Consider the following 243635-nt stretch of genomic DNA (forward strand, 5'->3'; position numbering starts at 1 on the left):
CTGTAAGGGAGCATTCTGGGCTGCTGGAAATATTCTACAGCTCCATCTTGGTGACGGTTCCATGTATGTATAAATATATAAAATTCATTGGCTATACACTTAAGATTTGCACACTTACAGCATGTAAGTTATAGTTCAATGTTTATAGAAGTGCCAGGCTGTCTTAGTTCACATGCCTACTCCTAGATCCATCACTGTGGCCATAGAGTATAATGACTGGCTTGGGCCTGGGTCAATATGGTTCATCCCTAGGGCTGGGGGTGCAGCCCACCCAGACCAAGAATGGACAAAGGAGGAAATTTGGAGGTGCTTCTGGAAGATAAGGAAAAAGATCTTCTAAGGGAGACAGGCAACTAATTTCCAACAGTCAGGATGGAGGTGGCCCTCACCATGAGCAAGTGGATTGGAGAAACCCAGTCTTCAAGGAGAGAGAGAGACAGAAAGAGTACAGAGAGATACACCCAGAGTAACCTGGCTCCTAACTTTCCAATTCCTGGTTCTCGGTCCTGCAAGTGAAGCTGCACTTCTTATTTTGGAGCTCTGTAAGATTCCCCTGTGTCTGTGGGGAACTTTTCATTCTTTTTGGCCATCTGGCACTTTGAACCTCCTTTTATTGTTTGGGGAAGTTCCCCACATTATGAATCTTGGTGGGAGGCAGGGCCACCTCCCACTGTCAATGCCGAAAGTGCCAAATGCTCACATTCCCAGCCTTTCTTGCAGCTAGAATGCAGGTGGTTGATGTAGGTTCTGCCAAGGAGAGCACTGCGCCTGGACTGCAGGGACCACGCGACACATTCATTCTGGAGCATGGTCCACCAGTGTTGATGCAGTCCAGTCCAGTGCTCGGGGCGTCAGAGGAGCAAGCGGCAGCGGCCGGTGCTCAGCCGTGCAGCCCTGCGGTCCTCACACACCATTCTACAGTGTGATATTGGGCCCTTTGCCCACTGAGGGCCCACGCTTGGGTCTCCAGCCTTCCTGGCAATCCTATACCTGATTCAGCATCCTTATAATAGTTCCTCTGTGGCCTAAATCAACCCGAGTTAGTTTAAAACCAGGAACCGTAATTGATAACAGGATAGTTCCAGAAAATTCCCCCCTTCATTTATACTAGTTTTGGAAGGTTCTGTTACTTGCAACATGGAGAAACAAAGCCTGAATCCAAAGAAGTGATTCTACTGTATGAATTACCCGGACCATCATTCGGTCACAAGGAAGATGTTTGGTGGCAAACAGGCCTTTTACCAGCCCGCAAATCACATGACAGGAGGGAAGGGAACAAGCTAACTAATAAGTGTAGATGGCTGTTAGGGCCTCCGCTTGCATTACGTTTGGTTCTCATAATAGACCCATGAGATGGTATTTTATGGCTAGGGCTGCCATAAAATACCAGATACTAGGTGGCTTAGACAAAAGAAATTTATTTTCTCACCGTTCCAGAGGCAAGAAGTCCAAGATCAAGGTGCTGGACAATTCAGTTTCTAGTGAAATCTCTCTTCCTGGCTTTTGGCAGGCACCTTCTCACTGTATCCTCACGTGGTCTTTCCTCTGTTGCATGCATGGAGAGAGAGAGTGAGAGAGAGAGAGAGAGAGAGAGAAAGGAGAGAGATCTGTGGTGTCCCTTCTTCTTCCTATAAGGACCCCAGTCCTATTGGATTAGGGTTCCACCCTTATGACCTCATTTAACCTTATTACCTCCTTACAGGCCGTATCTCCAAACAGAGTCACGTTGGGGCTTAGGGTTTCAATATATGAATTTTGGGAGACATGATTCAGTCTATTACAGGTACTGTCGCAACACTGCAGAAGAGAAACATGAGGTTAAAATCCTTGTCCAAGGTCTAAATAAAGCCTTTGTACTTTCCACCCTCACTTGTGGTAGAAAGTATCAAACCCTAGAAACACAAGCTTGCAAAGCACCAGACAAAGAGTATGTGGTTGTCACAGAGTAGTAAGAAATGAACGAACATGGGATGAAGTCAGTGTGACTGTCCAATCATCAGCCCTGAAGTCAGGGACTGGAATAGCCCAAACTCACCCACAGGCGCCTCTCCGAGCTCCAGCTGTGTCCACGGCTGGCACCCTGTTCAGCCCTGAATCTCATCATTCTAAGACCAATGTTTGGGCCCTGACTCGCACTACTTGGTGAACGCTGACAAAAACTCTCTCCTTGGGCCAACTTTAGTCAGCCTCCTTCACACCCACTTCACCAGGCCTCCCTTGGCCTGCTGAGCCCAGTTTTAGCAAAGTACCCAGTAAGCCAGTCGGTCAAGAATCGGCTCACCTTCGCTATCCAATCAAGCTCCTCCACCCTTGGCACTTAACCAAGTTTCTCTTAATAATTTTCCATCCATTCCCTCACCTGCCCTTTGGCAGTGAGTCCCCACTGTTGTATTAAAAGTCGAGTTCAATCTCTCTCACTACTGCAATAAACTTAAATAAAGTCTTCCTTGCCATCTTAAATCTCAGAATAATTTTTCTTCAACAGTTCGTTAGGGGCAAGACTCACATTTCACATTTCGCTTTACATATCACCACAGCACTTAGCATGTGGCCCACCTGCTGCTTTGTCAAGAGGTGAGTGATGGGGTGGGTATTTGAGTGACAGCAAAGAACCCCAGGGGACCAGCTACAGAGAAAAGTCAAAAGCACCTTGATGCCTACGAAGAGCGGCAGGTAGGATCAACTTGGAACCGAAAAGTGGAGGAGGACAAAGTGGGGGAAACAGGGGAGCCTCGCACACACGTCAAAATCAAGGGGAACCACCTTACACTGCCGCTTTGGGCCACTCCAGAAGCAAAGGGCCCCAACCTTGATGGTCCCCAGGGCCCTGGGCTGGGCCTGAGAGCCCCAGGTCTAAGAGGCAGCATTTGGCAGATGGACAAACACCGGGTGATTGCTCTGGCCCTGGCTTGGCTACTTTTAGTTGTATGACATTGAACCTCTCTGATCCTCTCCATGTGTGAAATGAGACGAACAGCTCCTTCACAGGTGTAAGGAGAGAACTATGTAAAAGGATCTTGTTTCTTTTTTAGAAATGCTTGATATTTATTGAAAAGAATGCAAATGCTTTTTCCAGGTAGAATTAAGGAGCTGGGCAGAGTGCGTGTTTTTGTTTATTTAGTTTTCAGTAGGCTTTTTCCAAATGTGCACATCTGCAGACCTGATGAAAATCTGAAAGAAAAATGACTTGTGTAAAACTGACTCATAGGAGAGAAGGAATGTCAGGATTTGATGCCAGGCACACGTACCCAGAGCAGTCTGATGGGGGGGGGGAGGACCCTGGGAGCAGGTAGAGAACTAACCAGGCTGAAAGAGTGGCCCCTCTGGGGGTTAGTCAGCTGCCCAAATCAACATCCAGGGGATGTAGCCAACTCAGGCATCTTCTAGGTTGGTCCTTATCTCCAAACGTGGTGAGCTCTCTCTGGGACGTGGTGGGTGATGGGGAAGTGGCAGCATAGATCTCTGGGCAGACATAGGCCTGGCCGTCGGGCAGGTGGCAGCGGCCATGCTGTGGGTGGTCTGACCAGTTTGTGACAGGGGCCTGGCCTACAGCTGGGGCTCAGGACACAGCGAACTTTGCAGAAGAGGGGTTCCGGGGCAGCAGCGCGCTTCAGAGAGAGGCCCCAGCCCCAGTGGCAGGTAACCGAATCACTATTTGTGGAAAAAGGACAAGCAGCGCAGGGGGATGGGGGAGAGAACCTGAGGGCAGGGGAGGGAAGGAGACCATAGTGACCTTGGGGGAAGGGGGCAGCATGCAAGAGCCTGTCCTCCAGGGCCTGAGGGTCTCCAGGTCTAGTAACCAACATCTTCATTGTCATCCCAGCCAAAACACTGTGTCATTTCATCCAGGACATGATGACTGCTATTTTTAAAACGCACACATTCCTGGTGGAAGGTGAGTATTCCCAGCAGCCACTTCCTGAAACCTCTTTAATCATCACAACACTGAGACTGCATTGTTGTCTCTATTTTACAGACAAGGCAAAGTAGTTTCCTGGGTCAGCATTTCCCAGATGGTGATCCACGGGATGGTAATAATAGTGCTGAGAGATGAGAGGCAGACAGTTAAAAAACACTTCTGTAGCCAAACGTGTTTGAGAAATAAGGCAGCAGAGTATCATGTTCGTGAACATGGACTCAGGAGTCCCAGAGACCTGGCTTTGAGTCCAGGCTCTGCCAACTATCAGCTATGGAGCTTGAGGAAGTAATAACTTTGATTGCCTCATCTGTAAAATGGGAATAATAAAACACCAGGTTCATAAGTTGGTTGTGAAGCACAGAGCTGGCACAAAGAAAATCCTCAATAAATGTGAGCTCTTACTGGCATTGTAGCTGGTTAAATACTGTTAACATCTTAAACATGGTCCTATAGTTCTTCTTAGGAGGAGATCGATTTCATTTAGGAAAACACCTTGATAAACCACTTGGAGGAGTGGGCAGAGATGAGACTCTGAAGTTATAAGATAGCAATAGCTAAGACCAAAACTTGGAAAATGAGGTTGGAAAAACCAGAGTCCCATAGTGGGTGGGTCCCCAGTAAGGGGCCTACTGATTTCTCACCCAGGCTGGCATCATCGCAAAGAGCTTGGGGCCACAGGGACAAGGTCTCCCCTAGAGTCTTCACCTCCCTCTTTTGGGCACTACTCCACCCCTTCACACACGCACAATTCCTTTTCAGGAAGAAAGCCACATGCTCCAATTGAGTAGTAATCACACTAATCTAGTTTTCTTTCTTCCTCTTCACACCCTGAATTTTTTCAAAAGGAACCTATTTCTGTAAGGTTTGTTATTTGCAATGAGATGTATTACCATTGTAACTAGATTAAAAAAGAAAAACTTCTTTACAAAAATGTTAACGACTCTGCTCAGTCAGTACGAGCTCCAGAAAGCCTCCCCTGATGACCCTCAAGTTAGGTGCCCCTCTTCTGAGCTCCCAGAACACCCCCTCTCTACCTATGCTACCAGGTGAAATTATCCAAGCTTTCATGCCCATTGCCTTAACCAGGTATCAAGCTCCAGGGGTGCAGGGGCCCTGACTTCCTCATCTAGGTATTCCCAGCATCTCAATCCATCGTGGCAGGCAGTACCTTGGCACCGATGGATCTATGACTGAATCTGGACATCTCCCCAGGGGACCCTTGGCAAGGGGGCATGGGTAGGGTCTGAAATGCTACCCCCCTCCCTGCACGATGGGTGCCCAGACAGTGCACCTTCCAAAGCCCAGAGCAGCGTTCTTACTTATTACATCCCGGAAATCCCCTGGTCGGGGGCTTTTAGGGTGACATCCAGTATGTAAATACTCAGGGTTGGGTCCTGGTGAGCGGCAGCGACAATGCCCTGTGTGAAAGTTCCACAGGCTAGCGGAGGACTCTTTCATTAGTCATTTCAATGCACACAGCTGTTAGGAATCTGGCAAAGTTTAATTTGGCTGAGGGGAGTGCATTTTCCACTCGTGGGCGTCTTGAAAACTTTCACACTCGACAAAAAGAAAAGAAAAGAGTCAAGAAAATCGTCATAGTCCAAAACGGGAAGCCAGAAATTGAAGGCAGAGAGGCTAGGGCAGCAAATATAATGGAGAGAGGCCTGAACATAAACCAAAGACCCAGGGTTCCACTTGGCCCTGCTACTTCCACGTGTGCCATAAGACAAGTCAGCCCCTGCTCTCAGGGGCCTCCCATGTGAACAGAGATATTAATGCCTCCCTAGGAAGTGGGAAAGGGTCACTGAGTTAGTGTGTGTGAAAGCCTGGGCCAACTGCCAGGCAGTGTTCAAAGACTAGGCATTATTTGTAGCTATAGAGGCAGAAGACAGAAAGTTCATAGAAAAGAGAGGAGGATGAATGCTGGGGAAGAGACACTGATTGAACTAGCTTCCACACCTCCCTGCAGTGCCTGCAAAAGACCCATGGGGACAGGAAGAGAGAACAAAAGGAAACAGCTCCAGGTCAGGGTCAGGTCAGGGTCGGGCCAGGAGTAGACTCCACTCACATCTCTGCTATAATGGACTGAAGGATTTTTAAAGGTTTTTAAAAAATAGATTTCTGGGGCTTCCCTGGTGGTGCAGTGGTTAAGAATCCACCTGCCAATACAAGGGACACGGGTTCCAGCCCTGGTCTGGGAAGATCCCACATGCCACAGAGCAACTAAGCCCATGTGCCACAACTACTGAGCCTGCGTGTCACAACTACTGAAGCCCACGCGCCTAGAGCCCGTGCTCCGCAACAAGAGAAGCCACCACAATGAGAAGCCCGCGCACCGCAACGAAGAGTAGCCCCCGCTCACTGCAACTAGAGAAAGCCCACGCACAGCAACGAAGACCCAATGCAGCCAAAAATAAATAAATAAAACAAATTAATTTAAAACAAAATAGATTTCTGACTCCACTGATAACATTACCCTGGACTCAAGCCTCCCCTGATTTTTAACTTCAGTTTGTTCATATTTACGATGAAAAGCTGGATCCAAACAATTCAGTTGGCCTGTTCTTTGGCAGCATCCTTATGATTCCTTTCCCACTGGTTTTTCCCTTATGATACATCTATGCATTGGAAATGTGTTTATTGAATGAGCTGCATGCAACAGAATGCAAGTAAAAAGCTTTTTTCCTTTCCTTTTTCCTCTGTCCTTTCAGCTCCACTATCTGGATTTGTGTTTTCCCTGCCGTTTGGATAAAAGCTGAACAATACCATGGATTTTCTGGCCACTCTTAGGCATAAAACAAAGAGGCCCTTTGTCTTGGCCCTTAAAAGACCAGTCCAACGTAACAATCAGAACCCCAATCGATGCAAAGCTTCCCTCTCTGGCTTTTCCCTTCAGTCTTGGAAACTCACTGTACAGAGGAGGAGGGCATGGACGTCACCATTTTCCCTGCTTTGCTTCTTCACCTCCCCTAGTCAACTGCTAATTCTCAACCTCAAGTCTTGGGAGAGAGGGAACTGGGGGGAAAAGACACAGTTGTTCATGGTTCTTCCTGTCATGACAGAGCCTTAGTGTCCTCTGGATTTGGCAAAGTTCAAACACTGACTTCCCCCTAGGGCTGCTCTTAGGCCTGTCGCAGTAAGAGGATATGGCCAGCAGGTGGCGGTAAAGTCCTTTTTTCCTTGTCAGAAGAGCCTACTATCAGGTTTAATATAACCATGGAATTTCCATAAGATGCTAAATTTCCTTAAGAAAGCTAAATATGCTTTCCCTCCATTTAAAAATGAAACAAACAAACAAAAAATACTTGAAACTACAAACATATCAATCTGACTAGCATACACTAAATATATTTTTTAAATGATACTGACAAACATTCAAAAGTTTAGTCAGGCTCCTGAACTTTCTTCTAGGACCATCTCTGTACATGTCCTTGTAAAATCTCATTTTAGCAAGAATTCTGCTAAGTCGGTTTAACCAGAAACCCTCACCCTGGACATCTGATCACCATCAATAGCTGATCAGGTTCCTCATCCTCCAACATTCTGAGGTAATGTCTGATCACCCTGGCCTGCCTTCAAATAGACTCCTATTGGTCAATTTAGCCAGATTCCTCCTTATCCCTGGTGTTTCCTCTTAGTAATTTTCTACCCACTGACCCCCATCTGCTTCTTGGCTATAAATACCACTTGCCCATGCTGTATTTGGAGTTGACTCCAACCTCTCTCCCCCACTGTAACATCCCATTGCAGTGGTTCCCTATACCTATCACAATTGTCCTTAATAAAGTCCGCCTTACCATCTTTCTCAAGTGTCACAGAATACTATTTCCTTTAATAATACCCTAGAAAACAAACTTTTAAAGAAAATCTCCCAAGTAATTGAATAATGATATAATTTACTACTTCTCCCCCTCTCCCAATTAACATCATGTAATGCTAAATCTTGTTCCCAGACTTTGCTTATAATTTACCTTCCCCTAAATTAGAGTCAGGAACTTTCATCAAGGGCTCCCTGTAAGGCATATTGTCATTTAAAGGCCTTCATGGGAGCCCCTTGCCGGGCTCTGCCTCTGCTGAGGGGAAAATATTGCTTAAGTACCTCATTCTGAAAGCAGTGTGCTCAGAACAATGGAATAAAACTAAAGACATACTGATGCACTGAGACTTTGCCGCTGTGGGCTGGAGCATTCAGAGAACGTTTTCATGCAGGAGCTGGAATGAAAGCAGGACCTTGAAAGGGTTCTGGTAGAAGATGGCACATAGCAGACTCCAGAACCCACCTCCTCCCATGGACACACCGAACCTATAAACACACGTGGGGCAATTCCCTCTGAAAGAAAACAAGAAACTAGCTGAGTGACTCCTACACACTGGGTGAACAACAAAATACCCACATATAAATGGGGCTTGGCATATCCCCAACTACTGGGAGCCACTAAGACCAAAGAAAGCAGCTTGGTTTGAGAAACAGCCAAGAGCTCAGACCAGCCTGAACAATAAGTTCATCCCCTACACAAGACCTGGGGAGAGGTAGTTGTTTTATCTAATGCACAGACATCAAGACAGAGAGTCAAGGAAAATGACAATTATGTATCAAACAAATGAACAAAATTCCAGCAACAGACCTATTGAAATGGAGATAAGTGATTTACTGGACAGAAAGTTCAATAAATGTCATATACATGCTCATCATGGCCAAGAGAACAGTGCATGAACAAAGTGAGAATTTAGACAAAGAGATAGAATGTATTAAAAAGTCCCAAACAGAAATCACAGAGCTGAAAAATACTGAATAACTGAACTGAAATATTCAATAGAGGGATTCAACATCAGACTACATCAGGCAGAAGAAAGGATCACCAAACTCAAAAACAAGGCAGTGGAATTCATCCAAAGAAGAAGAAATAAGAATGAAAGAGAGTAAAGATAGCTTAAGGGACTTATGGGACACCATGAAGCTGACCAACTATGCATCATACAGGTCCCAAAAGTAAACAGGGGAGGGAGGGGCAGAAAACATATTTAAAGAAATAATGGCTGAAAACTTTTCTAATCTGGAGAAAGAAACCCAGATCTAGAAAGCCCAGACAATTCCAAAAAAGATCCAAAGAGACCCATATCAGGACATATTATAATTGTTAAAAGTTAAAGCTAAGGAGAGAATCTTAAAAGCAGCAAGAGAAAAACAACTTGTTAAGTACATGGGAACTCCCATTAGACTATCAGGATATTTTTCAGCAGAAACTTTGCAGGCCAGACGGGATGTGATGAAACAAAAAAAACCTGCCAACCAAGAATAAACTACTCAGCAAAGCTGTTTTTCAGAATTGCAGGAGAGTTTTCCAGACAAGTAAAATCTAAAAGTTTTCATCACCACTAGATCAGTCTTACAAGAAATGTTAAAAGGACATCTTCAGGCTGAACCAAAAGGATGCTAATTAGTAACAGGAAAATATATGAAAGTATAAATCTTACAGGTAAAGTTAAATATATAGTGAAATTCAAAATATTGTTGAGGATTTTTGCATCTATGTTGATCAGGGATATTAATATTTTAACAAACCAAATTCAACACTACATTAAAAGGATCATACACCATGACCAAATGGGATTTATTCCAGAGATGCAAGGGTGGTTCAACATTCACAAGTCAATCAATATGATACACCCCATTCATAAAATGAAGAATAAAAATCATAAGATCATCTCAAAAGATGCAGAAAAAGCATTGGACAAATTCGACATCCTTTCATGATAACAACTATCAACAAAGTGGATATATACCTCAACATAATAAAGGTCATATATGACAAGCCATAGCTAACATCATATTCAATGGTGAAAGCTGAAAGCTTTTTCTCTAAGATCAGAAACAAGACAAGAATGCCCATTCTTGTCACTTTTATTCAACATAGCACTGGAAATTCTAGTCAGAGCAATCAAACAAAAAAAGGGAATAAAGGGTATCCAAATTGGAAAGGAAGAAGTAAAACTGTCACTCTTTGCAGATGACATGATATTATATAGAGAAAACCCTACAGACTCCAACAAAAAACTGTGAGAATAATAAACAAATTCAGTGAAGTTGCAGGATACAAAATCAATATACAAAAATCAGCTGTGTTTCTATACACTATTAACAAACTATCAGAAAGAGAAATTATGGAAATAATCCCATTTATAACTGTATCAAAAATAATAAAATACCTATGAATACACCTAACCAAGTAAGTGAAAGATCTCTACACTGAAAATTATAAGATACTGATAAAAAAGAAAATTGAAGAAAAATTGGAAAAAAAAGAAATTGAAGACACAATTAAATGGAAAGGTATTCTATGCTCATGGATTGGAAAAATTAATATTATCAGAATGTCCATATTGCCCAAAGTGATCTACAGATTCAATACAATCCCTACCAAAATTGCAATGGTATTTTTCATGGAATTAGAAAAAACAATCCCGAGCTGTGTATGAAGCACAAAGACCTCAAATAGCGAAAGCAATCTTGAAAAAGAAGAACAAAGCTGAGGCATCAGGATTCCTGATTTCAAACTATTATTACAAAGCTATGCTAATCAAAACAGTATGGTACTGGCATTAAAGCAGACACAGAGATCAATGGAACAAAATAGAGACCCCAGAAATAAACAATATTTTAGTGCACATATGTATGTCACATGCAATATTAGAGACATACTTACTGCATGGAACACAAATATTTTATGGGGCATATTTGTACTAAAAAATTGTTTATCTGAAATTCAAATTTAACTAGGCATCCTGTATTTTTATTTGGTAAAACTGGCAACCTAACCTCTATTTTTATATCGATAAGAAAACTGAGCCTCCAGGAAGATAAGTAACTTGACCAAAGCTGATACCTGGTTGGCAGTGTCACCAAGCTCTGAACCCCAGGCTCACTGAACCCTGTTCCCTCCATATTATATTGTCCCCTCCTTGTCCGTCCAGGAAGTTCTCCTCATCTGTCAGCTTCTCCCACCTTCTGGTAAAATAACCCTTGTCACCATTCCCAGCTAACTAGAAGAAAACTTTCCTTCCCAGCCAAGAAGGACTCACTGAGAGGTGAATTCCCATGACTAATTTTCCCAAATCTACATTCCTTGCTAATGCACCTTTTTTGGAAAAACAATGAAAATCTCCCTCATTTTTTTCACACTGATATTTATGTTTCTGTAACTCTTTCTGTCTCTGGGAAACAAATTTAAATACAACAGCCCATCCCAACTTGTGCTTCTGGCTTAAATTACCTGAAACATAATACAGTAATTTAGACCTAAATCTAAAGAGAAAACCTGTAGGGTCTTTGCACTATAAGGATACCACATGTTCAGTACTTCTTTTTGTTGTTGTTTTTTCTAGTCATATCTTTCAATACTTAATGCTAATAGGTCTAACCAGCTTGTGTCTTACTGCAGGATTTGTTGTGCTATGGTGAGACTATAACAGGACAGAACACCTTCACAAGGTCAAGGTTAACTTCTAGTGGAAAAGTTTGGCAACAGAGGAACATTTAAAGAAGTTTATACCTGTAAAGTACTTGAAACAGTGCCAAAGAGTAAGTGCTCAGTAGATGTGAGCTAGTGTCATCATTTTTAATACCTGGGAACAATACTGATGGTCAGATCAGGACGTGGTTTTATAACTAATAAGTCATAAACAGTCATAAAATGCTGAAAGAGACAGAAGGAATGCTGGTGCAGAGGCAAAAAGGTGATTGAGAGAGAATGGAGAAAGCCCACTCATTCATTCAACAGTCATTAAGTAAATGAGTGCTATGTGCCAGTCTTGAAAGGCTGAGGAGTTTGGTAAGGGAGGCAGGTCTTTACAGTACAATGTGATAACTGCAATGAGAGAGTGATGCCCAGTGCAGCATGGAAGCTCAGACAAAGGCAACCAAAGCCAGTTAAGGGGGTCAAACAGGCATCAAGGAAATGGCCTAGAGTGACACCACAGCTGCCTCTTACTGGGGCAGTGAGAGCTGCCCAGGCTAAGGGCTGGGAAGATGGTCCATTCTACGTAAAAGAGGAACACTAAGCAGACATAGACTTAAAGCAGCAAAGTGTGTGCAGGGGAGGTGGGAACAATGCCGCTCCCCTCTGCCTTGGGAAACCAGTCAATTACTGAGCAGTATGTAGTTACTACAACTATATACACCTAACCATGGTCCCCTACAGAAGGAAGACCAAAGAGAAGACTTCTCCCATCTTTAGCCAACCTGAGCAAGAGGGTCGACACCACAAGATGAGAGATTTGGTGACGGAAAAAGGAGTTTTGTCTGCTTCATATACTGACAATTGAAGATGTTGTTACATACTGTATCTTAATTAACTGTATTAATATCACGTGCAACCAAAAGCGACCTCACCAATGCATGGATCTTCCACATTAACCATCCTTACACAGATTTTATTATCCCATCTTACAGATGAGGAAACTGTTTCTTAAAAAGATCAAATTATTTTTCTCAAGATCACAGCCAGTAATAGAACTTCAATAGTATGCATAATTTTATTTCCCCTTCCTTTCCACCTCTTTAATTAAAACACAGCCTTCAGGGCCCTGTTTGAATCCCACCCCTCTGCAAAGCCTTCTCTGACCTCCATCACAGCACACTGCACAGCCTTTCACATGCCAAGTACTCATTAACAGTTTGATGATTGAAGATGATAATCAATGACTGGATGATTGTTTAGCGATGGTTGATCTGTGCAGGTGCCTCCTAACCACTGGGAAAAGAGCAACCACAGTGGCCTGGACTCAGGAGAGAAGTCTCATAGGAATGGCTAGGCTTTGACCCAGGTCTTGAAGAGAGTGGAAGCTATGAATTAGCAAAAGCACATGGGATAGGAAGGGGAGTATCCCACACATGATGGAGAAGAAATAATTTGTACAAAGGCACAGAATCAAAGTAAAAAAAATTACATCCACCTTTCAGGTCTCTGGCTTTAACATTATATTTTGCCAAATCTTTGATAATTAGAGAGGAATAGACAATTCTGATTGAAGCATCTTTGCACTTGCTCCTTTATGCTATACATATTTTGGGTGCCTTCTATGGGCGAGGCTCTGTGGGAGGTACCAAGATGAATTAATCACAGACCTGCCCTCACAGATAATGTGTTTGCTGGGACAGGAAGACTTACTCATAAATATCTGTAATAAAATGTAAAAGTGGAAACAACGATAAACAAGGTATGGATGGCTCTAGTTCATTAGAAGAAACTGTCACTTCCAGGTGGAGATCTTTCTGATGGCTTCCTAGAAACAATGGTGCTGCTGCTCGCTTATCCTCCAAGGAGAATAGGATTTGCAAAGATGAAGATGGGTTCTAGGCCGTTCCAGGAGGCAGAGGAAACCACATACAAAGAGACATAAAGGTAGGAAAGTTCAAGGCCCAGCAAAGAAGACTGAGGAGTTTGGTTTTACTGCAACACTGGAGACATACAGAAAAGAGTGAGAAATTAAGTTGCAACACAGGTGAAGCCATGTCATAGAGTGAAAAGAACATGAAACTTCAGAGTCCTAAGACAAAATTCCCATTCTGCCATCTCCTGCTTATGTGATCTTGGGGAAATTATTTAAACCTCCTGAACCTCAGTTGCCTCATCTGTAAAATGGGCCCAGACAGGTGGGTCCTCAGGTGTGCAATAATGTGATACCCCTTCTATCTAATATTCTTTAAATATTGATTCAACTTTTTTTAAAGGAGAGGCTGAGCACTGAGTCAGGTAGAGACCCCTGCCTTTCCTCTACTGTCCCAAGCAATTTCAATGTTCCAGCCAGCCAAACAACGCCCTGTAGTTAATAAGAGTCTTCTCTCTTTGAACTGTGTTCAGAACCTTCAATAGGAGTTCCTGGTGAATCTGATATCCCTTACAGGCAACTTTAAACTTCTGCCCTTCTGGCCTGCTCCTTGGATCAACTCTGCTCAAAGAATGGTTATAAGGATTAATGAGATTACACAACTAGAGTGCTCTGTAAGAATAGCTATTGTTACCACTGAGGGATAAACTGAAGGAGGAGAAACTGAAGTCATGGGGACTGGTTAGGCAGTAATTTAGGATGACTATTACATAATCCAAGAAAAGAATCTGAAGGCCTGAAATAAGAGAACGGTGGTGGGCATTAATGACGTTAGCGTCATTAACACAACTAGTGAAAAGGAAAAAGAAGTAGGTTTGGAAGAGAAGTCATTGAATCTGTTAGGGACACGCTCAGTTAGGGGCCAGTAACAGTGCAATCGGGGGAAAAATGTGAGAGACAGAAATCTTTGTAGACTCTCTCCTTGACCAAACTCTACTCGGGCTCCCCAGAACTCTCTTCTCAACTAGGCCCTGATTTTTAAGCTTCCATATCCATCTCTGCATTTTAGCAAGAATTCTTCTAAGTCAGGTTAGCCAGAATGCCCCATGCTCCATATGTGATCACCCTCAATACCAAATCAGGTTCTTCATCCTCCACCAACGCCCAGGTGATGTCTGATCACCCTGTTCTGCCTTTGGCAAGAATCTTGTCAGGTCAGTTTAGCCAGGACTCCCCTTACCCTTGATGTTTCCTCTTAGTAATTTTCCATCCACTGACCCCCCAACCCTGCTTCTCCCTACTTGTCCTTCTATTTGAAAATGAGCCCAGTTTATAGTGAGATCTCTTTTATCCTACTGCAATAGTTTTTCTAAATAAAATCTACTTTTACCATTTTATGTCCAGCTCTGGTTTTTCTTGACAGTAGTTAAGAATTCAGCCTGTTCAAGGGGAGAAATGAGAGATGGTAGAGGGTTAACGCACATACAGTCTTCTGTGTGTCCAAACCAGCAGCAGGGAGGCTGAGCCAGAGCACGGTGACTAAATCATGGACTGTTCCTACATTTTACACACTTGTGGTCTCTTTTCTGTTAAAATCATTCTTTGTAAATGTCCTGATGAATTTTCTACTCTTTCTGACTCTCAGTTATACGAGTGTGATAGGCAGAATAACAGCTCCCAAAAGATGTCCAAGTCCTAATCTTTGGAACCTGTGAATATATTACCTTATGGGACAAAAGGGACTTTGCAACCCTGATTAAGTTGAAATTTTTTAAAATGGGGGCTTATTCTGGATTATTCCAGGGCTCAATGTAATCCCAAGGGCTCTTATAAAAGGGATACAAGAGAGTCAGAGAGAGAGAGAGAGAGAGAGAGGTTGGAGGATGCTACTAGCCAGCTAGCTTTGAAGATGGAGAAAGGGGCATGAGCTAATGAATGCAGATAGCCTCTAGAAGCTGGAAAAGGCAAGGGAACAGATTCTGTCCTAGATGCGCCAGAAGAAATACAGCACGGTTGACACCTTGATTTTAGGCTAGTGAAACCCAGTTCAGACTTCTGGCCTTTGGAATTATAAGATAATAAATCTGTATTGTTTTAAGCCACTTCTTCAGCAGTAATTTGTCATAGTAGCAATTGGAAACTAATATAATAGGTGTGGTGAATGGCCTAGGCTATTCAATTGATTAGCCCTTGAGGAATGAAAGGTTGTGGACACATAACATTTAAGAACTGATGGTTGGTCTACTGTGGTTCTCAACAAGAGTGATTTGGCCTTACCCTTCCTAGGGGACATTGGAAAAGTCTGGAGATATTTTGGATGGTCCCAACCACAGGGTAGATGCTACTGTCGTCTAGTGAGTAGAGGCCAGGATACTATTCAACATCCTGTAATGCACAGGAAAGCCCCCCACAACTAAGAATTATCCAGTCCAAAATTTCAATAGTGTCAAGATTAAGAAACCCTGTCTTACAGGCCTCAACCAAGTTCAGAAACCACGGTGACATTATAAAGAATGCCATGTGCAAAAGTTAAAGATAAAGAGAGGATTCTAAAGACAGCAAGAGAAAAACAAAGAGTTAGTTATAAGGGAACCCCCCATAAGGCTATCAGCTGATCTCTCTACAGAAACGTTGCGTGCCAGGAGGGAGTGACAAGATATATTCAAAATTCTAAAAGGGAAAAGTATGCAGCCTAGAATACTCTACCCAGCACGATTATCATTTAGAATATAAGGAGAGAGAAATAATTTCTCAGACAAGCAAAATACAGCAATACTAAACCTATCCTAAAAGAAATATTGAAAGTTCTTTGCTAAACAGATAAAAAGCAAGAATCTGTAGGAAAGAGGAAATCACACTTAAATCATAATTTAAATTAAATCACAAGGAAATCACAATTAAATAAGCCAGTACAAGATTTTTTAAAAGATCAAGACATTTTCGTGACAGCAATAACTACAAAACACAGCAACAGGATAAACATGAAGATGTAAATCAGGACATCAAAATCATAAAATGTGGGAGAGGAGAGTAGGAAATGTTGATTTTTTTTTTCATAATGTGTTTGAGCCTATTTGACTACCAGTCTAAAGCAAGTAGATATAGGAAGGGGTTAACATACTTCAAAAACAGGGTAACCACAAATCAAAAATGTACAACAGCTTCACAAAAACCAAAAAGGAAGAGAACACAAGTATAATACAAAAGAAAATCATCAAACCACAAAAGGAAAAACAAAAAGAAAAAGAAAGGAACAAGAAGAAATACAAAATCAACAGGAAAACAAGATTTAAAATGGCAATAAATACATATCTATCAATAATTACCTTAAATGTCAATGGAGTAAATGCTCCAATCAAAAGACATTGAATGGCAAATTGGATTAAAAAAATAAGAGGCTACAATATGCTGCCTCCAAGAGACCCTCTTTAGGGCAAAGTACAAACATAGACTGAAAGCAAGGGGATAGAAAAAGACATTTCATGCAAACAGAAATGACAAGAAAGCGGTTGTAGCAATACTCATATAAGACAAAATAGACTTTAAAACAAAGGCCATAAAGAAAGATAAAGGACACTGTATAATGATAAAAGGATCAATACAAGAAGAGGATATTACACTCGTCAACATATATGTATCCAATATAAGAGCACCCAAATACATAAAACAACTACTAACAGACATAAAGGGAGAAATTGATAGGAAACCAACAATAGTAGGAGATTTTAACACCCCACCCACATCAATGGCAGATCTTCCAGACAGAAAATCAATAAGGCAAAAGAGATGCTAAAATAACACAATATAACAGTTAGATTTAATTGATATTTTCAGGACATTACATCCAAAAATACCAGAATACACATTCCTTTCAAGTGCACATGGAATATTCTCTAGGATTGACCACATACAAAACAAGCCTCAACAAATTTAAGAGTATAGAAATTATTTCAAGCATCTCTTCTGACCACAATTGCATGAAACTAGAAAAAGAAAAGAGAAAAAAAAATTACATGGAGAGTAACAACATGCTACTAAAAAAACCAATGGATCTAGAGGGAGGGGATATAGGGATAAATGTAAACATATAGCTGATTCACTTTGTTACACTGCAGACACTAACACATTGTAAAGCAATTATACTCCAATAAAGATGTTATAGGAAAAATTAAAATAAAAAAACAAACAAAAAAAACCAATGGGTCGGGCTTCCCTGGTGGTGCAGTGGTTGAGAATCTGCCTGCTAATGCAGGGGACACAGGTTCAAGCCCTGGTCTGGGAAGATCCTACATGCCGTGGAGCAACTAGGCCCATGAGCCACAACTACTGAGCCTGTATGTCTGAAGACTGTGCTCCGCAACAAGAGAGGCCGCGATAGTGAGAGGCCTGCGCTCCGTGATGAAGAGTGGCCCCCGCTCGCCGCAACTGGAGAAAGCCCTCGCACAGAAACGAAGACCCAACACAGCCAAAAATAAATAAATTTATTTTAAAAAATAAATAAATAAACCAATGGGTCAACGATGAAATCAAAGAGAAAATTTTAAAAATACCTTGAGACAAATGACAATGAAAACACAACCATAAAAAAATCTATGGGATGCAGCAAAAGCATTTCTTAGAGGGAAGTTCAAAGCGATACAGGCCTTCTTCAAGAAACAAGAAAAATCTCAAATAAACAATCTAATTTACCACCTAAAAGAATTAGAAAAAGAAGAATAAACAAAACCTAAATTCAGCAGAAGAAAGGAAATAATAAAGATCAGAGAGGAAATAAATAGAGATTTAAAAAACAGTAGAAAAAATCAATAAAGTCTAGAGCTGGTTCTTTGAAAGGGTAAACAAAATTGACAAACCTCTGGCCAGGCTCACCAAGAAGAAAACAGCAAGGGCCTAAATAAACAAAATAAGAAATGAAACAGGAGAAATCACAACTGATACCACAGAAATACAAAAAATTACGAGAATACTAAGAACAATTATATGCCAAAAAAACTGGACAACTTATGGACAATTATATGCCAAGAAATGGACATGTTTTGTTTCTAGAAACATACAGCCCACCAAAACTAAATCTCAAAGATATAGATAATTTGAACAGACTGATCAATAGAAGTGAAATAGAATCTATAACAACAACAAAAAAAAAACTCCCTACAAAGAAAAGTCCAGGACCAGATGGCTTCACAGGAGAATTCTACCAAACATACAAAGAAGAACTTATACCAATCCTTCTCAAACTCTTCGAAAACACTGAAGAGGAGGGAACACTCCCAAAAACATTCTATGAAGGCACCATCACCCTGATACCAAAACCAGACAAAGACACCACAAAAAAGGAAAATTACAGGCCAATATCTTTGATGAATATAGATGCAAAAACGCTCAACAAAATATTAGCAAATCAAATCCAACAACACATAAAAAGATCATGCACCATGACCAAGTAGGATTCATCCAAAGTTCACAAGGATGGTTCAATATACACAAATCAATCAAGGTGATACACCACATCAACAAAAGAAAAGACAAAAACCACATGATCATCTCAATAGATGCAGAAAAAAGCATTTGACAAAATTCAACATCCATTCATGATAAAAACTCTTACCAAAGTGGGTATAGAGGGAACATATCTCAACATAATAAAAGCTCTTTATGACAAACCCACAGCGAATATAACACTCAATGGTGAAAAGCTGAAAGCCTTCCCACTAAAATCTGGAACAGGAAAAGGATGAGCACTCTCACCTCTTCTGTTCAACATAGTACTGGAAGTCCTATCCACAGCAATCAGACAAGAAAAAGAAATAAAAGATATCCAAATTGAAAAGGAAGAGGTAAAACTGTCAATATATGCAGATGACATAATGCTATATATAGAAAACCCTAAAGACTCCACACAAAAACTGCTAGAACTTTTAAATGAATTCAGCAAGGTAGCAGGATACAAGATTAACATACAGAAACCTGTTGCATTTCTTTACATTAACAATGAAATATCAGAATGGGAATGTAAAAAAACAATACCTTTTAAAATCACACCCCCCAAAATAAAATACTTAGAAATAAACCTAACCAAGGAGGTGAAAGACTTACATGCTAAGAACTATAAAACATTAATAAAGGAAATTGAAGATGATTCAAAGAAATAGAAAGATATCCCATGCTCTTGGACTCAAAGAATTAATATTAAGATAGCCATACTGCTCAAAGCAATCTACAGATTTAATGTGATCCCTATCAAATTGCCCATGACATTTTTCACAGAGGTAGAACAAATAATTGTAAAATTTATGTGTAATCATAAAAGACCCAGAATCACGAAAGCAATTCTGAAGAAAAAGAACAAAGTAGGAGGAGTAACCCTCCCTGACTTCAGACAATACTACAAAGCTACAGTAATCAAAATGGCATGGTATTGGCACAAAAACTGACATATGGATCAATGGAACAGAATAAACCCACATACCTACAGTCAATTAGTCTTTGACAAAGGAGGCAAGAATATACAAAGGAAAAAAGACAGTCTCTTTAGTAAGTGGCGTTGCAAAAGTTGGACAGCTGCATATAAATCAATGAAGTTAGAACACACTCTCACACAATGCACAAAAATAAACTCAAAATAGCTTAAAGACTTAAACATAAGACATGACACCATAAATCTCCTAGAAGAGATCATAGGCAAAACATTCTGTGACATAAATCATACCAATGTTTTCTTAAGTCAGTCTCCCAAAGCAAGAGAAATAAAAACAAAAATGAACAAATGGGACCTAATCAAACATAGAAACTTTTGCACAGCAAAGGAAACCATAAACAAAACGAAAAGAAAACCTACAGAATGGAAGAATATATTTGCAAACGATGCAACAGTCAAGGGCTTAATTTCCAAAATACACAAACAGCTCATACAACTCAACAATTAAAAAACAACAACCCAGAAAAACAGGCAGAAGAAATTGAGTTATTTGTAGGGAGGTGGATGGACCTAGAGACTGTCATACAGAGTGAAGTCAGAAAGAGAAAAACAAATACCGTTTGCTAACACATATATATATGGAATCTAAAAAAAAAAATGGTACTGAAGAACCTAGGGGCAGGACAGGAATAAAGACACAGATGTGGAGAATGGACCTGAGGACACAGGGAGGGGGATGGATAAGCTGGGACAAAGTGAGAGAGTGGCATGGACTTATATATACTACCAAATGTAAAATAGATAGCTAGTGGGAAGCAGCTGCATACCACAAGGAGATCAGCTCAGTGCTTTGTGTCCCCCTAGAGGTGTGGGATAGGGAGGGTGAGAAGGAGATGCAAGAGGGAGGGGATATGGGGATATATATATACATAGAGCTGATTCACTTTGTTATACAGCAGAAACTAACACACCATTGTAAAGCAACTATACTCCAATAAAGATGTTCAAAAAAAAAATACATGCATCCCTGTGTTCATAGCAGCATTATTCACAATAGCCAAGACATGGAAAGAACCTAAATGTCAGATGAATGGATAAAGAAGATGTGGTACATATACATAATGGAATACTACTCAGCCATTAAAAAAAGAACAAAATAATGCCATTTGCAACAGCATGGATGGACCTAGAGATTATCATACTAAGTGAAGTCAGAAAGAGAAAGACAAATACCATATGATATCACTTATGTAGAATCTAAAACATGACACAAATGAACTTATCTACAAAACTCAAACAGACTCACAGACATAGAAAACAGACTTGTGGTTGCCAAGGGGGAAGGGTTGGGGGGAAGGATGGAGTGGGAGGTTGGCACATCAGCAATATCCTCCAATCCTCCACAGATGTCTGTGTTTTAGAGCCACCATGACAGTAAATCGACCTCACCACTGCAAATGTAGGGCTACCTGTGTTAGCGAAGAATTTTCAGGGAGGTGCTGGGCTGAAGCTGTCAGCCGCTGCTTTGTCAAATAAATCCCATACTTAAATAGCTACTCTTCACAAGTCCACTCATGTGCTGCACTTTATTTTTAACCTTTAGCACTGTCCTCAAGATAGAGCATGGAGTGTCTCGCCCACAGCTGTTGAGTCACACCTAAGCTCACTCTACCTGTCCTGCTCTTGGGCTAGAGAGCTACTGTACAGCAGGCATGCTGTAGAGTAGAGGTAACAATACTGCATGATATACTTAAAAACTTGTTAAGATGGTAGATTTTATGTAAGTGTTCTTATCACAAAATAAGTAAATAAACATATTACATAAATACATAAATAAGTAGGGTAGGAGGAAACTTTTGGGAGGAGAAGGATATGTTTATGGAATATATTGTGATCGTTTCATGGGTGTATAGTTATCTCCAAACTCATTAAGTTGTATACATTAAATGCAGTTGACCCTTGAAGAACACAGGTTTGAACTGCCTGGTTCCACTTACATACAGATCTTTTTTTCAATAATACATACTACAGTCCTGCACAGTCAGTGGTTGGTTGAATCCGCCAATGTAGAACTACAGATAAGGAGGAACCACTGACACAGAGGGCCAACTATCTGTTTTTTGTTTTGTTTTTGAATTTTATTTATTTTTGTATATATCAGGTTCTTATTAGTTACCCATTATATACATATTAGTGTATATATGTCAATCTCAATCTCCCAATTCATCACACCAACTATCTGTTATACTGGAATTTTAAGCTTCCCGGAGGATCAGGTTCCCAACCCCTGAGTTGTTCAAGAGTCAACTATAGGTACAGTGTTTTGCCTATCAATCATACCTCAATAAAGAAGCACTGCTGAGCTTGCTATTCAAAGAAACATGGGGTCAAAGAACACAGAAGGTTTCGGGGGAATCCAATACTCAGGCAGCACTGAGAAAGAACATCCCGCCGATTAGAATGGTCTTTACTTACCCAGCCAGCTATCTACCTATTGGACACAAATATATTTCCTTTCATACTGAAGGTGCAGAATTCACAGCTGCTTTATTAGCACACTCCTGCTGGTCACCAAGCTTTTTCCACATTTTTATGTTTAATGTAAATAACTTTTTTAAAGTCTTCCACTTTCTCTGTGTCAAGAGCAGATGTTATGAAACTTTCTCAAAAACAAACATTTGATGGCCAAATGGGTTAGGGGAGAGAATGCCAGAGGAGACGCTTTAGCAAAGAGAGGGGAAAGTATCATTGGGAAGAGGATAGAACAGGGGTTTCATTGCTTTCTTCATGTTGCTTGTTATAAGAATAATTATCTTGGCATTCACATTCCCCAACAGATTCTTTTGAAAAGTGTGCGCATTGTAAATAGGATTCCATTCTTATGGTGAAGAGACTACGAAGGTGTTCACAGCAGGAACTAACTTCATACTATGTATGAACAAATAATTACAGTATAAAACATATGCAATCCCAACATTTATGTAATTTGTCACTTAGCTCAGATGTGACTCAAGCTGTGTACTTAATCCTAAAAAAAAAAAAAAAAATTCTCAAGACAAGAAACTCTACCCCTAGTGCCCAAAGAGCCCACAAACCCCTACCTTCTCAGATTCTCAGAGCTCTGCTGGGGTGAGGATAATTGGCAGTTAAGCCTAGAACTATGTCGAAGTCTTCTGTAAAATGAAGAATCCGTTTATAATGTGAATACCAGCCTCCGAAGGGATATGTTTGAATTTTCACCTCTCATCTTAGTAAGATTTCTTAAAATGTTATTTAGCCAGTAATTATTTTTAAGTTTTCCCCACCGCCATCCTCCAAAGAGCTATAAAGCATGTTATTTACATTGTTAAATGAATATTTCTTATGTACAGACTTAAAGTGAATGAATTACCATAGTTGTTTCAACTTTCTTTAGAGAATAGTTTTACATTCTGAATATCTTCCAATACAATATTTTTTTAAGAAAACGTTGGGTTCCTTAAATAGCAATCTTCAAATTGGGTTTGAAATTCAGAAATACTGTGGTGCCTTCCAGCTTAAGGTTCTTAAAGGTTTTTACCTTCTTTCTTGAGTGAGATGCTGGGCAGCAGAGGGTGCTTTCAGCATACTGGGGCAGCAATTGTTAGAAGTGCAACAAAAGAGGAGCCTTGCGCTGTCCCCTGGGCTTTGGACCCTGCTGGGGCCTCCTACCAGAACAGAGACACACTGCTTTCTTGTGCTTTCATTGGCCCTCAGTGGCAAAGTACCAATTCATCTATCTTTAGTGAACCAATCTCAGCTGAGCTTTCTCCCCAGGAGGAAGGTTGGCTGCTAAAAAGATTCTTTTTGCCAGTACTTTCTGAATAAAGTCTTTCACAGTTAACAGATTGCTTTCAAATGTATTACCTTGCATGCTCAGTATGGTCCATGGTCTCAGTATGCATGACATAAAAGGAGCAGTCAGGACCATAACCCGATTTTGATGTTTGATGTAGTTGGGAGTTGAGTTTAGATCCTGGCCAAGCACTTACTTGCAGGTGACCTAAGGACATGACCTAGCCTTTGAGTACCTCTGACCCTCATAGTAGAATGGGCTATATGAGAAATAAGTAAGGTAATATACAAAAACACCCACCAAGGGCTGGTTGCTCAAAAGATGTTAGCTTCCTTGTATACAAGGGCCTCCTGGTGAGGACATACAACACCAAGAACTAGAAAAGCTGGGAAACTTTCCGTGGGAGGCAAATTTGAAAAGGGAAGCCAGGTAAAAGGTAAGGAATCTCTCACCAACCCCCTGTGGCCTGTGATTCAGGTCATGGAGACACATGAAAGGGAAGTGGAAAGATCCTGGCCCCCTCTCTGTGCTGGCCATGGAGAGGCCTTCTTGGAGGAAGGGAATGTCAAGATGAATCATCACTGTGTGCTCATTTCCTTGGCCAACTTATTCTTCTCCAGCTACACTTATGACCAAAGATGTCTCGTGAACATAAGGTTAGCATTAAGCTTAGTATGGAGCCCTGGGATCAGCGGATGTATGTGATGAGAGCTGCAAAGAGAAATAAGCAGGGTATGGCAATGCCCTGAGAAAGCCCGCCAGAAGTGGGGGGAAGGAAGCCATGAGGATTGATAACTAATACCTGATAGCTATCACCTAACAAGGTGAAGGAAGACGAGGCCTCCACAATGAGCACTTGGTGCATAATCAATGTGAAATAAGACACATCCCTTTTCAGGAATATTCTGTAAAAAGGTGATAGGGGTTGTTCCCCAGGAAAGAACCCAATCCAGACCCAGAGACTAGTTCTCTCTGAAATGCCCCACCAAGCCCAAGGCAGCTGGATCTTTATTAGAAAATTGCAGTTAGAACCAGTTTTATGGACTGAATTGTATCCCCCCTGAAATTCATATGTTGAAGCCCTAACCCCCAGTGTGACTGTATTTGGAGATGGGGCCTCTAATGAGGTAATTAAGGTTAAAGGTGGTCACAAGGGTGAGAACCTAATCCTATAGGACTGGTGTCCAACAAGAAGAGGAAAAGATACCAGAGAGCTCTCTCTGTACACAAAGGACAGGCCACGTGAGGAGATAGTGAGAAGGTGGCCATCTGCAAACCAGGAAGAGAGGCTCACCAGAAACCAACTCTGCTGACATCTTGACCTCAGACTTCCAGCCTCCAGAACTCTGAGACAATAATATCTGTTGTTTTAGCTACCCAGTTTGCAGTGTTCAGTTATGGCAGCCCTAGGAAATTAATATACAAAAAATTTTAATGACTTTACCTTTCCTTATATTTTCTTGCCTTATATCTAATTATGATATTACATGTGCATGGTAACTGTTATTATTATGATATAGCTGCTTTTTAGTCCCTGTTAAATCTCATAAATTACCTTGTGGCATTTTCTCTTCTTTTTGTACAAAAGACCACTTAGGAGACCTGGCAGAAAAATTGGTGAATAAGCAAACATCAGGTGTGCTGCAACAAAATAGGATATTTTGATGTAGCCAATTTGATCATTAACCTTTCACCTTTTTTATAACCAAGTGCTGAATCAGTAGAAGATGGAAGTGAGGCTCAGCATGGGAGTACGAGTGAAAGATGGGGTGTGAGCAGAGACAGGGTGAGAGACCATGGATGTGCTGGGAGGAATGGAGGGGGTCTTCATACTACTTAGTAGTTTTCTAAAAGTTATCATTTAATGTTTGGGAGATTTTAGGGTCATGAAATGGGGTAGATGTTAAAATGTGCAGGCATTCAATGCCACAGGGACCAAATGGGAGATGATAGCAAAGACTCTTCTCTGCAGAAGCTAGCACCCATAATGCCATCTGAGTTACTGATACACAGTGTCCGAAGATAATGGCGAACATAGGCATGGATCACATGGGCTTTTATTTCAGGTGATCTAATCTGGCAGACAAAAGAAGGAAATCCAGAGAAATTCTGCTGACAGGTATGCTCGTGGCTGGGAGAGCATCCAATGCCCCTGCAGGAGATGGTGAAACACTCAATAAACAGGACCCTCATCAACTGGCCTAGGGTTCATCCCTAGGTTGAAGACTGGAATGCTGGGCATGAATAATACTGAGGTTTCACCTACAGGCTGGGCCAGCAAAACAGGACAGGGGACAGGGGGTGAGGGGGACAGCAAATGGAAGTTTGTGGGGACTGCTGAGACTCCAAGCTTCATGGGTACGCATGGTCATCTCTGGCACTCTGATGCCACATGATAGGAAGCAGGGCTGAATCTTTTGGGTAATGACATCAAATGCCCCTATTCTGATGGATCCAGAAAGTGATAGGAGACAGGGCTGTGCCTACTAGAGATACTCATTAAAAGATATAATCCAGGAAGCTGGAAATGGCCAAGGCAAAGCAAATAAGAAAGTTCTAGAACTCACTAAATAACTGAGTTACTTATCAATATATGCTGTGGACTGAACTGTGTCCTCTCAAAATCCATATGTTGAAGCCCTCACTCCCAGTGTGGCTGTATTTGGAGTAAAGAAGTAATTAAGGTCAAATGAAGTCATAAGGGTACAGCCTTGATCCAATAAGATTGGTGTTCAGAGACAGCAGGGAGCTCACTCTCTCTCCCCACCACAAGAGGACACAGCAAGAAGGCAGACATCTGCAAGCCAGGAAGAGAGCCCTCACCAGGAATGGACTCCATTGGCACCTTGATCTTGTGCTTGGCTGCTGGTAGGTGATCTCTAGGCCACCGGAAGGCCCTGACTGATGAGAGTATCTTTGTTTTCCTGGGAGACAGTCTAATGACGTGATTTATGATAGGGTCTTTGAGCCATGCTGTACCAGTTTTGACCTCTGGAGGAACTAGAGACCATTAGTCTGAGCTCCTGCGGGGGATGGAAACAAAGCCATCCATGTGGACAATATGTGATCAAGCTCCACTAAAAACTCTGGATGTCAAATGCTCAGGTAGGCTTCCCTGGTTGGCATTATTCTGTGAGTATTGAATAATAAGGTTGGCATTATTCTGTCACACATCGTGGCCAGGAGGCAACAACATCCATGCCTCTGTGGGGGGAGAACAATGAGAAGCCCCATGTTTGGACCCCTCCAAGACTCTGCCCTATGTGTCTCTTCCTTCTGATGATTTTAGCCTATTTCCTTTGACTACAATAAAACTTTAATTATAAATATAGTGCTTTCCTGAGTTCTGTAGTCATTCTAGTGAATTATCAAACCTGAGGGCCAAGGACAAGCTCTTTAGGCTTTTTCTTTTATTAAGGATTTTAACTTTGTGTTGTTTTTTGTTATAAACAGTTATTTATCTATTAATTTAACTTGTGGTAGTTTTAAATTATTGTGTAATCAGCTCTATCAATCTTTCCCTATGTAGTTTTTGTTTACTTAAAAAGGCCTTTCTCACTAGAAAATGATATAGGCATTCATCTTTATTTTCTAGTTTTCTACAGTATCATTTCTCTTTATTTAACTAATTCCATTTAGGATTTGTTTTGTTATATGCTACTAGGTAAAAATCGATTGTTACTCTTTTCCAAATAGTTTCTCAGTTGACCCAGCACTATCTTTTCAATGATCATATTTTTCTACTTTGTTATCACATGCTAAATTCTCACATATACTAGGGTTTATATGTGGTCACTCTATTCTGTTGGATCTACATGGCTGTCTTTTCTTGCATTACCCTGCCTTTAGTTTTCTTGGATTTACAACACAAATTAATATCCCACTGCAGGCATCTTTCCTATTTATATTGTTCCTATTTAAAATCTTCTTGGCTTACTTTCCTATTTATTCTTCCCTAATAAATTTTTCTGTGCCCCAAGAAAATGCTTTACTCAGAACATAAAAGAAAAATTAAAATCACTTTGTCAATTCCCATCAACCTCCCAAAATAAAATATTAATAGAGTTTTTCACTGGAATTGCATTAAACTTAAAAATTTGGGGAAAATTGATATATGTATTTATAAGGCTAACTCTTTCCATGCAGAAATATATGTCCCACAGTAAAAATAAATACATTAAAAAAACGTTTAAGTTGATGTTCTTTATACAGGTCCAGCAGGTTTCTTGTTAACCTCAAGGAGATAAGAATTTTTATGGCTCTTAATGTACATTGTTATATTATCTCTATAAAAATTTCACAAAATATGAGATTAAAAATGTCCCCTTGCCAGTCTGAGCAGGTAAAAAAAAGTATCTCACTATAGATTTAATGTGCACTTCTTTGACTTTTCATGAGGTTGAATGATTCTGAATGTATTTATTGATTAGTTGTATTTCTTTCTTTGTGAACTTTTGCCTATTTTCTATATTAATAATAATAACACTTTGACTTACAAGGTGGAAGTATTTTTCCCAGTACATCATTTGCCTCTTAATTTTGTTTATTACATTTTCTGATATATAGAATTTTAAAATTTTCTATCTATGCAAATCTATTCTTTACGGTTTCTTCATTTATATTTAGAAGTCCTCCAATTCAAAGATCACATAATATTTGTGTAAATTTTCTTCTAGTCATTTATATGTTCTTCTATTTGTTTAAATTTTAATTCCCATATCCACATTGGATTCATATCAGTTTATGATATAAATGAAATAAAGACTGGGTTTCATTTTGAGTTTTAAAGGTTGGTTTGTTTGAGTCTGTATATTGAACCATGGTCATTTTCTTTTCAGAAGTTATTCTGTGTCAAAGTTATTTGGTTTACTTAGTAATTTTTAAGTACAGAATTTCTTGGCACACACTCTTCAGTGGAGTAATAAAATGTTCTCATTATGAAAGGAATTTAAGCAATTACATCTGAAGCCTTCTTACTAGTGTATCTAACAAGGTACCTTTTAGCTTAAAGAATGTGGACTATCATTCAACTGCCAGCTGCCATTCCACTGGGGCTTTTGTGAGTCCTCTGAAAGGCTGCAAAGAGTTAAAGAGGTTATTTTACCAGCACCGTCTATAAAAATGTGTTGCTACAATTCACTTGGAAGGCTCAATCCCCCAAGGGTATAAAGAATTAATTTACAGTCACAAGTTTGGCATTCTTAAAAGAAAGCTGCTCAAACAATGGGAAACATTACCTTCTGAGAAATCAGATGTGTTTGGCAGACCTGATCCAAGATTTCCAGCAACGTACTACCTACACAGCAAAGCTAAGGAGCAGCAGAAACCTCTCCCGAAATCAAATACGGTACAGTACAAGAATATTATATTGAATGTCTGAAAACCTGAAGTCCTTGTCCCAACACCAATGATTTGATCTTCATAAGTCACTTTAATGGGTGTCAATTTCCTCTTATGAAATCGGTGACCTCATAGGACTGTAGCAAAAACTAAATGAGAAAATTTATATGAATGTATTGTGTAAACTGTAAAGCACTGGTCAAAACATTTGTAGTTATTAATTAGCCTGTAATTGAACTTATTCTACTTCTCTAACTGAAGAGGAGAAGGTAGCACCTGCTGTCCGTGGCCTGTTCATCCTGTCCTGGGGAAACGCTATCTGGACACCCACTACCTCCCCTCCAATCATGCCCCACTTCTGAACCACGCATGCTTCCTGCCAGCAGCACTTCCCAGGACAGATATGTACATTAGCTTAAGCCCAGGGCCTTCAAGAAAGTAAGCACTGCATCTAGGCAGGAAAAAGAGGAATAACATTTACTGAACACCTACCATGTGTGGAGCACTGAAAGATATGCCAGCAAAATAGAGATGAGTGAGTACAGTCCTGTCACTTTTTACTTTAATTTTCAGCTGTACCAGACTCATGAGGTCCATAATGATCCAACATATATCACAGGCCAGAGGGTGTTTGCAAGTATGAACTACATTTCCACCCTTGGGCAGTATTAGGACTGGGAAAGAGAGAGAAATTTACATGCAAGTTGGGTGGAGTCAATAGAATATTTGTAAAATGATTTAAAAGTTTAGCTAACTCAAAGATGTGTTTGTGCATCTATAAGAATTAAGTCTAAAATTCTTGACATGGACCAGGACCAAGTCTGGGCTCTTCTTTCAAGAAAACTGCCCAAGTCATGATAAAGTTAAAACATAATGGGAAGGCATTGAAGAGGGAAGGGGCATGATCAGATCTGTGCTTTAAAAAGAGTACTCTGGTTATGAGTTATCACTTCATACCAATCAGAATGGCCATTATCAAAAAGTCTGCAAATAACAAATGCTGGAGAGGGTATGGAGAACAGGGAACCCTCCTACACTGTTGGTGGGAATGTAAACTGGTGTAGCCAATATGGAGAACAGTATGGAGGTTCCTCAAAAAACTAAAAATACAGTTATCATATGATCCATCAATCCTACTCCTGGGCATATTTCCAGACAAAACCCTAATTCGAAAAGATCATGCACCCTAATGTTCATAGCAGCACTATTTAGCCAAGACATGGAAGCAACCTAAATGTCCATTGACAGATGAATGGATAAAGAAGATGTGGTATATATATATATATATATATATATATATATATATATATATATATATATATATATATACATACATACACACATACACAATAGAATATTGCTCAGCCACAAAAAAGAATGAAATAATGCCATTTGCAGCAACATGGATGGATCAAGAGATTACCATACTAAGTGAAGTAAGTCAGACAAAGACAAATATTATATGATATCACTTATATGTGGAATCTTAAAAAAAAATGATACTGATGAACTTACTTACAAAACAGAAACAGACTCACAAACAGAGAAAAAAAAACTTATGGTTACCAAAGGGGAAAGTGGGGGGGGGAGGGAAGGGGGAAGGGACAAATTAAGAGTTTGGGATTAACAGGCACACAATACTATGTATAAAATAGATAAACAACAAGGACCTACTGTATAGCACAGGGAACTATATTCAATATCTTGTAATAACCTACAATGGAAAATAATCTGAAAAATATATATATAACTGAATCACTTTGCTGCATACCTGAAACTAACACAACATGGTAAATCAACTCTACTTCCATTTAAAAAAAAAAAAAAAAAAGAGTACGCTGATTGCTGTAGAAACAACAGAGGGGAACACTGCAAGAAGGGAGCAGGAACCCCTAAGCCGTGGTGTACGGCTGCTGGCTTGCTCTGGCTCAAGAAACTTGACTGTGTCCATATCTTCCCAAGGCCACATCTAGGGCCATCAGGTTAGTAGACTGAACTAGGCCATGGTATAAGTTTCCTTATACCAAGGAAATTTGCAAATGCTAAAAATCAGGGCTTTCCTACCTTCCTGCCCTCAAGAGCCAGCTTACCAGCACAGTACTGCCTAGAAGGTTTCTACAGGAGACCAGGCAAGAAGGGCAGTTTGATCTAGGGTGGTGACAGTGGAGGTGAGGGAAGTGGATGGATTTGGAAAGCTATTTGCAGATGGAATTAGCAGAATGTGCTGACGGATTGGATATGGGATGGGGTGGTCAGGGAGAGGGGAGAGATAAGAATACCTCCCAGGCTTTAATGAGTACATAAGTGTGAGCATCAAAGGCAATGTTTTGAGTTTGGCTTTGAGACAGAGAATGTCCTGGACTCAGACACTGAGGTGATTTTAGAATTCCACAGTTTTCAGTCACTCATGACCTGGCCCCAGTCCACCCTCCCAACTCATCCTGGGCATTATTCTCTTCCTCTCTGCCCTAGACTCCAGCCCCACCAGCCACCTTTCAGTTCTTCATTTAGAAAATTTGTTTAGCCTCCAGGCCTTCCTTCATACTGTTCCCTCAGCCCAGAATGTTCTTATCACAGCTCTCTGCATAGCTGGCTTGTTTTCTTCCTCAGGTCCCTGCTAATAGAGGACACCTTCTCCCTCCAACCATACCCTCCCTGTTAGTTTCCTTCCTGGCACTTATCACAATTTATAATCATACATTTTTATGACTACTTGCTTGTGCTCTGTCTCCTTCACTGGACTGTAAGCTTTTTTTTTAAATTGATCTCTGATTCTTCAGCATCTAACAATTTGCCAAATAAATAAGTAAGCAAGAAAAATAGCCTGCCAGCAGCCTATAGACAAGAGACCAATGTTGTACCACTTCTGCAGCGCAGACCTCTAAGCACCCGCAATAAAAATTCTGTATTTAGAAAAACAGTTGAGACGCTGCAAGTAACCCATCCACAGGGCAGGGTGTGACAGGCAAGGGCAAGTCCAGGCTTGGGACTTCCCCAAGTCTAGATCTGGCTAAAGAACTGGGAAGTTCTCACAGTGAAGGTGACAGCTGAATGAAGACCTAAAGGATGGGTGTATTACATTTCTATAGTAGTTCCAAGCTCACAAAAGGAGATTCACATTTGTTGCATAAAAGTTGTTCAGAAGGTGTGACCGCAGGTTGACCCTAGAGCTGGACCCAGGCAATCGGAGGTGCCTCATTAGCACCCCCTGTCCTTAGAATGTACGTTCCCTGCACCACTCCCACTTGGGAACCATTTTCAAAGACATAGCCTTGAAGGAGTAAGGTGTTGTTGAGACCATCTGGACAGTTCATGTGATTGAACCCAGCTATATATAAACTTTTAAGATTTTGGTGAGCAGGTACCGAGATCTACTCATCTTGTGCCCTCCCCCCAAGGCAAGCCTTGCAAGTAAGTTCCCTTGCTTATTAAAACCATCACCTGCCCATCTGGAGTGGTCTGACTCTTTCTCAGTCTCTCCTTGCCCTTCACGTACAGGGAGGAGTTTGTGAACCAACAGCATTTTTCATGAATTCTTACATTAACTCAGTGAAGTAGGCAGAGCAGAGATCGCTCTTCCCTGTGTAGAAATGAGAAAGTTGACAAGTACAAAACCGAATTAAAGTTGAGGTCATCTGCCTCCAAGTTCAGAACTCTTTGCATTCTCTATTTCCATTTAGAATGTATTTTTGTGCACCTACTATGTGACAAATAAAGGGGGGTATAAGGGAAATATAAAGCATAATCCTTGACCTAATAGAGTTAAAAAACTTGCAAAACAATTTGAGACTGCTCCCACCATCAATCAACAATGCATGCTGAGCTGACAGGCTGTAGGAACTCAGAGACAGAGGAGAGTGTGTAGGATGAGAGCCAGGAGAAGCTGTTACAGAAGGTAAGTTTGAGTTCTGCAGACCAGTCCTAATGCCCTGTTAATGCAGAGGAGAAGACTTGAGTTCACTGTGCCCCTGCTGAGCTCATTTCCTTAACTTTCACTGATGAAGACATTTCGGAGCAAAGAGCCTCTTTTCTAATCAACAAAATGCTGTACATGCAAATATCTGACAATGTTACAGCCACTAGGACTCTTCTCACTCCAATTATTCCCTCATCAGTCTCACATCCTCTTGTTTCTGTTTTCTGCTCTGCCAGTTTCTACCTACAACATTCAATACTGACTCAGCACCAGACAACATTTTTCTTCTCCAGAATCCTCTGCCATCTCTATAGTGAGACCCCACCATTTCTGATCACAACTGCCTTCCTTTCAATCTCCGACTGTCTACAGAATGTGAAAATAGGGGTACCAGTGGCCTCCATCTACCCCATCTCCTCAAAGAGTGGATGCCATGCCACCCCTGGGCATCACTTTCATGCACCTGAGTGGCAGCCAGTGGCCACAATCCCACTATCCCTCACAGAAGTCAAGGAAAGAAGGAGCAAGAGAAGAGAGGAGTAGGAGAGGAAAGTTGTATGTGATGAGAAGTTAAGGGCCACCAATTATTGCTTTAGGTCAACAGTCTCCAACCTTTTTGGCACCAGGGACTGGTTTCGTGGAAGACAATTTTTCCACGGATGGGGGCGGGGGGATGGTTCAGGCGGTAATGCGAGCGATGGGGAGCGGCAGGTAAAGCTTCGCTTGACTGCCACTCACCTCCTGCTGTGCAGCCTCGTTCCTACCAGGCCACAGACGGATACCAGTCTGCGGTCCAGGAGTTGGAGACCCCTGCTTTAGGTGGCAGTCAGTGACACTGGGACACAGGCTAAGTCTGCCAGAAAAGCTGCTGAATGATTCTGTAGACTCACTTGTGACCAAGAGGCAAGCATGACCCCTGCCCCTACCACCACCATCAAATACACAACTTGTAAATAATCTCTCAAATATACCCTCCTCACAGGTGGGAAACCCAGTTCTGTACATTCTTAATCACAAGAGCTTGAAGATGATACTATTCTTCCATGCTAGAGGAGACAGTGTTGTCTTACAGCAGAAGCTTCAATCAGAATCCAATTTTCATCCTTGTAGATGACTGGGCCTCATTCACTTTCTCACTCAAGTAAGAACCAAGCATTTTGCTCAAAGCAGTTAAATAAACAATAAATCAGTGAAACCTCCTGTTGAAATATCTTTTCTCATTTATATTTGTTTGCATTGTATGTTCTTCATACCAAGTCCTAAATAGACCAAAAACAGATTTACTTTTAAATAAACATTGTTTCCAAGTATAATCTATACACACTGTGAGATGAGGCATTTTAAATCTCTCTTAAAATAATACAATCTGTCAAGTTTAAAAGCCATCAAAGCAAAATACAGGCTATATTTATATGATCTAATATAAACTACTAAAATCTTAAATTCTAAATAATTTTGCCACAAGGTAAGATGTTCAAAATTCCATGAGAAAATACTCTCATTGTCAAAAACAAACAATAAAATGGAAAATAAGAATAAAAGCTTCTGGGGGTGGGATGAATTGGGAGATTGGGATTCACATATATACACTAATCTGTATAAAATAGATAACTAATAAGAACCTGCTGTATAGCACAAGGAATTCCACTTCACTGTACAGCAGAAACTAACACAACAGTGTAAAACAACTATACACCAATTAACAACAACAAAAAAAGAACAAAAGCTTCCATCAGCAGTTGAATGGATAAAGAAGATGCTTAACCCTGAACTGCACAAGCACACAACATATTCAAAGCAGCCTAGCAAAGGTTCCAAAAACTGAGATGCTACTGGAACTATCACTCACAGAACATAGACAGTCTGAAGCAAACCGAGTGGATTATCTGTTAAAACAATCAAACAATTCAACATATGCTATCTCTTTTAAAATAGAGACATAAATGGGTTAAAAGTTAAAGGATGGAAACATAGTATGCAAACACTAATCAACAGAAAAATGGAGTGTCTATATTAATATCAGACAGAATAAACTTCAAGGACTATTACCAGGGGTGGGAGAAAAAAAGATATTATATAAGAAAAGAGTGAATTAACCAAAAAAAAAAAAATCTTAAATGTGTATGCACCTAACAAGACAACTTCCAAAAACTTAAACACAGATAGAACTGAAATGAGAAGTAGATAAATCCATGATTATACTTAGAGGTTTCAACATTTCTCTCACAGTAACTGATAGAAGTAGACAAAAAATCAGTACCAATACAGAAAACCTAAACACCATTATAAACCAGGTGACATAATTCACCTTTACAGAACACACTCTACCTAACAACAGTAGAAAACAATTTTTTTTAAGTGCACATGGGATATTCACCATGATACACCAAATTCTGGGCCATTAAACAAATCTTAACAAATTTATAATAATTGAAATCACATAAAATATCTTGTTGAATCATAATGGAATTAAATTAGAAGTTAATACAAGAAAGATATCTAGTAAATGTACAAATATTTGGAAATCAAACAACACACTTCTAAATTACCCATAGGTCAAAGAAAAAGCCACAAAGGAAACTAGGGGGAAATGAAATGAAAATAAAACTACAACATATCAGATTTTGTGGGAGGCAATTAAAACAGTGGTTCAAATGGAATTTATACGATTAAATGATTATATTGGAAAAGAAGAATGTCTCAAATCAATAATATAATTGTACACCTTTAAAAACTAGAAAAAGAAGAGCAAAATAAACTCAAAGCAAGTAGAAGGAAGGAAATTATTAAGGTAAGAGCAGAAATCAATTAAAATTGAGACTAAAAAAAAAAAATCATACTCAAAAAAAAAAAATCATACTCAAGAGTGAAAAGCTAAAAGCTTTTCCTCTAAATCAGGAGCAAGACAAGGGTGTTCACTCTCACCACTTTTATTCAACATAATATTAGAAGTCCTAGCCAGAGCAATTAAGCAAGAAAAAAGAAATAAATGCATGCAAATTGGAAAGGAAGAAGTAAAACTGTCACTATTTGCAAATGACATATTACTCAAATTCAGTCAAGTTGCAGGATACAAAATCAACGCATAAAAATCGGTTGTGTTTCTATACACTAATAATGAACTATCAGAAAGAGAAATTAAGAAAACAATTCCATTTACAATTACATCAAAAAGAATAAACTACCTAGTAATAAATTTAACCAAGGAGGTGAAAGACCTGTATATGGAAAACTATAAGACACTGATGAAAAAAACTGAAGAAGACACAAATAAATGGAAAGATATTGCATAATCGTGGAATTAATCAGAAGAATTAATATTGTTAAAATGTCCATACTACTCAAAGCAATATACAGATTCAATTCAATTCCTATCAAAATTCCAAAGGCATTTTTCACAGAAAGAAAACAAATAATAGAGAAAATTAATGAAACCAAAAGCTGGTGCTTTGAAATGTTCAGTAAAATTGATAAACCTCTAGTCAAACTGAACAAGAGTAATAGAAAGAACATGAGCTACTAACATCAGGAATGAAAGAAGGGACATCACTACTGATCCCACAGACATTGAAAAGATAATAACAGAATTCTAGGGAAAACTCTATGTCTATAAATTTGATAATGTAGATGAAATGAACCAATTCTTTGATAAACAAACTATCAAACCCACACAGGAAGAAATAGATATATTTCTATTAAAGAAATTGAATTTGTAGTTTTAAGCCTTCCATAAAGGATACTCCAGGCCACATGGTGAAGTCTATCAAACACTGATAGAAGAAATAACAATTCTACACAATCTCTTCCCCAAAAAGGGGAGGCAATACTTCTCAACTCATTTTATGAGGTTGGCATTAAATGATAAAACCTGATAAAGACAATACAATTAAGAAACTTTCAAACCAATATCCCTCATGAACATAGATACAAAAATATTACAAAATATTAACAAATTGAATTCAACAGTATATAAGAGGGATATGTCACAACCAAGTGGGGTTGCTCCAAGGAACGCAAGGTGTGTTCAACATTTGAAAAGCAATTGATGTAATTTACCATATCAACAGTCTAAAGAATAATAATCACATAAACATCTTACTGGATGCAGAAAAAGTATTAGAATAAATTCAATATCCATTTATAATAAAAAATCTCAGCAGACTAGGAATAGAAGGAACTTCCTTAATCTAAAAGGAGGTATCTATGAAAAACCTACAGGGAACTTCACACTTAATGATGAGACTAAATGCTTTCCCCCTAAAATTGAGAACAGGGAAGGAATGCCCTCTCTTACTACTCCTAGTCAAATGGTACTGAAAGTCCTAGCCAGTATAATAACGCAATAAAAAGAGGTAAAAGACATATACTGCGTGGGCCAAAATGTTCGTTTGGTTTTTTTCTGTAAGATGGTTCTGGTAGCACTTAGTTGTCTTTAACTTCATTCGAAACCATTTTATTAGATTGTATGTGACAGCTGTCATACCAGTGTGCATTTAAAAAAAGACTTATCAGAATTGGTGAATTTTCGTAGAGCCATTTTTTAAAAATTTATTTATTTTATTTATTTTTGGCTGCATTGGGTCTTCGTTGCTGTGTGTGGGCTTTCTCTAGTTGTGGTGAGCGGGGGCTACCTTTGTTGCAGTGCACGGGCTTCTCACTGCGGTGGCTTCTCTTGTTGCGGAGCACAGGCTCTAGGTGCATGGGTTTCAGTAGTTGTGGCACATGGGCTTAGTAGTTGTGGCACATGGGCTAAGTAGTTGTGGCTCGCAGGCTCAGCACACGGGCTTAGTTGCTCCACAGCAATGTGGGATCTTCCTGGACCAAGGCTCAAACCCCTGTCCCCTGCATTGGCAGGCAGATTCTTAACCACTGCGCCACCAGGGAAGCCCTGTATAGCTATTTTAATATTGAAGATGGAAGAAAAAAAGCAACATTTTCAGGATATTATGCTTTATTATTTCAAGAAGGGTAAAAATACAACTGAAATGCACAAGAAGATTTGTGCAATGTATGGCGAAGGTGCTGTGACTGATCGAATGTGTCAAAAGTGGTTTGCAAAGTTTCGTGCTGGAGATTTCTTGCTGGACGATGCTCCATAGTCGGGTAGACCAGTTGAAGTTGATAGTGATCAAATCGAAACAATAATTGAGAACAATCAACGTCATACCACGCGGGAGATAGCCGACATTCTCAAAATATCCAAATCAAGCTTTGAAAGTCATTTGCACCAGCTTGGTTATGTGAATTGCTTTGATGTTTGGGTTCCACATAAGTTAAGCGAAAAAACCCTTCTTGACCATATTTCCACATGCGATTTTCTACTGAAACATAATGAAAACGTTCTTTTTTTAAAACAAATTGTGACGGACGATGAAAAGTGGGTACTGTACAATAATGTGGAACGGAAGAGATTGTGGGGCAAGCGAAATGAACCACACCAAAGGACGGTCTTCATCCAAAGAACGTGATGTTGTGCATATGGTGGGATTGGAAGGGAGTCCTCTATTATGAGCTCCTTCCAGAAAACCAAACAATTAATTCCAACAAGTACTGCTCCCAATTAGACCAACCGAAAGCAGTACTCGACAAAAAGCATCCAGAATTAGTCAACAGAAAACACATAATCTTCTATCAGGATAACGGCAACACCTCATGTTTCTTTGATGACCAGGCAAAAACTGTTACAGCTTGGCTGGGAAGTTCTGATTCATCCTTCGTAATCACCAGACATCGCACCTTCGGATTTCCACTTATTTAGGTCTTTATAAAATTCTCTTAATGGAAAAAAATTCAATTCCCTGGACGACTGTTAAAGGTACCTGGAACGGTTCTTTGCTCAAAAAGATAAAAAGTTTTGGGAAGATGGAATTATGAAGTTGCCTGGAAAATGGCAGAAGGTAGTAGAACAAAAGGGTGAGTATGTTGTTCAGTAAAGTTCTTGGTGAAAATGAAAAATGTGTCTTTTATTTTTACTTAAAAACTGAAGGCACTTTTTGCCCCACCCAATAGATTAGAAGGTATGAAACAAAAATATTTTTATTTATAGATAACAAAATTGCCCATGTCGAAAATTTCAAAGAATCTACAAAAAAATCCTAAAACTAATAAATCAGTTAGCAAGGTAGCAGGATACATACCAATATACAAATCAATCTTATTGCTAATACAACAATTGAAATTTGAAATTTTAAAAATACCATCTACAATAGTACCAAAATAAGTGAAGTACTTAGGTATAAACTAACAAAATATGTGCAGAATCTATATGCTAAAAACTACAAAAGACTGATGAGAGAAACAAAAGAAGATCTTAAAAATTGCAGAGACATACAGTATTCATGAATTGGAAGATTCAGTATTATTAAGAAATTGTTTCTCCCCAAACCAACATATAGAGGCAAGGCCATCACCATCAAAATTCCAGCAGGACTTTTTTTCATAGATACAGACAAGCTAATTTAAAATTTTATATGGAAAGCCAAAGGAACCAGAATAGTTTAAACACACACACACACACAAATAGAAAAAGAACAGAGTTGGAGATCTCACACCACCTAATTTCAAGACTTATAGACAGTATGATAATGTCAAAAAGATAGGAATATAGATCAATGAAATAGAATTGAGAGTCTAGAAATAAATCCTTGTATTTATGGTCAGTGGATTATTGACAAAGCTACAAAAGAGTTCAGCAGAGAAATTATGGTACTTTTAACAAATGGTGCTGGAACATTTGAACATTTAGAAGCAAATAATATATGTATTATATATATATATGTATATGTATACACATACATAAGAAATATAGATCTTGATCAATATCCCACACCTTATACAAAATCAACTCACAGACCTAAATGTAAAATCTAAAACTAGTAAGATTCTAGAAAAAAACATAGCTTGCAGTCTCATCACAAGAAAAAAATTCTCTATGTCCAGTGACAATGTTTACTAGACTTATTGTGGTGACAATTTTGCAATACATACAATTATCAAATAATTACACTGTACACCTGAAACTAATATAATGCTATGTGTCAATTATACCTCAATTTTTTTTTTTTTAAAAGGAGCTTGCTCTTCTATATCTGAGGATCTGAGGAGCCTTCCCCAATACACAAAAACCTTACAATTACCTTACCTGGAGCAGATACCTCACAAAAGACAGGATGCCCATCCTCCTCAAAACCTATCCCAAACACCCGCTATTGCCATTAGACCCATAACAAGGGTTAACTTTCAGCATGTTCTGGTGGCCTGGAAGTGGCAGCAGTTCTCTACCTATAACTGGTGCTGAGCCCAGTTTCCTAGATTTGCCCCTTCTTCCAGGGAAACACTACTTGCTCTTCAGAGTGAGTATGGACCAAGATAATCTATATATTATGTCTTCACTAAACACCTATTATAAAACAGGCTGGGGTATGCATAGTTCCCATCTCTGGCCTTGTTTATTATCAGTGGTTATATAATCCTTTGACCCACAGTTTCTGGCTCCAGTTGAGGACCCAAAGCTGAAGTACAAAAACAAACTCCAGCTTGGAAGAGAAGGTGGAAAAGTTTGTTCTCACAGAATTTGTCCCCTTGACCACTGAAATAACCAGCCTAGATTCTTAATTTTTATTCATTGCTATCAGTAAATATTTATTAAGTAATTACAACAGATTTATTGGGCAAGTAAAGCAGGTCATGTGCTATGCAATCATGAGAAGACACAAAACCAGGGTCCCCAACCCTACATAGTCCATTCTAGATGAAGAGTAAACATACACCTTTATGTTTTCACAGATTGTGTTTATGGAGCAATTCCAAACTCTCTTCATTGGGCGACATGCCTCTGTGTGACTAAATTTTCTAGGCTTGGGCAAGGTAGCTGGGCAGAGAAAATCCCCTAAAACTCAAATTATTTCTAAGGGAAGTAGGGGTTGTACTTATGCTGGAGGAGGACAAAGATAGATTTTGAAATAGCACATGATTAGAGCTTAGAGTCCATCATCATGGAACTGATCTCAGTAAGGTAAGGGTCTCATTGCTTGTACTACCCCAAGTCTCCAACTGCCCCACTAGCAGGTATTGTTGGTGACAAAGGTAAAATGCAGGATTGCAGCCCATCATTGCTGTAAGAACTACTCAGACTTTCCTGATTTGAGTTAGCTGTTTCTTTAAGCAAAAAAAGAAAAAAGGAATTTATCATATGCTTGAATAATAATGTATAAAAGAAAAAGGGGATGGGAAAGAAGAAATGTTTAGGGGAAAGAAGAGGACAAAGGGATGAAAAAGTAGAGAAGAGATTAGGAAAGAGAACATTATACTATAAGTTCATTGAGGTCATATACCAATACCTTGCACAGTGCCTTGCACTTAGAGAGGGAAATGCTTATTCAATGAATGAATGAATGAATGAATGAACAGGAAAAAGGGGAGAGAAATGAGATATATGAATAAGTTTTAACTTGTAAATAGCTTTAGCTCTTTAAATATTAAGCAAACCTGTTTTTATATAAAAAGACAACACCAATGATACTCCTTCCCAGCTCCTCCAATCAGAAATGTGCACTTTCTATTGCTTATCCTCTATTAATATGAATCAGCCATATAGCCTACCCAGCTCCCTTTATGACCAGGATGTTGATCCCAGAGATAGGGCCATGGAACAGAGCAGGATTGACAGATGTCCATTAGGCTCAAACCAACGGTTTGGTTTTCGGTGGAACTGTACTCCCAGCCAACACAAGATGGAAATGAAGGCTGAATACTTATTGACAATAACTGACTACATACCTTAGTGGGTACACACAAAAAATAAACCAGAGGTATAAGATGAAATTCTGCACTTCCAATCCACAAATCTAAATTTCACAAAAGGTTTTGATTGTTAATTGCAAAATAAACCTATCTGCCCACGAGGACCCTTGGAAAAGAGTGTCATTGACTGCATAATACATGTAAATACTTTGTTTATATAACCTTAATTGTCTGGCTTCCTGAAAAATGAAGGAATTTAGTTCAGAGACACTTGAGCTCAGTATCTAAGGACTGCTTTCCTTCTGCTTGGAACATAGAGATCCTTTATTTCAACAGCTAAATCCCAGCCATTTGCTAAAGATGACTCAGTGCCCAGGAAGTTCAGGAGAAAAAGTCTCAGAGAAAGAGAAACTGCCTCTGCCAATGCCTCATTTCTCCCACCAATATCTATATGCCACCTAAGTATCACCCATGTGGTCTGAAAGCTATCAAAGAGAAACAAGGCTGACAGGTCCAGAATCGAACAATAGTTACCATATGTGTTTAAGGAGAATGCTTCTATTGAAGAGCCTGAAAATTACCTCTCAAATAGTTTTTGAAGCCATGGTGTTGAAAGACATTGGCTGAGAATCTGGAGCCAAGTGTTTATTGAGCTTATCTTAGTCCATACTCACTCTACAGAGCAAATAGTGATTCCTGGAAGAAGGGGCAAATCTGGGAACCTGGACTCAGCACCAGTTATACTCAGGGACTTCTACCACTTCCAGGCCACCAGAACATGCTGAAACTTAACCCTAGTTATGGGTCTAATGACAATAGGAGTGTTTGGGGTAGGTTTTAAGGAGGATGGGCATCCTCTCTTTTGTGAGGTATCTGCTCCAGGTGAGGTAATTGTAGGTTTTTGAGGGAGAAAAAGACTCCTCAGATACAGAGGTACAGGCAAGGGGGACTAAGAGTGACTCAATATTCTCAGTTTTTTTTGAGTCCAGCCAAAACTGCTCATTTCAAGTTTTAGGACGTCATTCCTTTCTGACTAATGACCTAATGTTCACATGGAACACTTTGCAAGGCTGTGAATTCAACTGATGTAATTCTGCAATCTGCACAATTAAATTTTGCATTTGATTTTCAATAATAGCGGCCCTGTGACTATAAAAAAAAATGATCACTTTAGGGCTGCTGTGGAAGCTCTCTGGTCCTCAGACCAAGAATTGAACCAAGAGTTTAAGGTCCTGAGATTTTCATTTTCTTTCTGTAAGGACTCACTGTACTCAGAAGTATCTAACCTGCAGCAAGGCCCTTACAGTGATCACTACTGCCACTTGAGTCAGGTGCAGCAGGCACTTGAGCCCCCAAAGCACATGCACTTCATCACAGTCAACACGTGTGGTTATTTGATTGTGATGCCGCTGAATGTCGTGTATAACTAGCACTGCATGTCCCCTTGGCAAGGGGCTCAGACCAAACCAACAACAGAAAGCAATCTTTGAGAGCTTTTCTCCTAGAACTACTCCTAGTACCAATTTCTATTTCAGTTAGGGTTCAGTCAGAAACCACACAGCACTTCAAACAGAGGAAGCATAATATAAAGAATCGTTCACTTGGTGAAAAGGTGATTAGCTACTAAAAGAGCGGAAGAGAATTTTATGGGAATAGAGATGGCAAACACAGACTACAGCTATCACTCTTAAGGCCAAGGGAAAGGTAAACAAGGAGGAAACTTCAAAATGTAGAGAACGGCTGTACCAGGCTAAGATTCAGGCCTCTAAGGGGGAAGGCTCAGAAACATGTCACCCACCGCTAGGATGAAGAAGAAAGCTTCTGGAGGACATTTACCAGCTGGAACCATGTGAGCAATCCACCACCACAAGGAATACCGCCAGGGCCAGCTGTATGCTGATTCATTCACTGTCATGTGGAGAAAAAAAATCAAGATAAGTGCCTCCTTCTCCAGCTTTGAGAATCCCTTCAGCACACTCTTCACCCCCAACTGGCCAAACCCAACATCTGGCAGAGAAAAAAATGTAGTTTGCAGAGTATAGCTCGAGGGTCATAAAGTAGGACAAAGAAAGGTAGATTTGGAGCTAAAGGAAAATAAATTAATAACTGGAACACCTGAATACAGAGACTAGGAGTAAAGATGGAGAGAGATAAACAATTACAAGATATACTTGGGAGGCAGAATCACTTGTACTTGATGTCGAGTCCTTTTGGAGGTGCGTTAAAGGAGGACTCAGGATGACTTTCTCTTAAGAGAGAAGGGGAAAACTGGGGATATTCAGTCTTGTATCAAATGAGTTTGTTTGGTGGGGGAGGTGGGGAATTATGAATTACATCTTGGACATATTTCATATGTTTATGACAGAGGTCAAAATGGCAGATAGATGGCAATGCAAATCTTGAGGTTGGCTTAAGATAAAAATGGGCATCAGCATGTGGTTGTTATTTAAGGTCATAGGACTAGATGACATCACTTACAGAGAAACTGTAGTTAGATAAAAGGGTCAAGGAATGTGCCTGTGAAGCTCCAACACTTAGAAATCAGGGAAAAGATGAGGAGTCAGTAAAGGAGACAGATTAACCAGTGAGAGAGGCAAAAAAAATCAGGAGAGTTTGGTGTTATGGAAGCAGAGTAAGAAGTGGTTCCCCAAAAAGTAGTCAGTTCTGTCAAACACTAATTCTATTGGATTTAACGAGATGAGTTTTAATGGGTAGAGGAAGAAAAAGAGAAAGGAACAGAGAAGTGAGTTGTAGCAGGAGGAAATGTTGAATCAAGGTAGGACTTTTAAACTGAGCTGTCTAATATGGGAACCACTAGTCACAGGTAGTTGTTGAACACTTGAAATGTGACTATTGCAAAACTGAGATGTGCTATAAGTGTAAATAATGTATCAGATTTTTAAAACTTAGTACAAAAAAGTATAAAATATCTTGTTAATAATTTTTATGTTGATTGCATGTTAAAATGATAATATTTTATATATATTGGGTTAAATAAAATATATTACAATTAGTTTTACTTTTTCTTTTCACTTTTTTAAGGTGTCTATCATAAAATTTTAAATTACATATGTGGCTCACCTTATATCCCTATTAGACAGAACTGTACGAGGGCATGTTTGTATGCTAATAGAATGAGCAGTGGAGAAGCAGAGATTGATGCTGTAGAAAGAGAAAGAGTAAGGAAAAAAAGGAAGACATTAATAAGCTTTAGTAGATAGGGAGGAATGGGGAAACAATAATAGATTGATGGACAGACAGAAAGACAGGTGTACACAGGCAAATATTTGTCATAGTCTTTAAACAGAGGCTATTCATTCTTTTTAAATGGCCATGAAGCATTGATAAACACTTATCAAGGTCTAGGTTGCAAATAAAATCTCAGTATGCTTCCAAAGGTACAGATCATATTGCAAGAAAACGAGAAATTAATAAGAAAAAGGTAGCAAACCCAATCTAATCCCATGAACATTATATAACAGTTTTCTAATAACTCTTGGGTTAAAGTAGAAATCAGTGCTAAAATACAGAATGTTTAGAAATTTAAAAACACACTACATTTCAGAACTAATGGGATACCACCAAAGCTTAACTGAAAGAAAAATTCAGAATTTTTAGTGATCTGATTAACACATAGAAGACAAAGTAAATGATTTAAGCATTCAATTCAAGAAACTAAAAAGAGAACATCAAAATAAACCAACAGAGAATAGGAGAAAGAAACTAAGTAAAATAAAAGTAGAAATTAATGAACTTAGAAAGCATAGCAAAACTGCATAGACCTGATAAATAAAACAATAGTTTTGTTCTTGTTTTATCTTTGAAAACTACAACATAAAAATCATTAGTAAGTAGAACCAAGAAAAAGGGAGAGGAAATAAAAACACATACAATGAGAAAGGGAATATAACCAAAAATAGATTTAAATTATAAAATTTCCAACATACGCCAATAACTTAGAAAATCTACATGAAATAGACACACTTTGGAAGGTATAAATTACTAATATTGACTCTTGAAGAGAGAAAATTAGCCCAATAATCAGAGAACTTGAAAACGTACCAAAAGTTCTAACTTCAAAACAAGCATTAGTTCCAGACTGTTTTACCAGAAAGTCCAACATATCTTAAAGAACAGATAATTCCTGAACTATTTAAATTATTCAGATAATAAAAATTAGGACAAGCTTCCCAATTTACTTTATTAAGAAGTTTATCCTGACTACCAATGCTAGCAAAAATAAAATAAAATAAATCTTGTGTCATTTTCACTAATGAATAAAAATTTTTAAATCCAAAGTAAACTATTAGTAAGTCTAATTTATCAGACTTTTGACAGCAAGTAACAGAAACCCTGATCCAAATTATCTTTAACAATATGGGTATTTCTTGACTCAGCAGGAAGTCTAGAGGTAGAATAAGTTTCAGGATGGGTTGTAGTTCAATCATGTTATTAAGAATCCAGATTTTTTTCCCATCTTTCTGCTCTGCCACTCTTGGTGTGATGTCATTCCTGGTCTTTATTATAAACATGACTGCAGTATTTCCAAGCAGCCAGGCACAATTCTCAGAGGAAGATGAAAAAATGACTCCTTTTGGTTTTCGCTTAGGAGCAAGGACACTTTTCCCGGAAGTTGCCCTAGTGGATGTCACGTCTCATTAGAAAGAGTTAGATCAAATGCCTGTCCCTGAACCAATCCCGATTAATGGCATGGTTTTGTTTTAGTCTGTAGCATCAGAATCCCCGGAAGACTTATTAAAACATATTATCGCAGGGTCCAATCCCCAGTTTCTGATTCAGTAGGTCTGGCGTGGGGCCTGATAATCTGCATTTCTAATAAGTTCCCAGGTAATGCTGGATTATCTTGGACCAATTAGGACTATCTCTGGAGCTGGAGGTAAGGTCAGCTTTCCCGAGGCACCTGGCTGGATGGAAGATGGATAGATACTCGCTTAGAACTGTGGCTTACATAGCATCTTCAACAAGGAGAAATAAATTAGTACAGAAATGGCAGGACAGAGGAAAGTTGTTTTAGGCTTCCAAGAGTGGTGAGCTGTGGGAAGGTAAATATATGTGAGGAAACTAATGGAGTAAAGTTTGCTTGCAGGTTTCTCTGGTGCCATCTCTGAGCTGTCTCCAGCGAAAGGAGAATTTATATACTGCCTTTAGGAAGAAAGAGGCAGGTTTTTCTGACTTTGATGTTTCTTAATTGACTTCAGCTCAAAATAATTTTTATGTCAAAGAAAGAGGCATATTTTGAGGTGACATTCTGGTTTCCTTCAGTTTCCCATTTGAAACTTTATCTTCGGAAAATTTCATACATATATTTTTTTTAATAAATTTATTTTATATTTATTTTTGGCTGCGTTGGGTCTTCATTGCTGCACACGGGCTTTCTCTAGTTGCGGTGAACGGGGGCTACTCTTCATTGCAGTGCGCAGGCTTCTCATTGCAGTGGCTTCTCTTGTTGCAGAGCATGGGCTCTAGGCGCACGGGCTTCAGTGGTTGTGGCACGCAGGCTCAGTAGTTGTGGCTCACGTGTTCTAGAGTGCAGGCTCAGTAGTTGTGGTGCACGGGCTTACTTGCTCTGCGGCATGTGGGATCCTCCCGGACCAGGGATCGAACACACATTTCCTGCTTTGGCAGGTGGATTCTTAACCACTGTGCCACCAGGGAAGTCCTGGAAAGTTTCATATGTTAAAGGCTGAGTTAGTCACTGCAGAAAGACTTGAGTTAGATGTTGTGAGATAAGAGATCAAGCCAAGGAGAAGAAAACCATAAATTGGAACAAGCAGAAAAGAACAAATCTAATTACATTGTCCCATATCTTAATTAATCAGTCTCTTAGTCTTGGGAATAGGTCAGTCCAGTTAAACAGTTGTGTTTCACTTAAGGAGTCAGTGTTGCAGATGGGCCTCCACCTAAATTTGGCCTCTGTACGTGCAAGCAATCAGGTATTTAATGAGGCATTCCTATGGAAATGTTTTTAAAAACAAATTTTAATGATAGGAGTGAATTATAAACTAATTTTTTTAGTCTGGAGAGCAGCCAGTAAAGACTATATCTAGATATGGGGCTTCATTTGATGGTGGAGTGAGGATGGAGTGGCAGTCTTTGATGAATTTCCTGGTTTGTAGTTTGAATGCCTACAATGTTGGTGTTGGGTGTTCTGGCAAACTTTCTGAGTGGCCTACATAGCAGCAGGCATGAAGGATGTCCATATATCACATTTGTTGTGGTGATTTCTCTGAAGTTCATATCAATTCATCCAGCTGCAACTTGCAGTGCTTTGGAAAAAGGGCAGTTGTAGTTCTTAGTGATTCCAAGTGTAGAAGGTTGGGAGAAAAATTGAAAACAATAATTTGGAGAGCTGTAGCCAGGTGTTGGAGGAAGCTTGAAGAATTCAGGATCCAGTAAAGTTTATAGGTAAATAATAAAATCTCAAAGACAATGAACAGGGCTAGAATCTAATATCCACAAGTGTGTGCCACTTTTTCTAGCACTGATAATTTTTCTGTCTACAGTAAGACAAATTTGTCTTCAAAATAAGTCTAATCTCATTAAATTTGGCCTGATTACTTATGTAAGTGCAGCAAGAATCGTGACTGACCAAGGGTCTTTTGAGTTTGCTTTGCTGGAACTTTTCATAAGGAACCTCAGATTTGGGCTTTTAAAAGCATCTCAAGGCTAGGAAGCCAAGGAGTCACAAGACTTCGCCTGTAACACCTATGGATTTGGGTGAATTCCTCTCTTCTTAAGGTCCCAAAAATATTCTGAGGTTCCTGGGCCTGCCAGGTAGCGATCTCCCTTACTCACTGTGAGGTGAGAACACTATAAGCAAGACACAAGTTGGTTTTTCAAAGTGGTCTTTATTAGCTCATTAAAGTCAACCTTACTTCCTTAAAGCTATCTGGTCAGATCTGATTCTATGCATCACTCTCAAATATGACATTCCAGTCAAAGCCTCAGTAATATAACCAATGCTTCCAATTGTGTCCTGTTATGAGGAGAACAGATTCTTATTGAATTTATAAAACTAACTAAACTGTCACAAAAATAAGAATATTCAGTAAGCTTTTCCAAATTCTGGAGGGATCAGGTAGAGAGAAAAAGTCATTGTTTCACCTTTGTCCACACGTTTTCCTAACTTAACAAGTTGCTGTAAGTTAGAGATAGCTAAGAGAAAAGAGGAGAACATTTTCTTAAATCTGAAAAACAAAATATTAAAGAACCAGCAATGTTCCAAACAAAAACTCATAAAAATTATAATCATCCTCATCAGTTCATTCAGTGCCATGTAATTGTTATTATGTTTAATATTGGGTTTGCAGTTTTATGAATCCACCAATTTTTCCATTAGAGTTCTGAAAATTCATACCCAGTACAATGGTGTGATATTAAAAGTTATCAGAATTCTGTATTCTAGAGTATTTGTCAGGTTCCTTTCCATTAATCTCTTTGAGGACAAGCAATTTTGGATCATAGCTGCTTGCAAAAGCTTTCAGGAAAGCATCAGAGTAAAACAATAACTGTGAATGACAAAAGACTTAAAAATAGCCATGGTTAAGGATCTAATAAGAGTTCATTTATATACAATAGACAAGAAAATTTTGTTATTTATGTGACATACATTTTAAGATGATAACTGGAATTTGACTATAACATTATACCAGGACATTTCAGATTGCTAAGAATTCCATACAATTTCTGGAACACTTACATTAATAATATATATCCACACAAATATAACCCAGAAAGGCCAAACATCACTTCTTACTTGACTATGCTTCCCATGTAATTTGACATATCAAATAAGCCTAAATAGTTTAATATCTCTCTTTTTATAAGGAGAGAGAACAAATCTCTTGAGATATTCTGGGGCTCTCCAAAAAATTCCCAAAGTTAGTTCAAGGTCAACAGACTTCATTTAGAACTTGATTTTGGGAAGTTTGTCAAAAATGTCAAAGGTTTAAAACACAGGATTAAATAGGATCACAGGTAATTGTGACATGATTAACCAAAGTGACAACTAAAGATTTTGAAGGCAATTACAGAACATTACGTAGCTGTTAAAAACAAATGAACAAAAATCCTTAGCTCTTTTAATATTGAGAAAATTCAGTTTTTGTTAAGTAATCAAAGCCCTGTTAAAGACAACAATAAAGCACAGAAAATAGATAAGACCAAAAAAAATCAAAAAAACAAAACATGGTATCCTAGGTAGGATTACTTAAAAGGTAAAGAAAGTTTTATAGTCTCTTATTAAGAGCAGACCAATAATTCAAGAAAACTTTGTCATTTTAACAGAGAAATAAAATTAAATTTTAGTTTTGCATAGGGACACTACTGATTGTGAAGCTTATTTTTTAAATCCTTATAATAATGTCATTTAATTTTTAGCCAGCTTGATTACATAAGATAAAGTTTTCTCTCTCCTTCTTTCTCTTCTTCCCAACTTTCTATATCCATTTAGTTTTTGTCCTTTATTCTCCTCTTTTTAAAAAAATTCTGAACCAACTTTAAATAACCTCTAAACTAGGACAAAATTTCTTTCCATTTTCCTTAACAAAAACACAACTTTATATCTCATATCTTTTTTTTTAATCAAAATCATATCCTACTTTACTTGTATACTTGCATGCATAGTTTTTGTTATTATTATTTCTAGTACTTTTAGTTACATGTGTTGATCTAAATTTTTAACTCTTAGTAATGCTAATTTTCAGTGAAAACTAAGAATCAGGCAATTGTGAACTGTTTGTCACATACTAACTTCTGTAGTAGACTGGAAAATTTATAAATACATCATTTCATAATTTCTAGATGCATATGAATTTCTTAATAGACTTCTTTTTTTCAGTGTGGCTAGAAGAATATGTTATTAACAGACCTAACTATCTCTTCTCTCTCTGTAATAAGAAGCTAAAATTAGATATGTTTAGCATTTACTGTTTCAGTATTTTATCTTACTTGGAAATGACCTAGATATTCAATGAATATCATCATTTAATTTAATTTATTGTAACTAAGGATTCAAGTTACCAAAAATATTTTGGAAACTACGTTTAAGCAGACATATTTTATAAAACAATCATTGTTGAAAATGAATCACATATATAAAATGAATATATATATAAAAAACCACAAACATCACGGAAACAAAGTATCTAAAAAGTTAAACATGTGGCTTTTCTCTCTCTCTCTCTGTTTACTTCTGTGCTTTACAAACATTAAACAATTTATTTTTATTATATTTTTGTTCTTAGATTATGAATTCATAATTTTATAACTAAATATGTAATAGAGACAACATAAGCCCATTTGACTAGTCTTAATTTATATAAGCACTTTTTTAAAGCAAATTAAATAGAGCTCTTTTACAACTTACTTTTGGCAATACCATCTGAAGGTAGAAAAGTATCACATATACATAGCATACATACACAGACATACATAAAGATACAGACGCAAAGAGAAACCTTACCGTTTTCATTTGCAAATTTTGGCCATAAGACATGTACGAGAACACAAAACTCACTAGTTTATAAAAGAACAGTTGGATCCAAATTGTGTTTCTGGCAGATGGAACAAGTTAAGGTTACCCACTCAGATCACTAAAGATTTTTTACTAATATTTGTGGAAAAGACTTTTAGCATTTGCATTTGCCCTTGACAGGTAATCTTACGGAGGTTTATGGGCTAGATTTTGGTCAAGGAAGCTTTCATAGCAGTTCATTTTTAAAAAAGCTTCTTCTTACTTTTTACTTTTTTTTGTATATAGTCTAAGGTAAGAGTCCAACTTCATCCTTTTGCATGTGGATGTCCAATTTTCCCTACACCACTTGTTGAAGAGACTATCTTTCCTCATCAAGCGGCCTTGGCCCCCTTGTCAAAGATTATTTGACAATATATGTAACGGTTTTTTCTGTGTTGTCTATTCTATTCCATTGGTCTATTTGTCTGTCTTTGCCAGTAACACACTATTTTGATAACTATAGGTTTGTAACATGTTTTGAAATAAAATAAATAAATAAGACCTCCAACTTTGTCCTTCTTTTTCAAGATTATTTTGTCTAATCAACATCCCTTAGAATTCCATATGAATTTTAGGATGGATTTTTTCATTTCTGAAAAAAAATAACTTTGGGACTTTGATAGGAATTGCACTGCATCTATAAATTGCTTTGGGTAGTATTGGCATCTTAAGTCTTCCAACCCATGAAATTGGAATGTCTTTCCATTAATTTGTATCTTCTTTAATTTCTTTTAGCAATGCTTTATAGTTTTCAGTGTAGACATGTTTTAAACTTTTTATTTGTATAAATTTTTAAAGGTTACTTTCCATTTACAGTTATAACAAAATATTGGCTATATTCCCCATGTGTACAATACATCCTTGAGCCTATCTTACACACAATAGTTGTACTTCCCACTCCCTCACTCCTATACTGCCCCTCCCCACACACACTGGTAACCACTAGTTTGTTCTCTATATCTGTGAGTCTGCTTCCTTTTTTGTTATATTCACTAGTTTGTTGTATTTTTTAGATTCCACATATAAGTGATATCATACAATATTTGTCTTTCTCTGTCTAGCTTATTTCGCTTAGCATAATACCATCCAAGTCCATCCATGTTGCTGCAAATGGTAAACTTTCATTATTTTTTATGGCTCAGTAGTATTCCACCATACATATATACCTCATCTTTATCCAGTCACCTGTTGATGGACACTTAGGTTGCTTCCATACCTTGACAATTGTAAGTAATGCTGCTATGAGCATTGGGGTGCATGTATCTTTTCAAATTACTGTTTTGGGGATTTGGGGATATATACCCAGGAGTGGAACTGCTGGGTCCTATGGCAGTTCTATTTTTAAGTTTTTTGAGAAACCTCCATACTGTTTTCCACAGTGGCTGCACCAATTTACATTCCCATCAACAGTGTACAAGGATTCCCTTTTCTCCACATCCTTGCCAACATTGGTTATTTGTGTTCTTTTTGATAATAGCCATTCTGACAAGTGTGAGGTGACATCTCTTTGTGGTTTTGATTTGCATTTCCCTGATGATTAGTGATGTTGAGCATCTTTTCATGTGCCTGTTGGCCATCTGCATTTCCTCTTTAGAAAAATGTCTCTTCAGTTCTTCTGCCCATTTTTGAATTGGGTTGTTTGTTTGTTTTCTTTTATGTTGAGTTCTATGAGCTGTTTATATATGCTGGATATTAATCCCTTATAGGTCATATCATTTGCAAATATTTTCTCTCATTCAGTAGGTTGTCTTTTCATTTTGTCGATGATTTCCTTTGCTGTGCAAAAGCTTTTAAGTTTAATTAGGTCCCATTTGTTTATTTTTACTTTTATTTCCTTTACTTTAGGAGATGGGTCCCCAAAAAATATTGCTACATTTATGTCAGAGTGTCTGCCTATGTTTTCCTCTAGGAGTTTTGTAGTATCCAGTCTTGCATTTAGGTCTTTAATCCACTTTGAGTTTAGTTTTGTATAAGGTGTTAGAGAATGTTCTAATTTCATTCTTTTACATACAGCTGTCCAGTTTTCCCAGCACCACTTATTGAAGAGACTATCTTTTCTCCACTGTATATTCTTGCCTCCTTTGTCGTAGATTAACTGACCATAAGTGTGTGCGTTTATCTCTGGCCTCTCTATCCTGTTCTATTGATCTATGCATCTGTTGTTTTTGTGCCAGTACCACACTGTTTGATTACTATAGCTTTGTAGTATAGTCTGAAGTCAGGGAGCCTGATTCCTCCAGCTCCATTGTCCTTTCTCAAGATTGCTTTGGCTATTTGGGGTCTTTGGGTCTCCATACAAATTTTAAAGTTTTTTGTACTAGTTCTGTAAATAATGTCATTGGTATTTTGATAAGAACTGCATTAAATCTGTACATTGCCTTGGTTAGTATGGTCATTTTGACAATACTGATTCTTCCAATCCAAGAATACAGTGTATCTTTCCATTTGTTTATGTCGTCTTCAATTTCTTTCATCACTGTCTTATAGCTTTCAGAGTACAGGTCTTTTGCCTCCTTAGGTAGGTTTACTTCTAGGTATTTTATTTTCTTTGGTGCGATGGTAAATGGAATTGTTTCCTTAATTCTTTCTGATATGTTGTTGTTAGTGTATAGAAAACACGGTATATTAATTTTCTATCCTGCAACTTATCTGAATTCACTGATGAGCTCTAGTAGTTTTCTGGTGGCATCTTAGGATTTTCTATGTATAGTATCATGTCATCTGCAAACAGTGACAGTTTTACTTCTTCCTTTCCTATTTGGATTCATTTTATTTCTTTATTAAATAAATATTTTATTTCTTTATACCAAAAAGATCATACACCATGATCAAGTGGGATTTATCCCAGGAATGCAAGAATTCTTCAGTATCTGCAAATCAATCAATGTGATACATCACATTAACAAACTGAAGAATAAAAACCATATGTTCATCTCAATAGATGCATAAAAAGCTTTTGACAAAATTCAACACCCTTTTATGATAAAAACTCCTCAGAAAGCAGGCATAGAGGGAACACACCTCAACAAAATAAATTCCATATATGAAAACCTCACAGCTTTTCAACAGTGAAAAGCTGAAAGCATTTCCTCTAAGATCAGAAATAAGACAAGGATGCCCACTCTCGCCATTTTTATTCAACATAGTTTTGGAAGTTTTAGCCACAGCAATCAGAGAAGAAAAAGAAATAAAAGGAATCTATATAGGAAAGGAAGAAGTAAAACCATCACTGTTTGCAGATGACACGATAGTACATACATGTTTTAAATTTTAAACACAAAAATTCCAAGTGGTCACTCGTAATAAAGTACCTTGAGTTGTTACTTTAACTTTATAATCATTGAGCTATTGTTGCTTACTTCAAATCTGTTGTTTAAATGCAGGAATTATTACCTCAGGAGTTGGAGACAGAAACTGTGCTAGAAGACAGCTTGAACCACAACCAATTCACTCTTGAAATAAATGAGGTCTATATACAGAGAGAGCTGATTATATAATGGAGAATTCTCCAAATTAACTTCTATGTAGAAGACCTTTTTAAAAATAAAGGATAAGTAATTAAAATGTGCCAATCTGCAGCTAAGGTATATACATTATTAAAACTCAACAGTGACTGCAGCAATTGTTTATGATTTAGACCAGCATCAAGATTTGTCTAAGAGTACTGTATCACTAACATTGCTTGGAACAGCCAGATCTTGGTGATAATAGCAAGCAGGTTAATATTATTATTATCATTGTCACCATCTTTAAATTCTCAGAAAATTCATAGCTTGATTGCCTGTACCTGGGGAGGACTTCTCTCACCACCCAGCTTTAGTTCACCCTGGCATTAGGCCTCAAAGAATTTAAGTTTGGGAGCTAGCAGGCTATTAGTATCCTGTGTAAAGTATCCTTTAATGACTAGATAGGTTATCTTGCACCCTTCAGCATCAGTCATCTGCTGCTCTGCTTCTAGAATTCCTGCCACTCTCCACTCTTCTCCTGGCTGTCTCATGGCTTCTGCTTACTACCTTACCTGACCATCTTTCAGCTTCTACCCCTACTGTGAACTGCTGTCTGAATATGTTTTCTTGCATTCCAGCCACCCAAAGAAGATCCAATAATAAGGCATTGTGTACCAGGCCCCCACAAGCTGTTAGGCAGTCTGTAGGGTGATTGCCTTTGAGCCAGACACCCAGTTCTGTGCAACCACTGATGGCAAGAGTGGCAGGGCCATGTGGTCAGTTTTCCTTAGGAGGAGTCTGGGCAAGGCAGGCATTCAGATTGGTTCCTCTCCAAAACACTTCTTTTTTTTCCCATTTTTCTTTCTTCTTCCCTTTCCCAGCTCCTATGAATTCTTTGCTCTCTGGTTTCTCTCTTTACCTTTCCCCTCCTTCCTCTCTATGACAATCTCTTTCTCTCTCTCTCTCTCTCCCCCCGCCCCTCTCTCTCTCTCTCTCTCTCTCTCTCTCTCTCTCTCTCTCTATATATATATATATATATATACACACACATACATACATACATACACACACACACACACACACAGATATGAAGCTTCACGAATTGATATTCACTGCCCACTCTGTAAAAATCTTAATTTTTTTCCTTTAGAGCATCAGGCCTTTTATGCTTAACTAAAAGCAGAAAAAAATTGGTTAACTTAACTCAACATCCTTTAAGCAATTCCAAATTGGCTTTTGGTTTTTATTATATCATGCTTTAAAATCTAATCCTTTAACCATTTATGAGTAAATTTTTCCCCCAAAAAAATCATAATTTGTGAAACTTACTAAACAGTCTCTTTCAGTGTAAGCAGTAAACTTTCAGGAAGAGTGCTTTATTTGAGAAAAGAAGTGTCAGAACTTGCTGCTCCAAAGCCCCTCTGAGAACTATTCATCGTTTTAGCATTTTAAAAGCTGTTTTGTTTTCATTTTTACTCCCACGTATCCTATTGGGTTGGCCAAAAAATTCGTTCAGGTTTTTCATAGGATCTTATGGGAAAACCTAAATGAACTTTTTGGCCAGCCCAATACTTTGCTTTCTTTCCAGGTTGGAGGATATGATAGGGAGGAGTATCCACATTAAACATGATAAAGAAGAGCAGTGGAGAGATTATCAGCCCCACTCACACAGCAGGTTGATAGCACTGCCCTGATCAGCAGTTTCCTGTACTCCAATACCTCTTTCTATTTTTTTTTTTTCTGAAAAGAAAATCAAATTTAACAAGAAAGCTTTATAAGAATTGTTTTAAAAACATCATCCCACCTTCCTAACATTAATTTCAAATTTTATATATCTCCTCCCACATGCATAAGAATTTTTACCTAGCTACAATTATAACCAGGGACACATTGCTCTTTTATTTCCAGCAGAAGGTAAGTTTTATATATCTCCTCCCACATGTATAAGAATTTTTACCTAGCTACAATTATAACCAGGGACACATTGCTCTTTTATTTCCAGCAGAAGGTGGACAAGAAGCTTTGCTGTGTGGCTGTAGGAAGGTGCCCAAACGCTTCTTCAATACTTTGTGCAATCTAGCTCCACACCACTATGTCTAACAGGTCACAAATATTTATCAATAACACATGGTCTAAGCTTTAGGAGTTCACAACCTAGTGAGAGAGGAGACAACCTAATGTACTGTTGTTCTTCCAAATGGCCATTGCCAATCCCTTCACCTTTTCCTTCAGTCCGTCCAAAGCAGTAAGGACAGAAGAGACTATCAATCAGCCAACAGTCAGAGCCCTCTGAAAACCCCTGCAAACCCTTCCTTCCTGTCAATCAGGAGTTAATTCTAAGGACTTCAAGTTCTCCCCAACCCTGCCAGCTGTCAGAAGACATTTTTTTCTGATAAAGCCTCCACCCTCTCTGCAACTCTCCCTTTTCCACATTCTGGTCTCTCCCTGGGATGCCTCCCTGGCCCCTCCTCCTTTCTCATGGCACTTCTTGCTTTTCCCTCTACAGTGGGGCTTAGCCCACTGTAGTTTAAGGTTGGAAGCTAGCAGGCTATCAGTATCCTGTGTAAAGTATCCTTTAATGACTAGATAGGTTATCTTGCACCCTTCAGCATCAGTCATCTGCTGCTCTGCTTCTCGAATTCCTGCCACTCTCCACTCTTCTCCTGGCTACTACATCTTCCTTCAGTGTAGTACAGAGGTTAAACTCAACTACCTACAAGAGTCAGGCAGGACAGTTGGTGTTCCTTTGACTTTGTCTGCATATTAAGTATATGGGAACATTCTCTACTTTTACAAAGAAACATGCTCTACCTTGTTCCACATTGAAACATATGGCCTTTAGTCAACCTTTAACTTTTACAATTTTTGCCAGAGATAGGGTTACATTAGGATGGAACTCATTTTCCTCCTAATTCTAACCTAAGAAAAATAACAGGGCAAGAGTGTGGTTAAACTGCCAATAGACAATGTCAGTAAGTGGTGGGGCATAGCTTGGAGTCAAATTAGTTTACAGATTAAATTATAGTAGCTTCACAGAGTTTTCCAGAGTGGCTAAGAAATTTTTCCAGTAATCTTACTACAAGTCTTTGTTCAGAGGAGAACTTGGAAAGTATGATTAGCATGCCCACACACAAAAACATCACTATGATGAAAACAAATCTTAGTATGTGAGTCACTTCTCTTAACACTGCCCTGTGCCTTTTTTAAGCCTGAGGAGCCCCACCCAGAGAATTTTTCATACCTTTGGACTCTAACAATCTGGGACCCTCCCCTCCCCCCAACCCTCCATCAGCATTTACGTTTTTTTCGTAACTGTATGTACGTCTGCTTTCCCTGTATGAGCAGAGACTGTATCTCTTCTCTGTATCACCAGGTCTGGCACAGTGCCTAGCAAACAGTTGGCAAAGCAAGGGTTATTGCATAACCTACTACCATCATCCAAATAATAGCTACCATTTCCAGAGCACTTACTATGGAAACTAAAATAGTTGTGGAAACATATGCAGCTAATAACTGGTTGTTTTGGCCTCGAAGTTGGGAGCTCATCCCCAAAAAGGAACACTCTAGGCACAATGGCAGCAGTAACTACTTATGGTTTACCTACATTACCCTGGAGGCTTTCCCAGACCAGACCACCCAATAGAAGCAGCACCTCAGTTACCCTCTAGCACATAATCTTATTTTCTCTGAATAGGATTTACTACTGTCTAATATATTCTTGGTTAAATAGGTATCCCTCACTATAATGAAAGCTCCAAGAGAACAGTCATCTTGGCTACCTTGTGCTTGGCACATAGAAAGTAAATAAATGAATCTAAACTTCCCACTTCCTTGGGTGGCAGAGTTGACTTGCACACAATAGATCACAATATGTTTTAAAATTTATATTTAAACTTCAGGATAATTGTGTTGAATATCTTATGGTTCATAATGAACTCTGGGAGTGGAATAAAAATAAAAGTTTGGTCACATTCCCCCAAGCACTTACTGATATGGGTGCTGGAATTTTTGCTGCAACAAGAAAGCCACTTCCTCTGACGCAAGGTGCCCCACATGCTTGGGTCTTGCCACATCCTTTGATACAGAAATCAGGATGGCTAGGCTGGCTGGGGCGCTCAGGATGCCAGACGCTCACACTACCAGAGCGGGGAGTGCAGGGGTCGCCAGAACCCTCTGCCAGGAGTCGGCCGTGAGTGGGTGTGCAGGAAGGTAGCAGCGGATTCGTGTGGCTCCTCAGGGCGGCTGTCCGCCTTGGGGCTCCCATTCCTACTGCGTTCCGCTTCCTTTACTTCCAAAGCCCAGAACGCACCCCCAAGCCTCCAAACGGCGACGTCACTGAGTTCCCTGTCACGTGAGGAGAGAATGATAGTGTCCACAGGCTCCCGGCAGGGCAGAGGCCTGGCGAGGTGCCGGACCCGGCACAGGTCCGTCCTCCCCTAGCCCAGTCCCAGACTCCCGCCGGTTCCGGACTCTCGCTCCCGCCCACGCCAGCCGCGGCCCCGCCCACCCCGCCCACGGCCTGGGCCCGCCCCTTGTCCCGCCCATCGCTCCCGCCGCGACTCCGTCTATCTAGGCTTTCCTTTGGTCCCGCCCACCCCCGCCCCTCCCGTCCCGCCCCTGGAAGCCCCATTTATTCCGCCTCCCAGCACACACGCCGGAACCAGCCAGCTGGTGGTTGTCGCCGTTGCGCCTACTCCTCCTTCCGTGTCATCGCTGCCGCCATGCCCGGAGGGCTCCTTCTCGGGGACAAGGCTCCCAACTTCGAGGCCAATACTACCATCGGCCGCATCCGTTTCCACGACTATCTGGGAGACTCGTAAGTGGCCACCTCTTCACCCTACCCTGACCTCGGGTTACGCCCGGACTCAGGGGTGCCTTCCCTTGTTTCTCCCTTCCGTCCTCCTCACCGCTCAGCCCCCTGCTCGCCGCCCGCCTCCTCCCTGCACCAGTTCCTGCACGTGCCTCTCGTTGTGTGGCCTCTGCCCCGCGGCGGCCGAGCGCTGCTGGTCGGCCCCGACCCTCCGGCCCACCCTCCGCCGGCCATTGGATCCTCTCTCGCCTTCCGTCCCTCGCGTGGCTGGGCCGGCTCCGGAGTGAGGAATGGGGAGGGGAACAAAATTGGGACCGCGCAGGTCCCGGGTTCGGGAGGCCGGTGCGGAGGAGAGCTCGTCTGTTTGCCTCTGTTTGGTAAACTGTGCAAGTAGTATGGTCCAGCCGAAGGCCGGAGGGGGCAGGGGCCGGGCAGCATCGGCGGTCAGTTCCCCGGTACTCGTGCCCAGGGTCGCACCTCCTCCCTCCCTCCGTTCTGGAATTTGCTCCCTGGGGAAGGTTGGTGTCCAAAGCCAGAGTCAGAGGACACTGCTACTGGCTGAAGGTTCAGGAAGGGCCCAGCGTGTTATGTGAGGGTTCTACTTGCTGCAGTGGTATTTGCAGTCTTCTCAGCACAAAAAATTTGAAACCACCAGGTGCCAGATAGTGGCTGAAAGACTTTTTGCCCAGAACCTCCCCCAGCTGCTAGAATGTGATTTGATAACAGCTTTGGGAGGAACCCAGAACACTCTGTATGTGTGTGTGTGTCCTTCATTCCAGAACTTGCAACAGCTTGAGGGAAGGGCTTTCTGAGGTTGTTCAGTTGCAGTGGCCATGGATAGCCAAGCACCTGGACACCCGTACCTTCCCCTTTGAGACCCTTTTGTTTCACTGCAGAGTGCCTCTCACTGCCCCTTCCCCCTTCTGCCTTGCTTCCAGCCTCAGGTAGACTTGCCAAATTGGTGACCCATGATCTAGCCTGGCAATCATACCTTTATGACTAGGAGTATATTGGCGTTACTGTGGTTGTACAGCTTCTGAATCAGCAAACTTTAAGTTGATTAGATTTAATGTGAAACATCCCAGATGTGTCTAGTTACATTATAGTTCTGGAGTTCCAGTGGCCCCACTACACTGTGGTCTAAGGTGTTAGAATTCCTTCTTGCTTTGTATCCCTTTTATATACAGTGTCCAGGTACATATATTACAGACAGAGGGTGCAGTTTATGAGATTAATCAAGGATTGGACAGGCCTCTGCAGAGCACCTGGGAGAGATTCTTATACCTTAGGCCTAACCAACCCCTTACCGCCCCTTAAATCCATTTGCCAGCTACTGATTAAGGGAAGAGCTAAGTTTTTTGCAAGAGAGGACTAGGCTAGAGAAAGGATGAGAAATGAACATTCAGGCAGTAAAGGCAGGGAAAGAATTCAGAAATACAGACTATGCCCAGTCTCATACTCAGAATTTAGGTATTAGTATTTCTCCAAAACTCGATGGGATTTTCAGATAATGTTCCTTCCCATTCCTGCCTACAGCCCTCACCCTCATAAAACAAAATTTTCCTAGAACTCTTAGGTTGCAAATAAATATTAATATAAAGCATATTTACTGTAGCAATAGTTATAAATGATGTCACTATTTAAGCTAACCCTATTTGTTTGGGACTTTTTTGTTGTCATTTATTGTCCTCGATCTATCTTAATTTGACTAAAAGTGGTACCTTCTCAGGGAGCCATAAGTAGGAAGATGAGAAAACTATCTGCATCTAAACAAAAATATACAAGTCTGCCTTGGGTCAGGCATGGGATAGTACTATTTCCTGCCCTACCCCGAAAATAAGTTTGAGCCCTTTATATCATTGTAATACATGGATTTTTGCCTAATATAATTTTTCCAAACTCCATTCTTAATGTGATTTCAATTCATACTATCAAATTTTGATCCAGGTGTGTTCTGGAGAAAATTAAAATAATTTCAAACGTTACAGGTTCTACCCTGCCCCTGACAACTGGAAACAACTAAGGGGTTTGGGTGCTGCATTTAGTGAGTTTATTGAGCCCAGTCACTGTTTCTGTATGTGTGGGGTATAAGCAGCTTCTTCACAGTACATCTTCACCAAACAAAACATGGGTTTTCCCTGGGTTTTCTGGGGCTTAGTGAGTGGGGACCCCTCCCTTAAATGAAGAAACCTTTTGTCTTTTGAAAATGAGGAAAAAGGAAAGGGGATAATGTAATTGTATTCCTCTGAAGAGCAGCAGCAGGGAGACTTAGAGGAGAGGCAGGCCACAGTAAGACATTCCCAGAGTTTATCCTGTTCCTAGCCATGTGGCAAACTAGAGTTTTGGCTTCTGGGAGAGGGGAGGATGTGAAGTGGCCTCAAACGAGTTCCTTAACATGATTCAGCAATACAGTCTCCTGATTCACAATGGAAAGAGAATGCCTGATTTTTCTAATTAATCACCTCTTTAACAATACAGGAAGAAGTGCCCTGCTCATTTTTTCTCAAGTTCTGGAGACTTTCCTTAAGTCTCATCTGACCCTTAAACAGATCCTTTACCACAGACTCTAAGGCCTACATTTTACTCATAGCTAGCTTATTTCAAAACATACCTAATGTCTTATTGCCCTTTATCAAAAGTAAACATACCACACCCCTCCACAATCTTAAAAATATTACCCCTCTCTTCCCAGTCTTGCCATAGGGCCATCCATCCTTTTTGTAAGAAGGTCTTTTCCTTTCCTGAAACCTTGGGAGTTGAGTGGCAAATGTAGCCGGGAATTAGGTACCTTGTCTCTGCTTTCTTCTTTGTGCTTCAGAAAACTTGGCAATCTTTAGGGAAGTCAGCTTGGCTTCTAGGCTAGAGTTAGTCATCTACTAGTTTAGGATCCTGCTTTAATGTTGTTAAGTCAACAGGAGTGTGGAAACTGTGTGTTAGGTTTTCCTTTTCAGTCGAAAGAGTAGTTTCTGTTGCCCAGGAGAAGGAAACAGTACTCCAAAGTTCTTGGTGACTTTTAGCTTGAAATGTGCTTAAAACTTACACGAATTTAACCTTAGGCAATGATGATTTAGATATTAGTATTTCCCTAAGAATCTGTAGTTGTAGAAATCGACATTGGAGGCTATCATTTTCTACCCACTTGGTCTAACGCAAAAAGAATAATAAACTGCAAATGAAGAGATAGGTAAAACTCTTAAAATGCTGTTGTTTGGTCAGGGTACAAATATTGGGTGTCCTATTTAGCAGGTTAGATCAGTAAACTAGTTTTACAGAAGTTTTTATATCTGTTCACTTCAAAGAATCAAGTGTCAGCTTTAATTTTACATATAAATAGAGGATAGAAGCCTATTTATTTCAGATTACATAATCTGTTTATTATTGTAGTCAGGCATTGGTCTAGATTCAGGGCATATTGGAACATCCATTACTGGAGGTGAATGTCAGCATATCTGTGCTTAGAAAAAAATGTAGAAAGAGTAAAAAGAAAAAAAAATTATTTCAATAAGTACTTGGTTTGAGTAGCACAGATTTTATTAGCTGAAAAGGACTCAGGGTGGCTCTAGAGTTATTAAAGGAGGCAGCATCCTTACAGTCTTTTTAAATATTTATCATGTTGAATTTCATATCTTTGATTGAATTGGGCTTTAAACATAGGCTTTTCTGGAGATAAGAAGATCAAAAAGCATTCCTCAACAGAAAAGTTTAAAAGTGATTGTCTTCATAAGCACTCATTTGAAAAAGAAAGTCATTTTTGATCTAGGATTTGTGATTTTTCATTGTACGTGATGCTGGTGATAATCTATTCATTCAACTGTGACCTTCTTTTCCTTCATTCAGATGGGGCATTCTCTTCTCCCACCCTCGGGACTTTACCCCAGTGTGTACCACGGAGCTTGGCAGAGCAGCAAAGCTGGCACCAGAATTTGCCAAGAGGAACGTTAAGATGATTGCCCTTTCAATAGACAGTGTTGAAGACCATCTTGCCTGGAGCAAGGTACAGTGCCCGTTGGCATATGCTTTGAGGTTACAGATTAAGCTATAAATTTTATAGAGTAGCTTGGTTTTTTGAGGTGAAGGTACAAGTAAGGCTCAGATTCAGCCTTCACTGATTATTTGAAAGTCTGACTTGGACTGCACAGTGACCTCCACCTTGCTAAATCCAGTGGTCAGTTCTCAGCCCCCTTCTTTCTTGGCTTCCAGGACACCACTTCTCTAGCTGTTCCTGCTCATGTGCGGCATGAGCTTCCTCATCTCCCGGCTCCTAATACTGAATATATGCTGGAGTTGCCCTGGACTCACTTCTTGGACGTCTTCTCTTTTTATCTACATTCTTCACCTTGGTAAACTCATCCACCCACATCTCTATGCTATGATTCCCAAATTTCCATCTCTAGGCCAGACTCTGCTGGCTTCCAGATTGGTGAAACCACCGCCTACAGCATCTCCCCTGGGATGTCCTATCACCTCAAATCCAGCATGTCTAAAACGGGGCTCCTGTTCTTAATCCCGGGGGTCTTACTCATCTCAGCTAATGGCATCTGTATTTTTGTAGTTGCTCAGGCCAAAAATCCAGGAGTCATCCTTAATTCCTCTGGTGTTTTCACTTCACATGTCTGATTCATCAGCTGACTTGCCTGCTCTACCTTCAAAATATATCCAGAATCCTGTTTGGAAGACTCTTTCCCCAGGGATCTCTGTGGCTTGCCCTCACGCCTTTCAAGTCTCAATTCAAATGATACCCATTAAGGCCACCCTTGCCCTCCTTATCTAAAATTATAACTCCCCTCTGTACTCCCCATCCTCCCCTGATTTGTCTCCTTAGCACTTGTCACCGTCTAAAATACTCTGCACATTGCTGATTTCGTTTGTTTGTTTCTCCCCACCAGAGTGGAGGCTCAGCAGGGCAGACTCCTGTTTCGTGCACTGCTGGAACAGTGCTCAGTACTCAGGACCTCCTAGGCAGGCAGGCAGTCTGTATTTGTCAAATGAATGAACTGAAGGACCTGTGTACTCCCAACAAAAGGATTTACTTGGATAATAAATGTGGTGGTCTAGATTTAACTTGAGAACATTTTAATGACTTTGCTACAGTGTCTACTAAATAATGATAGGGAACTTTCAAAGGATGCTTACTGTGCACTAGGCACTATGTCGAGCACTTGACATGCAACTGAATATACGATGTAGTACTGACTTGTGAGCTGGCCACCTGGGGCTGCATCCCATGCCACTTTATACCAGTTAATTCTAAGTGTCTGAGATTAGAAGAATCATGTATAGGAGAAAAGGGAAGGCATTTCTCTTTCTTGAGGTGGATTGTTTTCATTCCTTACACTTGGCTGTGAATGGTCATTGGCATTTCCACAGTATCTCACAGGCAGTTTCTCGTTAGTTTCTGGGAGCAGCCCTGTAGGGGAGGTATATGGTTCCTGCTCCCAGCTTTTCAGATGAGAGTACTTTTTTCACCCAGGCAGTTGGAAGGACACACTAAAGACTTCCCTGCAAGAAAATGGTGGCAGTGGGATTTGAACCCCAAACTAATACTCTCTTTGACACTAGATGATAGAGAGTAGGAATTTGCTTGATTTTAGTATAAAGCCAAAGCATATTGTTCTTTGCTTTTCATGGGTGTAATGTAGTGCCTATCATGCAAATGGCAGGGTTGAGAATTACTGCAGAGCAATCATTGCAAGTACAGGTGGCTGAAGGAAGAGTTTATAGCCAATTATATAATACCCTTCAAAGTATAGGAACACACCCAGGTTCATTTTCACTGGTGAGCTTGTGCCCTAGAATTTTCAAAACTGTGATTGCATTAAATAGGAAATAAGTCCCAACTTTCAGAAGCAGTGTCCAAACTTGGACACACAACTGGTTACATAGGAAACCTCAAGGTGCCTCTAGTATGAAACCATATTGATTGTTATTTTAGCTGTGGCGACCTGATAGACCGCCAGTGACAGCAGAAGGGAGGTTAAGCTAATAAAATTAAGAAACATGTTAAAATTTGTTGTTATCCATTTCAAAGTTCATGAATGCCACTTTTATCCTATGGCATCTCTGTTGAGAAATCCACAAAGGTTCATATCTGCTATGCCATCAACTCCTGTTTTACTTTCAAGGCTCCACATAATAAATCGACCTTATTCCAGCTTTAACGCCTCTTTTTCACTACTTCCTAAAACTCTACCCAGATAAATTCCTCTTTCGCCAATCAACAGTTTATGCTCAGACTTGCCTACATGTTTCAGTAATATTGCTCCCCCTCCCTGGAATGCCTTCTTTTGCCCTGTGAAAATCTTATCCACCCTTCAAAGGCCCAGGTAAAAGTCATACGCCTTTCTTGAAGTCTCTCCTAACTCCAGCAGTCTCACAAATGGGGATGCTGGTGTACTTCAGCATTTGCCATTTACATATTACCGTCTTGCGTTTGTTGCTACTTCTTACGGAAATCATCCAACTAAATTAGAAGTTCCTTTAAAGGCAGGAACCGTGTCTTCCTCATCTGCATCCCACACGTACTTACCATAATGCTTAGCCCACCTTAAATGCAATGTCAACACCAGATCAAATAACGAAGCTAGATTTTTTTTTTCCCCCAAAACTTCCCAGAATAGAAAAATGGATGAAGTTTTTAACTAGGGGAGGAAGGGATAGAGAGTGGAAGCAAGTACATTATTGTCCTTTAGTTCAGACTTGGAATGCTTTGTTTTTATGTGGATTTCACCCTAGTGTAAATTCACCTCTGCCTTTTCACCCATTTTTACCTTTGACTTGTCCTTGAAGTGAATATTCAACTCTCCATTCTTGTGTTTGCTTTAAGTTTTGTGTTTTCTTTTCATGTCTTAATATCTTTGTTACAGTAGCTTAATGTCTGAGTCAGGGTGCTTTTGAGGCAGGGGCCAGATCTATAAAATTATCTTTGCATGTGCTTTAATTTCTGGATGTGAACTCATTGCTACTGATGGTTTTTATAGTATTTGGGTACGCATAGGTACCCTGGATTGAAGTCTAACTCTATATTATTCAACTTTTAAAGAGTTTAATGCTGCTTTCTCAGAGCAGTAAACGCATGCTGAATTTTAAGAGACTTGGGCATGAGAAGGCTCTAGGTTATAACCTAAGTACTACACCCTACCGTTATTCCTGTCAATGAGCAGTTGGGATGAGGAGTGTTCATTCATTAATTTTCTTATTAAAATAGCTTAGAGAAATTATGATGATTATGGTCCTCTCTTCCCTGTCTTACAAGACAATGACTGTTAACTGATTGAATTCAGAGGATATGCCTGGTTTAGTTTCCTCTTTTCTCTCTCCCCTGCATTTCAGGATATCAATGCTTACAATGGTGATGAGCCCACAGAAAAGTTACCTTTTCCCATCATTGATGATAAGAATCGGGACCTTGCCATCCAGCTGGGCATGCTGGACCCAGCAGAGAAGGACGAAAAGGGCATGCCCGTAACAGCTCGTGTGGTGAGTTGCATACATCCATTACATAGTCATTGTGACTGACCAGGCTACATATGTCCAAGTAAATGCTTGGACCAACTAAAGGAAATGGGGGACTATGTCCAATTAGGATACAAGTGTCCTGGTGGCACTCTCACTTCTTATCTAAATGCTGGTACAAAGTAAAATTTTTCAGCTAAACTTTTAAACTGCTTAATTCACAGCTTTTGAAAATACATAAAAATAGTTATTCTAGGATGTCACCTAAAATTGAGAAATCTTTTTCTGTAGTCCTCCTGACAGCCCACTCTTTAAGGCGGTGGGTCATAGCCTTCTTCGTAAGGCATCCCTGGTTTTGAATTCTTATTTGTTCTGTCCTTACCCACTAGGGAACAAACTTATTCCCACATCTGCAAAAATATACAACAATTTGAGGACCAGGATCAACTCCCATTAGTATTATTTTTATGATAATCTTCCGTAGTTAACATAGTACCTTCCTGAGGCCTTTCCTGGATTCAGTTCGCAAATCAGTGTTTCTTGCTGAGACAGCCAGAGCCAAATATAATTTCCTTCAAGTTTAGAAATATAACGTGGAGAAGAAAATCATGTCTACTCCAGCCACCCGGTTTGTTTGGTGTATCTTTCTAGATATTTGCAGATTTCTGTTGTTGTTTTGTTATACCCTTGAACATTTTTAATGACTTAAGAGCCTTCTGAGAGGCTTTAGTATCAAAAACATTCAAAGAGTTCGTCCTGTTTATGTGTCTGTGTGCTTTGCAGGTATTTGTTTTTGGTCCTGATAAGAAGCTAAAACTGTCCATCCTCTACCCGGCTACCACTGGCAGGAACTTTGATGAGATTCTCCGAGTAATTATCTCTCTGCAGCTGACAGCAGAAAAGAGGGTTGCCACCCCAGTTGATTGGAAGGTAAAGATGTTAAAAGGGCAGATACCCAGCTTGCCTGGAAGGCCTGTGGGGCCAGTCTCTCAGTGGCTACCTCCAGGGTCAGTGTTATGTGGGGCTCTTGTTTCTGGCATGCAAGTACACTGGGAGGGCTTTTCCTCCTGGCTGAGTTTAAGATTTGCTGAGAGGCCATTTTCAGGGTCTTTAACCCCTTTTATATAAACTCCCTGTATTTCTAACTTTTAGATTATTTGGACAAATTAATTGGTCAGAATCATTCCTTTTCCTAGTAAAAGGATTTTTTAAAAAACCTTTAACTCTTCCCTGATGGCAAAATATTTATAGCAGAACCTAGACTGGCCACTTAAGTCGTGGGTATAAACCTATGTGGTGTATTAATGTCTTGAAACATTTCATTTCTCTTAAGCTTCAGTCTTTTAAACCTATGTAGAATTCTCTGAAACCTGTTCATGAACTTTTAATCTCTAAGATTCCTGACATATGTAGGACATGGATAATATCACAAGACTGTCTTAACATTGCTACATTTTTTTAATATGCTAACCTGAACACCTGGTTTTGTTATTTTGTTTCTTCTGACAGGCAAACCATTTATATTCTGTTTCCATTCTTTGACCATATGTTTATTGAGCGCAGACAGTAGACACTGGGATGCAGCAATGAACAATCAGTGTAAAGTCCCTGCCCTCATAGAACTTAAATTCCAGTTGGTAGAGACAAACAATAAACAAGTTTATAGTATATTAGGTAACGATAAGTGCGACAGAGAGTAATCAAGGAGAGAGGTGGGGAGAAGGGGAGCACAGGTGGGAGGGTTGGTTTTATATTTGGCTGTCAAGAAAGGCCCTTCTCTGAAGGGACCTTTGGGAAGGACGTGAAGGAAGTGAGAGACCAAGTCACGCATATTTAGGAGGGAAGAGCACGGCAGGCTTGAAGGAACAGCTAAGAAGCTTTTCTAATAATGAGCTTGGCATGTTCAAGGAATAGGAGAGCCACCGTGCTGGAAAAGCAGCAGCAGGAGGTGGGGGGAGAGGCCAGGGATGGGAGAGGAAGCCAGATTCAGTCATGCAGGGCAATGATAAGGACTTAGGTGGCAAGCCATTACTAGATTTAAAACAGGACTATTTCTTGTTAAGGTGGGGAAATACTTCCCTTCCCAAAGTGTCAAAGATCAACTTGCGAAAACAAAATTCCTCAGAGGGGATAGAGCAAAGGAGATTTGATTATTCTCATCAGCAACTGTAGCTACTTTTCTGAAGTTAATTATTGCCTTTAGCCTTCACTATAAGATTGAATTTCACCATTCACAATGTCTTTTCAATAGAATGGAGACAGCGTGATGGTCCTTCCAACCATCCCTGAAGAGGAAGCCAAAAAAATTTTCCCTAAAGGAGTCTTCACCAAAGAGCTCCCATCTGGCAAGAAATACCTCCGCTACACCCCCCAGCCATAGGCTGGCTCTCCACAGAGTTGGTGCTGGAGCTGCTCACTGAGCACCGTGAGCCAGAGGATGCCAGCTGCCCATCATGTTTTCCTGCAGCAGTACCATAAAAACATCCTGGTGTGATCACAGCCAAGGTCTTTAGGTTGCTATACTACTGGCTTATTAAATGAAAATGGCACTACAAATTCCTTGGGATTCTTTGCTCTGTGCCTTTAGCAGCATTCTCTTCTGTTCATATATCTTAATATTCTCTGCTGACTCTCTTTGAAATCTGAGGCTCATCCTGTTGGATCTCTGCAGGGTTTATGACCAACAAGGTGGTATCAGTTTATGGTTGAAAAAGCCTGCTTTGCTCCATCATAGAATGAGTTATCAGGTTTTTTAAGCTGTTCTAATCAAATCCTCTCTTCTGTTACCCATTTTGGGAAGGAATAGAACTTGGGGTTCAGCTTCCTCTGTACATATCTACATATGTAACCTAAGAACTGAGTAACCCAGATGTTCTTCAATATTTCATGTTTTGATCACAACTGGGGGCAAAACCTTTTCAATTCTGTAATTTTCCAGTAGATAACTGAAGGATGAGCAGGGGGAAGGAATCTTTAAGTATTTTGCTATCAAGAAAATTTTTCAATAAATTTCTATTGAAAGTGGGAAGCTACAGAAAAGGTTCCACTTGCCTGCCAGGGAGGTGTACCAGAGGCATGAGCAACACGACAGTGCCAGGTGCCTTTCAGAGTATTTCTGGATGTCAGTTGGCTCTACGATGAAGTGCACATGAAAGGGCACACCTTGGGAAGAGGGGAGAGGGTGACTGAAAATGTTTTATTATAGATGATTTATTCTTGCAGTGGTGGAGGGGGACTATTTTCTGAATTTTACTTCTTAGTGATCAGCAAGTAAATCCTTTGTTAAAACGTGATCAGAAAATTCTGTTGTCACATTTTCAAGTACTAGTTCGGACTCATGTCCTGAGGGCAAATGTTTCCTTGCTAGATTTGACATGCTTTTCTCCAAAGACAGACACATAAAATTTCATATAATGAAAATGCAGGAGCGGCTGATGAAGATGTGATTCCAGGGACTTCCCTGGTGGTCCAGTGGTTAAGACTCCGCGCTTCCACTGCAGGGGGCACGGGTTTGATCCCGGGTCGGGGAACCAAGATCTCACGTGCTGCCCAGTGCAGTCAAAAATAAAGTAAAATAAAATGTGTTTCCTTTGCTTTGTAAAACAAAATAGAAAAGAAAATGTATTCCACCCCATCTCTTGGCCTACTTTGCTTCTTCATGTTACTTGCCTGGGTCCTGTGGAATTTGTGACCCCCACTACAAAGAACTCTCCTAACCTGATACCTTAAAAGGATTCCTAGATTTAAGAATATGAATCTTGAGGATAATGGGACATCTTTTGCTTTTCTGGAAAGAATGCTAAGTATTCTGAACTCATAGTCTCTCAGACTTATTATGCTGTGCTAAGTCCTAGGCTTAGAAGGAAGTGTCCCATACCTGGTATAGTCTCTTGCGTATAGCCCTCTATACTTTTATTGAGTATAATAATGTAAAAGCTGATCCCTGGTGCCATGTTTTAGAGAAGTCAGTAAGCTTTTAGTTTCCTTGATTTCTGCACATGTAAAATTTCGGTGACACTAAGAAGGTTGAGAAGGAAGGTGAAAATTCCAAGTTACATATCCTGGTGAATGCTGGTCTGAAAGAGACTTAAAGGACTGGCATCTTGCTGTCATCTCTTATCCAAGTCACTGTATGTTTTGGCCTTAAAGAACTAAGACTGTCTGGTTCTCCTTAGCACATCTCTTCTGAACTAATCCCTGAATCCTCGCATTCTGTCACCTCCCTAACTGTGAGGTTCCGCACTGCTGTCTTCCCTTGGCTATTTGCCTTCTTCAGCCCTTGTCTCTCGGAGAGTCTCGCCTCAACTTTCTTTTATGGTGACAATTCAAAGTCTAAGTCTCCAACATTAATTATTCAAACTTGAGTCTTATCTTTACTGATCGATGGAACATTGGCCATTGAATTTATAAATTCAAAATCAAATTATCAGTTCTTCCCCCAATAAATCTATTGCCCCTTTTATCACTCACTCAGGCACCCAAACTTTGGTGGGCTATATCTACTCGACCCACATAGGTGCTGCCACTGTGAAAACGCTGAAAAGCTCAAGGAAAAGGGAGGTCATGTACCCGCAAAATGATCTCTGGTTCTATCATGAAGCAGCCATGAAGCCATAAGACTGTGAAAGTATTCTTCTCCAAATATAAAATGTTACATAATGAATATGCATTGCCATAGTATAGTATAGTATATTCTTAATATACTATGGGGCTTGGAGAGGAGAGTTCCCCTTTCCAGGATTGTTGCTCTGTTTTCATAGGGAGAACAGATTTAATAAATCCGAAGATTTATTAGCTGTAAGTGAATTATACAGCCACTGTGGCTATGAGAGAAGCATAGGAATTTGAGAGGCAGTCCACCATGTGCCTTCTCAGACAATCAGCAAATGTTCTGGCTAGAAGAGATGGTCATCTAAGATTAGCAAAGTGATCAACTTGAGGCTCCTGTGTGGTCTTGCCAGAAGTCTGACCTCCCCTCCAACCTCTACCCTAAGGGTAGGAATATGCATTAAGAAGCTCAGGAAAGGGTAAGGAGCCAGAATGGCTGTGTCTAAAGGGCCAAGTCAAGATGCCAATTGGATGCAGTGAACTGGCACAGTGATTTACTCCATTTGACCCCTCCACTTTGGGGCAATGCAAATTGAGGAAGTACAGCTTTGATTCAAGCTTAAAGGGTGCATTAACTAGTTAAGAGGTCATTGCCACCTTCTTCTCAGTGATTGGTTCAGAAATGGGCATTGAGACACAAATAGAAGACCAACAGAGCTTCTGCAAGAATTCTTTCTCACACGAGAGCTACTGGGAGGCATTTTTCTCTCTCACACTGAATATGGACAAGAAAACATTAAACTGCTGCTGGCAGCCATGTTACAGCCTGGGAGCAGGGATCCAGCCATAGAATGAGGCTGTAAAGGTCAACAGCCAAGTGGAGAGAAAGAAAAACATCTGATTCTTTATGATCTTCACTGAATCTGCCAACTGTGAACCTGTCCTACCTCTGGACTTCTATTACATGAAATAATAAATAACCTTAGTGTTTAAGCTTTTTTGAGTTGGGTTTTCTGGTACCTGAGGCCAAAAGCATCCTAACTGATATGCATGGAATGAAGTATCCTCTAGCTGTTTCAAATACATGGCAGTGTGCCTCGTAAGCAAGATTGTAGAGCAGACATCTGTTTTCTGCTACTTCTTTATCCCCTACCTTAGGCATCTCAAGCTTCAGTATGCATTAAATCACATAAGGAATGGGTTAAAATGTGCAGGCCAGGGGCCTACCCCCAGAGATGGATTCTACAGATGGCCAGAAGTTCTTCATCTGTAACAACCCTATACCAGGTATGGGCTTGTGATGCAGAGTACAGCAGACACTGCAGTTCACCCAATATCCATTTCCCCTTATTCTTTACGAAAAATACCCAGATTGTATTAATGGTGGCAAGTTGAGGTGCCAGTTAAAATTCATCTTAAGATGACAGATCAGTGTGGTCATGTGATAGTGCTGGCCTGGGATGGGGTCCCTTCCTGACTAAAAGGCAAAGCCTAATAAAGAGAAAGCACCTTGCCTCACTGAAAAGCAAATGGGATGCCCAAGTTACAGATGTCATTTTGCCACCCTGAGGATAAAAGTCACAGGCCAAGGATGAAGGAGAAGGAGGCTACAAGGAGACTGGGTCTGTGATAACTTCCTTAAACAGCCAGGCAGTCCTATGGGTCTGTAATGTGCAGCCACACCTGACATTTGTTGACACACAGGTGCTCCGCAGGCCACTCTGAGAAATACTGCCCTATTCTAGGTATCCAGAACGTTCGTAAAAGGCTTGACTTTTTCTCTTATGTTTCCTTCTATTCTTCTATTATGGTTTTCCCTGGAGTAGAGAATCATTACTATTTTTTTGTAACTCTTTATTTTATACTGGAGTAGATTCTTTTAAAATCTTGTTGAAATGAAAAGGAATAGTAGATTCTAAGTAAACAATCAGATCATAAAATTCTATTTTATTTGACTTTTTAAAATAAAATGAAAAGTGATATCAAACAGTACTATGCAATGTAATATTGTTAACTTCTCCTAAACTGTGCTTTCAATAACTAAAGTTATGGAACCTATTCCGTTTTTCAATATTTACTAAATTGGGGACGGGGGAAATAATTTTACTCTGAAAAACATTAGGGAGGCACTAATTGTAGCAATATCACAAATCAAAATTATAGGTCCTATGCTTTAGATAGTAGTATGTTAATTGTACAGTGCTTTTGATAACTCCTGCTCTATTATAACTTGCTCTCAGCTGGATGCAGGATTTCATTTGCTAGGCCATAAGCTTTAGGATATCTTATATTATCCTGAGGAATTGTGAACATCTTAAATATAATGCAACTACTTAGAATTAGAGCTTTTGCAGCAGTCCATCAATTGCTTGTACAATAAATGCAGCAGTAAATTGTTTTAGCAACTTCTAAGTAAACTCCTTGCCAGACAATCTTTCAGCACTTGAGTCAGGATATTAGCTCGGTCTTTAACCTGACTCCAGGTATCACATAAGTGCCATTAACGTCCTTTTCTAAAATGGTATCCAGTTTCCAACTATAAAAGAAAGTCAAAAGTAAAATATTTGACTATGAGCATTTCAGAAAAAAACTTAAGTGCAATCAGAAAACTTACTGAAAAGTTTCCATTATCTGGAACACTCCCTTTAAAACATCTTACATATTAAGGACTTTGAGTAAGTACATGTGCAACTCTATACCATCAAACATCATCTTGTAAAGAGAGATACATTAATTCAATTAGAGTAGTGTATCAAAGGCGCACTTAAAGAGCAATGTTAGGAGAGTTGAACTCCAGTTAACTTTGTGACTGAGTGCAAGGGAAGCTGGAGACTTCTTTCCTAAATTGGAATGAGCATTTTTTTAATAATGGGGCCTGGAAAAGACAGTGGCAAGTGAGGAGCCGAATCACTAGACTCCCAGTGAGGTTCCCCATTTGTGAAATAGGGTCCCTTTAAGAAAGGAGAGGATGGCCGAGGAAGACCGCCTAAAAAGATTTAAATTGCTTTGTTTAAAGGAACAAAGAGCTGTCAGTTTGGTCAATGCCACTGTCCTTCCCCCAACAAACACACTGCAAACCACCGTGATTGTCATAAATAATAGTGGCAGGACCAGAATTTCTATTAGGAGGGTCTTTGGGTGGCTATCTGGTTAGGGATGTGATGGGCCAAGGGACTTCTCGTGAAGCTGCCTTTACACAGCACATCACTTTTCCTTAGAAGACGTGTATTTGGAGTGACTTGGCAACTGGGGGAGGAAGGGTGCTGAAGGCCCCTGAAGCCCATTCTTGGCACCGTTACTGCTACCTGGCCTACTTCTGCATTTGCCTATCGCCTATTGCTCTGTCAGAGCTGTCTTCTCCTCCACCCCACTCAGCAGTGGGCTCTGGCCCAAGGGAACTCTGTTAGGGGCCCTCACAGAGACACCCACCCCTTGCAGGCTACCCTTCTCCCCACCAGATTTGCCTCTACCAGCCCTCTCCCTCCCCAACTCTAGGCCTGGCTTCCAGCACTTCTCAAACTTTTCTAAATTAGCTCTGATTGCTGAGGAAACTAGGAAAAAATGTCAGGGCAACACATAAGCGACTCTCCATAATAAAATGTTTTGAGGTCTCTTGTTTCATCTTAAATTCACACAAATTTGTCATCCTACTCCATAGTGTGTTTGTTTCAATATATAATATTTTAAGTAACCTAACAGCAAAATGAGGTAACTTCTCCCTTTGAAAGACTGTCAAATAAAATTGGTACCCTAGGAAGATGCCCGTGATCTACCTGTGCGCCACCCCACCCCCACCCCCACCCCCCACCCCCGCCAGAGAGACCCACACATCCATGGGAATGTGCACTCCAAAGAGAGAAGCATCCATATTTACATACTAATGTCTAACTAATGTCTAACTATTACATACTAAATGTCTAACTAATGTGTATGGTGAATGGCCCTCCCCATCCTTAATCCCAGATAGCCCTACTTTTGAACTAAATATCAGGGGGGAAGGGAGTTAGGAGGGGGGAAATTGGGAGAGGGGGGCTAGGGCAAAATTACAGTTTTCAAAAATATTCTATAATTTTAATTGTTAAGTAATTCAGGTGAACTTTAATCCCAATTTTCCCATCTTAACGAGCTGCCATTTTTCTCACCACCTACATGTTGCTACTTGACTTTACAATTTATTTTCGCTGTGTAGTTTAATATTCACAGTAAGAAAAATCTAATCAAAGTGTCAAGTTTATTACCTCATTTTTTCTCTTCCAGTGATAGTCTCTCTTGGTCATTCCAAGACCGGTGTTGACTGAGCCAATCCAAATAAATGCATTAAACAGAAAAAACTAAATTAGGAATTTAAGAGTATAGGTAGCAGGAGGATATTTTGAAATTTCAACTTACTTTCTCCCTGTAAGTGTCGCCTTTCTCTTCTCCCCTTTCAAACAGGCTTTTTACTTTTTTCCCTCAAGGACATTTGTTACTAGGCTCCCAAAAGTCCAGTACAAGGGCTGGCAAACCCAAATGAGAAGAGGCAGGTCACACAAACAAAATGGTTTGGATATAACACAAGAGGGAGTGGACTGAGGCAAACCGCAGAGCATCTGCTTCCCCTGTAGGAGCCAGAGGTGCTCAGCTCTGTCTGATTGTTGCCACATGTAGATATGAGGACCGAGGGTTGGCAGACTTTCTGATTTTTTTTTCAAGAAAAGCTCAAAATCTGGATTTTTTAAAATGTGAAATTTCTGGATGTTTACATATTTGACAATTTTAAAAGAAAACATGTATGTGGGCCAAATCCAGTGTACTGGCTGGATCAAGTCCATGGGCCTACCATTTGTGACTTTCCTCCCAAACACATCGTGGAATGCAGAGTGATATATATTTCCCTCACTCTAAAATAGCCCTCAGGGTGCCCTAAGGGGGCTGACATTAGACCCTGAGCTCCCAGCCTTGCCATACACTCCTGTGCCCCAAGAGTGCTGGGGAAGTAGCAAAGTGGCAGACCTAAAGACACTGTGAAGGCTGGGGTGATGGTCACCTCAGTGTTAGCCAACTTGGACAGGAGACCCAGGAGCAGAGGGAGCTCCCAATATCATGGTGCTGCGTATGACCCCCAGAACAGGGCATGCAAAGTGAGCTGTAAGAATGTCTGAGGTTGAATTTGCTTCTAGGGGAGAAGTGAAATTACTTCTTGAATATCTCTCCTCCTGACAAGGGCAGAGGCCTTGTTCACTCACTCACCAACTAGTGCTTTGCACAGTGCCCAGCAGCATACTGTGGGGCTGCATTTTATAAGAATTATGCAAATGAGTAACACTGAGATGTAAACTATTGATAAAATGTGCCCTTTATGCACACAATTTGAAATCACGTAACCACCTCCCCCACAAATTAACAATTCATTAAGAATGCCTGGGCTAGCAGGTTACATGAATTGTAAGCACTGGGATGGTGCTAATTAGAGGAGCAAATCAAGGTTGATTGTGTTTTCAAGCTGGGGTAGCTGGGAAAATGGTGACACTAGGCTTGGTAAGGCAGGATGCTGAGCACTGAGTGAAAGATCTCGAATGTATTTTCCCTACAGCAAGGCCTTCCTATCTAGTCTTCTTTACAGTATGCTTAGCACCATGATATAAGCAATTGGGTACTAATATGCATTTAGTGACAATAATTACTTAGTGACTATCAAAGTGCACCTCAAAGCAAGTCACCTGAATTGTGGCTATGACCGTGGCTTTCAATGAGCATGGGTCAGATTCTATATTCCCTTTGGTCGTTGAGAGAAAACCGGCTCCCACACCTGGGCCTGCTGTGTGAGTCTATCCCCTCCCCATTCCTGCTCTGCCCCCAACAGCACTACGGGGCTCCAGCCTACAGGATCAGAGTACAAGGTAGAAGCTGCTGTCCTCCCACAAGGTTGTGGAGGGAAAGGCACGAGAGAGAGTAAGAGCCACCTGGATTTCAGTGTCTGGAAGTCTCCGATATGTGACCTCCCAGAAGCAATGTGGCAGCCAGGGAGGGCCCAAGAATGGAGATGGATGATAAACCCACACAACACCCTCAAACCATTTTCTTAGAATATCAATCTTACATGTAACAAAATTCCTTCTCAGTGGTTTTCTTACCACTAAAGGGCTACCCCTTACCCATGACCTTGGCATTATTATTATTTTCGGCAGGCGCGGGTGCTTGGATAACCAGCAGCTTGCTTAAATCTGAAGTTCCCTCCACCTAAAGGAGAAAAGTCAAAATCAGTCAAAAGAGCATTCTTTGATCTCTAAGATGGCTGCTTCCTAACCTTTCCAAAGAACATAAGAAATAAGCCAAAGCCTAGAACTCAGCCTCCAGCCTAAGCTCTATCTTTCTCATTTCAAATCCTCTTTAGCCTTGTTTCAAAAAGCCTTGGACCAGGAGGTTATCTTTTGGATATTTGTAAACATCAGAAAAGAAATTTCTACACCTTACTTGGAACGAATTTGGAAAATGGAATCTCCAGCATCCACTGAGTTACTTTTATTCCGACACTGACATTCAAGGGCTCAGGGCCCAGCCTTCCCAGATAGGAAAAAGAGCTCTCTTCCTCAAGCTTTTGCCCCATGTGCCACAGAATCTGCCCTCCCAGAATGCAAGGAGCATACATAAGTAACAATTATAACTATCGATAATTTCTAGATATTATCACATATTATCTCATTGAATCCCCACAAGAACCTTATGAGACGACTGCTGCTATTATCCTCATCTTACTAAGAGGAAACTGAGGGTCAGAAGGCACCTTTCCTCCGCTCACACACCTAGTGGGCACAGGTGTCAGGTTTTAAATCCAAGTATGCCTGACTCCTAACTCTAGTGTCTTAAACTAAACTGTGGGATTGCTCCCACTGTTCCCCACCCCTTGTTTCAAAGCTAAATTTTCATTTTCTGTTTAAAAAAAACATTTAAATTACCTTCACCCTCTGAATTGTTGAGAGGTTGACAAAATAAGAACGTTGGTTAGGAAAGTGGTAAATGCACTTTTTAGGAGATTTACCAACTTTTCCAGGACGTAAAATTTCATTAAATTAGTGAACGTTCCCAGCCTGAACAAGCAGAAAGGGTCTCTCCCAAACTTTTTACCAGATGAAAGAGATGTCAGCTCTTTTCATGGCCTCTTGGTCCTCCTCATTCTTGGGCTCTGTCCTCACATCACTCCTGTGGTCCGACAGCATGGCTTGGCCCAGTAGGGACCTGACTTCTACTCTTCCCATCCCCTGTTATGTCCCAGGTGTTCACACTTCCCCCTTCCTTACAGAGGCGTGGAATGATGAGGCCCAGGGCCCTCTGTCAAGTTGTGCCCCTAGCCCCTAATGTGTCAGCAAAGTGACATGGCCCCAATGCATCTCCCTTCTTATCAGCCAGCGCAGATAACTTCCAGAGCCATGCTAGCAAGCAGTGTCACTGCCCTGGCGTGAACTAGGAAAAGTGTACCCCGTCCTTCCTCTGTGGACGCACAGCCCATGCCAGGACAAACAGCTTGGCAAGTAGAGAGCAGGCAGATTCCTGCCCCCCTTGTCCCTCAGTGACACTCTTGTGCGGGGCACAACTTGTACAACAGTACACAGAAGCCCTGGGTACATTTCGACTGTTTTGTTAAGGGCAGGTGAGAACTATAGGGTCTTTCTAGGTTAAATTTCCCTTTAAGGTGGTTGGTTGAGTTTTAAAGTCACTTATGGGGCACAATGAAAAGCAAATGACTCTTTAGAAATGATCCTCCTTACCTGTTCACAGGTTTTAGGTAAAATGCAAGGTGCAAGATATGGTACCTCTGTCTTAGTATCAATAACACTGCCGTATACAAGAATAACGAATTTCATGTTCACATTATCAATAGTCATTTCGTTATAGCTTGATAAAGTCTCCACATATGCATGATTGAGGGCCACGCACTTCTGAAACTTTAAGTCCTAAAATAAAATGAGATTTTGTCCTATAAATCATACAAAATGACACACGGTATCAAGAAGAAAGCATATTCCACATGAAAAGATGCTCGACATCATTAACCATCAAGGAAATGGAAACCAGCTCACACTTATCAGAATGGCCATCATCAAAAAGACAACAAATAAGTGTTGGCAAGGATGTGGAGAAAAGGGAACCTTCGTGCACTGTTGCTGGGATTGTAAACTGGTGCAGCCACTATGGGAAATAGTAGGAGGTTTCTCAAAAAATTAATAAAACTACCATATGATCCAGCAATACCACTTCTGGGTATTTACCCAAAGAAAATAAAAACACTAATTTGAAAAGATATATGCACCCCTACGCTCACTGCAACATGATTTACAATAGCCAAGATATGGAAGCAACCTAAATGTCATTGATAGATGAATGGATAAAGAAGATGTGGCATATATATATATACTGTTGGACTGTTGGACTGACCTCTAAGTCAGTATATATATATATATGGAATGAAATACTACTCCGTCATAAAAAAGAATGAAATCTTGCCATTTGCGACAACATGGATGAACCTAGAGCGAAGTGAAATAAGTCAGATAGAGAAAGACAAATACCATATAATCTCACTTACATGTGCAATCTAAAAAACAAAACAAATGAACAAACAAAACAAAACAGAAAACGACTTAAAGATACAGAGAGCAAAATGGTGGTTGCCAGAGGGGAGGGGAGGTGGGAGGTTGGATAAAATAGGTGAAGAGGGGGCTTCCCTGGTGGCGCAGTGGCTGAGAGTCCGCCTGCCGATGCAGGGGACACGGGTTCGTGCCCCAGTCTGGGAAGATCCCACATGCAGCAGAGCGGCTGGGCCCGTGAGCCATGGTCGCTGAGCCTGCGCGTCCAGAGCCTGTGCTCCGCAAGGGGAGAGGCCAGAACAGTGAGAGTCCCGCGTACCGCAAAAAAAAAAAAAAAAAAATAATGACTAAAATAAATGAAAGATCAAAAGTTTAAAAAAAGAAGAAGAAAGCAAATTCACTGATTTAGCTGAGTTCTTTGAGGATGCCAAAGGGCAAATAGACCCTGGGGCCAACAGATAGAATTTATTTGGAGTTCAGAATGACTTCTGACAAGATTCTGAATTCAGAACTTTTATACTGACAAGATTCTGAATTCAGAGCTTTTATATTGCTACTGTTTAGTGGCCCTGAATGTGGTTGCCCAGCCCTGATTTATTTATAATCAGCCACAGCAGGGCAGTCAGCTATGCCTCTTGGATTTCTATTCACACAAGAACCAGAGTCCTAAATATGCAGAGGTTTTATCTTGCAGTAAGCAAAGGTCCCACTTGACAAGGAAACAAACAAAACAAAACAAAACTTAAGCATACGCCAAGGCTCATAAACATAGATTTTAGAGCTAGAAGAGAGCTGTTATGGATTGAATTGTGTCCCTCCAAAATTTATATATTGAAGTCTTAAACCCCAGTACCTCAGAATGTTACCTTATTTGGAAATAGGGTCATTGCAGATGTAATTGTTTAAGATAAGATGAGGTCAAACTGCAACAGGGTGGACACCTAATCCAATATGACTGGTGCCCTTATGAAAAGGGGAAATTTGAACACAGACATACATACAAGGGGAACTCCATGTGAAGATGAAGACAGCTGTCTACAGGCCAAGGAGGGAGGCCTGGACTAGATTCTCCACCATAGCCCTCAGTAGGAACCAGTACTGCCAGGACCTTGATTTCAGATTTCTAGGCTTGAGAACTGTGAGACAATAAATTTCTGTCATTTAAGTCACCCAGTTTGCAGTACCTTGTGACAGAAGCCCCAGCAAACTAATATAGGAGCTTAGAGGTCAGTCCAACAGTAGTAATCTCTTGGACGGTGCCCTGACAGTGGCCATCAACTCATTCTGAACATTTCCAGCCACAGGAAGTACACAGCTACATGATTCAGCCCTCAGATCTTGGTCCCTGACATGCAAATCAAACACTTAATTGCTTAGGGCACCGGCATAGTTGGGGCACCAAAAACATAAAATTAGCAAACTTATCTAGAATTTTACAACCAGAAAAATCTCGTAAAAAGCTATTTTGGTTTTTAAACGCATATAAAATTTGAATTGTGTGGTCTAGAGGAGGGTGTTCAGCATAATCTTGTTAGTCTTTGGGGGTTTTAAAAAGTCTTAATTGGTTAGTTCTTTAATGAAAAAAGACTAGAAGGAAATAAGCCAAAATGTTAAACAGAGATTTTCTGGGGAGTAAATTGGGGTAGAAAATTATTATTATCTTCTTACATTTTGTAACTGTGTTTTTTAAATTTATATAATGAATATGTGTTGCTTGTGAATTTTTTAAAAATGAAAGGACATTCACCTTATTATTGAGTTAAGTCTCACTCCATAGAGTTTCAACTTTTGGGTCCCAATTCTCTCCTCTGGAGTTTCAAAGTAGACTCTAAACTTGTCCTACTGCTCATGAAGAGGCAAAGCAAAAGGAAAAGAATCTACATCTCCTTACCCTTCTGTTAAAGTTTTTCTGAAAAATATTATTGCCACATAGTAAAAGACTGACTGCCTTAGCATGATGTGCTAATTTTTTAAGACAATTTTTTAGAGTAGTTTTAGATTCACAGCAAAACTGAGAGGAAGGTACAAGATTTCTCATAACCCCCTGCCCTTATACATGCATAGCCTCCCCTATTATCAACATTCTCCACCAGAGTGGTACATTTATTACAACCGCTGAATCTACACTGATACACATAATCACCCAAAGTCCATAGTTTGCATTAGGTTTCACTGTTGATGTTGTACATTCTATGGGTTTGGACAAATGTATAAAGACAGGTATCCATCATACATGTATCGTAGAGTATTTTCATTGCCTTAAAAATCCTCTGTGCTCTACCTGTTCATGCCTCCTCACCCCAACTCCTAGCAACCATTGATCTTTTTATTGTCTTCATAGTTTTGCCTTTTCCAGAAAGTCCTATTGTTGGAACCATAGAGTATGTAGCCTTTTCAGATGGCTTCTTTCACTTAGTAATATGCATTTAAATTTCTTCCATGTCTTTTTCATGGCTTAATAACTCATTTCTTTTTAGCACTGAATAATATTCCATTGTCTGGAAGTACCACAGTTTATCCATTCATCTACTGAAAAACATCTTGGTTGATCGCTTCCAAGTTTTGGCAATTATGAATAAGGTATTATAAACATTTGTGTGTAGGTTTTTCATAAACAAAACAAACAGAAAACCTACAGAATGGGAGAAAATATTTGCAAATGATGTAACCGACAAGGGATTAATCTCCAAAATATACAAACAGCTCACACAGCTCAATATCAAAAAAACAAACAAACAAATCAAAAAATGGGCAGAAGACCTAAACAGACATTTCTCCAAAGAAAACATGCAGATGGCCAAAAGGTACATGAAAAGATGCTCAACATCGCTAATTATTAGAGAAGTGCAAATCAAAACTACAATGAGGTATCACCTCACACTGGTCAGAATGGCCATCATCAAAAAGTCTACAAATAATAAATGCTGGAGAGGGTGTGGAGAAAAGGGAACCCTCCTATGCTGTTGGTGGGAATGTAAATTGATGCAGCCACTGTGGAGAACAGTATGGAGGTTCCTTAAAAAACTAAAAACGAGCTACCATATGATCCTGCAATCACATTCTTGGGCATATATCCAGAGAATACCATAATTTGAAAAGATATATGCACCCCAGTGTTCACTGCAGCACTATTTACAATAGCCAAGACATGGAAGCAACCTAAATGTCCATCAACAGATGAATGGATAAAGAAGATGTGGTATATATATTCAATGGAATATTATTCAGCCATAAAAAAGAATGAAATAATGCCATTTGCAGCAACAATGGATTGACCTAGAGATTATCATACTAAGTGAAGTAAGCCAGATAAAGAAAATATCATATGACATCACTTGTATGTGGAATCTAAAAAAAACGATGATACAAATAAGCTTATATACAAAACAGAAATAGACCCACAGACACAGAAAACAAACTTATGGTTACCAAAGGGGAAAGAGAGGGGAGGAATAAACATATACACACTAATATATATAAAATACACACTACTATATATAAAATAGACAGACAGCAAGGATCTACTGTATAGCACAGGGAACTATACTCAATATTTTGTAATAATATATAAGGAAAAAGTATATATATATATATAACAGAATCACTTTGCTGTACACCTGAAACTAACAGAACACTGTAAATCAAATATACTTCAGTTTTTAAAAAAATCCACGTGTAGGTTTTTGTGTGGACATAAGTTTTGAACTCCTTTGGGTAAATATCAAAGAGAGTGATTGCTGGGTCATATGGCAAGCGTATGTTAGTTTTGTAAGAAACCGCCAAACTGTCTTCCAAAGTGGCTATGTACCATTTCGCATTCTCACCAGCAATGAATGAGAGTTCCTGTTGCTCCATACCCTTGCCAGCATGTGGTGTTGTCAGTGTTCCAAATATTGGCGAATTAATAGGTTTGTAGTGGTATCACATTGTTGTTTTAACTTGCATTTCCCTGATGACATAGGATGTGGAGCATCTTTTCCTATGTTTATTTGCCATTTGTATATCTTCTTTGATAAGGTGTCTGTTATGATCTTTGGCCCATTTTTTAATCAGGCTGTTTTTTTTCCCTACTGTTGAGTTTTAAAAGCTCTTCGTATATTCTGGATAATAGTTCTTTATCTGATGTGTCTTTTGCAAATATTTTCTCCCAGTCTGTGGCTTCTCTTCTCATTCTCCTGAGACATGCTAATTTTTTAACCCAATATTTATATTCATATATATATATATATATATATATATATATATATATCTCACAATTCAATGAATATTGTTGAACTGTCTGTCACTTCTCCAGTTGCTGACTCATGGTAGGGGCTCAAAAAATTACTAAATGGGATGTAAATATGGGGTTGTAAATTGTGCAGTCCAAGAACAGACTTGAACCACTACTTTCTGGAGAGAAAGTTCATAGATGAGGCTTAGTAAACTCAGTAAAAATTTGAAAAGGCAGGAGATTTATATTAACGTAGGTAGATAGAGTAGACTATAATAAACACCAGACAATGCTCATTAACGCATTCTAATTAATGCTATGCTTGATTCTTGGGGATCTACCTATTTAAGATTTGCTGACTTTATTATTTTTAAGGGATGACTGCAGGTAGCCTGGGAAAATCAGCTGTCACAAGGGGACTGATGACCTATAGGAAGTCAGGATAAGCGAGTGATGAGGACTCTGAAGTATTACTTTGAAAGATCAGACACACCTTCCTTTCTTTGTCTCCAAAATATGAAATGCATTTTTTAAAAAATACAGTAAATAAAATTTCATTCATATTTTAATCATGCAACTTACCTCATCAATGAGACTTGATTCAAAATACTGATAGGCAATACTGAGAGCAAGCTTCAGCCATATTTTATATTCCAGGGATGGCCAGAAGACATCAAAGCCTTCATATAAATCCTCCAGGGAGATAAAGCAAGCCTGAAATGACAAGGTATCAAACAGTATGCTTGATTTGAAACTAAATTACAAGACCATCAGAAAAAAAAAAAAATGCCTGTACATTTCATCTTCACCTAACCTCCTAGAAAAAACTATCAACTCTAGTATAGTAATTATGATACTCTGCCGTTTAAGCATAAGATGATAGAATGTACAGTCCAATTAAAGCTATAGACTTAAAAACAGGCCAGGAAACTTTATACCAATCAATAGGTAGGATAATCATGAGCCCAAGATTAAGGAACTAAGCCACATAAACTTATCTATTTTTATTGTCACAGTAGGTCACGTTGGCTCATTCATAGTATTTGTTTCCAGCAAAGTGACAATCCAAATAAGGAAGACAACTCTTTCAGAACTCACTGAAGTTCATTTACCTGAAATTCAGTGAACTCAATTCAGCCTTGTGAATACATTCATGCCTTCTATCCTCTTCCAAAAATGAAATGGTATGAAACTGATAAGGTGACATTCCTTTCTGTTTGTCACACTCCTAAGACTCTGGACACTGCTCTGTTGCATCTATCAGTCCCAAAAGCTTGAAAATTTTTTGTAAGTGGGAACTTTCACTAATTTCAATTTGAATCGCCCACAGCTAGTGCAATATCAGGCCATTTATTTGTTAAATAAACTTCTTATTTAGCAAGTGAAAAATGGAAGACAGAGGGTTGAAACACAAGTATACTTTAAAAACACCACTCTCATTATGGTGGCCATTTATTGAGCATCTAAACATGCCAGGCATTTTACATATATATTTTCCTTATCTTCATAACATCAAAAGTTAGATATTTTCTCTTTTAATAAAAAAAACTGGCATAGTCTCCTTGGTTAAAATATCAGCCTCCAGATCCCATAGCAGATGTGAGACACTAAACTGGCCTCTCTCAGCTAGTCTACACCTGCTTCACAGTAGCTGGTTGGGTGACTAAATAAGATATCAGAACCCAGAGGAACAAAGATGCTGGCACTCCTTATTGACTTGAGGAAGAATTAACTAACAACTCACAATATATACTGAACCAGTTTCTTACCTGTAAAATAGTTTCACAGATGGCAGTATATTCAATTTCACACTTAAGCAGACAGCTCAACTCTCCAATTATGTCTCCACTAGTACAGTACTCTGTAAACCTGGTCGCGGACTCTCTATCAGCCCTTAGGCTCCTGTCTATTCCAAAGGTAGGAGGTGAACTCTGCAGCTGCAAAGGGGAAAAAATTGTGCCAAGGGAAATATAAAATTAAAAGCCCTTGACCAAACCCCAGGAGCTCCCAGTTTTTCTTGCAATTATTACAATGGAAGGAAAACATTCTTTATGAATCCTTTTAGGTGTAAAGGAGGAATTAGGCTTCACAAGAATCATGGTTTCTTTCACATTTCAACTCTCCAAGGCAAGATTGTTTCTAATTTTTAGCTTTACAGATGACCCCTATTTACCTCCCTTGTATAAAAATTCTACCAAAAGTAGTCATTGCAGTCTGCCACTAATGCCACTCTATTAGATATTAGCATAATATCTATTAGATATTCTTAGCATAATAGGCTAGTGTCTCAGGTGGAAAAAACTTCTGGTTGCATGGATGCATAAATCGGATATCATGAATTAATATGCCTCCAAACCAAGCCGTGATTTCAGTAGAAGCCTTGCTTCCCTGAAGATGCTTAAGAATAATTACCATGAGACATTAACAGGAAAAGGTTTTAGGATGAACACAGGATGGTTGGGTTACTTCAGGAAAAGAACTGGTAGGTGTAGGTGGGGGTAAAGAAAGGTATCAGATTTCAGGAGGAAGATGCGGGAATCAACCAGAAGGATTACACAACTTTCCAGAAAGTTTAGCTGTAAATATCAAAGAGGAAAGCTACTGTTCAAGACACAGGAAACGGAAAAAAGGTCACTGAAGGAGTTGCTATGAAAACTGTACCCTCTCCTAGTGATTATCATTCAAACTTTCAGAGGCATTCATGCTTCCAAAGGACTTGATTTTTTTTAATTTAATTTTGAATGCAATTCAAAGGCCTTTTGAGTAATCAAGAATGTCTCTGCTTTTTTGCAAACCAAGGAAAGGGGATAACATCTGTGGTAAGCAGAATTCTAAAGAAATCCTTCCAAGATTCCTGTCTCTTTGCTATTCAATCAAACATTTATCTATGAACTGCTGTGAAGGGATTTTGCAGATAGAATTCAGGATACTGCTAATCAGCTAAACTTAAAGAGATGATTCTGGATTATCCTGTTGGGCCCAATGTAATCACATGAGCCCTCAAAAGTAGAAGGGGGAATAGCTGTCAAAGATTGGTGGCGGGGGGGGGGCGGGTGGTGGTGGTGGAAATGAATTGATTTCTCTGTCCATTAGTTTTCCACCTTACATGAGGTTGATGTAAGGATTCAATGTCATAACATATTGCCATTCTCGACCACCCTTTTAAATGTCACAATTAGCCATCTTCATCTCTCCATCACCGCTAACATACTATATATTTAACTTAGGTATTTTGTCCATTGTCCCATCTCCTTCTATGCCTCTACTAGAAATTAAACTCTAAGAAGACAGCGATTTTTGTTTTTGTCGATTCTATGCCTAGAATGAGCAGTGCCTGCTGCATGATAGTAATGAAGTAAATATTTGTTGAATGAATGAGTGAATGGATGAATGGAAAGTGCCTGACACTTAATAAACTCTATACATGTGTTAGTATTTATTATAATAGTTTATTTCCATGATTAATTTTGGTATTTTTAAGGTCTGAAACACCCATTCCAAAAATAGAAAGCCAAATATATTATTTGCACTGTAATAAGGGTTTGTCACTTGTAACTGTCATCTAGGATCTAGGAATTATGTTGGTCATAGCTAGGGCTCACCCATGGATTCAGCTACTAGTATTCAGTTTCTAAAGGATTCTTGTCCCTATCATTTTACTGACACCAAAAGCCTCCTACTGGTTAAAAATTGTATGATTTTCATCCTATCTGACCTCTGGGAGAATCTGATGTTGTGGTCTATTTCCTCATTCTTGACACTCATTTCCTTTAGGTGAGTAACCCAACCACTCCAAGTATTGGGTTCCTTATCTGAACATCGAAAAGACTGTTCCTCCCAGGACTGTTGTGAGGAATAAATAATAATTATGAAAGCATTTTGTAAGATGGGAAGCACCTTTTGGATGGTGGGTATTATAATTATCTCTCAGCTGTAGTGTTCACTCTGAACAGAAATGGTTTCATCTGGAAAACAAATTATGTTAAAAATTTCAAAATATCTTAGTTCCTAAATTTCTCCTTATGTGATAATTACATATTTCAAAGTACATTTTCAGTAAATAATAAATAATCCCTTACGATCGCCATTCCTGAAATAATTAAGTAGATTCCTTGTGGCATTTCACCTTCTTTACAAATGACATCTCCATAGTCAAAACAGGCAAGTTTGGCTCTTTCCTGAAAGAAAAAAAAAAAAAAGAAGAAAAGAAAAGGAAAGAAAAAGAGAATTAACACAAATCTTTACAGTCTACTTCTCTAAATAGAAATAAATTTAAAAGCATAAAAACAAACTATATTCTCTGGTTTCTTAATGAATTACAACATTTTTGCATACCTCATTAAATTTTAGGTAAAAAAGGGACAAGCAAGCAAATTGTAGACTTTTGCTTAGGACCTAGCAGAGTGGCAGAAACACCCAATAAATGCTAGGTTGGATAATGGTTACAATAAAGTGTAATAATTCTGATCAGGAGACAGGGGCATGGCACTCTGGGAAAAAAATTCAGAAAGGTCACAGGACCCTGTCTTGGGTGTCCAGGGGAGACTACACAGAGGAAGGAACAGCTAAGCTGCGACCTGAAGGAAGAGTAACAGATAGCCAGGATACGATGAGTTGATGACCATTTACGGCAGAGGATTCAGTTTAAGCAAAGACCCAGAAGTAAACAGAATAACTGCACTGGGGGTAATCACAGAAGATTCAATACATCTCAGGCAGGCAAGGAGGGGTGGAGACCGGGGCTGAGTTATCCATTAGGCATCAATAGGCACAGTGTCCAGGGTTCACAATACTTTTCGGGATTTACAACAATGTTTTAGTTTCTTTTAAAATCAGAAGAAAATAAAAGAACTTTTAGGTAGAGTAAAATGTCTTAATACTAAAACATCTAATACTAATATATTCATCTTTATACTAACACGATCATAAAGTATAATTTTTTTAGTGCTTTTTTACCGAGGAAAAGGCAGAAGTGCCTGGGGCCCAGCAAAGTCATATTGCAGCCCAGGTGGAGGCAGGACTGGAGAGGTGAGCCGAAGCCAGGTCTCCAAGGGGCTCACAGGCACGGTAAAAAGTCTGGGCTTTTCCCAAAACCAGGGGGTAGCCACTAAAAGGTTTGTAACAGGAGAATTATGGTGACAGATTTGCATTTTACAAAGATGTGTGGGAAACATACTTTTAAGTCATGCATAGTAGTTATCTCGAAGTGTGGGGTGGGGAGTGAAAGGTTTTCACTTTTCGCTTCTGATTTATTTTACAGTGTAGAAATAAACATGCATGACTTCACAATATTTTTTTTAAAAGCTCACCTAAAGCCAATTATCCCCCTTATGTATTATTCAGAACTTGTTTTTTTTTTTTTTTGGCAGGTGCCATTCTTTTTTTTTTTAATACAGCAAGTTTTCATTAGTTATCGTTTTTTTAAACATCTTTATTGCAGTATATTTGCTTTAGAGTGTTGTGTTAGTTTCTGCTGTATAAAAAAGGGAATCAGTAATATACATACATATATCCCCATATCCCCTCCCTCTTGCGTCTCCCTCCCACCCTCCTTATCCCACCCCTCTAGGTGGTCACAAAGCACTGAGCTGATCTCCCCGTGTGATGCAGCTGCTTCCCACTAGCTATCTATTTCATATTTGGTAGTGTATACATGTCAATGCTACTCTTTCACTTCGTCCCATCTTACCCTACCCCCTCCCCCTGTCCTCAGGTCCATTCTTTATGTCTGTGTCTTTATTCCTGTCCTGCCCCTAGGTTCATGAGAACCATTTTTTTTTTTTAGATTCCATATATATGTGTTAGCACATGGTATTTGTTTTTCTCTTTCTGACTTACTTCACTCTGTATGACAGACTCTAGGTCCATCCACCTCACTACAAATAACTCAATTTCATTTCTTTTTATGGCTGAGTGATATTCCACTGTATATATGTGCCACATCCTCTTTATCCATTCATCTGTTGATGGACAGTTAGGTTGCTTCCATGTTCTGGCTAATGTAAATAGTGCTGCAATGAACACTGTGGTACATGACCCGTTTTTTAAAAATTTATTTATTAACATCTTTATTGGAGTAAAATTGCTTTACAATGGTGTGTTAGTTTCTGCTGTTATAACAAAGTGAGTCAGCTATACATAAACGTATATCGCCGTATCTCCTCGCTCTTGCGTCTTCTTCCTACCCTCCCTATCCCACCCCTCTAGGTGGCATGACCCTTTATAATTATGGTTTTCTCAGGGTATATGCCCAGCAGTGGGATTGCTGGGTCATATGGTAGTTCTATTTGTAGTTTTTTAAGGAACCTCCATACTGTTTTCCACAGTGGCTGTATCAATTTACATTCCCACCAACAGTGCAAGAGGGTTCCCTTTTCTCCACACCCTCTTCAGAATTTACTGTTTGTAGAATTTTTGATGATGGCCATTCTGACCAGTGGGAGGTGATACCTCACTGTAGTTTTGATTTGCATTTCTCTAATGATTACCGATGTCAAGCATCTTTTCATCTGTTTATTGGCAATCTGTATATCTTCTTTGGAGAAATGTCTATTTAGGTCTTCTGACCATTTTTGGATTGGGTTGCTTGTTTTTTTGATATTGAGCTGCATGAGCTGCTTGTATATTTCGGAGATTAATCCTTTGTCAGCTGCTTCATTTGCAAATATTTTCTCCCATTCTGAGGGTTGTCTTTTCGCCTTGTTTACGGTTTGTTTGCTGTGCAAAAGCTTTGAAGTTTCATTAGGCCCAATTTATTTTTGTTTTTATTTCCATTTCTCTAGGAGGTGGGTCAAAAAGAATCTTCCTGTGATTTATGTCACAGAGTTCCGCCTATGTTTTCCTCTAAGAGTTTTATAGTGTCTGGCCTTTCCTTTAGGTCTTTAATCCATTTTGAGTTTCATTTTGTGTATGGTGTTAGGAAGTGTTCTAATTTCATTCTTTTACATGTAGCTGTCCAGTTTTCCCAGCACCACTTACTGAACAGGCTTTCTTTTCTCCATTGTATACTCTTGCCTCCTTTATCAAAGATAACGTGACCATATATGCGGGGGTTTATTTCTAGGCTTCTATCCTGTTCCATTGATCTATATTTCTGTTTTTGTGCCAGTACCATACTGTCTTGATTACTGTAGCTTTGTAGTATAGTGTGAAGTCAAGGAGCCTGATTCCTCCAGCTCCGTTTTTCTTTCTCAAGACTGCTTTGATCATTCAGGGTCTTTTGCATTTCCATACAAATTGTGCAATTTTTTGCTCTAGTTCTGTGAAAAATGCCATTGGTAGTTTGATAGGATTGCATTGAATCTGTAGATTGCTTTGGATAGTACAGTCATTTTCACAATGTTGATTCTTATAATCCAAGAACATAGTATATCTCTCCATCTGTTTGCATCATCTTTAATTTCCCTCATCAGTGTCTTATAGTTTTCTGCATATAGGTCTTTTGTCTCCTTAGGTAGGTTATTCCTAGGTATTTTATTCTTTTTGTTGCAATGGTAAATGGGAGTGTTTCCTTAATTTCTCTTTCAGATTTTTCATCGTTAGTGTTTAGGAATGCAAGAGATTTCAGTGCATTAATTTTGTACCTGCTACTCTACCAAATTCATTGATTAGCTCTAGTAGTTTTCTGGTAGCATCTTTATGATTCTCTATGTGTAGTATCATGTCATCTGCAAACAGTGACAGTTTTACTTCTTCTTTTCTTATTTAGATTCCTTTTATTTCTTTTTCTTCTCTGATTGCCATAGCTAAAACTTCCAAACTATGTTGAATAATAGTCGTGAGAGTGAGCAACCTTGTCTTGCTCCTAATCTTAGAGGAAATGGCTTCTGTTTTTCACCATTGAGAGTGATGTTGGCTGTGGGTTTGTCATATATGCCTTTATTATGTTCAGGTAGGTTCCCTCTATGCCTACTTTCTGGAGAGTTTTTACCATAAATGGGTGCTGAATTTTGTTGAAAGCTTTTTCTGCATGTATTATCATATGATTTTTATTCAATTTGTTAATATGGTGTATCACATTGATTGATTTGCATATATTAAAGAATCCTTGCATCCCTGGGATAAACCCCACTTGATCATGGTGTATGATCCTTTTAATGTGCTGTTGGATTCTGTTTGCTAGTATTTTGTTGAGGATTTTTGGATCAATGTTAATCAGTGATATTGGCCTGTAGTTTTCTTTTTTTGTAACACCTCTGTCTGGTTTTGGTATCAGGGTGATGGTGGCCTCATAGAATGAGTTTGTGAGTGTTCATCCCTCTGCTATACTTTGGAATAGTTTCAGAAGGATAGGTGTCAGCTCTTCTCTAAATGTCTGATAGAATTCGCCTGTGAAGCCATCTGGTCCTGGGCTTTTGTTTGTGGGAAGATTTTTAATCACAGCTTCAATTTCAGTGAAATGGAAATTTCAATTGAAAATTCAATTTCAGTGTGACTGGTCTGTTTATGTTTCCTATTTCTTCCTGGTTCAGTCTCAGAAGGTTGTGGTTTACTAAGAATTTGTCTATTTCTTTCACGTTGTCCATTTTATTGGCATATTGTTGCTTGCAGCAATCTCTCATGATCATTCATATTTCTGCAGTGCAGTCGTTACTTCTCATTTTTCATTTCTAATTCTGTTGATTTGAGTCTTCTCCCTTTTTTTCTTGATGAGTCTGACTAATGGTTTATCAATTTTGTTTACCTTCTCAGAGAACCAGCTTTTAGTTTTGTTGATCTTTTCTACTGTTTCCTTCATTTCTTTTTCATTTATATCTGATCTGATCTTTATGATTTCTTTCCTTCTGCTAACTTTGGGGTTTTTTGTTGTTGTTGTTCTTCTTTCTCTAATTGCTTTAGGTGTAAGGTTAGGTTGTTTATTTGAGATGTTTATTGTTTCTTGAGGTAGGATTGTGTTTCTAGAAACTTCCCTCTTAGAACTGCTTTTGCTGCCTCCCATCGGTTTTGGGTCATCGTGTTTTCATTGTCATATATTTCTAGGTATTTTTTTATTTCTTCTTTGATTTCCTCAGTGATCTCTTGGTTATTTAGTAGCATATTATTTAGCATCCATGTGTGTGTATTTTTTTACAGTTTTTTTCCTGTAATTGACGTCTAGTCTCATAGCGTTGTGGTCAGAAAAGATACTTGATAAGATTTCAATTTTCTTAAATTTACCAAGCCTTGATTTGTGACCCAACATATGGTCTATCCTGGAGAATGTTCCATGGGCATTTGAGAAGAAAGTGTATTCTGTTGTTTTCCAATGGAATGTCCTATAAATATCAATTAAGCTCATCTTGTTTAATGTCTCATTTAAAGCTTGTGTTTTCTTATTTATTTTCATTTTGGATGATCTTTCCATTGGTGAAAGTGGGGTGTGAAAGTCCCCTACCATTATTGTGTTACTGCTGATTTCCCCTTTTATGGCTGTTAGCATTTGCCTTATGTATTGAGATGCTCCTATGTTGGTTGCATAAATATTTACAATTGTTATAACTTCTTCATGGATTGATTCCTTGATCATTATGTAGTGTCCTTCTTTTTCTCTTGTAATAGTCTTTATTTTAAAGTCTATTTTGTCTGATATGAGTATTGCCACTCCAGCTTTCTTTTGATTTCCATTTGCATGGAATATCTTTTTCCATCCCCTCACTTTCAGTCTGTATGTGTCCCTAGGTCTGAAGTGGGTTTCTTGTAGATGGCATATACATGGGTGTTGTTTTTGTATCCATTCAGCAAGCCTGTGTCTTTTGGTGGGAGCATTTAATCCATTCACCTTTAAGGCAATTATCAATATGTATGTTCCTATGACCATTTTCTTCATTGCTTTGGGTTTGTTTTTGTAGGTCCTTTTCTTCTCTTGTGTTTCCCACTAAGAAGTTCCTTTAGCATTTGTTGTAGAATTGGTTTGGTGGTGCTGAATTCTCTTAGCTTTTGCTTGTCTGTAAAGCTTTTGATTTCTCCATCAAATCTGAATGAGATCCTTGCCGGGTAGAGTAATCTTGGTTGCCACTCCCTTCTCACTTGTATTGTTTCTGCTGAGAAATCAGCTGTTAACCTTATGGGAGTTCCCTTGTATGTTATTTGTCGTTCTTCCCTTGTGGCTCTTAATAATTTTGCTTTGCCTTTAATTTTTGTCAATTTGATTACTATGTGTCTCAGCGTGTTTCTCCTTGGATTTATCCTGCCTGGGACTCTCTGCACTTCCTGTACTTGGGTGCCTATTTCCTTTCCCATGTTCGGGAAGTTCTCGACGATAATCTCTTCAAATATTTTCTCGGGTCCTTTCTCTCTACTCCTTCTGGGATCCCTATAATGCAAATGTTGGTGCGTTTAATGTTGCGCCAGAGGTCTCTTAGGCTGTCTTCATTTCTTTTCATTGTTTTTTCTTTATTCTGTTCTGTGGCAGTGAATTCCACCATTCTGTCTTCCAGGTCAGTTATCCATCCTTCTGCCTCAGTTATTCTGCTATTGATTCCTTCTAGTGTATTTTTCATTTCAGTTATTGTATTGTTCATCTTTGTTTGTTTGTTCTTTAATTCTTCTAGGTGTTTGTTCTCTAATTCTTCTAGGTCTTTGTTAAACATTTCTTGCATCTTCTCGATCTTTGCCTCCATTCTTTTTCCGAGGTCCTGGATCATCTTTACTATCATTATTCTGAATTCTTTTTCTGGAAGGTTGCCTATCTCCACTTCATTTAGTTGTTTTTCTGGGGTTTTATCTTGTTCCTTCATCTGCTACATAGTCCTCTGCCTTTTCATTTTGTTTATCTTACTGTGAATGTGGTTTTTGTTCCACAGGCTGCAGGATTGTAGTTCTTCTTGCTTCTGCTGTCTTCCCTCTGGTGGATGAGGCTACCTAAGAGGCTTGTGCAAGCTTCCTGATGGGAGGGACTGGTGGTGGGTAGAGCTGGGTGTTGTTCTGGTGGGCAGAGCTCTGCAAAACTTTAATCTGCTTGTCTGCTGATGGGTGGGGCTGAGTTCCCTCCCTGTTGGTTGTTTGGCCTGATGCAACCCAACACTGGAGCCTACAGGCTCTTTGGTGGGGCTAATGGCAGACTCTGGGAGGGCTCACGCCAAGGAGTACATCCCAGAACTTCTGCTGTCAGTGTCCTTGTCCCAGCGGTGTGCCACAGCCATCCCCTGCCTCTGCAGGAGACCCTCCAACACTAGCAGGTAGGTCTTGTTCAGTCTCCTGTGGGGTCACTGCTCCTTCCCCCTGGGTCCTGATGTGCACACTACTTTGTGTGTGCCCTTCAAGAGTGGAGTCTCTGTTTCCCCCAGTCCCGTCGAAGTCCTGCAGTCAAATCCTGCTAGCCTTCAAAGTCTGATTCTCTAGGAACTCCTCCTCCCATTGCCAGCCCCCCAGGTTGGGAAGCCTGATGTGGGGCTCAGAACCTTCACTCCAGTGGGTGGACTTCTGTGGTATAATTGTTCTCCAGTTTGTGAGTCACCCACCCAGGTGTTATGGGATTTGATTTTATTGTGATTGCACCCCTCCTACCGTCTCACTGCAGCTTCTCCTTTGTCTTTGATGTGGGGCACCTTTTTTGGTGAGTTCCAGTGTCTTCTTGTCAATGACTGTTCAGCAGTTCGTTGTGATTCCGATGCTTTTGCAGGAGGGAGTGAGTGCACATCCTTCTACTCTGCCATCTTGAACCAATCTCCCAGGTGCCGTTCTGAAATCCTCCCTCTAGCTCTTTCAGACCTTTTTTTTTCAACTTTTGTCTTCAGGCTTATCTTTGTACACTATTACCTTTTTAATTAACCACATCAGTTCAAGGGTGAAAGAAGGGAGGAGTAGTGAAAATTAACTATTGTTGCTGTGATGGAGACCAAGACTGAAATCAATGTCTACAATGAGGGGTGTTTGTTTTATTTATTACAGGAATTTTAGTTATCCATGCAATCCCTGGGCTGTTCCTAATGAGAATAATGCCCATGTGCTCCCAATTCATCACATTTTTCTTTATCCTAGTGAAATCTGATTTAAATGGCTATTAAGAACCAACATATTAAGGAAAAGGGCCACTTAAAGAGTGAGCCGTATCTGTAAGTGGGTGGAGAGGGTCCGGCAGCTTTGCATTGGCATGGCAGGTTAAGGAGGAGAAGAAGGTTGTGCCCTGGATATATAGTCACCTCAGGTGTATGGAAACCATTAATTTCTGGAGTTCTCTCTCATTGTTTTTCCCATCCCTCCCCCATTCACTGCAGGATGGTCCATTAATTATACTTGTGAAAGTATTACCTATAAAGAACCCCAAATTCAAATTTTATTTTCAAGTTGGATATTTTAAAAAACTGAACAGGATGCAGATTGTAATAAACACCCTTTAGATACCTTCTTTCCAGTCCAGGCCCATCCCTCACCTCCCACCCTCATTTATTTGAGGTCTGTTTTCCAAACTACCCACAATGGCCCCTGCCCGTCAGGTTTCCTCCCCCTCACAGCCACACTTGTACTTCCCAAAGCTGGAGATCTGGTTCAAGCTAAGTCAGTTGGATTTCTCCCTTAAGAATTTGAACTGAGGGACAAAGAGCCTGGGAGTTGAGAACTGAGTCATCATAGCCAAGTGCTACAGGAAGGGTCCACAAATTCCTACCACTGATATCCCAGAGCTGGCCTGATTCTCACCCTGCTCAAGGTTAGTCAACTGTTTCTTAGCTTCTGTATACCACCACGATATATTTTCAGTAAGCTTCCCTTTTGCTTAAACTAGTTCAAGTAGGGTTTTGTTACTTTCAACCAAAGAAGTCTTAATTTAACTAAATACAAAATCAATTTCAAAAGAAAAATTCAAATATTTCTGGCATGAAGAAAACACTAGTATGGCCTAAATGAAATCAGATATTCAAAGCTCAGTAGAAACTCTACTAGGATCGCTGTCTTTCTAGAAAACAAGGAAAATGTCCCCTCGTTATGAATAAACAGATGACATAAATCTCCATGACTAGACAACAAGGTACAGTACAACCAAATTTGTAGTAAAGCAAGTACTGTTCTTCATCACAGAGTTTTCCTGATTCCAAAAATCTAACAGGTTTTAACAAGTTGACAAAAAAGTTATTATCCCTATAATTCATATAATAGCCACAAACTGGTGGTCCGTGAGTCACACCCAATCCACAGATATATTTTGTTTGGCTTGCACTGTATTTTTAAAATTCTGAACTTGTTACCAAGTTTTAAAATTTTGGAGTTTTCACCTAAAAATTCAGATTTACGGATCCTCTTTTTAAAAAAACTGACCTCTACATTATTAAATCTAATAGTCAATTTTCAGTCTTCATCTTATTTGATCTCTCAGCCTCATCTGACATAGCTGATCACTTTCTCCTTGAAATATTTTCTTCACTTGGCTCTGGGGCACCATTCTTTTTTATTTTCCTCCTATGTGATAGATAACTCAATTCTTTTTTTCCCAGTTTTATTGAGATATAATTGACATACAGCACTATATAAGTTTAAGGTGTACAGCATAATGACTTGACATACACATATTGCAAAATGATTACCACAATAAGTTTAGTTAACATACATCACCTCATATAGTTACAAAAAATTTTTTTCCTTGTGATAAGCACTTTAAGAATCTACTCTCTTAGCAGTTTTCAAACATACTATAAATATATAACTATGTAACTATAGTCATCATGTTGTATACCCAGTATTTATCTTATAACTTGGAAGTTTGTACCCTTTGACCCACTTCTTCAATTCACCCAGCTTCGTCTCCCCACCTCTGGTAAACATCAATCTGATCACTTTTTCTATCCTCAATTCTTTTTGCTAATTCTTCCTCATCTCCCCACCTCTAAATGTTGGATAGCTCAAGACTCGATCCTTGAATGTCTGTAATAATTCCTTAAATTATCAAGTTTCAAGACCTTAAATATCAGCTTTATGCTGACAACTCTGAAATGTCTTTCCCCAGTTTGGCCTCCCACCTGCCTTCCGGTCATGTATCTAACTGCCTACTTAGCAGTTCCACTTGGATGTCTAATAGCTTCCTCAAATTTAACCTCTTCAGAAGCAAATTCTTGTCCCTCCCCATATAAATCTTCTCTTCCCCATCCAAGTAAATGGTTACTCTATTTTCAGACTATTTTCTAATTTCAGACTAAAATCCTAGAAGTCATTCCTTCTCTCTAACACTCACTCCATCAACATCTATATGCTTTCTCTTCAAAACCTATCAAGGGGGCTTCCCTGGTGGCGCAGTGGTTGAGAGTTCGCCTGCCGATGCAGGGGACACGGGTTCGTGCCCCAGTCTGGGAAGATCCCACGTGCCGCGGAGTGGCTGGGCCCGTGAGCCATGGCTGCTGGGCCTGTGTGTCTGGAGCCTGTGCTCTGCAACGGGAGAGGCCACAACAGTGAGAGGCCCGCATACCAAAAAAAAAAAAAAAAAAAAAACCTATCAAGAGTCTGACCATTTCTCACCACTTTCACTCATCCAAGCCACTGTCATCTCTTGCCTACATTATTGTAATCACCTCCTAACTGGATTCCCTGGCTTGCTCTTGACCCCTTACAGCCTGTTCTCAACACATCAACAAATGATCGTTTCTAAGTATAAGTTAGATCATGTCTCTTCAAAACCTTTCAATCTGTTTCCATTTAATTCAGAGTAAAAGCCAAAGTCCTTATAATGACCTACAAAGTTCTACAAACTCAGGCTCTCCACAACTGCTTAGGCTTCATCTCCTCCCTCCATCATTGGTTCGGCCACAGGGGCCTTTGTGATGTTCCTTGAACACAACACACCTCAGGGCATTGCACTTGCCTTCTCCTGGGTATCTATATGGCATGCCCCCACACTTATTTCAGATCTCTTTCCAAAGGAAACTTATTAGCGCAGTCTTCCCTAACCACCCCTATAAAATAGCTGCCTAACTATATTCCCTTTTTTCACCTTTTCTCCATATAGCATTTGTCACCATCTGACAGACTATACATTTATTCGTGGATGTGTTTATTGTCAATCTCTGTCCATATAATACAAAGTCCATGAAAGCCGGAACTTACTTATTTTGTTCACTGCCATAACCCCAAACCTAGAACACAGAGGCTAAGATGGAATTGGTAATAATCAGGTAACATAGATAACTCATCCTAAGCAGATACGCAATTATAAAAAATATTTTTGCCCTTCAGGCTCAAAATGAAATCTACTCTTCTGGGTTTTGCTAGGCCTCCGTTTTGACTTACCCTTCACTGGACATTAAAGGATTCTTGCTTTGGATAAGTTTTCTTGTTAATCTTGCATTAGGGAGTGGAAAAAATGAAAACCAATTATCATTGAACCTGAGTTAGAATAGAAGACAGAATCTTTACCTTGAAGAACTCAATGAGAACATCTTTATTTTCTAGCCAGATGATATTATGAAGATATTTGTCAGGAGTAGGGGGAGGAATTGCCATTGGAAAGTTATTCAGTGATTTTATTTTTGAAAGAAGCACCTAAAAGAAACAATCAAAATAATAGTGATCAGATTCTGTAACAGAAAAGGGACATTAGGTAAAAATGAAGGAAATCTAAATAAAATACTGTTATGCAAATCTAACCATGATTTTGACTCAGAGCTTCTCTCACCCTATTTAAATTGTCCTCTAACTTTTTTTTTGTCCCTATTCTCCCCCTTATTACTATCTTTATTACTATTCCCACTGGTATATTAACTCATATTGAATTTATCATTTTTATAATCCAATTAACAGTTGTAGTTTACCCTATCTTAAACTCAAATTATCTAAAATTCACAGTTGATTACCATATGATTTAATGCCACTTTCTCTAAATTTTTTTTTTCATGTGAATAATTTGCTTCTCTAAGTTCTTCTAATTTTGGAGGATATATTTCTAGTTTTGTAGCCTCTTAGAAGCCTTCCCTGACTCCCCCCACCAGTAAGAGATAATCACTTATCTGCCTTATTCCCATGGTATCTCTTACAAATCTCCCTTATGGAACTCATTACATTGTAGTATTATTATTTTTACTTATCTGTTACATGTAACTTTTGTTGATTGGCTGAATAAGTGACTAAATGAAAAAGAGAGGAAGAGTCCATGGACTTTTCAAGACCCCATGGCATGTAGTAGGTGTTCAACAAATATTTACTCAGCTAAACTGGCTAGATTTACCTAGCTCTTTATGACCTGGGATTGATAATTATATCTCTTTAGCTGACAATTAGGCAGTTGGTAGGCATTCAATAAATAACTGTTGAATGATTGATTTACCCATTACCTTTCTAAATAAACCTATAGGAAAAAATAAGACTCTCTCTTCATAAGGGCTATTATTTATTTATTTTAACTAATGGGTATCAAGCATTCAATTGAATCTTATACAATATCCAAAGTAAGACGGGAACAATATACAAAAATACAAAACACAATGTGCACAGAGGTGTAACTTGAAGAATACTGTAAAGCGGTCTTTTTCACCCTTTTGACAGACACTAAGGAGAAATCATATTACCCATTTAGTCCTGTGCCATGACCTTATAGAGACTAATGAGGTAGAGCTATGACAGGGAAAGCTGGCCGGTCCCACGCCCACTTCCCTTCTGGGGCCATGGACAGGGACTATGTGCAGGAAATATCCAGAAGCACAGTCCATGTGGCCTGTGGCTGAAAGGGACCAGTGACAAGGAAAAGCATTGACACCCAGGAGCAGCTTATTCTTGGGAATACACAGGCAGAATGTGGGACCAGAACTTCCATTTTTCTTCTCTATGCTAGGAGGCCAATAGACCCTTGTACAGAATAGAAAAAAACTTTCCTATTTTCACAATTTGCAGTCTAGATGGTAGAAGTGATAGAGTGGTAGGATTAAACATTAGATATTTTTTCCTCTGTCTTATGTTCCGAATTTTTTTTTGCAAATTTATAATTTTTCAAAAGTCCATTTATCAGCTAACCACTTAGGGTGTCTTCCTTGTTCCTCTCGGAACTGTTCCCTCCCTGATCTTCACCAACACACACACACACACACACGATGGTCCCCTCCTGTCTATGTTATTTAACATTAGGAAATTACCACCTCCCTTGCCACAGCTGGTGGGCCTGGGCACTGCATATTCCACCAATGGACAGACAGGCAGAAAAATCTAATGACTTTGTAGAGGGAGCCAAAAGAAGATTCCACAGAGGGGCAACCCTGATAAGAAATGGAGAATCTGAAAGCTTTCTAGGTCATTGTTCAAGTCCCTTCCCGAGGCCTGGCCATGTGGTCTGGCTACCATGGGATCTGTAAAGTGCTCTGTGTCCTTATAATAAATCCTCCAACTCCATTTCTTTGCTAAACCTAGCTCAGATTGGTTCTGTTACTTGCAACCAAGTGGTTTTGACATGGAGTGAACCAGATAGTGCTGGCACTAGTTTCCATTGGCATTAACAAAGACTTAGGCAATTATAAAGTTTACAACTGTCATGACTCACCCTTTTCCCAATCTCCCTCACTAATTACACTCTGCTAGAGTAGCACTGCAGGCTTGAGTGCTCGGCTTATGGAATCCAGCAATATGGAAAATTGCTTTCTTACCTTCTTACCTTTTACCTATTACCTTTTACCTTTTTACCTTTTACCTATTACTTATTACCTTTTACCTTATTACCGTTCTTACCTTATTCATCTCAATGCCCTCATGTTTATCAATAATGCCTCTTGACCAAAGGAAGGTGAGGCTTTTCAGAGCTTTAGCAATCACGTTCCGGATTGCCTGCTTAGTCTTCAAAGCAATGACAACATCACGACCCTCATGCTCTATGAGTCCTGAAGCAAATAAAATTATCAGTAAGCAAACAGTTCAATAACCACAATAATAACAAATATTTGCATAATAGTTTATAATTTCCAAAGTATTTACACAATATCCTTTCATTCCTGTCTCATATAGAACTTGTGAGACCAGTAGGACTAAAGTTATTTTCATCTTTATTTTACAGATGAGAGAATTGAAAAAAGGCTTCCTTCACCAGCTAAGAGAAAATCACTCCATCTTATTCCCATGGCATCTCCTACATATCTACATTATGAACTCATTACATTGTAATATTATTATTTTTTCTTATTTGTCTCATCCTCCATATTATATAATTTTTGGTGGGTGGATGAACAAATGACTGAATAAAAGTGCCCCTGGACTTTCGCTGGTGGGTCTTTCTGAGATCAAATCTCATATTCTTCCTCTTTAACAAGCATGAGAAATCAAGGGATTGACTGGGAGTCAAGGCTTAAACTGCATCTGTTTCATCCTTGTAATCCTAACCTTGAGCACAACACCTGACATCTGGAAGGTACTCAATCATTTTTTAACTGAATGAGCTGAGCAGTGAAATAAAGGACAGCATGGTGGAGAACATAGGTTTTAGTGTCTGATACACCTGGGCTTGAGATCTAGCTCACCACTTACCAGCCATAGGACCTCAGGGGAGTTAACCTTTCTAAGGCTCAGTTTCATTATCTATAAAATGAAGATGATAATAGTATTTGCCTCATGGAGCAATTATATGGATTAAATGAAATAATGCATATAAAGCCCTTAACACAATTCCTGATATAATTAGCATTCAGTAATAGGTTGCAGTAACCACACAGGAACAGGCACTCCCTTTCACATGACTGAATCAAGAAAACTTCGTAATATTCCATAGTGATCTAAAACATAAGACAGCGACTCCTAGGCCCCTAATCTTTAAAAGCACGGAAATAAAAATCTGCTTAATACATAGATGGAAAAAATGGGTCCTGGATTTTCTGAGACACTGCCAAAATATTCTGACCTATTGTCTCCAAACTTACAATTTCGTTCATTAGACCATGTTCTTTCAGTTTTGATGTGAAAAGTATGTATGATCCTCATAAATCCATATGGCGTCTTACAGTGTGGTTATGAATACAAAGTGGTTTTGCTTTATTTCTTTTATATTAACGTCCATTTGTTAGGACGTTACCATATGCCAGGCTCTCTACTAGATACTTTTGCACACACTGAGAGCTTGGCCCACAGCCCCCATATGAGAAAAACACACCCGAGAAGTTTTGTATAAAATCCTAGGACTCCCCTGTAGGTTTCAACTCCAGCAGAGTGACTGTAGATGCTCAAGAAATGATACCCCTTGCAGCTCCACATTCCTTTGCAAAGTAAAGCAAAACAAAAACAACACCCTCTGTCAAAGGTAATCTTCATGTGTCTTTTTCTTACAACCTTAAGGCAGGGGTCCCCAACCCCTGGGCCATGGAACAGCACCAATCCGTGGCCTGTTAGGAACCAGGCCACACAGCAGGAGGTGAGCGGCGGGCGAGCGATCAAAGCTTCATCTACATTTACAGCCATTCCCCATCACTTGCATTACTGCCTGAGCTCCACCTCCTGTCAGATCAGTAGTGGCATTAGACTCTCATACAAGTGTGAACCCTACTGTGAACAACACATGCAACGGATCTAGGTTGCGTGCTTCTTATGAGAATCCAATGCCTGATGATCTGAGGTGGAGCTGAGGCGGTGATGCTAGTGCTGGGGAGCGGCTGCAAATACAGATTATCATTAGCAGAGAGGTTTGACTGCACAGAGACCATAAAAAATCAACTGCTTGCAGACTCAAATCAAAACCCTATCAGTGAGTGGAAAGTGACAATTAAGCTGCATCTGGTGGCAGGCTTTAAGTCAGAATCCGACAGTTATTTTAGGCCGTGCATGGCCCACCCGTTATTTTATTTTATTTCTTTTACCCATTATTTTATTCTCCACCTCCATCCGCACCTCTTTCCCGCACTCCACACTTGTCTCAATCACAGTTTTGGTAAGCCCACAAGCTAACCCTAGCCAAAATGAGTAAAAAACAAGCATCACTGGAGGGCTTCTTTGAAAACGGGTAAAGACCTGATGATGATACAGCAGAAGACTCTAAGACTGTCAACAAAAAGAAAGCTGCATTTAAAAGAAAATACTGGGGGTGGGGGTGGGGGTGGGGGGGCAGAGTCAAGATGGCAGCATGGGAGGACACAGAGTTCATGTCGCCCCACAACTAGGATGCCTGCTGGACACTGGTGGGGGAACTCGACGCCCAAGGAGGCGGGAGGAACCCCTGAGTGACTGGATAGGATGTGGGGGTAGTGAGGGGGAAGGAGAAGTGGAGGCCGGACAGGACCAGCACTGCTGAGGGGTGGCTGGGAGAGAGGAAGGGTTCCCATGCCTGCAGGGACCCTCAGGGATGCAGAGGATAGAGGGAACCACACCTAGTGTTTTCCCTACCCAATCGGCCCGCAAGAAGCCTGCTGGGCTTCCAGGCTGAGTCCTTCACCCTCTAAGGCCCCCTCTGAAAGACGTTGGTCCTGGGCGGGGGGGGGTGGGGGGGGGTGGGACCAAAAGGAGAAGCGGACAGGGAGGGGCCCTCCGGGATTGGAGGATCAGGGGAAGTACCATGGGCGTTTTCCCCACGCAATCGGGCCCCCGGGAAGCCTGCTCCTGGGCCTGATCGTCCACCTCCAAGGCTCCCTCCAGCTGCGGGGGTCCTAGGGGCATGGGGTGGGGGCCAGAAGAAGAGAGGCCAATGGGAAGGGACCCTCTGGGATCAGAGTTGGGGGGAACATGCCTAGCGTTTCCCCCACCCACTGGTGCCCAGGGAGCCTGCTGTGGTCCTGGACCTGGTCCCCTGCCCACTCCTGGGCCCCTCCTGCCACATTGAGCCTAACTCTCACCTCCCACCCCTCAGGGCCTTTTCAGGCCCTGTGGGACCTAAGCATAGGCCCCGCCAACTGCCTAAACCCTGCTCCTGCCTAAGCCCCACCCACAACAGCCAAGACCTTGTCCCTTTTTCTCCTCTTTTTCGCTATTGTGATTCTGTTTCACCTTCCAGTTGTATTCAGTATTTTTATTTTTTTATTTAAAAAGATATTTTTATTTTTTTATATTTTTACTTTTTCTAACATATCTGTTAGTTTTCTATATATATTTTTATTTATAAAAATACATGGAGAAATTTATATTTTTTATTTTTATATTTTTATTTTTTCTAACATATATATATTTTTTTCTAACATATCTGTATTTTATCTATATTTCTATTTTTCCTAACATATCTGTTAGTTTTCTAATCTTATTTTCTGTTTTACTCTTTGATATTGTTCTGCTCCTTTTTTTTTTCTTTTCCTGCTCTGCAAGGCTTGCAGGATCTTGATTCACGAGCCAGGGGTCAGGCCTGAGCTCCTGCAGTGGGAACTCTGAGTCCAAACAATGGGACTAACACAGAACCTCAGACCCCAGGGAATATTCATCAGAGTGAGGTCTCCTGGAGGTTCTCATCTTGGCAATAAGACCCAGCTCTACCTAACAGCCTACAAACTCCAGTGTTGGAAGCCTCAGGCCAAACAACCAGTAAGACAGGAACAAAATCCCACCCATCAGAAAAAAAACAATGAGATGACAAAAATATATGTCACAGATGAAGGACCAAGGTAAAAACCAACAAGACCAAATAAATGAAGAGGAAATAGGCAATCTACCTGAAAAAGAATTCAGAGTAATGATAGTAAAGATGATCTAAAACCTTGGAAATAGAATGGAGGCACAGATCGAGAAAATAAGAGAACTGTTTAACAAAGATCTAGAAGAACTAAAGAACAAACAGAGATGAACAACATAATAATTGAAATGAAAAATACACTAGAGGGAATCAAGAGCAGAAAAAATGAGGCAGAAGAATGAATAAGTGAGCTGGAAGACAGAATGGTGGAAATAACTGCTGAGGAGCAGAATAAAGAAAAAGTAATGAAAAGAACTGAAGACAATCACAGAGACCTCTGGGACAACACTAAATGCACCAACATTCAAATTATAGGGGTCCCAGAAGAAGAATAGAAAAAGAAAGAGTCTGAGAAAATATTTGAAGAGATTATAGGTGAAAACTTCCCAAACATGGGAAAGGAAATAGTCACCCAAGTCCACGAAGTGCAGAGAGTCCCATACAGGATAAACCCTAAGAAAAACACACCAAGACACATATTAATCAAACTAACAAAAATTAAACTCAAAGAAAAAATATTAAGAGCAGCAAGAGAAAAACCAAAAATAATATACAAAAGAATCCCCATAAGGTTATCAGCTGATTTTTCAGCAGACACTCTGCAGGCCAGAAGGGAGTGGCAGGATATACTAAAAGTGAAGAAAGAGAAAAACCTACAACCAAGATTACTCTACCCAGCAAGGATCTGATTCAGATTCGATGGAGAAATCAAAAGCTTTACAGACAAGACAAATCAAAAGCTAAGAGAATTCAGCACCACCAAACCAGCTTTACAACAAATGCTAAAGAAACTTCTCTAGGTGGGAAACACAAGAGAAGAAAATGACCCACAAAAAAACCCCATAACAATTAAGAAAATGGTGATAGGAACATACATATCGATAATAAACTTGAATGTAAATGGATTAAATGCTCCAACCAAAAGACACAGGCTCGCTAAATGGATACAAAAACATGACCCATATATATGTTGTCTATAAGAAACCCACTTCAGACCTAGGGACACATACAGACTCAAAGTGAAGGCATGGAAAAAGATATTCCATGCAAATGGAAATCAAAAGAAAGCTGGAGTAGCAATACTCATATCAGATAAAATAGACTTTAAAATAAAGACTGTTACAAGAGATAAGGAAGGACATTACATAATGATCAAGGGATCAATCCAAGACGAAGATATAACAATTATAAATATTTACGCACCCAACACAGGAGCACCTCAATACATAAGGCAAATGCTAACAGCCATAAAAGGGGAAATCGACGGTAACACAATAATAGTGTGGTGTAACACCACACTTACACCAATGGACAGACCATCCAAACAGAAAATAAATAAGGAAACACAAGCTTTAAATGACACAACAGACCAGAAAGATTTAACTGATATTTATATGACATTCCACCTGAAAGTGGCAGAATACACTTTCTTCTCAAGTGCACAAGCACTTGTTTCTTCTAAAGCATTGTTTCTTTCTTTTTTTAAAAACAGATCTTTATTGGAGTATAATTGCTTCACAACACTGTGTTAGTTTCTGTTGTACAACAAAGTGAATCAGCCATATGCATACACATATCCCCATATCCTCTCCCTCTTGAGCCTCCCTCCCACCCTCCCTGCCCTACCTCTCTAGGTCATCGGAAAGCATTGAGCTGATCTCCCTATACTACGCTGCTTCCCACTAGCTAATTATTTTACACTCGGTATTGTATATATGTCAATATGAAGCATCTTTTCTTACCACAATGCTATGAGATTACAAATCAATTACAGGAAGAAAAACCTGTAAAAAACACAAATATATGGAGGCTAAACATGCAATACTACATAACCAAGAGATCACAGAAGAAATTAAAAAATACACAGAAACAAATGACAATGAAAACAGGACCACCCAAAACCTATGGGATGCAGCAAAAGCAGTTCTAAGAGGGAATTCAATCTCACCTCAAGAAACAAGAAAAATCTCAAATAAAAAATCTAACCTTACACCTAAAGGAACTAGAGAAAGAAGAACAAACAAAACCCAAAGTTAGTAGATGGAAAGAAACCATAAAGATCAGAGCAGAAATAAATGAAATAGAAATGAAGAAAACAATAGCAAAGATCAATAAAACTGAAAGTTGGATCTTTGAGAAGATAAACAAAACTGATAAACCTTTAGCCAGACTCATCAGGAAAAAAAGGGAGTGGATGCAAATCAATAAGATTAGAAATGAAAAAGGAGAAATCACAACTGACACTGCAGAATACAAAGGATTATGAGACTACTACAAACAACTATATGCCAATAAAATGGACAACCATGAAGAAATGGAAAAATTCTTGGAAAGGTACAATTTTCCAAGACTGAACCAGGAAGAATTAGAAAATATAAACAGACTTATCACAAGTAAAGAAATTGAAACTGTAATTAAAAATATTCCAACAAACAAAAGTCCAGGACCAGATGGCTTCACAGGCGAATTCTATCGAACATGTAGAGAAGAGCTAACACCTATCCTTCTCAAACTCTTCCAAAAGACTGCAGAGGGAGGAACACTCTCAAATTCGTTCTACAAGGCCACCATCACCCTGATACCAAAACCAAACAAAGATATCACAAAAAAAGAAAATTGGAGACCAATATCACTGATGAACATAGATGCAAAAATCCAGAACAAAATACTAGCAAACAGAATCCAACAACACATTAAAAGGATCACACACCATGATCAAGTGGGATTTATCCCAGAGATGCAAGGATTCTTCAATATATGCAAATCAATCAATGCGATACATCATACTAACAAATTAAGGAATAAAAACCATATGATCATCTCAACAGAGGCAGAAAAAGATTTTGCCAAAATTCAACACCAATTTATGATAAAACTCTCTAGAAAATGGGCATAGAGGTAACCTACCTCAACATAATAAAGGCCATATACAACAAACCCAGAGCAAACATTCTCAATGGTGAAAAACTGAAAGCATTTCCTCTAAGATCAGGAAGAAGACAAGGATGTCCACTCTTGCCACTCTTCAACATAATTTTGGAAGTCCTAGCCATGGCAATCAGAGAAGAAAAAGAAATAAAAGGAATACAAATTGGAAAAGAAATAGTAAAACTGTCACTGCTTGCAGATGACAAGATACTACACATAGATAATCCTAAAGATGTCACCAGAAAACTATTAGAACTAATCAGTGAATTTGGTAAGGTTGCAGGATACAAAATTAATGCACAGAAATCTCTGGCATTCCTATACACTAACAACAAAAAATCTGAAAGAGAAATTAAGGAAACACTCCCATTTACTATTGCAACAAAAAGAATAAAATACCTAGGAATAAACCTACCTAAGCAGGCAAAAGACTTGTACTCAGAAAACTACAAAACACTGATGAAAGAAAACAACAATGACATAAACAGATAGAGAAATACACCATGTTCTCGGATTGGAAAAATCAATATTGTGAAGACGACTATATTACTGAAAGAAATCTACAGATTCAATGCAATCCCTATCAAACTATCAATGGCATTCTTCACAGAATTAGAACAAAAAATTGTACAGTTTATATGGAAACACAAAAGACCCCGAAGAGCCAAAGTAATCTTGAGAAGGCAAAACGCAGCTGGAGGAATCAGGCTCCTCGACTTCAGACTATACTACAAAGCTACAGCAATCAAGACAGTATGGTACTGGCACAAAAACAGAAATATGTATCAGTGGTACAGGACAGAAAGTCCAGAGATAAACCCACACATCTATGGTCGCCTAATTTATGACAAAGGAGGCAAGGACATACAATGGAGAAAACACAGCCTCTTCAATAAGTGATGCTGGGAAAACTGGACAGCTACATGTAAAAGAATGAAATTAGAACACTCCCCACCACCATACCCAAAAATAAACTCAAAATCGATTAAAGACCTAAATGTAAGACTGGACACTATAAAACTCTTAGAGGAAAACATAGGAAAAACATTTTTTGAGATAAACCACAGCAAGATCTTTTTTGATCCACCTCCTAGAGTAGTGAAAATAAAAACCAAAATAAACAAGTGGGACCTAATTAAACTTAAAAGCTTTTGCACAGCAAAGGAAGCCATAAACAAGATGAAAAGACAACCCTCAGAATGGGAGAAAATATTTGCAAACGAAGCAACGTCACAAAGGATTCATCTCCAAAATATACAAAGAGCTCATGGAGCTCAATATCAAAAAAACAAACAATTCAACTAAAAACAGGGTGGAAGACCTAAATAGACATTTCTCCAAAGAAGACATACAGATGGCCAAGAGGTACATGAAAAGATCTCAACATCACTAATTATTAGAGAAAGGCAAATTAAAACTACAATGAAGTATCACCTCACACCAGTCAAAATGGCCATCATCAAAAAATCTACACACAATAAATGCTGGAGACGGTGTGGAGAAAAGGGAACCCTTTTGCACTGTTGGTGGGAAAGTAAATTGATACAGCCACTGTGGAGAGCAGTATGCAGGTTCCTTAAAAAACTATATATAGAACTACCATATGACCCAGCAATCCCACTACTGGGCATATACCCTGAGAACACCATAATTCAAAATGACACATGGGGGCTTCCTTGGTGGCACAGTGGTTAAGAATCCACCTGCCAATGCAGGGGACAAGGGTTCAAGTCCTGGTCTGGGAAGATCCGACATGCCGCAGAGCAACTAAGCCTGTACGCCATAACTCCTGAGCCTGTGCTCTGGAGCCCATGTGCCCCAACTACTGAATCCCATGTGCCACAACTACTGAATCCCGCGTGCCACAACTACTGAAGCCTGCACACCTAGAGCCCATGCTCTGCAACAAGAGAAGCCACCACAATGAGAAACCCGCGCACCGCAACGAAAAGCCCCCACTCATCGCAACTAGAGAAGAGACTGCATGCAGCAACAAAGACTCAACACAGCCAAAAATAAATAAATTTAAATAAAATTTTTTAAAAAAAGGACACATGTACCCCAATGTTCATTGCAGCACTATTTATAATAGCCAGGACATGGAAACAACCTAAATGTCCAACAACAAATGAATGAATAAAGAAGATGCAGTACATATATACAATGGAATATTACACAGCCATAAAAAGGAATGAAATTGGGTCATTTGTAGAGATGTGGATGGACCTAGAGTCTGTCATACAGAGTGAAGTAAGCCAGAAAGAGAAAAACAAATATTGTATAGTAACGCATATATGTGGATTCTAGAAAAATGGTACAGATGAACCTATTTGCAGTGCAGGAATATAGATGTAGATGTAGAGAACAGACATATGGACACGGGGGTGGGGAAGGGGAGGGTGGGATGAATTGGGAGATTAGGTTTGACATAAACACACTACCATGGGTAAAATAGATTGCTAGTGGGAACCTGCTGTATAGTACAGGGAGCTCAGCTCGGTGCTCTGTGATGACCTAGATGGGTGGAATGGGGGCAGTGGGAGGGGGACCAAGAGGGAGGGGATATAGGTATACATATAGCTGATTCACTTCATTGTTACAGCAGAAACTAACATCACATTGTAAAGCGATTATACTCCAATAAAAATTTAAAAATTAAAAAAAAAGAAAGAAAATACCAAGAGTCTTACTTACAGGTTCATTGCAACAGGTGATTCACATTCTCCAAGCCCACTTTGTATAATATGTGGTGACCTGCTATCCAATGAAACTATGAAACCTTCAAAACTGCTTTGCCACATGGAGACCAAGCATGCTGCATTAAAAGACAAGCCTTTGGAGTTTTTAAAAGAGAAAAGTGTGAACACGAAGAACAGAAGCAATTATTGAAGGCCACCATTTCATCAAATGTGTCTGCACTGAGAGCATCATTCTTAGTGGCTAACTGCATTGCTAAACCTAAGAAGCCCTTTACTATTGGTGAAGAGTTGATCCTGCCTGCTGCTAAGGACATTTGTCATGAACTTTTAGGAGAGGCTGCAGTTCAAAAGGTGACACGTGTTCCTCTTTCGGCTAGCACCATAACTAGATGAATTGGTGAAACAGCAGAGGTTAGTGAGGCACAACTGTTAGAGAGGATTAATGAGTCACCGTGGTACGCAATCCAGGTTGACGAGTCTACTGATGTTGACATCAAGGCAACAATGCTTGTCTTTGTGCGATATATATTTCATGTGCATGAGGATATGTTATGTGTACTTTTGCTGCCAACCAACACCACAGCTGCAGAACTATTCAAGTCTCTGAATGATTACATAACAGGAAAACTGAATTGGTCATTTTGTGTCAGTATATGCACGGATGGAACAGCTGCCATGACTAGACATCTTTCTGGTTTCACTACTCGGGTCAAAGAGGTCGCTTCTGAATGTGAGTCTACGCACTGTGTCATCCACAGAGAAATGCTGGCTAGCCGAAAAATGTCACCTGAACTTAACAACGTTTTGCAGGATATGATTAAAATTATCAACTACATTAAAGTACACGTCCTTAACTCATGTCTGTTCGCGCAGCTCTGTGAGGAGATGGACGCAGGGCACACACGTCTTCTCTTATACACAGAAGTGAGATGGCTTCTAAAGGTAGATCACTGGCCAGAGTTTCTGAGTTACAAGAGCCGCTCCAGAGATTTCTTTTAGAAAAACAGTCACCACTGGCAGCATATTTCAGTGACACAGAATGGGTCGCAAAACTTGCTTACTTGTGTGACACATTCAACCTGCTCAACGAACTCAATCTGTCACTTCAGGGGAGAACGACAACTGTGTTCAAGTCGGCAGATAAAGTGGCTGCATTCAAAGCCAAACTGGAATTATGGGGGTGATGAGGGAACACTGGGATTTTTGACATGTTTTAAACATTAGCAGAGATTTTGAAAGAGACTGAGCCAGGGCCTTCTTTCTCCCACCTGGTGTATGATCACCTACCTCAGCTTTCAAAAGAGTTTGAGCATTACTTCCCAACCACAAAAGACCCCCGAACTGGGAAGGAATGGATCTGCGACCCATTTGTGAATAAGCCAGGCGAATCGACTCTGTCCCTGCTAGAAGAGGATCAACTGCTTGAGGTGGCAAATGACAGTGGCCTTAAAAGTACGGTTGAGACAACTTCAAATCTCCATAGGTTCTGGATCAAAGTCAAGGCAGAATACCCTGAGATTGCCACAAAAGCACTGAAAAGCCTGCTTCCATTTCCAACATCCTATCTTTGTGAAGCAGGGTTTTCTGCAGTGACAGCCACCAAAATGAGATTACGGAGTAGACTGGACATAAGCAACACAACGTAATAATAATAGAAATAAAGTGCACAATAAATGTAATGTGCTTGAATCATCCTGAAACCATCCCCCCCACCCACCGTCTGTGGAAAAATTGTTTTCCAAGAAACTGGTCCCTGGTGCCAAAAAGGTTGGGGACCACTGCCTTAGGGAATCTGATCTTGCCACCTTAATACACTTTCTGCACTCTTCATTTTTTCTTTCATGCTTCCATAGCAAATAATAGAACTCCTCTAACTTTCTGCAATTATCTATTGACATGCTCACACTTCCCACCAGTATCTACACTTTATGTACACCTGGCCCATTAAACGGATTCAAAAAATGCTTATTGAACGAATAAATGAATGAGTGAATGATTGAATGAAAGCATGAACTTGTCTTCCTTTGGTTAAATTATGGGATGATAAGATGTGATTTCAGGAAATTAGATATTCCAACTACTTACCTAGTTCTTTGACAGCATCTCGTTTGTTGGTTTCCAAAATTTCATATAATTTCTGTGAGAAGTTAAAAAAAACATTAATTTCTAATTACACCAAGTGCATTACTGGCTTTAAAACCTGAGAAAAAGAAGTATGGTAGGGGCTTCCCTGGTGGCGCAGTGGTTAAGAACCCGCCTGCCAATGCAGGGGACACAGGTTCAGGCCCTGGTCCAGGAAGATCCCACATGCCACGGAGCAACTAAGCCCGTGCACTGCAACTACTGAGCCTATGCTATAGAGCCTGCAAGCCACAACTACTGAAGCCCGCGCACCTAGAGCCCGTGCTCCACTACAAGAGAAGCCACCGCAATGAGAAGCCTGTGCACCACAACGAAGAGTAGCCCCCGCTCGCCACAACTAGAGAAAGCCCGCGTGCAGCAATGAAGACCCAACGCAGCCAAAAATAAATTAATTAAATAGACAAAATTTAAAAAAAAAAAGAAGTACGGTAGAAGAAATCTCACTTAGATTAGCGTTTGGGGGAGATATTTAGCTCAAATCTTCCCTCTCTGTCAATTCTGCTGCTTTCCCCAGGCTCACACTCATAGTGCAATGGATGCTGTGTAGTAGCTTACATAACTACTGTGCCTAATATTTCTTAGAAAAGACTAGTGTACACTCCACTGTGCATCAAGGAGAATTCTCATAGATAGCGTGCCACGAGAGGGTGGCCAACAGAGAAGCTGTTTGGGAAGCCAGTCTATCGGGAGTGCAAAAACGAGTGGAATAATGAGAAAATATGGTGTCAAGTAGGTCATGTTTCCTACAGATAACTCCTGACATAACTGAAGAAACAGGTCCACTCTGGGTTAACCCATCTCTGTTCATTCACACAATAGGTATTTGTCCAATTCCCACCATGTCCCAGGCATGGCTCTACATGGAGCTTGCCCTCTAGGTTTGAGTCCTTCTGGAGCTTCCGCTTGGCCACATCAACAGCTCTGGGACTAAACAACTGACAGTTCTCTAGGATGGTCAGGTACAGATGGCTGAAATTCTGCACCCAAATCATGCATGGTATCTTCCTATTTACAAGGAACAACTGATTTGTTATCTAAAGTTTAAGCAGTTAAAGTTAAGTGTGTGTTGTTTTGTTTAGAGAAGTCATATTAATCACTCATTTTGGATATAAGAATGAAGTATACAATTTTTTTTTTTTTTTTTTGGCCACCGCACGTCTTGCAGGATCTTCGTTCCCCGACCAGGGATGGAATCCGTACCCTTGGCAGTGAAAGCACGGAGTCCTAACTACTGGACTGCCAGGGAATTCCCTGAGTATATAATTTTTATTAAATTATTTCTTCTCACTTGATAACACTGAATCAGCAATGTGAAGGTACCAAATTATTAGCCTCCACATGACACCCACATACTGTGCTCCAGCCCTGCTTGCAACAGTTCATAGACAGCAGCTAAGCCCCCTTCATACTACCAGCTCTGTAAAACTGCCACAGAATGACGTTGCATAAGACACCATTAGGAACCGACTCCTGCCCACAAAGAGAAAATAACCATGAAAGCCTAGACATACATGCGACTTCTCTAAAGGTGAGCTGCCACTGGCCAGGTTCTTGAACCGTGTCACTTTCAGAATAAACACCAGTCTGATATCTAAACACATCTCAATAAGACATTTAAATGTTTACTGAAGTCTCCTTTAAAAATGCCAAAGGGGAATTCTTTTCATGTCTTACACTTCCTGGCAAATCTCTGCCCCCAAATCGCTATGCCTTCACCCAAACTCCTCAAAGCACATTCTTAACTTCCCCCACTGGCTCTTGTTTTTCTTCTCTCCTCTTCCTGTTTCTGAAATATTTTCTCCTGTGAATAGCTTTATGTTCTTTCTAATAGAGATCAACCTAAACTTTCAGTAGTTCTTTTAATTTTCTTCTCCAATATTCTAAGTAAATCAACAGGATAGAATTCTGTTGCACATTAATATCTGATCCAGTAATCAATACTCCTGTGATAAATCTAGATAATATTTCTCTATCCAGTCTATAAGGATATCATATAAGATGTCAGATGCCTTCCTAAAATTCAGGTATACTCTTCCTATAGTGGTACCTGATTATAAAAAAGAAATCTTAAATGCTAAAGATATTTAACAATATATCTTTTATGTATTTTAGAAATGAAAAATTAAAACATTAAATTAGGTGTCTTCACAGCCTCTCCCTCTCCTGAATTTGATAAAGAAAGAGGCTCTCTTTCTTGGCTGAGAACCTGAGGCAACCAACAGTCATCACAAAAAATAGGCATAACAACCGGAAGACATAACCCCCAGCGCACCCTGATTTTGTTTTTACGCACACAATTATAAGACCTAGGGCTTCAGTAATTAGGATTTAAATTCATTCTTGGATTAAAACTCAGGAGTCTCACTTGGGCTGAGAAAACACCCTTTAGCTATTGCTACTACTCAATTTAGATTTTCATCTACATATATGAAAATATAACCCCAAATCACCAAACACTGGGTGGAAAAACTGAATGAAAGATAAGAACCAAACACAACAAATAGAAGAATGAACCTCAAAGAAGCGGAATTGATACAGGAAACAGAAATTCTTAAAATAAAGAGGTTCAAGAGAATATCACATTCTTTTAAAAACAAAAAAGAAACAGTTACTATGAAAAAGAAGCAATCAAAGTTCTTGATTGCTTGACAAAAAGTATTTGCCAAAAACAAAGTTAACAGATGGACTGAATAACAGAATAGACACAGCTAAAGACTGACTTAGGAACCTGGAAAATCACACTGGGGGTTCTCAATACAAAGAGGAAAGAGTTGAAAGTTATGAGGAAAGTTGAAAGAGGGACTCAACACAGATATTCAAAACTCTTTAAAAAGAGTGCCAAAAGGAGAAAATAGAAACCACAGAGGGGAGAAAATAATCAAATAAGTAATGGAAGGAGGATGGTAATCTTCAGATTATAAAGGCTCCACCATGTGCTGAATGGGACAAATTTAAAAAAAAAATCACACGTAGACATATCTTGGTGAAATTTCAGAACTCCAAGGATAAAAAGAAAATCCCAAAGACTTTAAAGAATGAGGGAAAAAGTCACCTACAAAAGCAAAAGTAAAATCAGTCTTGTATCAGCAATGCTGAAGACAGAGGGGCAATGACTTCAGGAAAATGGTTTTGGAGAGTCAAACTATTAAAATCAAAATCAAAACAAAAAGAATTTTGGACTTAGGGAAAATTTTTTGTACGTATGGAAAAAATTTCTTATGGACATAATCCAGCATAATAGAAAGGAAAGTAAAAAGGGAGCTCACATGAGACTCCAGAAAGAGTGGCTGAGGAATATAACCTAAAGGAAGAGAAGGAAGGTATTGTTAAAAAAAATTAATTCATTTGCTGTTTCATAGAGAAGGGTCTCCTTCAAGTACAAAAGGTTTAATGACATAGCATCCTATTTCCTTTGTTATGGATTCAATCAAATGATAGGTTCTAGAGTGAGTAACATTTATACAATCATAATATTTATATAATCATAAAGTAGAGGTTGTTTTTTGGTTTTCCATGTATAGAGTAATTTACTGAAAAGAATGAAGACAATTATACTTACAGCATAGAAGGTAAATGTTATAAACCGTCTGCCTGTAAAAATAATAACTCCAAAAATTTAAGAGAGAAAAAGAAAAGGTTAAAGGAGATGAATGTTTAATCTCCTTATATTGCACAGCAAAGAGTAAATAAAGGCTGTTTAGAAATAATAAATCAAGAATTAGATCCAGCAGAGGGCAGACAAAAGAAGCAAGAAGAACAACAAACCTGCAGCCTGTGGAACAAAAACCACATTCACAGAAACATAGACAAGATGAAAAGGCAGAGGGCTATGTACCACATGAAAGAACAAGATAAAACCACAGAAAAACAACTAAATGATGTGGAGATAGCCAACCTTCCAAAAAAAGAATTCAGAATAATGATAGTGAAGATGATACCGAACCTCAGAAAAAGAATGGAGGCAAAGATCGAGAAGATGCAAGAAATGTTTAACAAAGAACTAGAAGAATTAAAGAACAAACAAACAGATGAACAATACAATAACTGGAATGAAAACTACACTAGAAGGAATCAATAGCACAATAACTGAGGCAGAAGAACGGATAAATGACCAGGAAGAAGGAATGGTGGAATTCACTGCTGTGGAACAGAATAAAGAAAAAAGAATGAAAAGAAATGAAGACATCCTAAGAGACCTCTGGGACAACATTAAACACAACAACATCCGCATTATAGGGGTCCCAGAAGGATAAGAGAGAGAGAAAGGACCCGAGAAAATATCTGAAGAGATTATAGTCGAAACTTCCCTAACATGGGAAAGGAAATGGCCATCCAAGTCCAGGAAGCGCAGCAAGTCCCATACAGGATAAACCCAAGGAGAAACACACCGAGACACATAGTAATCAAATTGGCAAAAATTAAAGACAAAGAAAAATTATTGAAAGCAGCAAGGGAAAAATGACAAATAACATACAAGGGAACTCCCATAAGATTAACAGCTGATTTCTCAGCAGAAACTCTACAAGCCAGAAGGGAGTGGCATGATATACTTAAAGTGATGAAAGGGAAGAACCTACAACCAAGATTACTCTACCTGGCAAGGATCTCATTCAGATTCAATGGAGAAATCAAAACCTTTACAGACAAGCAAAAGCTAAGAGAATTCAGCACCACCAAACCAGTTCTACAACAAATGCTAAAGGAACTTCTCTAAGTGGGAAACACAAGAGAAGAAAAGGACCTACAAAAACAAACTCAAAACAACTAAGAAAATGGTCATAGGAACATACATATTGATAATTACCTTAAACATGAATGGGTTAAATGCTCCAACCAAAAGACACAGGCTTGCTGAATGGATACAAAAACAAGACCCATATATATGCTGTCTAAAAGAGACCCACTTCAGACCTAAGGACACAAACAGACTGAAAGTGAGGGGATGGAAAAAGATACTCCGTGCAAATGGAAATCGAAAGAAAGCTGGAGTAGCAATACTCGTATCAGACAAAATAGACTTTAAAATAAAGAATGTTACAAGAGACAAGGAAGGGGACTACATAATGATCAGGGGATCAATCCAAGAAGAAGATATAACAATTATAAATATATATGCACCCAACGTAAGAGCACCTCAATACATAAGGCGACTGCTAACAGCTATAAAAGAGAAAATCGACAGCAACACAATAAGAGTGGGTACTTTAACACCTCACTTACACCAATGGACAGATCATCCAAAATGAAAATAAATAAGAAACATAAGGTTTAAATGACACGATAGACCAGATAGATTTAATTGATAGTTATAGGACAGTCCATCCAAAAACAGCAGATTACACTTTCTTCTCAAGTGCACATGGAACATTCTCCAGGACAGATCACAACTTGGGTCACAAATCAAGCCTCAATAAATTTAAGAAAACTGAAATCATATCAAGCATCTTTTCTGACCACAACGCTATGAGATTAGAAATGAATTACAGGGAAAAAAACGTAAAAAACACAAACACATGGAGGCTAAACAATACGTTACTAAATAACCAAACGATCACTGAAGAAATCAAAGAGGAAATGAAAAAATACCTACAGACAAATGACAATGAAAACACGATGATCCAAACCCTGCGGGATGCAGCAAAAGCAGTTCTAAGAGGGAAGTTTACAGCTATACAAGCCTACCTCAAGAAACAAGAAAAATCTCAAATAAACAATCTAAACTTACACTTAAAGGAAGTTGAGAAAGAAGAACAAACAAAACCCAAAGTTAGCAGAAGGAAAGAAATCATCAAGATCAGAGCAGAAATAAATGAAATAGAAACAAAGAAAACAACAGCAAAGATGAATAAAACTAAAAACTGGTTCTTTGAGAAGATAAGCAAAATTGATAAACCATTAGCCAGACTCATCAAGAAAAAGAGGGAGAGGACTCAAATCAATAAAATTAGAAATGAAAAAGGAGAAGTTACAACAGACACCGCAGAAATACAAAGCATCCTAAGAGACTACTACAAGCAACTCTATGCCTATAAAAAGGACAACCTGGAAGAAATGGACAAATCCTTAGAAAGGTATAACCTTCCAAGACTGAACCAGGAAGAAATAGAAAATATGAACAGACCAATCACAAATAATGCAATGGAAACTGTGATTAAAAATCTTCCAAAAAATGGAAGTCCAGGACCAGATGGCTTCACAGGTGAATTCTATTGAACATTTAGAGAGGAGCTAACACCCATCCTTCTCAAACTCTTCTAAAAAACTGCAGAATAAGGAACACTCCCAAACTCATTCTATGAGGCCACCATCTCCCTGATACCAAAACCAGACAAAGATACTACAAAAAAAGAAAATTACAGACCAATATCACCGATGAATATAGATGCAAAAAATCTCAACAAAATACTAGCAAACAGAATCCAACAACACATTAAAAGGATCATACACCATGATCAAGTAGGATTTATCCCAGAGATGCAAGGCTTCTTCAATATACGCAAATCAATCAATGTGATACACCATATTAACAAATTGAAGAAGAAAAACCATATGATCTTGATAGATGCAGAAAAAGCTTTTGACAAAACTCAACACCCATTTATGATTAAAAAAACTCTCCAGAAAGTGGGCATAGAGGGAACCTACTTCAACATAATAAAGGCCATATATGACAAACCCACAGCAAACATCATTCTCAATGGTGAAAATCTGAAAGCATTTCCTCTAAGATCAGGAACAAGACAAGGATGTCCTCTCTCATCACTATTATTCAACATAGTTTTGGAAGTCCTAGCCATGGCAACCAGAGAAGAAAAAGAAATAAAAGGAATACAAATTGGAAAAGAAGTAAAACTGTCACTGTTTGCAGGTGGCATGACACTATACATAGAGAATCCTAAAGATGCCACCAGAAAACTACTAGAGCTAATCAATGAATTTGGTAAAGTTGCAGGATACAAAATTAATGCACAGAAATCTGTTGCATTCCTATACACTAATGATGAAAAATCTGAAAGAGAAATTAAGGAAACACTCCCATTTACCAATGCAACTAAAAGAATAAAATACCTAGGAATAAACCTACCTAAGGAGACAAAAGACCTGTATGCAGAAATCTGTAAGACACTGATGAAAGAAATTAAATATGATATCAACAGATGGAGAGATATACCATGTTCTTGGATTAGAAGAATCAATATTTTGAAAATGACTATACTACCCAAAGCAATCTACAGATTCAATGCAATCCCTATCAAATTACCAATGGCATTTTTTACAGAACTAGAACAAAAAATCTTAAAATTTGTATGGAGACACAAAAGACCGCGAATAGCCAAAGCAGTCTTGAGGGAAAAAAACGGAGCTGGAGGAATCAGACACTCTGACTTCAGAGTCTACTACAAAGCTACAGTAATCAAGACAATATGGTACTGGCACAAAAACAGAAATACAAATCAATGGAACAAGATAGAAAGCCTAGAGATAAACTCATGCACATATGGTCAACTAATCTATGACAAAGGAGGCAAGGATATACAACGGAGAAAAGACAGTCTCTTCTATAAGTGGTGCTGGGAAAACTGGACAGCTACATGTAAAAGAATGAAATTAGAACACTCCCTAACACCATACAAAAATAAACTCAAAATGGATTAAAGAACTAAATGTAAGACAGGACACTATAAAACTCTTAGAGGAAACATAGGAAGAATACTCTTTGACATAAATCACAGCAAGATCTTTTTTGATCCACCTCCTAGAATAATGGAAATAAACAAATGGGACCTAATGAAACTTCAAAGCTTTTGCACAGCAAAGGAAACCACAAACAAGACGAAAAACAACCCTCAGAATGGGAGAAAATATTTGCAAATTAATCAACGGACGAAGGATTAATCTCCAAAATATATAAACAGCTCATGCAGCTCAATATTAAAAAAACAAACAACCCAATCCAAAAATGGGCAGAAGACCTAAATAGACATTTCTTCAAAGAAGACATACAGATGGCCAAGAAGCACATGAAAAGCTGCTCAACATCACTAATTATTAGAGAAATGCAAATCAAAACTACAATGAGGTATCACCTCACACCAGTTAGAAGGGGCATCATCAGAAAATCTACAAACAACAAATGCTGGAGAGGGTGTGGGGAAAAGGGCATCCTCTTGCACTGTTGGTGGGAATGTAAATTGATACAACCACTATGGAGAACAGTATGGAGGTTCCTTAAAGAACTAAAAATAGAATTACCATATGATCCAGCAATCCCACTACTGCACATGTACTCAGAGAAAACCATAATTCAAAAAGACACATGCGCCCCAATGTTCATTGCAGCACTATTTACAATAGCCAGGTCATGGAAGCAACCTAAATGCCCATCAACAGATGAATGGATTAAGAATATGTGGTACATATATACAGTGGAATATTACTCAGCCATAAAAAGGAACGAAATTGGGTCATTTGTAGAGACGTGGATGCATCTAGAGACTGTCATACAGAGTGAAGTAAGTCAGAAAGAGAAAAACAAATATCGTGTATTAACGCATATATGTGGAACCTAGAAAAATGGTACAGATGAACCGGTTTGCAGGGCAGAAATTGAGCCACAGATGTAGAGAACAAATGTATGGACACCAAGGGGGGAAAGCGACGGGGGGTGGGGGTGTGATGAATTGAGCAATTGGGACTGACATGTATACACTGATGTGTATAAAACTGATGACTAATAAGAACCTGCTGTATAAAAAATAAATAAAATAAAATTCCAAAAAAAGAATTAAATACATATGCATATTATTAAAATTATTATTGCCTAATAGTAGAGGAATTTAACCCAGGAGTGGTGGCTTTGGGGCTGTCTCTGGGAGATGGTAGAGTGGAGGGCTGAGAGGGATAATTTTATTTCTTTTATTATATTATTTCAAAGTTGCAAAATTATGCATGAATATTTTTTACCATAAGTGTTCTGTGTGTGTGTCTGTGTGTGTATATTCAAAGATCTTACCTCTTAGGCCATGGAATTGAATACTCTGAAGCAGAAAATCATAAAAGTTAAAGTTAAAATAGCCCTTTTAGGAACGTGACTCTGCTAAATTGCAGAGGGGCCTGAAGTGGACAGACTGGTGTGAGGGAAGCTGGTTAGGAGGTGATTCATTCCACCTATGAGTTCCTAATGTGCTTACGTCCTCATCTCCCATTTGGTACTTAACTCATACTGCCTGGAAATGAGGAGGATCTTGAATGATAAAAAAATAATAATAATAAATACGACCACTCATGCACTCCTCAGTACCAGCATTTGAAGTTTTCACTGTCAAATCTTTGTTCTCTTTCCCTCTCTCTCCCGCCACTTCAGACCTACCCTTTCCTTAAAGCCTTATTCACGTCTCATTTCCTATATGAAGCCTATTTCAAGTGTCCTACCCTTCGAGAGTGTTACAAAGACAGAATCTTTACTCTGCACTCAGAAAATAAAAATGAATAGATTTTCTTCTCTGAAGATCATAAATGAGTTTGATAATCATAGCTGAAATTTAAAGAGCAGAGACTGTTCTCTGCAGCACCTCGTATCACATAATAAACAACTGAATCCCTTTCACTTGATATAATTTATCTGTTGGGTCAAATACATGCAGAAATGGTCTTAAAAGAAATCAAGACACCTAAGTGATGTTTTCCCCAAATGACCAGTGCTTGTCCCTCACCTGATTTATGGATTTTCGGCTAGAAATTTGTTTTATTAAAAACTTGGTATCCTCTTGACTTTTGACATAGCCTTTTGTAATACTATACATCAAGCTGAGGCGCTTTTTGATCTGCACATCTACAATATTCATCAGCAGTGGTATTAGTACCTGGAATAACGGAGAGAAAAAAACTGAAAATTTAATGAGGAAAAGCACCCTCTAAGGCAGATGTTCTCAAAGTGTCATTTCTAACAAGCTTGTTAGAAACACAAATGTGACACCATTGCTGAAACACAAATTCTCAGGCCCCACTCCAGACCTGCTGAATCAGAAACTCTGGGGATGGGCCCCCATATCGGTGCTTTAACAAGTCCTCCAGGTGATTCTATGCACGCTCAAGTTTGAGAGCCACTCTAAAGAAATGAAAGCTCAACGAATAACTGTTCTGTAGCTTTAAGGGGAAATCCCTACCCTGCGCTTTCCCTCATTCTCCATATCACCAGTTTTCAGGGGACAAGAGAGGTCACCCCAATAACTTGGGTGATAGTAACCAACTGAATAAATCTCTCTACACCTCAGTTTCTCCACTTGTAAGATAAGGACCTTAGGGTATCTAAGATCCTCCTTAGCTCTGAATTTCTCAAATCATAAGCTGAGGAAGGAGAGTGCAGTGACTGAGGAGAGTGGGATTTTTAAATATAAACCTCCCTGGGTTCAAATACCAGCTCTGCTACTCACCAGCTCTGTGACCTTGAGCAAGTTACTTAGTGACTCTAAGGACTCAGTGTCCTCATCTGTTCAATGAGGATAATAATACCTAAGTACCAGAATTCCAGTGGAGTGGCCCTCACGAGCAATGCAGTGAATCACAGAGACAGATGCACATCAGAGCACAGGGAGGACGGTGAGGGGCCAGGTAACACAGGAGGAACATGTGACCAGGAAAAGGACATCACAGAGAAGGAGTCACAAGAGCAGAGAAGGGACAGATTTTTTTAAAACTGTTATTCTGGTTGTGAAACTTTGGGCAGAGGGAGAGATATTAAAGAGGTTTTTTATAAAGTTTTATTCCATGATGCACTGGCACCCCCTGGGCCAATCTGAAGTAAAGGTCTCCAATATTCTTCAAAGTTTTCCAATACAGATTTGTTTCTTTTGAAAGCCACACTCTGCTGAGACTGGCTATTAGGACACCTAACTTGATAGAGTGGTGACACCTACTTCACAGGGCTCTTATAATAATTTAACTAGATAATGTAAGTAAAGTGGTCTGCACAGTTCCTTGAACATAGTAACTGTTCAGTAAACAAAAGCTAATCATGACTATATTTACTTAAATACACTCCACTGGGACTTGTCAGAGCATGTTAAACAGAAATAGCAACTAGTTCACACTTTAAATAGGGTTGACTTCCACAATAACACATCTTTAAATCTTTATTTCACTCAGAGAGACTTTTCACAAAGTATTCCTTCTAAAATAATTATTTTACATTCATCTGCATAAGATCCCTGTATAAAAACTGCTTATCTAAGGACACCTCTACCTTCCACATTAAGACTTAGCCTCATTCTACATATCCTCATTTCTAGAGGCGTTTGTATTATGGTGGGTTATACCTTATGTCGACACTTTGCTCTAAACTCAGCTCATAAGGAAAAAATCATAAATAAATTGTGCATACAACTCTGTAGAGTCATCCTTATGAACACTAAAGTTTGGTAACATTAATAAAGAATCAAGGAAGGAACAAAAAAAGGAAGTCAACAAGCACAAGTCTGGGCATTCAGACGATTTTGCCTTTAAGATCACTATAAAATTGCTTGGAGAACGGGGACTAGATGGAGGATTCTAATGTATGCCTTTTGCCGTCAGGGTTTACAGCAATGTTTTTTCATATTAAGCCTCTATAACTTCAATACATACTAAAAGACTTATTTGATGTAATAAGAATTAAGCAACTCAAAAATATGGAGTGGCAAGTGAAATCATCTAGAGCACCCAAGTTAAAAGCTTATATAGGGCTTCCCTGGTGGCGCAGTGGTTGAGAGTCCGCCTGCCTATGCAGGGGACACGGGTTCGTGCCCCGGTCTGGGAAGATCCCACATGCCGCGGAGCGGCTGGGCCCGTGAGCCATGGCTGCTGAGCCTGCGCGTCCGGAGCCTGTGCTCCGCAACGGGAGAGGGCACAACAGTGAAGGGCCCGCGTACTGAAAAAAAAAAAAAAAAAAAAAAAAAAAAAAGCTTATATAACGCAACTGCATTGGAAAGAGAAAGGAGGCTTAAGAATGGAGACTGAAAATCTGAAGATCTACCTTCAGAATCAAAACCAGAGCCACGAAAAGAAGAAATGGTCATTGTTAAGGAGATTGAAGGCCACAGTAAAACTGAACTTCATAGGCAGTGGGCTATGTAAGTAGTGTGGGCTCTAGGGTAAATATTTTTATGCTTCTGCACAGTTAGGGCTTTATGAGCAAATTTTACTAAAACTTGGAGAACTTGTTTCTGGGTAATCCTGCTGCAGGGGCACCACTGTTTTCATTTATTCATTCAATACATAACTTATTAAGTACTAACTATATACTAGGTACCATTCTGGAGCCACAGGTTACATCAGTGACCAAAACAAAGATCCCTACCTTGTGGAAAGCACATATAACATACAGTAAAAAAGTGATAAGTGCTACGCAGAAAAATTAAAATTTAAACAAGTGGAGGGGGATCAGAGAGATGGGTGGAACACGCTGGGAGTATAGAGGGCAGGTTGTCATTTTACGTAGCGTAAAAGAAGGTCAGGGAAGACCTTCTCCATGAGAAGGTGAGATTTGAGCAATGACTTGAAGGGAGTGAGAGAGTGAACCATGCAGATACCTTTAAAGAGAGGGTTCCAGGAGAAAAGACAGCTCCCTCCCTCATTTCTTTCAAAATAGTGAGGTTTCTTAATTCATTTGACAAATAGTATAGGAAAAAAAAAAGTATTTTAAAATTTGAAGTTTTACCTTGATAAGAGGAATAAATCTAATTATTCTGAAATAACCTATTATTACTGTAAACTGAATAAGAACCAAGTGGTCTGGTCTCAATCTGACAAAGTATATACAAAATATATCAACGATTCCAATAAGCACGATACAAAATTCCAAAGTATTCCAATGTTGATGAAAATATCTGCTTTTCAAAATTGTTATCTGTTTAGAAAACATATAGAATGTACATCATTTCATAGCACTATACAATGATATGGGGAGGGGATTCTTTAAAATTAACAGTTAAATCCTCAACTACAAATGAGTTATATTCCAAAAGTTGGGTTTTAAGTCATTCATTTGAAATTCAAAAAAATCCTACATCAAAAATTATAATTTGATTCCAAATATACATAATCTATTATGAAGCTGTAATGCCAAAGAAAAGCAATGAAAAGTACTAAACAGATTCATTGCAATACTATTAATTATAATTAAAGTATGAAAATGTAATGCTGATAACTCATCTTTGAAGCATTTATCCTAAAAAGTAGTTCTCATCTTATGACAAGTAACTAGCAAACCATTTTGGTTTTATTCACTTATTTATTCTTTGCATCATTACAGGGAGTATTTGAGGGAAACAGCAAATGTCTAGATTTTCAATTCTTTTTTGCCTGATCTTTGAGATTCTCTCCACTTTTATACTTCTCTTATCTGATATCCAAGACTAACTGTTTTACTGATTTCATTATTAAACTCAGAAAATTCAAAAAGATTACTAAAATTCCAGGATCCTATCAACTGCTACAGCAAAAGGCTTCTAGTATCAATTATTTCCAAAAAATGACAAAAATAGATTCAAATTATCTAAACTGTTCTTTTTATAGGATACATTTCTATTTTAAACAGTACCTTCAATGCTGATTCTAACAGATATAAAAATACAAAATAGTAGTTTACTAATATCAGTGCTGACACATTTAATTCTCTTGCCATTGGCCATAGATGCATTATCATAGGATAAATGTACATTATCCGTATAATATGTCCTGCATATTCAAATTCTTCTGAAAATACAATGTGATATATAAAAATCAGAAATTTATTATTCCTGAAAAAAAAGAGATCAAATAAAATGTCAGATCACTTTAAAGGTATAACAATTAAAATCTGAAGTTCATTTGTTTAAATAAATATTAACATTAATTTGAAGAAAGATACAAATAATATGAAACAATAGCTAAGCAAAAATCTAAACCATACTTTCTAGACATAAAAATCATAAGGGAAAAAGATAAAAATATGGCTCTTGGTAATCTAGATCAGGGCTGAGGAGCTTTTTTTTAAAGTTAATGTCTTATGCTTATTATTCACCCAGGTAGAAGAAACATTTTCATTAACCTCTGCCAAAACATTAGGTACTGTAAATACATATTCATTTGGGAGGGTGGCTTTTGGGGGTGTGTGTTTTTCTTCCAGTTTTCTTAAGATATAATTGACATACAGCACTGTATAAATTTTAAGGTATACAACATAGTGGTTTGGCTTACAAACATCACAAACTGATCATCACGGTAAGTGTAGTGAACATCCATTATCTCATAGAGATGCAACATTAAACAGAAAATTTCTCCTTGTGATGAGAACCCTTAGGACTTACTCCCTTAACAGCTTTCATATGTAACATGCAGCAGTGTTAACTATATTCATCATGGTGTAATACATTACCTCCCTAGTACTTATTTATCTGACAAATGGAAATTGTACCTGGTGACTGTTTTCATCCACTTCCCCCTCTCCCACCCCCCACCTCTGGTAACCACAAATCTGATCTTTTTTTTCTATGGATTTGTTTGTTGGTTTGTTTTTGAAGTATGATTGACCTAGAACACTATGTTAGGTCCTGTTACACAACACACTGATTCAATATTTCTAGACCTTTTAAAATGATAATCACAGTAAGTCTAGTTATGATATGTCACCATACAAAGATACTACATAGTTACTAACTATATTGCCCACACTGTACATTTCATACTGGTTACTCATTTATTTTGCAACTGGAAGCTTGTACATTTTAATTTCCCTCACTATTTCTTTCCTCCCCCGACCCCTCCCTTCTGGACACTACCTGTTTGTTCTCTGTATCTATGACTCTGTTTCTCTTTTGTTACGTTTATTCATTTGTTTTGTTTTTTTAGAACCCACATATAAGTGAAATCATACAGTAATTGACTTTCTCTGTCTGACTTACTTCATTTAGCATAATACCATCTAAGTCCATCCACATGGCAAATGGCAAGATTTCATTCTTTTCTAGGGCTGAGTAATATTCCATTATATATATGGAATATATACATACATATTGAACCATCCTTGCATCCTTGGGACAAATCCCACTTGATCATGGTGTATGATCCTTTAAATGTATTGCTGAATTTGGTTTGCTAATATTTTGTTGAGGATTTTTGCATCTATTGATATGCTCATCAGTGATATTGGCCCATAATTTCCTTTTTTTGTGATATCTTTGCCTGGTTTTGGTATCAGGGTAATGCTGGCTTTATAGAATGATTTCAGAAGCGTTCCTTCCTCTGCAATTTTTTGGAATTATTTGATAAGGACATATGTGTTAACTCTTCTCTAAATGTTTGGTAGAATTCATCTGTGAAGCCATCTGGTCCTGGAATTTTGTTTGTTGGGAGTTTTTAAATTACTGATTCGATTTCAGTACTGGTAATTGGTCTGTTCATATTTTCTACTTCTTCCTGCTACAGTCTTGGGAGATTGTACCTTTCTAAGAATTTGTCCATTTCTTCTATCTTATTGGCATATAACTGTAGTACTCTCTTGTGATCCTTTGTATCTCAGTGATTTCAGTTGTAACTTCTTTTTCATCTGATTTTATTGATTTGGGCCCTCTCTTTTTCTTGGTGAGTTGGGCTGAAGGTTTATCAATTTTATTTATTTTTTCAAAGAACCAGCTCTTAGTTTCATTTATCTATTCTATTGTTTTTTAGTCTCTCTTTCACTTATTTCTGCTCTGATATTTATGATTTCTTCCTTTCTATTAACTAAGGGCTTTGTTTGTTCTTCTTTTTCTAGCTCCTTTAGGTGTAAGGTTGGATTGTCTGTTTGAGATTTGTCTGGAGAGCATTTTCTAAAATCAAGGCTAATCACACATAGGAACAATGCAAAAATTCATACATCAAAAGCAAGAAACAAATTAATTTTGAGAAAAACATCAACACTGCTTAAAATTAGGAATAGAATGAAATATTCTATTCAATATTATGATGACATTTAAAAAATTTTTTTCTATTCATCTAAAGTAGAAGCTGACAAAAAGAAGTTACTTGGATATATGTCAAGATCCTAGGGTTTTAAATTTTTATATTTTTCTGTAAACTTAATCAATGGAAGAAAGTAAAAAATTATCATAATTTGTTACGAAAAGCATGTTAACACCCACTTAAAATTTATTAGCATTAATGGTCCCAGTATTTTCTCATTTGACATCTTTTTTTTTTTTTGCAGTACGCGGGCCTCTCACTGTTGTGGCTTCTCCCGTTGCGGAGCACAGGCTCCGGATGCGCAGGCTCAGCAGCCATGGCTGATGGGCCCAGCCGCTCCACGGCATGTGGGATCTTCCTGGACCAGGGCACAAACCCATGTCCCCTGCATCGGCAGGCTGACTCTCAACCACTGCACCACCAGGGAAGCCCTGACATCTTTTGTTAGTAGAAAAACCTTGTCTTTCTGCTCTAAAAAGTATATAAGCTCACAACTTATATAACAAAACAAAGAGTCTACACAAGTTAAGAAAAATCTGTATCTTGCGTTATTTTGGACGTTGTTTATAATTATTATTAAGGCCATGCTGTGTTTTTCCTAATTATAGACATCAACAGAACTATCCCATGGCACAGATGAAATTAAGTTGAGAGCTAGATCTAGTCTTTGAGTTTGCTATTTCTCACCCCTGCTCATCCCAGAAGAATATGAAAGAAGTCCAACATGTAATGTGACCCTAAGACATGGTAATTCAAACTTGAAGAATCCAAATATGACCATCCTTTTCATCTTTTTTCTACCCACTCTCTAATAGAGGTGCCAATGAAATTGGTAAAACAGAATGGAGAAAGAGAAGCAAGAACTTTGTTCCTTCCGCACTCAATCAATAAGACTTGACTATAATATTAGTTGGGTTTTTTTTTTTTTTTTAGGGAAGATCAAAGTAATCTATTCTGACAATGTAGAAAAGGTCATATTTTCAAGTACATTGCTATTACAGGTTCACAGTACTTACCCATATAGAGAAAGAGGTGTCTTATCTTCATGATATTCCAAGAAAGTTAATATGTTTTTAAACTTCATAAGCCAACTTCTAGCTCTTACATAAGTTGAAACATCATAAATACTCATGAATCTAATAGAGAAAAATATACATATGTGTTATAATGAAAAGCAAGTGCTATACCTTTGGGTAATATAAAACAGAAAGTTATACTAAACATAAATGTAATATGGGTTTATTAAATATGCCTCTGTATCCATCCACCTACCCACCCATGGTCATAGAACAGAAACATTTTTAGTGGGAGACTCCTGCTGTCCATGTTCCTGGAACTATCTGTGACCTGAGGTAGAACATAATTAAAACTTCAGAATCCAACTCTTTGGGGTTTAGAATCAAGCTTCCTTTTGTCATGCCTTGACTAGCCCAAGATTCTCCAAGGCCCTGAAGTCTCTGTCCTTCCCAAACTTTATTTAGGAATTGATGCTACATCTCCCAGATATAGTACCAGGCTGCTGAAATGTTAACTATCACCCAGACAGAATCTCCTATCACTGTTGCCCCACAGGTTTGTCTTAGACCATCCATTATCTAATGTTTCAGGACTGTAACCAGGTATCAATATATCTCTAAGATACTGAGCTTTTCCCATCATATTAATTGCATCTATCAGTTCCCTGATAGGATAGGATCCTCCAGATCCTCCAGATCCTCCAGATCCTATGATCCTATTCCACCCCAGAGAGCAGTTTAATGGCAGGCTCCAGGCCTCCTTACTTCCCCTATGCAGTAATTTAGTAAATATGATATAAAGACAAAATAATTATCACCATAATTAAAACTATATGGGTTCTTTTTCATGGCTCCCCTTGTCTCTCATATAATTGCTCTGTAGTCAAATCTTCCTCCAGAAACTCCCAATGTCATCAAAGTTATGAATTTTCAGGGAGAAAAGTATAAACAAGAAAAATAGGAAGTAAAATAGAAAAGTAAAGTAAAGTAAAATAGGAAGTAGATGGATGGACGGACAGATAGATAAGATAAAAAGATTGATCAATCTGGACACTGAACTCTCAGTTTCTTCATTCTCTATCACATACCCATTCAATTTTGGAAATATCAGTTAAAGAAGTATTACACTTACTTTCCTTGGATGTGGCAATAGCTTTTGGTTGCACCAATTAATGTCCGGGCTGCCTCTACACTGAGGACTCCGTCATTACACTGTTTTTCAAAGCTACTCTAAACATACAATTTTAAATAAAAATTACAAAGGACGAAAACATTAATGTAATGTACTCTGCTTGACCTTTACATACCCCTCACTATTATTATTGAACTCAATATATGAAAATATACTATTCAAAAACTTTTAGAGCAAGAAATAAATTTCATTCAATTTAAATATTTACAGAATATTCCATTTTTGCAAAGTACTCTCTCAGGAAACTCAAAATCTATACAACTCAAAGAGTTTACTTCAGATGTTCAACATCACTAATTATTAGAGAAATGCAAATCTAAACCACAATGAAGTATCCCCTTGTACTGGTCAGAATGGCCATCATCAAAAAGGCTACAAGGGGCTTCCCTGGTGGCGCAGTGGTTGAGAGTCCGCCTGCCGATGCAGGGGACACGGGTTCCTGCCCCGGTCCGGGAAGATCCCACATGCCGCAGAGCGGCTGGGCCCGTGAGCCATGGCCGCTGAGCCTGCGTGTCTGGAGCCTGTGCTCCGCAACGGGAGAGGCCGCAAAAGTGAGAGGCCCGCGTACCGCAAAAAAAAAAAAAAAAAAAGGCTACAAATAATAAATGCTGGAGAGAGTGTGGAGAAAACAGAATCCTTGTACACTGTTGGTAGGAAATGTAAACTGGTGCATCCACTAGGGAGAACAGTATGAGGTTCCTTAAAAAACTAAAAATAGAGCTACCATATTATCTAACAATTCTACTTCTGGGTATATATCCAAAAAAAAAAAAAACCCCAAAACTCTAATTCAAAAAGATACATGCACCTCAACATTCATAGCAGCACTATTTACAATAGCCAAGACATAGAAACAACCCAAGTGCCCATCAACAGATAACTGGCTTAAGAAGATGTGGCATATATATATATATATATATATATATATATATATATATATATATGAATATTACTCAGCCATAAAAAAGAATGAAATATGCCATTTGCAGCAACATGGATGGACCTAGAGATTACCATACTAAGTGAAGTAAGTCAGACAAAGACAAATATTATATCACTTATATATGGAATCTAAAAAATAATACAAATGAGTCTATACACAAAATGGAAACAGACTCACAGACATAGAAAACAAACTTATGGTTACCAAAAAGGAAAGGTGGGGAGGACAAATTAGGGATATGGGATTAACAGATACAAACTACTATACATAAAATATACACAATAAGGATTTACTGTATAGCAAAGGGAATTATAGTTAACATCTTATAATAACCTACAATGGAATATAATCTGAAAAAAACCAAACTGAATCACTATGCTGTATGCCTGAAACTAACACAATATTGTAAATCAAATATATTTCAATTTTTTTAGAAAAGATAACATGCAGTGGGTCGTTACATGGGATTGTTCGTTTAAAAAGTAAATGTGGGGGCTTCCCTGGTGGTGCAGTGGTTGAGAGTCCACCTGCTGATGCAGGGGACACGGGTTCATGCCCTGGTCCAGGAAGATCCCACATGCCGCGGAGCGGCTGGGCCCGTGAGCCATGGCCGCTGAGCCTGCGCGTCCGGAGCCTGTGCTCCGCAATGGGAGAGGCCACAACAGTGAGAGGCCCGTGTACCGCAAAAAAAAAAAAAAAAAAAGTAAATGTGGTAGGTCATTAGAACAATGGTCCCAATGTAGCATGCCTTTCCCATGCCTCTTTGTAACTAACACTGCTGCTCCTTCCTTCAAAGGTGGGGTCTTCACTCATTGAATCTGGGCTAGCTTTGTGATTTACTTTAACTAATAGAACGGGGGTAAAAGTGATGTTATTCAATTTCCAGAGCCTAGGAGATACAGAGGGCTTGCAGCTTGTCCTCTCACCCTGTTGGAACCCAAAGACCACCATGTAGTAAAGAAGCCCAGTTCACTCTACTGGAAGATAGGAAGCCATGTGGAGGAGAACCAAAGTGCCTTTAGTCTACCCTCTCAAGCAGACTAAAGGCTTTCTCAGACTCATATTGTCTGACATGTGGCCTGTATGAAAAGGAATTGCAGAGTAGAGTGGACTACAATGCGACTCATTGAAAACACATGAGTTTTTAAGGAAACTGTATCAGATTGGACTAAAAAAGACAGTACGAGTTCTAAATAAATAGGAATTTCCATTTCTACTGGCAGAAATCAGTCTGAGAAGGTTACTCAGCCACAAACATGGATTATTTCCTATGAAAATGTAGAGAATGGGGAGAACTGGGACATATGCCCATCTGGATTTCAGAATTGCCAAGGACCAGTGATTAATCAGTGCTTCCTGTTCTTCACCTTCTTGAACAGAGGTGTCTGTTGATCACCACTGAATGTTGTGGGTGGAGGTGGGGTAGACAGATAATTTCTCTTTTTAGTCCACAGGTCTCTGGATCAAGAGGAATCATACTTAAGGAGATACAACCAAGAAGCCTCAGCAGACCTAGACTAAATGCACATCATGAGATACTGGACTTTGAATCTGATACCATAATAGGATGAAGGCTTGCCAGGGTTCGGGGCGGGCGTGCAGTGTCTTAGAAAAAGATGAGTGTGTTTTGCTTCGTAGGAGGGGTAAAAATATTTGTGGCCAGTGAGTGGAACATTTAAATATGGTCACAAATTCTTTGCATCTCTTACCATCGCGAGGTTGAATCTACTGTCCCAAGCCTCAAATTAAAGTGGCTTCGTTCCCAAGTCTGGTAGTAGGGTACTGACTCTTGGCTGTATGCCTCAGGTTACTTCTATGTGGCCTCTCATTCTTCAGAGGCTAGGCCAGCTTCCTCACATGACAATCTCAGGGTGGTATTCAAAGTGGAAGAAGGGGGAAATTGCAAATCTCCTCAAGGCCTAGGCTCCAATACATGCCCAAAGTCCTTTTGCTACATTGTACTGGTCAAAACAAATCACAAGAACGCCCAAATTTAATGGTGGAGAGGGATATAGACACCACCTCTTAATAGGAGGTCTTACAAGGAATTTGTGACCATACTTTACCTCTCTGGGTAAGAGCCTTTCAAATTCTGAGAACATTTTAAATTAAGTACAGAAATGTTTTTAAAATGAAAATATAGTGTTAATATTTTTGTATTAAGAAGAAATATGTTCTTCAACAGAAAAAATAAAAGGAGGAATTTATAGATTAAAAGAGACAAAGTACATATTCATTCATTGCAATACGTGATTTTACTGAAATGCAATTTAAAAATATAAACTGTGAAAATACACATTGATCACATTTATGAGATAATTGGAAATTTGATCATCGACCCAATATTTGATGTTATTAAGGAATTATTAATTTTTAGGTGCAATATTAGTATTTTACTATGTTTTTAAAAAGACCAAATTTTAAAATTTTAAAAAGACTAAATTTTAAAAATTTAGAGATACATACTGAAATATTTGCAGATGAAATGATATAATATCTGGGATTTGTTTCTAAATAATATGGAAGATGGAGGAGTGAATGAGGGTGCAGATAGGGCACAGTTGGTCATGTGTGGATGGTTTTTAAGGCTGAGTGATGGGTACTTGGGAGTTCATTACATTATTTTATCTACCTTTGTATATTTTAGAAATTCTTCATAATAATAAGTTCTAAAATGAAAGTAAAAAAGAAGGATTCTGAGCATAACGAGTATTTTATATACTTGTAAAATTGAATAAAATTTGTACTATTAGAATAAAACCCCAATTTTAAATGTGCAATTTGATAAGTTGATTTAAACTTGATTTTACCTAGTAATCTTCCTACGTTTATAACATTTAAATATTAAATTGTAAATATTTTAAGAGAATTTTGCTTCATTAGATTTATTTTAACTCATTAGATTTACAAGAGTTAAATAAGCACTTGAGAGAATATTGTATAAGAGGAACTCAAATATGTTAAATTTATAAAAGCAGTTTCAAATATTTGAAGAATTTTAATTAAGTACATAAATGGCACCAAACATTATTCAAAGACTCCCCAAAAGTGAACTGATAAAATTAGCTAGACTTAGAAATAGAATAACATTTGTGACTTGAATTTAAATCCTAAGAGATTTCTTTTATTTTTTAACTTTCATAAATCAAACATAAATTTTAACAACCAATCAAAAGATGAAAATATATCTTCTAGTCACCTGAAAACCATACATAAGAATTAAAAGCATTGCAAGAATAATAAATAAATAAAAAGCAGATTATGTGAAGGGTACCAACCATTTGTATTATAGCTACATGCAATCTGGCCTCTTCTATTAAAACTTCATCTGTTGGGGACTCCTCCTTCACTTTTTTATCACATGAAACATGAGGAAACTGAACAGTATCAGACTAAGTTTAAAAACACACAGAGATAAAGTTACAAATAAGTAAAAATGATTAGGAGCTGTCAAATACTTCGCTCAACCAAGATTCCAATAACTCAAATCAGAATCGCTAAAATGAAGGGGTGTATAAGTGAAAAACGTTCTCCATATTAGAAATGTTGCTTTCAGTTGTGGCGAAGTAACTATTCACTTGGGGAGATTTAGAAGCCAAATTCTTCCCCAAGTTAGTTGTATGCTTGACTGCTCTCTGGAGCAGCCTATGTTTTCTGCTTTTGATAGTACTTATACAGGGAGAGATCTCTCACTTCCTCAACCAGTTGGAAACATCACCCTGGCAGAGGCCATTCATAGTTACTCAATCAGCCAGTTTGTAAAAACACCAGTTCTCCTGTATTTGGCAAATAAGGCTAGATCACCAACACCTTCTCTTTAGAGACAGAATTCAAACTATTTTGCCAATATAGCAAAGCTAGTAAATGTATCTCCCTTCAGTATCCTGACATACAACTAGCAGAATCAAGTTTTTTATAATAAACTAAAGAAAAAGGCAGGCCAGAAAGGGAAAGGACTATTTTTTGCCAGGTATCAACTCACAGGAATGATGTATTCAATCTTTGTTTTTTCTTCTACTAAGGTCCAGTTAACATTTGTCAAAATTTTTTCTGTTTTAAATAAAGTTATTCTGTTCTGTATTATCTTCTGGATGTGCTTAATGGCATTTTGCATGGCCATTTGTCTTGGAAGGGAGATGGCACACAAACCTGTGACAAAGAAAAGGAAGGGCCTTAATAAAATACAGTGAAGATTGCACAGGGAAGAGAAATGTTGCATAATGTAGTGAAATCTTGGCATCACTTGCATAGCCAAACCAGAGTACTTAGAGCAAGGACAACTATTTGTCCAAAATTTTCCAGAAAATTACCCAACAATCCATTTCCTTTTGGCTGTACAGCTCAACTTTTTCTGACTCAAGTGCTAAAGAATGTCTTCTTAGTTTCTTTTTGTTCCCTATAGCTAGATACATGACTCACTATTTAAAGGCATCCAATCAGTATTTCTCCAAGTATTGAAAGCTACCTGTGTCTACAGGTAAAGGAGCTGCCTATTAAATTATGCAAATTCCTGAGCTTTACGCCATGTCTGGAGAATCAGAGTGGCCTGGGAATTTGCATTTTAACAACTTCTCCAACTGATTCTTATACATAATAAAATTTAATGGCCACTGCAATAGAGATCCCTCAAATTTAACATCTCTATTTCCTGGCCAGCAAATCTACATGTCCAAAACTTGTAGCAGTTTGTATCATCTTGAAGTATCAATTTGAAGTTTTAGATATGAGGCTTGCTTACCAAAAAGAAGAATTTAATTAGTGAGTGAGCTTAGTCTACTCATTCAGAATTCCATCTCAATAAAACTGTTCTCGTAAACAACAAGGTTCTACTGTATAGCACAGGGAAATATATTCAATATCCTGTGATAAACCATAATGGAATAGAAGATAAAAAAAGAATGTATACATATGTATAACTGAATCACTGCTGTACAGCAGAAACTAACAAAACATTGTAAATCAACTACACGTCAATTAAATAGATAAATAAATAAATAAATAATAAAACTGTTCTCTCTGCATAATTGCATATGAGATGTCTCATAAAGAGTTTTAAATGTTTCTAAATGTTTCAGTTTAACTTTACTGCATTCTCTACAGGACACTGTGGTGGCTGTATTTCAAATTTTCAGGGATTCAAAAAGGTTTGTAACCATATCCCTCTCAGTTCTCTATGGTCCAGAGCAAAGATGCATCTGACTGCCATGCTAAAGAGTTAGAACGTGCCAGCTTTGGATTTAAAATTTCCATGGCTGAGAGCACACAAGGAGAAAGTTTATTCATTTGCCTAATTACATCCCACCCATTAGGATGGAGCAACGGCCACTTTCCGGTTGCTCTGGGGAAACACGGGTATAAGTGGACCACTCGATGGCACCAGTACATTTGAACAAACTCCTGTGTTTAAGATGATCCTGGAAGAATATGAGGATAGATCTCTCTCTCTCTCTCTTTTTTTTTAAATATTATTGAAGTAGAGTTCATTTCCAATGTTGTGTTTAATTCCTGCAGTACACCAAAGTGACTCAGTGATATATATATATATCTAATATATATATCTATATATAGATATATAGATATGTGTGTGTATATATATATGTGTGTGTGTATATATATATATGTGTGTATATATATATATTCTTCATATTCTTTTCCATTATGGTTTATCACAGGATACTGAATATAGTTCCCTGTGTATACAGTAGGACCTTGTTGTTTATCCATCCTATATGTAATGGATTGCATCTGCTAATCCCAAACTCCCAGTCCTCTCCCCTACTCCCTTCCCCCTTGGCAACCACAGGTCTGTTCTCTATATCTGTCAATCTGTTTTTGTTTTGTAGATATGTTCATTTGTGTCATATTTTAGATTCCACATATAAGTGATAGCATATGGAATTTGTCTTTCTCCTTCTGACTTACTTCGCTTAGTATGATAATCTCTAGGTCCAGAGGATGAGTCTCTTAAAAGCATTAGACCAGACGGAAGAAGTTGGTCTGAAACTCTTCCTGATAAAACTCAATTTTGTCAATTACCTGTTAACTTGCGAGTGTTTCTAGAAAGGATGAGCATTGATTCTGAGGATAAAGTACTTGCCATACATGTTTGTTTCACAATGAAAATTCTGAGGTTCAGTTAATACAATAAAAAAAATTGTATGGGAAGAAAAGGAGAAGAAAAAAATATTTCCATGATAGTAAAACCTCTTGCTCTTGTCTTTGTGATTATCAGAGTAAGAGCAATCTCAAGAAAGCAAGCATGGGAGAAAACTAGATGTTATATCATAAGCAAAGAGAGCAGAGTGGGTCTGGATCCCTGAAAGTCAAAGAAAACTGGTGGGAAGGGAGGTGTGAGCAAACCTTCACGGACCGAGTTAACTTTACTCATGCTCCAGGGTAGGCTTTTGCTGATCCAAGCTCTACTTTCCACTGCAAACAAGAGCAAACACATAACGTGGGGAGAAGGAGAGCTGCCAAAAATCTGCCCCATTTACTAGTCCTATTTGCATATTGGGGCCATGGACTTTGAGGTAAGCTACCACAGGAAGTTCTGCAATAGTGTAGATGGGGCACCGTTTCAGGAGTGGGCAGAACTGTGAAAAGACACAAGCAGAGGGGCTAAATTCACCAGGCTACTTCCCTGTTTATAAGAACTCTCCTTCAACATTACCCTTCCTTGACCTCTCACCAGTTCCACGCTTTCCAAGAAAACTTCTGATTACTAATTTGATTTATCAAGGAGATTGGTATTTAGAGGTGAATACCCTGAATAATGATCACAATTATTTCTGACATAGAAAGAAATCACCCTCATTATAAATTAATAACTTGATTTTCTGCTGCATCTGTATTCTCCCGTGAGTGCAATATATGTAAATTTCCAGCATTTTGATTAAGTCTAGATACCCTGACAAAATCAGGTCTCTGCACCAGCAAAGCTGAGGACCAGGCCACAGGACACTGGGGGATACTAAGGCCCTACTCTAAAACTTTGTGTAATCCCACCCTGCCCTTTCTCTCCCCCTTGACTCCACTACCACTGATTATCTTACCCTGATTTCTCTACTGATCATCGGTCTATTTGTGATTTTATTATATTTAGTTATTTTATTATCAACAGCTTCAATTTTTTTCTAGAAATAGGCAACTGTGGCAGAGCCTGCTGACTGCTCCCAATATTCATTCTTCCCTTCTTCCTTTAACAATAGAATCTCTGAGTTTTGGCTAAGCACATGGCCAGTCAGTTAAGATAATATTCCCCAGCTTCCTTTGCCCACGTGTGCCCATGTGACTAAGTTCTGGCCAATGGACTGTGAGTGGTAATGATATGTACAACTTCTGGATTGTGCCCTTAAAAGGAAGCTGCTCACCCTCCATTAACACCATCACCACCACAATCACCCCAACCCGATCTTCCCTTTCTAGTTGATTGGATTGATGATACAGTGGCAGTGAGCCAGCATCTACCCTGCAGACAAAAGCAACACCCTGGGAAGCTGAGAATCAACAAAGGAGAAGGATCTGAGTGAGATCTTTGGACAACCTTGTGGAACAGAACCATCCCACTTCTGTGGACTTTCTGGTGGAGGGGAAAAAAACAAACAAACAAAAAAAAACTTTGTCTTGTTTAAGCCACGGTTAATGTGGTTTCTGTTAAACTGGCTGAATCAATATCCCAATTCATACATCATCTATAAATAGGGAGTGAATGAAAATGAGTGATTTCATAATCAATTCCTTGAGCCCCATAAGAAATGTCTCCACCACCCCCCAACAATAATCTCTTTGCATTACTCTCCCCAATTAATTAGACTTTACCTAATGTCCTGGCTGAATAAGTCATCATGTATGAATTTATTCCCATAGTCATTAATGATATTACTTGTATATACAGTATAAACTGAAAAACAAAACACAGAGAGTCAAAACATTAATAAGTTCTCCAAAGGGAATCACTGTTCAATTAACCACCAACAAAATTCTACCTTAATCCACATTTTAAAATCCTACCTCTGATAAGAAGAGGCAAAAGGGTTATTTTGTGGACACTGCTTGAATATAATCCACTGGGGTAGAAATCAGTTCTCAATCAGAGTAAGAAAAAAAAATAGATTTTGTAGTTTCTGGGAGGGATAAGGACACTGAGAGAGGAGCTCTCCATGGTTGCTGCCGTCAACAGTGGCCATGCAAAGCCTGAAAAGCCAGCACGGTGGTTGATTCTCAGACGTTGCTGTGGAACCTACGGGGCTGGGGAGCAACCCCGGCAATGGCAGGCAGTGGTGATAGGGAAGTGCACCTGCCACAAGCATTTACTACAGCCATACGAGAAGCTCTGAAGAAGCAGACAGGAACTGTGCTGGGGTCAGGAGAGGCACCAAGCAGAAGCAGAAGCAGAACCACATTTGTAGGTCTTGGCTCTGCCATTTACTAGCCATGTAATTTGAGGCCAGTTTACCACTCTGAGTCTCAATGTCCTTTACCGAAAAACAGAGTTAATAGCAGTATGTCTTCAGAGAGTATTTCCCAAATGACTGATCACAATAAGCACCTGAAATGCTTCTTAAAGACACTGACTCCCAGGCTTATTCCCTGCAGATTCTGATTCTGTAGGGCTGGGGTGGCATCAAAGGGATTCTTAACATCAAACAGATTTGGGAAACACTGAAAAATGATACTCAAATGTTAGTTAACATTTCTTTGACTTGGTTTTAGGCCAATTCCTTGCACAAAAGAAAACTGAAGGAGCTCATTATTCTTTTCCTCTGGAACATGGAAGGACCCAAAGTCCCTGCAAAACCACAGGTGTGTTTGAACTCCAAATTAATTCCCGGACCATGCCCACAGATATGAAGTGTAAATCCTCAGGAAAGATGGTGAGGACTATGATACTCCATTTCTTAAAAAGCAACATTAAAAATAAACTCTTTCTCTTTGGGAAGTTAGGGTGCCTGAGTTCTTTCACTAACATGCTATTCTCTTTATTTTGGTTCCCCTACATACAAGATAGAGAGGGTGATAGTTGCTCCCCCCAACAAAGATATTTGAAAAATACTGGGCTCTTAGGGTCTTCTAGGACAGGAGTAAAATAGCAAAGAAGAGAAAATTCTGAACTTGAAGTTGGATACTATCAAGAAACTCGGTACATCTACCTCCAGATTAAAGTTCCTTGGGAGGTGGGTAATGTTCTTAATTTACATTATTCAAGTGTTCTCCCTCCCAGGAGCAGGTTTGGGGTTCATCTGACTGGGAAGTGGTGGGGGTGTCCTGGGGATTTCTAGAAACTTCTCACAACTTCTCCAGCTAGCTCACAGAGTACTGTCACGAATGACGAGGTACCCTCACGCTGTCCACAGATGCTCTGGGCTCTCTGGACCTTCCCTGGAGTCTCACCAACGCTGCCACCACCGGACTACCCAGAAATCCACTGGCTGGCCCATGGGGGAAATGCTTTGAGAGAGAGTAGAAAGGAAACCGAGATTTGTCTTTCACTATGTATAATATAGTCTTCAGCCAAAATTTTTCAAGAAACTAATTTTCTATTTAGCCCTAAAAGACATAAATATGACTAGATCCTGAATTCAAAAATTTACAAAATCTTTCTTTCCTTAGCATATTTAATGAGCATTTCAGTTTTTGCTCTAATAGCTATAGGAATTGGAATGCTCTAGATAAGGAATTATTTTTTTCATACCTTCTGACAGCTCTTGAAAAACAGCATTTATACGTTCAACAACATATGTTGAACATTTACTGAGTGTCAGGGACTTTGCTAAGCATCATTTCGATCCTCCACTGGAAACTGAAGTGCCACAAGTCTGGGGAACTTACCCAAGGCCACTCAGCCTGTCAATGGTGCAGCCAGGGTTCGATCCCAAGTGCACCCAACTCCCACATCTGGAACTGTTATTTGATTTTTGGTCCCTTTCACACTGTCAACATAAATAAACTTTCCCCCAAAAGTTCCTTCCTACTTAGAAGATTGCATTCTTCAAGCCTAATTTTTCAAATGGTTAGCTTTATTATTGGGTACTATGCCAAGTGCTACAAAACAAAAATGAGTCAGTATGAATAATCATGGGATATGATTTTTCTTACCAGCTGTGGTGACTCTACTTTTTGTTCAGCCAGATTATGAACATCTGGAGCCAAGAGTAAGCTAAAAACTCCTTTAATTCCAGACCATGCTATAACAATGCCCCATCTCCAGTTATACTCATAATTCGAATGCCTCAGAATAGGGCTCACTAATACAACAGTAAGTAACCTGTGGAGAGAAAAACATTTATTTTTATATCATATCTTATGTATTAATGTTATTTATGGATGATACTAGCTAGTAAACACTAAATTTCATGTAAAAATTTTTCGGAAAAGAGAAGACGATCCAGTTTATCCATAGGTTGTTCAAACTTTCTGAGACTAACCAAACTTATGATCTAAATTTTGCATATAATACTCAAATCTTGAAAAATAATGCTAGAAATTCTATACAAATATAAGAAATTATCACTAACACTAGGGTGTAGTGTTTAGGATCTTGGTAGTAAATTCCTGCAGGGAAACTTCTTCAAATGACATTAACAAGCTCCCTGGAAGGCCACGACTAGATGCAGAAATTAGACCACAAGGACCTTGTAGACCATGACGAAAAAGTAAAATTATTGTAGACACTTTAATAAATTCAGCTCAACCAAATTTTTCTTGAGCTTCCACAAGAATCATACACTAAACACCATGTAAATAATTTCAATGTGTGCCTCCTTTCTCTACAGGTCATTTTGTTATAGGATCCTATGCCAAAATCTAGATTCTATCTATAGCGGACTTGCACCAAAAAAATATCAGTACTGTCCTTCAAGTGAAATTTCAGCAGAAATATAATTGACATGTTCTCAGCCTCAAAAAAGATACTGTGCATCAGTCACTTAACCGGGAATTTCGTATGACAATTTACAGAATTCCTGTCATTGAGAAACAGAAAATCTACAATTTGCCATCTATAATATATATAATTAATTTGGGCAAACTCCTCCACCTTGCATTTAAAGATTTTTGCAAAGTAATTCTTATCAACCTTTTCAGCCTTACTAAATGATCTTTCTCTAAAATACCACTGACTCCAGCCAAAACAGAACAATTTATGTCATTTCCTGATTATCAAAAACAGGGAGGCAGTATAGCAAAGGCTCTGGAGTCAGTCTACCTGGGTTCAAATTTAGATGTCTTTTACTATGTAACCTTAGGCAAGTTATTTAACCTCTCCAAGCCTCAATTTCTTCATCTGCAAAATGGAGAAATAATAATCATTGAACTTGCCTCAAAGGACTCTTATGAAGATTCAATAAAATGAGGCAACATTCACAGGGCTTAGCATGATGTTTAGAATGTGGTCAGCACTTAACACACGTTAGCAATGATTATGACGTCCAGGCCTTTGTTTGGCTCATCATCTCTGAAACATTTTTCTCAACAAGTCTCTTATGGAAAGTCTACCCATACTTTCAGGGCCCCTTAGGATGACTCCCTCCACTAAAGTCTCTCCTCTAGTGAGGTGGAACCATAAGTTCACAAAAGATCTCTGGCACTCACTAGCCATTTGACATTGGGCAAGGCACCTTGCCTTTTTTGGACAGTTTTTTTTTTTTTTTTTTGGTTGCACAGGCATGTGAACTCAGTTGCAGCATGCATGCGGGATCTAGTTCCCCGACCAGGGATGGAACCCCGGCCTCCTGCATTGGGAGTGCAGAGTCTTACCCACTGGACCACCAGCAAAATCCCTTGGACAGTTTTTTTATCTATAAAATGGAGATAATAATTCTTATGTCCCAGTGTCATTATGCAGACAAAATGAGATAATGGATGTGTGCAAAAAGCCATGTATCTTTCTGCATACACTGAGACCAACCTCACCTTGCACTTGTGCTCCTGTGGTGGAAAGAAACATAAATTGTACACCCACCCTTCTGTGTGACAGTGCCTATCCGAGTTGCCTGCAGTGCCTTCAGAGTCAGCAGAAGCAATGTTTCATGAGAACATCTTATAAAGTAAGCTCACTCAGCCAGGCCTAACCTGAGTGGAAATGACAATACTTTCAGAGACACTGTCACGAATTCTTATGGAAGACACAACTGCCACGTGTGGGCAATGTCACTCAAGAAATAGCATGCTCTTGGGAGTCAAGTTTAAATCCCAACTCTGTCCTCACAATCTGGGTGACTCCAGGCAAGTTTTTCACCTCTCGGGGGCTTCATCTGTGAAATGATGCAGAAACACCTACCACATAGAGTTGCATTAATACTAATGGCATAATGTACATGGTTAATGTTTAACAAATGGCTTTATCATAGTTATGATGATAATAAATGATGATGAAAGTCAACAAAATGTTAGGAGCTATTAATCTGGTCCAGTGGTCCTCAAACTTTAACAAGCATGTTGAAACAGTTTCCTGGATCTCAACTTCAGAGATTCAATTCAGTAGAATGGGATGGGCCCATGAATTTGCATTTCTGTCAAGCTCATGGGTTATGCTGATGCTGTTGTTCTGCGCCTTCTCATTTTACAATGAAAACTTGAAGAGTAAATAGACTTCCCCTCAGTTGTGCAGCAAGCTATTGTCAGGACCTTGACAACAATACAGGTTTCCTGACTGCATGTCCACAGCTCTTTTTGCTATAACCCACTTCTTCTCAATTCTAATTCTGGGCTTGAGAACCTAAGTCTAGTAAGCAAACTTTAAATTATAATTCTTACCTTACAAAATTCACTGTTGCAAATAAGATGAGCATGAAAACTAAAGTGTGAAACTGTAAATACTTGATTTCTCCACATCCAATGACAATGCCAAAGAAAGTGTATATTAAATGTTGGTATACAGATGAAAACATCATTAGAAACCTAGGATAAATGGAAAGGAAATCACATTTTAAGGGATGTGTTTTTTAAATCTACACGTCTAGCCTCACCCTCAGAGATTCCTACTGCGAGACCAGAGCACAGTGCTTAGGGCATGGAGCTGTTCTGGTTCCATGTGGTAACACACCTGGGTCTGGGCCAGGTCTGACTTCCATGAGCAGATCTCAAGTTCTGCCTCTTCTTGGTCCCCTCTATTCAGACCTTCCCTTTCAGAGGACTGGGTGACTGTGTCTGTCCCACAAACCAGTCTCCCTATGGGTAGGTCTCAAGATCTACACTGGGAAAGAAGCATTAGGAAGCCTCGTTTTAGCTGCAGATATAAACCATGTTCTCTGATACAGCATTACTCCAATCAAGCAGATAGTCCAATTCTCTATCCGATTCCTGTCTCTTGATTCAATTGATTCAGAACTCCTAGAAGAAAAGGGTATGAGCGGGACCTCAAACCCCAAAGCTTAGTTTTATAAAAATTCAGAAATGATGGAATAACTGACTGAGTAGAATACGTTTTAAAATGTCTCCACAGGACCTTAAAAAATGCCTTACATATAGTTAAGATCCCAATAAACATATAATCATTTACACTTATTATTAGTTTCTTACATAAACATGTCCACCACTTAACATGAGTGTCTTCTAGAAGGGACTTATTTTCATAGCCCCAAACCTAGGATACAATGTCCAGGCCACAGGAGATATTAAGAGAGGATTGGTTGAGTAGCTAAATGAATATACAATTGAACGAATAAAATGAGTAATTTATAATGATGCTGACAGACAGCATGACTGAGCTCAGAAAACTGTCCAAATACAGACAAAAAGTACGTGTCCCAAGAACTAGTTATTCCTAAGCTTCTGGCTTTTAAAAACCAATAAAGTATCATTCATATATACACAAAACTAGAATAAGTTACAGGTGCCATTTTTTTTTTTTTTTTGCCAAGTAGAGTTATAAATAAAAAAAAGTATCGTCTTCTATGAGTGGAATTTCATGAGAGAAATTACATATTAAACACCAAAAAAGTAGGAAGAACATAATTTCAGAACAAAGAATAGTCCTTTATATTAAAGCAATGAATCTTCATAGGAAAACTCAGGATAATGCTTATTTTTCTCATTTCAACATTTGCTTTCATCCAATGTGAGAATTTCTACACTAGACTATGATTTGGTGTGAGATAATTCTGAAACAATTCTATAATTTAGCGCAGTCGCTCAGAGAACGGCTAACTCATTTGTCTGAAAAGACAAATGGCTTTCCCTCTGTCCACAGATGTCCATATGACACCAGATGTAAAGGCTAGATAAGAGTTTGCTGGTGTTGCATCTTTCTGCTACTTTTCTTTTCCAGCTCTTCCCATACTTGGATACTGTCATTCAGGTACGTTATGAAGGAAACAAAGGAATAAAGTATTTTTTAAACTTCCCACAATTCAAAGTAAATTTTTATCAAAGAGTTATGTATAGAAAGTACTATGATCTCTGAGCCACTGATACATTATTCATAATAGGAATACCAATTAATGTCAATAATTGTTGGTAGCTTAAGTTCTTTTCAAATATAACTGGCAGTAAAATTTAAAATTAGAACATAGAAAAAAGTTATAAAAAAACTTTAGTAGTGTTCATTAAGCCAGGACCACTTAAGCACTAAATTTCTATGAGATCTATATCAAGTACACAATAGACTTACTTAGTAATTATTAACTCGATCCTCGGTTTAAAGCTTAAGGAATCTAAATTTAGTCCTACAGCGACTAAAGCAACCATACCTGACATTCCCAAAAATTCCCCTGGGGAGAAAAAAATGAATAAAATTAGTTGCATTCAAATCTGTACACTGAGCTACTTTACCTTGAGTGAAGAATTGTTGAGAAACTTAAAAGGGTAGTAGTATTTCTTGGAAAGTTGCTTAAAGGGACTGGCCTAATTCTTAGGATGAGGAGTTGACAAACTCTTTCTGTTAAGGATCATATGGTAAATATTTAGTCTTTGTGGACCATATGGTCCCAGTCGTAACTACTCAACTCAGCTGTTCTAGTGCATAAGCAGCCGTAGATAATACATAACTAATGAGTGCCCAATAAATAATAGACACTGAAATTTGAATTGCACATAATTTTTGCATGCTGCAAAATATTCTTCTTTGGGGGTTTTTTGAAACCATTTTAAAATGTAAAAACCATTCTTAGCTCATGGGCTATACAAAAAATAGGCATATTTGGCCCACAGGCTATAGTTTGCCAACCCCTGCCATAGACCATCCTTGAGGATAGAGCTAATGAAAAGTAAGTTTAACAACCTCTGCCCAGCACCTCAAGGACACTGTGCTGCATGTCCTAGGGGTTGTGGTCCAAGCTCAGTGCTTCCTTGGTGACTGCAGGTCCTGAAGCCTATGGTTCTTTTGCATGATACAGGCTCCCCTAAAACTGTAATTCTCTGGGCTCTAAACAAATGTGTAAATGTAGTCTGAGGCAGGTAAACCAACTATGAAGAATGTTTGAACACCATAAATACCAACAGTCCTAGCTGCAGAACCTTCAAATAGCACATTATAAATGTCAGATGGAAGGGAAAGTATGTGCAAGGTAGGAGTGGAAGCCCTTTGGAGCAAGGCAGAGCTAGTTGCCCTGGGAATGTGAGCTCCCCTTTCTCCATTAGTGTCCCTGCATCTGTAAAGTGGGTGTAAAAGAATAATGCTTCACAGAGTTGTTGTGAGGATAAAATTAGATAACATGAAAAGTGCTTGGCACACTTTTAGAGCAAGGAATAAATGATCATCATTATTATTATGCTATTAATTATTTTTATATGTTCACCTTACTGCTTAGTAAATTTATACTGTTTATTCATTTGAAGAGGATTTTATTATTCTTTTGGTTTGTCTAATCACTTAAATCCACTTTGGATTCTTTTAACCTACTTATTTAACTGAATTTAATATAAATAACAAATGGCAATAAAACCAGTGGTACTGGGAACTGTGACAGTAGGGAAACTGTTTCTCAAGGTCTTATTTCCAATTCCCTATGACTCGTAGTATGGGATTTTAAAGCTTATAGTCTTTTTTAGTAACAGTCACTACTTAGAGATAACATTTGCTATGAGGAAACCACTAGGTAACTTTATTTTAAAACTGATATTATTTAGTATAATCCCAACGTTACAAGAACATATGGTGTGAATGCATACATTTAATACATGTATGTACATTTACATGTATTTTTTAAAGATTGAGTACATTTAACAAAATGTATCAGTGGTTAAATTTATGACATGGGTTTATAGGTGATTCCTTCTTTGACTTTTCAGAATTTTTCCAAAACTCTACATGAACATGTATTACTTTTATGATTAGAAAAACAAAGTCTTTTAAAAATTACAAACGCTATTACATTAAATGGTGTTTTAAATGTTCAAGAAGGGGGAAAAAAGTCATAGAACATGTAATAAAGGAAGTAATTTTCATCAGCATAAACCCAAGTAGTTAAAAATAGAGTTGTAAAAGTTTTCTGATTCAATGGAAAGAAACCACCACAGAAAACTGATGCCACAGGAAAGTGGCTCTCTCCATCAAACTCTGTCTCTCTCTTTCCTTCTGTGCCTGAGAAAAAGTGAAGGTCCTCCTACCAGGAGAATCAAAGGGATTTTGTCTCCAAAAAACAACAGGATTCAGGAATCGACATTTCCTAACTAAAAAATATTAGGGTGATGACTGAAGTCCTTTGACATTTATAGCCTAGACCAATGACATAACAAAAACGAGTGAGAGCAATCAGCCCTGGCATGGGTAAGAAAGAAATGCATTGTTTGTAGAGAGTTTTAAAACAATAAAACTGACTAAAAGCTGTCTACTTTTTATTATCTCCATTCACCAGAAATTCTGACCAATGACACTGGATAAAATATTCCTTTTGCTAGGACAGACCTCTCCCACCACCTCTCTTGCTGTACCTCTGGGCTAGACTTTTATATAACCCACCATCTTTCATGAATTATACACTGCCTTTTATACACTAAATTCACATTTTCTTCCGTGGGCTGATATATTAATATTTCTAGCTGCACTACCTGTCAACCAACAATGCTTCAATATGTCTTTTATCTGTGCGGCAATGTCTGTGCAATATTTTGACTATTTTATTTTATGGAAAAGAATGAATGTGTTGATACAAGTGATTTCTAAAAGCCCAAGTATTGTGAATTTAATACAACAGAGACAAAAATGTGCTCAAAGAGGTGACTCCCTAACCTCAATCAGACACTCCCTGGATTTAAGCCAGTTAACAGTGTGTTCATTAATGAAGGGAAAAAAATAAAATTAGATAACATGACAGAAATGTAACATTTGAGAATGCGTAAATGAAAATTTTACCTATGTTTAGCTTTCTGGCAATGGAACTTCTCCTTATAACTGTCTATTGCTGACTTTTGTTGTCAGGATCTGATTAAGTATAAGAGGAAAGAACTGCCTGAAATTGTTTTTAATTCCTGAAGCAGAGGAAAGTGTAATGGATGAGGGAGGGGTATTCATTTCCTGGGGCTGTTGTAACAGAGGGCCACAAACTAAGTGTCATAAACAACAGGAATTTATTGTTTCATAGTCTGGAGGCTAGATTTCCAAGACCAAGGCTTTGCAGCAGTGATTCCTTCTGAGAGCTGCGAGGGAGAATCTATTCCAGACCTCTCAAGCACTGACTGGGAGCACCTCCATGAATTAGGAGGAAAGGGGAAAGGAACCAATATTTATTGGCTGCCCTACCTTGAGCCCAGTGGTATGCTGGTAAATGTTTAAAAGTGGCAATCTGGGGGGTAAAAAAAAAAAAAGCCCCAGTTGGCAGTGTCTGCCAATTTCCATGGTCCCACTATGGGCAATTTCAAGCTACCAACATTATGTCACTTGAATAGAGCGTTGGGAAGAGATGTGGATAATCAGCTCTCATGAGCCAGCAAGAGCTACCTCCAGGACACCAGCATGAGGGAGTCACCCAACACAAATTACCTCACTAATGCCTGTAACGCCCCTCTAAATTAGGTTATATCACTTTTATAGATGAGGAAACTAAAGCTTAGAGAGGTTAATATTCCAAGGTTACCGAGCTAATAAATCATAAAGATTGGATTTCAAGTTAGCTCTGCCTAACTTCAGAGCTCTCTAAAGACTAACAGTTTATTCAACCAGCATGTGTTAAATTACTGTTGGGCATATGGGAAGCATTGGGCTTGGCTGGGGGGAAAAGAGAAAAGAGAATAAATATACAGATGAATAAGAGACAGCCTCCACCTCAAGGAACTTAGGATCTAATGGGAAAAAAGGAAATATTAAATTAATTTTTTTCTTCAGACACTTAAGGCATTCATAATAGGTACATAAGGGAGGGAATAAAATGAAGAAAGTTGAAAGAAATGACTCTTCAGTGAATGTTTTCTGTATTTTACTGATTTGGGGTAGTGAGCAACAATAGGTAGCAATTTATCTGTAGAGGAAGCAGTTCTGTTTGGTCACTGGAGGTGAAAAGAGGAGTAATTAACCTCTTGATACCTGAGGGCTTCCATGGATGGAAGTTGCTCCACTGTGTGAGGTAAGAGCAGAAGCAGAATTTGGCTGTATTTTTACCACGGTTACTATGGCTTTGGGGGACTGGTTACCTCAGTCAGGGGGGTAAAAACTATAGCTCCCAATCTCACTGGACTAAACTAGGAAACGATTGTTAAAGGTCTACCAGTGCTAGGCACTCTGACTCCTGCGATCATTCCACTCTCCTGCTTCTCTTCCAGATGTAGACATACCTGATTTCTCTGTTTCCTTCCTCCTAGCCTCAGGTAAGGGCCGCCATTTCTACAGTCCCCTTAGTTTGGTACCCATTGAATGGGTACTGTTGAGCTGGAAAAAGACCTCAGGAGCATGTCTCCCACCTTTCTCATTTTAGAGATGGGTTGCTAAGGGTCAGAGCAGAAATCAGCTCAGGTCTGATTCCACTTCCAGGGGACTGCCAGTGAATAAACGTAAGATCAAAGGGTGGAGTTAAAAAAGAGTAAGAGAGTTACCACAAGGAGGAGGAATGCAAAGGGAAGGGACACGGAATTGAAATTGAGGGGATGTTAAGAGAGACCAGGAAAGAGCTAGAGGTGGCAGCCAGATAATATGACAAGACGCACAGAGGAGCCACATCAAGGGGAAAGCGGTTGGGAAGAAGCAAATGGATTCAAGAAGAAGGAAAAACTTAAATGCATAAAGTTCACTTTAAGGATGGCATATTTTATATCTGTTTCTGCCTTACCAATGTAGAAAGTCAAGTACACCATTGAGATGCAAAGCACGATATTGGTCAGTGTATTGCTAAACAGGTCAGTCAATATAAACTGAATGATCCTTGCACACCAATATCCACATATTATGCTTCCCAAAATGTCCAAGCTGAGGCCCATGATTATATATAACTCTAGAAAAAGAAAATAAGAAAAGCAAAAGTTGAGCTATAATTTTTTTCTTTCATTAATGGCATTTGGGTCTATGCCCTTTGGTTTGCTCTTGAGATTCTGAGTGGGGACCTTGCTCTTCAGCAGATGGGAGTTTCCTATGAAAGCCTGGCCAAAGAGGCTTTCTTGGGGATATATTTCCCTTACAGTCTGCAGCTTGAGGTTTGTTCCTCTGGGGACAGCAGACTCAAACGCCCTCAGGAGTCAGGCAAGGAGCATAAATGTGAAAAAGCTATGACAACTGGACAGTGAATGATCAACCAAAAGACATTCAAATTCAGTTTTTTTTACAAACTGTGGCAGGGTCAGGCACACCATGTCCAGGATCCCCACCAACCTGCAGTCTATTTGTGACTCCTGCCCCCATCCCAGGGGATATTTGGGAAATGGAGAAGGAAATTTTTCCATTGTCACAGTAACTGGGGGCAATAGTGGCAGTTAGCAGATACCAGACAAAGCTGAGGGCAGTCCTAAATAACAAACATTGTTCCACCCCAAAAGCCTTTACTCCCTCACTGAGAAGCACTGCAAACCTCTATTACCAAAATTTCTTTCTCCTTGTAGCACCTCTCTCCTCCTACTAGTATTTCATATATGTATCAGGAAGACACATTTTCCCTCTTCATGCTGTGATTTTCCCTCCTTTTTTCTCTCCTTAGTACCACATCTGGAAACCCAGGATATCAACCTATTCCATATCCCAGTGAACTTTAACCACATGAGTCTGACTATTATCACTTCTAGGACCTGACTCTCCAGAATTGTTTAAACCATTCTGCTTTCACCCTCAGACTCAAATCCAGGACCAAGCCAGTTCTTTATTTTTTTTTTGCAGTACGCGGGCCTCTCACTGTTGTGGCCTCTCCCGTTGCAGAGCACAGGCCCCGGACGCGCAGGCTCCGCGGCATGTGGGATCTTCCCGGACCGGGGCACGAACCCGTGTGCCCTGCATCAGCAGGCGGACTCTCAACCACTGCGCCACAGGGAAGCCCCCAAGCCAGTTCTTAACATGCACTCATTGAGATCCAGATTGGTCTAGGAAAGAAGTAAATCTAAGCTAGATGAACACAATTGTGTGTGTGTGTGTGTGTGCGTGTCTCTGTGTGTGTGTGCGTGTCTCTGTGTGTGTGTGTGTGTGTGTGTGTGTGTGTGTGTGCATGCATACTCGGGGAGATGAAATCATTTCTTTAACAATTTTTCCCCCATAATCTCTGAGAAAACACATAGATGGTAATTATTTTCTTGTTACCTGATATACTATTTTAATTGGTCCATGAGTAAAGTATAGGGAAAGCAGTAAAGTTAAGACATCTTGAATATATTTTAATTTCAGTATGAATTGAAATGTACCATATAAGAATGATTTTAGAAAATATACAGAGAAAATAATGCTCTTACCCCTATAATTGGAAATGCTAAGTATGCTGCTCCGAAAAACTCCAAAAACAATGGATGTGAAGCCACAGATAATCATTGATTCTCCTCTAATGATATCAGTATACATTTTAGAAATGCCTGGAAAGGGAAATATAAAATATAATTTAATATAATGCACGAAAATGATGCTCTTCCACAGGAAACACAAAAATAGAAGAGAAGGAATATGGTAGAAAAAAAGGAGATCATAATGGGATGGGTCCATATGACAATCACGATCATTTTTTAATTTTTCCATTATGCCTTCTATATCTCCAGTGGCAAAGGAACATGGCAATAGCACTTCTTGAAGTGTCCATTGCCTCAAAGCATGATAGAGCTTTGCAATGAGACAAAACACTTCTCAGGTCACTACATTTAGCTTGAATAAATATGAATTGTTAGACTCCAAAAGAATCACATTTTAGAAATAAGTACAAAATATGAGACAGTAATTCTACTCCTAGACATATACCCAAGAGAACTGAAAATATATGTCCACACGAAACTTTGTACATGAATGTTCATAGCAGCATTTTCATAATAGTCAAAAAGTGGAAACAACACATAGCCCTTCAGCTGATAAATGGATAAACATATGTAATCTATCCCTACAATGGAATATTACTCAGCCACAAAAAGGAATGAAGTACCGACTGATACATGTTACAACATGGATGAACCTTGAAAACATTATACAAAGTGAAAGAAGTGAGACACAAAAATCACATATTGTATGGTTTGATTTATATGAAATGTCCAGAACAGGCAAATCCATAGACAGAAAATAGATTACTTGTTGCCAGGAACTTGGGAATGCGGGAATGGGGATGAATGACTGCTAATAGGTATGAGATTTCTTTTGAGGTTGATGAAAATGTTCTAAAATTAGACAGTGATGATGGTTCCGTAACTCTGTAAATATATTAAAGACCACTGAATTGTACAATTTAAAAGGGTGAATTTTATGATATGTGGGTTACATCTCAATTAAGCTGGTATTTAAAAATTAAGCACAAAATCTTATTGGTACTTAACATTCATTAACAGTTTAGTTTAATGGAAAATATAATCAAATTAATTGCCTAGTGTTATACAATTTATAAGTAGGGTGATAGTGATTGGTACCTGCCCATCCAGTATCTATCCTCTGTTCTTGGTAACAAAACTGGTTTTATTCAGGGTGGCAATGTGCTCAGATAAATGACAATTTTTCCCCAACTCCTGGGCTTCTAAGAGTAGCCACTGAGACATAAGTGGAAGTTACTGAGTGGAACTTTTGGGAAATTTCTTGGAGGGAGAGGAGACTTGATTGAAAGGACCATCTTTCTGACCCTTGCTCTTCTTCCTTTTCCTGCCTGAAATATGGGGTGATGGCTAGAACTTTAGTAGCCAACTTGCAATCCTGAGGATGGAAGCCATACACAAAGGGGAGGAGCAGATAAATAAACCCCACAATAGACTGCTGTCATTTTGCTTTAAATATTATCTTTTAAAGAGATTAAAAATAAGAAAAAGTCATATTTTCCCATCTGTTTACAATTATGGTATTTTTCATTCTTTTGCGTACATGAAAATTTCCATCTGATTCCATTTTGTTTCAGCCTGAAGGACTTCCTTTAACATTTTTTGTAGTGTAGGTCTGTTGGTGATAAATTCTTTCAGCTTTTATACGTTTAGGTCTTTTTTTCTCCTTTACTTTTGAAAGATATTTTCACTGAGAATTCTAAGCTGGCAGTATTTTTCTTTTAGGACTTTAAAAATATTGCCCACCATCTTTTGGCTTGCAATATTTCTGAAGAGAAGTCTGTTATGATTATTATTTTTGTTTCTCTGTAAATAATGTATCTTTTTTCTCTGACTGCCTTTAAAATTTTCTCTTTACCAATGGTTTTTAGGAATTTGATTTTTATGTGCCATGGTGTAGTTTTCTTTGTGTTTCTTTGGCTTGAGGTTTTTTGAGCTTCCTGAATCTGTGGCTTTATAGTTTTCATCAAATTTAGAAATTTTTCACCCATTATTTTCTTCAAATATTTTTTGTTCCTCCCTCTCTCTCTCTCCCCTCTCTTTTACGAACTTGTATATTAAGGCACTGAAGTTGTCCCACAGCTCACTAATGTTCTGTTTATTTATTTAGTTTTTTCTTTTTAGTCTTGTTCTGTCTGTGCTTCATCTCGGATAGTTTCTATTGCTACATCTTCAAGTTCACTAGTCCTTTCTTATGCTGTGTCTCATCTGATGTTAATTCCATCCAGTGTATTTTTCATCTCAGACATTGTGGGTTTCATCTCTAGAAGTCTGATTTAGGTCTCTTTTATATCTACCATGTCCAGTGGTGTGCTGATAAACCAGCTTTCCAAAATTAAAAAAGGCCTGATTTGTAGCATTTGCCAACTTCATGTGCAAACACTCCCACAATAACTAATTCAAAGCTACCAAAGGTTTAACCACTAGCATGCAAAATTCCTAATTATTTAACAACTGGCTCTCATAAGCTGATGGGAGCAATCATACCCCATACTCAATCTTTCTTCTAATTTTTTGAACCAATGGAATACAGTTACAACAACTGTTTGTTTGTTTTTTTGCAGTACGTGGGCCTCTCACTGTTGTGGCCTCTCCTGTTGCGGAGCACAGGCTCTGGATGTGCAGGCTCAGCGGCCACGGCTCACGGGCCCAGCCACTCCGCGGCATGTGGGATCTTCCCGGACCAGGGCATGAACCCGTGTCCCCTGCATCGGCAGGTGGACTCTCAACCACTGCGCCACCAGGGAAGCCCTTCTGTCTAGTTTTTTAGTTGGTTCAGGCAGAAAGGTAAATCTAGTTCCTGCTACTCCATCTTAACTCCAGGAGTTATATAGAGGGACCCAGTGTTCCTGATGAGTTCATGGAGCTGCGGGCCAGCCCTGGACTTCTTTTACTTAAGAGCATAAACCCAAATTTAAGAACATGTGACACACTAATTTAACCACAAATTGATATAGAAAGAATTATACAACTATATGTTTTTTTAAAGCAGCTGTTTAATATATTCCATTGCATCAAAATCCAAACTGATCACATTAAATGACACTATTTTTTTTAATCCAAGCAGAACTGAATCTGATTAAGATTCTACTTTTTTTCCTTTGGTGTCTTTGAAACACATAACAATTAAAAATGTATAGCTGGGGGTTCTCATTATTACTATTCTTAAGATACTCTACGTAGCTGAAAAGAAAGTAAATCTCTGCTTTCCAGTGTTTGATCTGAGTATATGAAATATCAGAATATTCAGATTCTATTTATCTTTACAAAAACTCTCCTGAATGATAAGATAAATACCAGGATAATATAGAATTTCTGATAACTCAGTGCCTGATTGTGGATCAATATTCAGGCTGTTTATTTCTGTTCTTTGTGCTTCATTATTGTAGCCAATAAAGAAAGCAAAGAAAATAAAAGGCAAGTAAGTTATAATCATCTTATATTACTACTTGTTACTAACTTTGACTATGACAGAAGACACAAAATACTGGTTACACAGGTTTGAAGATTATTATTAGCACATCTGATTTAGCTGGTCAAGAAACACTTTAATTCTTCGCTCAGATTCAGTGAGTCAACCAGGAGCAAGTAAAGCATAACGTTTATTGTATGAAGTTTTGAATTTGATGTATAGTTATTTTTAATAGTAAAACACCATAAGTATTACTCCCCACATTTTTTATTGGCTTAATGTGAACTAACTTATATTCACTAATTCACTGTAAAATTTGGAAAAGGAAAGAATGAAACAAAAATCATCTGTAATTCCACGACCCAGATAAAACCATTTGAATGTTGAAGTCTTTTTCAAAGCATATAATTCCTTTTACTTAATTGAGGTCATACTAAAACTTTGTATTTTATTCCTTTACAAGCTCCCATTCCAGATTTGTTTTAAAGTAAAAATTGTTTGAGCCCTGTGCATTCTTTTAAAATAGGTAATGAATAGACAAGTTCCTTTTAACTTACATGTGAACATCCACTACTTTTTTCAGTGGGTCAGGCCACCTCAGACTTAACTTGTGCAGGTTTTATAGTGCACAAGGGTGCCACATCAAATGAAACACCAGTCACACTGTAGGAACTGCAGTTTTGTATATTATTATGGTAATTTTAGGCATATGGCAAAACATTTTTCCTTAAAAAAGTAATGTATTAGGACAATTAGATAGAAAGGATCATTTTTATCTAATTCACACAAAGGTAAAGAGGTCACTAGGTAAGGATGTCACTGAATCCAGAACATGCATCACCTTAGTATTATTGACATAAAGAAAATATCAACTAAATCAAATACCTTTACTAGTTTTCTTTTAAAGAAATAGAAGACTTCTACTCCTTTTCTGAAAAAATTTTTGAATATGGAAACAGCAATAAATAAAGTTTATAGTTTATTAGAGCCTTTTACACTCAAGAGATTGCACACAAGGGAGCAGGAAGATAACGAGGTAAATAAAACAAGTGGCAAATACAAATGGCTAAAAGAGAAAAAGAGACGAAGAAAAGATAGAAAAAACTGTACCTATGGGGAAAAAAAGAGAGAAAGAGGACAGGATCAGACTCTGAGAAATATCTGGCACAATTTAGAATATCACCAGCAAAAGTGTCAATACCTCTTATGTTTTCTCAACTGTAAGTATAAATGGGTGTAAAAATGGGACTATCACCTCTCTGGTGGGTTGTCCCGCCCCAGTTGTAAGGCAACATTTTTCCACTACATATAACTGAAACCTCAAAATTGGTTAAATATTTCTGAGTCAAAAACAGAAATCATAGCATCTAACCATTTTATGTTTTTACTGCTGTGTTAATAAAACAGGATATTTCACAGTGAAATTACTGCTGTGTTAAAAAACAGGATATTTCAGGGCTTCCCTGGTGGCGCAGTGATTGAGAGTCCGCCTGCCGATGCAGGGGACATGGGTTCGTGCCCCGGTCTGGGAGGATCCCACATGCCGTGGAGCGGCTGGGTCTGTGAGCCACGGCCACTGAGCCTGTGCGTCCGGAGCCTGTGCTCCGCAACGGGAGAGGCCACAACAGTGAGAGGTCCGCGTACCGCAAAAAAAAAAAAAAAAAAAAAAAAAACAGGATATTTCAGAGTGCAATTACCTTTTACCAAATAAGATGGGAAGTAATGAGAACCCCTAATCCTCTTGGAAATAAGCTTTTACTGAATATCATATTTGCCAGACTAATACTTTCACCCCATTTCTTTTAAATAGACTGCAACTCCCTCTCCCACATGCCCAAGGTTAGCTGCTCCAAAATAAAGGCAGTTCTAACAAGAGGTACCTAGGCCTTGGAAAAGTGCCATTAGAGGTAGAGACGAATCTCTACCTTGTGGCTTAAAACTCAATGGAATGGAAGAATGCTTACTTTTATCACCTTCTAGAAAGATAACATTTTCTCTTGAAAAAAATTATTTGAGATTATTTATCCCAGATCCCGGGTTGCCTTATCCACTTTGCATACTTCAATCAATGTTCATCTCCAAGGAAAAAAAGCACAAATATCTACTCTGCTGGATACACAATTCGTGCAAGAAAAATATTATCAAAAGGAAATAATTTATCCTCATATCTTCAAAATAAGACAGAGAAATAAATCTGACATACCAATAGTTTTCAGTGAATTCACAGAGTGAACAGGATCTGTCATGCCAAGGGTCATGCTAAAGAGGAGGCAAGATTGCAAATCCCATGAATCTTTATTGAATTTCAGAACCACATATCCAATTATGATGAATGCCGTAGAGAAGCTAATTAATGCGGTTAACATAACCTGTGAAACGAATTCATAACACAGTATTAGATTTAACACCTAAACATGGTATGACTGCATTTACTCTTGTAAGAATCAGATCTCATTATATATTTTATACAGTTACTCGGGAAGATAAATGTAAAAGGTATTCTAGTTTACCTGCCTCAAAGAAACCATCCCTTCCAAACAAATGAAATTCTACCTATGAAAAGACCAATTCACCCATCTTTCTTGTTACTATTCCAGCTTAACAGTTCTCCACATCAGAATGTTCTAAAATGGAATGCAAATTTTTCTTGCTTCCGTGTAGAATATTTCCTGGTGTTTCTGAAGTGATGATCTGCAGGGCTCCAGGCAGAAAAAAAGGTAAAACAGTGGGCAAAAAGCACATGCCAGCTGATTTGGCTCCCTTATTAAGTGCTTTCTGGAAGAAGCCATGGTCAGCAAACTTTTGTATACATTTCATTGCCCAACGGTTTTCTAACACTACCACATCTGTCAGGGATGCTGGGAAATGTAGCACTATTTTACACTGGGCCCACTACCATTCTATACAAAATACAGTAAGTCACTCTGTTAGTGAGAAAGAAAGGAATAGGCAATCAAAATGCCTGCCTTAAATACAGCAACAGAATGCAAAACTTTTAAACAAGCAGAAGGAACAAAAGGGATAAAGAAAACTGAATCAGTTGATTTTTTTAAATTTATCTTTAATTTACATACAGTAAAATTCACTCTTCTGATGTATAGTTATATGAGTTTTGACAAATGCATACAGTCATGTAAACATGACCAAAATGAAAAAACAAAGCAGATCCATCACCCCAAAAAATTTCTTCATGCTGTCCCTTTGTAGTCAATTTCTTCCCTCATTCCCACTCCCTGGCAACCAATGATCTGTTTTCCAAAGCTATAGTTTTGCCTTTGCTAGAAGGAAGGTCTATGAATGGACGAATGGAATTATACAGTATGTACCCTTTCGAGTCTGGTCGAGTCTTAGCATAATGCATTTGAAAGTCTTCCATATTGTGCCTATCAATAGTATTCCATTGTAAGATGTGCCACAATTTCTTTATTCATCACTGGCTGAGTAACATTTGAGCTGTTTCCAGACTTCTGTGATTTTTTTTCTTTCTTTTTCTTTTTTGGCTGAGCTGCACAGCTTGCAGGATCTTAGTTTCCCGACCAGGGATCAAATCCACGCCCTCTGCAGTGGAAGCGCTGAGCCCTAACCACTGGACTGCCAGGGAATTCCCCAGACTTTTGAGATTATGAATAAAGCTGCCATAAAGATTCACACAGAGGTTTAGTATAAATTAAGTTTTCATTTCTCTTGGATAAATACATAAGAGTGGAATTGCTGGGTCATAAGGCAAGTGTATATTTAACTTTATAAGAAACTCCCAGACTGTTTCTCAAAGTGACTGTACCATTGTGCAATCTCACCAGCAATGTATGAGAGTTCTAGGTTCTCTGCATTCTTACCACCACTTGGTATTAATCAGGTTTGTTATTGCTGCTGCTGCCATTCTAATAGGAATGTCAGTGGTATCTCAGTATGGTTTTAATTTATATTTCCCTAATAACATTTAAGATGTTGAGCATCCAATAACAAAAAAACAAACAACCCAATCCAAAAATGGGCAGAAGACCTAAATAGACATTTCTCCAAAGAAGATATACAGACTGCCAATAAACACATGAAAGAATGCTCAACATCATTAATCATTAGAGAAATGCAAATCAAAACTACAATGAGATATCAACTCACACCAGTCAGAATGGCCATCATCAAAAAATCTAGAAACAATAAATGCTGGAGAGGGTGTTGAGAAAAGGGAACACTCTTGCACTGCTGGTGGGAATGTGAATTGGTACAGCCACTATGGAGAACAGTATGGAGGTTCCTTAAAAAACTACAAATAGAACTACCATATGACCCAGCAATCCCACTACTGGGCATATACCCTGAGAAAACCATAATTCAAAAAGAGTCATGTACCAAAATGTTCATTGCAGCTCTATTTACAATAGCCAGGAGATGGAAACAACCTAAGTGTCCATCATCGGATGAATGGATAAAGAAGATGTGGCAGGCTTCCCTGGTGGCGCAGTGGTTGATAGTCTACCTGCCGATGCAGGGAACACAGGTTTGTGCCCCAGTCCGGGAAGATTCCACATGCCGCAGAGCGGCTGGGCCCGTGAGCCATGGCCGCTAAGCCTGCGCATCCGGAGCCTGTGCTCCGCAACGGGAGAGGCCACAACGGTGAGAGGCCCGCGTACAGCAAAAAAAAAAAAAAGATGTGGCACATATGTACAATGGAATATTACTCAGCCATAAAAAGAAACGAAATTGAGCTATTTGTAATGAGGTGGATGGACCTAGAGTCTGTCATACAGAGTGAAGTAAGTCAGAAAGAGAAAGACAAATACCGTATGCTAACACATATATATGGAATCTAAGAAAAAGAATATCAGGAAGAACTTAGGGGTAAGACAGGAATAAAGACACAGACCTACTAGAGCATGGACTTGAGGATATGGGGAGGGGGAAGGGAAAGCTGTGACGAAGTGAGAAAGTGGCATGTACATACTACCAAATGTAAAATAGATAGCTAGTGGGAAGCAGCCGCATAGCACGGGGAGATCAGCTCGGTGCTTTGTGACCACCTAGAGGGGTGGGATAGGGAGGGTGGGAGGGAGGGAGACGCAAAGGGAAGAGATATGGGAACCTATGTATGTGTATAACTGATTCACTTTGTTATAAAGCAGAAACTAACACACCATTGTAAAGCAATTATACTCCAATAAAGATGTAAAAAAAAAAAAAAGATGTTGCGCATCTTTCCAAGACATTTACATATCTTCCTTGGTGTTTCAAATCTGCTAAAATCTTTTTCCCTTCTAAATCTATTTTTAATCACAACAAATATTACCCCCAAAATCCAAAAAAAGCCCAGCAGAGATTCTCAACCTGGATAAAATAACAAAATCCAACTGTATATTATCAAAAAGACATCTAAGCATAAGGACATCAAAATCTTGAAAGTAAAAGAATGGAAAATTTTTAGCAGGTAAATACTAACCAAAAGAAAGCTTGTATAACTATAATAATATCAGATGAAATTGACTTAAGGCAAAGGCATTATTTGGGACAAAAGGGTAACTAAATAATGAGGAAAAAATTAGGAAAATAACAATACTTCAACAAAAATCAAAGAGTTGATATACAAAACACATTCTCTGATCACAATGTGACAAGAGAAATGATAATTTAGAAGCCATATTTGGACATTTAAAAATGACTTTTAAATAATTAACAGGTCAAAGAAAATAGTATAATAAAATTTAGGTAGGAGGGATAAAAATGAAAACACTAAAATCTAAACATTTGAGGTGAATATAAAAGAGTTGTTACAGGAAAACTTAAAACTTTAAATGTACAAAATGCAAAAATAAAAAAGCTAAAAGTCAATCAACTAATACCTAGCTCAAGATGTTAGAAAAGTACAGAATAAAATCAAAGAAAATAAAACATTTTGAAAAGAAAAATAAAATAATCTGGCAAGCATGATTAAGAAAAGAAAGAGAGAGAGAATGCATAAATAAAACAACCAGAGCAGTGAAAATGTACAAATCTACAGATAGACAGCGGAGAGGAAGTCAGAGGTGGGATTAGGATCCAGGTTCTGCCGTTTATCAGCCTTGTGACCTCTGAACTACACTCTGCTTGTATGTGAAATGGAGATAATAACTCAGTGCCTAGTCACAGTGGTCACTCAGCAAATATTCATTCCTTCTCCCTCCCCTCAACTCTCTTTAATTAGTGGTTTTGCAGAATGAAGGGGATAAAACAACTAAAAATGTGAGATTTATGAATTATTAATCTTCTTTGTAGAGAGTCAGATTCTCTGTCAACATGAATACGCAAGAATGGACCATAATTTGTCTTAAAATGTGTTCTTACCTGCCAAAACACATTCTTGAGTATATAGAAGTCCACATTCAAAGCAGCCATAAATATAATTAAAGGTGAAAAATAACAATAAATTGAAAAACTTGGTGTTCTTAGAAGAGGGTAGACGACTTGATGCATCTAAAGTAACAAAGGCAAACAAGAAATTAGTTTGCTACCATTCTGAAGTATTAGAAATTAAGTTGATGCTCTGTCAATCAATATAAATTTTATAATATTCCAATTTGCAACTAATGAGACATTATCTACAAGGCCAGTCCTGGGGGTCTTGTGGTAGATTTCTTGATCTAACTAACCATCCACATGAGTTAAATGCATAGTCCTCTACTCACCAGAAATGTGTGTGAGTTTAGGCTACACAAACATTGCTTGTGGTAAGTAATCAGTATTTTCAAAAGTCGTACTTCACCATCGGTGATCCCTGAGGTGATTTTAGGTGGTTCACAGATAGGTACTTCTTATTTGACTGTTAGATAATTATCTTAATTTGCATAAGAGGAAAAAAAGAACTGTGCATGGATACTTGTGATTTCACAGATATTTGCTTAGGATTTTAAAATCTTTCAGTGAGTCAAGGAGAGAAAAATAATACCTAGATAATAGTACAGATCGTGTATATAGGACATAAATCATGAAGTTATACACAGATGAATGGAAAACACTAACAACAACAATGACTGAAGTGCTATAAATATTCCCTCCTAAAAAGTCTTTGGCCCAATTAACAGTTTAATCTTCATTGCTTAACATCTCTGTGCCTCAGTTTTCTCATCAGTAAAATGGGAACAGAGTACCTACTTCCATTGGGTTGCTGTGAGGATGAATGAATTAACTCAAGAGTTAATAATAAGTTAATAAATTTACTAAAAAGAAAACAAAGAACTTAAAAGGGAGCCTGGCATATAGTTAACACTAAAAAGATGTTAGTTGTGTGGTGTTTCAGAAGAATAACAAGAGGCTTTTACAATCCTAAATAGGTACAAGCATTGTCTCCACTTCTTTTTAAATAAAAGAATGAGTGGAGACAAATTGTTGTTGATCACACAGCTATACATTTGAAATCATGTCAATAAATTAAATTAATGAAGTTTTTCTTGGATCTATATTATGTTTCCTATGATGCACGCTTTGCATTTAATCTGGCAGTTAGAAAATAGTAACCTTGCTTCCTCATGACAGTAACTGTTGCCTTTTGTAACTACACTCTCCGAGGGTGCTGAAGACAATAGCAGGAGAGAGTCCAGCGTATGTACAGGGGAAGGAAACAAGAGTAAGGACCAAAGGCAGGTGACGAAGAACCCAAGAATGCAATCACATTTTACTCACTTCCAAATTACTGCTTTAAGTCTCTCTAATTTGTTTCCTTTCTTGGATGGTTTTTCATTTTCAAAAATTTAACACCAGATAAATTTTTCTCAGTAGCTTGTCACATAAAAGAAATAATAATTCCACTCATTCAGGGATGGGGATGGGAGTTGACCTTGTTTTTGGTCTTTGTTCTTTATGCTATTCTCTAAGTTTTCGTATGTACGTCACCTCAACAAAATTGTAGGCCAGCTGTCCTATCAAAAATCCAACAAGAGAAAGAATCGTCAAGACAATGACTTCAGAATTCTTTAAAAATGCCCTCAGAAGTCCTAAAAAAAAAAAAATACATGTATGTGTTATTTGGACATAAGGTATGGTTTAAAAACAATTTAATATTACCTCTCTCTAGGTATTTGACTTTAAACTTCCTCTGAATGTCATATCATCATGAATAAACAACTGACAGCTGTCTCTTAGTATAAGACACACATAATGAAGTTCCAACAACCTCCCATTTGCCCACCCAGTGGCACGTTAGGATCACTGTGTGGGTATCTTGCCTATGGATCTGATGATGAGAAATTATGAAAAACCAAATTTCATACCTATAAAGTATGCCTTATATTAATCATTACTCCTCCTAAGCTACAGTAACATATATTCTATAGTTTTCTTAAAAACCAGAAATACTTTTAACTGAGATCTAACCATAGGGAAAACTGCCTTCACCAGCAAGTGTGAAAAGACACTAGCTATCCTATTTATATGCATTTTCTTGCCTTAAAACTCCCTACTCTAAGATTATTCAGCTCATCACCTCCTGAGGCAATATATCGACTATAATCCAATTAATTTATGCCTAAAGGCAAGACTCATTGGCATCTCAGAGTCTGCATTTCCTTCCTTCCAGCCAGAGGTCATGACAAATCAGTAAATATTTTTTGAATACTTCTTATGCATAAGGCTAGCCAAAGAAATGTTTCTCAAACTATTTCTGCAATACCCTTTACTGCTGGAGCACTTGTCTCTATGTAATCATAAAGGATCCAAAGCTAGCGAAATACATGGTCAACAGCACCTTCTAGTACCAAAAGGGACCAAGGTCACTAATGAGTGTTTTAAAGACCCCAGAGAAAGCAATTTCGTTCCCTGAAATGAGTAAAATTGAAGTTCTTCATGTGTATTTGCTTCGTTGTTTGTTTCTTTATAGTCTTCCTAGTTCCAGAAAGGATTTTAAAGCAGCTGACATTTTTCCCAAATAAAAAAATTTTTAAGGGGACTAGAAAATTTTCTCTAATCGCTAGCATTGAATTATGGAATAACGCATCTGTGTTTTTTAATACGTTATTTTATCTGCATGAGTATCATTCACCATACCTATTGAATTCTTAACCATTGTTTAAGAGTCCTTACAGGTGAAGCTTTTCCTATTCCCCACTATGGGGTGGGTGGGTGGTGCATCTTCCCTAAAGAAAAATCACATAAAAGCTATACTAGAATGGACAAAATTGATGATGTTAACTAAGCAAGTTGTAATCCATATATCTGAGTTCTATTTGCCCCATTTGCCCTCCCCTCATCCCAGATATTTTGGGCACGTTAGGCCTGGCAGGCCATCAGGCAGCCAAGCATGTGAGGCTCTCCCTCTCCCTTGTTACCAGAGATTCTGGACCATACCTTTATATTTATACTAATGACGATGCATTGTAATTATCTGTCTGCCTGTCTCCCCCACGAGAGGGCTCCTTGAGCTTAAGGACTATCTTATTCTCCACACTGCTGTGCTCAGCAAATGTCACTGAATGAAGGAGCACAGTATAGGTGATACTTACAAATAAATGAAACAAGACTAATAGCATTCAGTAACATCTTATAATTTCACTGGCCCCCTTCTTTTGTTATTGTTGTGATTACATTCTGCACTAGGAAAGGTTCAGAGGGCAGAGGAGAGATGAGGTATAAAAACAACCACCTTGGGGCTTCCCTGGTGGCGCAGTGGTTGAGAGTCCGCCTGCCGATGCAGGGGACACGGGTTCGTGCCCTGGTCTGGGAGGATCCCACATGCCGCGGAGCGGCTGGGCCCGTGAGCCATGGCCGCTGAGCCTGCGCGTCTGGAGCCTGTGCTCCGCAACGGGAGAGGCCACAACAGTGAGAGGCCTGCATACCCAAAAACAAACAAACAAAAAAAAAAAGAAACCAACCACCTACCTCCCAAAACAACAGTGGAACATACAAGAATTGGGAAATGCTCCTTTGTTGGCATGTAGTCAGCTGACCGTCCACAGAGTAAATCAGTCTGGTTACCTTCTTTTTGCACCCAGAAGGACACGTTTGCTTTTGCCATTGCTTTTTCAGTCCCAATTGATGAACCTGGATGAGAGTTACTGTTGACATTTTCACTAGTACAGACTAATCCGTTATGACACACAAAAAAGAAGAAAATGAGACTTGCCAGGACCCAATCCATCCACATTCTTTCTACCTAAGATTATACCATAGTCAGATATAAGCACATTTCTTCTTGCCACAAGGTACATGTTAATACTGCCTGTTCCACCTTTGCTCTAAGAACATTAACAGCAGTGTTAGTGTTTCTTCCTCATACTGCTCCGTGTGTACGGGGGAGGGATTGTATTGATTTTTGCACATACCATGTATTGTACGATTTTGCCTTCCCCACTGGACAGTGAGTTTCTTGAGGGTCAGGGCTGACTACTGATTTTCCTTAAGGCTGTGCACACAGTATGCGGCACACAACAGGCTCTCCATAAATATGTGATGAACTGAACTCTTTGAGGGGGAACTCTTTCTCCACGGGTACAAATCATTCTAGAATTTTCTTTTACTACTGCCATCCCTTGTCCCTTTTTTCTTCTCTCAGGCCCCTCCAAATCCAAAATGGCAAATGAGAAACAAGGTCAAAGCTGAGTCACGTCAGTTAAGGTCGGGGATGGGGAAGGATGTGAACTAACCTCAAAACAAAGGAAGAGACAAAAGTTGAGGTTTGCTCATATGGTAGCTTTGAGTGAATTAGGAAAAGTCTCCCTTGCTAACAACAGGGCACATGGCTTGGCACATGAATAACAGGCTGGACTTCAGCCCCAATACCCACCCCCATCACAGCTGCCCCTTTGTGGAGGACATAGCTTGCACAAATCTATGTGGGGTCCTGAGAAGAGCTCATTCCCTTTTTCTTTTCCTTGCAGCTAGAGTTAACCTAAAATTCCTGGAGGCTCCTGAAGTATCCCCATTATTTGTGGAGCTCATCTTTGGATATTTATTTTGCATTTGTTTGGTCTGCAAGCCACAATGATTTTGGTGTGAAGCAGAGGGTGGGCCAGAGATGGGATTCAAAACGTTGTATCTTCAAACCTGTCCCTCAAGTAGCACTTCACATCCTTGCCACCTTCACAGCCCACTCATCATTACAGCATCACTCTCAAATCAAGTTCTCTAAACTGTTAAGACCAGCAATACCTTCTGCCAAAGCTAAGCAGGTTCAGAGTTGAAATCAAGATGAAGGCACTCGAAAATCATAAAAAATGCTCAGCTCTGTGTCTGTTTGCCACAGACAGTACTGCCAACTGATTTCACATGAAAGCCATTTTCATGCCTAATTCCTATTGGTTTCTTGCCAACTTACTTTCATTCTGATTGGTTACACACATTATCCCCACCCCCAATCCAGAAGAGGCTAAGTGATCCCAGTTCCAGGGAAATTTGCATTTCTTAATGTTCAAGCTGTGTCTATATATACAACTGTTTTAACTGATTTTCTCTGCCTGATGTAATGGCTGAAATGGTCATGGACCATGCAGACGGAACTCCTCCTATACGGTTTCTTAATATATACTGTTTTTCTTTCTTCAACCCTAACCCTTTTCAACACTGCTTTGTCTCCCCTCTGACTCTTTCATTCATCATTTTCTGTTTTCTCTTTTTCCATCTCTCTTTTCTTCTCAGTGGAGTTTCGCCTTTTCCTCCTTAACTCCTATTTGTCATTGGGTTTTGGTCCTTGAAGAAACAATATCACCCATTCTTCACAGGACAAATGCATCCCAAATTCTGTGATGCCTAACATGATATCTTTACCTCAAATCTAATCATTAAAAACAAATACAGCATAAATTTAAACAAATGAACAAGCTATTAATTTGTAGTTTACTTTCAAGGAAGTTATTTTGTGACAATGAAATTCTACCCTCTCATCCCTGTGCCACACTAATCAAATCCTCTTCCCCTGGGCACCAAGGATAATACCACAGCAGTGAGATTACTAACTCTGTCGTCGATCTTCTCCATCACTATATCAAGGAAACGTGAACAAACAAAAGTCCCAATTCCTACTTGAGACTAAGTAGTATCAGTCAACAGCTCTATGTCTCCCTCTGACTGCAGCAACCACCACTGGCACTCACATGCCATTCCCCTAAAATAGATGCTTGACAGCATTTTGTTGCTGTCATCTGGTATGGTTCCTTTAAGCCACTGGGTCCACCCCTACCATAAATCCCAAGGACCATGTTGAAAAAAAAATGTCTTATTCTCAGGTTGTCTCCTGAGAGACCCATTCTTTACTCATTCCCATCCTGCCCTTACTGAACTCTTCTGGTTACCAAGTTCACTAACTTTTCTCCCATTTTCATCTTAACCTTATCTACATTGTTTGTCACCTTGATTTCTCTCCTCCTCAGGTCACTTTGAGTCATGTCCTTCCAGTTCTATCTAGTTCCTATCCCACTGCTGTCCTCTCAGGCTCACCTGGGTCACCTAGACCCTCCAGGTAAGACTCATACAGTTTCACATTTCCAAAGTCAGATTCTCCATGGCTTTTGGAAAAATACTCATACCTCAAGAAAACTTGAACAAAATTCATAGAGTCGCCTCTAGATTACATATAGTTCTGAGAGCTACAGATAGCACATAACTAAAATACACAGAGATGACCACATTTCTCTACATAACAGTATTTCCCATAGAGCAAAAAAGAAAGCAATAATAAATGTATATTTCACTATTTTTGGTAGAGCCAGTTGAACAGACGTTGGTGGCTTTGAATGTTGAGAGGTGAGAGGCTTTCCAGTGTGTTTCCCCCAAACTCCATCTTTTGACAATAGACTATACTGTCTAAGACAGGCACATGACAGGTTGATTAGTCATAGTTCCCCAACCCCCTAACACTGTGATTGGTTCAGAGCATGGGACTCAGACAAGACCAATCAGATGATGCCTTGATATATATACCATTATTGGGAGAGAGCTGCTCTCTTTCCATTTGAGTTTAGTTGTGGTGATGACTGCCTAGAACAGCTAGAGGCCACCTTCCCAGCTGCACTGAGAAAGCACACCTCAAGTCTGAGACTGAGAAAAGCTTTTCTGAGTCTGAAAGTTTCCATGACACACCACCTGGATATCTCTGAGGTCTTAAAAAATGACCTCACAATCCTGCCTGAGATTTTACCTTTTCTCAGAAGCCGTTTCTTAGTTTGAGAATTTTCTGCCATCTAGAAAGGCTAGAAATGAGAACTAATTTTATTTTCAAACCTAGCAAATACTGAATCCTTTATATTTCTTTTAAATGTTATTTGAAAACTGAACTGTTCCTTTTCAGCTCATCTCTCTCCTCTCATATTTTAGTAGGAGAATCCAGGTAGCAGTTGAACACTGGAAAAGTCCTTAGCAGGATCACTGAGCTCATTACTTAGACAAAAGTGTGGCCAAACTTACCACCATCACATAACAAGGGCCCCTTTTCTCCAGCTTCTAATGATATTTTCCTCTCTTTCCTGTAAATTCCCACTAATAGCCTCCTAGACAGCCTTAAAGATTCTGCTAATAATCTAAGGCTCTGCAGGCTTTCACTAACACTCCCCTCTGGCCCCTTCCAGCATCTGCCTACTACCCAGTCCCAAAATGGCAACGCCACATTTTAGGGTTTGTTATGTCAATTTCTCACTTCCTGGTTCCAAAATTTTTATGCTATACATTGCTGCATAACAAACAGACACAAACCTTAGTAGTTTAGAACAACAATCATTTATTTGGCTGAGATCAACAATTTTGGCAGGGCTCAACAGAGGCTTGTCTCTGCTCCATACAGCATTGGCTGTGGTGGCTCCACTGGAGGATCCACTTCCAAGATGACTCACCTGTATCACTGATGACTGCTGGCTGGAGCTCAGCCAGGGCCTCAGTGCCTGTCCATATGGGTCTCTCCAAGCCAGCATCTCAAGAGAACTAGGTAGAAACTGTATCACCTTTTATCTTTTATGATCTATGGAAATCACATAGTATTACTTCTACTGTAATCACAGGCCTGCCCAGGTTCATGATGAGAGAACAGAGACCCACCTCCCTATGTCAGGAATGTCATGATCGTGGGATGGGAGATGCGACCATCTTGGAAAATACAATCTATCACAAATTAGATGAAACATTGGGATGGACTATCAGCCCTTTATAATTTGGGGCATCATGGTAGCCTAAGTAGCAGTCTGACTGCTTTAGCTCAGTCTAGAGCAGTTCTCAAAGGGTAGACCATATGCCAGTTGTGATTCATAACAAAATTCCATCACATATAGCGAAATGAAAACATAAAAGTCTATAATAAAACTTAATTTATTCAACTTAAAGAGCAGAGCCTTACACTGAAATCATATCTTCCCCTTTTTTGGTGTTAATATGTCTTTTCTTCTCTTAAATGATAGCAATAACAGATAATAGCTGTTTTCTTAATGATGTCATACCAATCTCCTCCCTTTTTTATTTTTTTACAGTTTTCTAATCAATGAAAAAAAATACAAAAGCCTAAGGAACCACTATCTAGAAGTTATCAGAACACTTAATGTAGCCTTTGCTTTACTACCTCTCAAATAATGTGATTTTTAATTTACTAGTATGCACCTTGAAATAGTAATTAATTATTCTGTGGGTGTGTGGAAAAAGTCATGCAGCTACTCGAGTAATAGCTAAAACTCAAAGTATAAGGACCTTTCACACTCCTGTGAATATACTTATAATTCAATGCAACAATAGGTCACAAGACATATCGTATCTCTCAAAACATACTAAAGTAACAGATCTACAGATATAAATGTATATTCAGACTGTCACAACAATGAAATCTTTGAAATGAGATCCAGGAATTCCTTGGTAATCACCAGGTTCATATGCCTAAAAAGTAATGTGGCATTCAAGAAGAAAGTTTAAAAATAGACAATTAGAGAAGAAACTAGATATACAGTCATAATGCTCGACGTGTGTGTGGCTTGTCTTCTGGAGGAGCAGGAGTGGAAATAGGGCACTGACACTAGCAAAATATGGAGAAAAGGATTCAGGATTCATTTCTATTAAGGCAAACAAGCTTTATAGATGAATGAAGACTACTGAGTTCTATGAAAAACGTGGCACCGAAAGAGAATTCATTCAACTATTATTTACTAACTTACTATGTTACAGGTTCTTTAGGAATGAAGAAAAACAAGACAAAGCCCCTACCCTCAAAAAGCTCAATAGTTCACATGTGAACAATTAAATAGAATACAGTATGAAGCTATTAATGCTATGGGTGCCCCAAAGAAGGAGGGATTAATTCTTCCTAACACTGGGGATAGAGGTCATGGAATGGAGAATTACAGATTGCCTCGCCAAGGGTCAGGATTGACTTTTTTTCAGCTTTATTGAGGTATAATTGACAATATAATTGAATATTGTCATATTCAAGATCAAGGCTCAGAAAATGTAGAATTAGAGTAGAAATAACAAAAACGGCACCTGGCCTTTTCCCAAATTATTGCGGTGCTTAAAGATAATAGACTTCTCACAATCTACAATATTAAGAGAACGGAGCAAACAAAGGTCTTCTTTGCACTACTCCATAAACACCCACTGGATCTACCAGAGAGGGGAGTGAGAGTCATTGCACTTTTCTTCTGCTTAAGGCAACTGAAACTGAATTGCTCATACATAAAAAAAAAAATCTCAAAACTTTTAAATTTGTGAGACAGTGTTACCTCAAAATCATGGTTGAGAAAATGCCAACTGACAAGGAATTACTGAATTGCTCATTTCTTTTCCTTCCCCTCAACAACGAAAAACTAGCTTTCAGGATGGGACAAAGAAGAGAATAATTTTCTTTCTATAAAACTTTTCCGGAAAGTCACAGAGTAGTAGAAGGTTCAGGGACTCTTAGACAAAGTAGATAAAAGGACATTCCAAATCACTAATATGAAACCAACAATGATATCTAAAATGTAGGTAATATAAAACAAAAGGAAAATGGCAGGTAGTACAGATATAATAACTATATTGCTAAACCTACTGAGTAGGGGAAATCTAAATATAAAACTAAACAGATTTGTATTTATTAATTTAAAGACAAGGGTGTTAAAGATAAACAGGAAGATTTACTAAGAGACTATATCCCACCTTAAAGGTGAATTTTAATTTGGACATAAAAAAGTAATAGCTGTATAAGCAGAGGACCCTGATCCAAACCATCCTTAATATTTCCTTGCTCCAGAATGTCATCCCATAGCTTCCCTTTTGAGAGAGGGAGAACAAATTTTTCTTCTGGAAATGGCCAACATGTCTTTTTTTTTTTTTAATAGAATTCCTCACTTGAACAGAAATTTCCTGCCTCAGTTACACAGAAAACTGTTAGATTCTCTAAGTAGCTTTTAAAGCTTCCATATGGTCTTTGTGAGTGACTCACAGCCAAGTGCTCTCTGGAAGGAGTACGTGGAACTCACATGAAACTGACTTGCAGAGGCAGAGGCAAGGCCAGAGAGTCTGGACATAAGCATGCTGAATGGGGTAAAACGAAACGAGGGTGATTTAATTTCATACTTAAACATTTTTATAAAACCCCACATCTATTTAACTTCAGTCGGCATGAATAGGTTTGCCTTTATAGATATAGAAGAAGATGCGGCCTTTTATAAGACTTCTTTTCTGACCATGGCTTAGAATACAGATTTGGCACTTTTCACTTGACCTGAAAGGAAGCAGATTTTTAAATTACATTTAATTAGCTTGCTATAGCAAACAAAAATGAAGCCAGTTTTTAAAAACAATGGGCATGAAATAAATCATAATGTCCAAGGCTGAACCAGTCATTAATGAAACCTTGATGTTTGTATGTCAATTCAAGTATTCCCACCTTTTTTTTTAATATTTAAAGCTGTGAGATCACACTTATATAATCAGTATTACTGTTCCTAATTCAGCCATGTGAATAAACTGCTTAACCTCATGTGTCTGCACTTTCTTCATTGTAAAACAAGGGGGTCATTTCAGAGGTTCCATCAAGATCTAACATTTCTATAACACGAACATGCAAGATACTGGGGTGCTTGGAGGGGACAGAGAGGACTTGGGTAAAGAGGCAATTTTTTTTAATTGAAGTATATTATATTTACAATGTTGTGTTAATTTCTGCTGTACAGAAAGTGATTCAGTTATACATATATATGTATATATACATATATATTCTTTTTCATATTCTTTTCCATTATGGCTTATTACAGAATATTGACTATAGTTCCCTCTGCTATACAGTAGAACCTTGTTGTTTATCCATTCTATATATAATAATTTGCATCTGCTAATTACAAACTCCCAACCCATCCCTCCCCTACCCCCCCTTGGCAAACACAAGCCTGTTCTCTATGTCTGTGAGTCTGTTTCTGTTTCGTAGATAAGTTCATTTGTGTCATATTTTAGATTCCACATGTACGTGATATCATCATATTTGCCTTTCTCTTTCTCTAGGTCCATCCATATTGCTGCAAATGGCATTATTTCATTCTTTTTTACGGCTGAGTAGCATTCTGTTGCATATATGTACCACACCTTTATCCATTCATCTGTTGAGGGACATCTAGGTTGTCTCCATGTCTTGGCTATTGTTAATAGTGCTCCTATGAATATAAGGGTGCATGTATCTTTTTGAATTACAATTGTTTCTGGATATATGCCCAGAAGTGGGATTGCTGGATCACATGGCAACTCTACTTTTAGTTTTTTGAGGAACTTACATACTGTTTTCCACAGTGGCTGCAGCAATTTACATTCCTACCAACAGCACAGGAGGGTTCGCTTTTCTCCACACCCTCTCCAGCATTTGTTTCTTGTAGACTTTTTAATGATGGCCATTCTGACTGATGTGAGGTTGCACCTCATTGTAGTTTTGATTTGCATTTCTCTAATAATTAATGATGATAAACATCTTTTCATGTGTTTATTGGCCATCTGTATGTCTTCTTTGGAGAAATGTCTATTTAGGTCTTCTGCCCATATTTTGATTGGGTTGTTTTTTTGTTATTGAGTTGTATGAGCCATTTGTATATTTTGGAAATTAAGCCCTTGTCGGTGGCATCATTTGCAAATATTTTCTCAAAGCTTTTAAGTTTGATTAGGTCCCATTGGTTTATTTTTGCTTTTATTTCTACTGCCTTGGGAGACTGACCTAAGAAAACATTGCTACGATTTATGTCTGAGAATGTTATTCCTATGTTCTCTTCTAAGAGTTTTATGGTGTCATGTCTTATATTTAAGTCTTTAAGCCATTTTGAATTTATTTTTGTGTATGGTGTGAGGGTGTGTTCTAACTTCATGGATCTACATGTGGCTGTCCAACTGCCAGCACCACTTGCTGAAGAGACTGTCTTTTTCCCATTGTGTATTCTTGCCTCCTATGTCAAAGATTAATCAACCACAGGTGTGTGGGTTTATTTTAGGGCCTTCTATTCTGTTCCACTGATCCATATGTCTGTTTTTGTGCCAATACCATGCTGTTTTGATTACTGTAGTTTTGCAGTATTGTCTGAAGTCTGGGAGGGTTATGTCTCCTGCTTTGTTCTTTTTCCTCAGGATTGCTTTGGCAATTCTGGGTCTTTTATGGTTCCATATAAACTTTAGGCTTATTTGTTCTAGTTCTGTGAAAAATATCATGGGCAATTTGATAGGGATCGCATTAAATCTGTAGATTGCTTTGAGCAGTATGGCCATCTTAACAATATTAATTCTTCCAATCCAAGAGCATGGGATATCTTTCCATTTCTTTGAATCATCTTCAATTTCCTTTATTCATGTTTTATAGTTCTCAGCATATAAGTCTTTCATCTCCTTGGTCAGGTTTATTCTTAAGTATTTTTTTGATGCAATTTTAAAAGGGATTTTCTTTTTACATTCCCTTTCTGACATTTCTTTGTTCGTGTAAAGAAATGCAACCAATTTCTGTATGTTAATCTTGTATCCTGTTACCTTCCTGAATGCAATTATCAGTTCTGATAGTTTTTGTGTGGAGTCTTTATGGTTTTCAATATATAGTATCATGTCATCTGCATATAATGACAATTTTATCTCTTCCCTACCAATATGGATATCTTTTATTTCTTTTTCTTGTCTGATTGCTGTGGCTAGTACTTCCAAAACTATGTTGAATAGAGGTGGTGAGAGTGGGCATCCTGTCTTGTTCCAGATTTTAGCGGGAAGGCTTTCAGCTTTTCACTGTTGAGTACTGTATTGGCTGTGGGTTTGTCATAAATAGCTTTTATTATGTTGAGATAATATTCCCTCTATACCCACTTTCATAAGAGTTTTTATCATGAATGGATGTTGAATTTTATCAAACGCTTTTTCTGCATCTAATGAGAGGAACATGTGGTTTTTGTCTGTTATTGATGTGGTGTATCACACTGATTGACTTGCATATGTTGAACCAACCTTGTGACACTGGGATAAATCCAACTTGGTCATGGTGTATGATCTTTTTTATATGTTGTTGGATTCATTTTGCTAGTATTTTGTTGAGAATTTTTGCATCTATATTCATCAGAGACATTGGCCTGTAATTTTCTTTTTTGGTTGTGTCTTTGTCTGGTTTTGGTATCAGGGTGATAGTGGGAGTGTTCCCTCCTCTTCAGTCTTTTGGAAGAGTTTGAGAAGGATCGGTATAAGTTCTTCTTTGTATGTTTGGTAGAATTCTCCTGTGACGCCATCTGGTCCTGGACTTTTGTTTGTAGGGAATTTTTTTTATAACAGATTCTATTTCACTTCTAGAGATCAGTCTATTCAAATTACCTATATCTTTTTGATTCAGTTTTGGTAGACTGTGTGTTTCTAGAAATGTGTCCATTTGTTCTAAGTTGTCCAATTTGTTGGACAGACTCCTCGTAAAGCCCAACGTTGTCAAAAAGAGGACCAAGAAGGTCATCAAGCACCAGTCAGATCAATATGTCAAAATTAAGCAGAACTGACAGAAATCCAGAAGCATTGACAACAGGATGCACAGGAGATTCAAGGGCCAGATCTTGATGCCCAACATTGGTTATGGGAGCAACAAGAAAACAAAGCAGATGCTGCCCAGCAGCATCTGGAAGTTCCTGGTCCACAATGTCAAGGAGCTTGAAGCGCCACTGTTGTGCAACAAATCTTACTGTGCTGAGATTGCTCACATCTCCTCCAAGAACCACAAAACCATTGTGGAAAGAGCAGCCCAGCTAGCTACCACAGTCACCAATCCCAACACCAGGCTATGCAGCAAAGAAAATGAATAGAGGGCTTCCCAGGTGGCGCAGTGGTTGAGAGTCTGCCTGCCGATGCAGGGGACACCGGTTCGTGCCCCGGTCCAGGAAGATCCCACATGCTGCCGAGCGGCTGGGCCCGTGAGCTATGGCCGCTGAGCCTGCACATCTGGAGCCTGTGCTCCGCAGCGGGAGAGGCCACAACAGTGAGAGGCCTGCATACCGCAAAAAAAAAAAAAAAAGAAAGAAAGAGAAAATGAATAGATTGCTCATGGGCACATTGTATTTGTGTTAATAAAACCATGAAACTTGACCAAAAAAAAAAAAATCTGTGTACTGATTTATTTAAGTAATTTACTTTCCAATTGTGATTTTCTCTTTCCTATAGATTCTTGCTTCTTTTCTATTTAGAGAAGACCTTTCAATATTTCCTTTAGAACAGGTTTAATATTGCTGTATTCTTTTAGCTTTTGCTTGTCTGAGAAATTCTTTATCTCTCCTATTTTAAATGATAATCTTGCCAGGTAGAGTATCCTATATTGCAGATTTTTCCCTTCAGGACTTTGAATATATCTTGCTACTCCCTTCTGGCTTGCAACATTTCTGTAGAGAAATCAGCTGATAGCCTTATGGGGGTTTCCTTGTAATTAACTCCTTGTTTTCCTCTTGCTGCCTTTAGAATCCTCCCTTTATCTTTCACTTTTGCCATTTTAATTAGAGTATATCTTGGTGTAGGTCTGTTTGGGTTCATCATGTTTGGGACCCTTCGTGCTTCCTGTACCTGGATATGTTTCCTTCTTTAGGTTTGGGGAGTTTTCAGCCATAATTTCTTCAAATACATTTTTGATTCCCTTTTCTCTTTCTTCTCCTTCTGGGATGCTTATTATGTGTAGACTGGCGTGCTTTATATTATCCCATAGGTCTCTTATATTGCTTTCAATTTTTTTTCATTTGGCTTTCTGTCTGCTGTTCTGATTGGGTGATTTCCATTATTCTAACTTGCAGATCACTTATTTGTTCTTCTACATTATTCAATCTGCTACTTATTGCCTTAAACTCAGCTTTCATCTCAGCAAATAAGTCTTTTAATTTGTCTTGGTTCCTCTTTATAGTTCCTGGTCCTTTTTACAGTAATCTGCATTTCTATCAATAGCCCTTCTTAATTCCTTCAGTATTTTCAGTACCTCCTTTTTAAACTCGGTGTCTATTAGACTGAAGAGGTCTGTTTCATTATTTGTTCTTTCAGGGGAATTCTCTTGATCTTTTAATTGGGAGTGGTCCCTCTCATTCTTCATTTTACTTATATTTCTCTTACTCTATGAGTTTAGTAGAAACAATTATCTACTGTGGTCTTGGAGGGCTATTTTTATGTAGAAGTGTCCCTGTGTAGCTTGTGTGGGTTTAATATTTTTGGTGCAAGGGCTGTTTTTTAGTATGGATGGCTGCCACATCTTTCCTCAGTGTCTGCTGGCTGTTATCCCACTGACGGGGATATGACTGATGTTGTGGAGAACAGAGTAGGTGTTGGATGTTGAACGGGGCCTCCTCTTTGCTCTGTGGTTGTTACAGCCCTGCTGGGGGCAGGGTCTGCTCCCTAGTTGTTGGCATAGAAGCCCCCAGATCCATTTCTAAGCTGCAGTGTGACATAGGCAGGATTGGAGCGCTCCCACTGGAAGAGAAGCCACTGAGTATTCCTCCATCGGAGCTGTCCATCGGGGAGTTCACTCTGTGATGTCACCTGTCACCCACTGCATGAGCTCACAAAGTACACTGTTGTGCACACTACCCTCGGCCCCGCCTCCACTGTGGGAATGCAGGCTATCAGCCCTGGTGCCCCTCAGGCGCTGTGATCACAAAGCCACCAGCACAGATCCATAGGCGTCAATCCACTGAAGTCAGGTACCAGGACCACAGCAGTTGCGCACCTGGACCTGCCATGGGAGCTAGGGAAGTAGCCCAGACTCTGGCCCCACCTCCATGTGCATGCAGCCACAAAGCCCACAGCTGCTAAGGCCAGACCCGTCCCAGCCATAGGAGCACCCGTTGTCCACTCGGATGCCCCACAGGCACTGAGTTTACAAAGCAAGCGGCGGTGCTGTGGATCACATGCCATGGGGGGAAGGCTCTGCTTTCCACCCCGCCTCCACGTGTGGGCAACCTGCTGGTGCTTGCATGCTCCCAGAGCTCATAGAGGTGGCAATGAGAAAGAGGCTGCTATGGCAAGCCCCACCCCCCACTTCACTTATGCATTAACAATGGGGTTTCAATGGCGGCACACACTGGCCGTAAGCATGCCAAAAGTGAGGTTGCAATGGCGGGTCCTATCCTTCTCTTCGAGTGCCTCTTAACAATGGCACTTCACTTCTACGGTGGGCCAGGCTTCTTCCACATACATCCTGCAACATACATCCTGCAACATCCTGGTTGCAGCCCTTACCACACTCCAGGCCCTTCAGGCTGCCTCCGCAGGGTTAACCCCAGTACTCTCCCCAGGTCTGTCCTCTGAAGCCCGAGTTTTTGCAAACAGCCCTCACATGTAGGTCCACATCTCGGACTGGGGACTTCAGCAAGGCAGCACAGATCCTCTGTGCCGGTCTCTCTCTGTTCTTCCTGCTGCAAACCAGCTTCTACGCTCTCCTCCAAGCCTCTGAAGCTCCCTTTCTGTCCCAGGTGATCTCTCCACCAGTGCGGGGGCTTCCCAGGGTACGAGAACCTTTCCTCTTTCATAGCTCTCTCCCAGGGGCACAGGTCCTATCCTGCTTGCTTCCTTTTTTTTTTTTTTCTTTCATCCTACCCAGTTACATGGAGATCTTCCTCGCACTTCTGCGTGTCTGAGATTTTCTGCCAGAATTCAATAGGTATTCTGTGATAACTGTTCCACATGTAGATGTATTCATTATGTATTTGTGGGAAAAGGTGAGCTCCACATCGTTCTATTCCACCATCTTGATTGGAGCCTCTGCAATTCTTCCTCAGAGATGAGAAGGGAAGGAGGGAGGGTTGTTGGGCCAGACTAATAATAGTGGTAGCTTGGGGGGGAAAGGTGGGAAGTGAACTGTATAACCAACAACTCGTCTTAACCATCTCATTCCTGGACTATACTGGTCTCACTCTCTCTGGTCTCTTCTCCCACCAATCCATTTTGCAAGGACAGCCAGATTATTCTCCACTACTTAATCCCTCGTCTCTCCTACCCCAAACAAAGCCTTTAATGGCAACCCACTGCATTGAAAGTAAAGTCCAAACTTTGAAGCTTATAATTCAGTACTTTTTAAAAATTTATTTATTTTATTTTTGGCTGTGTTAGGTCTTCATTGCTATGCACGGGCTTTCTCTAGTTGCAACGAGCGGGGGCTACTCTTCATTGCAGTGCATGGGCTTCTCATTGCGGAGGCATCTCTTGTTGCAGAGCACAGGCTCTAGGCACACGGGCTTCAGTAGTTGCATCGCGTGGGCTCAGTAGCTGTGGCTTGTGGGCCCTAGAGTGCAGGCTCAGTAGTTGTGGCACACGGGCTTAGCTGCTCCATGGCATGTGGGATCCTCCCGGTGCAGGGATCGAACCTGTGTCCCCTGCATTGGCAGATAGATTCTTAACCACTGCACCACCAGGGAAGTCCCTAATTCAGTACTATTAATGAAATGATCACAAGCTAACTTTCCAACCTTATTTTCTACTCTTCCTTAAAGTGTACTCAACTACAATCAGCCAGATGGATACTGACCACTTCCTTAGTCCCATATTTCAACTTTTCATCATTATGTTGTGTTTCATTCCAGAATTCCCTACATATTCCACCTTGGTTACCTATCCTTTCAGGTAATTCCTCTTTCTTCATGATGCCTTCCCTTTATGCTTAGGTTTCCCTGAACATACACAGCTCTTAGTTTATCTTTTCAAGTAGGCATGTTTACTCACAAAGTGGTTGGTGGACTCCTTAAAGACAAGGATGGTGCAAAGGCATCTATTTCCCTTCAGGGGACCTAGGAGAGTGCTATGTGTATGCTCATTCAACATTAGGTACAGTTGGCAAGGGACAGTTTGTCATACTACCTAGAACAGATTCAGTGCCTTAACCTTTAAAAAACCATGGCTCCTTTCGATAAACATAAAAATTTTAAGTACTGGGTATCCACATACAAAAGAATGAAGCTGGACCCCCTAGCTCACACCATATACAAAAATTAACTTAAAATGGATCACAGACATGTTTAGACATAAGGGCTAAAAAAACTACAAAACTCTTACAAAAAAACATAAAAGTAAATATTGGTGACCTTAGATAAGGCAATGTTTCTTAGATATGACACAAAGCACAATCAGCAAAAGAAAAAATAGATAAATTCGACTTCATCAAACTTAAAGCCTTTTGTGCTTCAAAGAACACAATTAAGAAAATGAAAAGATAATCCACATAATGGGAGAAAATATTTTCAAGTCATATATCTGATAAGAGACTTGTGCCCAAGATACATAAAAACCTTTACAATTCAACAGTAAGAAGAAAAATACATACATGTGGAGACTAAACAACATGCTACTAAAAAACCAATGAGTCAATAAATAAATCAAAGAGAAAAACAGAAAATACCTCAAGACAAACAAAAATGGAAACACAACTTTCCAAAATCTATAGAGGATGTAGGAAAGGCAGTTCTAAGAGGAAAGTTTATAGCAATATAGGTATACCTCAAGAAACAAAAATATCTTAAATAAACAACCTAACCTTCCATGTAAAGGAATTAGAGGAACTTCCCTGGTGGTCCACTGGGTAAGAATCCATGCTCCCAATGCAGGGGGCAGGGGTTTGGTCCCTGTCGGGGAACTAGATCCCACATGTATGCCACAACTAAGAGTTCACATGCTGCAACTAAGAAGCCCGTGTGCTGCAACTAAGAAGCCCACATGCTGCTACTAAGAAGCCTGCATGCCACAACTAAGAAGTCCGCATGCCGCAAATAAGATGTCCACATGTCAGAATTAAAGATCCCACATACCACAATGAAGATCCCGCATGCCGCAACTAAGACCCAGCACAGCCAAAATAAATAAATACAATAAATAATAAATTTAAAGTACTGTCATTTTAAAAAAAGGAATTAGAAAAACAAACAAAGCCCAAAGTTAGCAGATGGAAAGAAAAAAATAAATATCAGAGCGAAAACAAACAGAGATCAAAAAACAACAGAAAAGATCAATGAATCCAAGAACTGGTTTTTTGAAAAGGTAAATAAAATTGATAAACCTTTAGCCAGGCTCATCAAGAAAAAAAAGAGAGAAGACCCAAATAAACAAGAAATGAAAGAGGAGAAATAACAACTGCTATCACAGAGATACAAAAAAAATCATAAGAGAATATTATGAACAGTTACATGCCAACAAATTGAACAACCTAGAAGAAATGGTCAAATTTCCAGAAAAACACAACTTTCAAAGACTAAATCAAGAAGAAATAGACAATCTGGACAGACCAATCATTACCTGTGAAATTGAAACTGTAATTTTAAAAACTTCCAGAAAGCAAAAGACATGACTAAATGGCTTCACAGAAGAATTGTACCAAACATACAAAGAAGAGTTAATACCTAACCTTCTCAAACTATTCCAAAAAATTTTTAAGATGGGAGAACACTCCCAAATGCATTCTATGATGCCACCATTACCCTAATACCAAAATGAGTCAGGATGGCGGTGTGGGAAGACTCCAAGTTAGCATCTCCCCACAACTAGGGCACCTGCCAGCCGCTGGTGGGAAACCCTGACGCCCAAGGAGATGGGAGGAACCCCCAAGTGAAATGGTGGGACTGAGAGGGGAGGAGAAGTCGAAGCCAGACAGAATCAGCACCGCTGAGGCCGGGAGATCAGGACAGGCAGGCGGGAAGAGGCTTCCAGGAGGAGTGGGAAAGCAGCAGAGGGCAACTGCCCCACCCATTCGAGCCCAGGAAGCCTCCTGGGCTCCCAGGTGAGGTCCCCCACTCTCTGAGACCAGGGGTGGTAGGCAAGCCTGAGCACCTTCTTTTGTGTTGAGGCTAAACCCCGCCCCCCACAGCCCCCAGGGCCTTTTCCAGCCCTGTGGGTCCTGAGCATAGGCCACGCCTACCACCCAAACCTTGCCCTTGCTTAGGCCCTGCCCTCCATAGCTAAGGCCTCCCCGCCTTTTTCCTTTTTTCTTTTTTTTTCTTTTCCCTCCTCTTTTTCACTATTGTGGTACAGTTGTAAATTCTGGTTGTTTAGTTATCTACATTTTTATTTTTGTATTCTTTCTCACATATCTGTTAGTTTACTAGTTTAATTCTATTTTTTACTTTGTTATGATTCTCTCTTTTTTTTTTGCCACCCCACGCGGCTTGCAGTATCCTGGTTCATGAGCCGGGGGTCAGGCCGAAGCTCCTGCACTGAGAACTCCGAGTCCGAACCACTGGACTAACAGAGAACCTCAGTCCCCAGGGAACATTCATCAGAGTGAGGTCTCATGGAGGTCCTCAACTCAGCACCAAGACCCACCTCTACACAACAGCCTACAAATTCCAGTGCTGAAAGCCTCAGGCCAACCAATCACCGAGACGGGAACACAATCCCACTCATTAAAAAAAAGAAAAAAATGAGACAGCAAAAAAATATGTCACAGATGAATGAACAAGGTAAAACCCTACAAAACCAAACAAATGAAGAGGAAACAGGCAATCTACCTGAAAGAGAATTCATTGTAATGATAGTAAAAATGATCCAGAATCTCAGAAATAGAATGGAGGCATGGAATGAGAAAATAAAAAAAAATTTAACCAAGATCTAGAAGAACTAAAGAACAAACAAATAACTGAAATGAAAAATACACTAGACAAAATCAATTAACAGAATAACTGAGGCAGAAGAACAAATAAGTGAGCTGGTAAACAAAATGGTGCAAATAACTGCCAAGGAGCAGAATAAAGAAAAAAGAATGGAAAGAATTGAAGACAATCTCAGAGATCTCTGGGACAACACTAAATGCACCAACATTTGAATTATAGGGGTGCCAGAAGAAGAAGAGAAAAAGAAAGGGTATGAGAAAATATCTGAAGAGACTATAGGTGAAAACTTCCCTAACATAGGAAAGGAAATAGTCACCCAAGTCCAGGAAGCACAGAGAGTCCCATACAGGATAAACCCTAAGAAAAACACACCAAGACATATTAATCAAACTAACAAAAATTAAATTCGAAGAAAAAATATTAAAAGCAGCAAGAGAAAAACAAAAAATAACATACAAAGTAATCCCCATATGGTTATCAGCTGATTTTTCAGCAGAAACTCTGCAGGCCAGAAGGGAGTGGCAGGATATACTTAAAGTGATGAAACAGAAAAACCTACAACCAACATTACTCTACCCAGCAAGGATCTAACTGAGATTCAACAGAGAAATCAAAAGCTTTTCAGACAAGCAAAAGCTGAGAGAATTCAGCACCACTAAACCAGCTTTACAACAAATGCTAAAGAAACTTCTCTAGGTGGGAAACACAGAGAAGAAAATGACCCACAAAAACAAACCCAGAACAATTAAGAAAATGGTAATCAGAACATACATATCGATAATTACCTTAAACATGAATGGATTAAATGCTCCAACCAAAAGACACAGGCTTGCTGAATGGATACAAAAACAAGACCCATATATATGCTGTCTACAAGAGACACACTTCAGACCTAGGGACACAAACAGACTGAAAGTGAAGGGATGGAAAAAGATATTCCATGCAAATGGAAATCAAAAGAAAGCTGGAGTAGTAGCAATACTCGTATCAGACAAAATAGACTTTAAAATAAAGACTGTTACAAGAGATAAGGAGGGACACCACATACTGATCAAAGGATCAATCTAAGAAGAAGAGTTAACAATTATAAATATTTATGCACCCAACACACAAGCACTTCAATACATAAGGCAACTGCTAACAGCTATAAAAGGGGAAATCAACAGTAACACAATAATAGTGGGGGACTTTAACACCTCACTTACACCAATGGACAGATCATCCAGACAGAAAATTAATAAGGAAACACAAGCTTTAAATGACACAACAGACCAAATAGATTTAGTTGATATTTACAGGACATTCCATCCCAAAACAGCAGATTACACTTTCTTCTCAAGTGCACATTGAACATTCTACAGGACAGATCACATCTTGGGTCACAAATCAAGCCTCAGTAAATTTAAGAACATTGAAATCATATGAAGCATCTTTTCTGACCACAACGCTATGAAATTAGAAATCAATCACAGGGGAAAAAACATAAAAAACACAAACACATGGAGGCTAAACAATACAATACTAAATAACCAAGAGATCACTGAAGAAATCAAAGAGGAAATCAAAAAATATCTACAGACAAATTACAATGAAAATACGACAATCCAAAACCTATGGGATGCAGCAAAACCAGTTCTAAGAATGAAGTTTATAGCAATATAAGCCTACCTCGAGAAACAAGAAACATCTCAAATAAACAATCTAACCCTACACTTAAAACAAGTAGAGAAAGAAGAACAAAGAAAACCCAAAGTCAATAGAAGGAAAGAAATCATAAAGATCAGAGCAGAAATAAATGAAATAGATACAAAGAAAACAATAGCAAAGATCAATAAAACTAAAAGCTGGTTCTTTGAGAAGATAAACAATATTGATAAACCATTAGCCAGACTCCTCAAGAAAAAGATGGAGAGGACTCAAATCAATAAAATTAGAAATGAAAAAGGAGAAATCACAAATGACACCGCAGAAATACAAAGGATTACAGGAGACCACTACAAACAACTATATGCCAATCAAATGGAAAACCACAAAGAAATGGACAAATTCTTGGAAAGGTACAATTTTCCAAGACTGAACTAGGAAGAATTAGAAAATATAAACAGACATATCACAAGTAATGAAATTCAAACTATAATTAAAAATCTTCCAACCAACAAAACTCCAGGACCAGGTGGCTTCACAGGTGAATTCTAACAAACATTTAGAGAAGCACTAACACCCATCCTTCTCAAACTCTTCCAAAAAATTGCAGAGGGAGAAACACTCCCAAATTCATTCTACAAAGCCACCATCACCCTGATACCAAAACCAGAAAATATATCACAAAAAAAGAAAATTATAGACCAATATCACTGATGAACATAGATGCAAAAATCCAGAACAAAATACTAGCAAACAGAATCCAACAACACATTAAAAGGATCATACACCATGATCAAGTGAGATTTATCCTAGGGATGCAAGGATTCTTACATATACACAAATCAATCAATGAGATACACCATATTAACAAATTAAGGAATAAAAACCATATAATCACTTCAATAGATGCAGAAAAAGCTTTTTACAAAATTCAACACCGATTTATGATAAAAACTCTCCAGAAAATGAGCATAGAGGGAAACTACCTCAACATAATAAAGGGCCATATATGACAAACCCACAGCAAGCATCATTTTCAATGGTGAAAAACTGAAAGCATTTCCACTAAGATCAGGAACAAGACAAGGATGTCCACTCTTGCCACTATTATTCAACATAGTTTTGGAAGTCCTAAAAGAAATAAGAGTAATCCAAATTGGAAAAGAAGGAGTAAAACTGTCACTGTCTGCAGATGACATGATACTATACATAGAAAATCCTAAAGATGCCACCAGAAAACTACTAGAACTAATAAATGAATTTGGTAAGGTTGCAGGATACAAAATTAATGCACAGAAATCTCTGGCATTCTTATACACCAACAATATAAAATCAGAAAGAGAAATTAAGGAAACAATCCCACTTACCATCGCAACAAAAAGAATAAAATACCTAGGAATAAACCTGCCCTAGGAGGCAAAAGACCTGTACTCAGAAAACTATAAAACACTGATGAAAGAAATCAAAGATGACATAAACAGATGGAAAAATATACCATGTTCTGGGATTGGAAGAATCAATATTGTGAAAATGACTATACTACCCAAAGCAATCTACAGTATCAATGCAATCCCTATCAAACTACCAATGGCATTCTTCACAGAATTAGAACAAAAAATTTTACAATTCATATGGAAACACAAAAGACCCCAAATAGCCAAAGCAATCTTGAGAAAGAAAAATGCAGTTGGAGGAATCAGGCTCACCCACTTCAAACTATACCATAAAGCTACAGTAATCAAGACAGTATGGTACTGGCACAAAACCAGTATAGATCAATGGTACAGGATAGAATGCCCAGAGATAAACCCACGCACATATGGGCACCTAATTTACGACAAAGGAGGAAAGAACATACAGTGGAGAAAAGACAGCCTCTTCAATAAGTGGTGCTGGGAAAACTGGACAGCTACATGTAAAAGAATGAAATTAGAACACTCTCTAACACCATACACAAAAATAAACTTCAAGTGGATTAAAGACCTGAATGTAAGACCAGACACTATAAAACTCTTAGAGGAAAACATAAGAAAAACACTCTTTGACATAAAGACACTATTTGCATATGACAAGATACTTTATATAGAAAACCCTAAATTCTCCACCAAAAAACTATTAGAACTAATAAATGAATTCAGTAAAGTTGCAGGATACAAGATTAATATACAAAAATCTGTTGCTTTTCCATATGTTAATAATGAACTATCAGAAAGAGAAAGCAAGAAAACAAGCCTGTTTAAAATCCTATTCAAAATCGCATTAAGAAAACCTAGGAATAACTGTAACCTCAGAGGTGAAAAACCTATACTCTGAAAACTATAAAACATGAATGAAAGAATTTGAAGATGATAAATGGAAATGGAAAGACATCCCATGTTCCTGGATTAGAAGAATTAATATTGTTAAAATGTCTACACTACACAAAGCAATCTACAGATTAATGCAATCCCTCTCAAAATACCAATGGCACTTTCCACAGAACTAGAACAAATCATACTAAAATTTATATGTAACCACAAAATACCCCAATTTTCCAATGCAATCTTGAGAAAAAAGAACAAAGCTGGAGGTATCACATGCCCTGACTTCAGAGTATACTACAAAACTACAGTAATCAAAACAGCATGGTGCTGGCACAAAACAGAAAATTAGATCAAGGAACAGAAAAAAGAGCCCAGAGATAAACCCAAGCACATATGGTCACCTAATTTATGACAAAGGAAGCAAGAACGTACAATGGAGAAAAGACAGCCTCTTTAATAAGTGGTGCTGGGAAAACTGGACAGCTACATGTAAAAGAATGAAATTAGAACATTTTCTCACACCATATATAAAAATAAACTCAAAATGGATTAAAGATCTAAATGTAAGACCTGAAATGATAAAACTCCTAGAACACAGCATAGGCAGAACACTGGCATAAATCACAGCAATAATTTTTTGGATCTGTCTCCAAAGGCAAAAGAAACAAAAGCAAAGATAAACAAAGGGGACCTAATTAAACTTAAAAGCTTTTGCACAGCAAAGGGAACCATGGTCAAAAAGGAAAGACAACCTACAGAATATTTGCAAATGATGCAACCAACAAGGGGTTTTTATGCAAAATATACAAACAGCTCAGACAACTCAACATCAAAAAACCAAAAAGTCCGATTAAAAAATGGGCAGACCTGAATTTTTCAAAATTCAGACATTTTTCCAAAGAAGACATACAGATGGCCAACAGGCATACAAATAGACACTCAACATCACTAATCATCAGAGAAACACAAATCAAAACCACAATGAGTTATCCCCCCACACCTGTCAAAATGGCCATCTTCAAAAAGTCCATAAATAACAAATGTTGGCAAGGATATAGAGAAAAGGGAACCCTCTTGCACTGTTGGTGGGAATGTAAATTGGTGCAGCCACTGTGGAAACAGTACGGAGATTCCTCAAAAAACTAAAAATAGAACTACCATATGATCCAACAATTCCACTCCTGAGTGTATATCTGAAGAAAATGAAAACACTAATTCAAAAAGAAACATGCATCCCAATTTTCATAGCAGCATCAATTTACAATAGCCAAGATATAAAAGCAACCTAAGTGTCCCTCAAGAGATAAATGGATATGGAACTCCCTGGTGGCCCAGTGGTTAGGACTTGGTGCTTTCACTGCCAGGGCCCAGGTTCAATCCCTGATTGGAGAACTAAGATCCCACAAGCTGACTGGCATGGCCAAAAATAAAACCAAAAAAACAAAGCAAAACAAAGAGATGAATGGATAAAGAAGATGTATCGGGGGTGGGGGTGTGTGTGTGTGTGTGTGTGTGTGCGTGTGTGTGTGTGTGTGTGTGTGTGTGTGTTTATATATGTATGTTTACTCAGCCATAAAAAAGAATGAAATTCTGCCATTTGCAACAACATGGATGGACCTAGAGGGTATTATGCTTAGTGAAATAAGTCAGAGAAAGTCATATGCTCTATGTTATCACTTACATGTGGAGTCTAAAAAAATTTTTATAAAACAAATGAATATAACAAAACAAACAGACTCACAGATATAGAGAACAAACTAGTGGTCACCAGTGGGAGAGAGAAGATGGGAGGGGCAAGATAGGGGTAGGGGATTAAGAGATATAAACCACTACACATAAAATAAATAAGCAACAAGGATATATTGAACAGCACAGGGAAGTGTAGCCATTATTTTGTAGTAACTTTAAATTCTATTAAAATATTGAATTACTATGCTGTACACCTGAAACTAATATATTATTATAAATCACCTATACTTCAATTAAAAACATAAGAAGACAACTCAACTTAAAAATGGGCAAAAGATTCAGAGACATTTCTCCAAAGAAAATATACAAATGGCCAGTAAGCACTTGAAAAAATGTTTAACGTCACCAGTAATTAAGGAAATGCAAATCAGAACTACATTAAGTTACTTCATACCCACTAGAACAGCTAAAAAAAATTTTTTAAGATAATAACAAATGTTGATAACAATGTGGAGAAATTGGAATCCTCATATATATTGCTTATGGGAATGGAAGTTTGGAAAAAGTTTGGCAATTCCTCAAAAGGTCAGAAATAGAGGTACTATATGACCCCAGCAATTCTACTCCTAAATATATACCCAAGAGAAATGAAAGCATGAGGCCACACAAAAATTTGTCCACAAAAATTCATGGCAGCATTATTTATAATAGTCAAATAGTAGAAACTCAAGTGTCCATCAATTAATGAATGGATAAAGTTGAATCCATACAATGGACTATTGTTCAGCGATAAAAAGGAATACTGACACATATTACAACATGGATAAACCTTAAAAACATTATGCAAAGCGAAAGAAGCCAGATACAAAAGGCAACAGACTATATGATCTATCTCTGAAATGTTCAGAACAGGCAATCCATAGAGATAAAAAGTAGATTAGTAGTTGCCAGGGACTTGTGGAAGGGAGGAATGGGCAGTGACTACTAACAGATACGGTGTGTCTCTTCGGGCTGGTAAAATGTTCTAAAATTAGACAGTGGTGATGATTATATAAATCTGAAAACCGCTGAATTTTTCATTTTTTAAATGGTGAATTTTATGGTATGAGAATTCTATCTCAATAAAGCTGATATTTTTAAAATCTTAGGTACACCTGCCACCAAGATTCTGACAGTGCACCTTCTCCACTGACAGGACAGTATTCCCACAATAGGTTTTTCAAACTATAGAGTTACATTACTGAAAATGTTTTTTTCAAATTCTGCCGCTCTATCTCCTTGAAGGACATGTCTTCCTGGTTGAAAATCACTGGTCAAAACTATAGTAAATTACATAAAATTAAATGATTAATGATGGTAATAAGATTAGTACTAGACATTCTCTGTAGAAATAACTCTGTCATTATTTTTATTATTAATATTGTAACTCAATGAAACTGAGTTATAGATTAGTGCCTGTAACAAGGTTAATGGCTACTTAATGAAGATTGTTGAAATCAGATTATCTCAGAAATAACAACATTGAACCTAATTTTCATCTTTTCTGACACTCAAACCATTTTTATCCAAAACTTACGTGGTGTAGCCATTTTTGTGAAGATAGGAGTCACAATATCTTCCAATTGCTGTTTCTGCTCAAAAAGCTCATTAATGGAAGCTTCTAAATGGGTTTCCAGCCATTCATTTTTTATACGGCATGCATTGAGGATGGTATTCTAGAGACAGTAACAAAGAATTTACCTTCCACTTGTTTATTTAAAAATAAAACTCTATATAGTAACTCTAAACCAGCACTGTGCAACAGAACTTTTTGTGATGATGGAAATGTTCTGTATCTGCATTGTCCAATACAGTCACCATTAGACATACATAGCCAAGGAGCACTAGAAAAGTGGCTGAGGAACTGAATTTTTAATTTTATTTAATTTTAATTAATTCTAATTTAAATAATCTCATATGGCTAGGGGCTACTATATCTGACAGTGCAGCTCTAACATTAGTGGAATGTGCGTATAAAGAAACTCATAATCTAGAGTCATGAAGCCTTGGGCCAGTCTACACCTTCTCCCTAATTCTTTATTTTCAATGAGCCTGTGATAAAGAAAAGTGTTTGCAAAGGTTGGAAAAAAACGGGTGGATGGTATGAGCTGCATGCAACTCAACGGGCAATGCCGAGGATATTTTATTCTTTCTCAGGTGGTTCACAGAAGAAAGTGCAAGAAATGCAAAAAGAGCTTCACCTCACTGAAAACCTCTCAATTTGCATTGCAGAACCATCTCTTTGCACATGAGCAGCAAACTGCTGATATCTGATTTAAGATGTTCATTACTCTATAGTTTGTAATAATATAGAGACACGAATAAATGTATATGCAAAAAAATAAAAAATAAAATAAAGGGCTTCCCTGGTGGCACAGTGGTTGAGAGACTGCCTGCCGATGCAGGGGACACAGGTTCGTGCCCCAATCCGGGTAGATCCCACATGCCACGAAGCGGCTAGTCCCGTGAGCCACGGCCGCTGAGCCTGCGCGTCCGGAGCCTGTGCTCCGCAACGGGAGAGGCCACAACAGTGAGAGGCCCGCGTACCGCAAAAAAAAAAAAAAAGGAATAAATGAAGGAAGGGAGGGAGAAGAGAGCAGTGAGGACCGCTACCTACCTCTAGTGCATTAGTGTAGAAATTAAAGATACAAGGCAAAAATCTCGGAAGACTTCAGAGCAAACTATAATCACAATGCAGTACCTTGTCTTCCTTAAAAAGCTTCCCTGGTCCCTTTGCTGTATCTGTAACAATTGCAGAGACGTTTGCGATATATTTTTTTAGCGCCAGCCTTGCATCTGAAAGAATAGAACAGTAAAATGCATATTAATAAGACAAAGACCAAAAAATATGCATGACAAACATTACATGCTTGTAATGTACATTTATATCTCCAGAGTTTTATAAAGACTGTATAGGAGATTTGTTGCAGTTGTTTTCCTTGGGGAACTTCAAAAGGATAACATTCAACTAGCACAGCACTTTGGGGCACTCACTGTATTCCTAGAATTGCGCTAAAATTTTTAAAGAGCAAATAAACATAAAATGTGATACCCGATACCAAAGAGACTATAGTCTATCAAAATACCTACTCTGGGGAAAGGAACAAAAAACATTTCCAAGAGAAAAACTGTCACTTGCTTTACCCTTCTTTATCCTTCAAAATAAATTCAAATAGCTTCCCTCTATAAAAAAAAAAAAAAGTGTTTAAAATAATTCCATTCTCTATAGCACACGTCGCAAAATTTGCAAGACCTGTTTAAACAAAATTACAACACTTTGAGAGAAATAAAAGACTCAAGTAAATGGAAAGCTTTACCATATTCTTAGACAGAACAACTGACTATAGTAAATGGTAGATTAGCCTCAAATTAATTTAACAATTGATGTATTCGTTTCCTGTGGCTGCTATAACAAATTGCCATAAATTTGGTGGCTTAAAGCAACACAAGTTTATAGTTTATCCCCTTACAATTCTAGAGGCGAAAAGCCTGAAATCAGTTTAGCTGATTGTGTTGGCAGGGGAGATTCTTTCTGGGGGCTCTGAAGGGAGAATCTATTTTCTTGCTGTTTTCAACTTCTAGTGGCAGCCTGTACCCCTTGGCTGTGCCTCCTTCCTCCATCTTCAATCAAACTACACCACTCCAATGTCTAGCTCCATCATCAAATCACCTTCTCCTGGGCTTCCCTGGTGGTGCAGTGGTTGAGAGTCCGCCTGCCGATGCAGGGGACGCGGGTTCGTGCCCCGGTCTGGGAAGATCCCCCATGCCGCGGAGCGGCTGGGCCCGTGAGCCATGGCCGCTGAGCCTGCGCGTCCGGAGCCTGTGCTCCGCAATGGGAGAGGCCACAGCAGTGAAAGGCCCGCGTACAGAGGGAAAAAAAAATAAATCACCTTCTCCTCTTCTGTGTCAAATCTCCTGCCTCTCACTTATAATAAAGACAGTTGTAATTACATTTAGGTCCCACCTGGATAATCCAGGATAATCTCCCCATCTGAAGATCCTTAATTTAAGGATCTGCAAAATCCCATATGAGGTGACATTCACAGGTTCCAGGGATTAGAACCTAGATATCTTTGGCAGACTTTTTTCAGCCTACCACAGTCGGCCCTCTGACCTCCCAAAACTCCCACATATCCCCCATGCAAAATACATTTACCCCATGCCAACATCCAAAAGTTTCAACCCATTACAACATCAACTCATGTCCAAATGCTCATCTAAAATATCATCAGCTCAAAAGTCTCATCTCATCATCTAAACAAGGTATGCATGAGACATTAGTATGATCCATCTATCTTGGGGTAAAATTCCTCTCCATCTGTAGACCTGTGAAACTAGAAAACAAAGTTCTCTGCTCCCAAAATACAATGGTGGGACAGGCATAGAGCAACAGTTATAGATAATGCCATTCCAAAAGTGAGAAATTAGAGGAAAAAAGGAGTCACCACACTCCCAAGTAATTTTGAAATCCCACAGGGCAAATTCTATTAGGTATCAAAGCCTGGGGATAATCATCTGTGGTGTAAGGCTCCATCCTCTTGGCCTGCAGCTCCAGCCTGAGTCATCCTTCCTTTTTCATGAAAGACAGCACGTTTTTGCAGCTGAATAGTTTTGTCAGTCACAGCTTCAAACCCACCATTCATGTTGCAAACAGAATTAATTCCCTAAACTGGAATCCAAGGTTTAGGTTTTGGCTCCACCAGCTGGGTGACCTGGAGTCAGTAGTGGCCCCAGAATTTCAATACAGGATGAAGTTTAGCAGAGGAATTAGCTGGAAGAGGGGACTAAGGGACTTGTCATAGAACTGCATTTATATAATAAGCACACCGATTTTACTAACAGCATATATTTATTTGGGGTAGCGTGGTAGAGAAAGGAGCTTACTGCAAGCATCCTCTTAATGCCACCATAGCTGTCTTACTGCATTCAGGCTGCAAAATACCACAGACTATGTAGTTTATAAACAACAGAAACTTATTTTTCACAGTTCTGGAGGCTGGGAAGTCCAAGATCAAGCTGTCAACATGGTTGCAGTCTAATGAAAACCCTCTTCCTTTATTGCCAGCACCTTCTCACTGTGCCCTCACATAGTGGATGGGGCTAGGGAACTCTGTGGGGACTCTTTTATAAGAACACTAATCCCATTCATGAGGGCTCCACCTTCATGTCCTAAGCATCTCCCAAAGGCCCCACTTCCTAATACCATCACATTGGGCATTAGGATTTCAACATATGAATTTGGGGGGAACACAAACTTTCAGACCATAGCAATATCTTAACCCCACTAACCTCAGTTTCTCCATCTAGAAAATGGAAGTATTATAGCACCATCCTCATAGGGTTGTTGTAAGAATTAAACACAATGTATTATAGTATAATGCATGCAGACGTCTTGACACAGTGCCTGTCACACAGTAAAGCACTCAATAAGTTTATTATTATGTCACTCCTCTCCTCAAAACTCTGTAAATGACTCCCTATTGACTACTGAATAAAATGTGGGGCCTTCCAAGATCTATCTAGCCACAAACTATCTTTCCAGCTTCATCCCTTGCAACATTCATCCAGAGACCCTGTCCATTATTTACCCCCTGTTTCCTCTGCTCCCAGGCTCACTCCTTCAGTTTCTCAGGTCTCTGCTCAAGCATCACCTTAACAGAGAAGCCTCTCCTGATTGCCCTCTATAAAATAACACACTCTCACTTGCTGGCAACTTCATAACCCCGTTACCACTCTATTTTTCTCCATAACACTGCACAGATACATAGATTTAGATAATTTTATTTTCTGTGTCTCCCTACCACAAAGTAAACTCCATAAACATAGTTTTATGCCTAGTTGTGTATGTATTCTCAGCTCCTAGAATGGTAGTTAGCACATAGGAGGTGCTCAATAAATATTTATAAATGGTTGTCTAAAGGTTTACACAGAATTTCTTTGCTTATTATGTTTCCTCAACCTAAAATGCCCTCTCTGCATTGCCACCCACCAAAATTCTACTCATTCTTCAAAGCTTACTTTAAAATGCACTTCTGTGAAACTCCTAATTCCCCCAGGTAGATCTCATTGTTCTATCAATTGTGACATGATTATAATATGATTTAGCTCTGAGTTTAATCTGTCTTGTAGTTTTTTGCTTCTACCTCTAGACTGTAGGTTCCTTAAAGGCAGAGTCTGTGTCACCTTCTTATCATATATCATGCAGCCTCACCATCTCTTTTTCACTTACCACGCCAAATTCCCCACCCCTCACCCACTACCTGATAGTACCACATTGCCACCAAAAAGATATAGGTCAAAAGGGGGAGGGACTCAGCATTTGCTTGACTATTTGAAGGGAAGGACATTCCAGAATGAAAAAAACAGAAGCAGATGCTAGGTTGTATGAAATGATAACAGCTATAGCTACTTTGTAAGTAGATGTGAAAGTACCATACTTCAAAAGGGTTGGGGAGGATCTTCAAGATGGCAGAGGAGTAAGACGTGGAGATCACCTTCCTCCCCACAAATACATCAAAAATACATCTAGAAGTGGAACAGCTCCTACAAAACACCTCCTGAATGCTGGCAGAAGACCTCAGACTTCCCAAAAGGCAAGAAACTCCCCACGTACCTGGGTAGGGCAAAAGAAAAAAGAAAAAACAGAGACAAAAGAATAGGGATGGGACCTGCACCTCTGGGAGGGAGCTGTGAAGAAGGAAAAGTTTCCACACACTAGGAAGCCCCTTCACAGGTGGAGATGCGGGGGGGGGGATGTGTGGTAAGGTTCGGAGCCACAGAGGAGAGAACAGCAACAGGGGTGCAGAGGGCAAAGCGGAGAGATTCCTGCACAAAGGATCGCTGCCAACTAGCAATCACCAGCCTGAGAGGCTTATCTGCTCACTTGCCAGCTGGGACTGGTGGGTGCTGGGAGCTGAGGCTCGGGCTTCGGAGGTTGGATCCCAGGGAGAGGACTGGGGTTGGCTGCTTGAACACAGCCTGAAGGAGGCTAGTGCGCCACAGCTAGCCGGGAGGGAGTCCGGGAAAAAGTCTGGACCTGCCTAAGAGTCAAGAAACTTTTTCTTCCCTCTTTGTTTCCTGGTGCGTGAGGAGAGGGGATTAAGAGCGCTGCTTAAAGGAGCTCCAGAGACAGGCGCAAGCCGCGGCTATCAGCGCAGACACCTGAGACGTGCATGAAATGCTAAAGATGCTACTGCAGCCACCAAGAATCCCATGTGCAAGCACAGGTCACTATCCCCACCTGCCCTCCCGGGAGCCTTGCAGCCCACCACTGCCAGGGTCCTGGGATCAGGGACAACTTCCCCAGGAGAACACACGGGGCACCTCAGGCTATTGCAACGTCACGCCAGCCTCTGCCACAGGCTCACCCCGCATTCGAATTATAACTACTGTACCCCTCCCTCCCCCCAGCCTGAGTGAGCCAGAGCCCCCTAATCAGCTGCTCCTTTAACCCCCTCCTGTCTGGGCGAAGAATAGACGCCCTCAGGTGACCTACATGCAGAGGCGGGTCCAAATCCAAAGGTGAACCCCAGGAGCTGTGTGAACAGAGAAAGGGAAATCTCTCCCAGCAGCCTGAGGAGCAGTGCATTAAATCTCCACAATCAACTCGATATACTCTGCATCTGTGGAATACCTGAATAGACAGCAAATCGTCCCAAAATTGAGGCCGTGAACTTTGGGAGCAACTGTAGACTTGGGGTTTGCTGTATGCAACAGACTAGTTTCCGATTTTTATGTTTATCTTAGTATAGTTTTCAGCACTTGTTATCATTGGTGGATTTGTTTACTGGTGTGGTTGCTCTCTTTTTTTTATTAGTTTTTTAATTTTTTAATTTTAATAACTTATTTTATTTTTCTTTCTTTTTTTCCTCCCTTTTCTTCTGAGTGTGTGGCTAACAGGGTCTTGGTGCTCTGGTCGGGTGTCAGGCCTGAACCTCTGAGGTGGGAGAGCCGAGTTCAGGACACTGGGCCACCACAGACCTCCCAGCCTCACGTAATATCAATCAGCGAGAGCTCTCCCAGAGATCTCCGTCTCAAGGCTAAGACCCAGCTCCGCTCAGCGACCAGCAAGCTCCAGTGCTGGACACCCCATGCCAAACAACTAGCAAAACAGGAACACAACCCCACCCATTAGCAGAGAGGCTGCCTAAAAGCATAGTAAGTTCACAGACACCCCAATACACACTACTAAATAACCAAGAGATCACTGAAGAAATCAAAGAGGAAATCAAAAAATACCTAGAAACAAATGACAATGAAAACATGACCACCCAAAACCTATGGGATATAGCAAAAGCAGTTCTAAGAGGGGAGTTTATAGCAATACAATCCTATCTCAAGAAACAAGAAAAATCTCAAATAAACAACCTAACCTTACACCTAAAGCAATTAGAGAAAGAAGAACAAAAAAACCCCAAAGTCAGCAGAAGGAAAATAATGATAAAAATCAGATCAGAAATAAATAAAAAAATAAATGAAGGACACAATAGCAAAGATCAATAAAACTAAAAGCTGGTTCTTTGAGAAGATAAACAAAATTGATAAACTGGTAGCCAGACTCATCAAGAAAAGAAGGGAAAAGACTCAAATCAATAGAATTAGAAATGAAAAAGAAGTAACAGGGGCTTCCCTGGTGGCACAGTGGTTAAGAATCCCCCTGCCAAAGCAGGACACATGGGTTCAAGCCCTAATCCGAGAAGATCCCACATGCTGCGGAGCAACTACAGAGCCTGTGCTCTAGAGCCCGTGAGCCACAACTACTGAGCCCGCGCACCTAGAGCCCGTGCTCCTAGAGCCCGTGCTCCCAACAAGAGAAGCCACCACAATGAGAAGCCTGTGCACCACAACGAAGAGTAGCCCCCGCTCACCGCAACCAGAGAAAACCCGTGTGCAGCAACAAAGACCCAATGCAGCCAAAAATAAAATAAATAAAATAAAATAAATTTTAAAAAAAAGAAGTAACAACTGACACTGCAGAAATACAAAGGATCATGAGAGAATACTACAAGCAGCTATATGCCAATAAAATTGACACCTGGAAGAAATGGACAAATTCTTAGAAAAGCATAACCTTCCAAAACTTAACCAGGAAGAAATAGAAAATAAAAGCAGACTGGTCACAAGTAATGAAATTGAAACTGTGATTAAATATCTTCCAACAAACAAAAGCCCAGGACCAGATGGCTTCACAGGCGAATTCTATCAAACATTTAGAGAAGAGCTAACACCTATCCTTCTCAAACTCTTCCAAAATATAGCAGATGGAGGAACACTCCCAAACTCATTCTATGAGGCCACCATCACCCTGATACCAAAACCAGACAAAGATGTTACAAAGAAAGAAAAATACAGGCCAATATCACTGATGAACATAGATGCAAAAATCTTCAACAAAATACTAGCAAACAGAGTCCAACAGAACATTAAAAAGATCATACACCATGATCAAGTGGGGTTTATCCCAGGAATGGAAGGATTCTTTAACATACGCAAATCAATCAATGTGATACACCATATTAACAAACGGAAGGAGAAAAACCGTATGATAATCTCAACAGATGCAGAAGAAGCTTCTGACAAAATTCAACACCCATTTATGATAAAAACCCTCCAGTAGGCATAGAGGCAACTTACCTAAACATAATAAAGGCCATATATGACAAACCCACAGCCAACATTGTTCTCAATGGTGAAAAATTGAAAGCATTTCCACTAAGACCAACAACAAGACAAGGTTGCCCACTCTCACCTCTCTTATTCAACATAGTTTTGGAAGTTTTAGCCACAGCAATCAGAGAAGAAAAAGAAATAAAAGGAATCCAAATCAGAAAAGAAGAAATAAAACTGTCACTGTTTTCAGATAACATGATACTATACATAGAGAATCCTAAAGATGCTACCAGAAAACTACTAGAGCTAATCAATGAATTTGGCAAAGTAGCAGGATACAAAATTAATGCACAGAAATCTCTTGCATTCCTATACACTAATGATGAAAAATCTGAAAGAGAAATTAAGGTAACACTCCCATTTACCACTGCAACAAAAAGAATAAAATACCTAGGAATAAACCTACCCAAGGAGACAAAAGACCTGTATGCAGAAAACTATAAGACACTGATGAAAGAAATTAAAGATGATACAAACAGATGGAGACATATACCATGTTCTTGGATTGGAAGAATCAACATTGTAAAAACGACTATACTACCCAAAGCAATCTACAGATTCAATGCAATCCCTATCAAACTACCAATGGCAGTTTTCACAGAACTAGAACAAAAAATTTCACAATTTGTAAGGAAACACAAAAGATCCTGAATAGCCCAAGCAATCTTGATAAAGAAAAACGGAGCTGGAGGAATCAGGCTCCTTGACTTCAGACTATACTACAAAGCTACAGTAATCAAGACAGTATAGTACTGGCACAAAAACAGAAATATAGATTAATAGAACAGGATAGAAAGCCCAGAGATAAACCTACACACATATGTCAACTTATCTTGATAGAGGAGGCAAGAATACACAATGGAGAAAAGACAGCCTCTTCAATAAGTGGTGCTGGGAAAACTGGACAGCTACATGTAAAGGAATGAAATTAGAACACTCCCTAACACCATACACAAAAATAAACTCAAAATGGATTAAAGACCTAAATGCAAGGCCAGAGACTATAAAACTCTTAGAGGAAAACATAGGCAGAACACTCTATGACAAAAATCACAGATCTTTTTTGACCCACCTCCTAGAGATATTGAAATAAAAATAAACAAATGGACCTAATGAAACTTAAAAGCTTTTGCACAGCAAAGGAAACTGTAAACATGATGAAAAGACAACCCTCAGAATGGGAGAAAATATTTGCAAACGAAGCAACTGACAAAGGATTAGTTTCCAAAATATACAAGCAGCTCATGCAGCTCAATATCAAAAAAAACGAACAATCCAATCCAAAAATGGGCAGAAGACCTAAATAGACATTTCTCCAAAGAAGATATACAGATTGCTAACAAACACATGAAAAGATGCTCAACATCAGTAATCATTAGAGAAATGCAAATCAAAACTACAATGAGGTATCACCTCATACCAGTCAGAATGGCCATCATCAGAAAATCTACAAACAATAAATGCTGGAGGGCTTCCCTGGTGGCGCAGTGGTTGAGAGTCCGCCTGCCGATGCAGGGGACGCGGGTTCGTGCCCCGGTCTGGGAAGATCCCACATGCCGCGGAGCGGCTAGGCCCATAAGCCATGGTCGCTGAGCCTGCGCGTCCGGAGCCTGTGCTCCGCAACAGGAGAGGCCACAACAGTGAGAGGCCCACGTACCACAAAAAAAAAAAAAAAAATCTACAAACAATAAATGCTGGAGGGGGTGTGGAGAAAAGGGAACCCTCTTGCACTGTTGGCGGGAATGTAAATTGATACAGCCACTATGGAGAACAGTACGGAAGTTCCTTAAAAAACTAAAAATAGAACTACCATATGACCCAGCAATCCCACTACTGGGCATATAACCTGAGAAAATCACAATTCAAAAAGAGTCATGCACCACAATGTTCATTACAACGCTATTTACAATAGCCAGGACATGGAAGCGACCTAACTGGCCATCAACATGGATGGACAAAGATCCGATGAATGGATAAAGAAGATGTGGCACATATACACAATGGAATTTTGCTCAGCCATAAAAAGAAACGAAATTCAGTTATTTGTAGTGAGGTGGACCTAGAGTCTATCATACAGAGTGAAATAAGTCAGAAAGAGAAAAACAAATACTGTACGCTAACACATATATATGGAATCTTAAAAAAAAAAATGGTGCTGAAGAACCTAGGGGCAGGACAGGAATAAAGACATAGAGAATGAACTTGAGTACACTGGGAGGGGAAAGGTAAGCTGGGACGAAGTGAGAGAGTGGCATGGACATATATACACTACCAAATGTAAAATAGATAGCTAGTGGGAAGCAGCCGCATAGCACAGGGAGATCAGCTCCATGCTTTGTGACCACCTAGAGGGATGGGATAGGGAGGGTGGGAGGGAGATGCAGAGGGAGGGGATTTGGGAGGATATATGTATACATATAGCTGATTCACTTTGTTATACAGCAGAAACTAACACACCATTGTAAAGCAATTATAGTCCAATAAAGATGTAAAAAAAAAAAGCGTTGGAAAGGATATAGGTAAGTTGTTTCCATGAAATTCTATTACGATAATTACAATTTAAATTTATTAGCTAGCAAAATATTAGTAAAGTATTTGTTTTTCAGAAAACTGAAGAGGCTCAAACTATTCTGGAAAAAAACAAGAAAAAGTGTTCCTAAGAAATCCAAGGTGATTGGCTAGGCAACACCTTTTCAGTCCAGTGTGGTTCTCTATGACATCACTGAATTTATCCCTGAATCACTATGACTGATGATGTTACAGTGATCATCAGTGTATATTTTGCTGACCAGTAAAAGTATCTTCAGTGCTTTGACTGGAACACCATGTTAACTAATACTCAGGGCATTTCTGCTCTGTCTGTAACCAATTTTTGACTATAAATGCTTTTTCCATTTGAGAAAGAAAGATGCCTTCTCAAGGACTATCCCTGATTTTTCCTCTGTTGTTTCTCTGCTTCTTCAGGGAGAGTTTCTGCATTTGTGATGGTACTACCTGGACAAAGGTTGGATGGGAGATTTTTCCAGAAGAAACACATCATTTGAAAGTTAAGCCTTCTCCATCTCACCGTCTACCTTACCCTCTGAACAAACTATGCTGCAATTTTGCTAGTACGGATATATTTCAGTGTCTTTTACATCTTATTTATATTTTAGTACAAGTTCTCTTTTCCATCCTGTCTGTTTTATCTGCTCATTACCTGTGGCTGAAATGGAAGAAACACACAAAAAAGGTGAATTAGTGATGCAAATAATAATAGTTATAGAATATCAAAGAGTTTAAAAGATAAGATTATCATCTTCTTTGAGAGAAAGAACCATGTCTTATTCTTCTTCATAACCTCCCCAATTTCCACCATTCATCCCCAGCATGTAGCAGTTTCTTGCATATGTCAGGTGTTCAGCAAAGGTGTACTCAATTAGAAGGTCCTTAAAATAACCTGTTAATTTTAGATCGATTATTTTAAGTTACGAAACACACCAAGAAAGTAGTGAGCTACAGTGAATAGAATGCATAGGAAGTGAAGGTATCTGTCTGGGCCCTTAGGTAAGTCACTGTATCTTTCTCAGCTGCCTGATCCATAAAATTAAGGATATGGAACGACATTTTGTTAGATCCCTTCCCGATCTGTCTAAGAAAGCTAAGTATACAAAAGTCGGCATGTCTTTTTTTAATGGACTGCAAACTAATTTCTAATTTTAGTATAACTTTCTGGAAAATAGCACTCTTAAACTAATTTCCCACTTTGCCAGTGACACCATATTTTGAGGCAATCTTAAAAGCTCATTGACCTTCACAACAATTAGATATTTATAAAATTACTATGACTTTATCACATTATACCTTAAGGTTGTTTAGTAAAGGAAAATATTTTACTAATATTCAAATAATTCCTCCCAGCAGAATGCTCTAATCACAGAAAGTACTTATTAAATGTTTGCCGATGGTGATAATGATCGCTATAACCTTATACAAGGGCATATAAAAAAGAGCATTTCTTCTGCATTTATACCTTTCATCTACAGTAACTTTTTCTTTGCATAAATAACTAACATGTGGTATTTGGAGTTTAAGTGTATATATCCAGAAAACAAATTTAATTTGAACTACAGTAATAAAAAAATCTCTAATATGTTTTTTTCTCCTTTTAACTGAAGAAACAAGCCTCCTTAGATACAGCTGGTAATGATCTAGAAAGCCAGCCCATCTATGACATTGACCAAATACTCTGCAGACCGGTGGCCACAACATCAATGATCCCCAAGTACCTGAATCAGGTGTCCCATCATCCTCCAGCTAAGAAAGTCAAGCACCAAAAACTAAAGGGGAAGAAGAGTGAAGGAGAAGGAGCCAGAGGATACTAGACATATCCATATGCAAATATAGCTCAGTCCATTATGAAGACTACACAAGAAATCTATTGCGAGAACTCATGTAAGGACAAAAATCGTTCTTTGGCATCCTTTGTAAATTTTTTGCCAGGTTCTTTAAGGAAACCTTCCAACAAAGTCTGGATTGAACAGTTATTTCTATTCAGCTAAAGCGGCTCCACACTCACTAAAAGTAATGGGGAAAGACTGTATACGATCACTGCTTCGTGTTTAAGTGCTTTGTCCTTTTCAATGCGTTCGATTACTAATCATTAAGCAATGTGTAGAACAGAATCTTCATTTAGTGTTTCAGTAAATCTCTGATTTAAATAATATTTGTGATTTTTCTTAGTTTCCTGAGCAAATTTTATGGCCACACTGAGACGTTTAATTTCCCATCTCATATTGTTAAAATGGTATGGAAATACTAAGGAACAGATTAATTTTTTTAAGTATAAATGTTTCCATTTTCAGTAAAATAAATGAGGAATTAAGTATCAACACTTTTTTAATTTCAAGCTTTTGTTGATAAGATGCCTCAGTTTTTTTAAATATTCCACACTTTTGTTGATCAGTCACCTCAATTTTATTTTAAATATGGTTTCCATATTTTCCAAACAAAAGCTGAGAGACTGGTCTGAGACTAGGACAGATTTTCTTAACAACATGTTGAAGAATCCCAGAAAAATATACCAGATCTATAATATACCTCCCATCAATATAAGGGGAAAAAAACTTTTAAAAAAACAATCCTTTGTACAGTAATAGATAATGCTACAGTCTTTATAAATAACAGAAGAGAACAGTGCCTGCCTTGGGTTATTGTGGATTATTAAAAGTTTGTTTATGGTTCCACTTTCCACTCCCCTACTTACTTCCACTCTTGCCTAACCACAACCCTACTCCCACATGTCCATGAATGTCTGCTCCATACCTTCAGAGCTCTGAACTGTCAACTAATTCCCTCTAAGAGAACACTTATATGTATCTCTATTAATGGAGGACCCTTGAACACTTCAAAAGTCTACGAACCTCGAAGACCCAATGAAATTTATCTCTAATAGTCAAATTTTCAGTAGTATAGAGGAGTCTCTTGGGTAGGGAGTCCTCAGCCCCATAAACCTCTCATCATTAGAGCAAGAAATGGAAGTGGTTTATACTCTTGTTCAGTCTGAATTAAACAAATGTTACATTTTATGTTGCGTAGTTTGTGTTTTGACATTTCACAGCTACATTACCATGAAGCGCCAATCCTTGCAATCCCATCATTGATCTGGAAACAGAAGACTAGTTTATAGTATTATAGTCTTCTTATCTTCATCACTAGGAAATGGTAGGTCTAATTCCCCTAAGACTGTAAGGACCCAAACTAAACAGATGGACATGAGGGAGATGGAAAGTGGGGCAGGCACGCGGCCTTTAGCATGACCGTTGGCTTGGCGGTTAGAGGTCCCACTCTGCCAACAGTCAGCCTCACAGTGGTCCTCATGGCAGAGAGTGCAGTGAGAGGTGGATCGCGTCCTTCTCCCTCGGGCCCTCCAGGCCCTCTGGCTTCGTGCCTGGCAGGTGAGCTGGGAGGCCCAAGGACAGGCTGAGGGCTATGTCCCGCAGAGCTCCAGAGCACTCGCCAAAGCCGCCCACTGGCCAGGCCCAGGCCTGGAAGCAGCAACGAATCTCTCCCCCATCCCCACCTCCTCGACCAAAGGGCAGTGACATCTCCATGGGTCCCGGCCACTGTTTGGGTGCCCTGAGGAGTCAGAGGGCCAGTTGGGTCCTGGGCACCTGACTTCCTCAGTGATGACGGCTGGGCAGGGTCTGGGGACCTGGCCCTAAGCGTTCCGCCAGCTGAGATCTGCCTCCTCAGCCGGGGCTGGGCACTGGCGGGAGGACTCAGACTGGGTGGTGGACAAACGCTCCCCGGCAGGGTAACCGGCTCATGCAGGGACCCCTCCTCTTGGCCAGGCCTGGACCTCAGAGGATGAAAGTACAGCCTTGGGATCTTGCCCTTGTCAGAACACAGAATAATGTTTATTTTGGTGGAGGTTTACAGGAACATCATGACCTGACCATGACCTGACCTCAAGAACAAAGAATCTGACACCAAGACGTTTGCAACAACTAACCATGACCCTCCCTCACCTTTCCTATAAAAGGGCTTTGCTGAAAGCTTTCAGGGAGTTCGGGGTTTTTAAGGTATAAGCCACCCACCTCCTTGCATGGCCCTGCAATAAACCTTTCTGTGCTCCAAACTCCAACGTTTTGGTATTGTTTGGCCTCACTGCATGTCAGACACAGGGACTTGCATTTGATAACAAAACCAATGAAACTTAACACCATAAGCCCCAAACTTTCAGAAAAGTTACAGCAAAATTTGTTCCTGGATTGTGTTTTCTAAATGCCATGGGTCATTCTTCAAAAATGGATTTTACACAGAACTAGAACAAAAAATTTCACAATTTGTATGGAAACACAAAAGACCCTGAATAGCCAAAGCAACCTTGAGAACAAAAAATGGAGCTGGAGGAATCAGGCTCCCTGACTTCAGACTATACTACAGAGCTACAGTAATCAAGACAGCATGGTACTGGCACAGAAACAGAAATATAGATCAATGGAACAGGATAGAAAGCCCAGAGATAAACCCATGCATATATGGTCACCTTATCTTTGATAAAGGAGGCAAGAACATACAGTGGAGAAAAGACAGCCTCTTCAATAAGTGGTGCTGGGAAAACTGGACAGGTACATGTAAAAGTATGAGATTAGAACACTCCCTAACACCATACACAAAAATAAGCTCAAAATGGATTAAAGACCTAAATGTAAGGCCAGACACTATCAAACTCTTAGAGGAAAACATAGGCAGAACACTCTAGGACATAAATCACAGCAAGATCCTTTTTGACCCACCTCCTAGAGAAATGGAAATAAAAACAAAAGTAAAAAATTGGAACCTAATGAAACTTAAAAGCTTTTGCACAGCAAAGGAAACCATAAACATGACGAAAAGACAACCCTCAGAATGGGAGAAAATATTTGCAAATGAAGCAACTGACAAAGGATTAATCTCCAAAATTTACAAGCAGCTCATGCAGCTCAATAACAAAACAACAAACAACCCAATCCAAAAATGGGCAGAAGACCTAAATAGACATTTCTCCAAAGAAGATATACAGATTGGCAACAAACACATGAAAGAATGATCAACATCATTAATCATTAGAGAAATGCAAATCAAAATTACAACAAGATATCATCTCACACCAGTCAGAATGGCCATCATCAAAAAATCTACAAACAATTGGGCTTCCCTGGTGGCGCAGTGGTTGAGAGTCCGCCTGCCAATGCAGGGGACGCGGGTTCGTGCCCCTGTCCAGGAGGGTCCCACATGCTGCGGAGCAGCTGGGCCCGTAAGCCATGGCCGCTGAGCCTGCGCGTCCGGAGCCTGTGCTCCACAACGGGAGAGGCCACAACAGTGAGAGGCCCGTGTACCACAAAAAAAAAAAAAAAAATCTACAAACAATAAATGCTGGAGAGGGTGTGGAGAAAAGGGAACACTCTTGCACTGCCGGTGGGAATGTAAATTGATACAGCCACTATGGAGAACAGTATGGAGGTTCCTTAAAAAACTACAAATAGAACTACCATATGACCCAGCAATCCCACTACTGGGCATATACCCTAAGAAAACCATAATTCAAAGACAGTCATGTACCAAAATGTTCATTGCAGCTCTATTTACAATAGCCAGGACATGGAAGTAACCTAAGTGTCCATCATCAGATGAATGGATAAAGAAGATGTGGCACATATATACAATGGAATATTACTCAGCCATAAAAAGAAATGAAATTGAGTTATTTGTAGTGAGGTGGATGGACCTAGAGTCTATCATACAGAGTGAAGTAAGTCAGAAAGAGAAAAATAAATACCGTATGCTAACACATATATATGGAATCTAAGAAAAAAAAAAGTCATGAAGAACCTAGGGATAAGACAGGAATAAAGATACAGACCTACTAGAGAATGGACTTAAGGATATGGGGAGGGGGAAGGGTAAACTGTGACAAAGTGAGAGAGTGGCATGGACATATATACACTACCAAACGTAAAATAGATAGCTAGTGGGAAGCAGCCGCACAGCACAGGGAGATCAGCTCGGTGCTTTGTGACCACCTAGAGGGGTGGGATAGGGAGTGTGGGAGGGAGGGAGACGCAAGAAGGAAGAGATATGGGAACATATGTATATGTATGACTGATTCACTTTGTTATAAAGCAGAAACTAACACACCATTGTAAAGCAATTATACTCCAATAAAGATGTTTAAAAAAAAAAGGATTTTATATTATATAATGTGAATTTCACCTACAATAACTATTCATGAAGGGATCAATTAAATTCTTCGCTATTTTCTTTTTGCATATATATATATATATATATACATATATATATATAAAATCACAAAATCGAAGGTATTGACAGAAATAATGCCCCTAGAAAATATTCAATACAAGTGGACAATTACGTATAAAATAATCTACAAAGTATAACTCATCTTTCTCTTCCCAAATATGCTACCTTCCCTCAATTTCCTTACTTCTATTAATTCTCCCAGTACCCTTCTCATTTTACTAATAAGCAAGCTCCTTATGGCTGCCATATGAATCTTCCTAAATATCACTCTAAACCTCTGCCTCGTCTACGTAAAATCTTTCAGTGGCTTCCAACAGCTACAGAAATGAAATCACCTTAGCCTGACATTTGGGAGTATAATCTGACAGTAATAATAGTAGCATCATTCTTCGAGTGTGATCACACACAAGGCGTTGTGCTAAGTGCTTAATATCATCTCATCTCATTCTCACAACGATGCCCGCAAGAGGTAAGAACTATTATTGGCTCCCTTTTCTGGAAATTAAGACTGAAGTATAAAGAATTTAAGTATTTTGTCCAAGGTCACATAGGTTTCAAGTAGAGACACCAGTATTTAAACTCAAGCAATCTGATTCAAAAGCCCATGTACTTCTGCCTGTGTCGTAGCCTAGCTGTGTAAATTATGACTTGCTATTCTAGTAAGGCAATCTCATCACTTCTTCCCCAACATGTCACTTTCATTCATAAGATTTTGCTCACACCCTTTCCCCTTACACTGTGTATGCAAATCCCACCCTTTCTTCAAGGCCCACCTCAACTCCACCATGCTCTGACTTCATGTTCTCTGACCACCCCACAGCATGTACCACTTGCTCTGCCCCTTTTAACCCTTAATTATAGTCTTTCTGATATTGTTATTTAACTCTAGAGTGTGTCTACAGGTTATCATCCCTCGCCTAACAAATGTCCAGAGGGCAGGAACAATTAATTGTACCACAACGGTGCTATGCTCATAGTGGGCATTTAATAAATGCTTGCTAAAAAAACACAAATGCAGATAACTATGTAAAATGAATGCCATGAACTTCCTTAGTACTAGTTTTTTAACCAATGTTTGTATGCCTACATAATTACACAGGTATATCTTCGTGAAATCTCTAAGCTCTATTCTACAGGATTACGGAAATGATGTAAGAAAAATATTAGTGAAACTCAAAACAGTACATAGTTTTTTGACCTTTGATTAAAGCATAACATACATATAGAAAAGTGCAAAATTTATAAGTGTACAGCTCAATGAATTTTCACAAATGAGCACACCTTGTAAACAGCAACCAAATTAAGAAAAAAATATTATGCCCCAGAAGTCCCCCTCATGCCACAATGATACCTGCTATTCTGACTTCTACCACCATAGATTAATTTTGCCTAGCAAACCATTTTAAATTATTACAATTGTTTCTACCTGGGGAATCAAATATATTCCTCAAGTATGCCATTTTTTTTAAACATTTAAGAAATGGTCCACTCTGCCTAGGTCTCTCAGAAAATGGCCTTGAACATATTTTATACACATATTCTTATAGAAAATTATTGGTGAAATTGTTAGAAGGTGATAAATCAACCAGCTTCCAACCAATATAGTTTCTATTAAGTACAATGTTTTAGGTCAATAGCAAAATAGCAACAACAACAACAAAAAAGGCAGATTTCACATATTATCACCACCAGTGACTATGGTTAGGCCTACAAATAAAACATCTTGATAGAAGGTGAAAATGTTTATCACCTCTTTGCTTTGTTAAATACATAGCCTATAACCCTGTAACTTGAGTCAGTTTTCTACTTTCTACTTTCCTACCTTGTGAGCTCCTTACCTGCCCGGTCCAGGAACTCAACACACTCAGTCTGGGAATACCGAGCAGCAACATCTCGAGCTCGCTCTTCCTGGAAGTTCAGAGATTCTATATCAACATCCAATTCCACCAGTGCTTTCAAAGTTTCCAAACGACCCCAGGCTGCAGCACAGTGTAGGAGTGTGTAACCTAACAAATAGAATGAGGATGGTCAGATCAAGAAGACCGTGCTGTTTTAGGCTATTTTATGGACTAGAAAATCACAATGGCAATCAGGTATTGAACAATTACTACAGGCTAGGCACTATTCTAAGTGCTTTACATACAGTAAATTCATTTAGTTCATAAAAACCCCATGAGGTCAGAACTATTATAATCCCTATTTTACAGATAAGGAAACAGAGGTCCGGAGAAGCTAAACTTGCCCAAGGAACACAGCCAGTAAATGATGAACACAAGGCACCAACACAGGCAATCTGAACTCTGAGCTCTTCAACATCTTCTTAAGGAAGATGGCAATCTCCCTAACAGTCATCTACTGGAACACAATTAGACCTATGACTTTAGCCTAAGGAATCTGCATCAACTCTAATTACTCTATTATCGCTAACACAATCATACAAATTACTACAACTGGTATGCCTTTGGTTTGGAAATTAATCATTTGAATTAAAATGGAAATGATGACCTATCCAATTAGAAAGTTATTTCTAAGATTTACTGAGGCAACTACCATGAGATATAATTGTAAAGATGAAAAACATGGGCGGCATCTTTAAAATGTTTTCAGACTGGTTTAAAAAAATCAAGTCAAAACTGATTGTTTTAACTTACCCACGAGGATACATTTGTGATTCACTTAACTTGGCCAAAGAGTCATGTAGTACTACAAGAAGAGTTGAGCAGAAGAATGAACTAGCATGTATTAAATGTATTAAGTACTAGGTACTTTATGGGCTACTACTTCATTCAATCCTTCCACTAACACTATGAGGTAGGTTATTATCAGCCCCATTAAAGGATACAGAGGAAAGTGCAGATCAGAAAGACTATACCTTGCCCAAGGCCACACTGGTAGTAAGCAGCCAAAGCAAAATCAAACCCAGATCTGTTGCCAAATAAAAGGTTTATAAGGAAAAGGAAATAGCACTCAAATGTGTGCCACTGGTTAGAGTAGGGAAAGAGAGAACAAGGACTCCTCCACTTCCTTCCAGAAACCTCCCCCTTGGCTCCCTATTTACCACATTCCCACAGTCCTGGGTGTCAGACCAAGTTGTAAACTATCTTTGTCTTGAGGCTATCATAACCAGAAGGGATAATAAAGAATTAATAAGGAATCAAAAGGAGCATGACGTAAGCTACTCCAGGGTCAGCCAAAAGTGGAATTACCTCCCCTCTTTGGCCCAACTCTTTTTTTTTAATGTTACAACAGTGAGACATTTCAGAACACCAAGAGATAAAGACTGGCCCAAGAATATGATCATGGCTTTAGCCCCTACAAAATGGAGGGCCAAGAAATACCCAGATACCAACCCTCATTGTTCCTGCCTTCCGAAGATGCATTTCTTCAGCCAAACGGCCCAGGGCCCCTGGTTTGCTGGGAGAGGGGGACACTATCTACGGAAAGGACACTGCAATAGTAGGAGCAGGAGGCCATTCCAAATGAGATATTCTGGGTCCTGATATTGCTTTTCTCAAGGCTGAAGTTACAGGCCAGGCCAGCAATAACATCTAAATTTTTTTCCTATTTTTTTAATATACATAGTTTAAAAACAAGAAAACATGATTTCTAAACAGACACAGGCTTTGACCAAGGCATTTAAAACCTATGGGTTTAAACCATGGGTTTAAAAAAACCATTGTATGTTTTCTTTTTCCCCTTGTGAGAGATGGTGTGTTTTCTGGAAGAAAACACACAGATCTTTGTACTATATGAACCCCATAGCCTTCCCAGGAAAAGAAGAACATTTAAATAAGATGATTTCAAAAGCATCCAGACAAGAAGGGGATTTTCCTAAAGTTCTCCCATAATATTGGCAATGAGTATTTGATCCCAGAAGAGAGATACAGAAGGCTACATTTAGAAATCCCAGCAGGAAGAAAGGGACCATAAATGGAATTCTGAAAAATTGGGATTGGTTCTAAGAGAAAAATAATTTCTTTGTGCAAGACTACTGGTTACTAAATAGAGAGAGTCAACTGAGTAGATAGTTCACAGTAAGGCAAAAGATGAGACAAGAAAAAAAGTAATCTTTTTCCTCTATGCAGGCACTGTTCTGTGTGCTTCACAAGTATCAACTCATTTAATCCTCACTACAATCCTATGACGTAGGCACGAGTATTTTTCTCATTTATAGATGAGGAAACAAAAGCATGGAGAGGATAAGTACTTTTCTCAAGGTTGCTATAAATTGATGAAGGTCATTAATAAGGTCAAAATCCAAAAACTCCGATGATGATAGTCACAAACAAGTAATAGGCCATGGAACAAAATACTCACCTACCTAGAATATTTTTCACAATCTGCGTACCACCAGCAGTACCAGACTCTTTGAATTCCCCAAATCCTGTTGTTTCATGTCTCTATAACTTTGCATATGCTGCTTTTTTCTGACTGATACAGTAATTACAGTAGAAAAATAAAAAATAGAAGTATAAATTTTATATTTACTTAGCATTAATACTGGTATTTTGTAAAACTGAGTTCAGAATTCATTTTTTTAATTAGTGTAACTAATACACTTTACTTTTTATTTACTTTTTATTTGTTTTTTGGCTGTGTTGGGTCTTCATTGTTGCATGCAGGCTTCCTCTAGTTGTGGCGAGCGGGGGCTACTCTTTGTTGCAGTGCACGGGCTTCTCATTGCAGTGGCTTCTCTTGTTGTGGAGCACAGGCTCTAGGCACGCGGGCTTCAGTAGTTGTGGCACATGGCCTTAGTTGCTCCATGGCATGTGGGATCTTCCCAGACCAGGGCTCAAACCCGTGCTCCCTGCATTGGCAGGTGGATTCTTAACCGTGGTGCCACCAGGGAAGCCCACTAATACACTTTAAATACAAAAATGTATAAACATAAGATATCAGATAAAAGCATAACTATCAAATAGGAATATTAAGTATATATTGTCATTCTATTAGCAATATAAATTGTCAGATAAAACAAATCAAAATTAAAGATTAAAAAACAAATACTAGGGACTTCCCTGGTGGTACCGTGGTTAAGAATCCGCCTGCCAATGCAGGGGACACGGGTTCGAGCCCTGGTCCGGGAAGATCCCACATACTGCAAAGCAACTAAGCCCTCGCGCCACAGCTACTGAGCCCGCGTGCCACAACTACTGAAGCCCGCGTGCCTAGAACCTGTGCTCTGCAACAACAGAAGCCACCGCAATGTGAAGCCCACGCACCACAACAAAGAGTAGCCTCCACTCACCACAACTAGAGAAAGCCCACGCAGCAACGAAGACCCAATGCAGCCAAAAATTAATTAATTAATTTTAAAAAACGCAAATACTATAAAAATGAAGAAACTATAATCATGAAAATTGCAAATAAAACATTATTTGATTTTTTAAGTGTGTCAATGGTATCAACAGGATATTTCTGTACAAATTTTTTCAGCTACTGAAGTTTTTCTCACTCAACATTAGTTGGAAGTAGTTATAAACCAATACCAAATATTTTCCTTCGAATTACCTCAACTCTAATTTTAAAAGAGAGAGATATCTCCGAACAGCTTTTTGCTTTTTTGATAGAACTGCAATCTTTTTATTGAGAGTAAGTTGTAATCTTTATCGCCAAAGAAAACATTGCTGGTTCATATTTGTCTTTTTTAGTTTCCACATATACAGAGAGAGATTCCATTTCAGTTTCCTGATCAATTTCAAAACTATGAGATTCACATTCTACTTGTTTGGGAAGTTTGTGAACTTAAGAATTATTCTTACAATAGAAATTTTGTAATACCACAATATGGACCGTTTAAGTTTGTAATCTTCAGTTTGTCTTTTTATATACACTGAGCAATTAAATCATTGAAATTGTTCTCAACCCATAAATGACTCTGATTTCATATTTTTAAATACCAAATAAAACTATTATATCTATAAAAAGGCCAGTATTTCATTACCTAAAATAGTGGGTAAGTATACCAGAATAACAACAATATTGTAACACTAAAATCTGATACTACAGTTACTATACTGCCTGCCATGACCAATCCTTCAACCTCCTTTGTCTAGTAAACTCTTGGTCATTCTTCAAGATTCAATATATTGGACTTCCGTGGCAGTCCAGTGGTTAAGATTCCGCGTTTCCACTACAGGGGGCGCGGGTTCGATCCCTGGTCAGGCAACTAAGATCCCGCATGCTGCGCAGTGCAGCCAAAAAAAAAATTCAATATAGTGCCTCCTCTGTAAAGCCTTCCTTGACCTTGTCCAACACTTCCATGTAAAGTTGACTAATCTCTCCTCTGAGCTATCACTGTACCCTGTCCCACTGTATATTAACTATCTATTTACACATCTGTTTTCTGCTAAACTGTGAACTTGTCCAAGTTTGTTGAATTCATTCATCTTTCCCAAGTTCCCAGCACAAGACCTGGCTAGTCCTCCATCCTTAACAAATGTTTGCTGATTGTATGGAAAGACAGAGTTTAAAACAGTAATTAGTTCTGATCATGCCTGTTTGAGTATGGCCAGGTTTAGAGACCAAAGCCTTGCCAGAACCAGAGGAGGTTCCACCATCAATAAACTGCAAACTGCACACACCTGTCCTTGGCTCAAACAGAAAAAAAGGCACTTCCCAATACACCAGAAGTCAGCAGTACAGAGAGCTGAGACTGTAAGAACTGTTTCATTCTCCTCCCTTTGGATCAAAAGTGTCCAATTCTTCAGTATTTAAAAGGAAAGGAAATCCTGAAAGCAAATGTGATCCATCAATCACCTGGAAAATCATTTTCCTTCCTATCCATCTGAGTATCATCCACAAATAAATGGCATACATCTTCTTACTTTAGAGATATCTACCTGCAGTTCTTCAACCAGAAGTCCCTTAATTTTAGGCCAATGGCTTCTTATGTTCCAAAAATTAATAGTGTTCACATATACGCACACAATTATCATCCTTTAAAAAAAAAAGAAAATTCTGTCATTTGTGACAACGTGGATGAACCTCAAGGGCATTATACTAAGTGAAATAAGCCAGATAGAAAAAGCCAAATACTGCATGGTATCACTTATATGTGGAATCTAAAATAAAAATTATAAGTTAAACCCATGGAAACAGAGTAGAAAAGTGGTTACCAGGGGCTTGAGGGGTGGGGTAAACAGGGAGGGGTTGGTAAAAGAGTACAAACTTTCAGTTACAAGATGAAAAAGGTCTGAGGACCTAATGTATAACATGATGACTATAGTTAATAACTATATTGTATAACTGAAATTTGCTGAGAGTAGAACGTAAATGTTCTCCCCCCAAAAAAATGCAAAAAACCCTGAATTGATCTGTTCTCCCACATCAACAAGCTCATGGGAACTGAGTCAATACCAACCAAACAAGAAATTTACTGGTAAACTGTAATGTAATTCATTATTTTATAATGATTAAAATAATAATTGCCAAATTGGTACAATTAGGTTTGCCAGTTCATGCATACTTTCCATTATAAAATCATCTTCATGGAATGCCAAATAAGCTTAGAATTTCCCAAATCATCAAGTCCTGGTTCCTTTTAATTTACCAGTTCTCTCAATTTCTCTCCTCTCCATTTTACTATAAGCAGCAAGAAGCAAGCAGGATGCACCTTCAACCTCTGCTAAACAAGATTTCATGGCAAGCATGATATCAGAATGAAGAAATGGATTATCTTAGAGCACATCATCAAACTTGAAAGACTGTACACCTATATCCACACACTGGAAAATACCTAACAAGAGGATGGCAATACTCATATCAATTAGTCAGAACACCACCTTCCTTGAATAGTACTAGAGGCACACTGTCAGATATTGATTTGGGGCTCTCATTTTCTTTGATGTAGTATGATTTTAGATATTACTATCAGTCCCATTTTTTGGGTGAAGAAACTGTAGCATGGAAAGGTTATATAATTTGCCCAAGTCATAGGTAAGATTCAATACTAGGTAAGTTTTTTTGTTGTTTGTTTGTTTGTTTGTTTTTATTAATTTATTTATTTTTGCCGTGTTAGGTCTTCGTTTCTGTGCGAGGGCTTTCTCTAGTTGTGGCAAGCGGGGGCCACTCTTCATCGCGGTGCGCAGGCCTCTCACTATTGCAGCCTCTCTTGGTGCGGAGCACAGGCTCCAGACGCACAGGCTCAGTAGTTGTGGCTCACGGGCCCAGTTGCTCCGTGGCATGTGGGATCCTCCCAGACCAGGGCTCGAACCCGTGTCCCCTGCATTAGCAGGCAGATTCTCAACCACTGCGCCACCAGGGAAGCCCCAATACTAGGTAAGTTTGCTTCAGGTTTTCAATAGCCTTAAGGAAGGCTTCTTCTGTTCCTATTTCCCTAAAAGCTTTCATCATGAACAAGTGCTGCATTTTCTTTCAAAAGACTTTTCTACATCTATTGATATGATCATGTGGTTTTGTTTATTTAATCTTTTAATGTAGTGAATTATACTAACATTTTTTTCTAATGTTAAAACCATCCTGCATTAATGGGATAAACCCAACCTAGTCCAATAAATGTTTTAACACACAATCTTAGATTCAATTTGTTAATATTTTATTTAAGATGTTTGCATCTGTGTTATATATGTTTGCATCTGGCCTATAATTTTCCTTTCTAGTGCTGTCCTTAACTAGTTTTGCTATAAAAGTTATCTCTCATAAAATAAGTAGTTTTCCAACTCTCTTTACATTCTCTGGAACCTTTGTATCAGCTAGAGATTACTTTTTCCCTACAAGTGTAGTAAACCTTACCTTTTAAAACATTTGAGTTTGAAATTAGGTGGGGGTGGGACAATGAGGCAGATTTTGATTACTTATTCAATTTTTTTAAGTAACTATTGTTCTAGTCAAGTTCCTAGTTTTTTCTTGAATCAATTTTGGTAATTTATATTTTATTGGAAAATTGTCCATTTCATCCAAGTTTTCAAATGTACTGTCATGAAGTTGTTTATGATATTTTCTAGGAATTTTTTAAATCTTAGTTTTTCCTGTGTGAATGCTTCATTTTTAAAATTCCAAATGTTGTTTAAGCTCTCTCTTTCTTATAACACATATCAAAAACTATCAATATTATCAAAGGTTTTTCAACTCTTTTTCACTAAACCAGATTTTGGTTTTGTTGATTCTATTGTGGTTTTTTGTTTGTTTGTTTGTTTGTTTTTTGGTGGGTTTTTTTGGCTGCACTGTACAGCCTGCAGGATCAGGGATCTTAGTCAACAAGGGATCGGACTGAACCTGGGACACCTGCAGTGGAAGAGTGGAGTACTAACCACTGGACCACCAGGGAATTCCCTCTCTATTGTTTCTTTATTTTCAATGTCATTATTTTACTCTATTATTTTCTCTTCTTCTTTCTTTGGATTTTCAGTTGTTCTTTTTCTAACTCCTTGAGTTAAATACACTGCTTTCTAATTTTCAATATTTCTTATATTCTAATATATGCATTAAATTAGAATTTTAATTTTAGTTTTATTCCACAGGTTCTGACATAACTAGATCCTGTTGCCACTTAAGTATTTCATAATTTCTATTATATCTTTTGTCACCAACAGATAATTTAAAGTGTGTTTTTGTTTCCAAAATTATAGGGATTTTCAGTTATCTTTTTGTTACTATTTTCTAATTTTATTTTATTGTTGTCAGAGACCACAGACTGCATGCTACGGATTCTCTGGTATTTGTAGACACTTCCTTTATGGCCTAACATATCAATTTTTTAAATTGTTCCATGTGAGCATGAAGAAAATGTATAGTCCCTATTTGCTAAAGATCATTGTTTTATTTTCTACAATGACCATGTTTTATATTTGCAATCTGAAAAAACAAGTGACTGAATTTAAAGAGTTAATTGGATAATGACTACAAAAAATAAATCTTCAAAGGAAAGAGATAATAATATTATTGAGCATTTACTGTATACCAACTTTATATTTATCATATTTAATCCTCATAACCTATAAGGAAAACCCTATAAAGAAAATACAATCATCCCCATTTTGTAGATGAAACAGAGACACAAAAAGATTAAGTAACTTGCCCTAGTCACACAGCTAATAAATAGTGAATTCTGTGTTCTTAACTACTATGCTATACTAAATACATCAACATGCATATACACACATTCATATGTGTGTATACACACACACACACACACACACACATAACATATACAAAATATAAAGCAGGCACATCAAATTTATCCAAATTTAAAGATAATACATAGCATCTTTAGGCAGTCATAAGTAATACTGATAAGAGAAAAAAGACGAAATACCTCTGGTGGTTTTTTCATTCAGATTCACACCATATTTGGCTAAAGCTCTAATCACATCACTTTGCCCAGCCATGCAAGCTGCATACAACAAATTTCTCCCAACAATGTCTTCTTCCAAGAGTAACTGCATGGCCTGTTCATGGTGAGGGTTCTCAGGATCCTCAAAAATCTTCTGCAAACCTTCTACATCCCCTGTGAGAGCAGGGGGTAAGAGGGGATTAATGGTGGCAGTTTCCTCTGCTTCTCTGGATTCTTCTTCTTCTTCATTATCATCTTCTTCCTCTTCTTCTTGCTGTGAGAAAAATATTGATTTTTCTGAACTCTCTGACTCTGGGGGTCCTTCTGACTCCATTAACTCCAAAATACCTGAGACCAAAAAAAGTAATAGAAATCTACTCAAACAAATCGTTATTTGTTTATTTATTTGTTTGATCACTCAACTGACATTCAGTCAACTGAATGAAATGAAAGTACTTAACTGGTTCAAAATAAACCAGTTATAAAATAAGATACTGCATCCATTCAATCAATAAAGTTTATTGTGCACCAACACACTGCCTGAATATATACTAAAATGCTGAATGTGTGATGTAAACAGTAAATTCAGTAGGAACAGGAGAAGAAATATCAACCTGGGTGAGATTCATTAGGAAAAGATTGAAAGAGAATGTTAAAGAGGCTCACCTGCCTAAACAAGGGTCCGTGGTGGGGAGAAGTGAGAAATACAGCTGGATCACTGAAGCCAGATTATTAAGAACTTAAAAATCAGGCACTGACATTTAGACAGAATTCATTCACTCAGTAATACTTACTGAAAGCCTACTAATATACTAAGTGCTGTATAGGCACTATGTAAATTACCAAGAAAAATCAAATTTATTTCCTGCCCTTAACAACTTACTATTACAAAGGAGAAAATATGACATGTACAAAATAAGTGTAATAAATGGTGACAAGTGCTAAGAACCATAAAATATGAAGTGCTATGGGAGTTTAGAAGGGACCAGATTAAGTCCTGGTAAAGTTAATCAAGTAAGTCTTAATAGTACTCACTCTGTCAGAACACATATTAAATTGGGGATGATTCAGAGAAGAGTAGCATGGTTCCCTCATGTGTACAAAAATGTTTGTAGCTGTTCATAAAAGCAAAAATCCTGGGCAGGAAAAAAAATCCAATGCCTATGAACAGGAGCATAAACTGTGGCATATTCACACAAAATTGTATATGGTAGTCAAAATGAAGAAATTACAGTAATATACTATGTGGAAGGCAGCTTCTGATACGGCTCCCATGACCCTACCCCACCTCCTGGTAACCTCCGGCCAACAGCCAGAGGGAACCGAGGCCCTCGGTACAATAGTCAGTGAGGAATTTAATTCTGCCACCAACCACTGAATGAGTCTGGAAGTGGATCTGCTCCAGTTGAACTTTGAGATGACTGTGGTCCCAGGCAACGCCTTGACTGCAGCCTCGTGAGAGACCCTGAAGTAAAAGGTCCAGCTAAGCTGTGCCCTGATTCTTAACCCAGAGAAACTGTAAGATACTGAATGTGCTATTTTAAGCTACCAACTTTGAGGATAGTTTGTTATACAGCTATAAATAACTAAGGCACACAACGATATAAATGAATATTAGCAATACAGTATTAGCTGAAAAAAGTAAATCCAAAAGATTAAATATACCAAGATATATTTTTGTAAAGTTCAAAGCAATTAAAATTATGGTTACCAAGGGGGAGGGATGGGGGAGGGACAGTTAGGGAGTTTGGGATTGACATGTACACACTGCTCTATTTAAAATAACCAACAAGGAAAAAAATTAAAATAATAAAAATTAAGTTAAAATAGACTTTTTAGGAATATAAGTAGGTACAATAACACTATTTTAAAAAGAAGAAGAAAAGCAAGATTGAACACAAGATTCAGGATAGTGTTGAGGGGGTGGGTAAAGATGCAGGGAATGGGATAAAGGGAATCACATTTCTAGTAAAGAATATGGCATTTAAGCTGTGCCATAAAGAATTGGCAAGATTTGGTCATTCACAATTCAGAAGGAATGGAAATCTAGTTAGACAGAATAATATCTCTTTATACCATAGCCCCATATTAATCTCTACCGTCACTAAATGTGTATAATACTTATAATCTGTTGAAGTTAGGAATTCTCTGATTGCAAATAATAGAAAAATAATAGGATTGACTTTTAAAAGTAGGAGATGATTTTCTCACATAGCAGGAAGTTTAAAGGTGGAGATGGTTCAGCAGCTCAAAAATATAGATCTAAGCTCTATTTTTCTATTCTATCACAGTTCATAAGACTTCCATCATCATGGCTGTTGCCTAATGGTGACAAGATGGCTGTCATAATTCCTGGCATCACGTCTGCATTTATAGCAGTAAAAAGGGGGAATCCCCCTGAGGACACTAGTGGCATTCATCCCTTTTGAGAGGAAAGTGAAAAAAAAAATCTTTCCTAACAAGACCCAACAAACTTCCAGTTATATCTCAAAGGCCAGATTGTTTCCTTATATTTAAGAGAAGGAAAAAAAAAGTTTCTTGATTTTCCTGCCTCAGTAACAGAAGCAAGCAAGGTAGATGGGGTTGGGGATGGGAGTTGAGTTAGCCAATCAATCATGACTCCACCATAAAATCTGGTCCAAATCTTATCTTTGAGACTGTTTTAGTCAATCCCTTCATTTTACAGAATGAATATAGAGGAAACTTATAATCCTCTGAGTGCCTGACATCCACAATCCACCCTCCCAACACACATCCCTGTACGCATAAACACACACACACTCACTTCCTTAAAGAATCCCAATCTCCATTTAAAAAAATTCTCCTAATGGAAGATAAAGCTAACTCCCCACTACAGAAGCCAGAGAGGCACGATCCTACTTCTCTCCATCTCAGCACAAGCTTGGGAGCAGGCACATAAGCTAGGTTCAGCTAATCAGCTACTAAGTCCCAGGATCTTGACTTTTTGTTGTTGTTAATCATTGTATTATTTTTGTTGTTGTTGACATATAACACTGTATTAGTTTAAGGTGTACAACATAATGATTTGATATGTGTATATATTGCAAAATGATTACCACAATACGTTTAGTTAATATCCATCACCTTGCATAGTTACAAAAAAGTTTTTTCCTGTGATGAAAACATTTAAGATCTAATCTCTTAGCAACTTTCAAATACAATATTGTATTCAATGCAATACAATATTGTTAACTATAGTCACTATGCTGTACAGTACTTCCCCAGAAGGTATTTATCTTGCAACTGGAAGTCCTTTTGACCACCTTCATTTATTTCACCCACCCCCTACACCTGCCTCTGGCAACTACCAATCTGTTCTCTGCATCTATGAGTTTGGGTTTTTTTAGCTTCTACATATTAAAAAAAACAGGATCTTGACTCTTGAACATGGGCCACAAGGACATGAGGCTATTTGAAGGACATTCAACACAAGTGACAGCAACAGTGTACTGATCGAACTTCCTACTATGAGAACATGCTGTGGTTCTTGTGGTGTGAGCCCCCCAGAGCTCCCCTGGTTCCTGCTCATCCAGCCTCCCTAATCATGTGGGCCCCTGGTAAGTAGAGCACTCAGATAATTAGTTCTTTCTCAAAATCTAATCTCCCTCCCTCTTTTCTTTTAACCATACTTTTTTTTAACCAATATTTATATTGGAATAAAACTATTTCCCAGGCACTCTTGTAATATGGTGTGGCCACATGTCCAAGTAGTAAACAATAAGATGTAAGTAGATATGTATTGATAGTATGTAACTTCTAGAAAAGTGTAATTCCTTCTCACTGGATTGCAAGCCTGATACCTAGAGCTTGCACAGCTCATTTAGACCATGAGGTAGATGTCCTGTCCAAATACATATATATTACTTCAATTATAATACATAGCATATAGTAGTTTGTCATATCTTGTTTTAATTATACATGTAAACATATATAACATCTATTAATAGGGTAACCAAAGAATTAATTTTTCAGTAGTAGTGGACATTTTTATCTTGGGCACATTGCATTTATGGGTATATTTGCATACATATAATTAAACAAAATATCATTTATCCTTACTACATGTAACATACTGATGTTTTTAATCCCATCTATTTTTTAAGGCTGGGTGCCACCCACTAAATTGATTTCATGACCCACTAATGGGTTGCAACCCACAGTGTGAAAAAATATTAGTCTTGAATAACCACTAAGGAAACTCTACCACGAAATCAACAAGAGAGGGTCTAACAGAAGTTAGACAGCATGTGCTTGTGGTTTATAGCTTAGGTGACATATGTCCTCATGCACCCAGGACAGTTCCAGTGACATCTCTTCCCCTGGTGTGATTTTTTTTTTTAATTTATTTTTGGCTGCATTGGGTCTTCGTTGCTGTGCACAGGCTTTCTCTAGTTGCTGTGAGTGGGGGCTACTCTTCGTTGCAGTGGGTGGGCTTCTCGTTGCAGTGGCTTCTCTTGTTGCGGAGCATGGGCTCTAGAGCGCAGGCTCAGCAGTTGTGGCGCACAGGCTTAGTTGCTCTGCGGTATGTGGGATCTTCCCACACCACTGCTCCAACCTGCGTCCCCTGCATCGGCAGGCGGATTCTTAACCACTGCGCCACCAGGGAAACCCCAGCCCTGATGTGATTTTTAATAGCATCCTCTTTCACTCTCAAAGCGTCCATTACTACTACACAATAAATTATTTTGTCACCTTACTAATAATGTGATATTCTGGAACATTCTACTAAAGATATCTATATTCAAACCTTAGAGAATAGAGGCAGGATGTGTTTGAAATGCCTTTCCTCACTGGTCCATCAGAGGCCCAGACATGAGACCTTGAAGATACTGAGAAAATTCTATTTGTATTTCAGATGTATTCCTGCTAGGCCTAGAATAGCTTTCTTTTTCTCCTCCACTCCTACTAGCCAAATCCTACGTAGGCCAAGCTATAAATCTACCTTCTTCCTAAAACGTTTCTTCACTACTCTCTAGAATGTACCCAGGCCTTTCCCTCCTCTGAACTTCAAAGGTCATTACATATATTCTATACCATACAATCTACCAAATATGGTATTGTATTATTTTCTATTTGTTTCAAGTACTTAAAACACCAACTCAATTTGACTGTAAACTGGATAGGAGCAAGTATCAAGCTTTTGTTTCTCTTGTGTCACTTTCAGACTTACCACAATTCCTGGCTTGTCGTATGGATTCAATAACTCTTAACATCAGGCTTGCAATTCCCCCTGCTTTTCTTCACATCCAAGAGCAATGGATTTTGGAGTTAGAAAGACTTGAGTACACAATGCAACCCTGCAACTTATTAGCTACATAATACTGGGAAATTTACCTAATCTCTGCTAGGAATAACACTAGAACCTAGTTTATATGATTATCCTGAGACTTAAATCAGACGATGCGTGTGCTAAGCACATGGTGAGCACTTGGTATGCAGACCCTATCATCACCATTGTACCATCATTCCTAGAGCAAAAGCATCCATGAAGCAAAAGACAAGATGGTAATTCTATTAGTTCTTTTCTTTTTTTAATACACAGTTTTCCTACATAGGGTTTGAGTAAATGACTTTCTACTCTACGACCACCGAACACTTGATTACAGACAGATTATTCTGCATCTAGAGATCAATCTAATCACAGGTTAATTCAGAGATGTGGAGATAAATTAGATCAAATCTAGGAATATGATTCAGGCCAGAATACTAAAAGCTACCCTTGGTACACCCTTGAATAGAGTTTAATTTCCATATCAATCCAGAAGTAATATGATTAGGGCAGCAGTTCTCAAATTCTATGATCTCAGGGCTCTTCACGCTCTTAGAAATTGAGAACACCAAAAGTTTTTGTTTATGAGGGTTATATCTATCTGTATTTACCATATTAGAAATTAAAACTGAGAAATCTTTAAAATATTTATTAATTCATCTTAAAACAATTACATGTTAACACAAAAGTACAGCTTATAAAAAATAACTATATAAAGACAAAAAAAAGATGAGTGGCATTATTTTACATTTTTGCACATCTCTTTAATGTCTGGCTTAATAGAAGACAGACGGATTCTCATATCTGTTTCTGCATTGTCTGCAATGATGTGTGATATTGTGATACCACATGTCATGTGGTCTCTAGCAAACCACTGTGACATGTGAGAGAATGAGAGTGCAATGGCAAAAAACATCGAAGAATTAATATGAAGATAGTTTGACTGGCAGACTCCCTGAAAATGTCTTAGTGATCCCCAGGGATTCTCAGACCATACTCTGAGAACCACTGCACTAAGACTAACCCTCAAGCCACTCCACTCTATAGTCAAGCTCCCAAGACTGTTCTAATCCAAATCTAGACTGAACTAGGATCAGCCTTTCTGTAATAAAAGGACAAAGTGAAGTCTTGTAGGCCATTTATCCTTAGGTCTAACTTTTGAAAGACAATATCTAATTAGGAGAATAAAAGTAAACTCTCATGTGTTTGGTGGTCTATCGCTGACTATGCCTTTCATCATATTGTCCTTTGAAGACAGAGCAAAGAATTCTATTTTCTATGGGTTTTTTCTTCTTATAACATAGAAGATTTAGAATATTTTAAAGTATTTTTACTGTGAATATAAGTTGTAACAGGGTGATCATACTAACATAGCTTTTCCTTTCTTCCTTTTATCAACATTCTAGATATTGAAAAAACTTAACTCACTAACATTTTTGTTTTAGAAAACAGTTTTTCCCATGAGAAATATGTAACTTATGTTTAATATATAGTGGGTTTATTTGTGTTATTGTTAAAACAATAAACTTTTTTAAATTCTCAGTTTTAAGTTCTAATTCTTACTATACCTATAATATTTACTGTATGGACAGATACTTTCTTTGCCCAGAATAGTTATAACATGAATCAAAATTGCAACCCCACTACATATAACCAACAGTTCACATAGAAAATGAGCGTGGAGAGGGGAGAGGGAGGGCTGGAACTCTGAAGGCAGAATGACTGTGAGTCAGAAGACCCATGCTTTAGTGCTGATTCTTGTATTTATTTTATTAAATATGCGACTTTTCTGAACTTACTCTCCTCAATTGTGAATTGAGAATAGTTCTGCCTTACTGAATTAGTGTGAATTTTAACTACTAAGTGTGAATTCTTTTGAGGCTGCTAAGGCACTAATAATAGAAAATCACATAGGTCCCTACTCCACAGGCATCCCAGTCTGGTTGGAAAGACACAAGTAAATCAGCAATGACAGAGTGAGATAAGGGGCATAATGGACATAAGCAAAGGGTGCTTGGAGAGTAAAGAGGCTGGACCTCTAAATTAGACTCCCGAGTGGGGAGGTCCCGGAAAGGCTTCGCAGAAGAGGTGACACTTCAGTATCGAAGAGCAGGAGTCTTAAAAGGAGAAAAGGACAATCCAAGTAATGGGATTAGCATAAACAAAAGGCAAGGAAGGCAGACAAGACGCTGTGAAGTTGTGGTAGAGGAATAGCTCTTAAGGGCCTTTTAAGCCAATTGAATTTTTTCTTCAAAAAATGTAGTCCCTTAAGGATTTTAAGTCCCAGCTCAAGGGAAAGGCCTCAAAGGGTAGCCCTGGGCTCCCAGGATTAAACAAAGGGAAGACCCGAGGATACAGACAGTGGCAGCCCCAGTGCGAGAACACGGAGGTGGGGCGGAGGGGGTACCGGTCATGTCTGGGCACCATAGTTCGCCTTTCCGCCTGAAGCCCGAGGGACCGCCCGCGGAGCGTGACCGGCTACGCAAAGCTCGGGGCAAAGGCAAAGACTGAGGACGCCGCGGTTGAAGCCCACTCCCCTCCAGCCCCTGCCAAGCAGCGTGGAGGGGAGATGCCCATTCTCTTCCACGCCCATGCGGAGCGCCCACCCCAGGCCCCTCGGACCCCGGACCAGCGACCCTCCGACCCGCACTCACCGCTCCCTGGGCCCGGGCTTCTGCGGTTACCATGGCGACGGCGCACCGGCGCTCGGCAGCCCCACCCCCCCTGAGCGCGGCGGCTCCGGCTGCGCGCAAGCGTCAAGGGTACAAGGTGCCGGAAGCGAGAGGCCAAAGGCGGGGAGGAGTTCGTCAAAATGATTTAGATTGCTGTGTTTGGACGGTGGCGTGCTGGTTTTTTCTTTGTTTTGTAAGTTTTGAGTAATATGGTCCATATTTATTTTACAAATTTAAAAGATAAAATCTAAAAATAAGGTGTGTATATTGGTTGCCGGCCAGTCTTAGACGTTTGGCCTTTAAACGAAAGAATTTTCAGGAAATATGAGGATGCATTCTAAAACAACGGAAGATTGCAAATATAAAACGGACAACTTGCTTAATTTTCTAGTCTACTGAGGATCTTTCTCCTATGGTTCACAGTTACTGTCGCCAACAAAAGGCGTTTCTTGAGACCTCACAAGCGCCCACTATGGCAGGAGCAGAAGCAGTTTGGAAACTGTGTCTCTTTTGATTCAGGAATTTAACATCCAAAACAGTCTTTTAAAAAGGGGGAAAGGAATGTAGGTGGGATAGGAGCATCGAAAGAAACCAGTAGAGAAGAGGTAAGCGTACCCAGAAATTATGTAAATATTCATATCGATCACGGAGGGAAGACCGGGAAGTTTTTGTACTGAAAAGGAAAAAAACCTTCATTTCTTTCATCATCTATTTCTACAAGGAAATCATTAAGGAAGAGGTACCATTTTAGAGAAACTACAAACATTTTAGCTGAAGGCTGAATAGCCTAGTTTTAAAGTGAATATTTGGCCAAAGGCCCAAGCAAAATATCACTATCATAGATCTGAACTTCTGAAATACAAGAGAAATTTTGAAAAAATTTTAAACTGTAGTATTAAAATTTCTTATTCAGATAAGTTGTGGTAATCAGAATTGTAGAGATGACTTTGTAGACAGAGACAGTAGTCTAGAAGCTTTGTCAGCTGCTAACTTGCTCCGGCAATCACCAATACTGCGTATTTGCTCTACTAAACACTCATTTCCTACTGAAGTTGGTGGAGGAGCAAGACATTTTAGGCATTTCACTTTTAAGATGTTCTTTTTCATAGTCTTTGGTTTGGGGAGAGTCTTTTAATGTCTGAATGCAAGATGACTTATGATGCATGACTGTGCATGATTATGTTTTTAATTAATCTTCATTGGTTGTGAAGGAGTCCCAAATACAATTGTTTCTTGAAAGTCTTAAATTGAATTAAATAACTAAAAATTAAATAGAGTTCTTAAAGATTACTTTTAGTACTCTGAATGCTAGAAAGTATGGGAATACACTAAATAGGTCTGAGAAACCTAAAAGCAAAGGGGCCTTGTTCTCTTCTTAACTCCATGTCAGAAACAGCTGCATGATTCATTGGGGCAGACTAGGTTAGAAACAGCCTTACAAAGGAGATTCCCGCCTCCAGTGTGGCCCAGATGCAGCAGATAGACTCCTACAATCACCTCTAACTCCCATGCCCGCCACCCAAAGCTTGGGATAAAGAGCCATTGGATCTGAAGGGGGCAAATGGATGTACGAGAGACATGTCGACAACAACCTGTAGGTACTAACAATGGGGGTCCAGATAAGACAGTGAAGCCCTGATGTACAAATTACTTAAGGAGCAGATGAGATAAGCACTCTTCCAGCTCCCCTAAAATCAGGTCAGCTCCAAAAAATTATGGTAGAGAGGTTTCCAAATTGATTGAAATTCATTTTTTCCACTCTAGGAGAATGGGTCCTCTGATTAGAATTTAAATTATTGGTCTTCCCTGGTGGTGCAGTGGTTAAGAACCCACCTGCCAATGCAGGGGACACAGGTTCGAGCTCTGGTCCAGGAAGGTCCCACATGCCATAGAGCAGCTAAGCCCATGCACCACAACTACTGAGCCTGCACTCTAGAGCCCGCGAGCCACAACTACTGAAGCCCACGCACCTAGAGCCCGTGCTCTGCAACAAGAGAAGCCACCGTAATGAGAAGCTGGCGCACCACAGTGAAGAGTAGCCCCTGCTTACAACTAGAGAAAGCCTGCAGGCAGCAATGAAGACCCAACACAGCCAAAAATAAATCTATTTTAAAAAAAGAATTTAAATTATTTTAATTATTATATTTCTTAAATTCCATAGTTCATAGACTGAGAATCATGTTCTTTATAGAAGTTAATTTCTGGTGAAATAACAGGATAAATTAGTTGAGAAAGTTAAAGTTACTCCAAGGTAACTTAATGTACTATATTAATATTTATATTTCATTAACTAAAGGCCTATCATATGCTGAGTACTATGTAAGTGATTCTTATAAATAATCCCTAATCCTCAGAGCAACTCTGTGAAGGTAGTATTATTATTCTTCAAACTGACACTCAGCAAAGTTGGGTCACCTACCTAAGACCACACAGCTAGAAAAGAGCTGAACCAGGGTTTGAACCTAGGTCAGTGTGGTTTAAATTACCACAGGTTTGCCACTGGTTAGCTATAAACTAATTATGTATTAGAGGATGCCTGTCCAAACTGATAATTTAATTTTAAAATAATCTATCTTGAGCCATTGTTTTGGCAGTAATTAGAAAATATCAATGCCACTCCTGCTGTATGACTAAAGGACTGTTTCTGCATATAGCTAATCTTCACAGCTGAAACCTGAAGGAGAACGTACTGAACATCCATTGTTTCTGCCTGCCCATCCTTCCTCTTCTGGTTACAGCACACAGTTTTCTAGTAGGCAATCCCTTTCACACACTCTCAGCCCAGGTCGTTTGGGTGGGGCCAGTCCCGCTCCAGATCAAGTCCCAGCCAAGCAGTGTTTTCTACACCCCTGGGCACAGTGATTAGGTCAGGAAAAAGCATGGGACACAGATCAGTGTAATCAAAGCTAATCCTGAATTTTTGCCAGAGCAGTAGGTAAATAGGCATTCTTTTTTCAGCAGGGGTTGATGAGAGACAGTCAGCCTGAGTTGCCAGTAACCATCTTGCCACTATGTGGGGAGAGCTTGACAGAGCAACGAAAGAGCCAAGAAATGAATCCTGAGGCCATTCCTTGAGCCCTGCAGCTAGAAATACCCAAAGCCATTTTTTATCCCCCTTTTTCAATTGTGTAAGTCAATAAATTACTTTTTTCTAATTCAAAAAAAGATTGGATTTTTGTTACTTGTAACATCAATGTCCCATAATATGGAGGGGGGTATATATAGGATGGCTTTATTTTAGAAACATGCTATCCCTAAGGGTAAATACCTGAAATTTGGAATGGATATTACTGCAGTTACGAGTTTCACTTATGGATGGACCACCGTGCTTGAATATTATTGGTTAGTTGATCAATGTTAACCTGGAGGCAGGTTTCTAGTAAAATGCCCTAATGTTCTGTCACCCTCTCCATTTCACCATCTCTGAGTTAGTGACTTAAATATAACTATATAAGGCATACTTATCAGATGACCCAAGCCTTGGAATAATAAATAATATGAGAGAGGATGGCAGAGTGAAAATCCAAACTCAAAAGATAACTAGAAATTCAACAGGCAAAGGAGTAGAAAAAGGCAACCCAAAAGAAATGTAAAAATGCACGAGGCACAAAATAAACAGCAAAGTGCATTAGTGAATACCTAAGTAGGTTAAAATAGCAGGAGAATATGTGGTTGGGAGAGAGGCAAGAGATGTAGTTAGGGGGATTAGACGAGATCAGACAGCAATGGGGAGAATGATTTGGAGAGGATAAGACTGCAGGCACAAAGAGGAGTCAAGGCTGACTCCCAGGTTTCTATCTTGTGTGACCAGGTGGTTTGTGGCTTGTGGTTTCCTAAATAAGAGAGATTTTGAGGAAGGGCTGGGTCAGAATCAGGATAATGAGTTCAGTCTTAGAAAAGGTAGAAATATCAGTGTGCCTGATATCAGTTACTGTATATTTGAATCCAAAGCTTAGTAGACGAGACCAGGATATAAATATAGATTTGGGAGTCATTGGAGTATAAATGTTATCAAAAACCTAAAAAGAAGATGAAGTCATCCAAGATGAGTGAATAAAAGAACAGAGGGCTGAGGACAGAGCCCTGGGGAGCAATTACATAAGAAGTAAGCAGAGGAAGATAGGGAAAGAATGATCTGAGAATGAACAGACCCAGATGAGTGTGGCAACATAGAAACCAAGGAAATAGTTTCAAAAAAGACTGAAAAAATGACAATGGAATTTGGCACTTAGGAGTAACCTTTGTGGGATCAGTTTTAGTGAAGGGTGGTAGGCAAAATCTAGATTTCAGTGGACTGAGGAATGAATGAGAGAGGTCAGGAAGTAGAACCACTAAGTTTTTTTCTTTTTTTAAAGGCTTTTTTGTTTTTGACTCTCTAAATGCAAGAAATATCTTTATTTTTAATGTAGGATAATTTTGGCATTTGTCAGATGTAACATCAGGGTCATCAATTTAACAACTATAATTGGAAATGAGGAAGTGCTGGCTGTAAATATACACTACTCTTTTGAGAAGTTTGACTAAGATGTGGAGGGAGGAGATTGCCCAGAAGTTAAAGGAAAACAAGGTATTAAGGGAGATGTCTTGGCAGGGGGAGGATCACAGAAGCCTGAGTGTATCTATAGGATGATATCAAGGAACTAGTAGAAAGAGAAGATTAAGAAAGGAGATGACAGGTGAAGTAAGATCCTAAAGGAAATTAGAGGGAAAAGGGTTAAGGTATAGATGGGAGGGTTGGCCTCAGAGAGGAGGAACGTGGCTTGGTCCTCTAATTCTGAAATGAAAAAGGTAGCAGTGGTGTGGATACAGATAATTATTCTGGACTATGGTATTGGAAGTTAAAGAAACCAAGCCTGATGGCCTTGAACAAAGTATGCTTAAACTGAGGGAGGAAGAGATGAGTGAGGGGCTTGAAGATTTGGCAAAATAATGTTTAAAAATATTGATGGCAGGGCGCAGTGGTTGAGCGTCCGTCTGCCTATGCAGGGGACACGGGTTCAAGCCCCGGTCTGGGAAGATCCCACATGCCGCGGAGCAGCTAGGCCCATGAGCCATGGCCGCTGAGCCTGTGCGTCTGGAGCCTGTGCTCTGCAACGGGAGAGGCCACAACAGTGAGAGGCCTGCATACTGCAAAAAAAAAAAATGTTGATGGCATTGAAGAGGTGAATGAGGATGAAGACCATGAATTTAAGTGACCCCCAACCTGCAGAGTCAAGTGCTTTTCTCCAGCAATGCTCAGACATCCAGCTTGATCTGAAGTGGGTGTGATGGAAGGATAAAGGTACATGAGGATAAAAAGTTCTGGTGAGAAAATGAACAGTAAAAGGATTAACCTTGTCCAAAGAAAAGTTGGCCCTTTCCCCCCAGCTTCTTGGAGGTAACCTCTAAACCCTTGGTATGTCCTGCCTGTCTTTGTTTACCTGGAGGCCTTGGACCATGCTGCATAGTCTGTGCTAATAATGTGCTTTATGGTGGGGCCGTGGGTCATACAGCATCAGCTCAGCCTCTCGAGCCATCTCTAACATCCCCAATGCAATCAGTGAGCCCAGTTTTGTATTGGCATCTCCTACCATCAGTCTGGTCTACAGAGGAGAGCCACTACTGAACTTATTAGTGATTCTGGGTTCCCTTCTCTCTAGCACCTTCCTTATTACTTTGGTAAATGGTGTATCCTCTGGTCTGTCCCATGGAACATTATTGCCTGGTGAGTTTTCCAGGCTTATATATTTAGTACGTATATCCATTTTAGCATGCTCACTTCTTTGAACTTTTTAATCCCTTGTTCTACTGCCTTCCATGGCAATTCAGGCATCTTTACCTCATTTAGTATGGGCCATCACTATCCATATGTATGAAACCATTCTGACAGCATGTTTACACCATCTCCTGAGATCCTTGCCAGGTTGTTAAATCCTGTATCCCAGGAGAGTGCTTCCAAATTAATTAAACTCCCTTACTCAACTCTGTATTCTATCCCTCTTGATCCAGCACTCTCAGAATTCAGTCCCATGTGTATTCACCCACATCCTGAACTCCTAGGATATAGTCCCTTTTACTCCATCATCATGTGTACCCTCCTGGATCTTGAGCACCTTAACGTATAGTCCCTTTCCTTCATCATCAGGTCCATCACATCCCCAGTGACTTAACTCTAGTTACTGTATTGGCCTGGAAGGTAGAGCTGACCGCGAAAGGGCTCGAGTTGTCCTGCAGAAAGGAGGATCACTAGCCCTAGGGAGGTGGGAGTCATTTCCTTGGCTCAAAGTGTTCATGGACCTTTGGGAATTAAATATGTTAGGTGCATGAACCCAGATATCCCCATTCCATATGTCAAGGTCCCACTTTTTCCTAATTAGCACCACGTCCTTGGCATACCAGACTTGCCAATATTGAGCGTTTAAGCTCCTTTGAGGCTCTGCTACACTTATGATTAAGCCCTGGACCTGGTCCTCAGCTATTCCTGCTCTCCAGTTGCAGAAGATGAGAGCTTCTATATTTGTTACCAGGGAAATCCTTTAGCTTTCATGTTTAGTTTTTAATAACCAATTAATCACTCTCAGTATTTCATTAAATAGCATCAAATAAGCTTAGCAACATCCACCCATATTTCTTCTATATATCTCTAACACCTGATACACTGTACCCACTAGAATATTTCCTCCCCACCAGTTTGCTAATGGTGAAAGTTTTTAACGTATGCACTGCAATTGCGTCAGGGACTATTTATACATTTTCTACTAGAAGTGATGATATCTTCTGCCAGCCTGGCAGCAGGTGATCCAACACCACCATCTTAGTGACTGCTTCTTGACCCACTCCTGGCATTCCTGGCACCAACTGTCATAGTTGGGTGACCCAGGAAGCATATGCTGAGATGGAGTTTGCATGCAGGAAATTTATTAGGGAGTGCTCTCGAGAGCAACACCTGGAAAGAAAGGTAAAGAAACAGGGCACAAGTAGAATCTGGACTGCGATATAGTCTCAACAAAGGACGATGCAGACCATCTGGGGAGCTCTGAAGTTGGGTGGCCCTTCAGAGCTGTCCCAAGATGGGGCAAAGGAGCTGTACCTTGTACCCCTGCGTCAACCAGTTACTGGCTGCAGGCTGCCCCAGGAAGGGAGTGAGACCTTGGGCAGGAAGCCCCTCTCTTCCACCAAGGTGCTTCCCAGAAAGGGCTGCCAGCTGAGATCTCTCTGCCACTAGCACTTCTACTGGCTGGTGGATCATGTCCCTCATTCCCCGAAAGATGTCTGACTGGTGCATTACAGGATTCACTATATGCCACCAATTTGTCATACAGTTTGGCCCATTTGTTTTTCAATATTCAGGTATTGCTTTTTTCTATTCTGATTAAATTTTGTTTTAAAATTGTTAAAGACATTTAAATAAAATGCCTTTAATTTTATTGAAATAAAAAATAAATGTTATTTAATAATATATAATAATAATAAAATAAATTTTTATTTAAATAAAAATGTAACTTGCTTAAATGAATTTTTAGTTATTAAGAACATTTAATAAATAAAAATATAGAATTGAATACTTTCAGGGGAATCTGGCTTCCATCTCTAATTCATCTACCCTGTTCCCTCCTTTCCCCTCTAGCTAACCATTTTTATTCTCAGTTTATCTTTCCATTTTTTTTAAAAAATAAGTAAATACACATATATACACTTGCACATACTTCTACCCCTTTTTAAATCAAACTTAGCATATTGTAAACACTGTTCACTTAGGTTTTGTTACTTAACAATATACCCTGAAGATCATGCTGCGTAAGTATACAGAGATTGTCCTCACTTCTTTTTTTTAGCAGCATAATCCTCATTATGTGGATATCCCATTGCTTATTCAATCAGTCCCCTATTGAGAAGCCTTGGAGTTGTTTCAATTCTTTTGCTCTCACAAAGAATCCTGCAGTTAATAGCCTGGTGCATAATTTTTTTAATTTTTGCAAGTGTTTCTTTAGTGAGTTTGCTGGGATAGTGAGTTTGCTGGGTCAGAGGTAAATGCAAATATAATTTTGCTAAATCTTGCCAAATGCCTCTCCATAGAAGTTCAATCATTTTACACACACACTAGCCATGAATGAGAATGCCTTTTTCCCCACAGTCATGCCAACAAACATGTTGTCCAATTCTGGATTTTTGCCTACCTGATGTCTTAGTACAGCTATAATTTGCATTTATCTTATTATGAATAAGACTGAATATAATTTCAAGTGTTTAAGGGCCATTTCTATTTCTGTGAACTGCCTGTCCATATATTGCCCAAGTATCTATATTATTTGTTGTTTTTCTCCATTTTTTAGAGCCAGGGATGTAATACATTATGAATCCTATATTGCAAATATGTTTTTCCTAATTGTCATTTTCTTACTTCATTTGTAATATTTTTTCCATGGAAATTTTTATGCAGTCAAATTTATCTTTTTGCCTCTAGATTTTGAATCACAGGGAAGTTTTCCTCCACACTCAATAAAAAAATTCATCTGCATTTTCCTGTACTATTTTTATACTTTCATTATTTGCATTTAAACTTCTGATACATTTGGTTGTTGTGGGATAGAAAGACCCAGCTCCTTTATTCCAACTTGTGAAAACTCTGAGGGGCCATCCCTGCTTCTGAGCTTCCCATAGTGTCTTCAGAGGCCTTTGTTGAGACTGCACTGGGGTTCAACTCCTTATATGGAATGCATTCAATTTTCTCTTTTTCCATAGTATAGTATAATTTATGCAACAGTCCATATATTCCCCACTGATTTGAGATATCACCTTTATCACATGCTAAATGTCCATGTGTTCCGAGGTCTATTTCTGGATTTTCTACCTTGCTTTATTCATCTGTCTGTTCATACACCAAAATCACAGTTTTAATTATAGAGGTTCAGAACATGTTGTAATAATATGTTAGGGTTAGCCCTCCCCTTTGCTGTTTCTACTTTTAGGCTATTTCTGGGTATTCTCATTTGTCTATTCTTTCATATGAACTTTATAATCAACTTATCTAGCTCTGTCAAAACTCTGATATTGATTTACTTGGATTGCATTAAATTTATAAATTAATCTATGGAGCACTGTCATCTCTATGAAACTGAGTCTTCTTCTCCAGTAACATAGGATGTCTTTCTCTTTGCTCAAGCCTACTTTTGTTTCTTTCAGGAGTGTCTTATGGCTCTCCTCATATAGTTTCATATAACTATAATGACTCTTGAATGAGAGTTGTAAAGAATTCAGATTCCATTTTACACATGAGAAAACTGAGGACCAGAATGACCAAGTGATTGATTGAGGTCACAGAGTTAGCACTAGGACTCAGGTCTCCTGGCTCTCATCATGGTGCTCTCCACCCTATAATTCTATGGATGCATCTAGGCAACTAGTAAAATGCTCTTTCATTGTCTGATTTGTGCTCATTCCTCCTGTTATGTTCCTGAACTTTCCAAAGCACTTGCCCATTTCACCAGCTTTGTCTCACCCTGCTCTCTCCAGTGAACTCTTGCCAAGATGTCCTTGCCTCTCTGGCTTTTGTGTCTTTGTCTAGAACACTCCTCCATTCCTTCAAACTCTGTCACCTAGTAACTCCCATCATCCTTCATATTCCTACGTAAGAGTCACTCCCTCAAGGAAATCTTTTGTGCTACTTACCTATTGCTGCATAACAAGTTACCCAAAATTTAGTAACTAAAAACACAAACATTTATTATCTCACAATTTTTGTGTATCAGGAATCCAGGCATGGTTTAGCTGGATGCTTCTGCCTCAAGGTGTCTCATGAAGTTGCAGTCAGGCTATCGACAAAGTCTGAAATCTCATCTGAAATCTCAACTGGGAAAAGCTTTGCTTCCAACCTCACTCACGTTGCTGATGGCAGGATTCAGTTCCTCGTGGGCTATTGGATTGAGGGCTTCAGTTCCTCACTGAATGTTGGCCAGAGGTCTCTCTCTCTTCATTACCATGAGGATCTCTCCATAGGGCATCTCACAATATGGCAGTTGACTTCCGTCAGAACAAGCAAGTGAGAGAAGACATCCACAACAGAAGCCACAGTCCTTTTGTAAACTAATCCTGGAAGTAACATTCCATCACTTTTAGTATATTCTATTTGTAAGTTACTAGATACAGCTCACAGTCAAAGAAGGAAATTGCACGGGGGCATGAATACCATGAGGCAGAGAACACTGGGGGCTATTATGGACTAATTTGTGCCCCACGACCTCCCAATTCACATGTTGAAGCTCTAAGTCTCAATGTGACTGCATTTGAAGATAAGGCCTATAAGGATGTGGGACCCAGAAACCAAATCAGCTGGCACCTTGATCTTGGACTTCCCAGCTTCCAGAACTGTTGTTTAAGCCACCCAGTCTGTGGTATTTTGTCATGGCAGCCTGAACCAAGACAGGAGCCATCTTAGAGACTGTCCATCTCACTGCCCCTGATCCTCCAGACCAGATCTGGGCTCCCTACTATATATCTTCTTTAGCATGCTAGAGGTCTCTTTCAGACAATTATCCCAATAGTGATTAAACAATTAGTTGTGTAATTCATGGTTTCATTTTAGAACCCCTGTCTCCTCAAGAATGAAATTCCATAAAACAAGGAACCTTGGGAGTCTTATTTACTGCTAAACCTTGAGTCCAAGCATAATATTTTATACACAGCAAAAAAGATACAATTTCTTTTTTTCTATTTATTGACTTTTTTGTGGTAAAATATACATAGAATTTACCATCTTAACCATTTTTAAGTGTACAATTCAGTGGCATTAAGTAAGTTACAGTGTTGTACAACCATCACCACTGTTCACCTCCAGAACTTATCATCCCAAATAGAAACTCTACACCTATTAAACAATAACTTCCCAGCACCCTCCTTCCAGCACCTGATAACCTCTATTCTAAAAAACAAAGGTGTAATTTCTAATTGAAAGATTATAAGGTAACCTCAGCAGCCCCTGATAACTTGTTTGACTGTTATTACTGCCTCACACCCAATCCAGGTAAAATCTATTTCAGGGATATTTTCAACTAGAAATGCAGGTTTCCCAAGGGCGTAGTCTTACTAGGGGTGACAAAAATCCTTTGGTTGTTGCAAATGTCAGGTTTACTGTATTCATATTTCTAAATGGATGTTTTTAGACTTTGACATAAATAGAAAGGGTTGGTTTACGTTTAATGCTCCACTTTAAAAAGAAAAAGTTAGTAGAAGCACAAATCAGATTGCAGTGGGGTGGAGAATGAATCATAGCTTTATAAAAATAGGAGAGACTACTCTTATCCTGGCCAAGTATTTAAAAACTCAGTCATTGTTTAGCAGCAGTCCTTAACATTTTTATACCCTCCTTATTATAATTTCCTCACGCTGTAGCAGAAGCTAAGGGTCACTTTGAAGACATTTTTCACAACAGACAATTTATAGAAGAGAAATCTGAATATGGGCTACACATGAAAAGACGCCTTGACTGCACTAAGTAATCAGAGAAATGTACATCTAAACTATAGTGAATTACCATTTTATACACATCATATTGGCAAAACAAATTTAAAGTTGGGAAACACCAAGCCTAATGATAATATAGACCAACAAGAACCCTCAGACACTGCTAGTGGGAGAGGCAGCATAGCACTATGGCTGAAGGCATAGACTCTAGAGCCATTTTGCATGGTTTCAAGTCCTGACTCTGCCTCTTTGGCTTAACTTGACTTTGGGCAAGTTAGTTCATGTCTTGGTGCCACCTGTATGATTGAAATGACAGTAATAATAGTCTCTACCTCAAGAGGACTAGTGTGAGTATTGATGAGTTAATCTAAGAAAAACAGTTAGAAAAATGTCTGGCATGCAGTGTATGCTATGTAAGTATTTGCCAGGAACAGCAGCAGCAGTAGTAGCAGTGGTAGTAGTACTTGCTGTTGTTGTCATATAACCACATTGCAGAGCAATTTGGCTAGTGTAAAGTTGAAGAAATGCATTGCAAACAACCTAACAGTTTTATTCCTACTTCATATCCCAAAGAAACTCTTACAGGTGTACACAAGAGACATATACAAGAATTTACACTGTAGAGTTATAATAGGGAAAACTGGAAACAGCCAAAATATCCATCTGTAGGATAATAGTTTTTTTTAAAATCTGTGATATATTCACACAATAGAATACTATACAGCAGTGAAAATAAATAAATTAGAGTAGTGGTTCTCAAACTTTAACATACATTGTAATCACCTGGAGGTCTTATTAAAACACAGATTACCAGCCCTCACCTCCAGAGTTTCTGATTCAGGAGGTCAGTGGTGGGGCTTAAGAATTTCCACTGCTGAGTGATGCTGATGCTGTTGGTCCAGCATCACATTTATAAACCTCTACAATGGAACCTTCATTGATCAATAGGGATAAATCTTAACATATAATGTTGAGGGATAAAAGCAAGTTGCAGGAGAATACATACACTTTGGTATCATTTATATAAATCTTAAAAACATATGCACACACATACACACTACATATAAATATGTAGTAAAAATAAATACAAAGAAAATGCATAGTAATGTTAAAGCAATAACTTTAACTTTGGAATGATGTTTACCTTGTGATGAAAGGAGGATAAAGAATCAAGAAGCTTATATAAGGGGCTTCAGTTATATTTGTGACATTTTATTTCTTAAACTAAGCAGTGGATATAACATGTTTATTATAATATGCTTTATACATTTTAATTTAAAGTGAATTTCTTACAGACAATATATAGTTGTCTTGCTTTTTCTTATCCAATCTGATCATCTCTACCTTTTAATTGGAGTGTTTAGTCAATTTATATTTTCTGTGAAATTACTGATATGGTAGGCTTTTAAGTTCACCATCTTGCTATTTGTTTTGTAATTGTGCCATTCACTCTTCATTCCCTTTTTCCTTTTTTTAACCTTCTTTTAGATAAATTTGATATATTTTATTATTCCATTTTGTCTCCTTTGTGGGCTTATTAGCTGTAGCTCTTTGTTTTGTTGGAGTATTTTGTGGATGCTTTAAGGTTTATAGTATACATCTTTAACTACTAAAGTCTACTGTGAAATAAATTATAAGGCTTTCATGTATGTAAATATATAAGAGCCTTACAACGATATACTTCCATTTCCCCCCTCCTCGCCTTTATCTTATGGTTGTCATTCATTTCACTTCTACATATATCATAAACCAAACTATACATTATTATTATTTTTGCTATAAAGAGTCATTAATCTTTTAAAGAGATTAAATATAAGAAAATATTCTTTCACATTTACCCACATATTTATCATTTCTGGTAGTTTTTGTTCCTTTATGTAGGTCCAGATTTATACTGCATATCATTTTCCTTCTGCATGAAAGATTTCCTTTAACATTTCTTGTACTGCAAATCTGCTAGTGATGAGTTCTTTCAGCTTTTTTATGTGTCAAAAAAAATCTTGATTTTGCCTTTGTTTCTTGAAAGACATTTTTGCTGGGTACAGAATTCTAAGTTGACAGGTTTTTTCTTTCAGTGCTTTAAAAATACTGCACCAGTCTTCTGATTTGCACTGTTTTCTATTAAAATGTCTATTGTCATTCTTTTTTGTTCCTTTGCATATAATGTGTCTTTTTTCTACTTTTAAGATTTCCTCTTTATTGCTGGTTTTAATTGATTTGATTAAGGTATTCATTGATGTAGTTTGCTTCACATGTCTTGTGCTTCCTGCATCTGTGGAATTATAGTTTTCATGAAATTTTGAAACTTCTCAACCAATATCTCTTAAAATATTTTTTATGCTATCCCACCCCTGTCTCTTCTTCAGGAACTCCAATTACACATATATTAGGCCACTTGAAGTTGTTCCCCAGCTCAATGATGCTTTGTTCATTTTGTTCAGTCTCTTTCTCTGTTACATTTTTGATAGTTTCTATTGCTATGTCTTCAAGTTTACTAATCTTTGCTCCTGCATTGTCTAATTTGTTTTTAATCTGATCCAGTGAATCTTTCATCTCACACATTTTTGCTTCCATATCTAGAAGCTGGAGTCTTTCTCTAATATCTTCTGTGTATCTTCTTAATATGTTCAATCTTTCCTCTACCTCCTTGAAAGTATGGAATATAGTTTTAATAACTCTTTTATTATCTTTGTCTACTAATTTTATCACTTGTGCCATTTCTGTGTCTGTTTCCACTGACTAACTTTTCTCTTCATTATGAGTCATATTTTCCTGCTTCTTTGAATGCCTTGTAATTTTTTATTTGATACCAAATATTGTGACTTTTACTTTGTTCAGTGTTGCTTATTTTGGTATTTTTACAAATATTCCTAAACTCTGTTCTGGAATGCAGTTAAACTATTTGAAAACAATTTGTTCTCTCAAGACTTATGCTCAAGTTTTGTTACAAAATATCAGAGCAATCTTTAATCTAGGGATAATTTTGTCCCACTACTGAGGCTACACTCTTCTAAGAATTTTACCCTATGTCCTGTGAATTATGGAATTTTTCACTCTGACTGGTGAGAATAATCCCACCCCTATGTACATTCCACAGATTGTTCCTTCTAATCCTAGTGTTTTCCCAGGCCTCAGGTAGTGTCTTCACTTGTACATATTGATCGGTACTCAGATTAAGATTCAAGAGGGGGAACATCCCTGGCAGCCCAGTGGTTAAGACTGCACCTTCCAATGCAGGGGGTGTGGATTCAATCCCTGGTCAGGAGCTAAGATCCCACATGCCTCATGGCTAAAAAAATCAAAACATAAAACAGAAGCAATATTGTAACAAATTCAATAAAAACTTTAAAATGGTCCGCATCAAAAAAATCTTAAAAAAAAAGAGATTCAAGGGGGTCCCACCTTAAAACTTACATAATGTTATATGTCAATTACATCTCAATAAAGTTGGGAAAACAAAGATTCAAGATAAATACTCTGAAGCTGTCTGGAACTCTCCATGTAGCTCTTTCCTCTTTGGTACTCTGCCCTGAAAGCTTGGGTTGCCTTAGTCTGCCCAGACTCCTAAATTTGTCTCATCAATTGAAGGAGATTGTCAGGCTCTGCCTGGATTCTCCTTTCCTGATCTGTGGCCAAATCTCCAAGAAAGAATCTGGGACAATCATAAGCTTCACTTTGCTTGTGTCCACTCTCAGTGTTCATATTCTGTGCTGCCTGAAACTATTATTTCATATATTTTCTCCAGTTTTTAGTTGTTCTTGGTGGGAGGGGAAATTCAGTCCCTGTTACTCCATCTTTCTTTTTTTTAAGAAACATTTTTATATCTTAATTATTTCATAGTCATTTCATCCTCTTCTGTGAGTCACTGAGCTTTCCCTTAAATTTTTCATTTAAAAATCTAGGTAATTGGGGCTTCCCTGGTGGCGCAGTGGTTGAGAGTCCACCTGCTGATTCAGGGGACACGGGTTCGTGCCCCGGTTCGGGAAGATCCCACATGCCGCAGAGCGGCTGGGCCCGTGAGCCATGGCCGCTGAGCCTGCGCGTCCGGAGCCTGTGCTCCGCAATGGGAGAGGCCACAACAGTGAGAGGCCCGCGTATTGCAAAAAAAAAAAAAAAAAGAAAAAAATCTAGGTAATTGCATTTGTTGAACATCTATGATGTTCCAGGTACTTCCTAAGTACTTCACATGTATCATGACATTTATTCTTCATAAGTCGAGACAGCACATCATCATTAACTTTCTTCTTGGACCAGGATAAGACATGACCTTGACTAGGTATTATTTGGGGCATGTATATTCTGGTGTTTAAAATATATATTTTTTGATAGCATTGAAAGGGTTCCACCTGGCAGAAGTTTGAGCACACTCTAAACACTTATTAGGTGTATTTCCTACGTAGATTCTTCAGTGATTATTGTGATTTTTTTCTTTATTGATGAAGTTTTTTCATAGTTTTTACAATGGTATGGTTTATTTTTCATGTATATATATGTGTGTGTCTGTATATACACACACACACACATATTTAAATACATATAAATATGTACAGATTCTCATGTGAACTCTCTATTCAACATGGAGATCTGAATTGTGCATGAGGCCTTTGCCTTAGGATTTGCATTTAAATGGGCTCCGTCAAACTGCAATGTATAGGAGAAAATTTCTCACACATCCTATGTTGGTAGGGTTATGATTCCATACCTGCTTTACTCTGACTAACAGGATGGCCCACAGTGCATTATGAAAAACAAACAAACAAACAGAATTAGCCCAGTTCTTTTAGGAATTCTCCTTCACTTTTATGTATAGAAAAGTCTGCATGGGTGGCTCCTCCTTGAGCCTTGAGGGAATCTGACATATCCAAGTAAGTAAATTCTCTAAATTTAATGTCTCAGATTACGATCAGCTACTCAGGATTATACAAATCCCTGGGGCTCTAACCCAGGGCTATAATCAGATGTATCATGATGTCATGAAAAACTCAGATTTGTAGCTGTCCTTGGCAAAGAATTTCTCACCCTTACTCTTTATCTGCAGTCTTGAGAAACTGGTATCTGACTAAAACTCATCTAAGGGGATTTACTATGTTTTTCCTCAGAAATATGCTCACAGCATGCTTAGAGTTCTACTTTTTTTAAATCTTCTATTTCTTCACATCTGGGAATAGCTCTAAAGTCTGCCTCCATTTTTATGGACCTTAGTTTCTGGTTACCTTATAAGCCATTAAAATTAGTTTAAATGGTACCTATTTGTAAGTGGTTAGTGTTGCTTAAATGTTAGATTGCTCCTCTACCACAAAATAAACCCATTTTGTGAAATAACTTTGTTTTTCCTTAGCTAATGACTTATTCATCATATGACTGGAGGGTTAGTAGGAGGCAGGGAACAGATTTGAAATTCTAAACTAAGTTGGTCACTTTCTCCTTAATGAAAGCAATGGGACTCTGGAGGCAATCACATCACGTGCCTTCACTCTACTCAGTTCTCTCTGGTGACCTAAATGGGAAGGAAATCCAAAAAAGAGGGAATATATGTATACGTATAGCTGATTCATTTTGCTGTACAGTAGAAACTAACACAACATTGTAAAGAACTATACTCCATTAAAAATTTTTAAAAAAGAAAAAAAATAAATGCAGAGGGTTCACAGTATACTGAAGGCATACACAGCACTCAGATTTAGAACCTCTGAATTAGGTGCTGACTAGTCTTATAGATTTTGATAGGCTTTAATTTAATCATGAGTCTAAATTTTATCCTGTGGATAACTGAGAGTCTATATTATATTTTAAACAAGGATGGAATACGATTATAGTTTTCAAAGAGCATGATTAAAGCAAGTCATTTAAAGGAGGTTCAAACATTAACATATTTGCCATTTAAACAGTAACAATCTGCCTACAATTCATATATATATATATATTATATATATTTTAAAGACATTTAAAGTTTTCTCTCCTTAATTTCTAAAAGTTATTTTTGTGGGGTTTTTTAAATTGAGGTATAATTGACATATAACGTTATATTCATTTCAGGTCTACAGAATAACTATTTGATATTTGTATTTATTACAAAATGATCGCCATAGTAAGTCTAATTAACATTTATCACTATACATAGTTACAAAATATTTTTTGAGATGTGAACTTTTAAGATCTACTCTCTTAGCAACTTTCAA

The 243635-nt window shown here is 38.9% G+C and overlaps 4 protein-coding genes, 2 long non-coding RNA genes and 1 pseudogene across 7 annotated transcripts; 4 read left to right on the forward strand and 3 right to left on the reverse strand.

Moving 5' to 3' along the window:
* Positions 1–37751: 37751 nt before the first annotated feature.
* On the reverse strand, positions 37752–58888 carry LOC309834113. The gene is made up of 3 exons (XR_014297835.1): positions 58446–58888; positions 43275–43384; positions 37752–38614 (listed from the first exon to the last, which is right to left on the reverse strand). It is a non-coding gene; the product is annotated as an uncharacterized lncRNA (long non-coding RNA).
* Positions 58889–59096: 208 nt separating this feature from the next.
* PRDX6 (peroxiredoxin 6) lies at positions 59097–70303 on the forward strand. The gene is made up of 5 exons (XM_082656391.1): positions 59097–59273; positions 63105–63261; positions 66597–66743; positions 67503–67649; positions 68971–70303. Exons 1-5 carry the CDS (start codon positions 59179–59181, stop codon positions 69097–69099), a joined length of 675 nt encoding a protein of 224 aa, XP_082512517.1. The 5' UTR covers positions 59097–59178; the 3' UTR covers positions 69100–70303.
* On the reverse strand, positions 69976–166661 carry SLC9C2 (solute carrier family 9 member C2 (putative); the record flags this gene model as incomplete). The annotated part of the gene is given in 28 exon segments (XM_082655214.1): positions 69976–70101; positions 75506–75595; positions 75597–75598; positions 77402–77486; positions 79013–79198; positions 84627–84758; positions 85814–85981; positions 88124–88222; positions 99360–99485; positions 101655–101803; positions 113268–113319; positions 123038–123187; positions 126019–126207; positions 126901–127099; positions 130298–130417; positions 131430–131527; positions 135711–135824; positions 136415–136581; positions 140251–140332; positions 142528–142696; positions 145186–145329; positions 147041–147140; positions 151629–151790; positions 153226–153342; positions 158886–159051; positions 163001–163129; positions 164546–164646; positions 166526–166661. Coding segments are annotated over 28 exon segments (3558 nt in total).
* A 6523-nt stretch (positions 166662–173184) lies between these two features.
* Positions 173185–218403, reverse strand: ANKRD45 (ankyrin repeat domain 45). The gene is made up of 5 exons (XM_082665446.1): positions 218038–218403; positions 209600–209767; positions 192010–192104; positions 190846–190984; positions 173185–173312 (listed from the first exon to the last, which is right to left on the reverse strand). The coding sequence occupies exons 1-5, from the start codon at positions 218387–218389 to the stop codon at positions 173281–173283; spliced, it is 786 nt and encodes a 261-aa protein (XP_082521572.1). The 5' UTR covers positions 218390–218403; the 3' UTR covers positions 173185–173280.
* Positions 173412–176877, forward strand: LOC309828075 (large ribosomal subunit protein eL32-like; annotated as a pseudogene). Its single transcript has 2 exons — positions 173412–173449; positions 176487–176877. The product of its transcript is annotated as a large ribosomal subunit protein eL32-like (transcript).
* On the forward strand, positions 201886–203341 carry TEX50 (testis expressed 50; the record flags this gene model as incomplete). The annotated part of the gene is made up of 2 exons (XM_082659398.1): positions 201886–202209; positions 203129–203341. 2 exons carry the CDS (start codon positions 201886–201888, stop codon positions 203339–203341), a joined length of 537 nt encoding a protein of 178 aa, XP_082515524.1.
* Positions 218404–226151: 7748 nt separating the features above from the next.
* Positions 226152–229127, forward strand: LOC309838568. The gene is made up of 3 exons (XR_014298367.1): positions 226152–226210; positions 226441–226622; positions 228976–229127. It is a non-coding gene; the product is annotated as an uncharacterized lncRNA (long non-coding RNA).
* Positions 229128–243635: the final 14508 nt, after the last annotated feature.

Source organism: Grampus griseus (genome assembly GCF_964374135.1).
Source record: "Grampus griseus genome assembly, chromosome: 1".
Taxonomy (NCBI): Eukaryota; Metazoa; Chordata; class Mammalia; order Artiodactyla; family Delphinidae; genus Grampus; species Grampus griseus.

What these genes read in the sequence shown, in the direction of transcription:
- PRDX6 (XM_082656391.1), top strand. Translation starts at nt 59,179, where the DNA reads ATGCCCGGAGGGCTCCTTCTCGGGGACAAGGCTCCCAACTTCGAGGCC. An exon ending in ACCATCTTGCCTGGAGCAAG is followed by an intron (nt 63,262 to 66,596) that starts GTACAGTGCCCG and finishes CCTGCATTTCAG; the next exon opens with GATATCAATGCTTACAATGG. An exon ending in CCACCCCAGTTGATTGGAAG is followed by an intron (nt 67,650 to 68,970) that starts GTAAAGATGTTA and finishes TCTTTTCAATAG; the next exon opens with AATGGAGACAGCGTGATGGT.
- ANKRD45 (XM_082665446.1), bottom strand. Translation starts at nt 218,389, where the DNA reads ATGGAGTCAGAAGGACCCCCAGAGTCAGAGAGTTCAGAAAAATCAATA. An exon ending in TGAGTTCCTGGACCGGGCAG is followed by an intron (nt 192,105 to 209,599) that starts GTAAGGAGCTCA and finishes CTATTCTTTCAG; the next exon opens with ATGCAAGGCTGGCGCTAAAA. An exon ending in CACAAAAATGGCTACACCAC is followed by an intron (nt 173,313 to 190,845) that starts GTAAGTTTTGGA and finishes GCTTCCTTTCAG; the next exon opens with GTCAAGTGAAAAGTGCCAAA.